This window comes from Pangasianodon hypophthalmus, chromosome 16, assembly GCF_027358585.1.
Source record: "Pangasianodon hypophthalmus isolate fPanHyp1 chromosome 16, fPanHyp1.pri, whole genome shotgun sequence".
Taxonomy (NCBI): Eukaryota; Metazoa; Chordata; class Actinopteri; order Siluriformes; family Pangasiidae; genus Pangasianodon; species Pangasianodon hypophthalmus.
In genome coordinates, this window is record NC_069725.1 from 5,117,540 (window position 1) to 5,383,698 (window position 266,159).

Here is a 266,159-nt window from a genome sequence, read left to right on the forward strand (position 1 = left end):
ATATATATATATATATAGAGAGAGAGAGAGAGAGAGAGAGAAAGAGATACAGATTTGTGCAAATATACCACTATCTACATATGAACAAGTAACAACCATTACTACCAAAGTAACGACAGATACATAGATAGATAGATAGATAGATAGATAGAGATTTGTGTGCAAATATACACCTCTACCTACATGTGAACAAGTAACTGAGTGCAAAGAAAGGATAAAGGTGCAGCAATGCAAATGTACATGTTTCCCAAACCTTTGGGCAAAATTATTGAATAGATGCATGTAATTTATTATGTTATTGTGCATTGACTGTACCAAAAGGAAGCATCCTAAAGTGTTTTTACATGTTTACATTCAGCTTTCTGGCTGAATCTTGAATAGGGTTCTACAGGGCAAAGTGATTATGTAGGTCCTGTAGATCTTTAACTGTCCAGTTTTGGTGAACCTGTGTCCTTTGCAGCCTCAGATTCCTGTTCTTGGCTGACATGAGTCTAACCAGATGTGGTTGTCTGCTGTGGTAGTCTATCCACCTGAATGTTCGAGATGTTGTGAGATGCTTTTCTGCTCAAGACAGTTGTAATGAGTGGTTATTTGAGTTACTGTAGTCCTCCTGTCAGTTCAAACCACTGTGACCATTCTCATCTGAACTCTCTCATCAACAAGGCATTTCCACACACAGAAATGTCCTCACCTGTTGGTTTCTTTCTTGCACCATTCTGTGTGCAGGTATCCTTTTCTGTGTATTGTATGTGAAAATGCTGGGAGATTTCTGAATTACTCAAACCAGCCCATCTGGCATTAACCACCATGCCACATTCAAGTCTTTTAGAGTCACATTAACTGAAGCTCTTGACCTGTATCTGCATGATTTATATATATATATATATATGGTATTTTTATGACCATCTCTGTAGGTGATTACATTTTGCAGAGCAGTGCAAATGTGAAATGGATGGAGTTTGAAAGAATACATTACTGAGAGGTGTGGTTAGTCATGTTGCTGTGATGCTCAATCAAATCAGCTTTAAAATTTCATTAAACATCATTGATACAAATGATTTGTGTGTAAACAATTAAAAATGAAACTAAAGTAATAAAGTGATGATATGTTGTTATATTACTTTGGCAATATAGCATTACAGGCTCATTAATATTTAAGTGCACTTAACTACTATCTTGATATCTTTTAAGTAATTAAAATTAAGTCTCAACTTTTCAATGAATTTGTCCTCTTCTAGGAGTTTTCATAATTAAACCATTGTCTTTATCTTTATTGACATCTTCATCGCAGACACACACACACACACACACACACACACACACATACTTACACATAAACACTGGTGACAGTACACAAACTCCTGCACTAAGCTAACCTGTAGGTGCTTTCAATAAAAGTTCCATATACCATACAAACGTGCATGCACATGTACACACACCCGTGCTTTCCCTCGTTGCCGATCCTCTGCTTGAGCTATCTGTGTGAGTGTAAGCCTCTCTTGCCTCTCAGTGGGATATTAGCAGGATTTATGAGCTGTTAAATATTTCCTTTGTTCCAGTGGCGGCCTGCTGCTGGAGCGATCAGAGCTCCCGCTGCTCAGACGAGTTCATTAACCCCATCAGAGAGCCGCTCTCCTGAGCCACTGACCGATCCTCTACAACATACACCTCCCCGACACACAAACTACGAGGTGACTGTGTAGGCTGCATGTGTGCGTGTGTGTGTGTGTGTGTGTGTGTGTGTGTGTGTGTGTGCGTGTTTGATTTATGAAATATTGCGTTTTTATAAAAATATCCTCCCTGGATAAATGGAGCACTAGTGGAGTCTGGAGGTGCTTCTGTGGAATGAATTGTGCAGCTTCGTACACTCTGTATATGTGTGTGTGGGTGTGTGTGTGGATGTGATGTAGATGTGTTGCTTTTTTTTTGTCATTTTTTGTCAATTTTTTGTTTCATTGAAAGTTGGGGCTACTTGAGGGCTCTTAGCTTCTTCTACTTAACACTTTTTCTGTAAGGTGAGCTCTCTGTTGTAAGGTTCTAGGTAGAACCTTCGAATCTTCCAGGAGAATGATAAACTGAAGAATCGTTTAGGGTTTTAGATTCAACATTTCCCCCCAACCGTGTAGTTCCAAATAACTGAATAATAAGTTACGACTTCATGTAAGATATGTTATACAAGCTAGAATGTAGAACAAGTATATGCAAAAACTTAGAACCTAGATGTATTCTTCCAAACACACACATGCACTCTTGCTTAAAGGTTCTTTGGATTATTAAACAGTTCTTCACTTTTTAAAGGTGCTCTGTTTGTACCACTTTGTTTGGAAAGCACCGTCAGGTGTCCCCCAGAGGGACAAATCAAAGACATTTGTTGAGTTTACATTTAACTTTTTTAAAAGTTTGAATATAAACCAATATATTTAAGAAACACATCTTTAGAGAACATTATCCAATAAGATCATATATGTTAGTTGGAGACAAAAAGCTCCATGCTACAAATGACCACATTACCATGTTATAATTGTTACATTTAAAATGTTATGATTTTGTTACAATTTACACCACAGCACTGTTGATTTTCGATTCTGATTGGTCAAAAGGTGTTGATAAATTTCTATAACAGTGGCCTTGAGAAGAGTTCCGGATGCAGATCACAGGTTTATGATAATACACTCATTATTACATGTTATCATTTCTGTAGTGACAGATTACACAGGTACTTGTATATAACAAATGCTTCACATAACCTAAGACTAATAATGACAAATGCATTTTAAAAATGTTGTTATTTAACAACGAAAAATGTATAATTGCTGATATGGTGAAGTTTTCTGGATGGAGAATTCTAAAGGAGTCTCTAGAGTCAGCACATTGTAACAGTCAGCGGTAAAGCTGTAACTTTAATTTTCCAACACGAGAAAGTCTTTACAGGACATTGTGGTTTCTTGGTAACATGATGAGCTGCATGAGAGGCTGGTCATGGAAGGATCTGCTCTAATATAATTGATAATAGAAATTAACTTGTTTCATGGCTGTTCCACAACATTAAAGGTATCCATAAATGGATAAAAAGTATGACATGCTGTGAGTGTTGTGGTATAAGAGGAATAAAACAGTAAAGCTGAAAAAATTGTAACTGTATCTCTGTATCATACAATATAAGAGACAATCAGATCCCAACATTTAAACGCAGGACATAGAGGGAAAGGATGTGGTGTGTTTCTAGTTTTCATATTCATAAAATCTTGATTTCCAGTGATTTTTCTGTAGTGATATTTTTGAGGGAATTACTGTCAGGTGCTTTATTTTCAGTATTGGAAAATGACTTCAAACTGAATTTTAGAAGATGTTACAGTAAATCTTCACCCCTTAAACTTTATGAAAGTATGAAACATTCATACAGTAAAATTAGTAAGAAATAAATGTAGTTAGGAAAGGTAAGCAATGTCTGGTACCACTGATGGATCCTGGGAGTTTGTAAGAACTAAACACCCATGGATCATATGTGTCATAATAAATAGAGCATAATTAGAACATAATAAATGATATATATTTCTTGAAATCTGCCTAAACATCACTGTTTGTGATATTTTCCTGATATTTTCTAAATCTGGAGTGTATAACAGTGTCTGTGCATCCGATCTCATCTCAGGCTTTATTGCGCAAAGTTGTAAATGTGCAGGGTAGTGCACTATCGGGGGAGTAGGGGGTAGGGCAGCTGGGACCATGCCAGATGCAGGCCCCACTTACGCCACCACTCGGAGTATTTTTAATTTGTTTGACAGACACTTCTGGTGGCATCTCGTGCTTCTACAGCGTCAGCACAGCAAGCACAGCGCCTGCGTCTATAAATAAGACTCTCTCCCCCCAACTCCACCACCACCACCACCACCACCTCCACCACCACCACCAACACCACCACCAACACCCTGCCCCACCCCAGCGACCACTTGCTCATATATGCACCTTTTCACCCTCCAAGGAACAGCTGTCAAAAATAAATACTCAGCCCCACATCCCGTAATTGCACTGCCTTTATTTTTCCAGTATTCAGAAGAAAAGATAAGACGTGTGTATGAGATATGAGTATATAGTTGATTATGGAAGCGAGGGGTTAGTTTTTTTAATCTATATGAGTAAGGGATGGTGCCAAGTTTTCACAGAGCATACTGTGGAGTAGTTTAGGATCAATGCTACCTCCTGCTATTGCAATACATATAACAGCATGGAGTTTTCATATCTTTAAAGAACGGTGCGTCAATCATCACACATCGTGGTCCGAACAAAGAGGGGTATAAGTTTCTGTATCTCCCTCCCTCGCTCTCTCTTTCTCTCTGCCTCTCTCTCTCCTCCTCCTCCTCCTCCTTACTTACTCTCTCTTTCTTTCTAATGATTACTGGTATATATTTCATGCCAAAGCATGTTAGATGAATATGAACACGTGTTTCTCTCTCTCTCTCTCTCTGTCTCTCTCTCACTTGTTTCTGTTTCCTTGCTCTAAATGACAGTCAAAAGACAAAGAGAAAGACAGAGCATGAGAGTGTGTATGTCTGTGTGTGTGTGTGTGTGTGTGTGTGTGTGTTCTGGTAATTTCTGGTAATTTACGTTGATCAGACATAAGGTGATGTCACTGTCTTACACAAATCATTCCTTGGCAGTCCATTATGTCCGACTTCATATTCTACACTCATCAGAACCCATTACGTGCTCCACCGCAAAAGTGAGCAACAGGTCAATCTGTCCATCATAATTTGATAGAAAATTTAATTTGTGTCGTTCTGTGTGTTGACTAGCAAAGCCTCGCAGCTGTGTGGAAACTGGCAAACGAACAATTCTATATCGGGTTTATCTGATGTGTATGTTCACTTCCTGTTCAGATGCCGTGATAAGACACATGGCCAGTAATTTGCTAATAATAGCCAAAATGTAAAAGCGTGTGTGAGCTAGCCCCGGATCAGCATGTTCAGCAACTTCATCCTGGGTTTCTGCTGCAAATACACAAGGGAACAAAGATCACTGAACACTACAGAATGAAAACTCCTGACAGGTTTTATGTGTCAAAACTTTAAAAACTCAAACCATTTTAAAATCACTTTAAAATCAAGTACATGTATTTGTTTCCTTGTTACCATGTTTGACTTGCTGGACAAGAAATGTGTGTTTCTTCCTCTATCTTGCCCAGTGTTTGTGTTTCCTATACTACCCTGTACTCATTTTAATATTCTTTAATAGTCTTCTTACTATTGCATGTTTATTCAATCTTCTCTAGTCAGCTCAACCCCTTCAGGCAGGTATCCTTTTATATTAGGTAACATTAAATGAAACCTTTTATAATATGTGACAACAAGATTTTATCATGTTGTGAAATATTATCATGCTTATTCAAATTATTACATTTCCTTGTTTTTATAGTATTATTTTAAATGGAAGGTTATTTACATTTATGGCATTTGGCTGATGCCCTTATCCAGAAAGACTTCCGTTTGTCTCATTTATACAACTGAGGGTTAAGGGCCTTGCTCAAGGGCCCAGCAGTGGCAGCTTGGCGGTGCTGGGAGTTGAACTCATGACCGTCCAGTTAGTAGTCCAACGTCTTAACCACTGAGCCACCACAGAAGCAAAAAACCCTTATTAACTATAACTACTTTTAACTATTAAAAGATTCTTATTAAGCTGTTACATTGTTATTAGGGCACTATAGCTTAATGTACTTTCTTACAAAAGGGGTATTTAAACATTGTCTTGGTATTATTGACAGGTTTGTGTCCAGGTTTACATTTTTTGTGGATGTTTTTTCCAACTGTAGCTTCAAATTTGTAGAAATCTTAGGACCCTTAAGAGCTCTGTGGAAACCCTTATAGGTACTATGTAGAACCCTGTAACAGACTGTTTCCCATCAGAAGGGTTACAAGCTAAAAACCCTTAATTATCCAAGGAACCATTAAAAGAACCCTTTTTCTACAAAAGTACATTAAGCTATAGTGTCCTAATAACAATGTGATATCTTAACAAGTACTTTTTTAATGGTTCACTGAATAAATAAGGGTTCTTCACTTTCAAAAAAGAGGGTTCTTTCTGTTAGGAAAAACTCTATCTATGTAGAACCTTTAAGGGACAGTGGAAAAATTCTGCGAGATCCTTTTCCTTTAAAGACTTCCAGGGGTTAAAAAAAAAACAGTTATCACCTGTGATATTTAACAAATCTTTCCATTAGTTGATTTTTTTTTTTTTTTTTGCATACAAAGTCATACATCTGACGTTTCCATGACACGTCTTACAAAAAACTTCATATTTTCTTCTATTACTATGAAGTGCCAAATGTAAAAAAAAAAAAAAAAAAAAAAAAAAAAGAGTACTCTTTTCAATCTGACTATTTTTAGACCATCTGAGGCTTTAGCTGTTAAGATATTTAGTCAGAGATTCAAGTAAAAGAACAATTTTAAGTTTCAGTGTAAATTTTAAGCATAAATCTATATGTGATATATGTAAAGATTAGTGCATGCGACTTCATCCTGTCCCCTACACCATGCATATGTATTAGACTATAATATTTTGCATATTTATGATAATATTCCAGCATGATACTGCACGCTTATTCTCACACCGTGTGCATTAGTGCACACTCCTTCTCACACCCATACTTCACACACGAGCTTCCTTGTGTGTCAGAGAGCTGATGGATTAATCTGAGTTAATCTCGGGTTGCTAAGGAGCCTAACTCATCCCGGTTTGGTTTGCGGGGTAAATAAGGCTCAGTGGATCACTCGGGCCATACTATTAATACGCGCGTGGTGCTGGCATCCCCCGGCCCTGTGCCCCTCTCCGGTCTGGCTTGGCTGCGAGCCAGCAGTTTCTCGGCGCGCGGCAGCTGGGCGCATGCGCGTCGTGAGGCGGCTCGGCTACGTTGCTGCGCGAGAGCTCTTTAGATTTAATAATGAAGTAAAGCCCGCGGAGCGCGAGAGCGCCCGAGCTAACTTTAGAGACATAAACAACAGTAAGCAAAAAGAAAAAAAAAAGGAAAAAAAATACGACAAATACGCGTAAGCCTACGCGCGCAAGGGCCCGCGTGTGCGTTTGTGCGTTTGTGCGTGTGCGCTTGTGCGAGCGGGTTTGAGTATTTGTGTGTAGCTGTTAGGGTTTCTTTCTTTCTTTCCTTCTTTCTTTCTTTCTTCTTTTTGGACAGTTCCGCACCGGTGCGGTAGCTCGGGTGAGTTTGTGGTGAAGTTGTCGTGCAGGAGGTCTCGCGCTGACAGCGGTGCGCGCGCTCTCCGCACAGCCGCCTTTTTGCTCCGCCGCGCTCCCGGTCGCTCGAGCGCGTGAATAGTTTTGGACGAGCATGTGAACGGAGTGAACGGAGACGCACCGTTTGGACCGTTTCAGAGATCTCTGACCTCTCAACTCCGCAGAGTAAGTGCATCAGGGTGTGTGTTTGTTTGTTTGTTTGTCTGTTTGTTTGTTTGCAATTATGTTTTCTTTTTAAATCTTAAATGAATTTATTTTAAAGGGAAAAAAAGTTCAGTAATAATCAGTGGCACGCACTTGGCGCAGTTTATTGAAGTGATCCAGAGCTGGAGGAAACACGTTATAAAAGCAGTCAGGAGATCATAACCTCAGCTGTGACAGCTTAAAAAACTTCTGCTTTTAGCCTGTTTTGTTGTAAGTGGATTTTTGTTGTAAACTCAAACTGCACATTTTTTCCTTTTGTGTTTTTTTCCTCCACAGTGTGCGACAGGCCTTTATGATTTATCTGCACTAGATCTTCATTGTAGGCTTGCACACATTCAGGTGCTTTACAGTGATCACCCATTCCCTCCCGAGCTGATACAGAGTTATCTCTTCATGTAGTGTGAGCAGATCTCACGGTTTTGTTTTTCATCATCAGGACACACTCACATTAGACGCAGTGAGGGCTGCGCACTATTGCGTTTGTTGCGCGTTATTGCGGGAACAGAACTGTGGATATTTTACATGTCTATCAACCAGGCCTCAGTCACCCATTTAACCAGCTACACCAGGTTCTGAGTGTGTTTGGATGAAATGCAGAATTCACACAGCATTCAAATATTAATATAATAACAATAAATAATACACCATCATCAACACACCATCATTCATTTCATATTTATTTATTAAACTACTAATGTGTTTTGGGACAGTTACATCACAGCCATATCACAATTCATATCAAGTCATATCAACAGTAGTCTTAAAATGTTGCAATATATGGTGTTATTATTATTATTATTATTATTATTATTATTATTATTATTATTATCTCTCCATCACACACACACACATGCGCGCGGCTGTGAGATTGCTCTGTCTGTAGGTTATACCGATTCCACTCGTCACGTCCGTTTCCCCACGTGCCGTGTGTGTTTTTGTATTTGATACGAAGCAAACGGCGGAGAAATATCATCCCGACACCGAACCCGCCGCGGTGCCCCGGCAGTGGCGCGCGCTGTTGGCCGTGGGCCGCTTTCTCGCGCGCGCTCTCGGTAGCGACTCTGCCTTTAATGACCCGATAACGGAGACGAGGACCCGCGGATTAGATTACACACACACACACACACACACACGGGACGTGGAGGAGGTGGAGGCCACACTTAGCACGGTATCATACGCTACTTGACCGCACAATTAATCCGAACCCAGAGCAGCAGAAAGCATAACTCACAATAAAACTTAGAGATTATAGTCTCTGAGAAATAACTGTGTGTTTTAAAGTTAATGCATAACGACACACTCTCTGATCACGCATCACAGGTCTAGACCCCTCAGAAGGGCACTTAGTCAAATGATGACGCACTCAGATCTAGTGCCCTTAGCGAATCTGGCACGAGGTCATCATCTTAAACTCTGATGAAATACACTCATTTCAGTTTTCAGCTCTTCTCAGTGTGCCTCCATGCATTCTATCCTTTCATTTTTGCAGAAATGGAGTGCAGATGACAAATTCTGCACTTGTACCAGATGCCTTGCCTTTATTGTTAGATTAATGCAAATGATTATTTATCTAAATAATACACCACAGACATTTTTAAAATTGCAGATTTGTCACTCTTATAGTAAAACACAAAAATCAACAGATTACAGAATGTTAAAAATGTAAGTTAAACATGCAGGAAGGTAATTCAGTGTTATATAGGACTATCCAAAACACATGTTTTTTTAAAGTTTGCTTTACACCACAGTGGTGTTGAATTCTTGAATCTGACTGATCAGAAGGTGTTGATTAATTTTCTATAGCAGCAGCTCTGACAGTAGTGCTAGCAATTCAAATGACAGGTTTATATACATCTTCGTTTCTATAGTAACAGCTCATTCACAGGAACTTGTATGGAGGACACTCCACATAATCTAAGACTGATAACAAATGATTAAATATGTGTTGTTAGTTAATAAAGAACAAGAGATAATTGTTTATATATAGACGGTTATTTAACATTTACGGAAGGAGTCTCCAGTGTCAGCGCTTTGTCACAGTTATTTCTGTTATGGGAAAGTCTTCAGGACAGAGGAGTTTGTGCTTTCTGTTTTCTCAGTAATATGACAAGCTGTTGTTGTTGTTTTTTTTTGTCTTTTTTTACTTGAAGAAAGAGAAAAAGAGAGGCTGGTGAGAGAACGACTATTTATAGCTGCGATAAGTGATAACATGAACTATCTTGTCTCGTGGATGTTCTGCAACATTAAATGTAACTATAAACGGATAAATAACATGACATTGTTCCTTAATAAATAAAAAACTGTTAGTGTTGGCAAATTTCTGAGGTATAAGAGGAATAAAACACTGTGGAACATGCTGTTATTGGGAAATACCACACCACCACGTTGTTCGTTATTTTCCTATAACAGCATTTCCTGAAGTGTTTTATTCCAGTGGCATGAACCTCACTAGCTACAAGTTACCATGGTAACTTCATCAGTCCTATATGCAAAACCATATGGGCTAGCCTACTACCTAGCTAAATATTTTTATTTTTTTATTTATTTACAGGCATATTACCACGCAGCTAGCTGTGCTAATGCCACCTGCAAAAGCCTTGGCTACTACGTGAGGTTAATAAGGCACCATTTTAAATAGGCTAGTTTAACTTTATGTAGTCTAAAATATTTATAGTTCATTGTTTTTAAAGAAATTGAGGGAAAATGTGTTTGAATTAACATGTCAGATAAAGTTTTGTTCCCTAAAGAACCTTTCAGTAGGTGGATCTTTAAACATTGCCATGAAGAACTTGGAAATGATTATTCACTTCATTATGGCACCAACAAAATGCTTAAAAAATAATCCAGCAAAAGTTTCTTCAGGGATGGAAACATGGTTCTCCTCCGGCATTGCTCAAGAGGATGTTTTTTGGTAGCTTTATTTTTAAGAATGTTAAATGGTGGCGAGTTTCGTTCGGTCAGCGATGCCGCCATATTTAGTCTGGGGAATGAAATTAGCACATGCTAACATCATCTATATTTAAAAGATATAGCTAACAGCAGGCTAACTCTCTCTCTGTCTCTCTCTCTCTTTCTCTGTGTGTGTCTGTGTGTGTGTGTGTGTGTGTGTGTGTGTGTGTCTGCATAAACACAGAAAAAAAACAATTTTTCAAGTAAAAGTAAATCGGGAATCACTGTCTGAGTGAGCACAATTTTATGAATAAAATGGATAAAGCAACATTTAGTTAAATGATGTAGCTAACACTTATTCTCTCTCTCTCTCTCTCTCTCTCTCTCTGAATGAGCACAGGAAACAAAATCATGTCAATTCAGATTATAGACCTCCATAGGCAAACCATAATAGACACAATTTTATGAATGAAACTGTTAAATGATGTAGCTAACTATTATGCTAACTCTCTTTCTCTATCTGAACAAACACAGGAAACAAATCCACATTGATACAGTTAGTCTCTCTCTCTCCGATTAAGGATAATAAACACCATTTTATGAATAAAATGGACTTATGAAATAGACTATAGGTTTGTCAGTTGGTTTGAAACGCAGTGTTTGCTATTTTATATACTAGTATTAGGACATAGATTAGCTTTATATGTGCTCCATTTCTTTTTGTTCTCACTGCTTTGAGAAGAAGTGCTTTGTGGTTAGTTATTTTAAAGGGAGGAAAAAGCAAAGCAGGCCAGTCGTCCTGCTGCGGTGTTGAAGCGTGTGGAGAATGGCACACGACTCTGAATGCAAAGACAATAAAGTACGCTTCCATCCACTTTTAAACATGCAGGCGCTGTTCAGTTCTAATCATCCTCCTCATATTAATAAAAACATATTGGCTGAGGAGAAATTTATTCTGTTTATTTCAAAGAGATTTGGATTTGGAGGGTCCGTCTCTGAAGTCCTTGTAGGTTCGGCTGAGTTAAATGCTGAATTAAAAGCTTTTCTAAGCATGTGTGTGTGTGTGTGTGTGTGTGTGTGTGTGTGGGGCAGGACAACGGCCTCTGAGGGCACGGATAACAGTAAAAATCAATGCTGCTCGGCTCCCTCCCCACTGAGCATTAAAGGCTAGAGTTTCAGCACACAGCGACACTGTGCAAATGAAAAATTAAAATGATGTGCCCTTCACCCTGACACACACACACACACATACACACTAACACACTGCAGCGCCAATCTTACCCGCACATACACTCCACTAGGTGCACTTATCAGAAAGATTAAATGATAGTCATTAAAAGCCACTAGATGTGAAAGAGAGGGATGAGTAAACACTCAGCAGAATTCAGAGCACTGAAATCAATATCAGTTTAATCCTGCAAAGCTTTTAAAAAAAGGAATTTTAATTCTTGAGCCCTTCGTTAACAAGTGTGTAGGAAAATTGATACAATATTTACCTATGTATTTTATTCATTTGCCTTACAGTTTTATCCAAAGCAGCTCACGGTTGAGACTGTATACAATCGTATTAGCGTAAAACTGAGCCGATCAAGGTCAATAGTCTTGTTAAAGGACTCTGCAGTAGCTCTCTGGCAGTCCTGGGATTTGAACCCACAACCTTCCGGTTACTTGCTTAGAACCTTAAAGAAATACTCCAGCATTTTCACCTTAATTGCTATCCAATTCAAATAGAAAACCTGCATTATTATATTATATTACATATCAGAAGCCTAAATGCAGTTGTTGAATAACATCAGTATTGAAAACTATTATTCTACAGCACTGTTGAATTTTTGAATCTGATTGCTCAGAAGGTGTTTATTAATTTTCCATAACAGCTCAGCTCTGACAGTAGTTCCGACTGTAATACAAACGATAACAACTCCTTCACAGGGACTTGTACAGTGAGCCCTGCACATAATCTAAGTGTAATAATAAATGGATAAAAACATAAATGGATAAGAAAAACATACCACTGTTGATACGGTGACGCTTTCTGCATGGAGATGTTTATTTAACATTTATGAAAAATGTCTCAGGTGTCAGAGCTTTGTAACTGTCAATAGGAGAGTCCCACCATAGGAGAGTCTTCCGGACAGAGGTGTTTATGCTTTGTGGTTGCTCGTTAGCAACTAACTTTCATTAGTTTTTTGTCTTAATATGTTCAAAAGAAAGGTTGGTGTGGGAATGACTCATAGCGTTCCACAACATTAAAGCATGTGTCCTTCATTAATAAATTAAAGAGTGTAATCAGTGGCAAATTTGCTGTGGTATAAGAGGAATAAAACACTTAAGAACATACTTCAGGAGTGCGCTATTGCTTTTATACAACAAATTTATGAATAAGAAATTAATATTGAATAACTGAAATTTCAGAAACAATACAGCCAAATAATTTGTTTAATTTTGCTCCGTGACCGGAGTTAGATCCCGAAGAAGCCCGTCGGCTAGCTGGCTAGCTAGCTCACAATGACGTGTACATTCCCATTAAAGGTGCTTCCAGTGAAATTGGCTTCCCTTCTTCCTTTTCATCTTCATCTGACGAGCTTTCAAATTTTAAGTCAAAAGTTATATTCATGAAAAATGTATCATTTGGCATGTCTGCTGATGATGTCACTGACTCTACTGTAGTAACGGATTTAGTGGGACTGTTGCTCGAACTGGAATGTTGCATGGCGAACACAGACAAGTGGAGTGATGCAAACAGTGAAACATCCCAGTGCTGTCATATGAAATGTAATCGCTCTTTGAACAGCACACTGTTATATAATAAAGGTTTAAGATTGGACAGGCATGGGAGAATGAACACAGGGGCAATTGAGTAACAAGTCATTCCAGTTACTTATGCTCTCCTGAAGGTTTTATAGTATCCATGCACTATGAAACGTTATGTTGGTAATGCATAACGACGAAGTATTCCCATCTCTGTAAGAATTCGTTCATTCATTCATTCATTCACTTTCAGTAACCACTTCATATAGCATAGCAATTTAGAGTAGCCAGTCCACCTACTGGCATGTTTTGGGAGGAGATTGCAGAGGAAACCCACATGGACATGGGGAGAACGTGTGAAACTCCACACAGACAGTAATGCGAGCTCAGGATCAAACCCTCAAGCTGTGAGACACCATGTCACACAAAGAAGGTTACTTTACAACCACTATGTGATCTCTGTGAACATTTATTAACTGCTCCAACAACTACCCCTAAATTTCCATCTATAAGTGAGTTTAGAGTAAACAGGTTTTCTGGTCTTTTCTGAGTATAGTAAATCAAAATGTTTGTCTGTGGTAATCACACATATATTGAGTTAAAATAGAGGATTTGAAGTTGTTTGTGTGATAAGTCCTGAAACCAGGTGTTAAAATAGACTGGTCTTAAAACCTAAAGTTTATTAACATTAAGCTTAAGTTTAAGTTGACTGAGCTTTCATACATGATAGATAGATAGATAGATAGATAGATAGATAGATAGATACATACATACATACATACATACATACATACATACATCTGATCTGACTTTCACAGGCTCAATACCAGTGTGTGTGCATATGTGTGTGTGTGTGTGTGTGTGTATGCACGTGTGTGGGTATATATATATATATGGAATGGATGGATGGCTGATTTAGCATAATATACACACTATAAAGTAGTGTATATAATAATATCCACTATTATATACACTGCTTTAACACACTGTACACACTATAAAGTAGTTTATATTATAATACACACTGTAATGTACACTGATTTAGCACAATATACACACTATAAAGTAGTATTTTGTGCATTTTGAATGATTATGATCCAGTGTTAATTTGTTGTGAATGGATGTGTGTGTGTGTGTGTGTGTGTGTGTTGGCAGGTCGCTGGATCAAAACTTAACAGGGTGGAAGTGATCAACTGATGGAGAATACACAGGAGCTGACCGAGCAGGCGGTAGGAGAACCACACACACACACACACACACACACACACACACACACACACACACGGGCGGTTAGCTTGCATTGTGGTCTGTGTTATGAACCAAGTTTTCATTAATCTTTTGCTATAATTGCTGTCATATGGGAGCTGCTTCTTTTTTTTTTTTTTAAAAAAAAAGCTTTTCAGGAGAAAAAGCTGTTGTGGTCTGATTGTCAGGATCCCTCAAGGTGTTTAGAGTTGATTTTTACTGCTGCATGTGGCACAAAGGGTACAGTCAGCGTTCAGGGTGTTTCAGCTGATGTCTTCCACCTGTTTGATTTCTTTTCTTTGGAGTTTTAAAATCAGCTCACACATGATCTTCCTCAGTGCTTCAGTTGGTTTGTGTTATTTTATATTGTACTTTTGGTCTGTCATTCTGTAGTGAAAGTAGGAAGAGGAGTCAATCTATTCTATTCTATTCTGATCAGATCAGGGTTGAAAGCATCGCAGCACAAAGTTTCAGTTTTAAACTTTAAATGGTAGAGCGCAGGTAGATTGATGGTAGATTTATGATGATTGTAAATATATGATGCTTTTGGGAAACCATGCTCAGGTCAGTTACATCCACTGCACATTAATTCAGTGACCTCTGGCAGGATGTTACATGTCCAAAACCATGTCTTCTCCTTCATAACGCACTACTTTGGACATTTTTCACCGTTTTGTAGTAGTGTCAAAATGCATAATGCAGATTATTCTGTGTACTTATGAAATCGCACAATGCTTTGCAGGAGGTTAGTGTCTAAATAATTAGTACAGCACCCCCAGAATGCACTGCAGTGTTTGTAGGGAATAGTGAGTAGGGAATCATTTAGGACAGATCATGTTTTGTAAATATAATATAAGATATTGTTGAATTACATTACAGGCAAATATTGTTTGGAACTGGAAAAGAAACATTTGAACTGAACTGAATTGAGCTGTACTGAACTGAACTGAATTAAACTGAGCAGCACTAAACTGGACTGAACTGAATTAAACTAACTGAATTAAACTGAACTGAACTGAACTAAAGTGAACTGAATTAGACTGAAATAAACTATACTGAACTAGATTGAATTGTACTAAACTGAACTGAACAGAAATGAACTGAATTTAACAAACTGAATTAAACTAACTGATTTAAACTGAACTGAACTGAATTAGACTGAATTACACTATACTGAACTAGACTGAATTGAACTGAATTAAATTGCACTGAATTGAATGAGAGTGAGGAATAGAGTGAGAGAGAGAGAGAGAGAGAGAGAGAGAGTATGATGTGTATGCAGGCCACCCAGGCATGGACTGAGCACTACAAGGGGTTTTAATAGTGAGCAGATGAAGACTGAGTGGCTGAGCACAGTAGCCATATGGCCAGCACAAGTTCGAACAGTGGCCACACACACACACACACACACACACACACACACACACATATACAAAGACACACACAAATACACACTTGTACACCCCCATCTCTTTCTCTCTCTCTCTCTGTCTCTCTCTCACATCTCTGTCAGTGGTCTATATGAAATTGTATTAATTAGTAAAATGTTCAGTGGTGTGTGTGTGTGTGTGTTTGTGTGTGTGTGTGTGAAGCAGATCTGCAGCATGGTGTAACAGGTGGAAATGTTGCTTGCTGTTTGACTTATGCACATGTCTCGCTATTAATAGTTCCGATGGTGTGCAGTCGGGCTCTCTGACAACATCAGCCTTGTGTGCGTTGTTTGTTTGGTCGGTTGATTGTGGAGCGGCGTGACTCGGGTCTCTCCTGCACATCCTGTCCTATCAGGCTGAATCTGCAACACTGGGGCAGTGAGGGTTTCGCTTTTTTAGCTGAGCAGGCAATATTCGTGGAGACTTAGATTATAACAGGCTGCATGCAGATTTAGAGACATGAGAAACACACTGATTTTGAGGAGTTAGAGCATACAGACAGTGTTGGTTAGCCATGGGAGAGTCAGATACATACATGGGAGGGGTCAGAAGTGAGTAAGGTGACCAGACGGTTGTGAGTTCAAATCCCATGACTGTCAGAGAGGTACTGTTGGGCTCTGAACCCTTAAAGACACCCTGAAAGAAAAACTGATTATTGTTGTTACCTTGTTATTGCGTGTGTCTCATCATATTGTACTTGATTCCTTAAAGTCAAGATACCGTGCATGGATGAGTAGGTTAAAAATAACATTAAGTAAAGAACAAAAAACTTGGGGTTGTGCTGTTATATGCAAATAATCACTGATAGGATGGTGTGATACAGCCCATAAAGTGGAGTCACTGTTATCACCCTAAATCTGATTTCTAAATTTGATAATTTCCCAAAGCAGCACATCCTGAGGTGTTCATTTTATCTTATACTACAGCAATTTGTCAACAATTACAATTTGTAATTTATTCATGAAAGACATGTTGTACTTTTAACCATTTATAGTTACATTCAGTGTTGTGGAAGGTCTGCAACACAAGTTAGTTTCTGTTATCATTTATGTTATAGCAGCAGTCATTCCCTCACCTGCCTCTCTTTTTTCTCTCACCTGAAGTTAATAAGACAAAAACAACACAGCTTGTTAGATCACTGAGAAAGTGCATAGTCCTTTGTTACAAAGTGCTGACACTGGAGACTCTTTCCATAAATGTTAAATAAATGTTTCCTTTATTTAGTGGTTATAAGTTTTTTCTTTGTTAAATAACAATACATTTTTTTAGACCCATTCATTATTAACCTTAGATTATGTAGAGCATCCACCAAACAAGGTCCTGTGTAAGAAACAATAATGTATTAGAACGAGTGCATTAATTATAAACCTGCGATTTGAATTACAGATGGCACCATTGTCAGAGCTGCTGTTATAGATGTTAGGACGTTGGATGGATAAACACGTTAAGTGCCATTATCGAAAGAAGGATTTTTCCTCCTGAGCCCTCACTGAAAAATTCCACGCATTCAATTTAGCAAATACAAAATCTTCTCTTGCTGTTGTCTTAGAAAGAAAGGCCGACATACAGACAGACAGAGAGACCAAGGGCAAGAGCGAGAGTGAGAGGGAGGGAGATGGAGTGGCATGTGGTGTGACCCAGGGGGATATGTGCAGGACAGAGAGGAGAAAAGAAAGAAACGGGGTGAAAAAAAACAAAACACTTTTAGCTGCAGCCTTTGCTATGGTGAAGTCTGAGCCTCAGGGCTGCAGGGACAGAGAATGAGGGAGGATTCAGGTTACATACACCTCACACGCACACACACACTAACTCAGAGACACATCATTTACACCATTTCTTAGAGAAAAAAGCAGAGAGACAGAAAAATAAAGAGAGAGACATAAACACTGAGCACATCTGTACCATGTGCATGAGCATTACCAGTGCAGGAGGCCGAGACCTCTGACTTCTAACATACATGTGAATGAAATATTTTATACACCACATCACAGAACCCCAACAGTATTTATCTAAATCTAGCTTCAGAAATATCAGTTTCGGATTCATTACATTGTGATTTTAATATGTCGATGTCGCTGATTTTCAAGGCGACTGCTACAGTGCACAAAGCTCCTCAAGAACATTAAGGAGAAAACTTAAGAGAAACCAAGACAGGAAAGAAAACAGAAAATCAAGACCTATCTTCTGGTGTGCAGTTTGAATTCGTATGAAATTACATTTTACAAATAAAATGACTCAATCATTTTTTTTCCCTTATACAATACAGTTTACTTACATAGGGGCCTTAATTCATTCTTACAAAGCAGATTTACAGATACAGTGACAAAATGCTTCCTAAGAACATTAAACAGAAATCTTAATATCTGAAGATACTAATAAATAAATAAATAAATAAATAAATAAATAAATAAGAGCCATCCTACTCTGGTCTGCATCTCTCTGGTTTGACTTTGTCTAAAATTACATTTTACATATAAAAGGTCTTCATAAATCTAAATTTATTTGTTCTTAAAATGTTTTGAATTTTTGATTTGAACATTGTTTTGAACATTTGATGTTTCCAAATTTATTTATATCGTAAGTCCAGATAACGATCTAGCTGACAGCTACAGTGTAGAATATTAATAGAATAATGAGAATCAAAAATTAAGAATTAAAAGAATATTAAGAAGAAAGCTTGAGAGAAACAATCCTTATTCAGTTGATTACATTTAGGAAACATTTTCATTTATTTATAATATATATTACTTTAGTAATATATAGCGCACTTATTAAGAAAGTCAAGAAATCCATGTATAGGCCTCGATCAAGTCAGCAGCTAAAAGTGGCAAAAAGCTTCATAAGGATGTTAAGGAAGAAACTTGAGATAAGCCGTGGCTCAAAAAGCAAGGCCCATCCTCCTCAGGTGGATACAGGATAGTGAATTTCAGGATGTGTGCTGTCCATTTGCAAATAAATAATAAATCTGAAGTGACTTTGTCTTAATAATTTAAGATTTTTATCTGTTTTGGAAACTTTTGACATTTTAATGTATTTACATAATGCTTTTAACAAGCCTCTGTTACACAGCGGCTCTAACCCACTAATGATCAAGCTGACAGCTGCAGAAAAAAAGCTCCCTAACTAAATTAAGGATGTTTTCATGCCTAGTTTCTCTGCTGAAATCTGCACTAGAGCTCTGTGTGATATTGATGTTGTTTTTTTATTATTATTTAGTTTGGTTGGTTTCACATTGCACTCTTTTTCTAACACACTGAATTGCTTGCACACTTGAGTTCTTTGATTGGTCAAGAATTTAATGGCATGAGCTTTAATGAGCACTTCTTACTGGTTCTCGCAGAGAGTTTTTCCTCTGCAGGTCATGAAAAGTCAGAATACTAAAGCTACTATTATACTATAGTTACTCTAACATAGTTGTTCACTACCAGCTAATAATGTACCAATCTTATTTACTATTGTCAATAATGGATCAATAATGGATCTCTTTTAGACTCATTCTATTATTCATTGAAATGAAAACATTCCTTTAAATTTAGATTTAAGCCATTTATAGTTAAACAAATGCAGCCATGTTGATCTTTATGTGTTCTGTTTTGAGTGAAAGTGATCTTTAGTTTGAGTCATGAGTATCGTTGCAAATGGCACAGTACTTCCAAATATTATTAGAGCAAAACTTTTACATTGAGTGTTGTTTAAAAAAAGGAACTACCATAACTACCATAACTACCCCAGTCATGTAAGTGCTTAGTCCCTTTCATGTAGTCTAGGTGCAGATCTTCTTAACACTGTGTTTTCACCATTAACAGAACCAGGGTTCACATGCATTAGGACCGAGAATTGTTTTTGATGGAACAGGGTTCAGTTGTTTGGTGCAAATATTTCAAAATAGACCAAATTAAGGATAAAGTTCAGATAGTCTGCAACAAGCAAGTTCAATGTAGAAGTGCATCAAGATACAACATAGATAGAAAGTGTTCAATAAAAGTGTGAAAGAGAGCAGGGCTTAAAAAATATGAATTTGTCCGAAATAAGTTATAGGTCTTATTAACAACTTTAGCGTTGTTATATGTTTAAATAATATAACTTCTAATTGGAGTTGAATTGAAAATAAGGGAAAGTAAATAAAAAGAAATCCTTAACCCTTTCATGTATAAATTGTTATAAAAAATTAGTAGATTTTTGATCGTTTATTAATCGAAAAATGCATGCAGATTTAAATGAATATTTAAATTTGCTTTTTTTTTTTTTTTAAATCGCTTATTAAAAGTAGCTGAAGTTAGCAGGCATGAAGTAAAAGTAAAACAGGGCAGATGTATTAATTCTGTAATAAATTTACAATATTTTTCACTAACATATTTTATTTAAACTTTAATGTCCAATATTATAAAAAATGTACAGTATATTTATATAACATTTAATCAGTACCAATTAACTATGAAGTTTAGCACAGAATGAATGTCCTATTAAAAAAAAAAAGCTATTAATGATTGTTAAAGTCTGAAATTTTCTATATTGATTTGAGGTTTTTGTGTAGAAACTTTAGACAGCAATGCCTGAGACGTCTGTCACCATCAGCCATGTTGGATTGGAAGAAGCAACGCTTAATGGAGTAAAATCAGGATAATGGTTAGAGTGGTTTGGAGGTGAATTACCTTCTAATACATTTCTAAAAACAGCTTTAAAATAATGTCTATGAGTGTGGACATCATACATGAAAGAGTCTGAAAGTAAGGTACTAAACTCTAGATGACCATTGTGTTGTCTTAGGGGTCAAAAATGACCCGCCACTATGTTTACCAGCCGAGAAAAAGAGTGGTGTCCACTGCTTAAATGCAGTCTTTCTGCACTGTGAAGAGGGAAAACCCAGATATTCACAAAGTTTCTGACGAATGACAGATTGTTTCTTCATGAAAAATTGATTTGGGGTTTAAAATTCAATGAAGTTGCTTTATTTTATTAAGGGGTTAGTGAAGGTGGGTCATTTTTGACCCTTAGGACAGAGGAAGTAGACATAATGTTAAGATCACACAAGGGTTAAAGGAGTAGCTCAGCAAAAACTGAAATCTACACAATGCTCTCCATACTGCAAACATAGTCGTGTTTGGCACAAGACATTTTTGGCACAAGAAGGTTGCTTCTTATATTCTATACTGGAGCTATAAGGCTAATGTAGCTAAGTAATGGAAGTCAGTGTATATAATGACTTGGCTGAGAGAATTGTATAAATGTCTTTTGTGGACAATTTACTGATCATCTTCATTTTAGCTAAACTAACAATAATTTAAAAAGAAAATGTAATATGATAAACATTTTTAAAGATTGCAGAATTGTCTGATAAATTTCATATGTTTCCAAAAAATTTATTTGCACATAATGTATCTATTTATAATCAATTACACTGTGTGTGTGTGTGTGTGTGTGTGTGTGTGTGTGTGTCTAATTTTGGATGACGTCCTGAAGGACACTTCGGGTCCAGACTGAGCACATTATTTAACAAGCACGTCGACATCTGGGAAGCAATTCATCATTTAATTAAATGCGTCTGAAACCCAGCCCCTCGTTAATGAGATTAATTTAAATAATTAACGAGCTGCTGACACAAGCACGAGGCCTCATGAATAATTCAGCAGCATTTTTTGTCGGCTCCAATCAGAGGGGAAAGGGCCACTTTAATGCTAGAGTGCTTTTTTATATAAAGTTTCAAGTTTATAATCTAACACACACACACACACACATAGAGAGAGAGAAAGACATCACACACACGTGGACTGATACTCAAATGCATCTACACACACTCTCTGAAATGCTGTGTAGGTGTGCCTGGTGTAGACTGGTGTCCAGTTTCTTTCTGTCCCCTTCCCCCCCATTGGACTGTGCCATTCTGAGCACACACATCAGGTTGGCATGGAAACGGAGCAGTCTAAGACAAGCATATAGGGAGGTCATAGTGAGAAGAATTTAGAAAAGTTTGTATTTGATGATCTGATAAATGTAGGCACCAAAGCAAAGTGAAAATAAGGGACATATGAGTTTTTAAAGTAGGTCATTGCATGTTTTTTTTTTTTTTTTGCTTTTCAGATTCTTGTATTAAAGTTATTATATGAGGGGAAAAAAAAGATGGAATTGATACTAGGATATTCAGCAGCGATGTGAAGCTCAAAATAAATGGTGTGTGTGTGTGTGTGTGTGCATGTGCATACCAGGGTAGATAATGTTTAATTCTCTCTCACCCCTCAGGTATTTTAACCTTTTTTTTTTTTTGACAATATAGCGCATCATTATATCACCTGGAAAAGGTTCAGGCGTTGATATAAGTTCTCCTGTGTGTGGGTGTGTCTTCTTTTTCTCTTTCTTCTTCTCTCTGACCTGGAGAAAGGAGCATTTCTGGGAGGAGACGTGTGGCATAGTCTTACACCTCCCTGGGGCTTTTTGAAATGTGTGTGTGTGTGTGTGTGTGTGTGTGTGCGCGCTCACAGGTTGGGGAAGGGGGTGGCTTCAACAATGCTTTACATGAAAGCATGAAAAGAAAGGGTATGAAGTTACAGTGGTAAAAAGCATAATACTCTGAATGAGAACAAGTGCTTGTGTGTGTGTGTGTGTTCAGGTGTCTAACAATAAGGCTGGAGTTTCTGTATTTCGAACATAAACGTGTGTGAGGAAGCTTACCGGTTTCACTGAAAAAGTCAATGAACAGAAATGGGGAAATGTTTTAGGAAGCCATGCTTGGTGTGTTACTGAATGTTCCAGCTAAGAATAGAGGAAATTAGTAATGGTGGACTGGCATCATGTGTTTTTTCAGGAATTCAGGAACTTTTGATCTTTCCACCAGTTTTAGTTCCTGGGCTATTGAAACCTTTTTAATTCCTGCTCCACAGGTGGAACTTTTCTGAGGAACTATTGATGTGGACAGAAGCGCTTCTAGCTATAAGTGGTGTAAGCAGTCGATTAGGGCCTCTGAGCCACCAGGGGACCCCGTAAGAATGAATGCAGTCACACAGCTCCAAGGTCTTCAGTTTGATCCTGAGCTCGGGTTACTGCGTGTGCATATGTTCCCCGTGCCTGTGTGGGTTTCCTCTGGGTTCTCTGGTTTCCTCCCACTTCCCATAAACATGCCAGTGGATGGATTGGCCATGATAAATTGTCCCTGAGGTATGAATGAATGTGTGAATATGTGTGAGCCTGGTGCCTTGTGATGGACTGGCATCCCTTTCAGGGTGAACACTGGGTGTGAGGTGGGAGTACACCCTGGATGGGACACCAGTCCATCCCAGGGCGCATATTCATTCACACCTAAGGGCAAGCCACCTTTCAGCATGTTTTTGGGACGGAACCGGAGAACCTGGCGAAACCACACAGACATGAGGAGAACATGCAGAACTCCACAGACAGTAACCTGAACTCAGGATCGAACCATAAGGTGCCAACGCTACCTGCTGCACCACCGTCTCACCCTGTAGTAATACTCAATTTAGAAAAGACAACAATAAGGGCATCTGCCAAATACCATAAATGTTAATGACTCAAATGTAATTCTAGAGTTGACCATAGATGTGTAGCTTAATATCTGCTGTTTTATTTATTTATCCTGACCCGCTGCTTTTCTGTTGTTTATGAATCACTGCATTCATTGCAGGCGTTATTCCTTGTCTTTATAGAGACTCAAATCATGGGTTATTAATTTTTAAGCATCTATAAAGCCCAATGAGCCACGCTTGTGATTTTCAGATTTATAAATAAATATGACTTGCTTTTGAGTAGAGCTAGGAAAATTCTTATAGCCAAGACAAGGTCTCTTTTTTTCCCAGGAACTATTTGACATGCCGGATTGCGTATAATCTGTTACTTCCCATTGCTGATGACAGAACAGTCACCTATTCATTCCTGCTGCATCACACACACACACACACACACACACACACACAGTGTGCATGTCCGGCTCTCGTCTGCACCTGCATCCACAAACACCTCAATCCCAAAGCATCAGGCTTTCAATGGCTTGGGTGAGAGATACACACACACACACACACACACACACACACACATTCCTTTCAGAGTATCTGGACCACACTAAAGTAAAATAAGAGCTGCAGCGAGAGAAAGTGTGTGTGTGTGTGTGTGTGTGTGTGTGTGTGTGAGACATTGCACAGTGACCACTCAATATTCCAAACATGCTGAACCCCTCCCAAAACCACACTTTACATCTGACACACATGTGTATTCATGTACATGTGTGTGTTTTCAATTAAGGCCCCATATGACTGCAGGCTCTGTAGTTTGCAAGGGGTAAGTGGTCTAAATTGAATATGAGACGTTTATAGACATTCTAAATTTCTCCATGCTTTGATCCAACCCTTTTGTCTTCGCAAGCATATATCATCGGGAAAGCCACGGAATTTCGTAATATAAAGTCGAAATTAGGAAAAACAACGAAAAGTGGCAAAGTGTCCTTAGAAAATGAAATACAAGAGACTCATTAAATTACACTGATACTCTAACAAATGAATCCAAAAACAGAATGAAAGAGGAGAAGTGAGAAAAACTGAAAGGAAGAAACAGGGAGGTGTCTGTTTTGCTAAGAAAGTGTATCTTTTGGCTCACAGATATTACCGCTAAGCAAAAGCAGACTGTTCGTGACAGATATACAAATCAGAATCAGTTTGTTTTGTTCTGCACCTGTACACGATACACAGGAACACAAAGAACATTATTGCAAAATTATTCCAACACACATGCAGCTGAGTGCAAAACTTCCTCTATTTTATAGTTTTTAAGTCAGCTGAAGCCCAAACATTGACTTTGCACTGACTTTGAACACTGACATGCTCTAATAAATTTATTTGAATGTGCCTCATTAAATTGTGAAATGATTTAAAGGCGCATTAGGAAGATTATTAAAAATTAGTTTTGACTTACGGTTAAGTAGATAGGTTCAAGAATACGTGAATCATTTTTTTTACTCCTATGACTCATAATGATTTATGAGGATGGTCATGAGGGCCTTCACTGTCTTTTTTCTTTGTAATGAAAAAAGAAACTTATCTACTTGATTTGTATTTCCAAGCTGCCATTCAAATAATTCAAAGCTTTATAGAGACTATGGTTTCATAGCTGGGAAGATTACTAATGCTAATTCTGCATCCAGCTTCATCCCCATCACCAGTAATAAATTACTCCATGCTGGAAAAGCACTGCCAGTGTTTATTCTGGATTTACTGCGTTTCTTGTTGTGGTTTTTATTTATTTATTTATTTATTTAGTTTTGCTCATAGAAGAGTTATCTGGCTGTGCTGGGAGCATGCTGATTTCAGACTGACAGGGGGGCGGAGTGAAGGGGCTTAGGAAAGTATCTATAAAATGGCTGACAGTAGGCACATTCAAACATAAATAAGCACTCCAGACCATAACACAGTTTTCCAAACTGGTTTTCTCAACCATGTTAAACACTTGTGTTGAGACCATGGCTTAAACAATTATTTTTCATCATTCTTTATGTATTTTCCTCTTATTTTTATTCCTTTTATACAATTTTATTTGTATTTGGCTTATTTGGCTATCGAACCTTTAAGGCCATAGACACAGTTACTTTGTTAAGTCTTATGTAAGGCAGGAAATGTTCAAACAGGCTTGAACTATCAAGTGGTTTGGTGTGGATTCAGGAAAATGCTTTAACAGAAAATATCGGCCTTTTACAGAGTTGCAGAGGAGAATAAAAAAGATACAGGGACACCGACATTAACAGCAAATGGAAGAAACACGCACACAAAGACAAGGCTAAAAGGTGCTGACAAATAATAGAAAAATCCTCAGAGGCAAGTGGAAGAAGATTCTGCTTTTATCTCACATTCAGAAATATCATTTGTATTGTTTCACATTCCTCACCAAAACCTAACTGTATGAAGTAGTCGTATATAAACCTTTGTACTCATCTATACAGTCTTCAGGTATTAAGGGTAAAAACCTCTAGGAACATCACAATTCTGTTTAATTTAATGTCCAGTTTAGGAATCTGTTCATGATGATTTGGGCATCATTGCAGAACTTTTCGAGAAAAAGATCTGATGTGCTTGTAAATGAGATACCATTAGAAATTTTCTAATGCAGTGTCTATTACAATTCAGCAGTTACAATGTTGCAATGATAAAGTGCTGTTTAGAAAATAATTCTTTGGATTGATTTATATGGCACCTTTTTTGCACTGCAGCAGGATTGATATGTAAGATAGCTCCGTTGTTTTATTTCATTTTTAAATTCACATAGCTATATATTTAAATACACTGGGGTCCGAAAGTCTGAGACCACATTGAAAATCTGGGATTTTTTTTCTTTTTCATTTAAAGGATTTAGAATTCTGAAATATTTAAAACAAAAAATGTAAATGTTCAGTGTCTTGTGTGTATATATATATATATATTGTGACTTGTTCTTCGGTCGTTTTAGACCACAACAGTTTACACAAAAATTGTGAAAATATCATGCTATAAAACGATATATACGGTGTTTTGACAGAACAAGATTCTACCCAAAAGTATTCCAGGAATAAATAAAAGGAATTTAAACAAATAACCTGCTGGAGTTCAGCCATGTTTTGAGTGAGAGAAAAAAAAGAGAGAAAGGGAGAATCATTATGCACTTTTCTGTTCTTCTGCAGGTGAAGAAATCTCTCTCTGATCCTCCCGCTTCAGACCCTTCTGACAACAGGTAACACACACATACACACACACACACACACACACACACATACACACACTACTGTGTATCAAACATGATGTCCATTTAGAGGTCATTTATGCCTGGTTGTGACATTTGACAGTGATAGTAAGTGTTTTATGAGTCTGAGCAGAAGAAGCTGCACACAGAGAAGAGAAACATACAAAACACATGCGCACACACACACACACACACACAGAGAGAGAGAGAGAGAGAGAAGGATGTTAAAGTCATTGCATGTGTGCGTGGGTGTACTGTAAGAGTGTTCGTTCAAAGACTATTCAATACCTGGGTCTCAGACTGTGTGTGTGTGTGTGTGTGTGTGTGTGTGTGTGTGTGTGTGTATATGTATGTATATGTGTGTGTCTTTGTGGGACTGAATTTTGTACAGCTGTTTCTGCCATAGACAGGAAAAAAGCAGCCATGTCTATCTGAATGATGTAGCCTGATTAGAGAAGCAGCCATGAGAAAGAGAATGAGAGAGAGAGAGAGAGAGAGAGAGAGAGAGAGAGAGAGAGAATTGTTTCATATCCTGGTATGATGGGATGAATAGTGTCAGTTTTGTCAGAAGAGTGGGTGAGAGAACTTTATGTGTGTGTCTCGTCGTCATGGCATGTGACTGAGAGTTAATATGTGTATGATGAATTATAATACACTCTTAGAAAAAAAGGTACGTCGAGGGTTCTTTAGATGATAAATGGGTTTAATTTTCTGAAAGGATTACACTTGGAACCATTTCTGTAATGGAACTCTGTTATAGGACTAAATTCCGTTGAAATACTAATTACCTATGATTTTAAAGAATGCTGCTATTTGACAAATATAACATGTTGCGCAATCATGGGGCAGGGTGCTCCTTGCCCCACTTAGCTTCTATTTAATTATTATTGCCCCTAGTGGTCAAAAATGGGAACTGCAAAAGCGCTAATAGAGGTCAATAAGGGAGGGAATCACGCTACTCTATGCTCACTCTATAAACATTTTCAGTGGAGGAGGAAGAGCGGACGTGTCGGTGAATGACCAGGTTGCCAGATTGGGTTAGTTTAAAAATACTCTGTGGAATCCAAGATCTTGTTTTATAGCAAATAATCAGAATTAAGTCTAATAGATTTCCACAAGAGGCAATGCATAAATCCAGACAGTGCCTATGATGCTGGCAGAAGCAATTCTATTGTAAGATATATTGCAAATATTGGGATAGAGAAAGAGGGATTATGGAGTGGAAAATCCCCCTACATCAGAAATATGTGTGAAATACTTGTTTCCCCACACGAAGGCTGAGAAAAAGAAGAAAAATGTCTCCGTTTTCCAATGCCAAAGTTTTTCAGGTCTTTTGGGTGGTTTTTGTGGTGTAGTTAGGCTCAAAGTTTTGCTGAAACCTGTCAAACATGGTTAATGATAGTACTCTAAAAGCAGTTAAACAAAGGTATGTCTAAAACTGCTCAAAATGAGCTGCTAGACAGTATGATGGATGCTGTAAGTAACCTGTAGCATAAGTAAAGTGTGATAGCCTCTCGACTTAATTTTGTTTGAGGCTATGTCGTTATTAATGTCGCCCTGCCTCTCAATAACTCACAGATGAGTAGCCTAAGAATAATGTAAGTTTGCATCTACCTCATGCATTCTGTGAGTGGAAAGTTCAGTAATAAAATGCTCTGTGGCTCCAGAACATTACTATTACACATTTAAATAATGAATCCAATACTTAAACAGTTGGATTATGTTCATAAATCTGTACCAAAGAATTTAGTTTAATTGTTAATGGAGTCCCTGCCTACAAAAGACTTCAGAACCCCTGATCCAAAGAACCACTGAGGAACCCTTTTTTCTATTAACAGTAGCTTTCAGGGAGTTTCTATAGGAAGGCATTGGATTCCTGGGACATTAGCAAGAAAAAATGAGTTTAATAACTGGTTTCTCTGTGATTAACTCTAGCTTCCAAAGCCAAACTTTAATTGCATCCAAACGTTATTGATTGGATCAGTATATTCTTTGCTGAGTTAATAAAAACGTGCATATAACTGTATCATCATATCATTGCCTGAGATCCGCAAGCTAGTGGGAATAAAAATAAATGAAAATAAGTGTTTTCAGACTTTAAATCTGGCGAAAGAGTGATCAGGCAAATTGAGTAATCATTCAGTTTGAGAAAATAAACAACAAATAATTAGAAAATCTAACAAGTGCTCTGTGAGCTACATATGAAGGAAGTTAATAATGGATAGAAATGGCTTGAGTTTCTCACACATGAAACCTTGAACTGTTGCTGTTGCTTCTGGGATAGAGTCATATTCACTCAGCCAAACACATGGCATCTTCCAGCAAAATCACTTTCAGATTTTATGATTCATTTCCTCTTCTTCTTTGTCCTTGCCTCATATTCGTGCTGCTTCTTATTCCTTCTTATATTTTGAGGACTTTCTCTCTCTCAGCTAAACTTTCTCTCTCCTGAATAAACCTCATATTCAGGTTGTTTTTGGAGCGTCTGATCTAGTCTGTTGTTTGTCGGCAGGTCATTGGAGATGCAGGAATTAACCAGCCCTCAGCACACAGTCGCCAGTGGCAGCGATGGCAGCTCCAAACTGGACAAGAGTCTCCTCACTAACAGCGTCTCCACCAATGGAACTGGAGGTGAGACTCTTACAGACATGAGTAGAGTTTGGAACAATGTTGTGTCATGTGGAAATCATAGTTGTGATGAAATTTTCTGTTGTATATTAAGTTCATAACGCTCATAACAAGTGTCATAGTAACCATAATGATTGCATTTCAACATCAGCGTAGCATAATTAATTGTCAGACATGCTTTATGAGTTATCATGTTGTGTATATTATATATATTTAATCCACAGCACTGTTGAATTCTTGATTCTGATTGGTCTAGTTTTCTGTGAGGAGACGTTTATGTAGCATTTTTGGAAGGAGCCTCCAGTGTCAGCAATTTGTAACAGTCAGAGGTAAAGCTGTAATGTTTCTGACCTGGAAAACTGCTATAACATCACAGGAAATAACTTGTTTTGCTGCCATTCCACAACATTCAATGTAACTAGGAATGGACTGAAATATGTGTCATTTTGTAATTAATAAAAAATTGTAATAGCTAGCAAATTGTTGAGGTATAAGATGGATAAAACACTTCAGTACATGATGTTATAAGAAAATAATCAACTTCATTGTGGTCAAAGTAACTCCGCTTTGGGTTAAACGCACCACCCTGTTGTTGATTATTTTCCTATAACAGCAGGCCCCCGAGTGTTTTATTCCTTACTTGTCTACAATAAGTTGACTGTTTATTAAGTACACCCATCTAGTAGTGTGATGCACTTCTGATGACCTTCAGATCAGCATAGATTTGCCTGGGCATGTGTTCTGCAAGTTGCTGGATGAAATGTTGCACTGTGTGGAAAGGTCTGAATTGCACCATGACTGTGCAGACAGATTATTCCACCTCATCCCACAGTTAAAACATACAAGGAATGTACAGGTCACTTAAGCAATGAAACCTTCCTGGAATGGTCACGTGCTGGAACTGAGGGATTTAATAATGTTCAGATACATCGTGCCATTCAGACATTCTTCAGGGGTTATGACTGGGACACTGAGTGCCTTCTCCACACCACCTCAGTGTTACCCCTAGCCCCTAGCCTGTCCTGTTCACGTCATGGACTTGTGTTGCTGGTGCCAAATTCTGATCCTTCCATCAGCACCTTGATATATTTCATATAAATCATTTACATTTGCTCATTTTGGTTATCATGGAGACCAAATACAACTGAGCAATTGTGGGTTAAGGGTCTTACTCAAGGACAAAAAAAAGGGCAGCTTGGCGATGCTGGGATTTGAACTCACAACATGATCAGTAGCCCAAAACCCTTAACCACTGAGCCACTACTTGGATCTTCTACAGGTTCCTGTTCCCACTGGAGATGCATATTTGCTGACAGCCTTAGTGTCCCAATCTTCAACTAGCCCATTCAAGACAGTTTCAAGTGATGTGTCCAAGTGGTGATTTTGAATGTGATTCATTATCTATAAATCTACAAGCTGGTTTGGTCGACAGGATTTCTGATTACTGGTAGCTTTGTTTTTGCGCCATTTTTTGGTAAACCCTTGAAATGGTAGTACATGAAAAGCTAGTATATAACTTAGCGCTGTCATTTGTTGAGTTGAGTTTGGCAACTCAGTGTATATTATACAGGGTGTCCCTTGTCGCTTGTCAGTCACTATAATTTCAATCGTGTTATTTATCATTTATGGTTGTTATTTTAAATAACGCAGTTCACAGTTATAAACCCAGGGCTGTTGAACACCATAAGCAATAAATTTTTAGTGCATGGGCACAGATTACTGGGCCCAGATTTAAATTTAAAGCTGTGAAACTCTGGTGTAGAGTCTATAAATGGGTGGTGGTTCTAGGAAAACCTATTGGTTGTCGCTGTGGCTGAATTCTGGCAAAAACAATGAGTCAAGTTTTATGACTATGATATACTTTGACACCTCAAATTTAAGAAAACAGAATTATACTGTATTTCATCAATAAGACATGGAAATGTTTTATTTACTTTTCAATCTTTCTTGAACTTTTCAGAACTACACTCTATTTATAATAGAAAATTTCACAGTATGAAGGGTTTTGGACCCAAACGACAGCATGTTTTAGCTCTTGTAATTAGCCTGTGTTGTTTAGTGCTCTGCCCATTCACTGCTAATCATTTCTCCTCCCTAAATGTGAAATCTTTGGCTGCTATATTTACCTCTGGGATTCTCTGTAGTGGAATGAGTGCAGGGTTATCATAGCTATAAAACTTTTGGAATGGCCAGGACAGAGGAAGAATTGAATGCTAAGTGTATTTCATTGTTTTCCAACTTAATCCCAAACCATTTCATTTGTACCATATGTGTGAACCACAGAAAGGAATTTTGACACATTCTTTTGTCCTGAGAAAAGGACAGCAAACCAGTTTACTCCAAACTCATTTATAATGGAAGTCTAAGGCCAGTTGTTGAACTCAGTCAAGAAATACTGTGTATAATGCAAATTCCAAGCTTCAAGTATTTCACTATAATAATAAGAAGAAAATCATAGGATGACATAAAGATGAGATAATGCCGTACTGAAACTGCTCCTATGTGGTTTTGTCCAACTTTGTTTATCCAACAGTGAAGTAATACACAATTACAGTTACTTATACTTCTCCAAAAGTTTTGTGGTAACCGTACACGATTCCGATTATGTTGACAACAGATACCATAAAATATTCTTCAAGGATAAATTACACAAAGTTTAATTTATAAATTTATTTGATTAGAGTCTTGATTAAGGTGATTTTTTTTCTGACAGAATTAAGCAACTTCCTCTAGATGTCTATTATAAGAAAGTTTTAAGAAAACGTTTCTTCCATTCTATTTTTCAGTACAGGAAAAAGTATTGAGATTCTTTTCACAGGTAATTGACCATTAACCACTACAGATATCTGTTTCATGCGTAAATTATAAAATACATCCCAAATTTAAGATGGTTTAATAATAACTGATTATTTGCATAATTGTATGAAGGCTAATTCACATTAATTTGGACTTTTTCTAAACCTCATTAAAGGAACTAAAGACCTCAGACAGCATCAGAGGAGTAAAATGGGACAACAACATTACTGCTGAAAATCATTAGCCACGTTTTGATTTAAAATATTACATAAGAACAATTTCTTAAGACTTTGATGTCCACATTGATTGTAAATACTATTTTTAAGAAAAACAGCAATTAGCAAGTTTACATCTGAAGTTATAGGATGTCTTATTGGGGAAAAAAAGCTAATGTGTGTTACAGTGTGACAGTTTTTTACTTGATTAGACCTTTTTGTGTAGAAAGTTTACACAGAAGTGCCTGAGACATTCTGTGTCTGTCGCCATCAGTCATGTTGGATTGGGAGGAGCAACACTTACTGGATTAACAAAATTCAGGATAATGGTGTATATAACATTAGATTGGTTTGGTGATTTATATCATATCTTCTTAAAAAGAGTTTTAAATTTACAGCCTACAAGTGTGGACATCATACACGAAAGGCATATGCTAGATAATTTGGTTAAAAATGCTTTAAGGGTTCTTTATGGGTTTATGTTACCCCACAGTCTCTTTACCTCAGGTGTGTAAAATACACTGGTCCTAAAACTGAAGGTTCTGGACAATAGTGCTTCTGTAAATAGTTGGATATATGAGTGAAGGTCTGAGTTCATGTCTGGAGTCAGGAGTGTGTTTCCTGCCGCAGTGAGTGCTGTTCTGGTAAAGAGTTGGTCAGGGAGATTATTCACTTGAGACTTGAAGGTCAAATCCACTCTGTTTTGGTTGGGAAACTACGCTGAGTCATTAGGAGTCAATTGGAATAAACCACGACACGTGTGTGTGTGTTTGTGTGGCGAAAGATTTGGCTGTTTAAAGTTTGTGTTTTGTGTTTGATTGAGAATCCGGTGCACTAAAAGCTATTTCCTGTTTTTGGAGATGTCTATTGCTGGGAGGAAAATTCTAAACAAATCAAGAAATTAATTAAATGCACATTCATGTTCACGCTTCAGATATCTCTCTCTGTGTGTGTGTGTGTGTGTGTGTGTGGGCAGCAGTGATCTCATCTGGTTTTGACGTGCTGGCCGAATGAAACAATAGAGGAACACAGAGAGGAAAAGACAGCAGAAGTCTGTAAATCATTCCGATTGGAGTGCGGCTAATGATTTTAACAGACACACACACGCTGCCAAAACAGCGACATATTCAACATTCTCCTTAGTTTACCTCATCATCGCACAGTCCAATTTGAATACACACATACACACCCACACACACATATACACACATACACACAGCAACTGACAAAGAGCCACAGGCAAGCAATAATCCCACTGCCTGTGAAAGCTCATTCGTCTTATGAAAGTGTGCTTTCTCAGGTTTACGCATACATACAGTCACGCACCAGTGCACAACATTAGTATCTACATACAGTAACACATATATCTTTAAAAAAGGATATAGGTTTTTGTCTAAAATGTGCTTTATTAAACTGATTTTAAAGTCAATACATAAATACACTTCTGTACCAAATCCAAAAAATAGAACAATTATTACGGTAATTGTTTTTTGGTACAAACAATTTACAATTACAATTTACAATTGTTTGTAATTATTTACAAGATAATAGAATTTCTAACAAAAACACAGATAAGATGAAGCAGTGGTAGTGAGGGGCCAAGAAACAGACATGAAGGAATCTGTTACAGATAGAGTAACTTGCTTTTATTACTGTAAATATTGCCAAGAAATGAGATTAAAATGAACAGCAAAGAAATGTTCATGTGGGACAAACAACGGTGATCAGTGATTGGTCATTGGAAACAAAGCTGATTAGTCACTGGTTGTTGGAAGCAATGGTGATCAGTGATTGGTCATTAGAAACAATGGTGATCGGTAATTGTGTTTTGGGAACAATGGTGATCAGTGATTGGTTGTTGGGAACAATGTTCATCAGTGATTGGTTGTTGGGAACAACGTTGATCAGTAATTGGTTGTTGGGAACAATGTTCATCAGTGATTGGTCATCAAAAACAATGGAGATCAGTGATTGTTGGAGACAGTGATGATCAGTGATTGGTCATTGGAAACAATGGAGATCAGTGATTGTTTGTTGGAGACAGTGATGATCAGTCACTGGTTGTTGGAAACAATGGCTCACATAAGTGCAACACAGTCAGGCTTTACACACTGGTGGTGAGTCAACTAAAAGTGCGCTGTCAACTTCTATAGCCAGTAGTTGTGATGTGAGCTGGAGAGCCGTATCGAGTGCAGGACAGTTGCTACAGTCTCTAGATTTGTCTGTAGGCTATTTTTTTGGGGTAGATTTTAAAAACCTTATCAACACTGCTGCATCTGATACAGTCATATCAGTGCCACTCACACTACCATGTCAGTGCTTTATTGAGAATGATCCACCACTCAGATAATATCTGATCAGCAGTGGTCCCGTGCTGGTGCCTTTTTTGCATAGCAACAGATGATTTTCACTCAGTAATTTTTATACTTACTTAAAAATTTGTTGTAGCTAATAAACTAGGAACTCAGTATGGGGATCTTAAGAACCCAAAAGACTTTAGTGTTAGATCCTTTCTATGGGGCATCCAATGTTATCCATGAAGATTGATATCCATCTTTAATGTTTTATCAAGTGTGTTTCTGCTTGGATGGAACAAAAACCTGCAGCCTTGTTGACCTTTTGTGAATATTTAATGGCCATTGAACTAGAAGTTCAGCGTGGGAAGATCACGCAATGCACTCACTGTTCAAGTGGTTAACATTGTGAGAACACTTTTACTAGGCGACTGGGAAATATGGTCTTCGGACTTAAGCTAGCTAATGGCTGAGTCTAGCAATGTATCTAGCTAGCATGTAGCAGGTTGTTTAAACAGTATAAACTAGACAAAACTGTTTATCAAACATGTTGGTGAGTTACTAAGAAAAGAATAAGTAAGACTAAAACTTTACAAAGCATCGACTTCCCATGGGTTAACATCAGGTCAACATCAGAACTCCACAAGAGTGATGCTTTCATGTGGAATCTTCTAGAAAACATGTTAAACACAACCCAGTATGAATGTAGAATAAGACTGGACACCCTTGTTTTTAGAAACTTTGAAACCTTTCTGCATAATGTAGTCCATGATGTAACTGACTCCACCCCCCCCTCCCTCAGGCGAGAACATGACCGTTCTAAACACGGCTGATTGGCTGCTGGGCTGCAGCTCTCCGCCCACTGCCCCAAGTACGAAGGACTATGGTATATTGCATGTGTGTGTAAAGTGAACATACTTAGAGACACTGTGTTTTAGCGTATGCTGAAGTGTGTTGTAAAGCTGCAGTATATACACACAGTATATACGCTATACTGGAGGACAGTATAGACACACTGTTGGCTAAAAAGCTGTAAAGCTCTTTGTGTGATGTAGAAAGGCTTTGGTGTGGCTGCTGTTCATACATCATACGACTGTTTTAAATTTATGGCTCTTTTACGGTAGATTTTATTTGATTTTAATATCTTTGTTTCCCTCAGTAAAGACAGAGCCGCTGAACAGCAGTGAAGCAGTCAGCACAGCAGGAGATACAGGGCTGGACACTTACACAGGGTCAGGTAAGATATCACACACACACACACGCACACATGGACACACATGGAATACCTTGTGTAACCCTGTGACAGAACTTGCTGAAAGCTTTAAGGCCTCAATCTTTGTCCTTGGGTTAACGTCAGCACAGCATTGTCTCTTTATTTAGCTGCATTACACACACAGACATACATACACACAAACAGACACACACAAACAGACACACACAAGCAGATTCAGAACTTCTCCAACCATCCATCCCCCCTGCAGAGAGAGCTGAGGCCCATGCTCCAGCTGACAGAAGGGTCTGATGTCTCAATAGTGAGAGACAAAGAAATGTGTGTGTGTAGGAGAGAGATGTTTGCATGGTTTCATATAGGAGTGTGTTAAAGAAGTTTATGAATCCATCCATCTCACAGTGGGAAGGAATTGCTAAACTCAGTTAAGAAAACGTATCTAGTTTATGAAGTGCCTTAATATAGAATAGATATGTACTGCAGAACGAAAGTGTGGACTCACATGTCATATTTCCTTCAACGCTCATGGGTTTATTCAATGAAAATCATATGCAGTATCAAGCTATCCAAAAATACCTTTATATTACTTTTATTTTTAATAAATAATTTATTTATTTAGTATTTCAGGAGTTTCAGGGAAAGAATTGTATCTTGATAGATGATAAATAATATATAAATAATAATTTATCATAAATGATAAATAATAATTTCTCCCACTAAGGGAAGGGGCGGGAAAGGAAGGAAGGAAGAAAGGAAGGAAAATGAAGTGTTAGCATTATGACAAGAGACAAAAGAGATAAGATGGAAATGAAAGGAAAAGAAAGAGAGAAATGGCATAAGAAAAGGAAAAAAAGGGAAGAAATAAAAGGGAAAAAAGTAAGGAAAAGGAAGTACTAGCAAGGAAAAAGAAAAAAGGAGAGTAAAAAAGAAGGAGAGGAAGGGATGTAGGAAAGAAAAAGAATAAAGAAAGGAAATGAATGGATGAATGGAAGAAAAGGAGAGGAAAGCAATGAAAAAGGAAAGAAGAAAATGGGGGAAAAAAGGAAGGACAAGGAAGTGCTAACATCATGACAAGGACAAGAGAGAAGGCAAATAAAGGAAAAGGGAAAGGAAAGGAAAGGCTCTGGTCCATTTAGGTCAAATTAAATCAGCAGAGAAAAGGAATGGAATGGGGGGAAATGGAGAAGAAAGAATGGAAGGTCATTTTTGATATCGTTAATTTAATAGAGAGAAGTTCATTCTTTTTCTTCTCCTTTTATTGAATGAACAGAAAAGACAGTTAACTGTCAGTCAAAAGAGTGTGTGCATGTGTGTGTGGGTTTACAGCTTTTGGCAGATGCTCTATGAGAACAAGTTGTCCAGGATTCATGTTCTGCCCTGCAGATTTGCTATTCAGTAAAGAATGTATCAAAGTGGAGCTGATAGATGACACATGTTGCGATTTCCTGCTGGATCTTGATCCAGACTCTGTGTGAAATGTGATTTATTGATCTAAACTGATACCACTTGTGATATCATTTTTTTTATTATGTGCAGTTATAACCAGCAGTGGATTCAGTCCTCGACCTGCACATCAGTACTCACCTCCCCTTTATCCTTCCAAGTAAGGAACTATTCACACACACATCAGTTTCGGCTACTCTCATGTTCCCTGGCCCGCAGGCATGAAATATATCCACTCACTCTAACAAACATCACACAAGCAGATCCATGCAAATATGTTTGAGAATCCTGATCTGTTTGATTGACAGGCCTTATCCGCACATCCTGTCCACACCTGTGGCTCCGCCCATGTCTCCCTACACTGGCCAGTCCCAGTTCAGCAGCATGCAGCAGTCTACGGTGTATACACCATACTCTCAAACCACACAACCTTACGGCCTCTCCACCTATGGTAAGCTTTCCCTCCTCTTATATATTCTATTGGTGTCTGTGTAGCTTTAACTTTGTCTCAGGGCTTTTTTTAAAGGTAACAGTTCTTGAACTATTACAAGGGAGACATTATATTAATATTAATAAGCTGAACAGTGAGACAAAAGTTGATTATGCACATAATGTATAAACTTGCTTACCATGAGATACAACTGTAAGTGCTTTGTTTATTCTTTTTATTTGCTTGTGCTGAAGTCCTGGTAAAGAACTACACGACCCACAATTCTATTCTCCAATCAGAAATGTTGCTCAAATAGAAATAGGACTAAACACTTTCAAGTGGCTATGGTGAGGGATTTTGGGAGGTGGAATGACACCAGAGGAAACCCACATGAGAACATGCAACAGTAATTCCACAGACAGTAACCCAATATTTGCCCAGACAGTAGTACCCCAGTTTGAACCTGGGACCCTGGAACTATGAGGCAGCAGCATAACCCCTGCACCATCATATACCACTCTCATAGCTCATTCTGTAGCTAATCTTCCTTGATTATAATATGTAATTTAAACTGATTAGTGTTGTTAGACAGCTCCCCCTCTTGGTGATGATTTCTTAAACCTCCACACTTGCCACATGATAAGCAGATTTTCATCGCTGAGATTCACCATCTGCACCTGTTGCTGCCTTCAAACCCTGTCGGAAATATGGCAATTATGAAGTGAGTGCACTTTAAAGGCCATCTCAATGTCGTAACTCAGGAGCTTGTACTTTTCGGTGAGCCTCGATTTTCTGAGTATTAGGCGAGTCAGTAACAAAATGTCACGGCAGCTGCCAATGTGAATGTGGCGTCTACAGCAGATGGTGAAATTGAAGTGGAAATTTTGCATGTGTTCAATACAGATGTAGTTGCATTTTCTATTCAGCAGGTCAAAATTAACTTCTTGTTGTTGATGAAAATCAAAAGACGCTTTCTATATGCCACTTGAACACACACCACGTCGTAATGACGTCCTCAGAACTCAAACAGACGTGTTGACTTTAGCTGCTTCGGTGAGAACTTATGTGTTATACTTAAGTTCTCACTGAAGCTGCTAAACTTAAGTAGCTAGCTATCTTGGTAGCTACATGACTCCTTTAAAAAATAGTTAGCTAGCTAGTCAGTGTCTAGAATCTCATTTTTGTTTGGGTTTTCCCAGACCACCTCATATAACCATTTAAAGTGAAGTGTCTTCCCCTGATGTGTATTTGCAGCGGATTTAGGGGTGATGTTACCTGGGATAAAGACAGAAGGGGGGCTGTCCCAGACCCAGTCCACCCTCCAATCAGGGCTCAGCTACAGCCCAGGATTCACCACCCCCCAGCCTGGACAGACGGCCTACTCGCCCTATCAGATGCCAGGTAATTATAGGCTACAACTAACCAGCACAATAGCTTCAGTCCATCCTGCAGATAGATGTGAGAGTAATGAAAACTTGATTACCAAGATCTGCCAACATGGTCAGCTTGAGCCGCTGGATTCTCACAGTGTCCTCTCTCTCTCTTTCCCGCTCTCTCTATTTCACACACACACACCAGCATCAGGGTTTACATCCTCCCCTGGCCTCTACACCTCAAACAACTCCGTGTCCAATCCAGCCAACTTCAGCACACAACAGGTACTGTTACACACAAACACACACTTTGAGAATGATGACATCACTCACTAAAACAGGTCTAACTGTGTACATGATACACCCGCACAATCGTTCATCATTAGACATTCAGCCGGAGAAAAAAGCCAAACTGGAATGCTTTTGTTCCCCCGATGAATTTGGCAGAATAAACAAAGGAGTTACGGCTGTGCTGAAAGGAGAGGAGGGAGAATCCTGAGGAGGAACGGATGGGAAAATGAGTCTTCCTGAGAGCATTTTTACTGCACCATTCATGTGCTCGGAGATGTTAGTGACAGCTTTAGAGGCATCTGCTGTAAAAGACCAAACAGTGTGTGTGCACGTGTGGGTAAAGAACACCAAGGGATTCATAAAATGCTCCCATCAAATAGTCTCTGTGTTCCGGCCAGGACGCTTCGTTCCTTCATTTTCTCTCCATTCCTTTCTCTTTCTCTCTCATATTCTCATACCCCCTGGGAAAGTTGCCTTTTCTGCAGCTCTTCAAAACAGCTAATAGTTTGACCTTAAAAGTGCGTACAAGGTAATTTTTTATAAATTATGTAATGTTATATCACAGTGCTGTTGAATTCTCAATTCAGATTGGTCAGGTTTGTTAATGCACTCGTTCTAATATGTTATTATTTTGATGGTCAGACGTTCACATTAATTGAAGCCCAATGATAAGCCTATAATATATAAAATATATTTATTAAACAATGAAAACTTAAGCACTTTAACAAAAACCTGTTCCTTTCCTGCCATGATATTGCATTCATGATTACACACTTATGTGACAAGCTACTTTTTTCTTATTATTATTTATATAATAAGAATGACTTTATAGCTCTTAAAAATGTGATAATCAGAATGAACTTTTTTCCTGGACGTTATGTAACGTATCTAACGTATCTAAAAGTAACTCTAAGTGGATAAAAAGTACCACGAGTAATTCTTTAATTTAAAAAGTCATTGTTGCTAAATTGCTGTGGTATAAGAGGAATAAAACACTTCGGGAATGTGCTGTTGTTGGAAAATAATCAGTAACTACGGCGTGGTAACAGTAACTCTGCTTCATCACACCACCCTGGTGTTGATTATTTTTCTATAGCAACATGCCCCCAAGTGTTTTACACCTAACTTTTAAATTATACAATGCTGATCAAATTAGTATTCTGACAATTCAACCTCTTGCCATTAGGGTACAATTTGTTTGTTACAATTTGTTACTCAGTTCTTTCAGTGAGATTGATGCAGTTTGTTTCCTGAAACTAGAGATATCAGGCTAACTAGCCAGCCCCATTTTATTTATTTAGACCATTTCCATTCCAAAATCACACTGCAATGTAAATTTGTCAAAAATACGGAGTTTATCCTGCTGCCTGGTGCATTGCCCTCTCCAGTTTTTTGTATATAGACCACTGTTGGTGATGTAGAGAGTGTCGATTGGGGTGCGTTTTGAATCATTTGATTTTAGCAGGTTATTCAGAAGTGTAAAAACCGTAGGCATATTTATCACCGGGATTCAAAGGGTCTTTTTACTGACAGGAGGAACTTTGTTTGGTTCTGTGGTGATGTAGTACTTTGGCTCTTCCTCAAAGCCAACTCCAGTCCTGGATTTTGTAATCATTAGAAGGTAAATATACTGTTACCTTAATGTAACATGGTGTAATTGGTTGACCACAATGTCATCAAGATTGCTTGAGGGAGGTTGGAAAGATGTCAGACCCAACCCTCATCTGTCTACAGCTTACATTTCAAGGCTTTAATGCAGAACTCAAGTGGTTATTAGACTTCCTGAGCTGTAAGTGCTGAGTTGGTTTATTTCTTTAACCGTAGGAGTATCCCTCATATACAGCATTCGGGCAGAATCAGTACGCTCAGTATTACTCTGCCTCCTCCTATGGCTCCTATATGACAACCAACAGCACACTGGACACCACAGGCTCCACCTCCAGCTATCAACTGCAAGACCCCACCCCTGTAATCACAGGACAGGCTCCTGAGATGCACCCAGGTGAGTGATGGCCAATCAGGACATTGAGGATGTCTCTGCCAAGAGCTTGGGACTACTGGGAAATGTAGCTATCCCTGTGTTCCAGTATGGCACTGAATATGTCCTTGATGATTTGCTCACTATATCTCATACCACCTTTCCACTGACATGGTGCTAATGCTGGATCAGGGAACAGCATTTTTAAGAACCTAGCCATTTAGCCATTAATCGTATGTGGGAATTTGCTAATGAACAGCATAATGTAATGTTTGCACTGTTTCGATCCAGTTTCATTAGTGGTAATGTTGTTGCCATAATGATGAAATTACTTCGCTCAAATCCCTGACATCAGCAGTAAAGTGTTTTGGTGCTGTAACTGACTCACCTTTGCCTGAGAATGGTGGAAATGTGTGATATGGTTTGAGATCAGGAACCAGCACCTTGTTGGTGGAAAAGGACTATCCAGGACCATTTCACTACTTTATATCAGTTAAAGTGACATTTGTTATATAAACATGTAGACTCAATGGCTCAATCAGTAGGGTTTTTCATGCATTTAGGCGATTTTGAAGCGGGGCAGAGTCCTTCCACACCCATCAAGGAACTGGACGACCGGACATGCCGTGGGGGCGGGACTAAAGCCAGGGGGCGTGGAAGGAAGAACAACCCCTCCCCTCCTCCTGATAGTGATCTGGAGGTAAACCACATAGATTTACTCCTACAACATATAGAAATGAAGTTAATAAACTAGTAAATGGCCACACTGATGTTGCATATGCCAATAGCATTATCTCTGTAATTAAGGATACAGCAATATACGTACTGTATTTTAATATGTGTGTGTTTTACAGAGAGTGTTTGTTTGGGATCTGGATGAGACCATCATTGTCTTCCACTCACTTCTCACTGGATCTTATGCACAGAAATATGGAAAGGTATGCTTTTCCTTCTTCATCTTTTTCTTCTTCTTCTTCTTCTTCTTCTTCTTTGCTCATTCTTCTAATTCTTTCTTTCTCTCTGTCCTCATTTTACTCCACAAAAAAGCAGGAAAGAATACAGCAATTGCTTGCAAACTCTTCTAATGTTCTTCTAATGTTCAATTATTTGTGTGTGAGTGAATCAAGTATGATCTTTTTTCATCAACAAGGTAGAAATACCTAATTATGAACAGCTCTATGGATTTAAACCTTAAAAAGCTGATCATTAGCCACCAAGATCACTGTTTGTCTGGGACCAAGAACCGGTGATATCAGAAGCTTGGTTGCAGCCATTTTGCAATATTTCAGGCATTCTTTATATTATGAATTAGTAATGTGGTACAAATATGTAAATAATGTGGAGGAAATATGTACATTACATTTCTTATTTAGATTAATTTGGTTTAAAACATTAATTGGTGATTATCACTATGCTCATTCAGGAAGGGGCTGGCGTGGAAATTAGATTAGGGAGCGTGGGTTGCATAAAATCCTTTGACCGTGTTTCACTTCAAACTTCATTATACCATTAATGCTGCTTTAGTTTACCTCACCTTTTGAAATTCACCTCAAACCTCAAAACAACTTCAAGAAACAACCCCCAGCTCATTGAGGAAGTCTGATACATCATTATCTACATGAGCACTGAACCGTGTGAGGGTTTTGAAAATGATTGTTGCAAAAAAAAAAAAAAGAAGCAAATTTAAAATTTAAAACCACATCCCTGACACCTCTATTAGAGAAAAACTGGCAACCTCAGCAGTGTGAACTACACGCAGTTGATTAGTATAATTGTAAATGGCACACCATGGAAATCTACTTAAGCACCTGCATAACCCATCTCTGAATACCCATAACTTTCCTCATAACTTTCCTTTGGGACTTAATTATGTCTATGACAATATGTCTGTGCTGTGTGGAAACACAGAATAATTTGATAGTAAAATATGTTCACAAAACCAGAAGTAAGTTATACCTCACAACTTACATGATTTATTAGTAAACTATTTTTTTTAATCAAGTGAGCCACATGGGTAAAAGAAATTTACCAGTTCCCTGAAGAAGCACCAGCTCTGTATTAATGGAAAAGACATGCTAGTGATTATACTGACTTCTTTGACAGTGAGTTTGGGTAGACGTGTGAAGCGTTTGCCCTGTTTTCACACCTTCACTCATTTCTTGTCGTTGGTTCTGTGAGAGCTGTGGAGACAGCTGCATCTATTCCCAGCTGACGGTCTATTTCTGACAGCGCAGTGACGAGCAGGACCCTCCGATCTTAGGCACTTCATCAGCAACAGTGCCAAACCTGTTTCACTCACACGCACTCAGACACACACACACACACACACACACAAGCTGGGACGCATGGATTCACTTGAACCCACATGGAAAGTGTTAAACCAAAGGTTATTTGAAGAGGTTTTTTTTTTTTAATATTGTAAAGATTTTAGACAGACAGACATTTTGATGCAAATTATAATGTTACAGTAGTAGATACACAAAATGTTGCATTTAAAGAATACAAGACTGTGCTTCAGCTTAAAAGTCGAAAATAATTATTTTACAATTTCATAAATTAGACTAAAACTAAAAATTTAAAAAGTTCTAAAAACTTTACGAGGAACACAATGAATGCAAAGTGGGTCTCTTCACCAAGTAAACGAGTTCATTAGTAAGTTGAGACATCAGAATTATAAGGTGCTGACTATACAATGGTTTTAAGACACTCCGCCTCCCCTCTGGGTTTTTAGACAGCCTTCTCAATTTTTAAAAAAATATTTCTCCAAAGTTGTTGTGTAAAATTTCACACATATATTTAGGGTCCTATAAAGACTCGTTTACCTCATTCATAACTCAAATATTTTTTTTAAATAAAAATATCAGTTTGAATCTTATATTACTTGCTATTTAAATAGCTTGATCATCATCCCAGGACATGAACTATTCGAGTAAAGAGTAGACATTAAAAATGTATGCGTGTGTGTAGGTGTGTGTGAAAGACGATGAAAGACGAAGACACACTATTTTCTATTCTGGCTCCCCACTTTGAGGCAGTCAGCGTGCACGAAGCCAACTCACATGTGATGATTTTTACAGCTGAGAACCCCCCCTCCCCTTTCCTCTCCTCATTTTCCTTCTCTTTAACCCTGTCTCTTCTTTACTCTCCTGAGTTCTCCTCTTTTAAACATGTGTGTGTGTGCGTGTGTTCTGTCGGGGACGTGACATGAGTGTATGTGAGTGGGTTGGTGGGTTGGAGCGAGTGTATGTGAGTCTATCATCAACTGCTTAAACTGAAAGACACAGCAGTCTGAGGACAGAGGAGATGTCGGAGTATGTGAATTTGTGTGGGTGTTTAAAAAAGACAGATTTATCTCAGACCAGGATAATAAAATTGAAACATTTCTAAGCGTCTGAGTGTTTTTTTTTTTTTTTTATCATGCTATGTCGGTGATAGAGATGATGATGGTGATGCTCAGGAATGGACAAATAATAAATTATCTAAATTAGCTAGCACACTGGACAAGTAAAAGTTTACTGCCAAGTCTCATGTTTTAGTTGCCTAGAAACCTAACTGACTAGGCCAGAAAGTGGTAGCTAACACAATGTCCTAATGTAATAACATATGGCAAGCTAGTTTGCTAGTTATGTGAATTAATAGGCTACAGACTAAGGGAAACAAACTTTATGATAGGGAGAGTCCTAGTCCGTAGAATCCCTAATCCTTATTCTCTCCTGAAAGTTTTGATGTCACAAATTGTGTCTGCGCCCTCAAGAAAAAGTCACCAAGATGTAGATGAAAGTTTCGGCTATGAGCTGCGCTCTTCTCTCCTCTCATCACAAGTAAAATATTAAGGCTAGCATCTTTATTTTTCTTTGTAGGTTTAACTGTAAATGTGACGTATTGTTTGCACTTACCTGCACATTCCTCATTTTGAAAAGATGGTAATACTGTCAACTAGTTTGCCCCTTGGCTGATGTGTGTAGTGCAGCAGGTGGATACATTTGGAATGAATAGTTCATGTCATATCTATAGCATCGCTGTAGTACTTTTGGCCATACTTAAGGAAAATTTTTGTCAAGCAGAAGTAGGGTTTATTTTTCTTTCATTTCTTGGTAAATCTACAATACAGAATAGATTGGACATGAAATCTGCTTGTCCTAGGCACTGGTTTGTCCACCAGTGATGATGATGATGATGATGATGATGATGATGACGGTTTTCGATTTCTCTGTAGGATGCTCCGATGGCAGTGACACTGGGTTTGAGAATGGAAGAGATGATCTTTAATCTTGCAGACACGCATCTCTTCTTTAATGACTTAGAGGTAATCCCTCATGTCCTCTTCCTCATTTTAGTGCACCACTTCACTCTGTACTTACACACTCTGCTTTCTTCACTGATAAATATATGGGTCAGAGATGAGATGTATCTTTTTTGCATGCAAACCTTGTACATTTTAAAGACAGCTATTAATATGCATAAATATTATTATAAATGTTCCGCTCGTACGTTGCTGCTTCTCATAAAGTTGTTCACAGGAGAAAAAAATACATATTAAAGGAGAAATAAAGGTATATAATGCAAAATTGCAATACTGTTATGAATAATAGTATATATTAGAATTCTAACATCTAATGTTTTAAACTACATTCACAATAAAAAGTACAGATTAATTTTTTATTTGACACTATTTGTCTTTAACCCGTGTGTGTGTGTGTGTGTGTGTGTGTGTGTGTGTGTGTGTGTGTGTGTGTGTGTGATTTTAAGCTTTTGTCGCCCCCTGGTGGATTGGTGGATTTTGTTAAGGCCTCACCTGGGTCTTTCACCTGTCACTGACATGAGTGTGTATATGTGTGTGTTCTCTGCAGGAATGTGATCAGGTGCACATTGATGACGTGTCATCAGATGATAATGGACAGGACCTTAGGTGTGTCTCAAACGCCACTGTGTTCCCCTTACTGCAATGCAGTGTTTGCCAAAATAGTGATCTGTGATAGAGATAAGAACACTGACTTTACATCGCATTTAAAAGAATAGTTCAGCACATTTACACATTTGTTTTGTAATCCAAATGTAGTCAATAAGCCAAAACATATTTGGTGTCTGATGTTTGAAGCTTTGTATCTGAGCTACAAGAAGTCTGTCTAGCCATATCTTTTTTGTGAACTTTAATTTTTTGGAAATTTTTTATTGAAAAGATTTTTGATGAGATAGACTTCTATTACTTATTACACTCCAAACATATCATGGAGTAAACTACATTTATGCTAAATAAAAATTTCTTATTTTTCATGAACCATTTGTATAATACAGTACAATTCTGTATTGGATTTTAATACATTCAGATACTGTTACCACTGAAATGCATTGAGGATGTTTAAAACATGACTGTTATTGTTATTATCGACAGTACTTACAGTTTTGCCACTGATGGCTTCCATGCAGCTGCGACTAGCGCAAGCCTCTGCTTAGCCACAGGCGTCCGGGGCGGAGTGGACTGGATGAGGAAGCTGGCCTTCCGCTACAGACGAGTGAAGGAGTTGTACTGCACGTATAAAAACAACGTGGGCGGTAAGCTCCTACGATCTGACCTCTACGACTGAAAAAAACCTTTCACAGGCTTTCTGAATGCTGCTGTTAGCAGGTGTGAACAGTAATATTAAGTTTTAATTTGGAGAAATTAGATAAAAATAATGTCATTATTTTGTCATCAAATAGCAGAAATAAAGCTTCTACAAATTGAATACCTGTTCTTTAGTCACATTAACTTACACACAATCACCTTTCCTGAATCACATTGTGGGTGCCAAAATAATCAATTTACAATCAGACCATCCTTTATTCTTTTGTTATTTATTTATTTATTAATTTTAGTTAAAGACATTTTTCCGTGTTACATGTAAAATAGTTTCTGCGTATTTTTACATGTGCAGACCTGCAGTAATTCAGGGCCTTATTAATGCAGAATACCTGAAACCTGAGTGTTTGAGACTTTGGTGAAGGATGCATCTTTTTTGGCCCGTTTCCTCAGGGCTCTTGGGTCCGGCTAAGAGAGATGCATGGCTTCAGCTCAGGGCCGAAGTTGAGGCTCTGACGGATTCATGGCTCACCACCGCACTCAAGTCCCTGTCAATCATCAGCTCCAGGTCTGCCCACTAATATATCATCTATGTATGCTGAACGCTGAATATACATACATACACACACACACATGCACACATATATATATATATGTATAAAACTAGTTAGCTATCCAGCTTCTTGTACCTTCATGTGCTCTTTCAATGATTCATTCATGATAATAGTCTATGACAATGAATCTAACTAATAAATAGCAATACAATACAGGGGCCCTACACAACTTCAGTAGTTTTTGTAGTGGTTAGAAGCAGCACTAGAAAAAATGATACATTTTCTCTCTCTCTCTCTCTCTCTCTCTCTCGCTCTCTCTCTTCCATCAGGAGTAACTGTGTTAATGTCTTGGTGACTACGACACAGTTAATACCAGCTCTTGCTAAGGTGCTGCTCTACAGCCTGGGCTCGGCTTTTCCTATCGAAAACATCTACAGTGCAACTAAAATAGGTGAGTCACCAGAAATATACAGCAGTGTAATCTCTGAATCAATGTCATGCACTTCAGTAAACAAGTCTTTAGGTCCCAAATGGCACACCAGCCTATAATGATGAGGCCAGGGTTCCAAGACACCATAACTGTGAAATATGGCCTCTCTCTCTCGACTGATGATCACTAGCCAATCGTGTGTGTCTGTTAGCTTATATATCCAGAATAGGGCAGTTAGGACTTTCCTCTAAGTGTGTTCAGCTGATTAATGACGTTACATGAGTAGCGTAACATTATGATGAGGTGGAGAAAGTGAGTCATGACCAGGTCACTCTGATCTGTTTTGATTTATGATTTAATGCTAAGAGTCTGTTCTACAAACACACACACACACACACACAGTGCGCCACACTTGTTATGTTTTCCATGTGGATTGTAAAATCAGGGTGCCTGGAAGGTCAAAGATTTTGTGTGTGTGTCAGTATGAATCCATCATTCTTTATTTTTTATGGAAAAATCCTTTTCTCTCTCTGGCCTCTCGTTTCTCTTCTCTTCCTACATGCTTTCTTTTTGAACTTCTGTTCATCCTCTCATGACCGGTGAAGCCTCTGTGTGTCGGTGGTATGTTTGTACATGAGCTTAAGGCACTGCCATATTTTCCACAGGTAAAGAGAGCTGTTTTGAGCGTATAGTGTCCAGGTTTGGCACTAACATTACATATGTAGTGATTGGCGATGGGCGCGATGAGGAGCACGCGGCCAGCCAGGTAACTTTCACGACCTTTGACCTTTACACCTCTGACATCTAACCCTGTTTATTATTGCAGGAAAAGAGAGTTGCTTTGAGCGAATAATACAAAGGTTTGGCAGGAAGGTAGTGTATGTTGTTATTGGGGACGGTGTGGAAGAGGAGCAGGCTGCTACCAAGGTAACGACCCCCAACCCGTGACCCAGAAGCAGTGTGTGCCCCCCTTCCCCAAAGTGGACTTCCTCCCTGTGTGTGCTCTAGCAATGCTTTACTTTAGCTCACACTGACACACTGACAGCTCATGTGCTTGAAATGTGTTGTTTCTGTGTTTTCTGTTTATATGCTGGTGATGGTAATGAGTGCATTGATTTGCCAGTTTTGCATCTTCTTTTGCATTGTTGCAACCTGGCAATCATGCAACAGCTTTCTAGGTTGCAAAACAGAGCTATTCAACCAAGGGTCATAACGTAGAGCTCTTTGAATTACAAAAGTATTTTGGCCCATATTCCTGCTAAGTAGCATTTTGACCTGGTTAAATGCCTCTGTTTTAGAAAAAAAAAGTGTATTTCACATTGTATGTGTGTGTGTGTATGCAAAGTCTATTTTTTCCTCAATGTCTGAGAATTTGCAGCATTTTTACAACAGCTAACAAGCATTTTTCAATACTAAGATCAATATTTCAAAGCATTTCACACTAATTTCGCAGCCTAATTTCCAAACGTTTGCACAAAAAATTTATTTTACAATACTAAAGTGCAAAATTTTCAGATGGACAGCAATTTGTTACAAATACATTTTAAGGTCACAAATACATTCTAAGTCAAATACATTCTAGTTCAAATATGTTCTAAGTCAAATACGTTTTAAGTCAAATACACTCTAAGTCACAGATACATTCTACATCAAATACAGTCTAAGTCGAATATATTCTGAGCCAAATACTTTCTAAGTCACAAATGTATTTATATATTTCTGTAAAACACTATAGAAATACAATTGAATTGAATTGAATTCTAAGTCACATACATTCTAAGCCAAATACATTCTAAGTTATAAATACGTATGTGTATGCCTTGTTGGTGAGGTCAGTGGAGAATGGCCAGACTGGTTCGAGCTGACAGAAAGGCTACAGTAACTCAGATAAACACTCTGTACAATTGTGTTGAGCGGAAAAGCATCTCAGAATGTACAACACATCGAACCTTGAGGTGGATGGACTGCAACAGAAGAAAGCCACATTGGGTTCCACTTCTGCAAGGCAAGAACAGAAAGCTGAGGCTGCAGTGGGCACAGGTTCACCAAAACTGGACAGTTGAAGACTTGAAAAACATAGCCTGGTCTGATGAATCTCGATTTTTGCTGAGGCACACAGATGGTAGGGTCAGCATGAATCCAAGGACCCATCCTGCCTTGTGTCAACAGTCCAGGCTGGTGGAGGTGGTGTAATGGTGTGGGGAATGTTTTCTTGGCACACTTTGGGCCCATTAATACCAATCCACAGCCTATTTGAGTATTGCTGCTAACCATGTGCATCCCTTCAAGGCCACAACTGACCCATCTTCTAATGGCTACTTCCAGAATGATAATGCACCATGCCACAAAGCAAAAGTCGTCTCAAACTGGTTTCATGACCATGACAATGAGTTCAATGTTCTTCAGTGGCCTTCCCAGTCACCGGATCTGAATCCAATAGAACACCTTTGGGATGTGGTAGAACAGGAGACTTGCAGCATGAAAGTGCACCTGAAAAATTTGCAGGAATTGCGTGATGCGATCATGTCAACATGGACCAGAATCTCAAAGGAATGTTTCAAACATCTTGTGGAATCCATGCCATGAAGAATTGAGGCTGTTTTGAGAGCAAAGGGAGGCACTACCCAGTGTATAGTGGCATAATGTATATTTTAGAGACGGGCAAAGTAATTGCATTTTGATGGATGAAAAACAAGTGACATATTGATGAATCATATTCAATTTCTCAGTTGATATGACCTGACAATGTAAAAACAATAGTCTGTTTTGATTTTTATGCTTTTATAACACAAGGTAAAGACAGCTTTGCCAAACCTTTATAGGCTGTCTAGATTTTCACCAGGGTGAAGGGTTTTGATACACCTTTCCAAGAACGTAGAAAAGACATCCAGTGTTCAAAATGTCAAACTTAATATGAAGCATAAGGCGGGTTATTTAGGGACCGAATCAAGGCAGACCAGAACTTAAATAGACAAAAAATGTCTTCTCATGGGCCAATTTAATTCAGGCCAGGTCAGCACAATAATATACATCTCTATATGTGTTTTTCTATATGAACCAAACAATAAACTAAATTAAATCAAAACAAACTAGAGAAAAACTGCAATACCTTATTACCTCAGGATTTACCTAAAAATAGTGCCATGCTAGCTGTTGCTTGCATCTCGTATTATTGTGCTCTGATAATAAACTAGCACCAGTATTATGATAGAATTAGCTTATTTTGAGATGTTTGAGCTGTGTGTGTGTGTGTGCGCCGACACGTGAACAGTTTTGAAAAAAGTGAACTCAGTACTGAAAAATACTTGTTGGCAATTGGCAACCTGTTTTTCTCAGTTCTGTGAGAAATGTTTACATGCTGATATTCATAAAGGGTTTGTGAGAGGTTTTAGCTCTGCTAATTAGCTTTGTAACGCACACAATATAGAGATGGATTTGTCAGCACTTTCTTTGTCAGTGTTCCTCGTAATAATAAACACAAATAAGTTACAAGCCTTTTTATAAACCCTTTATTGATATGTGATTGTGGGTAACTTAGAGTGTCACTGTTCTCAGCTTTTCCTGTCTGTAATTGTGTGATAACTGCCTGTTGGGTTTCTGGTTACAGTAGTGGGCTTCATAAATAAAATTATAGCCTCGATTTTGAAACATTCCAGCAGTGTATATAGTAAAGTAACTGTCTATAGTAGTAAAGTATAACTACATGTGGACAGGGTTGCATGAACATTGGGCCTCATTTATCAAACTGGATAAAAATATTCGTATCTTAGGAGAGCTCCTGAGTTTGTAATTTACATACATAATATTACATATACATATTTTATATTATATTACATATATGTATTTTATATTGTATGGATTACTTTGTCAAGTTTAAATAGCTTATCTATTTCATAGATTTCTATTGCATACACAAGTTTAATGAAAGATTTGTGACGCTTCACGTTTCTTGACTTCACAGAAAGCAATTCTATGCAAGTGCATAAATTAAATAAATAAGACTGGCCATTCATTTAGGGCAAAAGTAATGACACCCTATAAAAGGAGGAGGCATTAGTAGTGAGTGTCTATGGTAGCCGACATGCTGCAATGGCTGAGCTTTTATAAATCCAACTGGAATTTTTGGTTTGCTTTGGCCTACGAAATCTTTTACATACAACTTTACTAAAAGATTGCTAAATGGGGCCTATTGTTGTCAATGGTAATATAGGGGATGTAATACACACCAAGTTGCCAGTTTATTAGGTCCACCTACCACATAGGGAGGTTTTTCTGACTGTAGAACATTTTTTGCTATGCAGTCCACTACAACTCATCTTCTCCATGCACTATTTGTGTCAGTCCTCATTGAGCTCTACATTAGTGTCAGTTTCAGACCACAGGACGCTGATGGTTGAGTGTAGGTACAAGGTAGATTTACCTAAAACACTGGCAACTCAGTATATACAAATGGGTGATGAATTAAAGGAAAAACCATTGGTTCTGTTATTAATTTATGAATTATTTCTGACATGGTACGAGTCCACTTGTCTCCTTAGAGAGGAGAGCTACTGGAAATAAATACAAAGTTCTTCTCACTGATTCCCTTTATCCTATGATGAAACATTTCTATCCTGCTGGGAGTGGGAATGATGTAAAAGATATGCCGTGAGATCTTATGAGTCGTCACCAGATTTTAACCAAATTGAAGAACTAAGGGAGATTCTGGAGCGATGTGTTAGACAGCGCTCTCATCAAACAACAACTGAGGGAAAAGTTTTGAACTGTGTTCATCACTCCAGTGCAGTTTCAGAGACTGGTGCCTTGTTGTGGATCAACACCATACTGAGACACTATATATATTGTTTGTTTGTTTTTTTCCTTTAATTTGTCACCTGGCTGTAGGTGTATTTATAGTTTGTAGGGTTTCTCTGTCTCTCTCTCTCACACACACACACACACAAACACATTTTCAGTTTAACCGATATCTCTTTCTTTCCTCACAGCACAACATGCCGTTCTGGCGAATATCCAGCCACTCGGACCTGCTCGCCCTCCACCAAGCACTGGAATTCGAGTACCTGTAACGCTCGACAGCTGTATCATAGGCCTCTTTTTGTACAACTATTTAAGAACAACATTACACTGCAGTCTCCTTTTATGTTGGTTTGCGTCCTCTGTCTTTTTAATTATGATTTCTCTGGCTTCTGAGATAACTCTGCACTGTCTTAAAAAGACTCGGTCTGTCTGGAGAAAGGGGCAACAGGGGGATTTTAACGCTCAAAACGGGCTCATCAAGCACTCACAAAAGGTCTTACATTATATACACACTGCATTTCGGTGGGATCTTCATTTTTCCGAGACAAACAAAACTGCTTCAATGTCCTCTCTATTCAGAGGAGCTTCAACCCCATAGTGCAGTTTTCCTCTGATATAAACCAATAGATCTGTACAATCTAGCATAGATTAATTAATAACTCATGTAAATTATTTTACAGGAACTCCATTTAACATTAAAGACTGTGTTTGCATTTTTTTTTTTCATTTGGTCTTTTTGTAAGTTTTTGGCAAAGAAGTATGTGTATAATTTGTCGTGCCTTATGAACTGTTTTGTGTGGGGTTTTTTTGTTCATTTTGAAAATGTATGTAGATGAACAACAAAGACTGAAAATGAAAGATTGAACACTCTACATTTGTTTTCTGTTCATTTTGCAACACTGACATAAAAAAGATTCCTGAGCAAGATCTTGGCAAGAAGACTAAAGGGTTTTATCTTCGGTAATAAAACTGCACAGCATTGCATCGCAACGCAGAACCTGCTTGTGCAGAAAAGAAAATAGACTTTCGAAAAAGACGTACAGCATATAAAATATGTCCTGCTACACATACCAGTAAAATCAGCCATTAGAAACATTATGTAATGGCCTTTAAGTCTTGCACACAAGATTAGCTACCTCACCCAACCCTCAGGCAGCTAGCTGACACTAAAACCTGTAAAACACCTCACTAACTACCCATACAGTGTAAAAATATGATTACTGAATATAATTTCTGAAATATTTTATATCACTAATTACACATTGAATAATAATAATACTTCCTCCCATGTTTGGCCTTAAAATTTCAACTTTCTTCACACTTACTGCCCATCAGCCAGACTGAGGCTTTCTTCATCCAGTTAGGTTTTGCTCAGCATGAAGCTTGTGATGAAGAGCATTAGATAGAGCGAACTTATTACCGTTGACTTACTCCTAGTGCGCTCATCGACAGAGCATTAGATCAACTTACAAGTGTGAAACTGAGCACTCATTTCAGTTTGTTTCCATAGTGAATCGGCTTTATTGCATTTTTACAGTCCTGACTGGACCATTAGCATGTTTATCTGAAAATAATTATAAAGTAAATGGCATCACCAAATCCTTATCTGAAGATAGGTGGAAGTTTTCATTACTTTCTCTTACCCTTGTAGAATTCAGGTCAGTTCTACAGGGTACATCATCCCCGGTTATAGCAAGCTCAACTACTATAGACCCAACTTCCCCCTCGCAACGAAACTTTAATCAAGAGGTGTATCCATTATACACAACTTGCACTGCATATCTATTAGGCAGGCTTATTGGCTTTTTAGAAGCAGTCATCTTTGTATAACACCTGCAATTGTTCAGTATTTGTACAGTTCAAGTAGCTACATTTGGCACAGCAACCATGTAGATAAAGACCAGCTGCTCAACATCAGTTATATTACCAAACAATTAAAAAAATACATTTATGTAGATTATAAATGCAGAGTGCTACAGGTATGTAGATTAAATTATTAAAGACAGGTAGATTAAATTAAATTAAAATGCCTATTATAATGTCAGACAATTTAAATTACTCCAATACCACATGGTGATTTCACCCAATCTGAACACAGAGCAAAAGTTTAAAATCAAGAGGCTTCACATCAAATCTCTTCAAAAAGTTTTTATTCGTTTCTTCATTTCTTTGATTTGAAGTACTCCTCGATGACATCCTTGGCTTGAGACTCTTTGCCGTAGTCCTGCAGAAGAAAAAGAAAATTGTGTGAATAAAATAAACAAAGGTGTATATTTTAAATACAAAATCAAATCCAGCTGTTGAGCTCTCATTCTTACTCAGCTCAATTATATGTGATTAGTTCCCCCATGAGAGAGGGGGAGACGAGATTACCATTTAACACAAAGCTGTCAAAAGCTTATTGAGAAATGATTCTTGAGTGTATCTGATTTGATGCAAATTTGACTTGACCTTGGAAAAATCCTGGAACTCAATCTAAATATAAAAGAACCTTAACATTCACACTGCTACTTTTTTATATATACGCTGGTTTATGCATCAACAACAGCAAGAGACTCTGACCTCTTATGAGCTTTAATCTGATTAATATTTGAAATCTAATGTAGCTTGTTGCCCTTCTGGGGACCTCAGACACCACGTTTGGATCCTGAGGCTCGTGATCCAGGCTCGTTCTCTCTCGCCAGTAAGAAAACAAAAACAGCCACATGGCACAGAAAGCCAGTGCCTGGACTCGATCTGGCTGACGCAGACCTGCTCTGAACCAACCCAGAGTTATGCTGGACATCTCAGGATCCTTCTGAGACAAGCTCACTGGTTTGAATTCATAGCCAAGTTGAAGAATCGCGCTCACCTTAACGACCACGCAGCTGCAGCCCACCACCTTGCGGGGTTTGCCCTCCCTGTCGATCTTGCACAGACCAACCCACTCACCAAGCTTCTTGTTGTCGTCTACCTGCAAGGAGAAAACACAGAGGCAGTGTGAGCACTCATTTCAGAAAGTCTGTACAACAAGTTTCAGGGTTACTTTACCAAATAAACATTTCCTAAAGGCTGATAGAGTAAGTCTGGCCATTTCATTCACCAACATTTAATGCAAATACACAAGGAGCACAAGTCCCATTCTGGAAAAGGATTTCCTACTCCAAACACTCGCGCTTGATAATTAGAAGTGTAACAATCTGACAATGTGAATCAATGCATCAATTTAAAAAGCAACTAACAAAATGAATTTATACAACAATCATAAGTCAATTACGACCAGTTATACACTACTTATTGAAAAGAAGGGAAAAAAAAAAAAAAGTATTCATAATTTTAAACTGACATAAATAATTCCATAGGCTAGCTAGGGGATCTGGTTTTAACACCAAAACTTAAAATAGCCCTTGTCTATGTAATCATTTGTAAAATCTGAACAAGTCTGTCACATAGCGATTGGCTACTAAATCAGTAAATCAGAGATTCGGTGATATCAAATATTGCCTAATGAATTGAAATCATACATCATGTGAGGTTTTCCTCCCTAATAATTAACCCATTAGTTGTATCAAGCCCACTAACAGTAGGGGAAAGTCTAAACTCTACAGGACGGTGGGTTCTCAGGAGACGGGCAGAGAATCCTCAAAGTTTTCATGCAGCTTTTTCTGTGATTTATTTATTTTTTTTTTTTTAAACACTATCATGATAAATTATAGCATAATACACTTTTCTAAAATTGCAGATAGTGCGATATCAGATAATTAAACTGATTAAATAGTTTAAATTGATTGCTTTCAATTTTTAAAACTGTAAAATATTTCAGTTCTCACTTTTCAGCTTTAATTTTATTTATTTATTTTCTTTGTAAATTAAACTTTTAGATACAAGAAATATCGTATTGATTGGAGTGTGTTAAACATATATAGTGATACACATCTTGTATCATATAAAAAAGTCTTTGAGGGCTGTGAAATATTTTTGGTCATATTCCCCGCCCGTCATGCACACCGAAGTACAGGTGGATTGTTCACGTGTCAGAATGGACCAAAGTCTTTAAAAGTATGATTGTTTTTTTGCAGAACTAAGTTAACGTGCACACACCCCAAGGCTACTAAACAGACAGCAGATACAGCCAAGGTACATGGGAATTTTGTAGTCCAGCTGAAGATTCAACCCTGAAACAAAATTTCTTTACACACAGCTCCTTCACAAGTACATCAGTGTGTCTCAGTAACAATTGGGTAACAAAGGCAATTTCCTCACTGGATTCAGTAGAGGGAGCCAATTATCATCACAGACACAAAAACAAGTCGTGTAGGAAGAACGCAGCTAAGCACTCGTACCTTGATGAGGTTGATCTGATGCTCGGCACACAGGGCCTCCACCAGCTTGACGTACATGGGCTCGTCGCAGTTGGCAGCGAGGACACACAGGTGAGCCTGGCGCCTGACAGGAGGGAAAAAACAACAAAAACAAAACAATAAGCCAAACTTCTAAACTCTAACCTGTCCACTGACAACTAATTAGCACCTCAGAAAGAAATTGGGTAACAAGTGGCAGTTTTCCTCAGAGACTTCAGTAGAGGGAGCCAAATTATCATCATAGATGCAGCTTGACTACATTTCCCAGCTAAGACCGAGGTTCTTACTTATCCAGAGCCTTGGCAGCCTCCCGGATTCCACGAGCGAGTCCGTCGTGGATGAGTGCGGTCTTCAGCACTTCGGGCAGGGCGGTGTTCACATCCATCACACCTCCGGCAGCAATGCTGTGCACAAAACAGGACAGGAAGTCATTACGAGGAGAATGCAACAACGCTGTGTGTTTACAGCCATGCTGTCCAGCGGCGTGCTCAGACCAGAAGTCTCACTCATGAAGAGAGTGAAGGGGTATCCGACTAAAGACCAAAAAAGTCATCACAGCAGCCGAGGACTGAACTTACACCATAAAGACACAATTTCAAAAGCAGGAAAAGTTCAAATTTCCATACATTTCCAATGATTTCATTCTAAGCAAAGCCGGCTTTACATTGTACAGTTGGGAGTTGAGTGGTCTTAAAACGCGCAATATTAAGAGTTCTCGCAGTGTCGAAAGTTTTTGGATTAAAATCTCAAGAGTGTGAGCCCTGCTATGACGCTCATCTAAAAACCAGCAATAAGTGGCAGCATAGAATTATACAAAACTCACAAGACAGCTACAAATACAGTAGAGGAAATGGTGAAAACTAAAAACATGGAATTAAACAGCAAATTGTGAGAAATTGTAGAAGCACGGAGAACGTCTTCGAATGTCCTTTTCTGAATCCATGAGTTTTCTATAGACTATACTGAGAACTTGTTTAGAATAGTAATTAGTATAGACGCTAATTTTCTTTAATCCCAGATCCATCATTAAAGGCTCTTTGTCGTATAATCTGACGTTATTACGCAGACTGTTAGAGAATTCAGCCACGGCATCATCTCATACAGATGTGCTAATCAAAGGCTGCTGAAACTGTAGTGTAAAACCAGCTTAAATCTTGCAGCATGGCAGCGTAAATAAACAAAAGAACAAATTTTGTATGGAGTCTCATTTTTCACATCAGGTAAGACTGAAATCCCAGATATTAAACCCTGCAGCACGGGCCAGGCTTAAATCAGCAACTTCTTTATGCTAACTGAGAGGTTGTTATAGATGGGTTCATGGTGGCATTGCAGGGGGTTCATGACAAAGAATTGTAAATATCACATTAAACAAAATTTTAAACACACATTTCTTAAATGTTAACATTACAATTATAAAAGATACAAGAAAAATAGTAAGAATGTTAATATAATTTCACAATGTTTTACCATTTATTACAAAGGTTTCACTTAAAGCTAATATACCTGAAGTCTCAAAGCAAGTAATAAGATGAAGGCATAAGTTGACCAAAAAAAGATTGGGGAAACCATGTTATAGATGATTTATAAAGACATGCTTAATAAATATACAACAACATACATAGCTAAGACATCTGAACTTATGACCTGAAACAATCAATATCAGTATCTAATGTGTCAACTAGTTTTAGGTAAAAATAGTGACCAGAATAGATGATTATTTGTGGAGTCTTTAGTTAGCTGGACTAAACTAGGGATTACCTTTCCTACAGGGATCATGCAGCAGTTAAAGAGCAAGTTAACCAGCTAACTTCAGTCACATAAGCATTTTGTTGTTACTGTTATGGATTTATTTAATCATTGTGCATGTGGGTGTGTAAATACACATATTACAACATATACATGAAGTACACAGGTAGTGCAAGTTCTTTTTATCCCATTTTGGTTACTGATTTCATGGCGCGAGCGCCGGGTGTGTAGCAGTCACGCTTACCCTTCCTCGGCCATTGTAGATTAGCGATGGATGTTGGACGTAAAATTCTGAAATGAGCACAAACAAACGCCGACATGTTAATATTTACTTCTTAGATTACACTCTGGAGCAGTTTTATTAAAGGATGATCCTTATTTACAGCGGATTGTCTCAGAGAACGGAAGAACTCACCCAATCGTCCCTCTGACAGTGGGTAAAAGAGGACGTCACAACCGCGACAACATTGTTTTAATGGCAAAAGGACCGGAAGGTGTCCTGCAAAGTGCCTGAAAGTAATGTTCTCGCTTTATGCGAAATTATTTCCCTAATTTTTTTTATCAATTGTATATAGTTGTTCTTACTTTCATTTTCTGGATTTTTTGTTTGAATTTCCTTTATTAAATCTAAGAATACGGTTATATTTTTAATCGTTATTTGCTCAGAGATTAATTGTTTATTTGCAGCACTAGTCGGCGCTCTACGCTGTTCTTCGTCACTTTGTGAGAAAAAATAAACACAAATGATGAACTTTATTTACCCTGAAGGACATTACACAGAAATACTAGAATGTTAGAAACAGAAAAGGTTAGAAAAACACCAAAAATAACTCATACAAGTGTTTCAGAGGAATAATTTATTCACTTGTGCTGTTACACTAGATTACAGGTTCCAAACCCTGGTCCTGAACATTTGCAATTCAATTTAATTTCACAACAAAGTAGTTTTACAGAAATCTGGATATAAAAGTTTCATTTAAATGTATCTCTAATGAGCAAGCCAGAGGCAACATGGCAAGGAAAAACTCCTGAGGCGATAAGAGGAAGAAACCTTGAGAGGAAATCATCCTCATCTGGGTGACACCGGACACTGTGTTTATATGTAATTCCGCTTCTATAACTGTATACTCAGTGCAGTTAGATGTAATCCTGAGATACCAGTGATCCTGACCCCTTCTGCTCCCCGGACCTGCCTGATCCAGCCTGCTTGGAGTTCTCATCTCCTGGAGATCACCCGCTGCTGCTGAGGATGGCCCCACATGGACAGCCTAAAGATACATGAGATTACTGTGGATGGTACCATTAAAAAACCATGAAGATGCCTTTGGACTGCAGTTGAGACTAACAGTTTTGCTACGATGGCTTTGGAATGCAGTTGATAGGAACAGTTTTGCTATGATAGCTTTAGGACTGCAATTCCCACAAAGAGTTTTGCACTCAAGTCTCCATCAGGGAACAATTTGATAACTTCAGCAAAATAGACTTCATGTGAAAACTATGATGAATTTCCTGGTTACACAATTGCACCTTTGACCATGTAGAACACACACAGTTGTAGAAGAAAATGATCTATAATCACACTATCTGTCATCAGCCAGATGAGGACAGGTTCCCTTTTGAGTCTGGTTCCTCTGAAGGTTTCTTCCTCATACCGTCTCAGGGAGTTTTTCCTTGCCACCATCACCTCTGACTTGCTCGTTAGAGATAAATTTGTAATGTATAAATTTAAAGTTTATATCCTGTATTTATATTTTTCTGTAAAGCTGCTTTGTGACAATGTCCATTGTTAAAAGCGCTATACAAATAAAATTGAATTGAGTATACTATAAAATCAAGCAGTGCTAGTGTTTTCTCTGCTCCAAACACACTTAATTCAATTAATGAGCCAATTAACAGCCCTTTCTGAGTCGAAGTGGATGTGTTAGAGCAGGGAAAACACTAAAATATGTACTACAGGGGCTACTTCAGGACCAGGGCTGGGAACCTGTTGGTTGTAGAAGGTTGCCTTGATATCTATTGTGTTGTTGATTGGCACTTTGTAAGTTTTTAAATTTAGTCTCTTGCTAAATTTACCTATTCTTTATATCATGGATGGGGACTGAGCGGTATAGAAGTGTGTCAGTGAGAGTTATTGTCCATATTGTTCAGTTGTTTGTTCTATCCTCCTCTCAGACACATTCACCAGTCTGTCGGGTTCCACCACCAATACAGGTCCAGCCTAGTACCTGTTGATCCTGTTAGTTTACTGCCTCAGAACACTGCTAGAGTGTAGAATGTGACACTTTCTCTCACTGGATGGTATAGTATAGTGGGTTGATAATAGCAGAAAATAGCAATCCAATACATTTTCATATTATGGATGATGGTCCAGGTTTTGTAGTAAACGGGACCCTGAGACGGAAATATTATGAAAATTGTCCAGGAGAGGCATGCATTAACCTGTCAAAATGTCTCAAAATTTCTACTGGCTGTTCCATCATGATATCTATTTAACATAACTGATCACCAAATCAATATTATAATGTTTCCTACAACAGTGTTGTTGAATTCTTGATTCTGATTCGTCAGATGTTGTTGATTAATTTTCTAGAACAGTTGCTCTGACAATAGTTCTTTCTGTAATTCAATTCACAGGTTTATATTAATGCACTCATTCTAATATGTTATTGTTAGTCCATATTAACTCGTTCACAGGGACTTGTACGGCAGACGCTCCACATAATCTCCACATAAGGCTAATAATAAAAAAGTTGCACTTTTATTATACTTATATATATACTTTTATATTATAATCATTGATACTGTGAAGTTTTCTGTAAGCAAATGTTTATTTAACATTTATGGAAGGAGTCTCTAATTTCACCACTTGTAACAGTGAGTAAATTTTCATTTCAGGACACTTTCACTTTCTCAGTAACATGACAAACTACATTTTTTTGTTTGTTTGTTTGTTTTGTTTGTTTTATTGTTGGCCCACATCACCACATCATTGATTATTTTCCTATAACTGTATGCCCTGTCATGTTTTATAACTTACTTAATGCTCTGCCCTACATTACATATGAAATATTTGACATTAAATACATAAAATATTAATTTTGCTAACAAACAAACTAAGCACATTAAATCAATATACAATATACCAGCCCTTGAATTTTTTTTATTTTTTTGCCAAAATAAGTGACTCACTGCTACTTTTAAAATGTCACACACCTATTACCCGTACATACAGGCAGGCAGATCACCTCCATGCATACACCAAACACTTCTCTCAGTCAAGCTGAGACCTATGTTCTGAGAACAGTGTGTGTGTGAGGTGTGGCTGTCAGGTGGTAATCATGTCAAAACCTGCCTACCTGGTCCTGGAGTAAGTTATTGCGGGTAGTGCATTCATAAACACACACTACACACACATACAGTAACACTTCAGTCTGCCGCAGCTGTCAGATTGTCTCACTACACTACACCATGTCTATTACAATCTACTTCAGCAGTGTCAGTGGCTCCAGAGAGGTAAAATACCAACATATCTTATTCCTTTCATTATGATAAATCGAGTTTTTCTCATTTGTATATTGTCATGTGTTGTCATGTGTAATCTCTTTCAGCCTGTTCTCTTATTCCGATTTTGTGCCAGAACTATGATATTTCTTTAACAAACCTTTAAACAAAACCTTTAATTTCTTCAAATCTCATTGATTCTTTCTGTCTGATGTGTCACTGTTTGGCTGTCACTTATCCCTGCAGGACCATAGTTTTGGTTTGGTTTACTTTCAGAATTCAGTATCAGCACAATGTGTTTCAGGGTGGGGTTTTCCTTTAAGAGTAGATTAGGGCCATGACATTATACAGGCATCATGATATACTGTGATAAAGAACTGTATAATCGTAACTGTTATATCACGACTCTGCAAATGTCAATCCCTAAGTTGAGCACATCACTTGAAGTGTTCTGATAAACTGAAAAGCAGAGAAAACTGAAATTCTACATTGTCTAATTGTGATCCTATTAACAGAATAGTTTTTCTAACCAAATCGTTTAACCCTGGCAGTGTCACTGAAGTGGATTATTTAGTACTGTTATGCCACGACATTCTGAAAACCATCATTTCATACTTTTTCAACCCAACGTAAATACTTCATAGCCATTAGTAATTTTTTAAAAAAAAGTGTTTTGTTTACATAGTATCTTCTAAAGGCCAAAGGTCGGTTTAAAAGCAATCATAAAAGTGTAAATAAAATAAGAATTCTAAAACAGAAATAATTTTTAAAAAATAGTATAAGGTACTTGGATAAACAGATAAAATGGTAAACGTATATGAACTGTTTTGAATATAATGCTAAGGATTTTAAATTGAATCTCCTCTCAGGTAAAGAAACAGCAGACTGAAATTTTCCAGTTCCTTGATTCGAAGCAAATCAAGTACTTTGTCAAGGACATCACTGTGAGCCCTGATTTGAAGAAAGAGATGAGGGACAAGGTTGGGAACCCCGAAGCCTTGCCTCCTCAGGTCTTTAACGGAAATAAATACTGCGGGGTGAGTTTCTTTTATACACATGTTCACGTGAGTGCAGACAGGAGTTCATCATGTTCATCACAGAGTAATGAAGGTTCAAACAAAGCATACAATTCACCATTTTTGCACTGAATTTTGAATAATTGAACATTTTTATCATTAAATCTTTCCAGGGAATTAATCTAAGCCTGGATAAAGTGTAAAAAGGCCACTGTGGGGGTTTGGCCACAGTGAGTAAAAAATCTGATTGGAAAATTGAATGTAGTACTTTAAAAGTGACAGGCAAGTTTTAGGCTATACATTACGCATGAATGCACATACACATGCAGCGTTGTTCACTTACTTTCCTGCGTACCTTTTGTACTTTTGGAGGATTAAAAGCTTTGTCCACAAGGGGGCAGGTTAGAGCCAAAACAGACCACACCAGCACCGGAATACCTTCTTTGACCACTTCCTCAAGGAAAACAGGTGAAGATGGTTGAAATGTTGATGAGGTTATGATAATGTGAATGTTAATATAATGGCAGAAACAGTGGCAGTGGTGCCATAATAAATGTATATAAACAAATCTTGTCTCATTGTATATTTCTCTTGTCCTGTTGTCACACAAAATGGCTGTTATGCATGCATTGTTCTGTGCACTGCTTCACATTCTATCCCTGCTGTTAAGTTAATATTACACCATGTGCGCATATTGCATTCTTTTTTTTTTTTTTTTTGGATTATGCATAATCAGATCGCCTCATGCCTGGGATAGGTTAGAGAAGATGAATAAATAATAATCAAAATACAGAATAAATGCAGGATACACACAGCAGCCGTCTTGCATATCCATAGTTAAAGGTAGGTATAACCCATGGTTTAGTGCATTGTAAAATACAACAGTCTATGAAGTTCCAGTATTTGTTTATCATGTAAAGGGGGCGGGGCTGTATGTTTAGGGGCGATTCCAAGTTTGTATATTCATAGATATGGAAACATTTTCTAAAAGTATAGTATAGTATTCTTTACTCTTTTCTGTTGTCTAACGACATTTACTGTAGATTCCATCCCTTACACAATTACTACACTTGATTACTACAGTTGTGAACAGTTGATAACTTCAACAAAATAGACCTCACGTGAAAATTATAATGAATTTTCCTGGTTGCACAATTGCACTTTTTGACCATATAATATATAGTTATAGAAGGGAATTATTTATAATTTACAATTTATAATAATGTATTTATTATTGATCGCACTATTTGTTGGTACCCAGATGAGGATGGGTTCCCTTTTGAGTCTGGTTCCTCTCAAGGTTTCTTCCTCATATCGCCTCAGGGAGCTTTTCTTGCAGCCGTCGCCTCTGGCTTGCTCATTAGGGATAAATTCATAAATTTAAAATTTATATCCTGAATTTATATATTTCTGTAAAGCTGCTTTGTGACAATATCCATTGTTAAAAGTGCTATACAAATAAAATTGAATTGAATTGAATTATTCAATCTAAATGGTCTTTAAAACAAGTTTTTGATGACTGTACGTTGCATTTACACTACTTCTGTCAATCACTGATCCTCTGATCATCCAGGTTTCATTGTCTTGGGCATGTCTTGGCTGTTATGGTATATATTACAGCAAGAAAGGGTGTGTGTTTGTTTGTGTGTGTGTGTGTGTGTGTGTGTGTATGTTTCACAAATGTTTGACAGTTGTTGCATAATATGTCTTTCCCTTTAAGCAAATAAGACATGATAACACTTTAAAAACACCCTTTAAAAACACAGTAAAATATACTCACCTCTTGAGTGATGGAAATTTAGAACATTGCATGACCACACACACACACACACACACACACATGCAATTGTAGTGACGAAATTTAGTAACTAATGCATTTACTGGAATGCAGTCTGGGCGCCGGAATAAGCCTCAGCCCATCACACACCCTGTGTTTAAATCTCAACTGTTTCTGATTCTGATCTGCAAAATAGACAGCGCTTAAAAACACACTAACAATTAAGTTGTAAGAAAATCAGTGTATTTAGCCTGTGTGTGTTCTCTGACTGTGTTTTTCTCCGCTCTGTGATCACAGGACTACCAGGCGTTCTTCAATGCAGTGGAAGATGGCAAGCCGGAGACGTTCTTCAAACTATGAGTCAAAAAGAGGACTTTATTTGACTCTTAAGCTTATCTTTGTGCAATAGACAGCTCAAATCCATAAAGCCCAAATGTTGCCACATGAACGAATTTATACACTTGCAAATTTGGTTTCCTGTAGCTGATATGTGTGTGAATTTGGGAACAAAATTTAAATGGGTTAAAGAGTTAAAGAGGTTGTATTAGTTTGACAACAGTACATTTATTCAGATTGGATTCATTTCTTTAATTATATATATTTAAAATGTAATCAATGGATGATTATACAAATCATTCTTTTAAGTACATTATTATACTTAGACTTGATACAGATTCAGCATAAGTATTCCATTCAGTTTATTAGGTACACATGGTACTTAATATTTGGGCAGATGTGTGGATCAGTGCTTTTTTTTTTTTTTTTTTGCTACGGTGATAATACACAGCCAGTATGCCCCTTTCTTTGCTCCTCTGTTTATGAGGACTCTCATGTTTCTTTGTTCAGAATGTATAAGACGTGATGATGTAAGAATTGGAGAAGAAAAAGAGGGAAGGAAATAAATATACTTGATGTACCAAGTATACGTGTGTTATGTACTACAGGTATACTTCATTTTTCCCTACTTTTCATTTTTCTATACAAAAAACAAACAAAAAAAGGATTACAAAAACAACAAAATATTTTTATTCTTGCCATCTGCTTTGCAATGCATTTGTTCCGTCATGGTTAAGATTCAAAGTTAGAAACCAAAAAAGAGCAGGTGTGAAAAATACTTAAGGAATTGTATTTTGTTACTATACTTAAGTATTATTTTTACATATTTATATTTTGCTTTAGTGTTATTGAAAGTGAATACTTGTACTCTTACTTAATTACATTTAAAACGCACACACACACACACACACACATTTTACTCTTTATACTTTGTACTTACTTTTTTATTTAGTATTTGTTATAAATCTCAAAGATCTCTTCTTCTCTCATCATGCTGTACATCAGTCGAAGGAGCTCAGTTTAGCATCCAATCATTCAAGTTTATTAGTGTTGAAAAAAATCCCATTAAGAATCATGCTAATTCATCATCTACCATGATCTTCTCATGCTACACGATGTAGTTAGCACTATAGCTATCCATGTGTGTCTGAATATAGATAAGCCAATGGACTGCAGAGTGGAACTTGAGGATGAGTGCCCCTGGCCCTACCTCAGGAAAATGTTTCAATATGCTGGAGTAAGCCAAGACTTATCACGTACTTAAGACTTGTATAAAATGAGGCGTCTTCTTTGCCTCCCTAGAAGGCATGAACTCCATCTAATTTGAAAAAACATGTTAAGCAAAGTTTCGGTGATAGATTGAGTGACACTGTCAGGCCAAATGTGTATTTGATAAAGAACAAAAATCATAAGTAATAAAAGTTATTTTGCTCATGAAATCATGACATAAACTTAATTTCATCAGTTTGAAACATTACTTTTTTCATATTTTACTTTTCAATCCTTGAGCACATTTAAAAGTAGTATTTTTTTTTTTTAATTTCACTGGATGACTGGATACTTCCACTTTTAATTAAGTAAGATTTTGACACATTATCTATAATTTCGCTTAAGTATAATTTCTCAGTACTTTGTCCAGCCTTGAATGTAAGAAAGTTTGTGAGAAAAATCTCCACGTTGCCAGACAGTCACTGTTCATCTTAACCAGTCATCTCTGTCCTGAGATTAGATTTTGCTGAACTTTATTTGGGATAAAAGTGTCTGCTAAATAAATTTCACGCTGGTGTTCAAAGCACTGGTGTACACCACCATTAATTGTGCAATTTACAGGATATTTTTCAATTCAGTTGTTAAGAGAACACAAGTTGAAGCATAAGCTCTATAAATTCATGTGCAGCAGCAGCTGATGTGTATTTTCACACAGTAGTGGTTTCAATACATCCCAGCTGAGGTCTGAATGGTTGCATATGCTGCTACTAAAGCCAGCCATGATTACAGTAAATCACATCTCGATTGTGTATCTTTAACTGTTTTATTTATTAAGAGAATCGATTGAATTCAAACCAGCTGCATCTTCTAATCTTCCCAAAGCTCCACTGCAGTCCATGTGGTGAAGTCAAGGGAAAAGTGCAGCTACAGAAACACCCGAGTAATTCACCCTTTTTAAGAAGAGGCTTGGGGATGAGGTACATAAACCATCCTTATGTATATGTGAGGGGAAATTTGTTTTGCAGCATGAAAACTATATTAGTGTACACAAACACAGGAGTTCTCAAAATTTATGCAGCCAGGGACTGTAAAATAAGTAACATGAACCACCTCAGGACGCATTTCTTTCCATCAAGTCACCTTTATTTATAAAGACAACACATGGCGGGCAAAGTGCTGTACAATAAAGTCAAATCATTCCAAACAGCAATGCAATAAAACACAAATAAAACAAAATAAATGAATAAAAAACAATAAAAGATAAAATCACAGATGAAAATACAGGCGAAACAGGAAAATACTCAATATGACAAATGTTAAAAAGACTCAGATGCCTGGGAGAATAAATTGGATTTTAAAATTGGATTTAATATTTCATAAACATTATTCAAAAACATGTACAGTAGTATTTGTATTTATTTGAGCCATAGAGCTATTTATTAGTGAACTTTGCATTGACAGAAACCATTAGGGACCATGCTGACATTATTTATAGGCTGCTTGTCTTGGAGTCATTGAGGTTCGGATTAAACCTATTCCACTGACCAGTCAGACATACTAATAATAATATTATAAACTCAATAAATATATGAATATAATAACTTTGATAAAAGTGGGTTGTGATATCACTAACTACATTTAAAAATCACGGACCCCCTGGCTATGCTTCACTGACCCCACTTTGAGAACTACCAGACTAACACACACGCATTATAACCTCATGAAGGTCCCCGTGGTGCTGCGTCAGGTGTATTAAACACCAACACCACAGTTAGGAAACCCTGAAGGTGTAGGTCAGGACCACAGAAATTCTGGATAGAAGGTGTGTACTGACACCTGCTGGTGAACTCCAATAGGGTTTATGGGGTAAGAATGTTTCTCACGGCCTCGGGGTCAACTCCCTGCTGAGTGACCCACATTCACAGGACAGGAAGAGGATGGCGAGGATTCAATATAGTACTATTCCTGAAATCTTCAATCTCTCTAAATGTCCTAGGTGAAGCAAATGTTAGCTTTGGGACATTAGTCAGAGGTCTTTTTAGGGTTATTTGACATCTTTTTAGATTTCATTCATCTTCTGAGACCAAATATTAAGTCATTCTATTATTCTATTATTTAAAAAAAAATAGATGTGTGAATATACTGTATATACAGTATAGAACTGCAAAAAATAATATCTTAGCAAGTAAAAATAAATTGAATATAGACAAATTCAACTAATACACTGCAAAAATGATCTCTTATCAAGTGGAAATATCTTGAATATAGTCAAATTGATCTAGTATTATGATTACAATAAGATTACAATAAATCAAATAGAAGATTATTAAACATATTTCTAGATATATTCTAATAATTACAGCTTGAAATAGATCATTTTTGCTCATTTTAAGCATTTATTTTTAGAAAGAAGCAAAATTATCTGCCAGTAGAATAAGAAATTAGTAAAAATGTCCAGAAATAGGTTTAGTATTCTTATATTACATTCATTGTAATATAATAATAAGGAATACTAGATAGATTTGACTATATTCAAGATATTTTCACTTGCTAAGATGGCATTTTTGCAGTCTGTCTCACTTTATTACATTTTTAAAACAAATATAAGATAGTATTTTTACTCATTTCAATTTTAAAATTGTTTTATTCTGTTGTTAATTTTGCTTATTTTATAAGCAAAATTATCTACCAATAGGATAAGAAAATTTTAAGTTTTAAAATTTAAAGTTTTAAATTATTAAATATGTCTAGAAATGGGCTTAATGGTCTTATATTTGTTAAATAATATTCTCATAATGAGAAATCAGCAATTTTGCTTGTCCTAGCCCACTTAAACTACACTTCACCCTGCCCTGTAATATTATCATTAAAATGCTTCAGAAATCTTTTTCTTTTTTTTGCATTAATTTGTGAATTGATTTGACATCTCATGCTTGAAACATCCTTTTCCACGAACCCTCCAATATAGGTTATGGAAAATGTACATTTTAGTTTCCACAACATTTGCTCAAATCGCATGTTCAGCATTAAAGTAAGAATTTCCTGAAGATCACAGCAAGAAGAAAGTTTATTTTCAATGATATTGTGATATTGACCGATGAGGTCACTTTGAAAGTGCAACACTGTACAACACTACCCAAATTATAGAGTGAAAGTAAATTATTAATTTAAAATATTAAAAATATTTTGAGTAAATCATTAGAAGGTCTTTAATGTCCTCGTTCCATTATCGTGGGCGCTAGTTAGCCACATTTTGTGTACATGCTAATTCTGTGCTAACTTAACTCAACCCTGTTACTCATTTAAGAGCAAAATAAAGCCTGTCAACAAAGAAAGCTTGTAAAAAATGATATTGTTGCCTGAGATGGGTTAGCCTGTGAAGTGACTAAACATCATGCATCAGTGCATCAGTCATAAAATGTGAAGAATGATTTAATGTTTCCAACAGAACAGTATCAAAAGTCATGGTAGTGTATGTCAAACATTTACTAACAACATCAGCAAAGACAACAGTGATTACGAACTGAAGTTCACTGACATATGCTAAAAGTAAAATCACAAAAATAACCACAGAACTGAATGAGCACCTCTTTGACTCAGTCTCAAAAAACATTGCACATTATGAGCTACAATATCTGGAACTCATAGCAAGGCTGCCATTCAGAAAACCTGCTGAATAAAAGCCCAATGCATTAACTTGCACAGCTTGACGTAAGTAATAGAAAACCTGGATTTCTCAGCAGTGGAAGAAAGTAATGTGGTCACATTAGTCAAGGTTCACCATATTTTTTACTCTAATATGGCAAAAACATGTGGACGCCTGACTGTATGTGCTTGTTGAACATCCTTTTCCAAAACCAAGGGCATTAATATGGAGCTATACCAGCCTCCACTCTTCTGAGAAGACTTTCCACTAGATTTTGGAGTGGCGCTTTGGGGATTTGTGCTCATTCAGCCACAAGAGCGTTAATGAGATGCTCTCGTGTGCCTGCGCTGATGTTGGGCGAGGAGGCCTGGTGCACAGTCAGCGTTCCAGTTCATCCCAAAGGTGTTCAATGGGGTTGAAGTCAAGGCTCAGTGCAAAACACTCAAGTTCTTCCACACCAACCTTGGCAAAACCCTGTCTTTATGGACCTCGCTTTGTGCACAGGAGCGTTGTCATACTGGAACATTTGGGTGAAGGGAAATCTTAATGCTACAGCATACAAAGATATTCAAGACAATTGTGTGCTTGCAACTTCATGGCCACAGTTTGTAGAAGGCCCACATATGGGTGTGATGGTCAGGTGTTCAAATAGTTTTGGCCATGTAATATATATCACAGATATATATATATTTTTTTACAGATTTATGTTTGAAGTAAGCCAAAGGATGCTATTATCCCACAGTGTCTGCTGACATTGTAATGGTATGTAATGTTGTTCTTGTGTAAATCATTAGGTCCGATGAATATGAGGCAAGTGTACAAAACCAGGCACATGCTGTGGTGCAAATTATTATGCATTTCCCCATGTTCCCATATTCTAGGATGATAATGCCCTCTCCCCAATAAACACTGCTAAAACTATTCAAAGAGATTTGTAAAAAAAAAAATAATAATAATAATAATAAAAAAAAAAACGGTTGTTAGACTCGAGTGCGGTCTTGAACTTGGATCCAGTCTCAACATGTTTTCTGTCTTGACCTGGACACTTGGACATCAGTCTTTGACATTAGTCTCGCTAACTATGGTCTCGACTTCTATTGCCTTTTCCCATGCACAAAGTTTGACAATAAATAATACCTTCTTTTAGAAAACAGCCTAATCATTGGCACAATACAGGAATGAAGCATTTCTAGTTGAAGTAAAGCCTTGTCCTCAAAAAGGATTTGAATGTTTTCGGTCTCAATATTGACTTAAGACTCGACCATCGATTACCTTAAGACTTGGGCTTGACTCAATCTCTTCTAGCCCTGGTCTTGGATATGACAATGGTGTGCATGACTACAGCCTCAGTTAAAGACCAGAATGAAGTCAAGCACCTTCCGTGACCTTCATAATCACCATATCTAAATACAATATTTATAGGACGTTCTGGAGCACAGACTGTGAAGTAGATCTCCATCTTGTTCATCCCTATAAAAAAAATGGGAAGATTTTTCTTTAATAATGGTCCAGCATCCCATCACAAACCAGTCAGGGCTTGTATGACAGCAGTCCAGGAAGCATTAAAGCTTTTTTGGACGCTTTAATAAGGTGATATTCCTTATTAGGCCCTTGCCATTAATATATTGTTACTGTTTCCAGTTATTTTGTCCACTCCCTGCATATGGTCTGCAAAGCAGCTAGATCTGTTCTTACCTTTTCTGCCCTGGGGGTGCTATGAGGTTCTGCAGCTCACAAAATATTTGTGATTTATGATCACTTAATACTTGTTTATTGCATCTATGTATGTTATAACACAGTTAGGCTCTAAAAAAATATTTAATAATACAGTTACAATATCTTATAAATTCATCAAGATCTCTTTTGTCTGCATCCAGTTAATTGTGTTCTGGGTATTAGTTACCACTCCAGATAATTCTGATAATTCTGATCCTCCAAAGCACCTGCTGTAAAATATTTCTGATGCTGTCACTGCTTATTAGTTAGAATGTGGATCATGATTGCCATGTAATCCCATTTAATTTCAACACGCATCACAAATCACAAAGGTAATTCTACATATTAGTGTTCTCTATATGCATGTAGAGAAAGTTGAGTAGGCGTGGTGACAATCCTAACATTTCTGAACTAATTATGCTTTTTAAAACCAAGGATGAGCATTTAAATACATAACAGAGCTGATTATATAATAACGCCTGTAGCAGTTATTCCATTGGTGCTTGGTTATTTATAAAGCCATTCTTCACAAATTGCCTGCATGTATCACCTCTCTGTTAAAGTGATAAGACAGTGTCATAATTCCTGATTAATGCAGTCACACATTTTAACCTGGGAAAGACAGCCTTTACACTTAGCACTAGACGTGTGCGACTGTGAATGCTTTACTTAAAAATCGTCTGGTCAAAATGTATTATTCCAAATTTTTCATTTTTTTGTCTTCACTTTTCCTGCTAAATATCAATGTGTCAGAAGGTGTTGATTAATTTTCTATGACAGCAGCTCTGACAGCATTGCCAGCTGCAAGGTTAATATTAATGTACTAATGTTATAATATGTTCCCATAGTAACACCTTAACCAGGAACTTGTATGGTGGATGCTCCATAAAAAGAGATTTAAAAAAAAAAATCATTGATACAATGAAGCTTTATGTGAGGAGAGGTTTATTGAATATTTTTTGGAAGGAGTCTCCAGTGTCAGCGTTTTGTAACAGTCAGAGTTAAAGCTACAACTTTACAATTTCCAACATTGGAAATTAATAATAAAGATTATAGTGTGCTTCTTTCAGTGTGGTCACATGTAGCATGGGTGTAGACAGGGGAAATACAGACTAGTGAGATTTTTGCTTGTGTTTCCTGTATTGGATGATGAGATCATGAGTTCTGGCCTGATCTCAAATGGATATCAAAGCTTTTATAAGGACAACACGACACCTGGAGCCAAACATATTTCCTTATTTGCCTCAACTCTCCCTGTTTGGTTCATCCACTTTTCATTCAATGTCCAATTTTTTTTATTGTACTGCTGACATTTGCTCCAACAGAATCACTCGCACATAGAGAACACATAAAACATCACAAACATACAGTACAATCTCACATATTGTATAGCGATACATACAAATACATACAGTGATTGTCATAGATTAAAAAAACCCACAGTGATACACACATTACACAAGCTGTGTCAGTGCGAATGCTATATAAGACATTTCATGCAACAACACAAACACTGGACTAATTGGCATCGCTGTCTCATTAGTCTAAATGTGTGTATTTGTGTATGCAGAAGTCTCTTTGAAGGTGAGGAGGTTTGCGTAATTGGCAGATGCATAGCTGGCAGTGACGGCTTCATCCTCTCATGAAGAGAGAATAATCACAAATCGTGAAGCTCCACGGTGCTTCAGCGCTGGAGTGCGATTCACACACCCTCAGATTCAGCATCCTGCAGAAATCAGAGTTAGACTTGAAGACAAGACGATATTCCAGCTTAGTTACATTTCTCATCCGTATTCGAACTGGGGATTTCCAGCGAGCCACATGAGAATCTAGAGTCAAATACATCTCATATTAAACATCCTAGATCTACAGTGTTACTATTATTAGTTAAATAGCATCAGCACACTGTGCAGCACACTGTATGGACCTCTCCCGGGACAGATAATCAGATTGGTCTCAAACATGGAGCCAGGTTACAAGCGGACATTCTGGAAAATTGAATTCTTCTCATAATTGCTTATTCTTATGAAACCAGCTGACATTCAGCACCAAATATCGTGACTATTACTGCCTCATATCCATCTTCCAGGCACAGGGAGGATAGTGGGTAAGTGTGGTGATTCCTTTTTTTTCAGATTGTCGTTTAATATTAGATTCTTCCGAACCAGCTGGGAAAAATAAATTTCCGAAACACTCCAGGATGCAAAGGGGTGAAAGAGTTGAGGGATCACATAAGTTGAGTACTGTGTGTGTGTGAGAGAGAGAGAGAGAGAGAGAGAGAGAGAGAGGGAAAGAGAGATGTGTTTCTGTACCTTCCCTGAGGCTTAAGAGTTGAGGCCAAGAAAAGAAAACACTGTGTTGGCTTCTTTAGCCAGGAAGAAGTCTTCATAATCCTGAAAGAACAAAATGCAACATTAAAGGAGCAGTTTGTCATTTTTTGCTCCCACTGATGAAAACATTCCAAAGCTTTCTTCTTCTTTAACCACTTTATTAAAACAATATCTGCCTTGTGAGTTGTCTTTTAAGGAAAAGAAGCAGAGCCAACCACATCGGCTTTGGAAGGGCGGAGTTTATTTGAGAGCCAGAAAAATGTAAATGGAGGTCTAATATTATGAAAATAAAAAGAACCCAAATTTCATAGCAATACAGAGGATCAGATTTTCAAGAAGTTATGTGATGATTACAAGTTTAAAAGCAAATTATAAACTGCCACTTTAAACTCTTGGAGTTTTAACGTCAATTTTCTTAGACAGTCATTTCATTTAATACTAATTTCTGTTTCAGTATGGTTGTAATATGCTTGTCTCTATGGCATAAAGATTAGCAGTGTTTCACAAGCTGCAAAATGCAACTAATACTGCCATTAGTCATCCACAAACACTTACACACACTGATCGTGAGTGCAACTGTAAGTATAAGTGTTATGGAAAGCTTTAAATCTGAGATCACAGCTTCACATAAAACGTATTGCTCAGACCGAAAGACAAATTCTATTCTACTACACTTCAATTCTAATCAGCTAATCTAGCTTCCTGTTCATTTAGCCAGTGCATTGACACAAAATACCCAAGACACTAGGTCTCATTATTCGATGCACCAAGTCAGCATGCTCAGTGTATGTTTGTGCATGTTCTGCAAAATCAGATGGAAACTTCACAACGTTGAGCTCTACTGGTTAAAAACAGAGGTTGGAAAATTCACACCACAGCCAGAGGAAGGAAATAGCAATTCTGATCATGTGATTGGTAGAGAAAGAGCATGATAAATACCACGCAGGCTTGTTATTGGCTAAACAAGATAGCAGAAATCCAGGAACAACCCCCTCAAAGCCCTCCATCCTGAAGTCACTGGTTTAGGTCAAGTGTATAATAAATCCTCATACTAACAGGCTATTAATGCATTTGAACATGTCATGTCAGTTTATATTATTGATTGTGAATAATTACAGAAACCAATTTGGCTTATTGCAGTCATTAGCTTTATCCTGAGTGCTCTTTCCCCTCATTTATACAACTGTCACATTAACACAAAGAAACACTCGATGGCTAATGGACAATGTACGTTTAATTTGAACTTTCAATAACATTACAGAACTGGTTTAGTATTCAGGCATACACAATAGCTAAAAGGTCTGCTTTGTATTGTTGACGTCTTTCTAGATCTGTAATTTTCTTTTGCATTTTCTTAAGTTTCTCTGAAGATAATTTGCAACACCACCATCTTCATTTCAAGCTTCGGTTTACTTTACATATTTCCAATCTGGAAATTAGTTCGGTCCACAGCCCTGACAGAGCTGCATCTTTTCCTTAAAAACAACACATAAGGTATATGTATTTGTAGCAAATGAAGGGGGTATTAATGTAAAAGGAGCAGATGTTTTCATTGTAATTGCAATTTGCCTTGCAGACAGCAGAGGGCTCAAAACAATAAATAACATCCCAGAGCAAAATCAAAAATACACTCCTGAGCAAAAGAAATGGGCCAAGCTCAAAATGGCAAAATATTAAGCTTTTAATGGTCTTAACAACAAATCATTGGTCAGGAAATCAGCAAGAATTAAACAGATAGATAAAGGAAGTTAGTATGGGAAGCTTTTCCCTTTGACTTCTTTAAATGTTTAAGGCTTGTGGCTCTTGATGGGCTGCATCAGGTGTGGCAGATGATCAAATAATGACTAATCTTTTAAGAAAAAACATCCCAGAAGATATTTTTGGAAAATTTTGTACACTCAGACATGAGTTAGTTTGAATTTTACATCAAACATTTTAATCATTATCATGATTTTACCTTTGCATACAAGACGGCTATATAAGTGAATTTCCCTGTTTTAAGCTTTTCCCCAAACAGTTCACTGCAGCAGAACTAAACAAGCAAATGGTGGCACAGGAGCTCTCAGGAGTGCATGTGTTTAATTCTTGCTAATATCCTGACCAATGATTTGTTTTTAAGACCATTAAAAGCTTAATATTTGCCATTTTGGGCTTGGGGCATTTTTATTTTTTTTGCCCAGTAGTGTACATTAATACAGGTCTGAAGTGGATTAGGTTTACTGATGAGGTTATGATCTGGTTTACTTATTAATAGTATTGAAAAGTCTCCTTGCACCTGCTTGATACTCACCCCGCAGTAGACCATTCCATTAAAGATCTGAGGGGGGAGCGGGTTGCCCTTCTCGGGTCGTTTCTCTTCTGGAATGTTCTTGTACATCCAGAGTCTCTGGTCCTCCAGCATGGTGATGTCCACCTCCTCAAAACTGATCCGGTTTGCCTCCAGGAAGCCTACGACCTCCTGCTGACGCTTTTTTACCTGAGGAATAATGTGAAACCCCTGACATTAAACATCACTAATAACTAAACCGAATGGGAAAATCATGAGGGATAATATCAGTGATATGTTTCTACACCTAAGACTTATAATATAGCATAACAAACCTGTTTGGAGAGTAATTAAACAGTTATCTTAATCACTTTTCAATCCATACATTACAAACTCTACAAAATATCAGCATGAAGAACAGTGTAAACATTTCTAACTAGTCAGTTCTTTCTAACTGGAGCATTGTTTGCTATTGATTTCCCTTTTTTTTATTATTTGGATAGAGATATATTGAACTCTGGCTCGAGATAACATTAGCTGAATCAATAACCTGAAGATGACACAAAAAACAACACTGACTGAGCAACGTAGCAGCAGTTAGAATTGAATTAGGACGCACAAATTTCTCCAGTTCAGCTTGACATCGCTTTCTTTTATACCACAGAGCTGTTGAATTCTCTAATCTGATTGGTCAGCAGGTGTTGATTCATTTTCTATACCAGCAACTAACAGGTTTACATTAATGCACATGTTCTTATATGTTATTGCTTCTATAGTAACAACTAACGCAGGGACTTGGATGGTCCATATGAATGTATAAAAAATGTGTGTAATTGTTGATATGGTGAAGACATGTTTATTTAGGATTTAAGGAAGGAGTCTCCAGTGTCAGCACTTTGCACCAGTCAGTGGTAAAGCTGCAACTTTGGGTTTTCCAATATGAGAACGTCTTGGATGGAGGGCTTGTTAAGTCACATTTTTTGTCTTATTAACTACCAGCGAAGGAAATGAAAAAGAGAGGCTGGTGAGGGAACAACTGTTTATAGCTGTTATAACCTAAGTGTTAACAGGAACTAACTTGTTTTGCAGACAACATTAAACATAACTAGAAATGGAAAAAGTATGCTGTCATTCTTTAATAAATAAATGTTAGTGTTGGCAAATTGCTATGGTGTAAGAGGAATAAAATATTTTGGTATGCACTGTTATAGGAATATAATCAATATTGCTTCACATCAGACAGCATCACACCACTGTGACGCAAATTCTTTTCCTGTAACAGTACTCCCTGTCGGGTTTTATTCCTTACACAAAAATACTGCATAATTCCAGTAATGAAATCCAAACCAAGTGCGAGACATGAGCTGTATTTTGTCCATTTGCTTGTACAGTAAGCCTGGATATGGTATTATTGCTAACTTAATTATTGCTAATTAACTGGTATATAATTAAAAAAGGGCTGGATTTAGCCTGCAGCTGCTGTTAAACAGGTCTGGTGTAGGTTTAATATGAAACCACACAGTGCTGGCTGTGTGGAAGGATGAATTTGTTAACTACACACACACACATGCCTAATGATCACAGAGAGATGCTATTGTGGTTGCTGTTAGTGAGAAGCAGGAAGAGGGTATTGATCTTCACCAGGGGCTCAACTGAGGGAAAATGGACAGGATGCAGCTGGACTAGACACAGATACACATAAAGACACACTAATAACATGTTGACTCTATGGCCTAGCAGACACACATACACACACACACACACACACACATTTTGTTACTATGTCTAGAACCATGTAGGTATCAATGAATAATACTGAGAACACAGTAATTTGGTTCTAATCTCTATCGGTTTTTGAGGAATAATATGGAATGGCTGATTTGAACTAAATGGAAAAATCATGTATGAGTATGTGGGCTAATCCATGAAGAGCTACGACACATAATATTAAAATAATACAGCATAAAATTTATTACATATCATTACCAGTATAAAACTACAATCTCTTTTCCACTTCATTTATTCATACATTATCTTGAGCAGCCACTTCATCCTGAATCCGGAGCCTATCCTGGGAACACTGGGTGTGAAGTGGGAATACACACTGGATGACACGTCAGTCCATGGCAGCAACTTTCTGAACTGCATGTCATCCTTGCTGGGAAGGAGCTTTCAAACTACCATATTGTTCTACATCAGCAATTCCATTTTTTCTCCTTAAAAAAAAATCTGTGAGCTAGACAATATCTAATTCACTTGCTGTCACTGATAAATTAGTATTCATTAGATGTGATAGTATAATAACAGCTTATACAGGGACTTGTAATGGCAGATGCTAAACATTAAAAACAAGTGTAATTGTTGATATAGTAGTTTTCTTTGACTGAGTGACTATTTATAGCTGTTCTAATGCTGCATTCGAGTTAGCTCGGACCTGAGAAGTCTGAACTTTTTCAGCCTCCGTGCATATGAGCTGCAAAGTGGGGAAAAACACGGACACCTCCATGCTCTTCTTTTATTAGCAACAATTTGGCCAGCTAACTGTGATGATTTCTGTATATTCACCTCCTCAATACAGCGAACTGTATAGTCAGTGTTTAGTCATGGATTTAATAAGGGAATATGTCTGTATGTTGATTGATCTAAAGCGAATACATGTATATATATATATATATATATATATATATATATATATATATATATATATATATATATAGTATAACACATGTAAAGGTAAAAAGTGTTTCTTCTTTTACTGTTGATGCTGCGAGCAGCCATGTTGATTTGACGTCACTTGCTGAACTCTGAGTTGAAGGGGCGTTTTCTTAGTTTTTTCCCTAGTCAGAGGTCGGAAATTGCGAGTTGCCAGTTCTAGTCAAATGTAGCATAATGTCAGTGATTACAAGAACTAACTTGTTTCGTGGACGTTACACAACATTAAATGTAACTATAAATGGGTAAAGAATACACTGTGTTCTTCTTTAATAAATAAAAATTGTTAGTGTTGGCAATAATAATGGTATAAGAAAATTGCTGTTATAACATAGGAAAATTTATCATGTGTGTAATTGTTGAAGTTTTCTGTGAGGAGATATTTATTTAGAATTTTTGGAAGGAGTCTCCAGATTCAGTGCTTTGTAACAGTCGAAGGTAAATCTGTCAGGACAGAGGGCTCTGCAGTTTCTCGATGACATGAGTGCATTTTTGCCTAAAGTAAATTAAAATCTTAAATTGTTATATGTTGGCAAACTGCTGTGGTATAAGAGGAATAAATAAAACACTTTGGGATGTGATATAATAGGGAAAAAATATCAGGCTGTGTTGCACTACCCCTAAACAAAATAAAACAAAACAAAATAGAACCACAAATTGTTTTATTTATAGACAGAAATGTCTTTAGATCATAGGAAGCAAGGAATTTTATATAACTAAACTTTTTTATATAACTAAACCTTTACAAATTTTATTTGAATACATAGTTGTAACGTGTAGTAATACATGCTGTTTGGTTAAAGATTTACTTTGCTCAGGTTCAGCACGTTTTATACACCAACGAACTTGAGATTAATGCAGCATTGTTCCTCCATCAGCTGTATAAACAAAGCTTTTGTTCATAGAATATCTATTCTACTGAAATAATATTTCTCTCTCTCTCTCACACATACACACACACACACACACACACACACACAGGGCTGAGGCACTGAGACCAGGGGTGTGTCTTTGGGAGCAGGGATGTTTGACAAGATTCCAGTGTACAGTATGTGTACAGAGAACAGGGAGTAGTGTGCTGTGCTTGTTGTGTGTGTGTGTGTGTGTGTGTGTGTGTGTGTGTGTGAAGAGGACAGATGGACTCTCTCTCTTTCCTGTCTCCGTGCTGACGGTGCACGCTGTGTTGCTGGACACAGCCAACAGAACTGCTTTAGTTGATATAGGCATGTACACACAGACAAAATGGCTTTTAAGTAACGAAGTAGAAAGATAAAGACTGAGAGAGAGAGAGAGCAAGAGCGAGAGAGAGCGCAAGAGAGTGAGAAAGAGAAAAATAACAAAATAGAAAGCAGAAAAGAGAGAAAGGTGAATGAGGGATGACAAGTGGAGGTTAGTCAGGGTTTAGAAGGACAATCCCTTTATAGGTAGTGTGTGTGTGTGTGTGTGTGTGTGTGTGTGTGTGTGTGTGTGTGTGTTGACCTCGGCAAGTAACTTTGCATAAACAGAAGAGGAGGGAGATAAATCAAAAATATTTAACAGTTTTCACTTACAATAACATTATCATAATCTGTTTTATCCTATGTTTATCTCTCTCTCTCTCTCTCTCTTTCACTGTCTCTCTGTCTCTCTCCATACAGCTGCCTCATGTTCTCAGCCTTCTTATCCACACACCCATCCCACAAAACCACACCCAGCACATGTGTCCATGCCAAAGGACCACACACACACACACACACACACACACACACACACACATGCACAAACCACAGGCACCTGACCTCCAGATGTCTGCTCCATAGTAATTAAATTTCCAGGTACTGTGTGTGTGTGTGTATAATATAATTGCATTGTCTTTAATCACCAGTTCGTCCATCATTGAGTCATTGTGTTTGTGTTTGCGAGACAGAGAAAGAGAGCGGTCTAAAAATAGTGCCTTGGCTAAACAAGTCTGAGTTTTGTAGAAATATGGAGAAGAAGGAAATGGGTGCATTACTCATTTGTACCATTACCTAATGCAGCACGGAAATGTAAACCACTCGATCTGATAAAGAGCAATCACAGCTTACACAAGCCAGACAATTACCAAATAAAATAATCCCCATTGTCTGACGTGGACACATATTGCTCACGTCTGAGACGTCTAACAATCACTCATCATTATAGAAATGAAATGTGATCTACAATATCCTGGAGAGGAATGGATTAGGAATCAGACATGCATCATGCCCATGTGTGCTACTTAAATAGTGGCAATAGATAAATATTTCTCCTAAGTAAAGTGTGTGTCTATGTGTGTGTGTGTGTGTGTGTGTGTGTGTGTGTGTGTGTTTGTATGTGTATCATTAAAGTCTAGCAACTGGCTAGGCCAGTAAACACGGACTTTGACCGCCTACACCTCTGCACTTTTTCACCGCTCATGATCCACCCCGAGGGAGACGATTTCCAAAACTCATATACACTGAGATTCGACCTAAGTGTCCCGGCTTATATAATGAAATGCATTGTAGAGGAAGAGTCATGATCATGAACACAGGTCACTGGAGCACAACAAAAGGCATTCCAGACAGTTGTTAGGAGCGTTTATTAAACAAAACACACACCTGTGCACACTTAACCCTTTACACTACACGAAACTATTCATTAATAACCAGCTTCTAATTAATATCGATTCGTATCATGATGCTTGACGACACTTTCACTGTACTCTCTCAGAAAAAGGGTATTTTTCCTGTCGCTGTGGTTGTACCTTTAATATGTATATTTCACCTGAAAACATGGATATAATGCACCTTTAAATAAATCATTTGTTGTTAGTGTACACCTGGGTAAAAGATACAAAGCCTATATACTAAAGGTACACAAGGTGTCTGCTTGAGGATAAGGGTAACACTCCAGGTTCCCCTTTTTTTTCGGAGAGTGTCCACAATAAATATCATTTTGCTTCATGGCAACAGTACAGCAATTCATTACGGAGAACTAAGCGTAAGTCGTTTCTGCTTATTTGCAAAAGATAAAATAAAAAAATGAAATAACTGCTAAAATAATCGACATTAACATCCAAATGAGTGGTAAAGAAGTGATTATAGTGGTATATCCATGATTTTAATTAGAGTGGTATATCCAGGATTTTAATTATGGTGCTATATCCATGATTTTGATTATAATTTGATTATAACCATGATTTTGATTATAGTGGTATATCCATGAGTTTAATTATAGTGGTATATCCAATTACTTTGATTATAGTGGTATATTCATGATTTTGATTATAGTGGTATATCCATGATTTTAATTATAGTGGTATATCCATGAGTTTAATTATAGTGGTATATCCATTATTTTGATTATAGTGGTATATCTATTATTTTAATTATAGTGGTATATCCATGAGTTTAATTATAGTGGTATATCCATTATTTTGATTATAGTGGTATATCCATGATTTTGATTATAGTGGTATATCCATGACTTTAAAGTGTATCATGATGCAGTTTATTATAATATTGAGATCATATTGTTTTATCACCTGTCCCTTGTCACTGCTATCATAAAGCCAGGGTTAATATTATACTCCACTATTATACTACTACACTGTTACACTGCTATTGTACTGTACTAGTAGATAAATGTTACACCACAGGTTAATAGGGTGTTAATACACACACAGACTGCACACAGTGTCAACTTAGTTTCATCTGCTCTCACTCCAGGTAATCTGTAAGAAACGCTTTACTCACCGCCAGAGAGCCGGACGAGGAGGCGACGTACAGCCTGATCACCATCCTAATGCCCCTGCTCCGCGCGCTCACACGCACTCCGGCTCGCGCTCTCCCGCTCTGCGTGCGTGCGTGTGCGTGTGTGTGTGTGTGTGTGTCTGGGTGCCTGTGCGCGTGTCTGGAGTGGCTTTCAACTGAAGCGCACGCGCGCCCCCGGTATCTTTTATACCATATTAACGCAATGCTGCCGCTGCACTCCTCAGCCATTCACCACTCACTGACCCAAATGACCCGCCTGACCAGATGCATGCTGGGAAATGTATTCTGGTGTAGTCGCAAAGCTGTAATAACCTTTACCTTCAGACCCTAAATAAATAAATAAATTAATTAATTAATTAATAATAATAATAATAATAATAATAATAATATTTTTTATGTACGCTACATGCTAACACAAACCCAGTCTCGGTAGCTGGTCGAAATGCTTGTGAAGGCCTGCTCTGAAGGAGGAATTAAACCAATCAAAACCTGCAGGAGTTTGTTTACAAGAATCAGAGCAACCATACGAGTCGCAAATCCCAGCACTGTCATCAAGTCACAAGCCTAGATCAATATTTGGAAACTAGAAGTATTTATAATAACAACAACAACAACAATAATCATCATCATCGTTGTTTATTATTATTATTATTATTATTATTATTATTATTATTATTGTTAAATAATAAGACATTTAAATAAACATACTGTTATTATTAAAGCGATAACATTATGATGATTAATAATAATAATAATAATAATCATCGTCATTGTTTAATATTATAGGATACTAATTAATATTTCATTAATATATTTGAATATATAATACAATGCAATACAATACAATATAATATAATATATATATATATATATATATATATATATATATATATATATATATATATATATATATATATATATATATAAAATATCCTTATTATTATTATTATTATTATTATTAAATAATTAAATAGTAAGTAATAAGACATGTAAATAACCATACTGGTATTATTAAAGCGATAACATTATGATGATGATTATTATTGTTATTATTATTAATGATACTAATAAGCATATTTCTAAGTGATTAAGTTGATTTATATATTATTATTATTATTATTATTATTATTATTATTATTATTATTATAACTGCTCCATTTTGAATTGTTGTTGTCGCCGGTGCGCGCGTGCAACAAACTGCGGTTGCCATGGCAAGGCGTCACTATGCCACCGTTACAGCAGAAGGCAGCGCGTGGGAGCTTTATAAATATCTCTCTCCCACTTTTCTCGGTTTAGTGATAGATCCCGCTGAAGTGAGGCTGCTGTCACACTGACTGACATTCAGTAGGTGTTAATGTAAGGTCTCAGTTTAGTTAGGAGATAAATTACCGCCTCCGAGCTGTGTGTTTTTTTTTCTTCTTCAGTTTGAGAGAAGCTTCGGTTAAGCTAGACGCGTTTAAAAATAATCCAAGCTAGCAGGCTGATTAGCTCTGTGTATCATCCACGTACTGGGGGAAATACACACGGATTCCTGAAGAAACCGGTAAATATTTATGGAAATAATTATTTTTTTGTTTTATAGCAAGATGTTCCTACATTTTAGCAACAGCAGAATGAAGTCCAGAGGCTAAGTTAGCTCACAACAAAAGAGAGCCGACTAGCCGGTTAGCAAGATTAGCTTGCTTCTTTGTCAATGTTATTAGCTTGCTAGTATTCGTTAATATAACAGTATCTCCTCATATCACTTAGTCTATCCTGTAATTTAAAAAAAAAACAACAGTGGGAGCTTTTTTTTCGTTTTTTGACACCTGTAGCTTATTAGGAGTGAATCTGCCTGATCAACAGCCATCTAAATGAAGTGTTAGATATATATAACTATAAATAAATATATATAAATAAACACATATAACTATCTAATATATAACTCCTGCAGTCAGACAGGACACTTCAGTCCAGTTCAGTTCAACCCTGCCAGCTTTATTTGTCATTACTTGCCAAACAAGGCTGTATCCAGTGTCACCAGGTTTAGTCTGTCATGAACAGAAGCTCTTGTACTCATCAGAGGGATTTATGACTAGAGTCTGAAGAGAAAGGGCCAAATAACAGAGATAAATACGCTGCTCTGTCCCAAACCTCTTCATGTCGATGTGTTTCTCTCTGTCTTTCCCAGTTTTCCCACAGATTGTCTTCGAAAACCCCTTGATGAGCAACTGATAAGCTGACTCAGGCATGTTACAACAAGGAAAGCACAAACTGTTCAGTGTGAGCCAGGGCTGAGAATTATAACAAGCACCATAACCCTCTGTATTAAAGGAATACTCCAGAGGGTTTCAGCCTAACCTCTTATATATATATATATATATATATATATATATATGTATGTATATCACATCTCAAATTTCCACACTGTACTGAGAAACAAACAGAAAAGTTTGCGTAAGACTTTACATTACAACTTAGGCTGTAATGGAAGTCTAGGACGTTGGTAGGAACGTCAGTAACCATTTATCTGAATAAGCAGACAGCTTCATTTATAATTTAATTCCCCCACATTGGGTTCTGTGATGCTGTATGGATACCGCAAAATCTTCTGGAAGTAGTAAATAATCTGAATTATTTTCTTCATTGCTCCAGTGTTAGAAATATAACTACATGCAGTAGCTTTGGTTAATACGCTGTCTCATGTCTGTCTCAGTCAAGCACGTCAAGGTACGGGTGTGAACACTCGCACAGGTTCACCTTCATTTATGTGAGAACACTAGTGAACAGCGTCACGTGAACCAAACCTGAAATTTACACAAAAACGAGAAAAAAGAGCGAAAACAAAGGAGAGTTGTGTGTTTCTCTGTCGGTATAATAAATAGAAAACAACGCAGTTGTGCAAGCTGTCCTTGTTTTGAGAAGGGCTGGATGGAAACCTTGCATGATCTATTTTTAAAAAAATTGAGTTGCTCTGGTTTGCCTACATCACATATATTGTGTCGTTACTGTGAGTGTGTTTAGAAGAAAAAAAGAAACTAATCCTGCAGGCTGATTAAACTGGCCATTATCATGACAGCTAAAGTCTGTATAGCAGTAAGCCCTGCACTTTATACTCACATATACCACATTAATTGTATTGTTGTTATCTGTAAATAAATCTGTTATAGAATAATGTGATCATATCATGTGACACCAGCATGAAATGCGTGGGGGGGGGGACCTGATCTACTCGCTGTTGCTGTTCATTTAAAGCAGTCTGATGTAAGAGTTTTATCATAGAGGAGACATTTTATTAAAGACACCATCCTGAGAAACTGACAACGCAGATAAACCTGTATAAGCCTGGTTGACGCAAAGTACTGAGGATACGCACAATGCGCAGGGTCTCGGATGATGGAATGCAAGTCCGTAATTGTGCGCCACACTTACCCATGAACCCCCTCTCTGTGTCGCAGAGCAAATACGTTTCAATGCAGAAGTGTAACCCAGTGTTGTAGTTTTGAATGTGTGTTATGCAGTGGCACATTCGGAACATTTCATTCTTGAAGGAATTGAACAACTGCCCTTAGACTTCCATTATAAACAGGTCTTGATTAAAAAAAATCTGTTCTTTTCTCAGTACAGTGAGAACGGTTGAAATTCAGAAGAGATGAGGTTATGAAAGCGCGGGAGTATTCCTTTAAGATCTCGTCTCCCGGCAGCCTCATTCTCTCTGTGTTTGTGCATCTCTATTCCCGATACACTCTGCAATGTTCTAGGCACGTGCGTGAGTCAGAAATTGGCCTGCAAACCCAAACTTGTCACTGAGCATTCTGCAATCCAGATGTTTCACGTCTGTGGAGCGCCGTGATGTTTAATGTTTCGTCACACTACCGCGCTGACTGAGATGGCACTCTGACATGATCCTAAACATTTCCAGTCAGGTACAAGAGGTGTGTGTGAAGTCTGTAATGTCAAGGCCAAGGAGTTAATGGATTTATCAGTGGAAGAGGAAAGAAATAATCTTTGCTAGTGTTGCGGTTGATATTGTAAAGTAGATTGCTGGATAAATCCTCGCGTGAGCGTGTGTGTAGCGGTTATGTGCGTCACGATTCTGTCTTGAGTAGGCCAGATGTGGGTGTACGAAGAAAAAAAGACATAGACATACAATTATACATACACCTCTCGTGCAGTGAGCCCAACTGTTGTCAAGGTGACATGAGACAATTATTGAGTGTGTGTGGTGCATTTGAGAGTAGGTTGAAATAATTTGGGCACGAAGCAGCAGTGAATTGTGGGATTATTTAGAGGGCAGGGTAACCATGGGCAACATGTAAGAAAAAAAAAGGAACGGAGGTGCTGCGGACCCCGAAATTGATTATTTTTCAATAACACCGTGTTCCAAAGTGTATTACTGCTCATACCATAGCAATTTGCCATTGATTATAAGCTTTATTAATTAAAGAATGACACATTCTCCATTTTATTCCTTTATAGTTATGTTTAAAGTTGTGGAGTGTGCACATTATAGCAGCTACAAACAGTTGCTCCTCACTTTCTCTCTTTTCTCTCTCAAAGTTAATAAGACAAAAAAATCACAGCTTTTTGTGTTACTGAAAAACCACAAAGCCATCTCAATAGTGTCAAAGTGTGTAAAATTTACAGTGTTTAAAGTATTTAAGATTTACTTCTGACTGTTACAAAGCTCTGACACTGGAGACTCCTTCCTAAAATGCTAAATAAATGTTACAGAAAATGTCACCATATCTACAATTACACACATATTAAAAAAAAAAACGTTTATGTGGCGCTTCTGAAAATACAAGTCCCTGTGGAAGTTGTTACTATAGAAAATATAACGTATTATAACATATTATTATTATTATTATTATTATTATAAACCTTGTAGCTGAAAGTACTCAGAGCTGCTGTTGTAGAAAGTGAATCCACACCTTTCAACCAATCAGAATCGAGAATTCAACAGCGCTGCAGTATAAAGGAAAAAATAGCACATTTATACCTGAAAGATATTTTATCAATACATAACAGGTTTCAGGAACTTTTGGTTTGCTAACAAAGTGTTATGTTATTGTTCAAATTCAAAATCTTCTATTTAGTGAAAAGGAAATGTAAAAAAAAAAAACCTGTTAGTCATCAATGATTCAACAATAAACAGTTGGTAATATAAATATAGACTTTTTATTATATACTTTTTGCTGTAATAAAGAGTGAAGTTAGACATGGTTATATTGTTAACATTCAAAAGTCCAGTATTAGTGAAGGTAATGTGTATTTGTGCCAGGATGAGCATGTGCACTCAGCGTCTGATTAAACTCTCTGTTTCAGTGTAGCTCGGACAGCGATGGATTCTTATGACGTTGAGGATAACCGTATGAGGGAATCGGAACAGAGTGTCCGAGCGTCCCGCTACAGTGACTCGAAAGACTCGGCTTTGTCAGGAAAACGGAACGGGAAACTCCGTGAGGATAACGAGAGCTCGACAGGGAATCGAGCCCGGACCAGGACACGAGAGCGGAACAGGGATCCCGATAAAGATCGGATCTCTGATGGAGACCACAGCAGTGTCTCGTCCTACTCAGACGATTACGAGAACGCCTCGCTGTCTGACAGGTCCTTCTCACCGCGGTCTCCTTCTCCATCACCACACAGAGGAGCGAAGACACAGAGAGCCTCAATACACTCAACAGGTACGACCATGTGTACACACACACACACACACACACACACACACACACACACAGTACGTATCACATATACAGCATATATATAAACTAAAACATCTGACATGATTTCAGTGAAGAAACATCTGGCACCTTTACCTTGAACTGTAAAAGATTATTTATGGCAAAAATTTTTCTTATTACTCTAAATACAAAAGTTTTTATTTTCTCTCTTTTTAAACTTCATGCAGTTTCGTATCATCCCGCCCCCTAAAACTGTGAAAGAGAATTGTACTGGAAAGCTGCAAATGATATTATTTAAACTTAAATTATAAATAAATATTGAAATACTGATGATTACTTTTATTTTACAGAAATGTATTATTTGTAATTAATGTTACTATTATTATTATTGATGTTACAGACAAATATATGAAGGTGAGGACTAGGGCTGAGCGATATAACAAAGATTTCATATCACGATACTCATATGATGCACGATATTTATTAGGATATACAATGACAGCAAAACAGTAGTGTTGCCAAAAAAAAACCAAAACTGTGAAACTTATGTCTATACTGTCTACAAAAATAAATTACTTTAAACTGGAAATGATTTAAAAATTAATAATAAATAAATAAATTTTACAATTTTAAAGGTTCAGTATAAAATTTTAACTTTAAATCAGATGCTTCCAATAAGAGGTTGTAGTTAGAAAAAGCTATCATGATACCGGCAATATCTCAGAAAAGTGTGTCATGACAAAAACATGACAAAAAGTGTGTCATGTCATAATCATCAGTATCGTAATAAATTATCATAGTGCCCAGAAAAGTATTTTGAGTGAAATAATATTTAAAATTAGTCTCGCAGCTCCAGTACAAAGCTAAAGAAGCAAACATCTCACAGCAGACTTGCCTGAATGATTGTCGACATTTGGAGTAAGTGGGAAAATTTTAATTTTTAGCGAACTATTCCCCTAAGGCCAAAAGATACAGCGTGTATCTGAAAAACAGAAGGTAAGTACACATGCATACTGCAGTCTAAGAGTTTAAGAAGATGGTATTCAAAAGTGTGAATGTGCCTTCTTATTTTTTAGAAAGACCAACGGCTGATTTGAGACTGTTACACATTATTCGGTTCAGCATACATTGCCACAAATGGCCAACAGATGGCACAAAGACAGCATAAAATTATATATATATATATATATATATATATATATATATATATATATATATATATATATATATATATATAATGTATGTATATGTTTCCCGGTCTGTTCTTGGTATTCCCCTTACTGCTATTTTGTACACGTTGAGTCACACCTCATGCTTCTTATGACGGTGTGCTGTGTATTATAAATAGTTTTATATATTTGTTCTCTCGATGTTTAAACATTACTCAATTACTATGAATATGTGATTTATTGTGACTTGTACATGTGGAAGAATATAGCCTTGTAAGAATGTGAAATATGTAAGAAAAGACAATACAAGCTCATTATTTAGGAAAACAACTGGTTATTTGTGTAATCATTCTGTGAATTGTCTTACATCTGAAATTCTTCTCTGCAGGAGAGCGTAAGGGTGTACCTCGGCGTCCGGGTCCCCTTTCCCTACCCCCTCAGCAGCGCTCCGGCGGTCTGCGCTCTCAGAGCCTCGGTAAAGATGCTCCTCCTAAAGACCTGGACCTGGTCACCAAGCGGCTGCTGTCTGCCCGCCTGCTGAAGATCAGCGAGTTAAAGAACGCACTGGCTGAGCTGCAGCTGCGCACCGACGAGCTACAGCGAGAAAACCGTCTACTCAAGCAGCTTCAGCTGCGCCACGAGAAGGCCCTACACCGCTACAGCGACACGGAGAGCGAGATCTCACAGCTCATCTCGCGCCACAACAACGAGACGCACACTTTACGAGAGAGGCTGCGGCGCAGTCAAGAGAAGGAGCGTATGGCTGAGCGCCGCTGCACGGAGGCAGATTCGCAGCTCCAGCGCTGCCGAGACCAGCTGCACAAACTGCAGCAGCTCGCAGACGACCAGCGTCTCGGAGAAAGAGACGAGCTGGCACGCAAGCTCGCACACGCACAGGTCAAAGCACAGGAAAGTGAGCGCCGAGTGAAGGTGAAAACATAAGCACTCATGCATATTTACATGCATACAGTGTATATATTCAGCATACTGCACAGACGTCCAACTATTTGTTGCTCTTTTTACACAAATATGCTATAGTTGCTATAATAGTGGTTATAGAATGACCCCAATGACCCCAGATGGACATTATGAATTTTCTGTAACCCCAAGCCTTGACCACCTGACATTTTTAAATTCCACATTTATAATAAAGGACTACTGTAAAATTTGGACATTCTGTTATGTCAGTAACATACAGTACGTATGTGTAACATAAGTGGCTAAAAAACAAATGAATATTCCTTGCACTGACTCACCAGTCTAGTAGGAAACGTGATATAGGAAAATAATCCATGCCGGAGTGATGTAATACGGCCCGCTGTAAAGCATTGGGGTCTGTTTTGCACTTGGCACGTGCAGAAGCAGCGGTAACGTGAGCGGCATTGCTCACGCACTCACTGTTTATCTTACGTACAGCCGGAGGATCTACATTAAATACGACATCCACTAGATGGCACATCAGAGCCAAAACATCATTGTCCGTCAGGTTTCCAAGTCAAACTGTAAAATGTTTAGCGATTTTAAGCACAGCGATGTTAAACACACTGACGAGCTCTGTCTCTCATAAAACTTTGCACTGTCATCGTGATTGTTGTCATGGTCGAAAATTCTGACCTTTCATTCAAAAGTATTAATCTAAAAAGAGGTTTGTAAAATTCAAACACTAACTGTAATAGGAAAACAGGTTAGAGTTAGTGCTCAATAATGGTCTAGAATAGTACAGATGTATGTGATTTGAGACACTGTGCTTGCTAGTTTGTTTAGTGGAGGTAGACTAAAATAATATACACTCTTAATATAAACGTGGCTGGTCTGAATTAGACTCCCAGTTACATTTCACAATATTTGTAAAAAAAAAAAAAAAAAAAATGAAGGAAACAAAAGAGGAGATTGTGAGTTTCTCTCGCAAACTCATTTGTAAATTAAGGGTCGCGACCCCTAGTATTGGAACCCCTGTGCTATAATGTGTTTAGTTATTAGTTTATTAGTTCTTTCAATTAGTCTGCATTCATGCCGTGTGTGTGGCGTGTGTCTGCTCTCAGGAATTGGAGAAGAACATGGAGTTGAGTACAGGGAGCTTTCAGAGGCAGTTGGTGAGCGAGCGGAAGAAAACCCATGATGCCCTACAGGAAATCCAAACACTACGAGAGGAAATGGGCAAGCTAAGTGCCAAACTAAAGGTACCTAAACATGCAGAAAATAGCTGGTCCTTGGCACATACGCAAACGTCGTTGTTATCCACGTTGATATTTTATTGCCTCTGCTTGGTTTATAATTGTCTGTAATGTTTTTTTAGGAGAGAGAACGGGAGCTGGACACTAGGAACATTTACGCTAATCGAATGCTGAGAGGGGCTTCAAAGAAAGATTTAGAAGATTCCACCAGGAGGAAAGGTAGAGTCTGGAGTTGCTTGGTAAATTGTATTTTTTAATCAGTTAGCTAAGAATGAATGAAAACAAATAGTGACCAGTTAGCATTGTACAAATGCTGTCATACTATTAGATATATTATGGTAGCAGGATTAGCATTTTAACATCAATGTTTTTAAGGTAGCATATGTGAGAGGATTTGGGAAAATGGTGTAATGGATTAGTCTATAATCGTACACTTTCCACAGTTTGTATCTTCTTTGTATCTTCAGGTGCCAGTAGAAGCAGCAGTAAAGCAGTGCAGACTGAAGACAGGAAGCTCTCTCCAGACTTCCCCTCTCCTCCTCCTGCTGTCACTAATGGCAGTGAGTTTTCCTGCGATGACCAGACGGATGACTACCTGTCTCTGAAGGCAAGTCTCTTTCTCTGAAGCAGAGTTTATGATGGGCCTAGATTTAACACTTATTCATTTATATGAAACTTTCAGCCTTTCTAGCTTTCACACTTCCCGGTTATTTCTACCTTTGAGATGTCTATGGTAAGAAGTAATGCTGTGTTCAATACAAAGTTGCAACTTGTAATTCCTCGTCTATAACTGGTAAAAGCCACCGAAATCGCCCCCTCGTCAACTTCTGGCAGTCTACTCAACTACCAGTTCCTCCCCTGTTTACGGCGTGACATCAAATCAGCATGGCTGCTCACACTGTGAACAGTATAAAGTGACTTCTCTACTTTTAAACGAGTTTATAGCAGTATTGCTTTTAGAGCAAATATAGTTTATAGCAGTATTGCTTTTAGAGTAAATATACAGACACAGTACTTGATTAAATCTATAAGACTGACCACTGTTTTGAGAAGGTAATCATCACTCACGTTATCTTTAACATTAGCTAACTTGTTGCTATTGCTACTCACTGTTGTTTGCTGCAATTTCAGCCCAAAATGTTGCAGGAATGTTTGAAGTTCACTATAGTAGACCAGTACCAATAACCACTGTAGGCCTGTAACTGTAAAAATGCAGTTAAAGTAGCTTTTTATGAGCTTTACGTGCTCTGACAGAGCAAACAAAAGACATTTTGAGGAGGCGTCCATTTGTTTTTTTTTTTTTTTTTTTTTTTTTTCTCCCCACTTAGCATGTTGAACGTGCTGTGGTGGGAAATGACATCATTACAACTTGCAAATTAACACTCACAAGGCACCACGAGCACAGCATAATTAGCTTTTTTGCAGCATTGTGGTTCAATTTTGACCCATTCCTCTTGGCAAATGGTCTACAGTTACCGAATGTTACGAGGGTCCCATTTCAAAAATCATTCTTCTTTTAATAAAGCAGTCTTGAGTTATTTTGGCTGTATGTTTGAGGTTGTTGAAACATCCATCTTCTTCCCAGATTCAGTTTCATGCAAATGAGATTAAATTCTGTTCTAATATATCCCAGTACATCGCTCCATTTGTGTTTTCTTCGATGACGTGTAATGCCCCACTAGCATTTGCAGAGAAGCAACCCCATTTCCTGTTGCTACCACCTAGCTTCATTGGCAGATTAGCAAAGCAGGCTAACTGTACTAGTTACATAAACTCACCCAAGGCACCAATGATCTTTGCTACCTTGTTCCAAGCTTTATTTTTCTTCATAAAGTCTTTATACACCTTTGACGAAAGGGTGCATATGACATGATAAGATGAGACCATGGTTAAGAGTTTTTCTTTGAAACAGTTATGCAGGTCGGAACTAAAGTTGTGAGTGAGGAACTGAAGCAACATCTGACCACATGCACCATAGGACTGATTCGAGACGGTTGTTTAGATTTGTTGCTTTACTGTGTCATACCTAATTTGCATAGAATTGAGAAAATCTCAATTCCAGTATCGCTTTGTCGAATTGTCCCTTGGTCGGGTGAGTGTGGGGTCAGGTGTACAACCTTTAAACCAAAGAAGCTCCTGATCATGTTAAATTCAATTCTTTGTGGCCAACCTGTAACAAAGATCATAAGATATTTATGAGTTCTAACTTCTGACCACAATTAAAAAAAAAAAAAAAAAAAAGACATATTGAGGAATAGAATACAGTATGGAGAAACAGATTTCTAACAGCTTCTTTGCACGAGCTATATTCCAGATCTGTAGGTTTTAAAAAGATTAAGGTTTGTTCTATAGGTTTTAAAGGTCAGTGTTGTGAGTTGCTGGATATTCTACTTTTTTTTGTGAACAATAATGAATAATAATAATAATAAACTTTATTTTATATAGCGCCTTTAAAACCTCTCAAAGCGCTTTACACAGGAAAAGAAAATAGAACCAGAAGTACATAGCATAAAAACAGAGTATATAAGCATGTCTCAAGAACAGTTAATAATAAAATACTGTTCAAAATAATAATAACAATAATAGTAATAATAATAATTGAATAATAAAAAAACAAATTCATCAAGTAAAAGCTTTCCTAAAGAAGTAAGTTTTGAGAGAAGATTTAAATACATTAAAGGACTGGGCTTCTCTAAGATCAGATGGTAGTGAGTTCCACAGTTTTGGAGCATAAGATGAAAATGCTGTATCTCCCATAAGACATAAACGAGTCTGAGGGACAGTGAAAAGATCACGTTTTGGGGTGTAACGTATTAAAAGCTCAGCCAAATACTGATTATTGTGAGAGCTTCCAGTGAGATGCAAAACTACTCCCACTTCTTTTCTTCTACATTTACATTTAACTCCTGCATCCATTTTTGCAAAATGTTAATATGTAATCTTAAGATGGTACATAATTGTTTCCCAATAGTTGGTAGTTTTAACATAATGAGACATTTTGTGGAAATTCAGCAAAATATTTTTTTTAAATTTTTTCCTAAGATTTATTTATTTATTTTTTTTTTCTTTTTTTAACACTCACTGTTGAATCACACGTCCAGCGGCCTGCTCTGAGTCAGAATCATGGGATAAAGAATTTATCCAAGTGCTTGCCTTGCTACTTCCCGTCATGCAACTCTAATTTACCCCAAACATAAACAAAAAGTTTTATGCACTTCAATAATACTAGTACATTTGGTTTTTTTTTTTTTTGCTTTGTTTTGTTTTTCTTCTTTCTTTTTAAGCAAAAATATTCACAGTGTGAGTTTTTCAGCTGAAAGTATGTGCAACGTACAAACCTGCAGCCTGATTTATTCAACAATTTGACCAGTAGACTTGTTAATTCATTCATGCTGCTGCATGAAACAGAGCCCTGAGTTAAAGATAGCTCAGGATTAGGGATAATCCCAGGATGAAGATGGTCTTGTTATTCTCCAGTGCTGCTTTCTAAATGGCAGCTCTGACATTATTTCTGGCTGCAGGTTTATATTACAGGTTTATATTAATGTGCTTGTTCTAATTAGAGTTTTTATAGTAGCAGTTCATTCACAGTGACACAGGTACAGCATATTCTAAACCTAACAATAAACCGATTAAATAACATGTTGGTATTTAACACAGAAAAACATATAATTGTTGATATGGTGAGGTTTTCTGGAAGAAGACGTTTAAATAACATTTATGGAAGGAGTCTCCCTTGTCTCCAGGAGTCTCCATTTTTCTATATCAGCATGCCCCATGACGTTTTATTCCTTACTTAGCGTACATTTAGATTACACATGCAGTTTATCTCTTACTTAATCACTGACTGGCGCACCATGTCAATAAATCACAGCCTTTCTTCCAGCTACTGAAAGGATTGAATGGACGTTTTAGCCTCACTGCAGTTGAGTTTATCCCAGATTTGCTCTTTCTGACAAAATTTTAGAATTGGACGCAAACTTCCAGGCTTGGAGCTTATCAAAACGGATTTTCTGAACCTTTTGGTGTGAGGCAGTTAAATGAGTGTCGTGTGGTTGAATGATCAGAATCCTCATGATATTGATTTTTGCATGGAAAAAAAATATCTCAAAGTTTATTGGAGTGCACTCTTCACTTGTCCCTGCCAGACACATGGCTTCTCCAAATGGCCACACCAACTGCCAATCACAGAAGCAGTAATGAACATGACTGGCATCTAAAACTTAAACATATCAGCACCAGTCAGACTCGCAGAATGTTCTGAGCTGCTTTTAGAAAAGTCCTCTGATTTGTCCTTACCTATGAGGAGAGACTAAGAATTAAACAGGAAGCCAGATCAAGAGATGAAACAGACACACTGAGATATACACTATATGGCCAAAAGTTTGTGGACCCCTGACCATCACACCCATATGTGCTTGCTGAACATCCCTTCCCAGATTTAGTCCTCCTTTTGCTGTTATAATAACCTAAACTCTTCTGGGAAGGCTTTTTACTAGATTTTGGAGCGTGGCTGCGGGGATTTGTGTTCATTCAGACACAAGAGCATTAGTGAGATCAGGCACTGACGAAGAGGTCAGGCAATGTCAAGGAGGTCTGGGGTGCAATCAGCGTTTCAGTTTATCCCAAAGGTGTTCAGTGGGGTTGAGGTCAGGGCTCTGTGCAGGACACTCAAGTTCTTCCACTCCAACCTTGACAAAACAAGTCTTCATGGAGCTCGCTTTGTGCACAGGGGCACTGTCATGCTGGACCAGTTTTGGGCCACTTAGTTCCAGTGAAGGGAAATTGTAACTCTACAGCATACAAAGACACTCTGTAGTGTTGTGTATTTCCAACTTTGTGGCAACATTTTGGAGAAGGAACACATATGGGTGTGACATTTGTCTATATCAGACATGTGTGCGTCCTCTGTTTTAAAAACCACCCGCTTCCATTGATTTGCAGTGATTCTCTTGATTTGGAGCTCTGAAAGTTTCCTTATTTTCTATACACAGCAGCAAAACATGTTATGAGTGTGATGCCACATTTTTTCCCCTTTATCTTTATGACAAAGGACAAAGGATTCTGTAGAATGATGCTTTTAAAATCTGTTACAGGTCTGCAAGTGTACGGCGAAATCATGCTAAAAGTACTGCGTACATTAGTGAAGGATTTCTGCCATTATTCTGCACATAAAACTCACCATGTATTTTTCTGACTCATTTTTTTCTTTCTTCAAATATTCCGTCAGGAGCGGCACAGCAGTGAGCAGAGACAGACGGAAGCAGAAGAGCAAAGGATTCAGGAGACGGCAAGAGAGCAGGAGGAAGAAAGAGCACGGGGGATGGAGATGGAGGAACAGGAGAGAGAGAAAGACAGACTTAGGGAAAGAGAGAGAGAAACTGAAAAAGAGAAAGAGAAGGTGCAGAAGCAGAGAATAAATTTTGAGTTCGACCTGAATGAAGAGAAAGGGACGAGGCAAAGAGATGGTGAGTCACTGAGCAGATTTTTATTTCCTAGAGGTTAATATTGTAAATCTGATGAGACATTTGGTCCTTGAATTCCGTAAAAACTGTCCTGCATTTAGCATGCAGTATATTACAGAATAACTTTTATTTTTTCTATTTCTAATTATGTTTATATGCTACATGACATAACCAAGGTACATATGGTTATTGGTTACATTTGGTGCTTTGTTCCTTGAGGCTGCAAAACAAACTAGTAATTTTATGGCAAAATTGGGCCTCATTTATCAGTCGTTTAGTAAAGTTGTGTGTAAATGTTTGCATAACTAAACTGAAAATTTCCTCTGGATTTGCAAAGGTTTCAGAAATGCTGATTTTCTTCATATTTGCATGTGTATGTTGATGCCAATCACCTATAAATTACCGGGCGCGGGCAAAGTACAGCTGACTTGCATTTGGTGACGCCCACAAAACTTTATGAAAGTTCAGCTGCGCAGAGAGCTGTAAGCAAGAAATGAACAAAAGTATAAAACCTGAAAAACAGAAGTGGAAGTTATTTTGACTCACTTCTAAGCCAATAAAAATATTTTATAATAAATCTTCCATCAGCTTACAGCTATGTGCAGACAGACCGGCCATTTCCATTTATACAGTGCCATTTCATAATTGAATGATTTGTCTTAATGTAAAGGTTTGTGTTGGCTCGCATGCTTTGTTTTTTATATTCTTTAATTAATGTCAATAATATAAAAAGACCAGTTTTCACTAAATGTTACTGATGGTACTCTTAGTCCCTGACCTAGTGAACAAGCTTGAGGATGTGTTTTTGTTAGAGACTCTAAAGCACTTCTGTAAGTCGCTCTGGATAAGGGCTTCTACTAAATGCTGTACTGTAATTCCAGATATAAACGTGCAGTAATTCATATGTGATATGAGGTCGATCAAGTCGAGTTTTACATTAGTTAGTCTTCTCATGTGCAAATTTGCACGCGGTCAGGAGCACGAGTAGGATACGAACGATTTTTTGATATTCATGATGTCAGTTATTTAAATTATTGAAATGAAATTTCCTGGCCTGAAGCTGAAGACGGAAAAAAAGATCTTTTTTGTTCAGTAGTAGAACTGAGGAATGAAGCCAGACGATCAATAATGTCAGCTTCAGTAACACTACATAATTCTGGTAGATGTGTATTTGTACAATATTGTTGACTCAGCATTGTAACGAGGCTCAGTGTGCTCTTTTAGCCTACGAAATCCATCATTCATCATCGACAACAACGAACGGTCAGTCATCCAAGGCAATGAAATCTATTAGCCTATATTTTTAGTTATACTTTGTACTTTGGCACTGCCATTGGTGAATTTTTTCATCGTTTCAGATATGGTGTCTAACATTTTCAGCTGAAATATGTCTTAAAGGCCAGAATTTTGGTGTGTCTCTAGTTGATATCTAAACTGTTAGGGAAAACAATAGGAAAAATTTACTGCAATGCTGTAAAGCACTGCAATAATGCATACATTAAGTGTTGTGGCATGATTGCACAAATGAACCCACGAGAACTTCTCGTAGTTTAAGTGTAGAAAATGGCATGACGTTTGTATTGGATGTTAAATACACAACACATTAAAAGGGGAGTTTCTTCTAGTACCACGTAATCAGTTGCTTTATTCCTTTGGATGTTGTTAACTTTGGAGACAAAAAGAATATCAGAAAATGGACATTGTTAATCAGTCTGTAAATTCTGCCTGGGGTTGTGTCACCTTTGTAAGCAGGTGATGGGGAAAGTCAGTCCAAACAAAGGAAAACATTTTTAATTGTATGTGAAATTTTCAGTGGAAACTTGATAAACCCAAATCTTTCCCCAATAAGGCAATACTTATCACTTATAGTCACTGGCCACTTTAATAGGAACACAAGTGCACCCGCTAATTCATGCAGTTATCCAATCAACTAATCATGTGGCAGTAGCGCAGTGCATAAAATCATGCAGATACACGTCAAGATTTTCAGATAATGTCCACGTCAAACATTAGAGGGACACCGGACTGGTTTGAGTATAAAGACCAGGCAACCGTACAGTTCTGATGATCTCGTGCCTAATGTAGCCTCAGATTCCTGCTTTCGGCTGATAGGACTATATCCTGATGTGGTCTTCAGCTGTTGTAGCACATCTACCTCAAGGTTTAACACATTGTGTCATATTTTTCTGCCCACCACAGCTGTTAAGTTATTTGAGTTACCAGAGCCTTCCTGTCAGCTTGAACAAGTCTGGCCATTCTCCTCCGATGTCTCTCATCAGCAAGGCCTTTCCACTCACAGACCTGACAGTAAAAACCCCAGGAGATCTGCGGTTTCTGAAATACTCAAACCAACCCGTCACCAACAACCATGCCATGTGTTTCTGTTCTGCTATTTGATGTGAACAATAACTGAAGCTTTTGACCTGTATCTGCATGATTTTATGCATCATGCTGCTGACACATGATTGGTTAATTGGATAATTGCATGAATGAGCAGGTGTACAGGTGTTTCATAAAGTATTTTTATCTCAAATAGACAAGAAGATGAAAATGAGCTTCTGATAGAAAATTTCACAGCCTCCTTTTAAAATATTTTAATTTTATCACTTGCTGCCATGATGCAGCTCAGAATTGTTGGAATAGAAGTGTTGTCTAACACTGCCACCTGGATGTACTGACATACACAGGTACGAAAGTACCAAAGTATAACCAAGAGCTGTAGAAATAGAACAAACAGCTCTCTAGCATGTAGACATAGGCACTGGGTGCCTTATAAACCACAGAGCAATGTCATGCCTGTTCATGTGTGCATATTCAAATACCTTATTTGTCCCTTGTGACAGGGTGGGACCGAGATGAAGAGGACAGGAAGCGGCGAAGTGAGTGGCAGAATGAGGAAGAGAAAGGTAAAGATGAAGAGCCACGCTTGAGCGAGGAGGAGATCCAGGCCAATCAGGTGCGTGCAGAAGAAGAACGCAGACGCAAAGACCACCTTTTGGCCAAAATGCGTGAGATTGACATGCAAGCTCAGGCACAGGACTCCGGCTTCTTCCATGATGAAACAGGAAGCGCTCGCACTCCTCCTCGGAATCAGAGCACCTCCATCTTCGGCTTCGCAGAACCTCACGAGTATCTGAGCACACCCAAGACCGGGAAAATGGGCGGAGCTCTGAGATCACAGAAAACCAATCAGGATCTTGATCTCACCTTTGGCAGCTATGCTCCATCATTTGGTAAACCCGCTCCTCGAGCAGGTCTCGGACACCGGAGCCCGAGCCAGACTGTGGACCAGGCATCAGGAGACGAGAATGGAGGGATGGACCTTAGTGGGCTTGCGAAGGAGAAGAAGTCCAACCTCATGCAGCAGCTGTTCGGGTCTGCAGCCTTGTCTGTGCCACCTGAGTTACCCAGCAAGATGGAGCTCCTGAGTTCTCCCAGCACAATATCTTCATCAAGTGGACGCAGAAGAGACGCAGAGACGCCCAACAGGCTGAAAAGGACCACGCTGCACGTCTCCGAGAGTGGTCCAGCTGTTAGGGCCATTACGACACTCGACGATGACATTGAGGAAGTCACGCTATGAAGAAGCATCTCATTGAGATCGTTCATTTTCTGAAATACAGAGAGAATGAGGAAGTTTCCCTACTTTTATAGACAAAGTTGATTCTTTTTTTTAAATGAAAACCAAGCTCAGGTTGTTCCAAGCTGCAGAGTCAGATTCCTGGCAGTCACTGAAATAAACTGCAATGATATTTAATCTTTACACCTGGTAAATTTCCATAGCCTCCATTTTCATTTCAAACAGAAATGACCTCTGTGTAACAACAGAAAATATAAGCACATGAAAACCCAATAGATACAGTATATTTGGCATATATATATATATATATCTATATATATATATGTATATAATCTGGCCTTCATGTAACTTTACTATGATTACAAACTAAAGAGGTCTTAGAATTATATATATTTTTTACACTTTGTTGTCTTTATATATTTAAAGATGAGTATGAGTAAAAACAGGTGTGTATATTTTAATATATTTCAAAAGTTAAAAGTTAATTAGTAATAAATAAACAGGTAATGAATAAACATGGGACCAGTAAACTGATTCAAATGCAGATGCTTCGTCCCAGATCGCCTCCGATTGGCTGACGCATAGTTACATCAGAATATATTCCGTGTTTTTAAAAAAATTAATAGACACTGTAGCATTTGATACCAAAACGTCCTTACTAACCTACCCTTATATGAGAAAATGCTGAATACTGGTATACTTTTTATTATTTCCAACAGGGATTTTTAGGGGCAGGGATTTTTTTAACTGAATTTATCATAAACACAGACAGATTTACTCTGTGTTATTCTTGGGATGAGATATGATAGTTTTCTCTCTTAACTTCCAATCTGTGGCGTTTGCACTACATTATAAAGCACCAAACCACAAATTCCCATTATCAAAGTTGTTATATTCGTTCTTGACTTATTTATAATAAATATGTAATAATAATAAATTAAAATAAATTCCACCCACCCTCTCAGCCCACATTTATTTCATGAACATAATCTAAATCAGATATTATGCTTATTATTTAAATGTGCACCATAATATTCTGGCATTGTTCATGAAATAAATGTGTGCTGAGAGGGTGGATGGAATTTATTTTTAATATATTTTACAGGTAAAGGGGTCTCTGGCTGCAAAACATTTTGAGAACCCCTGCGCTAGTCTGATCTACTTAAACACTAATATTTTTGCAGTTACAGCTCGGACTACATCTCCACAGCATAGCAAATATCCAACACCTCAGTGCTAAAAAGCATCCTAACTAATGGAGTTCAGTTACATGTGACTATATTTTACTATTATTTTTACGCCATAGCACTTCTGGGAAACCGTGGCCTGAATGTCTGAAAGGAGAGAAACCATGAGCCACCATGTTTTTTGTTTAATGAGTTACATTGGAAAAAAAAATTCATGGATGTTTAAATTAAGGACAGACTTTCCACTTAAGTAAAATATTTAGGTTCATGAAAAAGTAAATAGGTGAATAATGGCAGGTTTATGTTGAACTCCTTAAACAGAAATACATACATTTACAAACTTAATTTATTGTACTAACATGGACATTATAGCAATATGTAAATGCAACATAAGGCCATAATGACTTTGAATATTATATGGATATATTTGCACACCACTATTAATTTAGATCCATGTTCTCTTCTCTTCAAGTAGTATATTTATAGTATAATGTTTACTTAGTCAATCAAGGAATTAAAATTAAAATAGGTTAAAATCGCCCTGTAAATCCCAAAATTGTGGATGTCCACAAACTTTATGGTGAGCACTTGTGAAAGACGTATGTGTTGTAATTGATGCATTTTGTATAAAAGACATGCTTCCGGCAACATGGCATTTATTTAACATATCTCAGGGGAAGTGCTGAGCTAGAGCTGAGTCACTATGAGCTAAAGAGTACAGAGCACCACTACAACACACACGTGTACACCTTTATATTTTGTTATTTGTTATTTTTATAAAAGAATATATACGCATATACACATACAGCGCGGTACGGAAGTCTGAGAGCACTAGTGAAAATGCTTCTATTTCACATTCTTTTCTAATTTAATACAACAGTTTTTATTACAACTTATATTACTGACAACAACTTGAGTGAAAAGGAGAATCTTTGAAATATTTACATGAATTTAAGAGTTTCTTAGTATTTAGTACGTCCCCTATTGACAGTGTGCACAAGTTTGTGCAAAACCTTATGCTCCATTTTAGATCAAATCCATCAGAGTGTTGTCTGATCACATGAAGAGATTAGACATGAGGAAAATCTGACAAAGCAGTTAACATGCTCAATATCACACACTTGCGTACAGTTAAACAGAGACCTGGAAATAGTGCAGAATCTTGGGTATTAAATATTCAAGCTATTGAACATTTACTTTCTTGGTTTTAAATATTTCAGAATTCTAAAACCTTTTAAAATCCCAGATTTTCAATGTCGGCTCAGACTTTTGGACTCCCATGTACATTCCATATATTCCATATTCAGTTAGAGATATTTTCGGATCTGTTTTGTACTGATCGTAGTCACTATGAGATAAAGTGCACCACTACCACACACTTGCAAGCCTTTATATTTTCTTCCCAGTCGATATTTGCGAACGTGATTAGATAATTTGACACGTTTTGTTGAATATATTCATGTATATGTTTGGTAGATCATTTAAATGTGCATTATGGTGTAGGATATGGTTTTGTTTCATGTGACCTGATTTGAATTAAATGGTTAAAAACAATGTGGTGGATTGTAATTTCTCTAGAAATACACAGTTGTCTAAACAGAGGGGACCAGAAGGACACTGAGCTATGAGATGATTGTTCCACTGTGCTGGATTGTTCTTCACTTGGGACTGGTTTAAGGTTTGAAAATAGGACCAAACACTCATCCAAACACAGGAAACCTCTGATTGTGCACACAGTAAGCTTCTAGAGGAACATCCATGTTGTGTGTGATGTTGATGTTCAATGTCCTCCATTGTCAGGTCATTGTACAGGGATGGGCTTTGTTGGCTCGTGCGCTGTTCTTTTTAAATCACGTGGTTGACGCATGTGCACAAGGCTATAAAAAGGTGTAATGTCATATCACTTGAAGCATTTTGATATCCTAATTCGCATTCATGCCAATGTAAAGCTTCAGTTTGTTTTTTCAGGGTTATAAAACGATTCATATCCTGCATGTCGAGCAGCGCGTGAGTGGTGAACGGTGTTGACGTCTAACTGCTAACATCGCCAATAATGTGTTTAATAAAAATAGGGAAAGCTTTTTTTTAGCTAGTGTAATATTATTATAACATTAGAATTCGATTTCTGTGTTCATAAATGTCCTGTTTGTGTCATTTCACTACGAAGAGAGCTGGCCAAACTAGAAATACGTTTCCCAGAGAGCTGAGCTCGCGGTGTCACGCGCGGATTGGCTGCTCGCTAGGTTGCCAGGTCACAGCAAAATCTCCAAACTAAATACATCTCAAAAAGAGGCACAAAAACTCCTGGAACTAGACTAAAAAGTTCGAACACTGTAAAAGCGATACGCATTTTATTTCCTAATACTTCGCATATTAATCTCCCAGTCTTCTCTTTACATGATAAAACAGAAATGGCGCTGTGTATTGTTGATACACTGTCTGTTTTTACATTTTCCCTTTGCTTACCATAGAATTTATTTTCCATAATTGATTAGATTTAATTCTGATTATTTGCTTTTGGGGGACCCAAAAAAAATACCACCCACCAACATGCTTTTTCACTTGAAAACTTCTTTCAAAACAGTGCGTTAAAACAGCGGACCTGGCAACCTGGGCTGCTCGTCACCTTCTGCCTTGTGTCTCTCCTGCACCTTTAAACCTATCCGCTGCCCTCGCGCTGTGATTTGCTTCAGAAAAAAAGCGCGTAACCAATCAGAGCGAGAGCCACAACACGTGCAAACCAATCAGCGCGCTGGCGCTATTTGCATATTTGCCCAGCGAGCCAATCGGAGCGCGAGTCGGCGGCTGAGCGAGCGCCAAGGCGTCCAATGGTGTCGCAGAGAAGCAGCATATTATTAACATGTTATTACAGGAGGTGTTTTAGATATTGATCCAGTATTCCGTCGTAGTTACAAACTCACTCACGGGCTAAAAACACGGACCTGTTAAACTCGACTGTTTAACGAGTGCAAACAAACAAACGCGGGAAAAAAATGCCCAAGAGGAAGGTAAGAAAATTCAGTTCGTATTTTATTTCTTTTTCACCACAGTGACAGTATTCCAGGCGCTCGGCTTCCTCGGGTTACTATCCATCCAAAATGTCGAGCAGGTAAACGCGAAGATTTAGCGGTAAGTTTTGCAAATCAGTGCTGCTTTTCGGCTCGGCTCTAACACCATTACAGCTGGACCTTCATCTCACACACACACATATATACATATATACATATATACATATATATATATATATATATACACACACACACTCACACACACACACATCTCCCCTTGGTGGTCATATTTGTGCTTTCCGTTTTTTATTCCGTCGTCGTCAGTTGCAGGTTTTCCTCCATGATAGTGCCTCGGCTTTTTATGAGCCACTTGAGCTGAATGTCACTGATGCGATGCTCTGCGTCCATTTTGTTTTTCAGCTTTAAACGCGACTTTTAATAAAACCGCCGAGTCGCTGATCGATTAAGAAGCTATTATTATTTATTTAATAACCCTGTTTGAACCGACACCCCCCTCTTCCTCCTCCCATGCCTCCTCCTCCTCTTCCTCCCCTCTCTCTCTCTCTCTGTCTCTCTCACACACACACACACACACACACACGCAGCGCTTTACAGACCCGTATGTAAGCGACTGGCACATCAATCACACGCACGGACGCGCACGCGCGCCTCGGGAGCGCGCCGCGCGCGGACAATTGACACCGCGCGCGCGACCCTGACACACTGCAAAAAAAAAGAAAAAGAAAACGGTCAGAATAATATGCGATAAAAGGTGATGGATCATATACAAAATGTCTTTAAACGTGATAACACCTAAACCCTGATGGAGAAGACGGTAAAAATAAGTTCTTTAACAGACCCGAGACGCGCGCGCGCGTGAGTTAGTGTTAGAGGTCAGCGCTCTGTATTGGAAGTGGAGAGAAATGCGGGAGGTTTGCGCATGCGCAGAGAAGTCAAGTGGAAAATTGGGTGTTTTGTACATGCTACTAATAACAATAATAATCATTATCTTTATTTTTTTAAATAATTAACATTGTTTAACTTTATTGTACTGAGTACAATATAAATAATAATTAATATATAATTTTATTTAGTTTTATTACCTTGTCTACAAGAGTTTTATAATAATAATAATAATAATAATAATCCAACAACCACAATCATAACAAAACTAATTACAATATTATAAATCACTTCAATAATAAAATACTGTTATTAATAATAATAATAATAATAATAACAAACACTCATGCATTATAGATAATAATTATAACAGCAACAACAACAATAATAATAATAATAGCAACAACCACAATAATTACAGTACCAATAATAATTATATTAATTATTTCAATAATAAAATACTGTCAATAGTAATAATAAAAATAATGATGATAATAATAATAATAATAATAATTAGTAGCAGTAGTAGTATAAACAAACACTCAAAGAATCTTATTATATTATTATTATTATTATTATTATAGTGGCATTATTATAATCTTGTTTGGTGAGTGTGTGTTTATATAATTAACATTTTCTTCATTTAAGGCCAAACATCTAAAACCTGCGTTTTCCAAATATATGTAAAATCCATTCATTTCCAAAGTTACACCTGTCATTTTCGTTAGACGCTTCTTACATAACATTTACAATTTAAACAATACATTTTAAAAGCTGGATTTAAATTCAGTATGGTCTCATGTTGAAATTTGAGAAGTTGTATAAAAAAGCAGAAAGAGTCAGTGGTTCTTACAGTGTGTATGATACTGAACAAAATCCCACATTAGGCATGTTCATTTAAAATTATACGAATGTCTCGAGATCAGGTTGTGATGGTACTGTGGCTTAAAAGTTTTAGTGACTTAATGAAGAAGTGCCAACACCTACAGTGTAGCTGCGGCAGTTACACTGCGGTCATACAGGAGACACCTGAAAACCACGCTTTGCTGATTTTTTTTTTTTTTTAGCTAAAGCAGCAGTCAAAGCAAACATGAATAAATTAGCAAAAAGCCAATTCTCGCACTTCTGTCTTGTGAGCAGTTTCCATTGTTGTGTTGATAAACAGGCTGTCCAATAATAAAAGCGCAGGAGTAAATGTGTCGTGTGTTGTCAGTAATATATTTATATAATATATAATATATATATACCATGGCGTCGAGCGCTGGAGCAAGGCACAATACTTTACTATTACGTGCAACATCTGATGCTGATGATGCTTAAAGCATCGCAATAACAATAGCAAATCATCACGTTGCTCACCTTAAACATCAAACCTAAACAAGATTATTAAAGTTCAATTCAGGGAGCAGGTTGTCCTCTTTAAGCTGAACTGAAACTGCAGTGAGAACATTGACAAGCTTTCTCCTTTTTCCCTAACCAACCCCACCCCTTTTGCTAATGATGCGTTCGAGTAAAACTAGGAATAACCAAAGAAAACCTTCTACTGAGAAACTCAGGACTGTCTCCTGAACCCCGAGTTCAGCAAGTGACGTCAAATCAACATGGCCGCTCGCAGCATCAACAATAAACAAGTAGCACTTCTTTAACTTTAAATGAGTTATAATGTATATACAGGTATTTGCGTTAGATCAATTAACAGACAGATTCGCTTGTTAAAAACACTCACTATACAGTTCACTGTTAGAGGAGGTAAATATACATCACTCATCACAGTTAGCTGGCAAAACAAAACACGAAGCTCCTGTGATTATTTCCCACTTTATAGCTCGAAAGCACGGAGGACGAACATGACATAATTCCATATTCTGAATTCCCACTTCAGTGTTAAAATCGAATGCATTAATAGGTTAGTTGAGTTGCTTTTAAAAAAGGAAAAGGGGCGGAGCCAGTCAGCTGTGTTTTACTTGGGGGCGGAGCTCATTTCAGCACAAAAAAGTAAACAGAAACAGAAACTAGTGAGCTCCACTACACAGCAATGCTGTGTTCTTTATAGTATATTACTGATTATTACAGGTTTAGAAAAACATTGCATTTAACATCTAATCTGCAGATTTAAAACAGTGCATCTGGAAAAACAAAACAAAAAAAAACACCACAGTTACTGTATTAGTTATTGCATACATAGATATTGTGTACTTCTTGTAATAATTAAGACAGATCACGTATTAAGATTTAATTTAAATAGATTTATTAAGCATAATTATATTTCACCATCTTATTCTTATATGTTATAGTTTAAACAGTAGATGTGTGTGTTTTGATTGACATTATCTACTGCATAACAGAAAGTAAACATGTGGCACAATGAAAAATCAATACTGAACATATGCTGACAAAGTGCTTATTAAAATTCTAATAAATGATGCATATTGTGTGTGTGTGTGTGTGTGTGTGTGTGTTTCTTCAGTCACCTGAGGGAGCGGAGGGGAAAGACTCTACTAAAGTCACAAAACAGGAGGTGAGTTCTACACACACACACACACACACACATACACACACACGACCAAATTGCAGTTATGTTCATTTATATATTGCAGCTACAGTGATGTTTAGCTGCTCGACTAATACTTAAAAGATTAAGCACAAGTTTAGTTCTTCTTGTCACTCAGAATCATGAGGGTGAGTCAGCTGAAAACCTTAAAAGTGAAGATCAATCAGAGAAACAGTAAATTCAATTTGTAGCTGCAAAAGTAAAAATGTCCTTCTGGTTCATTGTTCTCAATAGCTCCTTCTACTGCTACCCAAAACCTGATACACCTTTGTGACATGCATTAGCAGTAAACGATGAGAAATTTAAAAAATAAATAAATAAACAAATAAGGTTTTGATTTGACTCACCCTCGTACATTAGGACAGTGAAAATTCAGGAGGTGTTAATGTTGATTTCATATTCCTGTTGACTTTACTGGGGCAGTATGTATGCAGTAAAGACGTGTGTCATGATTAATATCTTCACAACATCTCAATGCTATCAAATAATGATTATACAATTTAATAATACAGATTTTTTTCTCTCTCTCTCTCTCTCTCTCTCTCTCTCTCTCTCATTCTCTCATTCTGTCTGTCTCTCAGCCCACTCGGAGGTCAGAGCGCCTGTCCTCGGTAAGTTTCTACTGAATTTTTCTTGCATTATTTCATGAAATATTATGTATATTCAAGAGTGGACAAAAAATAAATTCATTATTTAGTCCACCAGGTGAGAAAAGGCTGATTTGTACGCGCTGTTTATACGTTTATAAACGTGCAAGATGGATGCCATGCGTATCATGTGGTCATTTGGCGCATCGCTTGTGCACATGCTCAGAAATTAACATGACACATCCGTGTGGTGAAATGCCAACGTAAACAGTAGACTCTATTTCCACAAGTAAATCAACAAACTAATTTTGAGTCTCAAATCGCATACTTATGTACTATTCTAGACCGTTATTGAGTATTACCCCTAATCACTTTTCCTATTACAGTTAGTGTTTGAATTTAAAATCTGCCAAAAGGTCTGGTTTGAGTACTAGACTTCTAGATTTCCTAGATTAGTAAATATTTTTGAATGTATGGTGAGGAATTTCGATTTGAGACTCGGATCATGACAACAATCACGCCGACAGCAGAAAGTTTTACAGAGGAACAGAGCTCGTGAATATGTTTAGCATGGCTGTGCATGAAATCACTAAACATTACAGTTCGACTTGGAAACCAGACGGACAGGGAGGGTTTGGCTCTGACGTGCCATCTAATGGACGCTGCATTTAATCCTCTAAATGTACATAAAATATGCAAGCGAGTATGTGAACAATGCTGCTCGCATAGCAGCTGCGTGCGCACACCTACGTGTGGTGAAAGTGAAGTGTGTTTCCACCTTAAAAGCTCCAGTACACTGCACAGTCACATACTTCGGTTGCCTTGAAACCTAATTAACCAGGCTAAACCATGATAGCTAACATAATGTAGTAACATATGGTAAGCTAGTTAGATAGATAGGTACAGACTAAGATCAACAAACGTGGATATGATTATGTGATTTCGGCTATGAGATGTACTGCTATGTCCTTGAATCACACGTAAAACGTTTTATTCAAGTTATATTCTCTTGGTGCTGAGGTGACTGCATGTTGTAGGACAGCTTTGGACTGTATTTCGCTCGGTTTTGTCAGTGTTTCACCATACCTGCATGTTCCTGATTTCTGAAAACATCGTCTGTCGTCTGTGCACGCTAGTTAATCCACTGAGTAAAAAACATTCAGCCGTCATCCACTTGAAGCATCGAGGGGCGTCACACCTCCATGAAGTTTACATAAACACATACACACCAAAAAAATTGTTTGTTGTGCAAACATCAGTAGGAAGCAGTTTTTCTTCCTTTCATTATGAATGAAAATTCCTGGACACAAAATCTGCTTCTCCCGGGTAGGACTGGGCAACAGGACGATAGAATATTGATATCATGATAAATTATGTTACTGTATTCTTTTCAGAGATAACGCAGACATTGTGGTATCATTTTATAACATGTAAAATGTTTTAACTAACAGTTACAAACTCTCACTGGAAGCAGCCAATATTGATTAAATATTAAATATTGATTAAGTAAGAATTTAAACTGGATCTTTACAACATTATGATGAAAAAAATGTACAGAGTTTGTCATATTTCCATCTTTTTAGTATTATAAAATAAAATTAAAGGTGTATTAGGTAACATTTGTGAAAAACAGGTCTTGGTTAAATGGGTGGAGTTTTATTTATTTATTTATTTATTTTTATTTATTTTTAATCATTGAGCCCGCCCCCATTTCCACCCATGTACACAACACTCCGCCCCCCAAAACATATGGTGGTTCATCCAGAGTTAGCATTAGCAAGGACTGTCATGACATGACTTTCAGGCACACTCGGACATTCAACTGCCTGAAAGCCGAGTTGCAACTCGATAAACGTGCAGAAATTCTCCTCATAATGATTAATGAGGATGTGACGGGGCATTGGGGGCGTGTCTATAAAATGACTGACAAGAGGCCAATCCAAATACAAGCAAACCATCGGGACCAGAAGGCAGGTTTTTTTGAGCTACGTAATACACTTGTTCTGAGACAGTGGCTTAAACTATTTTTTTTTTATCACACGTCCACATTATTCGTACTAGGAAGAAATGAAAATATTGACTATTTCGCCTTTAAAAAATTATCCCTGAACTCAGTTTTTCCTGAACGCAGCACTACTGTTGTTCTTGCATTGCAATTTGTTATTTAATCTATAGTTTGAGATACGCATTGTGCATCGTAGAAATGTCTTGAAGTATCGTGGTTATGATATTTTTGCCATATCGCTGATCTGCTCCCGGGCATCCAGGATACTCCACCTCTGGCTGTGTATTTCTTCCTGTATTGTAGTAGAGAGGTAGAACAGTTGCATAGTTTAAAGGTTGGTCATTTTAAAATAATAATAGAGGATTGGTACCGGGTGATACTCCAGGTTTCAGTGTCTTTAATGGAAAAGGCACACAGCACATAGACATGCTCCAGTCGGATCATTCCTAAATAAACTAAAAGTGTAGACTGTTTCTCCTAGTTATTCGATGTTCCCGCTTGTTTGGGACGTGTGTGAGAAATGTGCACAGCCTGCGGTTCTCCAAAGTGTTTTATTCACAGATTAAATTCTTAGACTTCATATAGGTTATGGGAGAGGGTGATACGGCTATACCTTTGAGCAGTCAATCTGTCATCATGTAATGTATAATCTGAAAAAAAAACAACAACCGTATAACAGTATAGCTGTATAGCAGTATAACAGCAGGGACAGTCGTTAAACACTGTGGAATATCAGCAAATATCAGAAGTGTACAAAGCTTTGGCATGATGTGCAAAATTAGTATTTAATGTCACAGTTTTAAATGTGCTAGTTTATTACGTATAGCTGTGGAGTACTCAGTGACAAAACTGTAATCGGTTCTGTCCTGGTTCAAGGGCAGATCTGACCACCAGATTGCCAATTTCGTCTTCTAGGGTGCCTGGTGTAGTGAATTCCTACATCACTCACAGCACACAGCGTGGAGAGATTCCTGCTAAGCGCATCTGTGGATATATATTATAGACGCTGCCTTTTTCATAGAAAATGTGCCAAAAAAAGTCGCTTTAAAAGTCACTCAAAAGTTATTTTTTTAAATGATAAAGAACTTGCCTGATGTTGCAGTTCCACAAAAAGTCTACACTCTTCCCCTTTACCAAGAATATTTATCTTATTTACAACCAACTGGTTGGTTGTGTATATACTTTAATATATTTTAATAGTTTTTATAAATACTTTAATTTATACTGTACTTCACTTTTTTTATTTGTTTGCTAAATGGTCTTTTCTTGGTACTTTTCTTTCATTAACAGAAACCGGCTCCTCCTAAACCCGAGCCCAAACCCAAAAAAGCTGCAGCTAAGGTACCAGCACACACACACACACACACACACACACACACACACACACACACACATGCACATGTGAGCCCACACACCATCACAGGTCAGATCCTGTTTCAACTTTTGCATGTGTTTTGCATGCAGCCTGTGTTTGTTTCACTCTTATGTTGGACTTTTGTTTGCTTTTTGTGTTGTGAGTAATTACAGTCAGATATTTTACAGTAACTGCAGCAAAATATAAAACAAAATTAATATAAGAATTTATTTAGGTAAATGACAAAACCGCAACCATCACAGACCTACCAAGCTTCATGTAAGTTTGTGTAGAAGCGCCGAATATTAACATCAAAGTAGTTATCACTCAAAAATATGCCAAAAGAGCAGTCTTGATTTTTTCCTTCAATAAAAACAGCAGACAAGAAGTTTGAATCCCGACGATGACACGGTTCAGTTTAATGTATTTATCAGGTTAAATGTATTTATTAGGAATGCCACACTGAAAAATTTCAGCTGTAAAATGGTCCAAAACTGCATTTTCGTAAGCTGAAAATCTTGACTGAAAAAAAATAATTTTTAAACAAAAATATAATTTTTAAACAGGTTTACAAAGCGTCACTTCAGAAATAATTTTAATGGTAATGATAAGAAAGTCATGATGCATGCACAGATGCATTCAGACAGTTTAATCAACAGTGGAAAGTGTTGACCATATGGAAACATTACACGGTTTCTACGAGGAACAGCAGACTTTATTATCATTATTATTATTATTATTATTATTATTTTTGTTTTTACTGTTTGCTGCTTTTTTACTTTTTACAACTCGTCCTTCTCGGGAACACACGTTATTTTGCTTCGGGGTTGGCAATGTACACATTTACTTTTTTTTCCAGCAACATGATCCCGCCTGTGTTTTCTTACCAGTCTGAGAGCCAAACAATTACGTAATCAGATGTGGAAATTACTCCATAGCCATAATTACAGCCATACAGAAATTTTACGAGTTTTACTTCTGGCTCTGTGAAAAGTCCTGATCCAAAGACAGATCCTTCACCGTCTGACGATTACGTCTAAGATGACAAATCCATGCATTGATTGATTTTGTAGCTGTTCAGAACTGAAAATAGTTTACATTTTTATTGAGCAGCAGTCAACCTCAGCTACTGAGTTGTTGTCATGGCGATAAAACAACCCCCTCCCCCAAGCTCCAGCTCCAGTTCAGTCGAGTTGAGTAGCTCTGCTGTGATCTCATCTTAAACACAAAAGTTCAGTGTTAAGAGTCTTATTCAGGGGAATAACAGTGGCTCATGGACTGTCCTGGGATATGAACTCAGTGTTTTAGTAACACAATCTGTACGGCTGAGATATAGCTGCAAGAGCTTGGGTAACAGGAAGGAAAAGAAAGTCACTATTTCATCGCAGAAAATTAGTAAAGACTTGAACAGGAAGTATTAAAGCCTTCGCTAAGGCTGCTGGACGGATACTTATGAAATACTGTTGCTTGTATTAAGGTTAATTGTAGCCTACTCCACAGCAGGGTCCAATTCTCTAATCTGTTTGGTCAGAAGGTGTGCGTTATTTCTGTGTAACTGCACGGCTCGGACAGGACTTCCAACTGTAACATGAGCAATAGATTAATATTAATGCGCTCATTCTAATACGTTATTGTTTCTATAGTAACAGCTCATACACAGCGACTTGTACGGCAGACACTTCACATAATGCTCCATATAAAAGCGTAATAATAAACAGATACAAAAAAAGTGTTGTTTAACAAAGAAAAACATATCATCATATCGTGATATATTGTGGTGGTGTTTTTTTGCAAGGAGACATTTATTTAACATTTCTGGAAGAAGTTGCAGGTGTCAGTGCTTTATAACAGTCATGTTGCTTTGTGAAGTTTTAAAGCACAAGAAAGTCTTAGACTTTCCAGTTTCTCAGTAAAATGACAAGCTGCATTTTGGAGAGAGAGAGAGAGAGAGAGAGAGAGAGAGAGAGAGAGAGACTGGTAAGGGAATGACTGTTCATCACAGCTCTAACATAAGTGATAACAGGAGCTAACTTGTCTCTCGGACGTTCCACAACATTAAGTCTTAACTATAAACTGTCAAAATGTGCAGCGTGTTGTTCATTAATAAATTAAACATTGTAATTGTTGGCAAATCACTGTGGTACAAGCGGAATATAACACACTCCAGACCATGCTGTAATATGAAAATAATGCACCACATCACACCACCCCAGCGTGGATTATTCCCGCACAGTATGGAGTGTGTTGTTCCTTACTTATTTCACATTTGCAAATGTTTTAGAATTTAAGTTGGGATAAAAAGTTTGAAAACGCTGTATATCTCGCTGTATATCACGCTGTATACAGCCTTCAACTTCAAAAGTGGAAGTTACTTCTCATGACAAACATATAAAGTGCAGATGCTAATAACTTTAAATTCAGAAGATTGAGTGAACACTGATGAATCCTGTGAACATAATTTGTTATCTTTTTTCTTTAGCATATTTACAGGGAAGAGACTGTAATGGTAAATTCTTACTCAGTTAATGTGCATATAGCAGCTGAAAGTTATATGTATATACAGTTACAAAAAGTTTACAGACTTTAAATATTTAAACTTACAGATATTTAAATATTTAAACTTTTAAATATGTCCAAAAGAAAATGATTTTAACTTGCAAATAATTAACTATTCAAATGACTCAATTTGCATGAAAACAAATTCCAGAGGTTAAGCGGAGGCACGAGGTTAGTGTTCTTACATTTCTTTCTTGACCACTTCAAATCGAATGAAATCCAACCACTTTTGGATTAGCTAAAGAGCTAAAATTTTTTGCTCTTATTAAAGTAACTTCTTTGAATGAGGGTAATGGTGTTTGCCTTAATTTGCATTTAACTGAAAGTTTTAAATGTAGTTAATATGTAAAGAATAAAACACTTTTGGGTGTGTGGTTCTAGAAGAACAATCAACGATGGTGTGATGTGATGCAGCCCAGCGTAAAGTAGAGTTAGTGTTATCACTCTGAAGATGATGATTTTTCGAATAACAGCATATGCTGAAGTGTCCTCTCACATTGCTAATCTGACACACTCGTGTCGATTTCTCCTTTCCAACATCAGAATGATTCGTCCATTTCTATCCACACAGGCCACTCAGGCGCTTGTTCAGTCCCTTGTCATTTGGAGGCTGGATTACTTTAACTCGCTCCTGGCAGGTCTGCCTCTGAGCACCATTCGACCTCTGCAACTGATCCAGAATGCCGCTGCGTGACTTGTTTTCAACCTTCCTAAATTATCCCACACCACCCCATTGCTGCGCTCCCTCCACTGGCTTCCTGGAGCTGCCCACACCAGATTTAAAACACTGATGCTTGCCTACAAAGCCAAAAACAGACCAGCACCCACTTACCTCAAAACATTTATCACATCCCGCACTGCACCACGCTCCCTCCGATCCTCTAGCACCGCTCGACTGGTCCCACCATCTCTCAGGGTACAAGGAAGACATGCATCATGACTCTTCTCTGTTCTGGCACCTAGGTGCTGGAATGAACTTCCTCTAGATGTCCGAACAGCTGAGTCACTGGCAGTCTTCAAACGACGTCTAAATACCTACCACTTCCTGGAGTACTTAAATTAGCACTTAAAAAAAAACAACAACAAAAATTGTGTTGTCTGTATGCTTCTCTTACAATATCACGTCCCCAACAGAGTTTTAGACTGATAGTATTCTTAGTCCGTGACCTAGTGAACCAGTATCAGGCTGTATTTATTGATACAGGCACTTCTGTATGTCGCTCTGGATAAGAGTATCTGCCAAATGCCATAAATGTAAATGTTTTATTCCTCTTATAGCACAGCAGCTTGCTGAGAATTATAATTTTTTTATTTCTTACAGACACATCATACTTTTTATCTGATTATAGTTCGATTTGATGTTGTATAATCTCTGTAAAACAAGTTAGCTCTTGTTCTTACTTACGTATCAAAGTGCTGACACTGGTGACTCCTTCCATAAATGTTAAACAAACATCTCCTTACGTAAAATATCACAAGTCCTTGTGAAAGTTGTTACTATAGAAAGACTAAAGTATTAGGAGGAGTGCATTGTAGCTGGTGTTACTCTCTGAGCAGCTGTTCTGTAAGAGAAAGGAAGAGTATATAGTAGGTAAATGATACAGTAAGTATAATAAAGTAACAGATTTAACTTACACTGACCTTCTGTCTTGTTCATACTTCCTGAATGCTTGGTGTGATTTTGCAGTATTGTTTAGTACAATGACGCTGTGTCGTGCTGAGACACTGAGTCCTGTTTGGTGTTTGCAGAAGGCATCTGACGACAAAGCGGCAAAAGGAAAGAAGGGCGGAGCCAAAGGCAAGAAGGAGGAGAAAGAGGCGGTGCCCACTGAGAATGGAGAGACCAAGCCAGAGGGGGTGAGAGAGTTACTTAAAACACTTTTATAACTAAAATGAAAATGAGAAATATTTGTCTTGTAGAAGCTTTATGGATGATTCCATGATTGGGGTGCCATTTGTGTCCCACTGATATTACATTTATTATTAAGTACTTAAATGAAGACAAAAGACATTTTAAACACAGAAAGTGTCCTTCACAACAACCTACATGCATATTTCAGTTAAACCGCTTAATAAAATCTTTACTGCGCTTACAAAACCGCATTTTGCCTTTCCATATTCACTGTAAGTACACTTTATCTTAAAATATAGTAATAAAATACTTAAAGATAAATCGTATTATTTTTGCATTAACGTGTGAATCCATTAAACACCTCTTGCCCGAAACAATCTTTTCCACAACTCAGTAAAGTAAATGTACATTTTATACGTGCATGTTCGAAACGTCCTCACTCATCTCTGTTACCTGAACACATTCACCCCATGAAATATTCCACAAGTCACATGTTCAACAGGAATTTCCTAAAGATCAATAAAGAAAATTCAATTCTCTCATTCTTTTTTCTTTATTTGCAATGAGTTAGTGAGTGACAAGGTCACCTATAGGCTGACAGTAAATTATTAATTTAAAAAAATACATTAATATTAATATGTTAAAATGTGCTTAACGTCGTCATGACGTTAGCATGGATGCTTCTTTTTTTTTTCTTTTTTTTTTTTGCTAATTCTAAGCTAAAAAGCTCAGCCCTGTTACTCATTTAAGAGTAAAATACAGCCAATACAGAAACTTTGTAAAAAAAAAAATAAATAAATAAATAAATTGCATATTGTTGCATTAGACGGGATAACCCATTTTTTATTGTTTAAATGCAAGTTTTCTTAGATACAGTGTTTTAAAAGTTATATATATTTTTTACAGCCACTAGAGCTACGGCACCACAGTCGTGGAAACAACCTGTGCACAAATGTAACATTTAAACAGCATGTGATAAAAGCCTGTCATCATCAGTTGCATGTTCATGTGGCTTTCTGTAACAACATTAAGCAACGTCGCTTTATTCTGTCATCTAAGAGCAACGGGATATTACGAATAAGATCAACAGGAAATCGTTCTAATCTTTCTGCCTTTCTGTTCGAGCAGTACCATGAATATTCACTTTATTCACTTTACTTAATCATACCCTCTATCTAACTTTCATTTCCCAAACCTCTCTCTCTGTCTCTCTTTCACACACACACACACACACACACACACACACAAACACACTCTCACACACACACGTAGATCTGCATCTCTCGTTCGTCTGTCACTGTGTCAGCTCCGAGAAGTCCCTCCCCCACCCTGCTGTCCATCACAGGACAGAAGGAGACAGTGAGAGTAAAGGGTACGAGAGTGTGAAGAGTGACACTGCGGTGTGTGTTTGGATATGTCAGTGTGTGCGGCTGTAAATCTGCGTTGTGGGTTGGCTGCATTTGGACCTTCTCGCAAGGTGCAATGCAGAAATTTCTTACAGTGAATCCATTAGTTGGCAATGAAACTGTGGGGTGGTCTTTTTTTTTTTTTTAGTGTTCTGGACGCCAATATGGTGGTATATCTGGGGAAAAAATAGTTTTGGGGATATTCTCTTTTTAAAGAAATTAGAAAATGTTTTTGATGATTTACATCTAGTCAAAAAATTTGATGATCCAATATACAGGTAACATTAATATCGTAATAAATTATGTCACAATATGTTTTCCTGGGATATCGTGATATCTTGTAATAATTTTTTTTATATAAATCTAATTACAAGCTGATTGGAAGCAGCTGAATTGCTGTTAAAATGTTGCACTTATTATTTAAAATTTTAAATGATTAAAAAAGATTAAAATTAAAAAATGTTTGTTAATTTTTTTAGGTACAATTTCTAACCTCAAAATTTAACTATTACATTTTTTTCTCCTTTTGAGTTTTAAATACTGTTTCATTTTTTATAAAAAGTTTTTTTTTTAATATATAAAAAAAATCATTTTAGACATTAGTTTTCTGATTAAATGAAACACTAGTGTATTGCCGACCATTTGAGAGCAAACCTGTATAATTTAATATGATGTTTTTGTCATATCGCTCACACCTATTCCAATTAAATGCTCTCTAGAATGTATGTCCCGCCCCCAGAGGCGGGTGTTGCTCTACAGTAGTAGCTTGTTAGCAGTAAACGTGGTTTGTTGATGCGTTTTTGGCAGCGCATCTTCACTTTTCCAACCAAAAAATAGGCTTGAGCTGGAAAATGTCGCTTCGTCAGACTCAACGAGAACACCATTCCGTCTTTACACACCCTCAAGGCTTCTCCTTCAGCAAGAGTAAATAAAGAGCTCTCGTTAATCTCTTCGCTCTTCTCCATATTTAGCTAGCTCGCTAAGCTGCTGTTTGGTTTGTTTAGGTACGACATATCTTGAACGCTATTGGCTGTTGTGTAAGTCAGTCAATCGCTTTAGTACCGTGTCAAGTGAGTTTCAGAAGGAAACACGTGAGCATACAGAGTCAAATAACGGCTAAGAAGGCATTTCATGGGGAGGTTAAATTATAAATAAACTGGCCGTGGATGTGGTAAGATCCAGAATTAATGTCTGTATGTTACCTAGGCTATTTATGAGGGTGAAAATGATGCCTCTGTGTAATATTTATTACTTTAAGTACCGTCCCTGTACAATCTTTTCAAAGCAATTTCTGCAAGACGTCATGTCCTGTTAGAAATATTACACTGAATGTTGCTAAGCTATCACAGGGTCTGTTTTTGGTATAATAGAAGATTGTAGTATTTTAGATAACGGAAACATAGGTCTGTCAGTGTTAATGATTATAGTGCTTTGCTTTGTATTCACACGTCACACTGCTGTGAGATGAACATGGCTCGAAGCCAGCTCAATTATACCGGATGCTGAGCGTTCATTTAGATAAACATCTAACTACTCAATGCTGAGATTGTGTATTTTTGCACGTGCCTGATATTAATTGAGTACTGGATGTTGGCCAGTACTGAGTATGATAATGGTATCAATGTCAGAAATTAAAATGAGATCAGTGTATCACTAGAATTAATGTAATAGTACAATGCGCAGTACAAAATGAAATGTACACAATACTGTCTGTACATCAAACGCAGTCAGTTAGCTAAGACATGTTAAGAGCCTAAATAATGCTTTTTTACAATGTTGTTGGTTAAAATTCCCACGCAGCACTCGCTTTTCGTGTTGTTTTCAGAAGAGTGGATGTCACTCTTACTGTTACTGACAGCTGTAACATATGATGGGCTCAAGACACATAAAAAAGAAGCTACTCGGAATTAAGTATATTGTTATTCACATAGAGTTTAATATTAGAAACAAAAACTCAGCAGACAACCTTCCTTTGAATAGTCAGCCTTTTCTCTGAATTTCTCTTTGGAGCATCAGTGAACTGAAGTGAAGATGAGCACTAACAGCACTACAGCCACGACATTCCCTCTAAAACCCTCCTCAATTTGCTAACGTTTCAATTTTTCTAAATGGAAGTTTAACGAACCCATTTTTTTTACGAAGCATAATGTTTGTTTTACTGCATGTAATGTAGTAATCTCCGCACTAGAGGTGTACGTGAGGACTGCCATCTCTTGACCCCCAGCAAAAAAAGTCGCAGGAGTGGGACTTTACTATCGAGTAGAAAATGACTGAAGTTTTGACGCTCGTAAAACAAAGAAAGGCAGTGTTGATTAGCCTGGGAGCGTATTGGACTCTGCCGTGTGGCACGTTTAGCGCATTCATTCATCCATCTTCAGTAAATGCTTTCTCCTGATCAGGGTCACTGTTGTTTAAATTACTAACTGGTTTATAGTTGGGAAGTTCATTCAAATATATTGCAGGTGAGATTTGTCAGAATTACTTTGGGAGTGGATGCAGTTGGTGATTTTTCCTAGGGAGCGGATGGGATTGGTCAGAATCCTTTGAGGAGAATTCCCTCAGGAGCGCACAGCACTGATGAATTTTCTGCATTAGCAGGCACGAGTAGTCCCAATTCCTTCAGGAGCAGGTGGGATTGTTTAGAATCTCTCGGGCAGTAGGTGTGATTGGTCAGAATTCCTCCTGGATTGGGCGGGATTGGTCAGAGTTCCTTCATGAGTGGGTGGGATTAGCCAGAATTCCTTCGCGAGCAGGAGGGATTAGCAGACTTCCTGTGGAAGTGCGCGAGATTGGTCAGACTTTCTAGGACGGCGGGTGGGATTGGTTAGAATGAATAGTCGCGTGCGTAGCGTTATTTGACAACTTATTAACCATCCTGGCTTACATCTACTGTACCCTATCCCATAGTGTTGTCGGTTGCCGCCGCTGTTTTGAGCTCCGCCTCCACTGAGCCTCCTCATTAACCTCAGCGAATCACAGAGTTTAGTTTAAAGCCCAAGTCAGTCATGTACATCATGATTATATTAATTAATGGAGATGGTTGTGTAGCTGTACTTTTTGGAGGCTTTGTCTTTGTGGTAATGAGTGTTCTATTAGCTCCATGTGCTTGAAATACTTAGTCAGAGTAAAAGCTGACAGTTATTTAACTTGAGTTTTTTGGTTGTTCATTCAAAGTTATCAGTGTGTCTCCTTTCTTCTGTGTGTTTGTAAGAAATTGTGCAGTAATGACGTACTAACCCGTGTGGATTGAGTTTAACAGGATTCACAACTAACAGACTCTTATATTTTCACAGCAGGAAGAATCAACAAGTGCCATAAAGTGATCCCTCTCTTTTTTCTTTTTTTTTTTTCCCCCCTCCTGCTCTGTGTTCAGGAATCTGCGACCACTGAGGCCGAGGCAGAAGCTAAGGAGTGATTCTAGCTGGTTTTCTGGGGAATGGAAAAGACATTTTTTTATTCTTTATTGAGTATTTTGTAAGATGCTAACTTTTTTTAGACTTGTCATTGTAGATTTACTTAGCAAGCTCACACTCCTCCCAGAAGTCCCCGTTCTACTCTGTTATCACCGGATCGGACAGATCTGTCGACGAAAAACAAGAAAACTTTTTTTTTTTCTTAAATGTTTCACCAGCAGCAGCCATATCAGTTCACTTTTTAGTCAGTCGGAAACCTGCGTCCTACGTCCCCCTCAGTAACGTAACAACACGTGCTTAATGTTTGTGCCGCGCTGAATGAATCATCTGGACATTCAGGCTCATGAGTTTAGTGTGTATTTTGAGTTTTCTGGGTTTTTCAATTATAATCTCTTGTATAATGTATAATAATAATAATAATGTTGCTGAATGAGAACGATTGAAAAGAAAAAAAAAACAATTATGTTTCCAAATTGTTTTTTAATCCTCTTTAATGGGCAGATTGGGACTCATGGACACTTGATTTTTTTTTTTTTTTTTTTTTTTTTTTTTTTAAATTTGATAATTTGAATATGACCCTTAACGAAATGGCACATAAACATAGCAATAAACGCAGGGTGCTGAGAGTGACCTTGGTTCTGAAACTGAAGCTGACGTGCTTCTGGAGATCCGCCTGCCTGCCTGGCTTGGGATATTGTCTGTGAAAATGTTTTCAAATAAAACCATGAAAGAAAAGGAGGCGCTGTGTATGTGTGTGTGTGTGCGTGTGCGTGTGTGTGGTTATAAACATTTACACTGATGTCAATTTCTGAATGATAATTGCTTGTAGAGAGGCACAAGTTTCTAGTTGCCTGGTTTGAGTGTAGAGTTTTAACCTGACAGAAAACTGGTGAGGATCTAACCAGCAGCCACAAAGGCCTTTCACTTTCACACACATACACATGCACACACACATGCACACACACATTAAATACAACTGCTGATGTCAGGAAGTGAAAGGTCAGCAGTGTTACAAAAGGGGGAATTTAAAGGCCTGTTTCACATTGGTTGGCCATGAAATCAGCCAATAAACTCTACCTCTATAAAGAATCGGGAACAGACCTGGATTTATTTTGGCTGAATTAAATATCACTTATGAGGAATATGACTTGGCAGGGGTGTAGTTACAAAAGGGAGGAATTGACCTGTCCTGCATGTTTAAGGGGTTAATAAAATAATATTTTCTAATTTGATATATTTTACATTAAACATAAATTTCAACAAAACTTAAACATTTAAAAAAATTGTAGTGGCATTATAGTTATGGAAATAGAGATATAATAATATTTATACCACAGTGTAGGGAATTCTCAATTCTGATTGGTCGGAAAGTGTTGATTCATTTTCCATAACAGCGGCTCTAAATGATAAACCTGACAAGCTGAGAGAGAGGAAAAAAGACGGTGAGGGAACGACTGTTTATAGCTGCTATAACGTAAGTGATAACAGGAACTAACGTTTCATGGACGTGCCACTACCTTAGACGTAAATATAAATGGATACAAGTATGATGCGTCATTCTTTATTGTTAGTATTGGTACATTGCTGTGGCATAAGAGGAGAAAAACACTTGAAGACATGCTGCTACTGGGAAATAATCAACTTTAGGGTTGTCACAATAACGTCACTTCACATTGGGCCTCATCACGTCACCCCAAAGCTCATTATTTTCCCAAAACAGAATAGTGTTTTATTCCTTACATACTCACCAATATTAATAGCACACATTGTTTTTTCACTGCTCTAAAGCACCAGCATCAATTTATTTCCAAACCCTTCAAGACCTGACTCACACAGAAACAACCCAAAGCACACAATTATGCATTTTGAACTAAATAATAATATCACCCACAGTCTATGTATGTGGATGGGAATATGTAGTTAATGCTCTCTAATTACGTACTTCAGAAAACAGATGTTCAGATTACTCTAGGTTTCGTGTTATTGATCTTAGACCTTATAATTATATTGGATGGTTAGGAACACGGGACAGGAAGTCCTGGGTGGTTTGCTATAATTGTGCATTAGTGGGAGTTAACTTCTGACTTCAGGTTTGGGGGGAGAACTAAAAGAAAAAAAAACAAAAAAAAACTTTGGAGTCGACTAAGTCAACTAAACCTTTAAAGTCATGCTTTATTAATCACTTAAAGTTTAAACCTTTAAAGTCATGCTTTATTAATCACTTAAAGTTGTAGCTTATTTTGCTATTTATCTAATTCTTCTTCCTCTTCTACTTCTTCTTCTTCTTATTAGTAGTATTCAGTAACAGCTAATTATTGTTATTATTTAATTATAAGGTAGCTACTGTGAAACTAACAGGACGGGAGTGTAGTTGGGAGAGGAATGTAAGTCTGTAACCCAGTTGTGGGAATTTAAGTTGTTAAAAGCAGAAACACTAGCTTTTTCACCAAAAAAAGTTCAAGCTAAATTACATTTACTTCAACAAACTCTACTGCAAACGCCAGGTTAAATAAATCTTCGACACCCAAATCTGCAGCACCAACCTTTGCATATTGTAGTGCAAATGATCCAAAATTGAAAAAGCTGCAATTTTATCAGCGTGCATGCAGATTTTTTATAATACATCCCAACCTGGCTGAACTGACCAATTTAAAAACCAAAACAGCATGCTGAACAGTTGTGTGGCTGTGTTAAATGATGTATCTCTAACTACCATGTTTTACTGTTTATGATTAACATGTTGGCTCACTTGCTTGCAACCAAACTGCCAATGTACACCATTTTGTGTACTGTTGTGTAGGAGTTTATTTAGTGCCCATTGATCAGGTTAGGAAAGTTGAATTGCTTTTACGAAGCTGCTTAAAATCAGAATTATTTTTCCGTCTGGAAGCCACGTCAGTTACATTTCTAACTGCACCAAATGGACTTTTTGCATCACCAGTCTTCCTGTTCCGCTCTGATCACGCCTGTCACGAAGACACGTCACCCAAAACTTTCTAGTGGGACTGTTTTGAAAGGAATTAACTTGAGTGCACAGTCTAGTCAAAGTGTGAAACTGCCACTGCAGTGGTTTTGTTGTGTTACTTTACGAAACCAAGAGCTGAAACCTTCACTTGGAAATCTGGGTTGGTGTTAGGTAATGAGAGCAAGAGATATTACAGGGTTAAATAATAATAATAATAATAATAATATTAATAAGTTTATTTTATATAGCGCCTTTCTGCAAACTCAAGGTCACTTTACAATACAGTAAATAAAAGTAAAGGTATCCAATATGCAAATACAGGCCATGAAACATAAACATAAAAATGTAAATATAAATGGTTAAAAACACATAGCATGTTTGTTCATTAATAAATACAATTGCCAAATTGTTGGGATATACTGTATGATTTAAAAAATAAACGGGAAGAAATAGAAAAATAATCAACGACGTAGTGGTGACGTGACCTGACGCATACATTTTTAAGATCTCCAAAACAGCCATTTGACTCACTAACCACTGAATACTGAATCGAAGCATGACTTCATATCCCATCAAAGCAACATAAAAAAGTCTTTACATGCTTAACTTGGTAACCTTTGACCCTTATTTGGCCTCTGCACTTTGGAGTGCTTCTGACCTCCAGTGGTTGAGAAAGGCCACTGCACATCATTGCTTTCAAGATGTTTACAGTCAAACAAGCAAAAAAAAAAAAAATCAGTTTCAGATTGACTTTAATGTTTTAACAAGTGTGCATTGAGACAAACTTTCTTTAGAATAAGCTTTGTTGTGTGATATAAGTGTATCCTGCATTCCTTATTCGGGTTTAAAGGTTTAAATTTAAATCCTAGCCTTCTCTCTCACTCACTATTACACTCTCGGAAGGTGGTACTATGTACTGACTTGTCACTCAGGTGGTACTCTGAAGTTATCTTTTACCTAAAAACGTGCATATAGTGGATCTTTAAAGCGTTCCACTAAAAGGTATATCCACTCTATCTACATTTCCAGGTGAAAGATACATGTTAAAAGCTACAAATGATAAAGCAACAAGGAATGATACAGCTTAGTACCTTTTTTTCGGAGACTGTACAGTCCATTAACTCATTTGACAGCAACCTGTATCTGATCATGTCTCCTAACAGTCCTGTCTAGATCCCCCTCCCCTCCGCCCCAGTGTATTCCTTATTCATCTCAAGCAAAAAATCTCACTGTGACTCAGCCAGACCTTCACAGAAGAATGAGGTAATACTTATATCTGGAGTGAAACTCAGTTCAGAGTCTGAGCAAGATGCATTTACATCTGTGCCCCCGAGAGACACATACATGAAGAGCCAAAGTAAAAATGAAACAAGAGCTTTTCTTCCTCTTTAGTAAAACAGGCCTGCTTTTCCATACACAGATTACATCTAGTTTTTAACCTGAATTATACTTGAAATCAGACCAGAAGCCACATATGAACTTTACAGCAGAGATACTCGAGCTGTGAAGAGACGGTTATAAGAAAAGTGGCTCTTAGTGGAGTTGCTTTGGTCATTTAAAAAGTATGCAGACAACAGAGAAAGTGAGTTTGATAAGTATGCATGGCCATGACTAGCTATGAGGACACCGAGGTGTAGTTTTTTTGTTTTTTTTTTTACCTCCCACATATCTCTAGTTGTCAAATTTTATGTGGAAACAGTGATAACATGGTGGCAGAATGTAGTCGACTATACAGAAAGACTTGCATTCCAAGACAGTGATGTTTGGTTCTCAACTTAACTCAGTATGGAAGCTTGTTTCTGCATACTTTATGTATATGAACATATTACGCAGATTTACCTCGCAGTTGTGACAGGGAAGATTAAAAAAAGTCACTACTGGGAGATATTACCTTGCAAGTGTGACTTTTTATTGCGCAATTGCAAGATATCTCGCAATTGTGACTTTAACTCGCAATTACGAGTTATTATCTCGTAGTTGCGACTTTTTATCTCGCAGTTGAGACAGTGAAGATAAAAAAGTCACTACTGTGAGATATTACCTTGCAAGTGTGACTTTTTTAATTGCGCAATTGCAAGATATCTCGCAATTGTGACTTTAACTCGCAATTACGAGTTATTATCTCGTGGTTGCGACTTTTTATCTCGCAGTTGTGAGTTACCGCGACTACGTGCTTTCCTCTACCTCTAGCTAAACCACAACAACATCGCTGTCAGGAACGCTATCCTATTCAGCCTAAGACACTCTCCATTTCTTGCAGAGAGGAATACTTCAGGTAGGTTATAATTAAACAGTATCAGACTTGCAATTGTGCTGTTAGCATGGCTGCGATTCGGCCGCAGGTAATCACAGCTGTGCTGATATTCAGTACAGCATCACGACTCTGAGTGTGACATTGCTTTTATATAACAGCTCTATAAACAAGAAATTAATACTGAGTAACTGATATTTCAGACACAATATGGCCAAATATTTTGTTATTTTTGCTGTCAGTGAAAGTAGTTCCTGAAGAAGTCACAGCGGGAGAGAGCATTGTGTGTTGCCATGCCAACACACACACTGACTGACAGCCCATAGTAAGTGTAGTAACGGTTTCACTGTAATGATCTATTGCTAGAATTGGAATTTTATGTAGTGAACACAAACATACAGAGTGATACAAACTGCCAGTCTCAGTGCTGTTATGCTAAATATCAGTATCAATATCAGTAAATATCAATCAAATTAGTGGACCGGAACTAAGCGTTGTATAATGTTTGTTTACACACTGCTGAGTTTTGTTGTGATTTGATTATTGGAAACCTAAGCACTAAATCACAATTATGTGAAATTAATAAGTAACTGCGAGAAAAATGAAGTCGCAGTTGTGAAATATTAAATTGCAGGTGCAGGAGGTAAAGTCACAACAATGATATTAACTTGCATTTGTGAGAAAAAAAAGTTGCAGTTGTCTGGAAATAACTTGCAATTATGAGATAATTGAGTGATATTTTGCAATTCTGTGATAAAAACTTGGAATTGTGTGATATTTTGTCGTAATTGTCAGATAAGTGGCATACATGGCAGAAATGAGCTTCCATAGAGTGCCTGAGGAGGAATCTTTAGGTTTGCTCATAGACATAACCCATTATTATTATTATTATTATTATTATTGTTGTTGTTGTTGTTGTTATAAGCTAGTATCTGATTTAGCTATGATATAAATAGAGTGTTTATGAGGGCAATTAGGGGTTTGTAAAATGCAAACCTCAATTAAAAAACAAAAACATTATTTAGATTACTATAGTGTTGCTAGCCAAATCAGCTTGCTATAATGATATAAAAACATGTAACATTAGTTAAATTTTAGGTTTAACATTGCTCATTAATAACATAATACAAGCATAATAATTGTCATTGTTATCTATTGTATTAATGAGATAATATCACATAACATAATTCAGAATTATCAACAAGTAGCTTAGATGGTCTTGTAAACAATAAAATTTTACGGTCTAAATGGAGTCAAAGCAGATTTGAATTTTAAAAAGATTAGAGATCAGCAGTTGATGTAGTTCACATTTAGCAGTGTGATATAGTATATTAACTGTGACACATTTCTGCAGTGTGGATCTCACTAAAATTTTGATCTTGATCACAGCCCTATAAGAGTTTTTTTTTAAAAATGAGGTCTGGGACATATAGCTAGGGGTCTGCACTTTTGTTTTTTGATGACAGGATGGTGATGGAGATCACTATCAACTAATATCAACTCCTAATATTTAGTTATTATCCTAAATCTAATTGTTCACCTGAAGTGAAATGGTTTAACATGCTATTATATACATGGCAATAATGTATTTATTATAGGAAGCTGGTCATTTACTAGTCTAAAGCTTTATAACATATGTAATAACATGTAATAAATAATGTCACCTTGAATCTAACTGCAATTTTTTACCAACGTAAGCACACAGGACTGGATGAGTTCAGACTCTCATTCCATTCATACACATATCTTTTACTCTCACTCTGAATAATTTGTATTGAATAATATGCTTTAAGGTGAATAACTGAATAATAAGCTGGAACTTTTAGGGGTTAATAAAACTGGGAAAAACATTTATGGCACAAAATGTTAATGTATAATATTTGAAGTTGGGGTCTGTGGTTGAAATGTTCAGAAATAAAATGTCTGATTATTTGAATAGTTGGATTATAAAATGAATCTGTGTTATATTAATAGTAATATTGGGTTTATTATAGTAATATTGGGCTCCGTGTTTTTCCTATAGCTACAAGAGGTTTGAAAACAGCTGTCTTACATGAAATACACCACTACATTGTCAGACATAACACTTCTTTTTTTAAAAATCTGATGCTAGTGTTAAAAATAGTGTAGCGTCAGAAATACATCATGTCCATTCTGATCGTTCTGCTAAAACATGAGTTTACATTTTCACCAGTGTGGACCCCCAGAGGTCTGTATAGCAGTGATGTTACAGTGATAGAAATCAGAACACATTCCTATTTTTATTCATATAATTTATTACTGAGTTTTTATTATAATTATTAGCTGATGTATCTGCTCACTTGGAATGGTCAGGAATAAAATATCAAATAATCAGATTAATAGTTGGATTATAAAATTAATCTCGACTGTGGAAATCCATGGGCTCCATGTTTTTTTTTCCTCCAATAATTTTTAAAACCGTCTTATATGAAATACACCACTACATTTTCAGAGATGACACACTTCTATTTTCCTTATGTGGTGCTAGTGTTAAAAATAAAATGTGTCAAACACACCGTGTCCATGTCCATTGTGATGATTCAGCTAAAACACCGATCTATATCTGTATAATATCTATGTCTATCTATCTGTCCCTCTCTCTCTCTATTATATATATATATATATATATATATATATATATATATATATATATATATATATATATCTCCACTGTATGCCTTAGAGTGTTTTAGCCAAATCTTCTACACTAGCACCACATAAGGGATATTATATATATATATATATATATATATATATATATATATATATATATATATATATATATATATAAAACACCAAACACCATGAATACACAACACTAGTTCACTAGTTTACACATTATACCCGTGGTTCTCAAAAACACAAAAACATACCCAGGGGTCTGTGTGTTTTCTTACACATTATAAACACAGTAATATATATTTTTTATACATACACATTAGCCGATTTATTCAATTTCACTTGAACTGAATTCACTTGAACACTTGAGATTGATCCAAACTGCAATAACTGAAAATCAAGTAGCCTGTAAAAAAAGAAAAAAAAAGTAAAATTGGACCCTAATGTATTAAATCATTTGAAATTTCAGGAATAAAAATTTCTTCAGCTGCAAAATATTCTTGTACATATTTAAATAAGGAGCCTGATCATTTGAGGAGTTGGATTATGTTTGCGTAGGGTATGTGTGGGATTTATTTTGTTTTATTTTGCAGTGATGCCAGATTGCAGAAAGTTTGTGAACCCCTGCATCACATCCCTGAGTGTTTAACACCTACTGTATAATGCTGAATTAACTCCTAATGTGTACTTAAGCCCAGATGTTTTACAGATGAATTGTGGATTGAAGACTGTAGTTGTTCGTGCATCACTGAGGATTGTGCTGGATATTGTGTGCTTTTGGGGGGAATTTGTCTGCTTTTAAATCCCATTTATTTTAGTCTGGTGCTCTTGCACATTACTGAACCCCTGGGGAATAAATATAATTTCCCTAATGTAGTTCCACTGTAGTGTTTATATGAATGACAGTGTAGTGCTGAGGTCAGACTTCTTTATCCACTGTGTGCTGTGTGTATGAAAACATCTCCTCTGTGCTCTTTGTCTAAGTCGTCCATGTTGTTTTGTGGCTATTAGACGTGGATTGGTGTAAGTGACGAGCTTTAATTCATTACATCCCCCGTGTTTTCTTTCCCTTCCCCCATTTTACTGCCTGTTCCCATTTAGCAGAGAAATGGAGGACTTCCGAGCCCAAAAAAATCCCAGCAACAGACTGTTTCTCAAGCCTTATTAAACCTCCAACACCATTCCAGCAAACCTAACATGTGGACAATTCATAGCTTGTGAATGTGAAGTAATATAGTAGATATGAATATGGATAGGCTACTTGACAATAATAAAGTCGTTATTTTAGTCAACACGACAACATGGCAGTTTCTATTCGTCACTGTCGAGCTGGAGAGAAAGAGGAAGCAACGTCAAATGGAAACGAATTTAAAATATATATATATATATAAGTATATGCCAGAAATATTAGAAAATGTACTAAAAACAAAATAACATCCCATGTTAGAGTGGGCATGAGCAATATGCCTTCCGTTAATCCGTCCATGTTAGCATCGTAGCCTTCGCGAAATGTACGATGCCTGATATTCCTGCGCAGTGAGCGAGAGAGAGAGAGAGAGAGAGAGAGCGCGCGCGAGAGAGAGAGAGAGAGAGAGAGAGCGAGAGAGAGCTCGCGCGCGCGAGAGAGAGCGAGAGAGCTCGCGCTTTTTTTTTTTTTTTTTTTGGAAACGAAACCTAAAAACCGTCGTTGATACACTTTACCGAGCCCAAAGTATAAATCCAAACCGAACGTACTCCCAAACTAGAGAAAGTGCCGCCGGTTATCCGGATGAACGCGCCGCATGTTGGGAATGAAAGACAGGAACTAGTTGTCGCGAGCGCGCGAGCGGGGGATGAGCAGCAGAGCCGGCACTACTTTGCCCTGTGTGTGCGTTGGGTGAATGGAGGCGCAGCTCTTCCTGGTGGTGGCGAACAAACACTGACAACTACAGGGCGGCCAGCGGCACGGCCACACACACCTTCTCCTTCGCCCCAAACCGACACCAAAACATGGCTAGTGACAGCAAACACACCGCGCAGTTGAAATCCGGTGAGTATAGGAGACGTAAAAATGTGTCGTCGAGAGGTTTTTTTTTTTTACACGTTTGTGTTTCCACACACACACAGGCGCCCTTCTTCAAAGCTAACGTAGCTACATATGTATTCTTCCCCCTCGCGCAGAACTGTACTTCCTAATAGCCCGGTTTTTGGAAGCTGGACCTTGTCAGGACTCGGCAGAGGTGCGCGATTTTATCATTTAAGAATATTAACTACATCCCTAGAAGAAAATGTGACACAATTCTGCGTTTTTGTGTCTTTTTCAGACCCTGATTCGGGAGGTTCAGGAGAAGGAGGTAAGCTGCACAAGGCGACTTGGCGTTGCATCGTACTGCGCTGTACTTTACCTTCATTCGTCGCTCATTTCTGATTTAATTTTTTTTAAAAAATCCTTACCTTGACCTTCCTAGAATCCAACCCGAGTTGGATAACACTGTTTTCCCTTTCCAGCTGTTACCCAAAAGGATAGATTGGACTGGAAAGGAACACCCTGGGAGTTACGAAAATTTGGTAAGGCATGCCCTATAACTGAGAAAAAGTTTTTGGAGAGCAAAATAAGAAATTGAATTTCCCGCAATTTTTAAATCAGGAAGAAAAAAAATCCCCCAAATACATTTGAGAAAAAACAAAAAACAAAAACCCAACAATCCCTGAAGCAGAGAGAAACCCCAGGGCTGGTGACCCTGAAGTCACACTGAGCTGCAGCTCCGAGCTTTAGTGACAGCTCCATGGATTAGGATTATATAGTTGGGAAAATGTGTTAGAAATAAAGGTACGTCATGAGCTGCATGTGAGGACAGAGAGTGGTGGGAGGGAGTGCGCCAGTGTGTGTGAGTGTGTGTGTGTGTGTGTGTGCAAGTGTGTGTGAGCTGGGCGGGATATGGAGGCGCCCTGCTTCATGCAATACAACCACAGACAGTGTAAAACACACGATTTATTTTATTTACTCTCCAGTTTTGGACAGGAGTTTACCAAAGCACGAGGCATTAACCAGCACTGGGGTTATAGCAGGAAAACTGGGAATTTCTGGGAAGTCGATGGAATTTGAGTTTTTTTTTTTTTCGGATTACAAAGTGATGGAATTGGAGGAGGATTTTCCTAATTGAAGGTAAAACCAGAACTGATATAAATATTGATTATGTGATTAATTACGATATTTATAAATTAAAATAATTATGCCGATTGATTGGTTTGTTTCCTCGCGACATCGCAAGGCTTCAGAAGAGCATTTCGGATCACAACGCCGATCATCTTGATCACGATGAAAAATCTTTATTTAAAAAAAAAAAAAAAAAAAAAAAAGTTTAGGGTTGTGATCCACCCCCCGGTTGTAGCCACCCCCCCTCTCCGGAATATCAGTTACGTAACTATCCGAGTCAGCGCACTGCTTCACTCTCATGGAGGCTTGTTGGCGATGTTTTAGCCACTTTTCTCTCCACTTTATACACCAGATTTGGCTGTTTTGTTTTTCTTTCTTCGCCGCGTCCCAACCCGCATAGTCAGTATATCACAATAGAACGCCGCCTATGGTTGCCGAGGCAACGCCGCTGTGGACCGAACGGCTCCGTGCTAAAGCCTATAGACTCGTACATTACTGAGCAGTGTGGCGGAACAGTCCGTACGTCTAAATGGGCCATTATTTGATACGCTGTTTAGTAGTGGGCTGTGGTAGTGCGCGTGATCGGAGCAGAGCCTCCTCGCGCGGTGCTCTGTGTGTGTGTGTGTGGTGTGTGTGCGGGCGCCCGGAGGCTGCGGCTGTAGCTCGCTCGCTTGGCCGCCTCGCAGCGCCTCTTTTCCGGCGAGGACTCAGACACGCGGCCGCCGCCGCCGCCTTCACCCGCACGGTTCCCTCAGGCCCGAGTGAGATGGGAGATTTCTGAGGCTCGGCCATTAAACCACCTGGTGTTGGCGCCGTCACTCTGTTTTTTTCCCCTTTTTTTAAATCCTCTTCGTCCTTTTTTTTTTTTTTTTTTTTTTTGGACGACAGTGGAGCTAATATTAGATAGATTTAATAATAATAATAATAACAACAACAATAATAACAACAATAATAATAATAATAATAACAGTCATCACCACTTAATAGCGTTTTATTACTATTATTCATAGTAGTAGTAGTAATAATATTAATACTATTACTACTAGTAATAACAGTAACTCAGTAGCGTTTCTAAACTATTCCTACTACTACAAAAATAGCATAAAACAATAATAATTATAACCGTCATCACTTAACGTTTTAGTATTATTACTCATAACAACAACAACAACAACCATCACCACGTAATAGCGTTTTACTATGACTCATAGCAGCAGTGACACTACTAATACTGTTACTACTAGTAATAACAATAGTAATAACTCACTAGTTTCTAACTGTTCCTACTACTACAAAAAGAGCATAATAAAACAGTAGTAATAATAATTATTATAACCATAATCATCACTTAACAATGCTTTAGTATTATTACTAATAATAATTATTATAATAATAATAATCAACATCATCATCATCATCGCTTAATGGTGTTTTACTACTATTAGTCATAATACTACTAATAATAATAATAATCACAACAATTATAATAACAATAAAGTTTGTATTAAACAGAGGAACAATAGCTTAACAGCAAAAGCAGGAATCATAAAATATACATATTAATTAGCAGTAATTAATAAATTATATGATGTCATCTGGAACAATCCAGTAAATGACTCAGTGTTTGTGGTTATTATGTTTACACGCAGCAGTTTTCATTTTAATCCCGATTCTTTCTAAGCATGTATTGTGAAGTAAACATTCATGATTGTTATTATCATTATCATTATAATTATTGATATTACTGCAGGACTAAGCTGGACTCATTAGTCTCCATGTCATCTGATCACGCGGTGATTTTATTTCATGGCACACGGTCATAAGCGGGTTTAAGACACAAATCAAACGCGATGTTTGTGCGCGCGGGTGTCGGTGTGCGTTTGCTTCACTGCATGCGCACGGTAATTTGTTTCTTTGTGTAAGTGTGTGTGTGTAAGAGTGGGTGTGTGTGTGCGTGAGCGGGGGACTGTCTCGTGTCGTCCAATAGGATGCCGCTAAATGCAATTAAAGTCTCATTAATTAGTATCCGGGCGTTGGAAGAGGCTGCTGATCAAACAGATAAAGAGCAGTGTGGAAAATGAAGCACCTCATAAAGAGTTCTCTGTTCTTATTCATCGCCTGATTGGACTGATGTTCAAAATCTCACAATCCCTTAAGCCTGGACCAACTCCGAGTCACAAGACTCTAAATACTAAGATCCAAGACATTAAGATCAGTCACATATGTGCGTATTTGTTTGACTCTAAATATAAATGACATTAATTATAATAAAGTAGGCCTATGTTATGTTTGTATAATAACATCATAAAATTTAATATTTGTTAATTGGAAGTTTTTGGTGTTTAGACAAATCATAATTTTGTTTTGAATTGCTATTGTATGGATGAATGTGAGTGGGACAGATATTTAGAATATAAAGTGTTTTTGTGTGTGTGGTATAGATGCATATCTGTAATGTATTTGTGTGTGTGTGTGTCTGTGTGTGTAGGTGAAACTATATAAACACACTTCTCCAGATCACCTGTTGCGAGTGTGTGAGCGAGTCGGTCCTCTTTTGGAGAGAGAGGTTCCTGCTAGTGTGCCAGGAGTCAACTCGCTGCTGGGTGTGGGGCGCCAGTCTCTGCTCCGCACCAACAAGAGTGAGCTCGGTTTCTCTTTAACACACACACACAGACACACAAGATTATCTCACTACCTTGGTGAGGTTCCTGCATTGCCGTAGTTATTAATGCAGCATATTAATGTTGTGTCTATAACTAAGTCTAACTCTGACCTTAACAAAACCGAAACATTTAGTTTTCCTCATGGGGACCGACCAAATGTCAAAACAGTCAGGTACTTTCCTCGTGGGGAAATTTGGTCCTCACTAAGATATATAAACATGCCCACACACACACTTATCAGTAAACAAATTTTATGTGTTTAACCTAATGCATTGCAATTTAACTTTCTGTTTCCCTCCTCTTTTTTGCTTATTAATTTTTATTATTTGGTTAATGTCAAATTATTATAATATTAGATTTTATTAGATTTAGGTAATACATTCTACATTACATTTACATAATACAACTATAAATATAAATAGCTATAAATAAAGCAAATGAATAGACTGGAATAATGATAAAAGAAGTGCGAAAGAGCAAAATTAAACAAAAGGAGACAGAATGAGAATAATTACTTGTATTTCAATTTAATTGTAATTTTAATTAATGAATAAGGATAACGTTAAACAGCTTTTGCGTCTTTTGTATGAATCTTTAGTGTTTTCGTGTAATGTATGACTTTTCAGAATGCGAATGCAATTTAAAATTCATGGGCGTTTTTAAAAAAATAAAACTTGTATATTTTATTTAACTCAAGAAGACCGATAGCAGCAGAATTGTTGTACTTGTTGTGATCCAGCTTACAGGATTTGGCCTGTACATCCATGTCACAGCGGAGCGCTTTCTCATGCCGTGTGTGTGTTTGTTGACAGTGCCGTGTGTGTGTGTGTCTGTGTGTTGACAGGTTGTAAGCACGTGGTATGGAAGGGTTCAGCCCTCGCAGCCCTGCACTCTGGCAGGCCACCCGAGCCGCCAGTCATCTACGGAAGCCCGCCCAACATCGGTAAGCCTTCTCTTATTGGCTGGAGTCGGCATTCATACAGAAAGATGGATTCTGTAGATTAAGATGTAGCTATAGAATTAACTGTAAACTGTGAGAAATATTAAGTCACAAGTGACAGGTTATCTGGAATAATAACCATAAAGAATTAAATAACTGGCCTGCTTGATTGCCACCATCACACTCCTTTTTAATTAAGTGAATAGCACAATAAGTGAGTGCTTCATGTGTTACAGATTTCATATGCCCGTTATATTTCTTAATTACAAAAACTAATTCATGGCACAATAAAAAAATTAAGTTAAAATATTAATTTTGTGTGACAGTAATACTTAGTGTTCAGCATTTCCTAAGTCTGAATTGTTAGAGCTTTGTAATGAGCTACAAGCTGTTTATAAATATGTAATTATCATATAATTTAAAAGATATTTAATATTGCAATACTGTACTGCATTTGATCTTGTTCATTTCCTGGAAATTAGTTCCACCCTCAGGCAAAACAGCGCCGCTCGGTTCAGCCCCTTTCTCTAAAAAGGGAACCCATAAAACAAGCATTTTCAGCAGAGGCTGTGGGGTCAGTTGAAGAGAAAATGCAAGCCTTGCTAGAGTTTTATTGCAACTGTGATTAGTCTTGCAGGCAGGAGGCTCTAAAAATGACATATTGCCCCTTAAATAGGAGGTCAACTTTGTTTATTTTTAAAAATAGCTTTTGGGCTCCTGAGTGGCTACTGTGTTACTGTGTCTCCTGTCAATCAGAGTGACATTAACCAATCACAGGCTTCGGAGAGCTCATGTATGTGGAAGAGGGCAGATATTGCTTGTGTTCAGCTGCTGTGTGGTGTATCATGAGAAGTAGTTCGAAAAGATGTGTGTTGGAGGAAGCATGTATAACCTTCACCCTCTCTGGTTAGTGGATGTCATGTGGTAGGGGAGAGCTAGCTAGTGGGTAGGACTTAGCAATAAAAATGAAAATGGGGTAAAAATCAGAAAAAAATAGCTTTTAGGCTGCATGTTAGTATTGAAGTGGTCTGGAGCAGAACACTGATTTGAAATGGCTGGTTAATAATGACATTAATGATATTACCATGAAATGTCTGATGTACAATGTTATTGTGTACTCAGAATAGAGAAGTCTGAGTATTTCTTTTGTCCACTGCTCAATCAGAGGAGAACTCATCAACAGATTTGTCACCTCCAGATACACAAATTTCATTGCGATTCAGTGAGCACTGCCTGGCATCAATCCTCCCCAAAATGTTGTGCAAGATCTTTTGGTGTCAAAACAGCGGACTTGTGTTATTTGTTCGAAGCTTTGTTAAAAAAAAAGTCACTAAAATCCTCCAGATGGAGCTTGTCAGGATTCGTTACTGCCTGTTCTGCTTCCATAACCAGTGTGCTCACTAACATGTCTTATCAGTAATATAAAAACAGTGGTCAGGTGTAATAGCTCTGGAAACCTGCCGTGTAATTATATTACGCCTAAATGAAAATAGGCCTTTTAGAAATGTAATGTGTTATGACAAAAAATAAATGAAAAAATTTAGTTTGGTTTGTAACAAACTTGCTTTTTGAGCTTTGTTTGTAGTCATGATATTAGCTTTTATTAGACATCAATAAATAATCATATTATGTGTTACTATTTATACCACAGTGCTGTTGAATGTTGTGGTCAGAAGCTGTTGATTAATTTTCTAAAACAGCAGCTCTGATAGTAGTTCCAGGTGCAAGGATTATATTAATGCACTAGTTCTAGTATGTTATTGTTTCTGTAGTAACAGCTAATGTGTATGACAGACCGTTCGCATAAAGCGATTAAAAAAATACGTGTGATTGTTATGGTGAAGTTTATTTAGCATTTTTAGAAGGAGTCTCCAGTCCAATGTCAGCACAGAAATGAAGTTGCAACTTCACCTGTAAGTTTTTTTTTTCGACACAGGAATCTTTAGGACAGAGGTTTCTCGTGGTTGCGTTTTTTTGGTAACATGACAATAAGACAAAAAATGCAGTTTAACTTCAAGAAAGCAAAAAGAGAGAGAGGCTAGTGAGGGAACAACTGTTTATAGCTGCTATAATGTAAGTGATAACAGGAACTGACTAATTTCAGGGACATTTAGCAGCATTAAATGTATCTATAAATGGATAAAAAGCGTGATGCATCATTTTTTGATTTATAGGAAATTGTAATTGTTGGCAGATTTCTGTGGTATAAAAGACACTTAAGGATGTGCATTTATAGGAAAATAATCAACTTCGGGGTGGTAACAGTAACTCTGTTACATCAGACCACATCACACCACCCAACAATTAATAATATTTTAATTTTAATCTCAATTTTTGGTTTCCTCAATTAATTAAACGAGATCACTGCGATATTGGTGAACTTATTTTTTTGGACCTGGTTAATACTAGATGTAAAAGAGAAGCTCTCCATTCATTGCATACTGTGCTGGTTTATTTATATATTTCTAATGTAATTTTATATTTAGCAGTTAAATATACACTTAATTATGACAAGTGAGCTGTCTTTTTTTTTGTGAAGCATATACATTTATAATTTCCAATGTGAAATAAAAGCCAATTTCTGTTGATCTGAAAGTGCAATCAAATCATTTTCTTCCTAAATTGGCTTAATAATATAGATAAATACTTGCGATTATCATTTCAGCCATCTGTTCCTGTGTGTGTGTGTGTGTGTGTGTGTGTGTGTGTGTGTGTATAGTGGAGACATCTTACAGCCGGAAGCTGAATGGTTCGTACCGTTTGGGTCAGCTAGTCCCCACAGCTGTTTACTCACACATGAAGATGCACAAGAGGATTCTGGGACATCTGTCCTCAGTGTATTGTGTCGCCTTCGACCGGACGGGCCGCCGCATCTTCACAGTAAGTGTGTGTGTGTGTGTGTGTGTGTGTGTGTGTGCAAAACAGATATAAAGGAGATGAGAGGAAACTGGGTTATTTATTGATTTGCATATTTTCCCACCCTGTCGTCTGCACTGTTCCGCACGTTCTCTCAGAGCCAAGGCTTTTTCTGTAGTGCACTTTGAAGTGTAGTGCTCCATTCAAGTATGGAATTTCTAGGGGAGGAAATTAACTACATAATATCCCAGGTTGCTCTTGATTTCTTCCAGTTGTGTGTGTGTGTGTGTGTGTGTGTTTGACTCCCTTCATATTTTCCAACCACAGACATTCTACTGGACTAAAGACAGGAAAGTAAGTCAGCCAGTGGAGAATATAGTAAAGTTTGTTGTCCAGACATTACTGACAGTAGCTTCTATTTGCACTCAGCTAGGATTATCAGTAACCTTGATATCATGCTTATGTGATATTATCACAATATTGAAACGTTGAAACCTTCCCCGAGAAGCACACATATGATTCTGATTTTCATATTTATCCAGCATAAGGAATTGTACAAGCTGTCTTTGCTGGCCTCCATTCAAATCTTTGGAATTGCTGGTTGTATTTTCTTCCACAATGATGGATGTGAAAATTTTGTCGGCTACAAAGATGCCAACATTAGTGACCGTTGCTACGGCGATACAGGAGGATGTGCTGCAGTCAGACCAAACACAAATACGTTTTGCTCAGTTCGAGAAAGACGCATTTGCTCACAGTAGTAATGTTCACCTTTTTATGTAGGTTAACTTTGACGTGTGAATTCACAAGCTTTAAAGTGGTTTTTGGTTGTCGAGTGGTATAACTGGGGTTTCATGCACTTAATAACATTGCACTTTCAAATCTTGAACACTATTATAGACACATCTAACCTGTTTTTTTTTAACTGCTGTCTAGAAAGTTATAAAACCATATAAACTATGACGTTGTAGAGTGCTAGCATCTCATTAAAATCATTTTATGTGTATATATGCAATGAAATGGACATTACGCATTCGAATTACCTCGGACATGGGAACTTGGAGCTCAGAATGATGATTTTTTTGCCACGGGTGCCTGCTTGTTCGTCTTTTGTTAACAACAAGCTAGTCAGCTAACTGTGGTGAGTGATGTATATTTACCTCCTCAAAATGCCAAATATATAGCTAATGTTATAGGTTTAATAAGCAAATATGTCCATACTTTGATTGAGCTTAAGCAAATACTAGTACATACAGTATAAGAATAAGACATTTAAGAATAAGAGATGCTACTTTGTTTACTGGTGATGCTGTGAGCAGCCATGTTGAGTTGACGTCACTTGCTGAACTTGTAGTTGAGGAGATTATCCCGAGTTGCTAAGCAGGAATTCTGAGTTGAGGGGGAGTTTCCTAGTCAGAGAGAAGGAATTATTGGTTATGACCTGTAGTCGAGTGCAGCGTTGTTTCTGTTGATTTTCCAAACTTTTAAGCTACAGGAAATTTCAGATGACATATTTTCCATTTGCCTTGAATCTCACAAGAATTGAAATGTGTCATGTGGAGCAAGTGATACATTTCTTAAGTACTGCTTCTATGTTTGTGATTTGCACTGGTTAAATGAATTCAGAAGCAGAGGTGGACAAATCATACATTTCCTAGCTAGTCCAAGTAAAAGCTCCAGTATGCTTTCCAGGCCCATGTTTTGGCCGGCTGGAAATCTAACTGACCAGACTAAAAAAGAAACACTAATGTAATATAATAATGTATGGCAAGCTTGTTAGCTAGTTAAATGTATTAATAAAGACTAAGGGAAACAAACGATTATATAATGTAGCACATGATGATTGCAACCTCGACAAAAAGTCAGCAAATCGCTGGCCAATGTTTCGGCGATGACGTAGTGCTTTTGCCACATGTAAAAGATTTTTGAGTCTGGCTAGAGTCTTGATTTTCTCTTGATATGTTCAATCTGGATGTGACTGTTGCTTATAATACAAGCATTATATGGCCAGTTTCTGATTGCTGATTCAGTTGTCGTCTGTGCATGCTAATTAATCTACAGAGTAAAAGGTGTTCTGCTGTCAAACAGATTGCGTCTCGGCCATCGTGTGTAGTGCAGCAGGCAGATTCGGAGCGAGTAGATTGTGATATAGTTAGAGCATATTAAAAAAAGCATCCCAGTGAAGAGCATTTCATTTAAATAAATGCTCCGCTAGTAAACCTTTGTTTTGTGAAAGTCAGTAAGGAGCTTTTTCTTTGTCTGGTTGTTCAAGTTACTTGTCTACTGTTAAACTGTAAATAAAAAATGAAAAGCCTGGACATGAAATGTGTTGTACTGGAGGCTTGGATTAATGATTTGGCCATTCCTGAGAAGACATGATGCACCTGCATTTCTCAAGTAGGAGATGAGGGTGGGTGAGTGTGTTCTGTATGTTGGATCTTGATGAGGGAAACTTGATCCCGGTGTTGGCCTGACAGGTCTGTTTGTTCATCACTGAAAACCTGATATACTGAACTGATAAATAGGAGATTCTTGTAGCCACCCATTTTACTTCACTTTGACTTTACATCCATGGCGGTGAAGGAATGTGTGAATATCTCTGAGACATCCTTCAGTTGTTATGGTTGAGTTAGTCAGTGCTTACTGGATGCCCTTACACAGCATGTAGCGTTGCTGCCTCAGAGCTCCAGGGTACACGGTTGGATCCTGAGCTCGGGTTACTGTCTGTACGGAATTGCTTGTGTCTGAGTGGGTTCTCTAGTTTCCTCCCACCTACCAAAAACATGCCGGTAGTTGGATTCGAGACTTCTAACTATTAGTGAATGTGTGAGATGGACTAGCGTCCTATCCAGGGTGTATTGCTGCCTCAGGCCCAGTGTTCCCAGAATAGTCTCTGGGTCCACCACGACCCTGAACAGAATAAAGCACTTACCGAAGATCAGTGAATGAATAGATGGTTGATTTTTACTTCTAGACAGTAGTCTTGCCTTTTTTTAAAAAAAATTCTCACCGATGTCCTCCTGCGCTAATCACATTGTTCCAGGTTTGCATGCTAATAACACGATCATGTCAGATAAGTGCAGCTGAGAGAGCAGTTAAAATGAAATAGCAGTGTTAGTGGTTGATATTTGTAGTACATTGAGTGCATTAACTGGCACAGAGAGCTGGTTCAGCCTGTAGATAAATGTGATGTGATTTGCTTTGCAGAGGGAATATTATTACATGCACTTATTTATCCTCCACCTCCATCATCCAAACACCAACTGAGGGAATATTTTTTGGAAGAAAAGTGTTCATCCCTACAGCACATGTCCAGAGATGTGCACAGTCGATGCCGAGGTGCATTAAAAAAAATTAATCAACAACTTCTGATGAATCAAATCAGAGATTTTATCAGAGTGTTTATCCAAACTGAATTTCTAACATTAGCTAGGAAGTTGGATATGCTGCCTGTGATGTTGCTTGCCCCTGACCAGCATTACACTGCATAGTGTAACCTTTAACTTTGTCATGTGTTTGTTCTTCCTCTGAGAGTGTCTTATTATTCATGTCCGTTTCTCGGTGCACGCTCTCGGGTTCCATTTTCTCCTGCAATAGTTTTTAAATAACCAAAAATGGCTGAACTGCAAAGATTACTCCCACCCACCTCTCCCTCCCTTCTCGCCTTCCCTCCCTTCTCGCCTTCCCTCCACTTCAATCTCTTTCTCCTTCTCTCTCCTGACGCTTGCTCAGTGCGTGTGTGTGTGTGTGTGTTAGGGGGGTGTGTCTTTCTGTGTGCATCGTGGTAAAGTGTTTCTTTTGTGGCTCTGGAAGCAAGGCAAGAATAGGATCATCGTCGTCTCCTTCGTATCGCAGAGCTGTGAGCGAGTGTGACATTGGCATTCAGCGTGTGTGTAACATGCGTCTTTGGGAATGCGCCTGGCCCCTCGTCTCTTACGGATAGAGCCGTAACTCCTAACACGCTGCGCATTTAAAGCACGGACTATCAGACTGGTTTTACAGTTTCACAAATGAGTGTGAGAATGTTTTTTTTAAATGATTGTGATATCCAGCAGTATTAAACAGGAAGTGAAGGTGTAGTACATGTTGTGTGTTGGACTTTAGATTATGTTGTTCCAGTGTTTTTTGTTTTTTTTTTGAATGATGGAAAGCTGCTAGAATGGTTCCTCTTTGTAAGTTGTTTTGCATGATGTCATGGGAAATGATTGTTCATACCCATTACCTCATTTTAAGTTTCAAAACCCACAATGGTTAATTGTTGTGAACACGTTGGCACAGTTTCTACTAGCTAAAAAAAGAAACCGAAAACAGTAAAATAAAAAGTTAAACCTGAAAGACAAGAAGTTGTGATTTCTTATAATGATCAAATGTTTTATTTCTAATAAAAGAACTCATATATATTTGGAGATTATGTTAATCTGAATGAAATTACTTTGCACCAAAACAGCATTTTTGGTACAAGATGACAAAGGTAGAAATGTAATGGTGAAGTGATTGCTGTCAAGAATAAAACACAATAGGATATGCTGTTATGGGAAAACAATCAATGACAGGATGGTGTGATGTGGCCTGATGCAAAGTGTTATACCATGGCAGTTTGCAGACGATATTTAATTACATTTAATGTTAATATTTAATGTTTATATTTTAAAATGGGATTTTTTTTAACCAATTTGGTCTTGCCAAGTTCCACCCACTCAACAACTACTAACTGGGCAATAACACACTCAGAGGAAAGCTCTGTCCACCCTCTTTCACATACATGAGCTCACAGACGCCCACGGTTGGCGAGTGTCATTGTGATTGACAGGGGAGAGGAGAATGCTACCCTCTGACCCAGAGAGCATGGCCAGTTTTGCTCTCTTTGACTCCTGGCCACGGATGGTTGTGACATTCATAACTCAGAATCGTTGGGATTCATAACTCTTTTCTGTTGCCACATATGTGATTTGATTTACATCTTGCACTACTGTCTGAGCTGCTATTATAGAAAATTAATCATCACCAGCAAATGATAAGTGTCTTTTTAAATTTTTTATAAAGGTAGATGCAATACTTTTATATATATATATATATATATATATATATATATATATATATATATATATATATATATATATATATATAGTTATAAATATATTATGCTATCATGCTCATATTGTAGGAGTGGCATAAAGAATTGTTAATCACAATTACTTGTAATACAGTCGTCATTCAAAATGTCATAATTGTGACAGACTCATCAAGACTTGGACGCTGGTGGAGATTCATTTAAAATGCAGTGTGATTTGGTTTGGGCAGAGCGTTTACTGAGCAGCTTTTTACGCTGTTGTAGGGTTCAGATGACTGCCTGGTGAAGATCTGGGCCACAGACGATGGGAGATTGTTAGCCACACTGAGGGGTCACGCTGCAGAAATCTCAGACATGGCGGTGAACTACGAGAACACACTGCTGGCAGCTGGAAGCTGTGATAAGATGATCAGAGTGTGGTGTCTACAGACGTGCGCTCCACTGGCTGTGCTAGAGGGACACGCAGCCTCTATAACGTCACTACAGGTATGCACACACACGCACACACACACATACTTACAAACCTACAAGCTATACTTCACATACTACAGGATAGGATTCTTTGTCCTCAGTTTACTGTGACATAATTTATCATGATATTGATATTATATCATCATATTGCCCAGCCTTACGATGCATACACCTATTCCTATTGTGTGTGTGTGTGTGTGTGTGTGTGTGTGTGTGTATGTGTGCGTGTGTAGTTCTCTCCTCTTTGCAGCGGTAATAAGAGGTTTCTGTCCTCCACCGGTGCCGATGGAACAATCTGCTTCTGGCAGTGGGACGCTCGGACGCTCAAATTTGGGTGAGTGCTCTTTACTCCCTTTTTGCCAGGAGTCGCAACATGTACCTGACCCACACGACTCTGGTTCATTCTCATACACACTCCTAATTTTCATTCTCATTTTCATGTAATGTCATCATGTAACAATGTGTGTTTACACACCCATGCAGGCCACGACCCAGCAAATTCACAGAACGGCCCAGACCAGGTGTGCAGATGATCTGCTCATCATTCAGTGCAGGTAGGCCAGAACCACAGACCTTCAGCCCTTCGTTCTGCCCTTCCCTGTCCCAGTGCCTCATCACTGACAGACGTTTATAATCTGGCTGGTCACACCCATGATCAATATCCATGCAACATTCCATAGATACCAGTGGAATACAGAAAACTAACATTAGTCAAGTTTATTTATTTCAAAAGCCCAAAATCACATGTATGCCTCTTTGGGCCTTACTGGAACTTAAAGGGACAATTTAGCAAATTTGCACAATTTTAGGCTTAAACCAAATATGGACTCACATTAATGTATAAAAATAAACAAAACCATATAGCTGAATACAAGTAATTTAACCTTGGACACCTGAAATCACTTTGTTTCTTTGCAAAGATTCATTCTGACAAGGTATTTAGTCAATTTAGTTCCACTTTTATCTTACAGGTGTAAACGAGCTGTAACACAATGGCACGATTTGTATCAGTTTAGTACTCCAAAGGGGGCACTTTCATGTGAAGCCAGCCAACCACATCTTTTTGAGCTGCTGCTCATGCTGCATAACGTCTCCAGGTTACGTATGTAACCATGGTTCCCCGAGGGAACGAGACGCTGCGTCACGAAACGCTATGGGAACGCCCCCGCGTGACCGCGCTCTGAATCACGTGTCTAATCCGTCCAATGGATGGGCGAGACGTCACGGGCGGGGTGACGTAGCGACCCGGAAGCATAAAAGCCCGAGCGGCGAGCCCCGCGTTAGCTTACTGGAAAATGAAGCAAGCGCCGCAGGGACGCCGGAAGTGTGGCACCGAGACGCAGCGTCTCGTTCCCTCGGGGAACCATGGTTACATACGTAACCTGGAGACGTTCCCCTTCAGGAACTCGAGCTGCGTCACGAAACGCTATGGGAACGAGTATACCCACGCCGCCAGACTTACAAGTCCCTGCCTCCAGGAGGAGGCAAGCCTAAGGCACAAGGACAGAGGAGCTGGGAGTGGCCCGGGTATCTAGGTCATAAAACCTAGCAAAGGTCAGGGGCGTGGACCATCCCGCCGCGTTGCAGATGTCCTGTAAGGACACACCCGCCAGAAAGGCCTTAGAGGCCGCCACCGCTCGGGTAGAGTGAGCCTTGACCCCCAGGGGACTGGGGAGACCAGAGGACTCGAAAGCCAGAGAAATGGATTCTACAATCCACCGGCTGAGGGTCTGCTTAGAAGCAGGAAAACCCCTCTTAGGGGGACCAAAGCAAACAAGCAACTGGTCCGCCTTTCTCCACAGGGCAGTTCTGTGGACGTACGCGTCCAGTGCTCGCACTGGACACGTACAATTGAGCTTCCGATGGTCGGGCTCCCTAAAGGGAGGAGGACAGAAAGCCTGCAGCATGACCGGCCGTGGTGCCGAGGAGGGGACTTTCGGTACGTACCCCGCTCGGGGGTACAAGAATGCTTTGGCCAAACCAGGCGCAAAGTCTAAATAGGAAGGGGCCACCGAGAGGGCCTGAAGATCCCCCACTCTCCTAAGAGAGGAAATTGCCAAGAGAAAGGCAGTTTTCAACGTCAGAAGACGGTCCGAAATCTCCTCTATGGGCTCGAAGGGGGGTTTGCAGAGAGCCTCTAAAACCACGGCCAGGTCCCACGAGGGGACCCGAGATCGAGCTGGAGGTCTGATCCTCAGCGCACCGCGGAGGAAACGTGTCACCCAGGGGTGCCTGCCCACTGACTGGCCATCGAGAGGGGCGTGGCAGGCCGCAATAGCCGCCACGTACACCTTCAGGGTGGAGTGGGTCAGTCCCGCGGAGAGGCGGGCCTGCAAGAACTCCAGCACTGTACCAACTGGGCAGTGAACAGGGTCAAGCCGGCGGTCTCCGCACCAGGAAGTGAAAAGTTTCCACTTCAGGGCGTACAGTTTCCTCGTAGAGGGAGCTCTGGACTGGAGGATGGTCTCCACAACCTCGGTTGAGAGACCGGAAGCGCGGAGTTGTGCCCCCTCAGAGGCCACACCCACAGCTTCCACAGCTCCGGGCGGGGGTGAAGATGGCCCCCCGCCTGTGAGAGGAGATCCCTCCTGATCGGAATCTCCCATGGGGAGCCGTCTAGGAGGGAAATCAGGTCCGAGAACCATACTCGGCCCGGCCAGAACGGGGCTACTAACAGTAGACGAATTCCGTCCCGGCGCACTCTCTCCAGAACTCCCGGGAGCAGAGCGACCGGAGGAAAGGCGTACAGACGCAGCCTCGGCCACGGCTGTACCATGGCATCCAGTCCAAGAGGAGCTGGATGAATCAGAGAGAACCAAAGGGGACAGTGCGACGTCTCCTGCGTCGCAAACAGATCCACCTGGGCTCTGCCGAACATACGCCATATGAGCTCCACCACCTCGGGGTGGAGTCTCCATTCCCCGGGCACCGGCCCCTGCCTCGACAGGGCGTCCGCTCCCACGTTGAGATGACCAGGGATGTAGGCCGCTCTCAATGAGAGGAGGTTCCCTTGGGACCACACAAGGATCTGGAGCGCCAGCCTGTAAAGGGGGCGCGAACGCAGACCTCCCTGGCGGTTGATGTAAGAGACCACCGTCGTGTTGTCGGTGCGCACCAACACGTGGCGGCCTCTTAGGTCTGGGAGAAAGTGTTTCAGAGCTAGAAACACGGCCAGCATCTCCAGGCGGTTGATGTGCCAAGTGAGATGGCGGCCGCTCCACAGACCACGGGCAGGACGGCCACTCATGACCGCTCCCCATCCGGTGAGGGACGCATCCGTCGCTAGCACTACGCGGCGACCAGGAGTTCCCAGGACCGGGCCCTGAGACAAGAACCCAGGTTCTCTCCACACAGCTAAGGCACGGCGGCATCGTCGCGTGACCTTGATCATGCGGAGCGGGTTTCCTCTGTTTCGGAAAAACCCCCTGGTCTTGAGCCACCACTGTAGGGGTCTCATGTGCAGCAGGCCAAACGGTATCACGTTGGACGCAGCTGCCAATAGGCCCAGCAGTCTCTGAAACTGCTTTACAGTGAGTGACCGGCCTACTTTCACTCTCGCGACCGCTGTGAGGACCGACTCGATCCGAGCAGGAGACAAACGTGCCTGCATCGTGGTCGAATCCCACACGACGCCTAGATAAGCGGTTCTCTGAGCTGGAGAAAGCACGCTTTTCTCGGCGTTTAGTCTTAACCCCAGTTCCTTCATATGGGCGAGAACGGCATCTCGATGCCGAGCCGCCATCTGCTCTGAATGAGCTAAAATCAACCAGTCGTCGATATAGTTCAGTATGCGGATGCCCTGTAGTCGCATAGGAGCCAGGGCAGCATCCACGCACTTCGTGAAGGTGCGGGGTGAGAGTGCTAGGCCGAAGGGAAGAACCCGATACTGGTAAGCTTCGCCCCCGAAAGCGAACCTCAGGAACTTCCTGTGCGGGGGAAGGATGGAGATGTGGAAATACGCATCTTTTAGGTCGATCGTGACGAACCAGTCCTCGGACCTGATCTGAGACACGACCTGAGTGACCGTAAGCATCCTGAACTTCAGTCGAGCGACTGAGAGGTTCAATTGCCGCAAGTCCAAAATGGGACGCAGCCCTCCCCCCTTCTTGGGAACAATGAAGTACCGGCTGTAGAACCCTGACTCCCTGTCGTGAGGAGGGACCACCTCGATGGCCTCCTTCCTCAGGAGAGTACGTACTTCCTGCTCCAATACCAGAGCCTGCTCGGGACCCACCACAGTGGGAAGAACCCCAGAAAAATGAGGTGGAGGCGAGCCGAACTGAATTCGGTAGCCTCTTTCTACAGTACGCAGGACCCAATGAGACACATTCGGCAGAAGTTTCCACGCTGCCAGAAAGCTCACTAAGGGAATCAGTCTCTCGAGACTGACCTCTGGTGTAATAGAAGCGGTTAGCTGGGTGCCCTGAGGCGGCGAACCGACATGGGGGAAATGAGCTAACCGCTGCGAAGGCCTCAGGAGAGGCCGCGAGCCTCCCAGACTCGCTACGTTGCCGGGCGAGAACTGGGAGAGGCGCTCGCTGGAGACCGCTGCGCCCTGAAGCACCATAGGTGGCAGGGTTGGCAGATCGACCTCCTGAGGGCACTGGGGGGACCCGGGCACCGTAAGATGAGGTGTACGCCGCGTCGCCCCAGAGGGGCCCGCCCTCGGAAGCCCTGGGCCAAAACCATCAGGGCTTCTTAGCCGCGGCCCTTCTGGACATGAGGACGGTCCTCAGATCCGCCTTAGTGCCCGAAGGGCCGGGCCCAGAGCGTCGTCGCGACTCCTGCTCCCGCCTCGGGGGAGCACGGGAGGCGACGCTCTGCTTTTGGGCCTCCCTGTAGGAGGGGGCCGTACACGGAGGGGGCTGCCCCCGCCCGGCAGCCCCACGAGCTAGAGAGCGACGGGGGAGGAACCGCTGGAACGCCGCCGCCTGAGCACGGGCCTGCTGGTATCTCTCGACGACGGAGTCTACCGCGTCGCCAAACAGGCCCGAGGGAGTAAGCGGGGCGTCCATGAGCACGACCCTGTCCTTCTCTTTCATATCGGACAGGGTCAGCCAGAGATGCCTCTCCGCTGCCACCAGGACTGCCATAGACCGACCGATAGCACGGGCGGTCTCCTTGGTGGCGCGGAGGGACAGGTCAGCGGCCCGCCTGAGCTCAGCTACCTGCTCAGACGTACTCTCCCCCTGCTCATCCAGCTCTGTAAGCAGGTCAGCCTGGTACGCCTGTAACACCGCCATGGTGTGCAGACACGCACCGGCCTGACCTGCTGCCGTGTACGCCTTGCCTACCAGCGCTGAGGTGGTCCGCAGCGGCTTGGTAGGCAACGCCGGAGCCTTCAGGGACGATGCAGCAGCAGGGGACAGATAGCTGGCTAGCGTCTGTTCAACCCTGGGCATCGCCCTGTAGCCGGAGTAGTCCAGCCCCGCCACATTAGCGTAATGGGAAGACGTGGGACTGAACAACCGGGCCGAAAATGGCCTATTCCAGGACCTCGACACCTCAGTGTGGAGGTCCGGAAAAAAGGGCAGGCTCCGGGGCGGAGGTGGCGGCCTACTGTGCAAAAAACGCTCCTCCAGTCTAGAGCCCTGAGGCTCAGGCCGTGACTCAGCGGGCCAGTCAATGCTAAGCTTAGCGACTGCCCGTGCAACCACCTCGAGCAGCTCCCCGTATTGAGGAGACTGCGGCTCAGGGTCGACGCTCTCCACATCGACCTCCTCGGAGGACGATAGGTGGAGCGCCGAGTCCGCTCCCCGGGGGGAAGAAACCGCAGAGCGTGCTTCCGAGCCCAGGGAGGGGACAGAGGACCTGGAGGGTGAGGAAGGAGAAAGGGACGGGCCCGTCTCCATTCCCTCCGCCAGGTCCATCTGCGAGCCCCACGAGCGCAACCGCCGCTCTGCCTCGGCAGAAGCGGGGCCGGCACCGCGAGGCACGCTAGTGAGGGCTCCCTCCTCAAAGAGAGCCCAGCGGGAGCGGAGAGTGCGCAGCGGTAAACGCTCGCAATGTGCGCAGCCGGCTCCCTCGAGAGCCGACTGAACATGCTCCGCTCCCAAACAGGCAACGCACAGACTGTGTGTATCCCCGCCCGTAATAAATCGCGGACAGGGAGGAACACACGGCCTGAAGCGCTGCCCGCTCTCGCCCTTAGTCTTAACCTTGGCTTTAGGCATGCCAACGATAAAACACCAAAAGACAAAAAAGACAGACAATAAACACAGAGCGCTTGCTGAAAACAGGAAGCTAACGCGGGGCTCGCCGCTCGGGCTTTTATGCTTCCGGGTCGCTACGTCACCCCGCCCGTGACGTCTCGCCCATCCATTGGACGGATTAGACACGTGATTCAGAGCGCGGTCACGCGGGGGCGTTCCCATAGCGTTTCGTGACGCAGCTCGAGTTCCTGAAGGGGAACTGGGCAGCGTAACACACTTGCCGTTTGCCCTCTTCCATATACATGAGCACTAGCCTTGGGATGATTAATGATAGTATCTGGAATCGCCGATAGATTCCAACTATCACTGTGGCTACCAAGTCTGACGATTTAAATGTCTGTGGGAAAATGTGGTGTCTGCAGCTTTAGGGTCGACAACAGTAAAGTGTGTCATATTTCATAATATGTGTTTTCCTTTTCATTTATTTTATTTCGTATAAGAAGCTTAATTATCTGCTGTCTGACTTTGAGAACATCCTCTTTCTGATGAATCTTAGCTTCCCTTGTCTGTGTTGCCAAACACGTCAGGATTCAAACTTGTGATCTCTGAATAATAGCACAAGTGCTTTTCTGTTGCACCACTCTGGAATGTTTTTTTTTTTTTAAATATGAAGGCTGCCACTTTGGCCCCAGAAACAAAGGAAAACACTGATAAAAACCCAGAGGTAGAAATACCAGCACTGTCAGCATGTTCTATGAATTCTGGCAGTTATAATTTTGTCTGTACCTGCCTGCGATATTTTCGAACAAATTTAGCTGGTTCTATTTCCCAAAATATAAACAAAATTAAAGCAGCAGTATCCAGACCAGGCAGTCACTGTGGATGACTGAACGAACCCTGAACTTTCATGTTAATGAATGTAGTTTTTCTTTATCGCACAAGCTTCATATCTGACTGCTCGCTCAAACCCATATGAGAGTAAAAACCTTTCACTTGTGCAACTTTTTTGTAGCGTCCTGCAGGATCCCAGTCCTAATCCATAGCTCTAGCCTTAACCAGATGCCCTGTGAACCTTTCTGGCAAGTTTTCTTAAAAAGAAATTGATTAGTTTGCCCCCTGTTTATGTCTGTATTTGTATTTGTTTAGACCACATTATCTGTTCAGTGTAGCTTAACAATGTCATTTAAAGCAATTATATAAGGAATATTTTTGGTGAGACAGACTTCCGTTGCGTGAACCCCGATATCTATCCAATCAGCACACAGTTTCTCAGTCCAGATTTGAATTGCCTTTGCTCAGCCCTGGGTAGCCCAGATACTTAACATTTTTTATTTCTTTATTTTGAAAACGGAATTTGTTCGAATGGGAGCAATGAAATGAGCAATGTGAGTAAATTTTTATCTTATCTGAAAATAGAAACACTGAAACACTGAAAACACTGAAAAAACTATTTTAAATATAGATGCATGATTTATTTTTAAATTGGAGTGAATTGTAAAATGTAAATCTCTGAACACTGAAATAAAACTACTCTGAATTTCAAAGTGGTTAATTCAAAATGAATAAGTACATTACTTTAGATTCACTATGACTTACAGGTGTAAACACAGAATATCCTGCTACTTTGCACAATTATTTATTTAACAATGAGATTATGAATTTTAGTTCAACACCAGATATTGGACAATCCTCATTAATATGTGTGAGTTATATAGATATTTATGTAAAGCTCTGTGCTAGTGACCTGAAGGTTGTGAGTTCAGTATGTGAGCCACTGATGGACCTTCAGCTGCTCAGCTTCATGCTTGGATTGAATTCTGTCTCACTTATAAGTTGCTTTGTATTAAAGTGCCTGCTAATGGATTAAATGTAATGTAATGTAATATAAAGTAATCTAAATATAGTGATAACTGCTGTGTTTCAGGTGGGATGTTTTTGGCTACAGGCAGCACTGATCACATTATCAGAGTTTACTACTTTGGTGGAGATCAGCCAGAGAAGATAGCTGAGCTGGAGTCACACACTGTGAGTGTGTGTGTTGTGTGTGGTTAAAATGAAGTCATGAAAATTTTTCTTACTGACTGGTTATCACACTCTCTTCATGCTTTAATCACCTTTCTGCAGGATAAAGTCGACAGCATCCAGTTCTCACATGGAGGAGACAGGTGAGATGTGTGTGTGTGTTAGTTGTTAAAGGAATTTCAGTTCTGATTAAGGGAACCAGCGTGTGTTATGATCTGATGTCAGCAAAAAAGAGATGAAAGAAAACAACTGACGCCTCATGCCAACACCTACACATGTACACATGTACACGCCCATGCATGGTTTGAAAAAAAGTATATACTCAAACACACATCTACACACACATGAGCATTTACAGTGCTCACGCACCAGATTTAAAGCCCCTTGTGTATTTGCAGTAAAACACAATGCAAATGAGATCCTCTTCCTCTCTAAGGAGATCTGTGTATTTCCCTCTGTCACACTCATTTTAATGAGGGGAAGTCTGGCAGAGGGGGAAGCTGAGAGAAACAGAACAAGGGATGAGGACAGAGTGGGAGAGGTATAAACATCACCCAGGGGTATTATAAATAAGCATTCTTATATGCATAGGGACTGTTTTTAAGACGGCAGGGAGTTGGTACAAAATAACTTGAAGAAAGCATGAATACAGTAACAGTAGGGAAGGGTGGAACAAAAAAAGCTCCCATTTCTACCTCTGTAAGCAGCCAGTAAAAGAAAAAATGCTATACATGCAAAAGAAATGCTTCAAATAATAATAGATTTTGCATGTGTGTGTCTGAAATGTATGTGGTAATATGAATATGCACACTGTGGTGCAGTCATATAATCCACTTTGTAGCTCAAACTCACAATTACATTCTCTGGGTTGTATTCAGAGTTGAGTTACGCACACACAGTGGGGATGCATGCTGCCTTTGACTTACCTCTGAAGTGGAAAGTCGGAGCTCGGATTGACTTCATTTTCAACCTCATTGCATATGAGCTACAAAGTGGGAAAAAACATGTGATGAGTGATGTTTAGTATAGTGATCTTTATAGTTAGTGTCATTGATTTAACCAGCTGATATCGCTGTATGTTGATTGATCTAAAGCAAATACTTGTATATAAAGTATAACTCATTAAAATGTAAGAGGTGCTTCTTTGTTTACTGTTTATGTTGTGTGTGACCATGTGCTGAACTCGGAGGAACTCCCAAGTTCTTGAGTAGGAATTCCAAGTTGAGGGGCTGTTTTCTTTGGTTGTTCCTGGTCAGAGGTCGGAAATGACAAGTTACAGCATTAATACAGAAGCATTAATACTGAAATAAATGCACATCAGTATTCAGACCCTCAGGCTCTGTTCTGACATTTGGCTAGAGTTAAGCACACTGGGTAGAGTTTGCACAAAACAGAGTCATGTATCAGTTAGCTGCAATTAAGACACTGGACTTAAGCGAGCAATATCAGCTCGAGTGTTAAGTCCAGCTAGACTGTCTTGACAGTTTGATGAAACTACATTATATGACACACTGAAATTCATGTTTTGGGTTGTAAACACACTATGGAATGCCTTTCAAGGCCAATATTAAATACTATGAATAATTAACTAATAGTATCATCCCTTTAATGTCCAGGAAACATTTATCTGCTCGGAGAAGATCAGAGAAGACAGCTTCTTAATCAGAGACATTGCTTATCTTGAGGAGTGAATTTTTCATGGATAAAACTCTCAGCTACACTTACTTAAAGTGAGCCACAAACATATCCAGCTCTGCAAACAGATCTGCAAACAGCCTAGGAAACCTTTTATCTGCATGGAGGATATTGGTTGGAGACAGCGTTGCATCACTCCTTGCTTATCACAAGGAGTGAATTTTATATGGATCAGATTATGTTATATAATTATATGGACCAAACTACACTTAAAGTAAGCTGTAAACAGATGAGAGCTTGGTCAGTTTATCCTTTAAAACATGGGCATATTTTCTTTATAGCAGAAAGTATCAGATTAACAAAAAAACACTGGCATTATTGTATTATTTTGCCAACTCAAAATCGGAAATAGCTTACATCCCGTGAACACATTAGAACGCATAAGCAATAGACTATCTAGCTAAATATCAGGAACAAGAAAACATTACTGGGGGTAATGACACAGTCCTAGTACAATCATCAGAGTGCTGGTACTCACTACGTATAGAGTTCTCTTAGGTGGCATGGTCCCAATGAGTGTGAGTTTGAATCCAGCCTTGTTTACACGTGCATGGTGTGTATGTGCAGGTTTGTGAGTGGCAGTAGAGACGGGACAGCGCGAATATGGCAGCTGCAGCAACAGGACTGGAGAAGCATCCTGCTGGACATGGCCACCAAACTGCCAGGGTAACACACAGCACACCACTCTACTATTATTCAGTGTTTGATTTCTTTACATGGTTTAGTTAAATTGAATGGTGTTATAGGAAAATAAGTGGTGGAGTGGTATGATGTCGCTCGACACAACACAGAGTTCCTGTTATCACCACACAGTTGATTATTTTCCAATAACAGCATGTCCCAAAGTGTTTTATTCTTCTTAACCCACAGCAATTTGCCAACAACTACAATTTTAAATTTATTAAAAAACAACACATATGTATTATCTGCTTATAGTTACCTTTAATGTTGTGGAATGTCTGTGAAACAAGTTAGTCCCTGTTATCGTATACGCTACAGCAGCTAAAAACAGTCATTTCATAACCATTACATCACACTTTCCAATATGGGCAGGCTAGTACCACATACGAGTTTTACAGCAGTGGTTCATGATTAAAATATACATATTCACTGTTGTTTCAGTGCCGGATTAGCATTTTATGCTACATTTGTTAAAAATAATTATTGAAAACATACATTTGTAGTTTTTCAGATTATTAAAAACATACATCTAATGCATCTGTATCAAAAAGACAATTAACAAAAGAAGGAGTGCTTGGTTTCAGCCATTCAGCAAAGAATTTTCACTCACTAAAGCCTCACTAGTATAATACAATATATTGAGAATATTGAAGGTACATTAGAGGAGAAGAACACAGATTGAGGTTAATGTTTTAATCTGAATTTCAATGTGGATGAAATGTGTTAAGCAAACTTACACAATTAAATGAATTAAACAGATTTTTCGTCCATATTTTTCAATGTACTAATTAGTGTCTGTATTGTGATATGCGATTCTGTTGTGATTGTCAGTCTGCAAAGCACTCACACAAACTAATTACTTAGCTTGTGTATGTGTGTGTATTTTTATTCTTCTTCTCTTCTAAAGTAGGTCACTGAAAACACTGCAGATTGAGACTTCCTGTGTCTGTTTTTTTGTAATCTTTCTTTTAATTCCATCAGGAAGTACAACCCTCCACCCCTGGAGGACAAAGTGACCAAACTCAAGGTCACTATGGTGGCCTGGAATCGTCATGACAACATGGTCATCACAGCGGCCAACAACCTGACACTGAAGGTGTGGAACTCGTACACGGGCAGCCTCATCCACATCCTCATGGTAAGAACGCTGCTTCATTGTCAGTTCATGTGATTTATCATTCCAGCGTTGGCTTTTTATCATCCATTAACCTTCCTGTTCAGTCAGGATGACCCCATGCTAAATGATGTTTCTGTAAGAACGCATGAAACTGGCGCAGGTTTTTTAATGAACAGGAATACGTTTGTTGTTACAGACATGCGGACCCAGCAAAGTATTTCAGTACTTGGAAAAAAAAAAAAAAAAAACTATAGCAGAGCTGATAAACATATGGAAAAAAAACTGGCAATAATTCAGTGAACCATCATGGCTTCTCTAGCAGATCCTCTGTTGTGGCTTATTTAGTGTATTGCACACATGCATTTATCTCAACTATTTAGGTGATAACAAAATATAACCACTTCAAATTGTCTTATTTATAGACATAAACTAATCATTAATGTTTAAGCATTCAATTTTTTTTCATTTCTAGATTTATGATTTAGTACTACTGTAACATTTGAACATTTTATTATGTCTGTAACATACATTGACTCAAAAAACAAAGTAAAAGGACTTTTCCTTGCACTGACTTACCAGTCTAGTTGGATGGGTGAACTTGCATTCCTTAGCACAGCTTTTCAAAAAAGTCAGGGAGTGTGTTTGAAAGGACGCATCTCTTTCAGCTTCAAATGATACATAAAGAATAACACACAACGGGGCATGTTATAGGAAAATAATCCATGACGGAGTGGTGTGATGAGGCCTGACACGAAGCAGAGGAGCCTGGTTTATACTTCAGGCATGACTTTGTATATGTGTGCAGAAGCAGCGACAACGTGAGAGGCATTGTTCACACACTTGCCTGCATATTAAATATGACATTCATTAGATAGCACGTCAGGACCAAAACATCCCAGTCCATCTGGTTTTCAAGTTGAACTGTAAAATGTTCAGTGATTTCATGCACAGCAGTGTTAAACACACTGATGTCTGTTTGTCTTTAAATTTTTCCACTGTCGTTGTGATTGTTCAATTCAATTTTCAATTCAATTTTATTTGTATAACGCTTTTAACAGTGGACAGTGTCACAAAGCAGCTTTACAGAAATAAATGGATTCACAAAAAATATATTGTAAATATGTGAATTTATCCCTTGATTGTTGTCATGAGCGCTATCTCAAATTGAAAACTCTGACCTTACATTCAAAAGTATTTATTAATCTTGAAAATCCAGAAGACTGCTACAGAAAACAGAAGGCACTGATAGAAGGCATGAGATGAAATGAGGCTACATGTAATAGGAAAACTGATTAGTGTTAGTACTCATTAATGGTTCATAAGTCTGTGATTTGAGACACAATGCTAGTTGGTTTAGCAGTGAAATTTGTCCATTTTATAGTTGAATACCTACGCTTAATGCTGCATGTGAGGATAGTGAAAAGACTAAAATAGCGCAGACTCTCTTCATTTAAATGTGGCTTGTTTGAGTGTCTCCCAGTAAACAGTAAATTTCAAAATAGTAGCACAAAATCCCTCTTCATAATTAGAGCGATATCTATAATAAATTTGTAAAATAAATGAATGAAACTTGTGAACCCATTTGTAACTCAAGTGACCCCATGTGGGGTCGTGACCCCTTGTTTGGGAAACCCTGTGTTCATTGATTATCCGGACCTTTGTAAGCAAAGAATTTTTTGTAACTGGACCTTTTTGTTTTAAATTTTAGTTGAATACCTCTGATTGGATGTTGAATGAATTTGTATTGCCTTAAATTGAAACAGATAATATGTCTCAGTGGGGGAAAAAATACTATCATGCACAAGATCAAAAATGAATTCAGATTATTTAATATGAAATGAAATTACTACATACAGGATTAATGCTTGATTTCTAATTATGCTTCCAAGGTTTGAAATGTGCGTAGTCTTGAATTAATAACTGGAAAATTCTCATATTCCCATTTTAAGTAGACTGAATAAGCATTCTATAGTTTCGTAAATGTGCGACCTGCTAAGCTTGTGTACATTGTGTGTATTGTGTGCCTACAGTGCTAAATAAGTTCTCTTAATGAAGTTACATGATAGGAGTTATCACTGGGCCTAAACCACACTGACAGACAGCAGGTGCTTTCTACAAGTATTAAATTAGTATCTGTTCACCAACATTACACTATGACATTTGGCTGCCACTTCCACTTAAACTGGCTAGAAAATGAAAGTTACAGGCCGTGGTTACAATCAGGGCCTGACAGACTTTCTGTAGGAATATTGCAAAACCGGTTTGAAAGAACATGACATAATAAATTAAATATTTGGGCTCCCGGTTATATCCTTTATCCATAGATCACACCAATGGAGTCTGATATTACATTTTTATTGTGTCAGCACTTTACAGAGTCATCAGTGTACAGCTCATATCAGCAGTAAAACACTAGTACATCTCTGCCAGAATGAAATAAGCTCACTATAGCATGCATTGGCCTAGGACTTTAGTTAACACAACCCAATCTGTTTTATAGTCTTCTGTCTGAGCCTTTCCCCCTTAAAGTGATCTCATTAAACTTCGATATACATTTCATGTTTTGTAGATTAGAGTCCAACGTTTAAGAAATCAGGGGAGATGTGTAATATCAGGATACTTAAAGATACTTAAACATAACTTCATCAAGCACAATGCTAATCTTGATATTTAGATTTTCAGTGGTTTGCTAAAATCAAAATGAAGGTCTAGAATTAATGGCAAAAGGGAAAAAAAAAAATAAAAAGGGAAAAATAATACTCAGAAATCCACACTGGAATAGCAAAACCTTACAACACTGAGTGAAGTGGTATAAATACACTGAAGTAGATGAGGGTTTACAGGAAGCAGGTGAGTTCAATAGGCAGGTGAGTGAGAGTGAGAGATAATATCTGGACTGGATTGTGGATTTGGATTGGTTTCTGGATCAGAGGTGGATTCAGATGTAACACATTTAAAACAATATTAGACTTAGAGATATCTAACTTTTTAGAGATGTCTGAGTTTCTTTATTTTTTATGTAGCTTTTATAATAAAAATCTTAAGGATTAAAAAGGGGAAAACCATTTAAAAAAGTAGAGTGGTGATGTAGTGGCCTAACATTAAATTAGCTACTTATCGCTTTCCAGTGTGACAGGGTAAAATCGCTGGGTCTTCTTTTGGGTACTGACAAAAGACACAATCAGAAAAGTGGACAGTGATGTAATTTCCCTAGAACAGAATTGGGAAACATCAGAATATGATATGAGAATGTGCAGTTTTTTGTGAGATTGTGGCACATATCAGTAGTACTTGACAAATTAAAACAAATTAAAGGTGCAGTAGCCTTTTTTTTTATTTCTTACTAGTATAGATAACATGGAAAAATATGTATAACATGATAAAAGAAAGAGTCAAGCCATGGCTTCTGTACGAGTGTCTTATGTGGCTGAGAAAACCTGTTTGGAAAACTGCTTCATGTTCCGGAGAGCTTGTTTGTGTTTGCACTGGCCTCCTGTCAGTCATCTTATGGACACTCCCCTATGCCACTTCAGTCCGCCCCATCTCAGTCTGAAATTGGCAAGCGCCCAGCACAGCCAGATAATTCTCCTGTGAGCAGAAAAAATCCACTCTGGACAAGAAATGAATTAAAACCAGAATAAACATTGGCAGTGCTTTTCCAAGATGGAGCACACATAATCTTGCCAAATTTTGTCTGATGCACCCTTGAAAACAACAACCACTGATATTCACTCTGTATAATTAAGTAAGGTAAAAACACAATAAGTGTTTTTTGAAGTGTTTGTCTGATCTCTTATACCACAAATTGGCAGTCTGGTTAAATTTTTTTTTAAAAATTTATTAATAAGTGACGCATCATACATTGTAATCATGTTAATGCTGCAGTACATTCCACAAGACGTTTAATTTTCACGTGTCAGTGAAATTAAATATCTTGGTACATAAGGTGTATTGTACAGATTGCTAACAGTATCATGATATGACATTTTTGGCTCATTGTATGACTGCTCTGTTCTCAGGGCCATGAGGACGAGGTGTTTGTGTTGGAGCCACACCCCTTCGATCCCAGAGTGCTGTTCTCCGCTGGCCACGATGGCAATGCTATTGTGTGGGATCTGGCACGAGGTGTTAAAATACGCTCCTACTTCAACATGGTAATCATACCCCACTGCCTGCTTCTCTTTATACACTGCACTGAATTACATTCTCGTTACTTCCTTCTGCACTTATTTTCCTTCTCCACCCTTACATTATTCAGTTTATTCCAATATTAATAAACATTTTATTATTTAAATGCAGTAGTCCCAGTGTTCAGATCAGGTTTTGGATTTTCCAATGGTAGCAAAATCATTTGTTTTTGTATGTATATCAGAATTGAAAATAAAATGTATACAGAAATAGAAATGGAAACGAATGTAAGTCACGAGTGATATTGAAATTGAAATCATACAGTATATCATACAGTACAGGGTATGTGATGTGCTTGCCATGTTTCCTGTTAAAGTCCAACCTTGCGACAGCTTCTCAGGACTGGATCGGGAAGCTGTCGCAAGGTTGGCGAAGGACTTTAACAGCAAACATGGCAAGCACATCACACACGGCACTGCTGCCAAACTTTCACCAAATTGAAAAAGACTGGAAGTGTTGCAGACCAACCGAGAAGTGGATGTCCACGAACATTCACTGATGAAGGCACAACCGACGTACCCTGTACTGTACTTTGTCAAAGGCATTCTTAAAGGCTATCTGAAAAATACATATATAAACTAAGTATGAAAATTTTTGGAAAACATTTTGCTAAAAAGTGTTTACTCTCTATGTATGGAGACTTTTGGACACCCTGCATATTATATACTGTATATGGAATATATGGATTTGTTTTAAGCTTTTAAAATCCTTGATGAATTGATAAAGACGCGTGGCATGTCAGCTGTCCCGTAGTGATCACTAAGTCTGTTTTCGTTGGCTAGCCTCATTTTTTATCTGACTGATTTTACTACTAAACCACTTTAGCACAAGTCTTTGTAGTCTGATTTACTGCTTTTAAATCGTACATGCCTCATAAACGTCCTCTCTGCAGGCTGCATGTTTTATGTGTGTTGCTTTCAGATTGAGGGTCAGGGGCACGGCGCGCTGTTTGACTGTAAGTGTTCTCCAGATGGGCAGCACTTTGCCTGTACGGATTCTCACGGACACCTGCTCATCTTTGGCTTCGGCTCCAGCAGCAGATATGACAAGGTACTGAACTTGATAGGAAAACATTGTTTTTTCCATTTGTCTAGTGTCCACTCTCTCTCTCTCTCTCTCTCTCTCTCTCTCTCTATCTGGTTATCCCAATATGGAAAAAAAAACATATTTAAGATTTAAAGAGTTTATTCCAATTCCACTGAAAGGCGCCCCACCTACCTCTACGTTTATGACTTAATCTATTAATGGAAAGACAACATTACTGCCAGATTTTAAAGAATTAGGATGGGAAATGAGTTCTTAATTTCTTAATCAGCATCATCCACACCAGTCACTGTGCCATCACCTGAGGTAAAAGTCACTAACAGCAATTAAACACGAACCTTATCATCGTCTCTTCACTCCACTGATCAGTGTGGAAATAATCGCTGATTAATTCAGTCTGTTCCATTGACTAAATTTCCTGTCTAATTATTAGGTCATTTAAACTCTTTAAGATCTTCTCTGTTTAGTGATGTGATGGCGCAAGAGCCATTGTGATTTTGACAGCTGGTATCTGATAACAAACCAAACTGATTGCCCATATTTCAGTTTTGTTATGGCATGTAACAATTCAACAACTTTTTCAAAGCATGTCTGAGGAAATCACGCTTAGCAAGCTTTAGACATCTTTAAGCGGACTGACTGTTTTTACCACCGTGTTTGTTAAACTGGCTCCTTACATGATCTTGGAGGAAGATAGCCATGGCAAGATTAAAAAATAAGTAAAAATATTTCCGTGTTGTTTTGGTAAAATAGATTTATGGTTTCATAAAGTTGCAGTGTCAAAGTAAAAACTCAATTTTGGCCAAAAACCAGATCTCTTTTGGCTGTTTACCAGAATTCAGTTTTCCCAGGCCTACCACACATATGTATTTATGATTTGTTATCTTTTTAATGGTGTGTATCTTTGCTTCAAAGTGACCTGTTCTTGTATAGAAATAAATAAATAATCGTTTCTTTTAACTACAGCATACAAGACCACTTTCCTTATTTCAAGCTTTACTCAATGCACCAGTCAGTGTTCTGTGAAGTCTGGATACTTAGATCATTTCTGCTCTGAGTGGCTCTGTTTGTTGTTCACGTGTGCTGATCTGTGTTCCAGATAGCGGACCAGATGTTCTTCCACACCGATTACCGGCCGCTGATCCGTGACGCCCACAACTACGTGTTGGATGAGCAGACGCAGCAGGCCCCCCACCTCATGCCCCCACCTTTCCTGGTGGATGTGGACGGGAACCCTCACCCTCCTCGCTATCAGCGCCTGGTGCCCGGTCGCGAGAACTGCAGAGAGGAGCAGCTCATCCCACAGATGGGTCTGACGTCATCAGGTAGAGAGCACACAAGCAGACGCACATGACAGCATAAAGATAGACCTAAACATGTATTTGTACAGCAGTACGTAGCCATTAGACATTTTTATTTCATGTACTGTTTGGACTGCTTCAGAACTGGTGCTTTGAAAATCCTCATTGGTATAATCTAGTGGTGGACTGTATATCAGTATAAATTGAGACACTGATAGAATTTTCTCAAACTTTAGAGATTTTCAGATATCATCCTAGCGTGACTGAGGAAAACTTTAAAGGCCACGTGGTTGTAGAAAGCATCAAATTACCATTACAATATGTGATATTACTGCCCAATTTCAAATTTTGAAAATATGCTATCATTGTATATAAAATGTTGGCTATATTGCCCACCCAGAGATTAGTCTAGTTTATTTATTATCCTCTTATGATTGCCAAAGTTCAGCACTGTATTTTTGCCTGAGCTGAAGAGTTTGCTAGTATATTATGTATGCCATCGGATTACGCATCTGGGCTGTCAGTTTTTAATTCACATTCACCTGACCGAGAATGTTCAGTAGGCTGTTGATATAAGAGTCACAAATTTTTCTTTTTTACTTCACTCATCCAATAACTGGAGCAAAGAAAAACACTCTACTCCCTACTGACTTTTCTGAAAGAAAGAGTAGACAATATTTCCAGAATCAGGAATATAAAGGCGTGTAGAGACCGTGACAAAACTGAGCAATATCAAAACTGTTACATCTCTAATGCTAGTACACAGTCACCTTGCATTTAGACATTACATCGAGTGAAAATGAACATACTAACTATAGTGGAATAACGTCTTCACGTGCAACGAGAGCAAGACTCAAATTGTATATATGCCAAATACATGCTTCAGTACCATTTTCCTCAGTAGAGGAGCAAGACTATGTGTCCTATGCCTGGTAGGCTAGTTAATGAATTTATGATTTGTCCTGTTCAACCCTGTGATTTTAATCCTTCTATCAGGTATGACAGTATTTGCAAGTCTGTCCACATAAGGAAGTTGTAACATAGCAGTGTTTACTGCCGAAACTTGGTAATAGTTCTGCTAGGGCTATTGTTGTGTAAATGCTGGATTTACCTTCCAGTAATTGTTAGAGTATGTAATACTACAATAAAAACAACAAGAGTTATTATACTACCATTAAGCTAACCTAAAACGTGATTTATAAGTTGCAGCACCTGCTAAAAATGTAAAAAAAAAAAAAAAAATGTCTAAAAATTGTTCTTGTGACATGTGACACTGGGAAAGCTGAAGGGCAACTAACATTCAGTTCTTCCTCTCCATGTCTGTCCATCTGATTCTTTCTCTCTTTCTCTCTCTCTCTCTCTCTCTCTCTCTCTCTGTCTTAGGATTAAATCAGGTGTTGAGTCAGCAAGCAGCGGAAGGTTCCAGTCCCCTGGACAGCATGATCCAGAGACTGCAGCAGGAACAGGACCAGAGACTGGGCTCAGACTCCAGAGCTGCCCGAGGTCAAAGTCCTGCTGACGATAAAGATGATTTATGTGCACTAGGTACATTAATATGCTTAGTGATGCTGATGATGTGGTGTGTGTATGTGTGTGCAGGGTCTGTGAGCTCCCCTACAGAAGTGTCGTCTCCCCCTAACGTGGGTCTGAGGCGCAGTGGTCAGATCGAGGGGGTCAGGCAGATGCACAGCAACGCTCCTCGCAGCGAGATGGCCACCGAGACCGACCTGGTAGCCTGGAGCAGACGAGTACTGGTGCCTGAACTCTCACGCGGAACAGCCAGGTAGCCAACAACACACAAACACACACACAGGACATCCACATACAACATGATGCCTCGACTGTCAGTGTGTATACCTGCAGAGACTTACTACATGAATCTCTTCATGCAGACACACACTGCATTGAAAACATGTTGCCAGTTAAGTGTTTGTGAAGTGTTTGGGGTAAAATTTCAGTTCATGCCCCTCTTGTCTCAAATACTGACATTTAACTTATTTATATGAAAAGAAACCATATAAAGTGATATTTCCTGTGAAGTGTTTTGTTTAATACAAGGCTCTTGATTCAAAACGTCTGAGTATCGAACAATACATACCATAATAAAGCAGGATCTTTGTCATAAAATACAACTTTTATCACATAAGGAGAAATAAACTTTTAAACTTAATCATTCCCGCAGTCCTGTCTTTGAAAAAGTGACTTCCTTTTTTATCTAAAATCAGCAGAGGCTAGGGGGTTTAAAAAAAAACAAAAAAAACACTTCGCCTAAGCCTAAATTATTCCACAGCTATTGTTTTGTTATGTAATAAGAGTCTGAATGGATCACACGAACATTGCCATTAAGTTTCAGTAACTGTTCTATTATAATATTGAATGTTTTAATCAGTTGAATATTAAATCCTAAAGCACATACTCATCGCTTATTTTTGCTGTATTATGAATGCATCGTATCAAGACACCAGTTTTAATTTTGTTTATCATTACACCGCTACTAATTTTGTTTGCCTTAACACCAAAACATCGGCCACAGCTAGGCACAGCTTGGTAATTACTTGATGCCCTAGGTGTGGTACAAGAGCGAAAACGTCCAGGATCAGCATCCGTAGCTTCACTGTTGATCATAAAGCATTATTTAGACATGCGTTTACACAAATGTGTAATTTGCTAAAAATGAACCGTCCCATTTCAGCCTTTGATACAGATGTGTTTTCTTTTTTAGTGAAATGTCTTCCAATAGCTGACCGATTGTGTGTTTATGTGTGCAGTAAACAAGAGATCTGGAGGACGGCTCGAGGAGAGGAGGAGATGAACGTCTACAGATCAGAGAGGAGGAGACGCAGTATACACAGCCAGTACCACAGAGAGAACCGGGTACACACACACTGACACACGTGCTGCAATTTCACTTATAAATTGGGGTCAAAGTGTGTGTGTTAAGGTCTGTATTTTCCAAAGCAGCACGCAACGGAGAGCACGGTGGAGGAGGGGCGCCGTCACCAAGGCAACCAGCACAACTACCACACGCGGCTGGCCGTGGAAGAGACGAGTCGTCAGAGTGAGGCCAACGAGGAGGAGCCTAGTGCTTCAGAGGTATACACACACACACACACACACACACACACACACACACACACGCACACTCTCCCACCGATTACTGCTACTTAAACAGAATGCTTTGTGTGTGATCTGTGTCTGTGTTGAATCACAGTTTCGTCTGTCAGCACATCATCTTCTCTTTCCCTATAATCATTGTTGAATCTTTAGGATAATAGTGCCCTATGGACTCCATTTTTGTTTTTCTTTGGATTTTTAATTTAAATTTGTCTGTGTTTATATGCTAAAAATATAGACAAAATATAAACAAAATTTATAAGATTTATAAAATTAATGTAGCATGCAGTGGGAGGCAGGATGCATTTGCATTTGTTAGTCATGCAGCTAATTAGACAAAATCCAAAAATTATATTCTATAACATGAGGGTAAGGGGTTAAGGGTAAAAAAGGCATAATACAAGAGCAATAATACAGGCAAGGATAAACACCAGGAATACCCTGGAAACAAGAACTCAAGTAACAAGGCTCTGAATCAACAACCAAAATGTATAATCTTCACACAGAGCTAGGCATGGAAACATTAGGGGATAAATATGCAAACTGAAGGGAAACATGGGACAGGCGAGTACAATCAGGCAAACAGTCCAATGACAAGCTGAGGGCAGAGGACCAAAACCGAAACCAAAACAAAAAGGCATGTGGAGCTTGTTGCCATGGGAACCACAACATGATTTATGTTGCCAAGCTTGTTACAATTACAAGATTACATAATATCTTTATTTTATTTTAAAAAAAAAACGTTCTGTAAATGATGTAAAATTATTGTGCATAAAAATTAAAGGAGAATTGTTAACTGTGATAGAGTTTTGATGAACATTCATAATTTTCTTGTTTAATGTGCTCAATCTGGGACCACCTGACAAGGACACAGATTTGCATTTACAGCTGCGTTTACATTCAGCCAAATATTTCACCTTCTTGAAGCTTGTACTTGTGTCAGTAATTTCTGCTGGTTTGGACAATAAAAGTTCTTTGTGCTTGATTTTTTAAATGATTTTTATATCAGCTTTATTGCCTATGGCTGAAAGTGATAGCATTGTGCATCTGTCCCATTCAACTCAAAACTAAACCAAAAAGCTAACCCAAGTAGTTTCATTTAATTGTGCTGATGTACCAAAATAGCTGGTGCCAATTTGATTGTTCAGGTCACTGAGACATGATTCTTGACCACTGAACTTGCCATAATATTTCTAGAAACTAGAAACTGGCACAAAAAATTTTTTTTGTTACAAATCAACACAAGTGTCAAAACACACATCAACACAAAGCGCAGCAGTAAGCATAGCATATTTCGCAGGAAATTATGTTATTTTGTAAAATATTTTATATAAAAAAAATTTATATAAATTTTAATTTTTTATATAATTTTTTTGGGGAAAAAATTAACATTTTAACCTGTTTCTATTTTATCACTTGCATTATAGACATAAAGTCAATTTTACTATTAATACTATTAATAATTATCATTCTGTGTTTTTAGTAGGCTGTGAATATAGCCTTTATTTATATTGACTCATGGTTTGTTAGTTCTAATTTAAGGATATAAAAAACTTATGTTATTCTATAGTATCAGCTGGCAGCAGGTGTAATCACATTAAAGACTTATTCTAAGCTGGTACATTTTACCAAGATAATTATTTCTTTTAATTGTTTCTAATAATTGCTGATACCAGTTATAATTACCCAGTCATTTTAACTGCATCTGTACAGCACAGACGGTTTGTCTGCTGAGCCCCTGTCAATCTGCTGAGTCAAAATTGCTTGTTAATGGCAGTTAAAATGATGATGAACCTTTGTGTCATTTATCAGGGTGAGGCAGATGCCCGTCCTCCTAGCAGAGAGTCTTCAGATGAAGAGAGAGAAGAAAAGGAACCCTGGCCTGATGATCACAGCAGCTCCAGGTACCTTACCTGCCAACCAGATCTCTCACAAATTTGTAGGACGTTTAACAAGGAAGTGCCATTTTTGTTTAATTTTTTTTTAATGAATGAAGTTGTATGAACATCTGCAACCACTGACCACACTCTACATCCTAAAAGTAACCACTATAAAATTTTTTTTTGGAGTTGGCTTATACTAGCTAATGGAGATTTGATGATGACAGAACTCCAGAAATGTGTCATCATCAACAGGTTTTGTAATTGAGCGTAGTAATGTGTGTGAGCCTGACCTGCTTTGTCCAATTCCAGATTAGAAAGGGTTAAACAGGTTTTTCCTTTTATATGCCAAGGTTCCCATCAACCATGACACAGGTTCTTTCTAAGATTTACCTTTTAATGGCAGACATTCCAGTTCGAAGTTCTACCTCTTCGTATTGTCACGGACATTTTTGAGATGTGGCCTTGTCTCTGCTGATGGCCAGTGGTATTAGGATACAGCCATACTTGGGACATGTCTGCCTTCCATAGATGTGGTGAACTCAGAACAATACCTAATTCATCATCATGAGGTTAGATTCTCTGAGAAAGCTGGCTACTCTGTCCCCAGACATTTGGATGTTTGCTGATCAGAGTTAGCTGGGTCACCATGCGCTACCGGCAGCTGCAGTGGTAATTCCCCTAGCTTTACCAGAGCTAGCAGCTTATCAGAAATGGGTTGTTAGCCTACAGCTGGACCCACAAAGCCACAAATGGAAACATGTCCATGTTTCAGCAAGAGGAGCCAAGGCTCTAGCTTTTTAATGGAAGAAATCTGCTTGGGAGTGGTGTCCCATCGGGGGGTTACAGTCACCACAGTCACACTTCTCCTACAGACTGGGGAGCAGTGTGGCCTCCTGGTGTAAGATCAGAACACATCACCCAGCTAGAACTGACGGCAATTCATCTGGCCTTCAAGTTCTTCTTACCAGTTCTGAGACATCATGGTTCAGTCATCATAAAATAAATGTTGCTGTCTTTTAGAAGTCTATTCTTTGTTTGACATGCAAAGTGACACTGAATCACAAAAAGTGCATTTTAATATTTAATTTAAATTTTGTCATCAATAGGTGCCATCACATTTCCCTGGTGCATTGTACACAAACCCTGACACATCCCTTTATGTGTATGTGTGTGTGTGTGTGTGTTTTAGTGACTACTCAAGCGATTACTCAGACTGGACGGCGGATGCAGGCATAAATCTTGAACCACCCAAGAAGACGACGGTGAAAAAGAAGAAGAAGAACACGAGCAGCTCTGAGGAGGATGGAGAGAAGAAAAAAGAGAAAGATGCTAAGAAAGAGAGGAGGAAAGAAAAACAAGACAAAGACGGAGCACTACCAAAGAAGAAAAAGCCAAAGGAGAAGAGGAAGGTGGGAATGTGTTAGTCACAGTTGAGTCAGGAGTGTAATTTGTGCTGACAGGGCATCTGACTTTGCAGTAATTCTTCTATGGGTATATGATGTGTGTTGTGTGTGTGTGTATTTTGTTCTACAGAGATTACCTGAGTTACAGGAGCAGGGTCTGACTCTAGAGGAGTGGCTGCCCTCTGATTGGATCACAGACACCGTGCCACGGAGATGCCCCTTCACTCCTCAGATGGGTGATGAGGTAGTTTATACACACATGCACACCTATAGAGTATATGCATATAGAAATAGTACCCAATTGGATAGTGAAGTACAGCCTGCAGCACTGAATGCACTCTTTCACAGCGCTGGTCATGGCAGAATTCACCATGCGACAGTGTAAGATTTATTAAAACATTTTATTTAGATTTAAAGGACGACAGAAATAACTGAAGTGGCTAATGAATGCATCAGTTGACTAGTCTGTGAAACAACTACAATATATATATACTGTATATAATCTTCTTCAGTTCATTTTACTGTATATTTAATGAAAGGACTACAACTTTGTAAACGTAAATTATATCCGATGGTCATATGTTGTGTCTGTGCAGGTGTATTACTTCAGGCAAGGTCACGAGGCATATGTGGAGATGGCCAAAAAAAACAGGATCTTCAGCATCAACCCTAAGAAGCAGCCTTGGCACAAGATGGAGCTGCGGGTATGGCTTTCGTGTAGACACCTAAATCAGTGTAAAAGTCTATGCAAAATAATTTCTTGTACAATTGAATGAGGAGGAAAATCTTTTTTTTTTTTTAAATAATCTCTCAAATAGAACAATAATACTTTAAGTCAGAATCTTTGCATGTGTGAATTTGCCTTATAACACACACTGATCTCTACAGCTGGTACAAAAACCGTTCAAGTAACAGGTTTTAAAAGATTTTTAAATAAGTAGTTTGTACATGATGTAAAAATTGGTGTGTTTATGTTGATGTGTGTAGGAGCAGGAGCTGATGAAGATAGTAGGTATTAAGTATGAGGTGGGTTTGCCCACTCTGTGCTGTCTGAAGCTGGCCTTCTTGGACCCAGACACAGGCAAACTAACAGGCGGCTCCTTCTCCATGAAGTGAGTGGAGAAGTGTTGCATGACTTTCACTCACTCACTCGCTCAAAGCTCTGTTTCTCCTTTTCAGGCCTTCGAAAAGCCACTAAGTGACTGTTTTGGCTCTGACACGTCTAATCCTCCCTTTACTTCACAGATACCATGACATGCCTGATGTCATCGATTTTCTGGTACTCCGTCAGCAGTTTGACAATGCAAGACAGCGTCAGTGGATGATAGGTCAGTGTTACGTCTGCATGTGTGGATTTCTCATTGAATTTGTGTGTGTTTAAACACACGTCTCTGTTGGTGTTTCAGGTGATCGTTTCCGCTCTGTGATCGATGATGCCTGGTGGTTTGGTACGATCGACAGTCAGGAGCCATACCAGGCGGAATATCCTGATAGCCTCTTCCAGTGCTATAACGTTTGGTCAGTATCCACAATACAGACATGTGATATACATGTCATGAAGTGAAGTGAAGTGACTTGTGGCCAAGTATGGTGACCCATACTCGGAATTTGTGCTCTGCATTTAACCCATCCAAGTGCACACACACAGTAGTGAACACACACACACACCGTGAACACACACCTGGAGCAGTGGGCAGCCTTTTTTTTTTTTTTTGGGTGGGTCTCACCTCCCACCCTCAATACCATGACTGAGGTGAGACCCTTGAGCAAGGCACCGTGCCCCCAACTGCTCCCTGGGCGCTGCAGCAAAAAAAAAAAAAAAAAAAGGCTGCCCACAAATTCCGAGTATGGGTCACCATACTTGGCCACAAGTCACTTCACTGCTCAATGTTTTGAGCAGTGATAGAGCTTTCTTGTTAGAAAACTCCTGTGTATACAGTCATGCAGTTGGCCAAACGGTTTCTTTAAGGCTGCTTTATCGTTCTGGCATTGAATGTTGTGTGAATGATGTCTGAGCATTCCCTGTGTTCAAAAAGTAGTTCTGACCTTTTCTTCCACACAATGCAATGACCAACAGTCACGTGGCACCAAAGCACGGAGCCACAACAACTGCGATTAGGCCATTTTGATCGCGCCACCTCACACCGATGTGGATCCATCAAGCTTAAGTTAAATTAGGCATTGTGTTCATCTACCAGACAACAAAATAAAAGTGACTTTGTCTCTCTTATGCAGCAAACTGCAAGCTGGCCAGGAACCAGGAAATGACTGGTTTAGTGTGACTTATATGGACCTTTTAATCATTTTAACTGTACATTTCTTATCTGATTTGTATGGGATGCCATAGTAGAAGATGCTTGAAAATTGAAGTCAGAAGAGATGGAACTAGATCATAGTTACTTAACGAATAATAATGAAAAAATACATAATAGTTTATAATTTTGGTTATATCACTCACCTCTAAGGGGCTATGAGCTATTGCTATCAGTATATTTGCTATCAGTATTATCACATGTGTTACTGAGGTAAAGGATGGATGTATATGGTGCAAGTGGGGTACCAAAAAGAATGTTATTTAGGGCTCTGGGAAAGCTAGAACCAGCACATCATGTAATGTATATATTGCTAGTTACATTATTTCTAACTGAGTGACTGTGTAGTTGGTCAGAAATCACCAAAGAGTCGAATCTCCATTTGAGATGTTAAAGCCCAAATCAAAGCCTGACCTGTATAACCTCCATAACCATACACTTAGTCATAGCAAACCCTATTTACCCAACACGAGTTCATCTCAGCTTTAAGGTGAGCACATTTAGGCAGAGTTAAAATAAATTACATGTACATGTGTGTTGTATGTTTTGCAGCTGGGATAATGGTGACACAGAAAAGATGAGCCCGTGGGACATGGAAGAGATACCTAATGAAGGTTGAACACACACACACATGCGCATTAAGTACAATATATCATACATATGCTCTTGCACAACACATACACTTTGGGTATCATCACTTTTTTGTGAATTACTTTTTTTTGTTGCATGTAAATGAAGAAAGGGTGTTTGATTGATATTCAGACTGGTGTTATGTTTTAGTCCAAATGCTTTAGTTCCTGATCTTTTGTACATACTTGTCTCAAGCCCCCTCTTTCTCTCTCTCCGTATAGCGGCGTTTCCTGAAGTCTTGGGTCAGAGTGTGCCATTAACTGCAGAGGAACACAAGGCCTTACTCTATCGTCCTCTGGATGGAGAGTGGGGCTCACGGACACGTGATGAAGAGTGTCAACGAATCATCGCTGGCATTGACCAACTGATCACTCTGGGTATGCTGTCACACTAGTACTTCATTACTCAGTGTTACTGAGATTTCAGTTTTATCAACCAAAATATCATTCAAACCCTATTCAGACAACATTTGTTTTACATGGTAAACAAGAATATTTCGATCCTCAGTGATTTTATTTCCTGTGGATCTTCAATGTCTGTGCTTTTCACTTACTCAGAAAATTGCAAAAATTTAAAGGTGGGATGATCTTTTTTTAAAAATTTGGACTAGTAGATGTCAGATGGTTGGAATGTTTTTTATTACTGCTGCACAGTGCATCAAATAAATATTTCAAGCCATCCAGCAGCTACAAAATAGATGATTTGATAGTCTCTGAAAAAATATTGGTTGCTATGGGTTATAACAGTTTATCTGCACACTGTTTTCACTTTAGAAGTATTAAAAGGAAAACAAGACAATCAAAAGAAGAGCGCAAGCCCACTAGTTAATTAAATATGCTATTATAATGAAAGCCACAGCCACTATAAAGTGTTGCTTTGTATTCGCATATGCCACATTATCATTACTGTAGTTTTATGTAATGTTCATTATCTGATAATGTGAAAATATCACTACATGTGTTTATGGGAAACATTTATAGGTTTATAGAAAAAATCTCCTAGAGTTACTACATAACTGGTGTTTTATGACTGAAGAGACCTACAAATATTTATTTACAGACATCACTTTGAGAAACTAAGGGAAACAAATAGAATTTAAATGGGGCTTTAGTTAATCTGGCTCCTCCAGACTTTATCCTTGAGCATGACAGGTGCTCTTCTGTCATCACTGAGTGCCATAAATATTGAGGGCACATATTGATTGTGTCATTAAATCAGTTTGTCTCTCTGTTATTTTCCTTGTGTCTTTGCATCTCAGATGTAGCAGCTCCATTTGCCGTGCCCGTGGATCTGCAGGCGTATCCCACATACTGTACTGTGGTGGCTTATGTCACGGACCTGAGTACAATCCGGACCAGACTGGAAAATCGCTTCTATAGGTCAGCGCACACACACACACACACCTACTTGCACTCACACAAAGACACACGCTTACCCAAATTAAATTTGTTATTAAATTACATCATGGTGTGTTCCTCATGGGTTACACCACATACAGTAAAGGTAGCTATTAAAGCCTCTGTGTAAACTGACTGCACTACATTATAGTAAATGTATAGACATTGTTCACTGTTGTGTATGTACTCATTTGTCCTCTACTGGCAGGCGAATGTCCTCTCTCATGTGGGAGGTTCGCTACATTGAGCACAACGCACAGACTTTTAACGAGCCTGGAGCTTTCATCGTCAAAACGGCCAAATTTGTATCAGACCTTCTGCTGCAGTTTATTAAGTAAGTTATGTTTCACACTTAGAAAGTCAGACTACAGTAATGGCCCTAAGCAAATGCTCACACTGAGTATCACTTCATACTATACAATACAACGACTTACCTCAATATACGCGATTAACAAACCAATGTAGGAAATATTTCACAATATGCTTTCACATGCTATTGCTGGCTAACACTTGCTGTGACATCTTACAAAATGTCTGTGTTTCTTACTAGATTCAAATCTCCTGTAGAACCTCTCACATTAAACACCTCCTACTTTACTCCTTTTTGAGAAATCCAGATTACATGAATATGCAAATCAGCAAATATCCCTGACACTACATATATTCCCAAAAAAGGATTTAACATAATCATATATATATATATATATATATAGCTAGGAGTGCTGCGACATCCCAAAATGTTTTATTCCTTTTATACCACAGGAATTTGCCTATGCTTACTATACCATATTGTGAGACTTGAATAAAATTTTACGATACATGATATGTATTCTGATAAATACTGTAGGTTTGGTAACAAACTGCCAGCAAAACAGTGTTGTTGTATTTAAAAGAAAACTTTATTTACGATTATACACTTTTCAGTATTTAACACTGAAAAAGAGAAATAGTAAAAGATTCAGTATAAAATGTTAACATCTAATCAACTGCTTTGTAATTGTTATAAAATTACTGACAATACCCTTGATATCTTAGAACAGTGTAATGTGACATACACATGTTTTTGAACATGATTTGCCTTGTGTTTTTGATTTAATTTTGAATTGAAAATTGAATACTGACTTGGTGTTGGATGTTGTTTTTTAGTGCTGTGGTATTTTGAATGAAGGCATCCTGTCGACAAGGTGCCGGCTCACTAAGTGCTTCTAATTAGTCTTATTTTTATTCTTTGTGCTTTTAATAGGGACCAAAGTTGCACTGACATTATTCCACTGTACAGTAGCATGAAAAAGACAGCTTTCTCTGACTCAAGTGATGTAAGTAGCTAATGCCCACCTTTTCTTAAACACATACACATGTTCACGATAGGGGATTATTAGATTAATAGGCACGTGTCTTTCATGGTTTACAGATTGCAATGAATTTATTAATTGATTGTTTTTTATGGAAATGCAGGATGAAGAAGAAGAGGATGAAGAGCCTGAAACTCCAGGTACATCTAAGCGCAATAATAAGGTAAGAGTTTCTCAGTGAGGAAGATGCTTCTGTGTTTTCTGCTATTTGGAGGAATTGTTTGCAGTGCTGGCATTTTGTTCATAAAGCACTGCTGACACTTCCTGACCTGTAGTTTCCAACAGACCGAGTATTTCTTCAGAATTCCCTCGTCTCCTCACTCAACACTGTGAGCTTATACAGAAGTTATTCAAAAACGTGTCTGAATGTACAGCATGAGAAAGCCTTACATTTGGAAATGGACAAACAAACAATGGTTGCTTAGCGACAGGTTATCCGTCGCTCTCGACTGAGTCCTTCAGGCTGCTTTGGGTCAGCGTTACACACCATGCTCTGCAGCTCTCAAAGAAATACTGTTGGGAGGCCAGTTTATGCAGATATATTTTATTAATGAAGGTTTTGAATTTTGATTAACATATGATTTCTGTGCACTGATTCAGGTCATGATTCAGTCAGATAAGCAAATTGTTCGAGTGGGAAATACTGTGTTCTTATGTCAGCTGCAGCACGTTAGCATGCATTGAACTCAGACCTGAAGGAAAACATTACAAATAAAAATGTAACAGTCCGATACTGAGACAGAGCAATACTGGCCTAAATCGCTGGATCAAGTTGGATCAGATTTGACACATTTTCTGATTTGATTTGCTGAAATATTTATGTTTCTTCAAATTATGGCTTAATACCTCTGCAAAGTTAGTTTCATATTAGATACTGGGCCTGCTTTTATGTATGTGCGACAGGTTTTGCTCTCACTTTGATTCGTCTGAGAATCTCTTAGTGATCTGGAATTTCTGCCGCTGTCAAGAACAGTTAGACCATGCAAAAACTTCATTTATATATTGTTTCATCACACTACTTTGCATGCAATTGACGCTGTTATTCTTTGTAAATCACCAGTCAATTTAATGATGTTATCCCTGATTGAGTGAGTCTAATATTGTGTTGTATTATGTTCAGGGCAAGCAGAAGCCCATCCTGAGAAATCTGAGGAATAAACCTGCATCTGGAGACCCCCATGCCTGGAGGGGGCGCTGCAGAGAGCTGCTGGACCTCATATTCCAGTGTGAGGACTCTGAGCCTTTCCGACAACCCGTGGATCTCGAAGAATACCCGGTAACACACACACACACACACACAAACACACACAAAACCCTGTATACAAACTGAAGTAATGCACTATTATAGTAGATACAGTGCAGCTTTAGACATATGGTTGTCTGAAACCATGAGTCTGAAATGAGTGTCTCAATATTTGACAAAGTTGTCCTATCACTCCATTAATAATTATAAAATACATGTTTAGAGGTAAGATTCCTGTCTCTGTGGTGTCACACAGAAAAAAATAAATGATGTGGACCACCAGCGTCCGACCAATGAGGACATGAAGGCATCTCCACTTACCTGTCAGTCATGTTGCCAGTTCAGAAAGATCCCCATTTGCACCAGCATTCAAGGTTCCCAGGCTACGCAGCCATTAATACTGAAGGCGAGGGCTGTGTTAGTCTGAATTTCAAAATTTCGTAACAGATTCGATTGAGCTAAATTCAGCTGAAGTCTCTGACTTCAATTTAAATCACAAAAAAATGACAAGCATCTTAATTAGTTTGTGATATCTTTATATTTGAGGTCTTATTTAACATAAACTTTATATATAAATATTGGAATTAGATTATTCAGTGAGTTCATGCTGAATAAGACCACAAAACTATAATTCCAATTATTGACACAAACATAATTTAGTATTACAATATAAATTAATATAATCCAGTTTCTTTTGAATGTTGTAATTAATCCTGGAATGAGTTGACATTATTTTGGATAGTAATAATTGTTTGCCAGTCACAGACAAAATTATTATTATTATTATTTTACTATTAAAACTTTTTGAGCTAGATACCAACCTTTTTCTCTGTTAGGATTACCTGGAAATTGTGGACACCCCTATGGACTTCGGGACAGTCCAGAAAACTCTTTTAGCAGGAGAATACGAGTCTCCGATGGACTTATGCAAAGACGTGCGACTCATATTCAGCAATTCCAAAGCCTACACACCCAGCAAGAAGTCCAGGGTATTTTTACTAATGCATATATTTTTACTAATGTTTACTCTATCGCTATTAAAAACAACTGTTCTTGTGTTTTTATGACAATACAAAAGTGACCATATGGAAACTTTTACCTTATAGGAAATAATGCTATATATATATATTGTGTGTTGCTTGTAGATCTACAGTATGAGTCTTCGCCTGTCTGCCCTGTTTGAAGAACACGTCAGCTCGATCGTAGATGATTTCAAAGCAGCTCAGAGCCGACAGACAGAGCGGCAGACCCGACAACGCCTGCACAGAGAACGACCAACCAGACAAACCATGAAGAGGAGGAGACGAAGCTCTTCCCCTTCCAGCTCTGCCTCCAGGTGCACTGATTCATGGGAACATTGTGTCCTCAGTGATTGTTGTATTTGTTCATTATTAAATTGAGCGACCTGTTCTTGTTTACATACAGCAGGGTCCAAAATTCTGAGAGCACTACTGAAATTGCTTCTATTTTACATTCTTCTCTAATTTAATACAGCAATTTTCATTATAAATTATATTATATTATACCATGCTGGTATTCCACATTAATTCTCCTAGGTAATGCTCTCCTCTGTTTCCTTTCCCATCAGCCCTGAGAGAAAGAAGCGTGTCTCGTCACGGGCTCCTCCCCGCTCTGATGCAGCAGCTCCACCCACACCAGTTAGCCACTCCCGCCCTGCGTCCTTAAGACAAACACTTCCGCATATCAACGGCAAAGCGGAACACACCGTCACCGCTGGACGCACTCGTAGCTCCACTCGTTTTGGCACTCAATCCACAGACCCACCTCCATCACAGTCATCTCCACCCTCTGTCCCCACCCACAGTAAAGGACCTGAGTCCACATCCAGGACTGCTCGAGCTCAGAACTCTCAGGCTTCTCCCAGCATCTCCAAGGAAACAGAGAGTTCCAACAACACGGACAGCGGGGGCAGGGAGTCGAGGCGGAAACTTCGAACTCCTGTTAAGCACACGCCAGGTTTGTGATTTGTTATAGTTTCATTTGTACAACTGAAGAGGTAATTGTGCTGCCAGAAGGTAGGGTGTGGATGTAGCGTTTGCAGACTTTTACCATATTAGAGCACACTTTGATGCTCTGAAACTGAGTTTTCGGCATTGTTCCTGTTTATACTTGTGGACCCGTTTTTCACCTTAAATATGTTATTTTACTTTCTTTTTTTTTTTAAACCTTTCAGATTTCCATTACTTATGAGATAATGCATTGAATATCAGTAGACCTATAATTTTTTTACTACTGTAGAGCAAGCATTTCATCATAAACTTTAATGTTTCAGCTTTTCATTTATTTTTTATGCCTCTGCAACTTGGTGGTGGACATCTCAAGAATGAGTGGTTACATATTTGTAGGATTTATGTGAAATTATCATTGTGACCAGCAGACAAACTGATTAGATTTTGGAATCCAGTTGGACAGGGTCAAGGTCACAGCAAGGTCAAATGTCAGAAATAGTTTTCTTCAATTTTAAGGGTATTTGAGGCATACAATTTAGTAAGAAGGACTAGATGTGTTGGTGGTGGAGGCATCCATGTCAATCTTTTATTTATTTGCCCACAATAACCATTTATTTGTTGTGGTTATTTAACCAGATTTTTTTAGGGCCATGGTTCTCAAAGTCCAGGGACCCCCGGGGTCCACAAAGCATACTCATAGGCATAATGCCAAAGTGAATTTAATGATAAGGGGATTTGTGATCATTCAGCCACAAGAGCATTAGTGAGATCAGGCACTGATGTTGGGTGTTCAGTGGGGTTGAGGTCAGAGCTCTGTGCAGGACGCTCAAGTTCTTCCACTCCAACCTTAACACACCATGTCTTCATGGAGCTCGCTTTGTGCACAGGAACATTGTCATGCTGGAACAGGTTTGAGCCTCTTAGTTCCAGTGAAGAGAAATTGTAACACTACAGCATACAAAGACATTCTATACAATTGTGTGCTTCAAACTTTATGGCAGCAGTTTGGGGAAGAACCACATATGAGTGTGATTATCAGGTGTCCACAAACTTTTGGCCATATAATGTATGTTGTGTGGTACAAGTGTCTCCTTAGAGTGATCCAGATCAGCTTTGTCCAGTTAGATCCAGATTTTTTCCCAATGAAATAAAAAAAAACTTCACTTATACCTATGACAGCCCTCGTTTTTACAGTGCTCATATATTGTCCTGTACAATTCACCATTCTCCTAAAGGTGTAATATTCCATCCAGCTGTATATGTGCTTATAGGTTGTATGATGTTGATAAAAACTGACATGACTCGATGTTATAATCTGCGATATTGTTACTCCTCGATTTATCTACTGTGTTCTTCTGCCAGGTCCAGTGGATCATCCTCCTCTTCCTCCCAACAACATTCATCTGAATGGCCATAGCAGTCAAACATCATTGGGTGTAGTGAAAAGGGGGCGGGGCAGACCCAGACTGGAGTCTCAAATAAGGACAGCGGAAGTTGTTGAGCCACCCCCGTTGCTCCGCCCTCCAGGGAAGCGGGGCAGGAAAAGTAAAAAAGAGCTGGAGGCTCTGCGTTTGAACTCCACCAACGAGGAGGAGCCCGACCAGTCCACAGGTGACGAGGCCGGGGCTTCGTCTACCGCACAGGATACTAGCCTATCAGACTCAGGGGCGGGGCTTCCACAGCAACCAAAACGTCGTGGAAGACCACGGTTAGTGAGGACAGTAGAGCAAGCCCCTCCAAGTCCCAAAACTGTTAGAAGGAGCGGTCGCCGTGGCAATGAACAGAACACATCACCTGCCCCGAAGGAGGTACCAGAAGGGGCGGAGTCTGGAGGGGATGGGAACAGTAAGGGGCCTATGAAAACGCGTAACCAGGGCCGTAGGACAGCGTTCTACAATGAGGAAGACTCTGAAGAAGAGCAGAGACAGCTTCTGTTCGAGGACGCCTCTATCACTTTTGGCACATCAAGCAAAGGCAGAGTTCGCAAACTTACAGAGAAGGCCAAAGCCAACCTGATTGGCTGGTAACAGTGCCAACCCCATGGTTCTTTGTGCCATCCTCTATCTACCCCACAGCGCACTGGGGTGACACCATTCCTGCTGCTATCTGACTGAGTTTATGTGAATCTGATCCTGACTCTGTACTGAAGGGCTTCTGGCCTTAGAGTCACCCCAAAAAAAAAAAAAAACTCACACATGCAGTTAAACTTATCATTTTTTCACACATGCAGTTAAACTTATCACTTTTTTCTTTTCCAAGTGCACTGTTTGAAATCCAGCAAATCATTATCCTTCAGTCTGACGAACTTCCTAGTTTTTTTTTTTCCTGCATAACACACGCACATGAACATGTTTTTACACAGTAGTAGTTGCTAATAGCAACAAATCAAAGCATCCTTCAGAAATCACTTTTAAACACAGAGTGTTTTCAAAGTGTACGTGTGTGTGAGTGTGTGAGTGCGTGTGTGCAGAGTTTCGGAATAGTATATTTGGTGGTTATGCAATGATGGACCTTTTAAACTGTTCTTATTGTCTTTAAATGTCTCTCTAAGTCAAAAGAAGAAATTATGACTGGTTTTAGCATGTTTTATATGATTAGCAATACCTTGTGCCTTTTTGATCATTTAAATACATTGATATTTCTTTGTACTCCACACTGTGTAGTATTGTGTGTGTGTGTGTGTGTTAAGTGCTTTTCTATTGTTGATTCATCCTGTACAGACTGGTGAGCAGAGAGTCTCCCTCTGACCATGTGAGCGTGTGTGTGTGTGTGTGTGTGTGTGTGTGTGTGTGTGCTAGGACAGTGAAATGTCTTTAAATTGCATTCGAATTTGGGTTCCCGTGTGGTGCAGCGGCAAATGGTATCTCATTGATACAGAAGAAGGCAGTTAGTGTCTTCATCAGCTGCCAGGAGGAAAGCATGTGCTACCCTTCACTCTTCCTCATTGCTCGCTGTTGTGTGATAGGTGAGAACTAGCTACTGGGTAGAAATGTTTAAAAAAGTGCATTCATGCAATTAATTCAGTGCATTTGAATATTAATATTAATGCTCCAAACAACAAAGTGAAAATCAGCAGTAAACTCTACACTATGGGTTTGTATCACATAAGCTGTGAAATGGGAAAATCAAAAAGTAGCAATATCATAATTTCATCATAAAATTTAATGTTTAAAGTTTATTTTTATTTATGTGTGTTCTTTATTTACCCAATTGAAAAAAATATTTATATATTTATTTACCCACTTGAACATGGCTTCCTATTCACAATATATATATATATAGACACACACACACACACACACTCACTACATATGGTATAATAATGCTGTTGTAGAACCTTTAATCGTGCTCAGTGTGTCGTGGAGAACGCCATTTGAGATTCAGTCAAAGATAAACAGTGAATCCAACACCTATCTGTGGAAATTAACTGCTTACAAATAAGATGCTTGTTTCATTACTTGGTTACGCCTCCCCTCGCCTTAACACCAGCACCAGTCCTGTCAGGTAAGGCCTGATTGTCTTGAGTAGTAAATTGTAGCGTACTCTTCCACAGAAAGGGGGCAGTTCATCTAGAGCTCAAGGGTGCCTATGTTTCACTATGTGTTGTTCCAAGATATTTTGTAAGTTTTCAATAGGATCGAGGTATTTGACCCTATGATTTGTCCCTACGAACCCTACAGTCATCATCATCGGAACATGGGACGTGACGATGATGTGCTCTGCTTGGAGTCTGGAAAACAAATGACCATCTGGTTTTATATCGAGTCCAGGTATGCAACCTGTTAATGTTGTCTCATAAGCAGATGCTACTGGTGGAAGATATAAATGACCATTTTCTTATATCAAGTGACAATTCATCCAAAAAAGTTTTTGATAGACTTGCGTTATTGCCACTAAAAGGCTGAATGATGTCTTTGCTTTCGTATTAAGTAGTAAATATTCTGTAATTTTTGACAGCAGTGTGTGTGTGTGTGTGTGCATGTATGTGTGTGTAAGTTTTGTAACAGAGGTGACCCTCCTGCTCATGCAGTCTGTAGAAATGTATTTGTAGTGACATTATTTCACAGTCACACACTTATACCCCAAATTCTCGCTGTGGCACTTGAAAGACTCACTTGCAACACACACACACATCTTGAGAGCTCTATTCTTTGCCATTTCACCATTTCTGCACTGCACTTTGGGGTTCATCTTGTACTTTAGAGGAGCTCCACTGATGTAAATCCTGCACCTTATGATAGATTGTAGGATTTATTCTGTAAGCGCACAGTCATTCAGGAGCACTGGGGGTTCTCGTCACATCTGCTCATTCAGGCAGATAACACAGAGGCGAGAGAAACAGCGACGGTCCTTATGTGTCTGTGCTTTGACCCATTTTTTAGATTTTTTTTGCTTGTTTTTCTTCTGTGAAAGACACGAACATAGGCATGTGCTGATAGAACAAGGAATAGCACACAACACACAATATGCAAAGTTGATTATTTTCCTATAACAGCATGTCTGAAAGTGTTTTATTCTTTTTATAGCACAGCAATTTACAATCTATTACATTTTTGTTATTAATTAAAGAATGACACTTTATACATTTTATTAGTTTCTAGTTATATTTAGTGTTAATGAAGTTAGTTCCTGTACTCTTGTTTCTTTCAGGAAGATGCAGCCCTGGTAGGAAGCATTTTGGGATAAAATCCACCCCAAAAAAACAAAATAAGGACAGCTGTGCTTTCACTATTTTGTCCAAATTTTAAGGATCACTGCCTTTGTCCTTCTTTGAGAACTCTGATGAACTTACAGAATTGCGATGAGTATTTACATGCACATTAATAATACAATCTGATTTTGACAGATTGGTGTAAATACCATTAACCTGGCACCTCTTTAGTTTTTCTAAATATCCACATATGCATTTTTACATTATTATTATTATTATTATTTTATATCATTATTGTTTGTGCAGTTTGCAACCATAAAAACTCCAAATAATTTGGTAAAGTATTCAACAGTAAAGTAACTTTAGAGTTAACCTTTCAGCAGCCATAGGTCATTTGTAACAGTAACATTTAACTATAAAAGGTTAAAATATGTTGTTAATTAATAATTTTTTAATGTAATAGCTGGCAAATTGTTGTGGTATAAGAGGAATAAAACCCCTTAGTACGTGTTGATTATTTTCCTATTATATCACACCCTGTCACGTTTTCTTAAATAATGAGGTAGTGTTTATCAGTGCTACTCCACGTCCGTTTTATAGGTTAATAAAAAAAAAAACAGATTAACTAAATAAAAAGGATAAAAATAATTCATTACACTAGAGTTGCTAACTAATTGACTCAACTAAAAATAATCAGCTTAATGGTTTTTGTAGATTTGGTTTTTCTTAAGTGACTGTAAAGATGTTTTTTTTTTTTTTTTTTCTACAGTATTTAATGATTTTGTACATGTTTTAGTATAAGTATGTGCATGTTTAAACACCACTTTTAATATTAGAATGATCTGATTTTGGCAGTTAGCAGATCAGTTTAAAGCCATTTTTTGAATTTTAAAGCTATTTTTTGAAGGGGGGGGGGGGGGGGGGGGGGGGGGGGGGGGCGGTGTGCGGATCCTTGATTCTGAAAGTAAATGCACTGTTTTTGGGGGAAAAAAATGCAATTACCGATTAGCTCATGCAAACCCAGAGTTTTCCCGCTATAAATAGGTGTGTTTAAATGAGATGGATTCATTATTGTCATTTTCTGTAGTGATGATATACTATTGCAAGATATAAGAAAAGGTTAGATACTGATATAGAAATAGAAATTGAATATCAGCACATGCCTAGCAGTGATAGCAAGTCAAGTCTCCATGAGGCTTGAAATAGTTTGTACTTGTCATCCATTTTATTTACTTGTTTTTGTTTTTTTTTATCTGTTGGTTAAAGTTTTTTGTCCTGTCAGCTGTTGTGGTCTGGTTGGCTCCTGCTGTGGCAGGATTTAGATCATAGCTTTAAGCCTGGTTCAGTGAACCAAAGCCCATGCACCTGTGTGGGGTGTGTGTGTGTGTGTGTGTGTATACATGGTGTTGGTACTCTTTGTTAATGTGTGTAAGTCTACATGTCATTAAGATGATTTTATATCCACTGTTTCTGAAATGAAATCTTATCGTGTCGGACCCTCCCTCGATCACCCCACCCTGACACCTGCACAGGAAGTGATGTGATGCTGATAATGGGATGTGAATGAGTGAGCTAGAGGAGAAGCAGGCCACACGTGCACTCAGTCCTCTGTCCCAGACACTCCGGGGTGGGGTTTTAGAACGCCCTGGCTGGGGGCACTTTGTATTATGATCATTTGTATACTTTTATATGAAGAAATCAGATTAACTGCAAAAAAAACCTGATTAAATTACAATGTACCTGTAGAGAGTAGTGTTGTCATTAGTACATACTGATATTTTAATGAAATAAACTCATGTTTCCACACCCTGCTCTATCCCCCTGTTCTTTTTCAATGAAAATACATCCACATATGTGCACTCGAAAGTAAATGTCACATGATTAATGTGTAATGTTTACTTTCTTGATAGGCTATTTTTGTATTTTGACCAATCTGCATTTAAAGCATTTTAGGGTAACTTCAATATTCCACATTAGTGCAGAAAGCACTTTATATTCTACATCAAAGTCAGTCCACTTGATTAGTCATTTCCTAAAGACAGACCGATACCCTGATCGGGTCTGATCCAGCTGATTAACTGACTATATGTGGATCAGAGCAGTAGTACTCAACCCCAAGCAGTGAGTGTCTAGGTACTCACTCCCCTAAAAAAAAATTATTTATACTTTGTTTGTTTATTTATTTAAACAAATAAATAATAATAGGCAACATTTCCTACTTTAATGTAAAGTCAAGTAATTTCACCACTTTTTTTTTTTGCTAACTCTTCTTGCGCTGCTTTCAAAAAAACATTCGTTTTTTTAAAATTATTATTATTATTTATTTGTGTGTGCGTGTGTGTGTGAGTTACTTTGAGATGGAAACTAATTTCAGCAATGTTTCTTTAAAAATAGAGTGTAACCTTGGTAACTTTTTTTTTTAAATAACATTAAAGCTTTGGAATTTTTAATTACACCCAGGTTTCTTTCTTCAGATTTTATAAATGAGACAAAAGAGCTTCATTCCTCATGAACCTGTTTCCTCTGAGCTTTATTACCAAGTATCAGTATCTCAGTCTTGTTGCAAAAGTTTTATGACAGCCGTAAAGACATCTCTCACATTATTAGTCCACTGAGAGAGCTTTGACTTGAATTTGAGATGGGTTTCCTTATTATGTTTCATAGAGGTAGCATATACACTCCTGGGCAAAAAAAAAAAAAAAAAATAGGCCAAAATAGCAGATATTAAGCTTTTAATGGTCTTAAAAACAAATCATTGGTCAGGAAATTAGCAAGAATTAAACATACGCGCTCCTGAGAGCTCCTGTGCCGCCATTTGCTCGTTTAGTTCTTCAGTGAACTGTTTGGGGAAAAGCTAGAAACAGGGAAATTCACTTATATAGCCTTCTTGTATGCAAAGGTAAAATCATGATAATGATTGAAATGTTTGATGCAAAATTCAAACTAACACATGTCTGGGTGTACAAATTTTTTTTTTCTTAAAAGATTAGTCATTATTTGATTACCTGCCACACCTGATGCAGCCCATCAAGAGCCACAAGCCTTAAACATTTAAAGAAGTCAAAGGAAAAAGCTTCCCATACTAACTTCCTTTATCTATCTGTTTAATTCTTGCTGATTTCCTGACCAATGATTTTGTTAAGACCATTAAAAGCTTTATATGTTGCCATTCTGGGCATTTTGGACTTTTTTTTTTTTTTGCCCTGGAGTTTACACTGAGAAGGACAATGGTCCTAAAAACCAAACCAGGATGATTTCAGCCTGGGAAATGGCTGAGCCCTGAAGGTTAGTGAGTGACCAGATAAAGCACTGGCTCTGGCCCAGTCTGATTTCTGCTCTACTACACTGAATTGCCTGTAGATTTAATTGCACATTTGATCATATTAACATACTACACAAGTGCACTTTATAACTGAAGGCTACAGTTACTGGATAAAATGGCGGCTCCGTGTTTTGTGTGTTGTAGTGCTGGACTTATTTAACACACTACAGTAGTTCATGCTAGCGTGTGGTTTTGGAAGCGGTTCCTCTTTCATTTCAGTCACAGCCCGGTTTTGTGCTCGTCTCGTGGCTAAACAGCGCCCTCTACCTGCACACTTCCGCCATCACAAAAGCACATAAACACGTCCGCGCGCTACACTCCGCTCCTGACGTGGCGGAGCGCGAGTCGCACGCGTACACCTTCCTCCGCCCCGCGTGGGCCTCGGCTATTGGCCGCGCGTGCCCGTGTGCTGTCTGCGCGCCGACGCAGGTGCCAAAACCGAAACTTCTCCTCATGCAAATATTAACGGACTGCTTTAATGCGCGTGCTCCTGACACACCGCCGAAGTGTAGGTGAACTTTACCGACCCGAATCGCGCGTGCTTCGTCTCTGGTTATAAACTTTACTACACAGTCCGTGCGCTCGCGCCGTCACTGCAGGTGAGTGGAACAAATCTGTGTTAGTATCTGCTGACTTCCTGTTGTTAAAACACAAGTTCTGTTTTTGTGTTGTTGTTTTTTGTTAATGGCAAACCTCGCGCTCAAGTCACAGATCAGTGTTTAGCTCGTTTGTAGACAGCTGCGTTTGACACGGTGTTTTTGTTTGCGTTGAAACGACAGATCACGTGATGCCGCAGGTGACGGGGCCCGTGCTGCTGCAGCTCGCGCTGCTCCTGTGCGCTCTGCCCGCGCAGTACCTCATCATGGAGTGGACCAGCGGAACCGCCGCACAGCGCAGACTGGCCACACAGGGGTATACACACACACACACACACACACACACACACACACTGTACAGTCAGCATCCTCATATGATTATAGCATGATTAATCCTATGATTATAGAAATGGAAAGATATATATTTTAAAATAAAATCAAAATTCTTACAAAAACCTTTCTCTTAAAGATGAAGAACAAAGTAAGTGTTAACTGGAACAGCAGTGTTTACACTTTCATTCATTCACCTTCGGTAAACACTTCATCCTGGTACAGGACGCGCCGGCTCCGGAGCCTATCCCAGAAACACAGGAGGCACCACACACACACACACACACACACACACACACACACACACACACACACATTCACACACTCATTCACACCTAGCGTAGCCAGTCCACCTACTGGCATGATTTTGGGAGGTGGGAGAAAACCAGAGAACCCGGAGGAATCCCTTACACACACGAGGAGAACCTGAACCTGAGCTCAGGATCGAACCGGAAATCCTGGAGCTGTGAGCAAAATAGAGAATGAAAGTTATTTAGAAACGATAATTCTTCCAGTCACTGACTATTTAAGGTCTATTTTCAGGTTGCAGCCGTATTCCGAATACGATGTTTATATGCGTACAGGCATCAGAATATTCCTGTAAACATGGTTGAAAGTATGCCTGAGGTGCCAGTCCTCAATACCGAGCCTACAGCTAAGCATCTGTAAGCACCCACAATTCCTTGTGGACTGAGCATGCGCATGTATCTCCTTTCAGTGGATCTTCTGAATAAGGTGTTTACATACAACAAATTTCCGATGAAAACATTTTCCAGGGGTGGGAATCGGTATTTGGGGAATCAGAATATTGTCTTAATCTGAATCAGGAAATCGGATTGCGGCGTTTACGTGACTCAATACTAATTAGAACATCGCCAAATTCCGATTAATATAAGAATATTGATGTGCATGTAAATGTAGCCACTTTTGGACATATAAGTAGTATAGCTAAAAGTATGTCATATAGGACTCTTTGGACAAATATGTTTTATTTACATTTAAACTGTATTTTTAGCTCTTGAGCAATTACGCAGGAAAAGCCTTGATGTCTATTATAATGCCATCAATTAATTTATGCTACTTTTTTGGTTTGTTTTCTGTAGTTCTGAAAAAGCTTTTCTTTGCCCCACATTCATCTAGGGACCCATATAAGACACATAGACACACACACACACACACACACACACACACACACCAAACAGGCTATATAGGGAGTCAGCAGAAATCCCATTCTGAAGCCGTTTCCTAAACAAGTCCTCAGGGATCCCCAGGCGCTCCACAGTTTTGCTGTTTTCCAGATCCCAAGACTGAAAACAAGCAATCCATCACATGGAATACCTGCTGCATGTGTGATGGGAGCTGAGGGACAACAAAACTACAGACAGTCTGGGATTTGGGAAAGACTGCTTTATAGTATAGGCCTAGTCCTAAAACTGGTCCTCTCTCTCTCTCTCTCTCTCTCTCTCCTCTGTGCTGAATAGAGTTTCTGGGTAAAGCTTTACTTGTGTCTCAACTGCTCAGCGTTAAAGGAATATTTCAGGAAAACGTGAAATTTGCACAAGATTAAATTCCCTCTGCAAAATGAAATAAGACAACACCAAACATGTCCCAGCTGATCAAGTATTTGGGTCATTTGGGGTAAATAGATATTTTCATTTTTGACTGAACTGTTCCTGTGGCTTGTCAATTATTATTATTTTTTTTAAACTGTTTTTCAAGTTGCTCTTAATGCATCATTGATCTGTATTTACTTAAAATAGGGGCACAGCTGCAGTCATGGAGAGTTGGAGTTTGTGGCTCTTAATTCTTCATAAACAATGAAAATACCAAGCACCAGCATCCCATTTAAGAGTCATCTTAAAACCTTTTCTTCCAAAATGTTTGTCTTCTTCCCTGTAGTCTTTTTGTTGATAAAAAAGTGATCTTAAGTGTCGGAAAGACACTATATAAATGGAACCCATTAAGTATTATTATTATTATTATCATTATTATGATTATTATTATTATTGCTGTTGCACCAGGCTTGCAGTGTTTATATACTGTATTTCTGCTTCTCTTTATTCAGGATCCTTGATGCGTGGAAAAGCATGAGGAAATCGTATCTAAACGTGACTATCTGGGTAGACTGGATCACTTCCTGGATGCCCAAACTTCCGTAAGCTTTAGACGAAAAACCTTTCACTGTTCATTTTTAAAACCCTGCACATGTACAAACATGTAGATCTGTGCTCACACACATACACACACACACACACACATACACACAGACTGTTGGGAGCGGAGGAGGAGCTGGAGGAGATGCATGGAGAGATCATGGCGCTGGAGATTCTGATGCAGAGTAATGAGCACGGCTACTTTGCAGGTAAGAGGCATTTTTTCTAGCATGTCATGTGAAACATTTATACAACACTTCAGCTTCTGTCATGAGCCTAAACCGGATTGGTAGTTCACCTCGTGGTTCAGAAGTCTATTTCTGTTACTTTAAAAATGAATATCTTCCTACTAGTTTGGCTAAATTTATGGAATTTTTCCCTTTATCCCAAATGTAGTCAGTCAACATGTTCAGTGTTTCAGTGTTTTTTTTTTTTTTTTAATGGATTTGTTAATGTTGCTAAAAAGTGAGGAAAGCTTATAGGTTCCCATTGTGCAAACTGCCGTAGAAATTATAAACACACTCGCATCAACAAACTTTATTTGGCTCTGACACCATTACTGTATTAAAGAAATTCAATATACTACTCAAATCAGAACTGCATCCATGACCAGGAGACAACGGAGCAAAAAAACTGGCCGTGTTTTCCTGGTATGAGGGATTGCGTTACTCTACACAGCAGTCAATCACAGCAGCAACATTAGCCAATCGTAGGCAGCTGTGAGCTCATGAACGAGGACGAGGATGGATAGCACGTTATTCCGAGTGTGTTACGATGCCTTGTGACGCAGCATTTGCAGAAGTACGAAAAAATGTGGTTGGTCTTATGATCAGGGAGAAGTGACTGGTGGGTGGGAATTGGCAGGTGGCCAAATTGGGGAGACAATAGAGAAAATGAAGCAGTACATGACCACAATTAAGTCGTTACTAAAGATGAAAGAATGAAAAAATGATACCATATTAGACCATATCAGAAATGTAAACAAATCTAAACAACATAACGAGGTTTGCTGAACTGGTAGCTATAAACTTCCTTTACTTGCTGGCTGCATTATCATAGCTCCAGTGCTTAACTGAACTAGACGATCTTCGTAAAACAAACATGTTTTGGTTGATCGACTACATTTGGGGTAACGTTTGATTTTTGGCTGAACTATTCCTTTAATACTAAAGAGCATTTTTTACATCTTGTTGTATCCAATGTGGTGAATTATTAATGCCTCTATAATTTAATCTGTATTCGAACCTGAAACACCCGCATGCCAAGGCTTCCAACATTGCCAAATAAGGAGAAGAGCAGTTCATCTGGTGGAGCTCACAGGCATGTGGCACGTACTACTGAGAAATGGCCACGTCTTCTGTCACTGTTCAAACAATGCAGTTTGACTAAGACTTAGTTCTACAGCCAAAAGGCTAAACATAAGTTTTACATGAAACTGAGACTCTCTGAGGAGCAGCTGTGCCACAAATAGCACCCGAGTTTCCTCTTCACTCTCTCTACTTTTCAGAAACAGGTCAAGAGCAAGAATTAAAATTTTTGGTGAAAAACTCCCTGACTAATGCCTGGGCCTAATAACAAAATTTATACCATTCTAACAGTTGTTCAAAATGTGAGAGAGTCTAGATATAACAGATTACACACTTTCGGATTAAGCTCACAAATCCGAATGATCCTGACTCTCAGAACATGAGGTCTTGCAGAGCTTCTAGCGAACACCTGACTTCATGGCAGACAACAGATCAGCTCAACTGCCACTGGTTATCAGTCAAGACTGTGTTTTCACATGAGACGGTCATTGTTTCTCCACACGACAGGAAGTGGACTTGTAACCATTTAATATTTTAAATCAGGACAGCAAAGACTCTCCTGTGAGTAAACTGGAGGTGTTAAGATTGGATTTTACACACCTTACACCAGGACACTGGGGGACAATGATCATTTAAGACCTGACAGAAATCAGGACACCCTTTGGGGGCAGATTGCTGTACCGTTGAAAATGTCTAATGCTCCACACTTCCTTTTTTCACTGGCTATAGTACATCATCTTGTACATCATCTGCCCACTGTGAACTGTGCCTACTGAACGCTCCACTCACATTGAAATATTCACCATTTCAGACACAGTATGAAGTTTGCTCCACTTCAGACTCACACATAGATAAAGAGCTGCTCTTCCAAACCAAGTGAGTATCACAGCATTTAGTTTGGCAAGTAGTAAAACTTCAGTGTGTGTGTTTGTGTGTGTGTAGCTTCAGAGGTGACGCGCAGCCCCAGGCCAGCGTATGTGCTGCACCGTGTTGGAGAGGTCGTCATAGAGACCCAGAATCACATGGTGGGGGTGATAGTGGGCTGGGATGAAGGACTCCGAGCTCCTCCAGAGTGGTTAAGGAGGAAAAAATACACAGACTCAGAGGTCTCAAAGCACGCACACACACACACACACACACACACACACCTTTCTAAAGCTTCCTAAAATCTCAGAACAGAAATACTTTCTATAATGACGTAGTTCTAAAAATTTGAGGAATTTAAAATTTAATAGATACATTTACCCTTCTTACCCGTTATTTGTACATATATTTGTGTGCGTGTGTGTTTGTGTGTGTGTGTGTAGGTGAAAAGATTGGAGGACACCCCACACTACAAAATTTTGTTCAGTGGACCTGATCCGTCCTCTCTGATGATTGGATACTTGCCCCAAAATTCACTCCAACTCTTTGAGGGATACAGGGTACGAAGAAACTCATTCCTTTCTCCATCACCTCCATCTGGCTTAAGTCACTATAGATTAGTTTATTCTTATCAGTGCACCGACTCAGAACAGCATCTATCTTGTGAAGGTTGTCAGGTGATGGAGGCGGAATTAAGAACAGGAAACTCTGTTAGCACACTTGCAACGGTTATAATTAGTAGTGTACTATTATTAGGAACATAATTCAATTAGTTTCCTTTAGAATTATGCATTTCTTTCTTACTTTCTCTTCTTCCTGTTTCATGCTCATGCGTATCAATCACAGTGATGGAGGCATGGCCTCTGTGACTGTCAGTCATACACTTTAGTTGCATTAAAGGAGGTGTGGCCTCTGTGCTTGTTATTCACGGTGAAGGAGGAATGCCTTCACAGCCTATCAGTCGTGAGGCTGGCACAGAGGCCAGTACCAATGAGAGAGGCGTGGCCTCTGTGCTTATCAGTACCAGTGAGAGAGGCGTGGCCTCTGTGCTTATCAGTACCAGTGAGAGAGGCGTGGCCTCTGTGCTTGTCAGTACCAGTGAGAGAGGCGTGGCCTCTGTGCTTGTCAGTACCAGTGAGAGAGGCGTGGCCTCTGTGCCTATCAGTACCAGTGAGAGAGGCGTGGCCTCTGTGCCTATCAGTACCAGTGAGAGAGGTGTGGCCTCTGTGCCTATCAGTACCAGTGAGAGAGGCGTGGCCTCTGTGCTTATCAGTACCAGTGAGAGAGGCGTGGCCTCTGTGCCTATCAGTACCAGTGAGAGAGGTGTGGCCTCTGTGCCTATCAGTACCAGTGAGAGAGGCGTGGCCTCTGTGCCTATCTGTACCAGTGAGAGAGGCGTGGCCTCTGTGCCTATCAGTACCAGTGAGAGAGGTGTGGCCTCTGTGCCTATCTGTACCAGTGAGAGAGGTGTTGGGAGTGAATGAGGTGTGGCTTCTGAGCATATCAGTCTTAGGCACCGAGGCCAAGCCTCTTAACTATCAGTCCCTGTGTCCTTAAAGCTAGTTTTTCTTTACAGTGGAAATCAGACTGCTCTAAACTGTATCATATTAAATTAAATTATTTTCCATTCTTTTCTCGCTAATGGGAGAAATGTCATCACATTGTTTTGTCAGATGTAATAGATTTAAAGGTTGAAAAACACTGGACTGCTCCTTTAAATGTATCATTGATCACGTACTGAGATGCTCATCACAAGACCCACAACACTTTAATCAGAAAAACATTTATTGACACCATTTCCATAAAAATTCTAATACTTTGTCATACTCTGTGTGTGTGTGTGTGTGTGTGTGTGTGTGTGTGTGTGTGTTCCAGCCAGAAATCCCCACTCTGGATCAGTATTTCTCTCACTTTGACGGGAAAAAATTTGTGATGCTCGACTGGCTGAGAGACATCTACCCTGAGGACTGAGAGAGAAACGGAGACCGACACACCAGCATGTCGGATCACACTGATATGTTGATGGTACGGTGTGAAAGTCGTTCTGTTGTGAATTAGCACATGTCACTTTGAGCACAGCTCTCCTCACTCTCGTGCCTTGGAGTCTGCTGATGGAGTGTGGATGTGATTTAGGCTGTGACCATGCTTCAGCGCTTTTACAGTTAGGACTGCAAATTCAGGGATGATTAACACAAATAAATAAATTACAACTAACTATGTGAGTGAATCAGATGAAGGACTGGCTCACAGAGAGGGACATTTTATTTTTCTATTATTTAATTGCCTCTGTTTGTTAAACATACACTGGGTTTTTCATGAATGTAATTCAGATCATTGCGGTTTAAAGAATCCTCAGTACTGTGCAATGGATTTTTAACATACTTTTAAACAGTGTTCTCAAGAATATGTCAACTAGAAGTGAAACCACACACCTGAGCTAATTAAGTGTTGTTTGTTTTTTGCCATTTGCTTATGTATGGTATGTGTTACAGCTGCTCAGGATGTATGATATTTGCATTATTGGGCCTCAGAGGGTTTAGTTTTGATTACTTTGGGATTAGATGGGGAGTGAGTACTGTTTGTACTATCAGGAAAAGAAAGAAAAAAAAGTGGGGAAGGATAAACTAGCCTTGAATCTGGAGGCAACAGCACAGTTCAGTATAATTTCTATTATTAAAAGCAGCCATGCCTTGTGAAATTCAGGGTCTTTCAGCAGATTATTTGCCTAAAAGTTTGTCCATTTTTCAGTCTCTAGTCTAAATAAATGGTTAAGATTCACCTTGCGCCTGAAGTATTTCTGATTCATGTTCGGACACAACGCTTTACACACATTATATTTTAAATGTTTCAACTTCTTCACTAATTCTTGAATCTGAGTTATTAGAAGGTGTTGATTAATTTTCTATAACAGCAGCTCTTACAGTAGTGGTGGTTATAAATAAATTCACAGGTTTATATTAATGTGCTCATTCTAATACTTTATCATTTTTATAGTTTATAACAGTGCATTCACAGGGACTTGTATGGGACAGAGACACTCCACATAATCTAAGGATTAAAAAAATGGATTAAGAAAATGTGTAGTTAATGTAACAAAAGATGTCTAATTGTTGAAATGGTGAAGTTTTCTCTAAGGGGAATTTATGGAGCTTTATGGAAGGAGCCTCCAGTGTCAGTGCTTTGTAATGGTCGGTAAATTTTCTGCCATGGGAAAGACATGCTGCGCTTTTTATTCAAGAGACAGAAACAAGTCGAACTAAATGCCATAGAGATGCCTCCGCCACCAAGTCTAGTCCGTCTTCTTTGCCAGAAATACAACTATTTCAGACATTCTGTGACTTTGACCCTGTTTGGGTCAATTCCAAAATCGAATCAGTTCATCTGCGGGTTACAGTGATGATTTTACAGAAATCCTACAAACATTTAACCACTTGTTCTTGCGATATCACGCTAATGAGAATCACAGATGGATGGATGGATGGATGGACAGCCTGAAAACATAATCCCTCAACCACTCAGTTGTGGATGCAAAAAAAGAGAGGCTAGTGAGGGAAAGGATGTTTATAGCTGCTATAACATGATAGTGATGTTAACAGGAACTAGCTTGTTTTGTTGTTTTGTTGATGTTCCACAACATTAAATGTAACTACTATATAAACATATACAAATACATGTCATTCTTTAATACATTTAAAAATTAATAATTGACAAACTGTTGCTGTATAAGAGGAATAAAACACTTTGGGAAATGTTGTAATTGGAAAATAATAAACTTGTGGGTGGAAACATACTGGCCATAAAGTTTGCATATACTGTTAGCACATGTGATGTTATTTCATGTCTTTCTGTAGTTCACTGAATCACAAAAATGAAGATTTATCTCTGGCCGGGATTTGTGTTAGCAGTTTCTTCCAGGAGTGTGTTCTTCATAACCTCTTCCTCGTACTGTGCTTAGGCCGCAGCTCAAACGTCACAAACACATGTGATGATGCAGTGATTGACATCTGGCCCACCTTCTCCTGCAGACTCAGAGTACTGGCCACGCCCTCTCGCTGCTCAGACGTCCACTCCCGAGACTCCTCCTCCCGTACCAATAAGGGCCGTCCTAAAGCCTGTCCTAGCAGGTTACACACCTCGTGTGCTTTAAGGCGAGCGTTTTCCACGGCTGCTGCACACACACGTCTCCTGCACAAAGCACCAGATATCACATCATCGAGCCTCATTTATCAAGCAGGATATGGACCTATTTCTTTTTGAGCTTTTGTTGTGCTTTGTAAAAGTATAGCTGTGAAGGGTGGGAATACTACAGACATTAGGAGCTTCTAAACAATGCTCATGAATATATCAGACCTACCGTATCACACTGAGGCTTTCTGAACTGTGGAAGAAACGTGGATCCCCGACACACACACTTCTGTCCAGCTTTTCGATTAGCACCGAGCGAACAGCTTGCATCTTCACAAAGTCTGAAAACACCATGCTCACCTTTCCCCACATACACACACACACACTATGCATAACCAAATATCTGATCAAACAAGCACTGAATCACAGCTTTATTAAATCCTGAATTACTGCTGAAGCGTTTTAATGATGTCCCACCTCAGCCTGCATATGGTACAGCTCTTCCTCTCTCTGCAAGTGTTTCATCACAGTGATGTCCTCCTCCTGACAGAAAATATTAAACATGACAGGTTTTACTGTTGCCCTGTCAGTATATGGAGAAATAATATTGATATCACAATAAATCACATCTCAATGAGCATTGAAGAACCCTGACCAACTTCACTGTTCCTCACAGTAACAAACAGCTGATGTGATATTAAAATATTTTATTCTTTCTTGCTCCTTGTTAAATAATTCATTTTTAAAACATTCAAAACATACATTTTCTAGCACTTCTGCTTTGCTGGCCCTTGTACACAAAGTCAACAATGTGACATCCATCCTGCGTCATAGAAAGGTTTTGTGCTATGTCATATTTTTCCCAATTCTACCTTGTAGTTTCTGTATTTTAGAGCATTTATTTTTATTTATTTATTTATTTTTAATACAAAAAGGACACTCTGGTCAAAATCTTGTCTACAGTGCAAATGTCTAGCTTTGAATTAGTCTCCAAAGTTTGCATAGTCTTACTCTGATGAAAGCAACGAGACTTTTAATGTGACGTAGGTTTTACTTCTTCATTATGTTTTCCTTCATTATCACGAGTCACAAATACGCTCAGAAAGTGTATGCAAAGATATTAACAGTGAAACAAATAAAATGATGTTTTGGGACGTGATCTCAATGTGGGCTTATGTTAAACATTTGTGTAAGGACTTTCGCAAATCTCTCTGGCATTTCTGTTTGATTTCTTCCACTCTTTGCTCTTTGATCTAGGTTTCTTCCATTTCTGAATTATGGTTTTCACTTTAAAGGTCAGTATTTTTATTTGAGAGCTTGTTAAAGCAGGTTGACTCTTGACTGCTTACAGAAAACTGCTTGAGAGTTTGAGCCTCCCTGTTCCTTTCGGACTTACTTCAGACTTAACAACTTAAAGGTGTTGACTGTTTTAACCATTGAAACCCATTCAAATAAATTAACCAGAACCAGGGGTTTTCAAATCTTTCACAGCCAGGGGTGCAAAGGGTTAAACAAATTCAACGGCTCTCCAACAAAACAGTTTTCCCTCTCTTTCTTTCTCTCCTTCTTAATTGACATTTACAGCATTTAGCATGCAGATGCCCTTTAGAAGCATTTAGAAGTGCTTTACAGTCTCCATCAAAAACACCTCCTCATGCTACTTCACTACATCAGGCACTAAGAGTACCATCAGCCTAAAAACCCTGTCGGGGAGGTTAGAAAAGGATTTTTTAATAAACAGATTAATAAAATTATTCAAATGTTAGGCTCATTATTTAAATGTGTACAGCAATATTGGTTATATTGTTTATTTATTGGAACTATAGAGCGTTTTATTCCTGAACTTTATACTGACTCAACAATTTAGGTCCAACATTACATTATTTATAGGCAACTCTTTTTCAGTTATTGAGGTTTGGATCAATTCAACTGACCAGAATGTTAATGTTGTTGTTGTTGTTGTTGTTGTTATTATTATTATTATTAGTAGTAGTAGTACCTCATGGCACATTGTAACTGGCACCTTTACACTTTCTTGCACAACATCCAAGCGCGTGATTTACAGTTTGTTTACATATCTTACATAATTTCTTGTACAAAGATTAGCGCCTTGTCCTCTTTAATAGATATTGATTATTGTTTTTTGCACTGTCCTTCTTTACTTTTATGTTTATTGTATTTATTGTATTTTTTGTTGTATTTTTTACCACTACTGTAACAGTGCAATTTCCCTCAGGATCAATAAAGTATCTATCTATCTATCTATCTATCTATCTATCTATCTATCTATCTATCTGCGCTGCAGGTGTGTGTACAGAGAGCTGCAGGTGAGTGTACAGAGAGCTGCAGGTGAGCGTACAGAGAGCTAGAGGTGAGTGTACAGAGAGCTAGAGGTGAGCGTACAGAGAGCTGCAGGTGAGCGTACAGAGAGCTGCAGGTGTGCGTACAGAGAGCTAGAGGTGAGTGTACAGAGAGCTAGAGGTGAGTGTACAGAGAGCTAGAGGTGAGCGTACAGAGAGCTGCAGGTGAGTGTACAGAGAGCTAGAGGTGAGTGTACAGAGAGCTAGAGGTGAGTGTACAGAGAGCTAGAGGTGAGTGTACAGAGAGCTAGAGGTGAGCGTACAGAGAGCTGCAGGTGAGTGTACAGAGAGCTAGAGGTGAGTGTACAGAGAGCTAGAGGTGAGCGTACAGAGAGCCGCAGGTGAGCGTACAGAGAGCTAGAGGTGAGCGTACAGAGAGCTGCAGGTGAGCGTACAGAGAGCTGCAGGTGAGTGTACAGAGAGCTAGAGGTGAGTGTACAGAGAGCTAGAGGTGAGTGTACAGAGAGCTGCAGGTGAGTGTACAGAGAGCTGCAGGTGTGTGTACAGAGAGCTGCAGGTGAGTGTACAGAGAGCTGCAGGTGAGCGTACAGAGAGCTGCAGGTGAGCGTACAGAGAGCTAGAGGTGAGCGTACAGAGAGCTAGAGGTGAGCGTACAGAGAGCTGCAGGTGAGCGTACAGAGAGCTAGAGGTGTGTGTACAGAGAGTTGCAGGTGAGTGTACAGAGAGCTAGAGGTGAGCGTACAGAGAGCTAGAGGTGAGCGTACAGAGAGTTGCAGGTGAGCGTACAGAGAGCTAGAGGTGAGCGTACAGAGAGCTGCAGGTGAGCGTACAGAGAGCTGCAGGTGAGCGTACAGAGAGCTGCAGGTGAGCGTACAGAGAGCTGCAGGTGAGTGTACAGAGAGCTGCAGGTGAGTGTACAGAGAGCTAGAGGTGTGTGTACAGAGAGCTAGAGGTGTGTGTACAGAGAGCTAGAGGTGTGTGTACAGAGAGCTAGAGGTGTGTGTACAGAGAGCTGCAGGTGAGCGTACAGAGAGCTAGAGGTGTGTGTACAGAGAGCTAGAGGTGAGTGTACAGAGAGCTGCAGGTTAGCGTACAGAGAGCTAGAGGTGAGCGTACGGAGAGCTGCAGGTGAGCGTACAGAGAGCTGCAGGTTAGCGTACGGAGAGCTAGAGGTGAGCGTACAGAGAGCTGCAGGTGAGTGTACAGAGAGCTGCAGGTGAGTGTAGAGAGCTAGAGGTGAGTGTACAGAGAGCTGCAGGTGAGTGTACAGAGAGCTAGAGGTGAGTGTACAGAGAGCTAGGTGTGTGTACAGAGAGTTGCAGGTGAGTGTACAGAGAGCTAGAGGTGAGTGTACAGAGAGTTGCAGGTGAGTGTATAGAGAGCTAGAGGTGAGTGTACAGAGAGCTGCAGGTGAGTGTACAGAGAGTTGCAGGTGAGTGTACAGAGAGCTAGAGGTGAGTGTACAGAGAGTTGCAGGTGAGTGTACAGAGAGCTGCAGGTGAGTGTACAGAGAGCTGCAGGTGAGTGTACAGAGAGCTGCAGGTGAGTGTACAGAGAGCTAGAGGTGAGTGTACAGAGAGCTGCAGGTGAGTGTACAGAGAGCTAGAGGTGAGTGTACAGAGAGCTGCAGGTGAGTGTACAGAGAGCTAGAGGTGAGTGTACAGAGAGCTAGAGGTGAGTGTACAGAGAGCTAGAGGTGAGTGTACAGAGAGCTGCAGGTGAGTGTACAGAGAGCTAGAGGTGAGTGTACAGAGAGCTAGAGGTGAGTGTACAGAGAGCTGCAGGTGAGTGTACAGAGAGCTAGAGGTGAGTGTACAGAGAGTTGCAGGTGAGTGTACAGAGAGCTAGAGGTGAGTGTACAGAGAGCTGCAGGTGAGTGTACAGAGAGCTGCAGGTGAGTGTACAGAGAGCTAGAGGTGAGTGTACAGAGAGCTAGAGGTGAGTGTACAGAGAGCTAGGTGTGTGTACAGAGAGCTAGAGGTGAGTGTACAGAGAGCTAGGTGTGTGTACAGAGAGCTAGAGGTGAGCGTACAGAGAGCTAGAGGTGTGTGTACAGAGAGCTAGAGGTGAGTGTACAGAGAGCTGCAGGTGAGTGTACAGAGAGCTAGGTGTGTGTACAGAGAGCTGCAGGTGAGTGTGTGAGCCGCACCTTGACTCCGTGCTGGCGCGCGCTGTGCAGGATGTAGTCCAGTCTGCGCTGCACGCTGTTAGCCGCGTCGTTAGCACTTTCCTTACTGTTAGACACGGAGACGCTAACAGCGGCCCGGTCAGGAGGAGCGCAGAGCTCCGCACTGCCCGTCACCTCCACCTGCCTCCCGCCACCAGCACAGCGACTGCACCCCGCCTTCACTTCCCGCTTCACCTCCTGCTCCTTCACACCTCCACAAACGTCGCCGGTGGCCGGTACAAGAGAAGCGAAAACTCGAGCCGGACTGTGCGCCATCTTGGTAAACCGATGAAGCGCTATGGCAACGCGCGCGGAGCATGACGGGTAATGAAGCACGACGGGAAATGTAGTTTAGAATGAAAGTGGAAACTACACGCGTGTGTATATGTGTGTTTCAGTTGTGCAAGATTTTGCATAGAATGCTTCCAACAAACAAACAAACAAACAAACAAACACAAAACCACACACTATTCTAGCTATTCAATACTATATTTATTTATTTATTTATTATCTATCTATAATTGTGAAGGCAAGGTAAGTAATACAATTAAAACGTTTTAAAAAATAAAGAAAACAAATTCTCAAGTAAATAATTTGGAATAAAATAGTGGACAAATACTTTTTTCAGTTATTTTTGTTTTTCTTTCACTTTTCTTTTCATTTCTGTACATTGAGTACTTTTCCGTTTACTTTTCTACTTATTTCTCTTCTGTTGTTCTTTCTTTGTTCTTTCGTTGTGCTTCACCTTTTATTATTATAGTGAAATAATAAAATAAATTTAATTCATTACTTTGCTTTCTTGTTTCCTTTTATTTGAATTAAATGGACATTATTTCTGCTGGTTTTTACTGTAAGTTATTCAACTTCAGGTTAATGACCTATAATAAACCTATAAACTAAATAATAACTGTAACTGCTGTGAGAACTCTGTGAGAACCATTAATGTAGAAAATGGACAATGTTTAAAGAAGTGGTATGAAGAAGTGGTATGAAGAAGTGGTATGGAGACGTTGTATGAAGTGGTATGGAGATGTTGTATGGAGATGTGTTATGAAGAAGTGGTATGGAGATGTGTTATGAAGAAGTGTTATGAAGATGTTGTATGAAGTTGTGTTATGAAGAAGTGGTATGGAGATGTGGTATGGAGATGTGTTATGAAGAAGTGGTATGGAGATGTGTTATGAAGAAGTGTTATGAAGATGTTGTATGAAGTTGTGTTATGAAGAAGTGGTATGGAGATGTTGTATGGAGATGTTGTATGGAGATGTTGTATGGAGATGTGTTATGAAGAAGTGGTATGGAGATGTTGTATGGAGATGTGTTATGAAGAAGTGGTATGGAGATGTTGTATGGAGATGTTGTATGAAGTTGTGTTATGAAGAAGTGGTATGGAGATGTTGTATGGAGATGTTGTATGAAGTTGTGTTATGAAGAAGTGGTATGGAGATGTTGTATGGAGATGTTGTATGAAGTTGTGTTATGAAGAAGTGGTATGGAGATGTTGTATGGAGATGTTGTATGAAGTTGTGTTATGAAGAAGTGGTATGGAGATGTTGTATGGAGATGTGTTATGAAGAAGTGGTATGGAGACGTTGTATGAAGTGTTATGAAGAAGTGTTATGAAGAAGTGGTATGGAGACGTGGTATGGAGATGTGGTATGAAGAAGTGGTATGAAGTTGTGTTATGAAGAAGTGGTATGGAGATGTGTTATGGAGATGTGTTATGAAGAAGTGGTATGGAGATGTGTTATGGAGATGTAGTAACAGCAGATGTCAGTAGAGGCTGTGGATTATCTTCAGTCTGAATGCTGCAGCGCTGTGGATAGAAAGCAGGCGGTTGATTAATGCTCTAATGAATAATACTCACGTGAAGAAACAGCTGCATGAGAATTAGTTATTAAAGTGTAATGAGCAATAAAGAGAGATTAAAATAGAGGAGTGTAGTACGCAGTGTTTAACCAGGTGAGGTGTTTTTAATCTATTTTGTGCACTACACAGAAATGAACTATATATTTATTATCTACACCTACTCCTAGAATTATAATTTAAATAATGTATGTGTGCATGATATAATCTACATCACATGATCTGTATTTACCTAGTCTTTTATTTTCTATTCACACCTGAACATAATTTATGAAATATGTGACATTAATGTTTGTCTCAAATGGCCAGTGTGTAAAATTCATGCTTCATGTCAAATTAGTTCATGAATAAATGAACAAACAAGCAAACAAACAAACAAACAAACAAATAAATAAAAACAAGCAAATGCTACATGTAAATTATGTCATTTGAATATTTATATGTTTACTTTTTACAACTATTAATGTTTGTTTAGAATCATAGTTACATACAGCTATTCTATTTTCAAGTACAACATTAAAATATTTCTAAACTTACTCTAACTTAATTTTGCTTAGAATAATAGTTACATATTCTATTCTATTCTATTCTATTCTATACGTGCCAATTGCATCATGAGAACATTCCTATGCACTTACTCTTTTATTATGAACTATTTTATATAAACTATTATATTTATTTTGAATTGCATTTACATATTTCCTCAGGTATTCTATTCTATTCTATTCTATTCTATTCTATTCTATTCTATTCTATTCTATTCTATTTTATTTTATGCTGTTAAGTACAACATTACAATATTTCTAAACCTACTCTTTTACTATTCATTTTACTTAGAATAATAGTTACATACTCTATTCTATTTCCAAGTGCAATATTAGAACATTCATTTCTATTTAGCATTACATCTACATATGTCCTTATATATTCTATTCTATTTTATTTGTATCATGTACAGCATCAGAATATTCCTATATATATCATATACATTCCTATACACTATTTACACTCATTAGTGTAACTAATAGTATAACTTTAAATAAAAATCATATCCCATAATTCATTACTTCCTAATTCTACATAGAATACTTCTATCTATCTATCTCCCTCTCTCTCTCTCTCTCTCTCTGTCTCTCTCTCTCTCTCTCTCTCTCTCTATATATATATATATATATATATATATATATATATATATATATATATATATACATACATACACACACACACACATATACACATATATATAAACAGTCGATATTATTTATAGGATTAAAACACACATTCGGGTTTTCAGTATTTCTGTACACTAAAACCAGCCTATTCTTTCACTGACAGTGTTTCATGTAGGCCTGCCTAGAAAAAGATTTTATCAGGCCAGTAGCAGCTGTAGCTGGCAGATTTCAGAGGCCTCATCTCAAACGGAGCATTTCTCCACACAGCACTGTTTGCTTGCATTACTCCACGCATTAAACTGCAAAACCCTTCTTTCTAATCTTGGTCCGAGCACGAGGACGACGAGTTTGTTGATATTGTCTCGGGTTGCACATATTTCCATGTTGGCTTTCTGAAACTGTATATCTGATGATGAGCCGTTGCCAAGATATATGCAGTGGGCTCTTTTATTTGCTTAGCCATGTGGGTTTGGACTCTGGACCTGCGCCATTCCATTGAAAGAGTGGATATTTTAATTTTGCAAGCTGAGAGAGAGAGAGAGAGAGAAAGCGCTCACAGATATTAAAACTGACTTCAAACAGAATGATAAGAGTCCACAACAGCCAGAGCAGAGAGGCGCAAAGAGGCAACCGACCATTCAGTAAAAAGAAAAGACCTCACACAACTCTCACACAACCCTCACACAACCTTGTTAAATCTGTTAGATGTGAAGAGGTCAAACTGGCCGCACCATATGCAGGATATACCGATATTAAAGTGAGCACGTCTGTAATAACATTCATTTATTCATTTATACCATAATGCTATTTAATGCTCAAATCTGATTGGTCAGAAGGTGTTGATTACTTTTCTATAATAGCAACTCTGACAATAGTTATGGCTTCAAATCACAGGTTTATATTAATGTGCTCATTCTAATACACTATTTTTACTATAGCAATGACTTACACATGGTCTTGTATAGTAGACGGTCCACATAAACAGATTTAAAAAAACCTATGTACTCATTGATATTGTGAAATTTTCTGTGAGGAGAGATGTTTATTTAGCATTTTTGGAAGGAGTCTCCAGTGTCAGCGCTTTGTAACAGTCAGAGATCTGCAGGAGCTTCTTCAGGACAGATGAGATTGCAATACAAGAACAGCTGTATTTTTTTTGTCTTATTAACTTATTAACTTCATATCATGATGCTCCCACATCTGTATATCACTGTGAATATGATGGTCTTGGGATCATACATGCAACCCTTCTTTCTCCAAACATGAAAAGCTGAATTATTGCCAAAAGAGATTTTTTTTTTGTTTCATCCTACCAGACTAGATTATTCCAAAAGAGTTCTGATTCATCTAAATGCTTTTAGACACGCATGCATCTCTGTGCTTTTTTTAAGCAGAGGAGTGTTGCGTGAGGTCTAGAACTGTTGTTCCTGGTGCTTTCAGGTCGTCCTGCAACTCCTTCTGAGGGGCTTCTTCCTTCTCTCTTACCTTCATTATCATAAGTCTGAGAGCATGTTGTGAAATCTTGCATGGCGCACCTGTCCAGAGACGATTAGTTGTCGTTCCATGAACTTTCCACCTGCATGTTATCGAACCAGTTTTACTGACAGGGATGTTTATGGTCTTTGCTGTGGCTCTGTAGCTTTTTCCATTTGAGCGTTGTTTAATAATGTTGTCACTGAGAAGCTTCTTTCACCTTCACCATGATTGCTACTCGTTGCATGAAATCTTCCCAGCTAATGGAAACATCTTTTATAATGACACCAGGTGTAATTTGCACAAGAACTTTTTTTTTGCAGCATTTATAGCTAGAACTTAGAAATTCATTTTTATGTGACCTTTAAATAAAATGTTTTAGGAAAATAATCTACTTTGGAGTAGTTACAGTAACTTCACTTAGTATTGGGTCACATCACAGTGAAGAAGTTATTAAAGTTATTAAAAATATGTTACTTTTTAGTATTAATTATAGCATTAATTATATTATATATTAATTATAGTATTATTATTGTACTGTGGCAGCAAATACAAACCTGATAGTTTTCACACCAGTTGTCAGAAAATGAACAGCCTTCAGCTGCATTTCATCTTTCTGTTTTCTTTTGTTTTTTCTTCTTTTTATATAATGATCTGACATGTCCACCTGTGTGTGTGATGTAGACTAACACATCTCTCCACCTGACCTCTCCTTCTCTGATTGGCAGCTGCAGGTCAGAGCACTTCCTGTAAGCCAGGGGGCCCTGGGAAAACGGGGATTGGACTTTTCCCTCTTAAAAGAGCTTCTGCACATGATTATGTAGATCAACACAAGGGTCCGGGCCTCGCCTGCAGGCACAGTGTGTGTGTGTGTGTGTGTGTGTGTGTGTGTCATTGTTTGTATTTTCCCATGTTTCATCCCTTTGGCACTGCTGTGATCGTCAGACTGTTACAGTGGCTTTTGTGGTGTTTTGATAGTATCAGATGAAACCCACTACACTGTGTGTGTTTGTGTGTGTGAAAGAGAGAGAGAGCACTGAAGCCTTATATACTTTAATATAAACGTATAAATTTAAAATTTATATCCTGAATTTATATTTTTCTGTAAAGCCGCTTTGTGATAATGTCCACTGTTAAAAGCGCTATACAAATAAAATTGAATTGAATTGAAATGAAATGAATATGGTATTAAATGAGTGCACATTAGGAGGTGTGATTTTTAATTAAAGGAAGATGGAGAGAGTTAACGGCTTCCTGTTTTCCTTTATTCTTGTCTTTCTCTTATTTTCATCAGATGTCAATATGACAGTTTATCTTTAACTGGCATAACAACACAAACAACATATAAATAAATGGAAAAAATGTATGTAAACTACACTGTTTGGTTCTATTCTACTCCTCTGGATTTATTTAAATAAGTCTATTTATTTATTCCCTGTCAGAAAATTATAAATCATAGCCCAAGCTAAAAGCTATCCATTAGTTCGTACGTCAACATAGAAACAGAACAAAGGCTTTTTAAACCCTCGACACCCTGCAGAGTGAAGTTGAAAAGTTTTCCACGTCTTGCTCCATCTCTCCAACTCTCTCAACACATGTGATGGCAGTAAACATTTAATAGCTCAAATAAATAAAAAGCTCCTTTTGCTGCCTTTCAGCTTTTCTTAAACCCAATATGCAGAATCTCAGTTTTCATCTATAAAGATTTGGTTAGAGATTAAGAATGAAATATTGTTTAGATTAGAAGTTCTCTGACAGCTGGTGCTACATTAATATATTTTATTTAAACTATATATGTGAATAATATCAGGTTTGGGTTTAGTGTTGACTGGAGTATTTGTTTTTGGAGTGATGGAAGTCGGGAGAATGTTGGATCTTGCAGGGCTTATTCTGTGATAGCTGGACTCTTTTTCTATGCAGTATAAAATGCAGCTAATTTCATGGACTTAAACATTTTAACTGCTGTTTTAACCTCATATAAAAACAACGAGAAATCTGAAGGTTTACCTTTCGGATCATAGTGTTGAGTAGGATGGAATTTAATGAGCCTGTTTACATGAACAATTTGTAGGTTGGCAGCAGTGTGAATGGATTTTGTTCAAGTTGTATGAAAGTTGTATGAATGTTTCCCTTGACTTTTTTCATATGAATTGAGAAAAACAAATTTTAGCAAATGTCCAAGCTTGAGATCATGTTTAAAACATTAAAAAAAGTTTTTATTTTTATTTCTACCTGAGTAAACTTGGATAGATAATGGATAGAAGAAAATAAAGAATTATATATCACACTTCCACCTTTTTTTTTTTTTTACTTGATGCAATTTTTTAAACAATTTACATTGAACATGTATTAGGAATTTTTCTTGGTGTTTGGTCACAACACGATACATTCAACACACACACACACACACACACACACCTCTTGACAACATAACACAATTACCATCTTAATATACAAATATTGCACCTAATATAAAAATATTAAAGCATCTCCCTTGAATATTGAATCTGAACTGGACTGCTATTGACAAAAAAATACACAAAAAAGACAGAAACAGGACGAGATGCCAAAACAGCATGGCTGCCATCTTGGGCACCAGCCAGTAATCATTTTACGAAGAATACTGTGAGTAACAGAGTTGGCATGAAGTAGCAGTCAGTCGTATATTACTTTTATAACCTTCCTGTTAGTTTCACTGTTACTGTATAATATACTTTAAGATTAATGACGAATAAAACCTAAGAAGAAATCTTAAGAAGTTAAATTATTTGGTTTGGAAAACTGATTCTTGAATCTGATTGGGCACAAGGTGTTGATTAACTTTCTATAACCGCAGATTTGACAGTAGTGCTCTAATATGTTATCGTTTCTGTAGAAACAATTTCCACAGGGACTTGGATGATGGATGCTCCACATAATCCAAATCTAATAATAAATGAATACAATTCATATGTGTTGCTATTTAACAAATCAAAACATCTGATCTGTCTGTTTAGAGATGTTTATTTAACTTTTATGGAAGCAGTCTTCACTCCTTCCTTCTTCTGGATGGTTTTTCAGTAAAATGACACCTGTATTTTTTGTTGTTTTCTGTTGTCTTATTAGAAAGCGAGAAAAAAAGAGACTGGTGTAATGTAATATAGGTGATAACAGGAACTAACTTGTCCCACAATTACATTAGATGCAACAATAAATGGATAAAAAGTATGCAAAAAAATTGTAAAAAAAAAAAAAAAAACACTTCTGAAAGTCCTGTTACAGGAAACTAATCAACTCTGATGGGGTATCAGTAACTCCACTTCTCACGGGGGTCACTGATTATTTTCCTATAACAGCACTTCCCTGAGTGTTTTATTCCTTACTTAATAGAATTATTCAAAACATCATGTTTTGTGTGTGTGTGTGTGTGTGTATGATATAATCAGCATATTATACCAGTGTAGTATGATGTATAACTGCACAGGAATGTGTACAATATGTTGGTCCAAATATGATGCAGCTAATATCGGAAAAAGTCTGAGCTATCCATATACACAGCTTTATTTCCCTAATATCACAACATAAAAACAGGTAGCTTAGAAATTGTTTAAACTTTGACCCATCCTTCTCTCTCTGTTGGGCAGAAATGTTTGTTTAAGCGCTGCTTGAATTTCAGAGCTCTATTAAAAGTTCAAAGCTGCAGTTTACTGCTGTAACAAGAGCTACTCCTGCTCCAAAACCACACTCAGCTAATGAGGAAGAGGACACACTGCTCTCTGAGACGGCCCACAACTTCCACCTTCACCTTAACACCATCTTGTCACCGCAGGCAAAGAATTATCCTCGATCAACATCGTGTTAACTGCACGCAGTCACTGTGCAACAGTCCAAATACATTTTCACACTATATTATTAATGTTAATACATTATTCACAGTATATCAAAAGCTTTTTATTGCAAAACAAGTTTAGAGAGGGAATGCTTTTGTGGAACAACATGAGCTCATAAATAAATAGCTTATGGGATGCGTCAAAAAGGAAAATACAACAACAAACCCGCCATGGTGAAGTCATTTTGGACTAGAAGGGATAGCGAACAGGATGTTGGAGTTTTATTTTATTGCTTTTCTCCACTCTGTCTCACTGGGAGATTATCCAATAAACATTAAAGAGTTCACACCTATAAGTATAAGCGCTAACTCTGTCTCTTTTTTTAGTGGTAATGTGAAATAGAGAGTGCGAGAGTTTCACTATGCCACATTATTTAGTAAATGCAGCAATCAAAAATGTATATATTTAATTTAGAGGAGTGGAAAGTCCTTCACAGGAAGGCCCTCAGCGCTCGTTCGCAATCTAGCATTGATTTTTACTGCTGCTTAGGCACAGAACATGGGCTCGTCTCATTTAAAGGCCTTATTTGGGAGCCCTGTTGAGGCCGGTTGGCTCCATACGAGCTGCAGATGCCGGCACTAAAACACAGACCTCCACGAGCTGCAGGAAACGATCGCAGCAAAGCAGAGCCAACATGGCACTGCTGGGAGACAGGCCCGGTTTCGAGCCAAGATGGCACCATTACAGCTCAAGCTCTTTACTAACAGCGTCTCTTTTAAGAGATTTCTCCTGGGTCACGCAGCAGGAACAGGCAGGACGACCAGAACGAGAGCGAGAGTGAGAGTGAGAGCGAACGGAACAGAGCTGCAACTCGAAGATGCGAATGGAATAACGGTTATTTTTATCCTTAGTTCATTTCAGCAGAGAGCTTGTGGTGTGTGTGTGTGTGTGTGCTCTTTTGCTGTGCTGTGTAATAAGAGCATTTGTATGAAAGATTAATGTGTGGAGTTATTGGTGTAATGATGGACTCAGAGCTCCATTCTGCAGCTCTCTGTGGATCTGCGGGCTTCAGCTCAGAACACATGAAATTAATGAAGAAACGATTCGAAGAAAAGAAAAAAAACACATGGGAAACCATGCAGACAGGAAAAGGGCCTTCAGAAAGACTGTGTGTGAGTGTGTGAGTGTGTTGGTACTTCCTGGCTGGCTGGGATGCTTAGCAGCTCTTTACAGAGTTTATGAGAAAAGATGTTTGCGCTTTTGTATTTTGTGATAAATTGTTCAGGTCTGTGAGTATCAGAGTGTGTGAGATGTACATGTGTGTGAGATGTACATGTGTGTTTATGTGTGTTTGGGTTCAAGCAGGTGTTGACAGAAACAGCCCTCTTCTGTTCCACCTCTAATTCACTTCCTCCATCCATGAAGCCCGCAGCATGTCACCTGGTCTCTGCTGGGGGCCTTCACTTACCGAGTGATTGACAACTCAGCTCACAGACTGAGAATTAAAAACAGTTGCGGAGAAAGAGAGAGAGAGAGAGAGAGAGAGAGACCGTAACAGAGAGATGATGTGTGCTAGGGTTTTACAAGAGAGTAATTCAAGAAGTAGTGTGTGAGTAGGCAGTGTGTATTTTTGGTGTGGACGACCATCAGTGGAAACTTTGGTCATTGATTGTTTGCCCTTTTACTAACAAGGACCCACCTTCCCCAAAAACCATAGGATGTATGCAATGTTGGTGGTTTTTTTAATGGCCACTGGTGGCTTTGAGCTTGTTTGACCTTGGGTTGTTTTTACACCTCAGTGGTTTTAGGAAAACTCGGTTGTATGAGTGGATTAAATTCGTCTGTTGAATTCAATTCACAATTCCCGTGAATGGGAAAGGAAGTGGGAATGCAGAAAAGGAATGCACTTCCAGTAGCCGTAGCAAGTCCTTCATGCTTTATTCATCTACGTGAATTTTACCTATACGAATATACCACCCTTGCAAGCATGAGCCAACAGGAAAAATAAAAAAATAAAAAAATGAATTTCTGTTTTCTACTTTCTGAGAAAAAAAAGCTAATTGGTAAATAACACATTGGATGCTTTGTTGAATAAATACTCAGCATTGTTCTACCACATCTGTAAAGTGTGTGATTCCAACAGACTGTCACGTTGACACGTTTTCCTATACTGAGCAAAGACCAAAAAAAACTGTTAATTTTTTTTTAGAATGCTTTTATGAATTCTTCAGTTGACAGCATTGTAAATTAAAATCTGTAGAATTAGTCTTCTCTGAGCTGGGATCACTTCTTCAAAGGAAGAATTTGTGGTTATGAGTTATGAGTATATACAGTTTCTGCTTGATGCTGCATGGATACCACAAAACTTCACAGAAAGTGTATGAAACCAGAATGATTTTACATGATATTGCTCCAGTGTTGGAAAATTGGGTACAATTACATAAGAAAAGCTTTGGTAAGAGTTTTCTAGTGTAAATTTTAAGGATGGGAGGATGGGTGTCTTACACATCCAACACACTGCCATGTGCCTTGTTCCCCTCACTGGTTTCTGATTGGATGATTTATCCTTCTGGTTTCTACAGACGGTGACGATTTAAAGGAAAATCCAACTTAAAGTGTCTTAGTAAGATGGTGGGTCACCGCAAGACGCCAGAACAGCTTCAGTACACCTTGGCATTGATTCTACACGTCTCTAGGGGATGAACACCGTTCTTCCAAAAGATATTCCCTCACTTGGTGTTCTGATGATGGAGGTGGAGAGCGCTGTCTAAGACGTAACTCCAAAATCTCCTATAGGTGCTCAGTTGAGATTTGGTGACTGTGAAGACCACAGCATATGATTTTAAAAAATCCTATTTATTATATATTGTTATTCCAATGTTGTCCAAATACTTCATGTCTATAAATAAGTGTATGTTAAATACCATCATGACGGTTTTCTAATGCTGTTTTTTAACATTGTTGTTATTTTATTTTTTATTATTGCTATTATTTATCAAAAAATCTGATGCAGCATCCACAAGAACATCCAGAGTAAGAATTTCATTGTACAAGAAATCTCACGCACATGACAGTAAATTTCTTGAATTTGAATTTACACCGTTTTCATCCTCATCAATCCATTCAGTTGACCCTCGTGCCCTGTGGATTGGGGGTGGAGTCAACCTGGAAGAGACCACGCCCATCAGGAGAGAAATGTTTCATCACAGAATAAAGGTGATCAGTCTAGAGTACTTTATATTGATTTGCAGTGACACTTCAGTCTAAGAGGACATGTGGAACAGAACCATGACAGAAAAATAAATAAATGCCCCCACAACATAACAGAGCCACCATTTTTTCCTTTAATTTGTCATCCATTAACTAGTCATTTGGTTATTCGTAAAACAAGGAAGGAGTTAGGAAGTTCTGAAGAATTTTTACATTTTTACATTTGTTCCTTTTGTTGTGTAGTTAGTTTTGGTTTTGTTTATTATTTTACCCTGGTCCATTTAAGGAGAAATAAAAAAATAAAAAAGGAAAAACACAATTCTGGCCTTACAATCATTTTATTGTATATTATTTCTTGCTAAGCCGTTAGTGCATAAGTGAAATGAGGTCCAGTGCGATTATCTGGGCATCTTAAACAACCCAAGTGGAAATCCATTGCCCGTGCGCCAGCCTGGTGTCAGTTTTTCCTTGGCTGGCTGATGGACTAGCAGATCAATAAAGTTAATTTAAAACATTCGCACTCTACCATCTGAAATCAACCATTTAATGACTCTCTGTTCTAGTAAAAGTGCAAAAGGGCCGTTCGAATTTATAGCAACAATAAGAGGGAAGAGTGGGGGGAAAGACAGAAGGTAAAGCTTGGGAAAAGCATGGGAAATGACAAAAGACAAAAAGAGCTAAATAAGAGCTAAAGAGCTAAATAAGAAGAAACTGTGGTCCTTTGTTTTGCAATGCGCAAAACAGAACAAATGTGTAAAATGCCAGACTGACAGCGTGACCTTGAAATGTAGATGGAAAATGTTTTTGGGATTTTTTTCTGATTACTGGTTTTATACTGAACACAGCATGTGGAAGGCAAACAGCATGTTGTAAACAGCGAACTCGCATTACGTGTCCTGATTGTAAATCTTTCATTGGGATAATATACTGTTTAATTGTCTCCTCTTGATCTTTTGGTCTTTCTTTTTTTTCTAAGAGAGGTGGATTTTGCATCTCATGCACATTAGATGTTGCTGTACACTCATGGGTAGAAAATACCTAAGTAACTGTACTTCATTAATATACTTTAGTGTTAGTTCGGTGTTTTTATACTTTGCTTAAGTGTTATTAATATGGAAAACTTGTACTCATACTTAATTACATTTCCAAGAAAAAAGAGTATTTCTACCACTTACATATTTATGTAGACCTTCAAAGTACTTCGCAAAGATCTCTTCTTCTCTCATCAAGCCAATAAATGTACTCTATGCCTCAGTCAAATGAGCTCAGTTTAGCATCCAATCATTTCAGTTTGGCACCAAATCAAGTTTATTAATATTTAAAAAAACTATTAAAAATCATGCTAATTAATCATTTGCCATGACCTTCTCACAATGCTACACAATGTAATTAGCGCTATAGCTATGTATCTGTGTGTGTCTGAATATAGATAAGCCACTGGACTGCAGAGTGGAACTTGACGATGAGCGCCCCGGCCCTACCTCAGGAAAATGATTCAATACGTTGGAGTAGGCAAAGAATCATACAAAATGAGGCGTCTCCTTTGCCTTCCTAGATAGCATGAACTCCAAAAGCAGTTTTGCTAATTTGTTAACATTAACTGGCAATATTGATCTAAATTAGCCTGTTTTCTTCACTAATGTAAGGTTAGACTAGCATCGATTACATTAGCTAATTTTAGCTAGACAGCAATGTAATGTTAGTCATGAATATGATTAGCAAACTTACAGAGATGGAATGAAGTTCTCAGGCAAAAATGGCATAGTTTCTTTAAAAAGAATATCTCCTTCTAACAGTTTTAGATAAGGAATAAAAAATACTTTTCACATGAAAACATGACGTTAACCCAACTTTATCAGATTAAAGCATTTACTATTTAAATTTTACTACATTTTAGTACATTCCAACTTTCTGACTTTCACTTGAGTACATGTTTTTTGCTTTTAACTGAGTAAGATTTTGACACATTATCTATAGTTTCACTCAAGTATAATTTGTCTGTACGTTTTCTACCCCTGCTGGGCCATTTTTTTGTGGACATGTTACTGTATGCTTCATCTTTGAATAATAAACAGGATTAGGTCTCATAACAAAGGGTTAATCTAGCACTAAGGGTTGATCGATGAATAGGTTTAATAATGGGTTTATTGTAGAACTACACTTAATGTCAATAAAAATGGGTTAATAACAACAACAACAATAAGATAGGCTTATTCACAGGGCTTAAAAACAAGGGGTTTCTTCTTATAAGAAGGAATTAAACTAGTTATATTCTTAATAATTTAACTTTTCATTCAGTGTTATTTTATATCAGTTTATAATATTTTTTACCAATAAACATTGTCACAAAGCAGATTTAGATCTAGATCCCTAATAATAATAATAATAATAATAATAATAATAATAATAGGTTAATGTAGGACTAGACTTCATAAACAAGGGGGTACTCAATAAGGTTGATAATAAGATTAAGGTTTACTAATAAGGGGTTAAGGGGTTAATCTGCATTTATTCAGAGGTTAAGGTGGGATGAAGGTTGATGTAGGACTAATCTGAGTTTAAAAAGAAAGATCTAATAATCTAGGACTAGTCTTAATAACATGGAGTTGGTCCAGGGCCAGAATGGATAAGAAGAGGTCACTCGGGTAATAACAGGTTAATACAGCACTAGTGTTAACACAAAGGGTTAATCTGGGTTAAGAATGCATTTAATAATAATGGGTTAATGTAGGTACAACTTAATAAGAGATTAGAATTAGATGTAATGAAAAGGAGTTAATCCAGTAACAAGGTAGGATTGTAGGACTAGTCAAGAAGTTTATTAAAAAACACTACAGTGAAATAAAGAAAAACATTGTACATTTTAATATAAGCTCACAGCATGATTTAGCCGGTGTGAGACTCCTAAATGACTGTTGTAGCAATGCAAAAAACACATTATACAGATCATTTTAAAATTCTGAGGATTCATAGCGTGGACACATTTTGATTTATTTTATCGAAAAAAGTTTCTGAAGACTATTATTTGTCACAAGATTTTCCATATGGTGTAACTATGACCACATTCTCCAGCTGCATTTCTCTACTAGTACTCTACTGTCTCATGTTTATATATGTATATACTGTAGTTTATATATTGAATATGTATATTCATGCACTCATACACTAATATGTACGTATAAATATGTCCCCCTTTGTGTCTGGTTGTAGTTCTGTGTAAGGATTTGTAGCTTATTCTCCCTGAGGATCAGGCCCTGTTTGCTGGGTACTGATGCTCGTCTCCGCCCCGACAGACTTATCTTCCTCTGGAGAACACCTTACCTCCTGCAAACTCTCTTCCTGACCCTGAATATTACACGCTACGCATCATAAACACTCGTTACACCATCCATCACTCTCATACACATATACACAACATACTTTACGCCAGAGATGGACCTGCTCAGTGACTGGGTGACGTTTATGAAGCGGATCTGCGGAACTTCCCGTTTTCACCCTGACAATTAAATTAGGCGAGCGAGGGAGGGAAGAAAAAAGGGGGAGTCAAGGTGAAAGATGGATGATATCATCCTTCTTCGGGTCTTCTTTTACAGTGAAGTCTTACTTTTGGGATAAAGTGTTAGACAAAAATCCTTTTAGCAGCTGTGATGTAGTTTTTTTTTTTTTTATGAGGCACAGCTTTCCAGAGTGCTCGCTCTGGAATGGATTTTTCTGAGATAGCCTTACTGACTCCTTTTATTTTATGTGTTGGGAGAGAAAAAACAGCATGTCTTAACAAGGAAGCATGGAATTGATTAGATCTGGGGCTTGCTCTGTGTCTCTCTGTGCAGAGTGGCAGCTGAGCTCCAGGCCAGGTGGGCCCTGGATGGGCCGTGTCTCCACTCTCCCTGGCGGAAGCTGCTGCAATAGTCTAGAAAGTTCTCCTAAATAGATGTGCTTGGATTTATTTTAAGAGGTTCCTGAATGCAGAAGAAGAATAAACATGTTTCGATGGGGTCTATTTATCCTGTTAATCCTGTTTAACTTGATAACCGTTTGGCAGATTTGTCCGAGCTTACCGTGGCCAGGCGTATCTGCTTTGTATATTTTGAATAAACAGGAGCAAATTCAGACCAGACTTTTAGCACGTCTCCATTTTCCAGGCAATCCGTCAAATAGCAGGATGTAGCTCAGCATTTAGCAAGTCTAATAACACCTAATGGCTGCTTTCTAGCCCTAATACAGGTCCACATATCACCTCCTTATGCTTTATTTTCATCTTGTTATTCTCCTTCTTTATTTCAGCCTCAACGCTGAAACACACACATATCCAGCCCCAGAGGGGGGCCTTCAGAGCTGATGAGCGTTAAATAAGACATTTGGAGATGGAAATAAAGTAGAATCCATCCCATCAAAACCACAGCCCTACAACATCTGGAGAGAGAGAGAGAGAGAGAGAGAGAAAGAGAGAGAGAAAGAGAGAAAGAGCGAAACACAGAAACACACACACACTTACACACACACACACACAGAGAGTGGTTTTAAAAATGTCCCAGCATCTGTTTCACATTAGTGTCCACCTCACTCACATTCTCGACAGTGAGTTTCAGGCTTCAAATCATCTGCTTCCTCTGTCCTCTGTGCTGGGCCACTGATAAATAGGAAAAAAGTGAAAATCTCTGAATCTCTATTCATCATTACTGATGATAAATAACAGAATGACAGCGATAAATGAAAGGATTTGATTTTTTTGGTTTCTGTCATTATTAGCGCTTTTTTTTTGGTCTCAAAATGTATTTGTCCTAATAAATGTGAATTATCTATCTATCTATCTATCTATCTAGTTTTTACATCAAGAAAAAAGCTTGTCCTTGTCCTTACACTAGCCCCTGAAAATTATTATTTATTATTCTAATGTGCTATATATTCTAATTATACAGTATATTTAGTTTTCTAATATGAATTATTTGAGAATCCTTTAGTTTTCCCTTTTCCCTGTCCTGTATCATACACTTTTAACTACACACCTGGTCCTTTAAAGTACCTCTGTAACCGCATTACCATATTTAATGTAAATATGAGCTATGTTGCAAATGCACTGAAGAAAGTCATGGACTCAATTTTTTTTTCCCAATTTTTGTACCTATTCAAGCCACGTATAAGAACTGCTGTGCAGTTATACATACATACATACATATATATATATATATATATATATATATATATATATATATATATATATATATATATATATATATTGGAAGGAGTCTCCAGTGTCAGTGCTATGTAACAGTCAGAGGTGAAGCTGTAACGTGTACGTTAGCCAGGACTCTTTACAGTTTGTGTCTTATTAACTTGAAGAGAGAGAAAAAGGGACCGACTGTTTATAGCTGTTTATAATGTATTAATAAAAGGAAATAACTTGTTTCAATCTAGCTCCATAACATTAAATGTAGCTCTAAATGGATAAAAAGTACAAGACATTCTTTAATAAATAAAACTGTATGTGTTGGCAAATCACTGTGGTATAAGAGGAATAAACACTTCAATGAATGCTGTTATTGGAAAATATGCAACTTCGGTAACTTTGCCTTGTGCAGGCTGTATTACACCACTCTGTTGTTGCCATGTTGTGCGTTATTCCTTACTTTGGTATAACTTCAGGGAAAAATATTGGACAACACTTTAGTAAAACACTTTAGTACCATTTTAATGTGAAATCTCTATAGTTGCTGGATTAGGTCATACACCTACTTTGTTTATGTGTAAGACATTCTTCTAGGGATATAAATGAGGTGTGTGTGTGTGTGTATGTGTGTGTGGTCTATATCATTGATAGATTCTGTCATCCTGTTTAGGAAGTGGACTCAGCCCCTGTTTCCTCCGGCTTCCTTATTCTCTGTTGTGACTACATTACTGCTCCTCAGAGTATACAGAAAGCAGATCATTAGCTCATATATTAAAGCTGCCAGAAAGATGTTTTGCCCAAGAATGCAGAGACAGTGATGGCATTTAACAAAATGTTTGAAGCCCTCTTTGTTTTTTTTTTTACTCTTTTACTAAGGTTGATGAGAGTTTAATGCTCTCCAGATCCATCATTCAAGTTTTAAAATATGCATTTTAGCTTTTTATTATTTGTGAATTTGAACCAGACCCACATCCAGTTTCATTCCAGCTGACAAACACGCAGAACAATTCTGCAGAGAAAACAAAGTGACAAATAATAAGTTTTCTGCAGTTTCACTGAAAACCTATTTAATCTTATTTACAATCATCTGTATGGCAGATCACTCACTCACTCACACACACACACAGTCCCTTTTACCCACCCACATATAATTGAGATGCCATTTGTTAGTCATTCTCTCTTGGTCCTCTTGGCTGACCTATGACTCAAACTCTCCACACCATTTGGTGCAAGTGTACTGGGGGTATCATTGCTTGGACACACACACACACACACACACACACACACAATGACCAACCAACAAAAAAAATCTGGACTGTGGTGGTCCTGTTTGGTCCCTTTCCATTGATGGGTATAGAGGGGGCCAATACACTGTGCAGAGCAACAGATGAGCTTTGGTCAGTAAATGTACACATACAAAGTTTAGCAATATAGTGTGCTTAACTAAAAAGTCTGTGTTTTTTCTAGTTAAAAAAATAGGTCTTTATAAATAATACAGTGCAGTTATCCAGGTTCAATCATTTCTGTACACATAATATAATATAATATAATATAATATAATATAATATAATATAATATAATATAATATAATATAATATAATATAATATAATATAATATAAACCAAATGATCTGAAACCTCTGAACCTGTTAGGATCCTGGTAAAATAAATGAATAGTCTGCAATATAATCTGCAATAAAATGGTAAATAATAGTAGTGGTATATATGTGGTCTCTCTCTCTCTCTCTCTCTCTCACACAAACACACACACACACACACACACACAAGCTCTCATCTGATACAGATGGATGTTTTTAGAGATCACACTCAATTCCACTGTAAATGTCTCCATGGTTCCTGTGGTGTTAACTGACTTTGACTTGTCTCCAGGCCCTCGAGGTGAAGAGCAGCAGGACACACTAGATCTCTCTCTCTCTCTCTCTCTCTCTCTCTATCTATCTCTCAGTGTGCGTGTGATCGTCATGGCTACAGAGGCGACCTTGTTTTGCGACTGTGCCACTGTGGTAGATATTAAACCACATAGCATTAAAACACCTGGACAGAGTGGAAAAAAGATGGAATGAACACAGGGGAGAGCAATAGAAGAGAAACAGCTAACAAAAGAGCATAATAAAGAGTTGCAGAGAGAAAGAGAGAGAGAGGGAACGAGAGACTCTGCCCTTTCGGGCACACCCTGGTGATTAAGTGCTTGGCTTGGTGCAGGGCTTGCTATGGTCCACTGCACACACAAAATCCACACATACTCACTCTATACCGAGTGCACTTTATGAGGGAACTACAGAGAGAAGGAGTTATTGACAGCTTCACTAGAGAGTGGAAACATAAGACCACACTGAGGAAAAGAGGAGAAGAGAAGAGAAAAGAAGAGAGGGAAAAGGAAAGTAATGCCAATAAGCCAGAAGGACATTGTAATGGCAGCAAGGGATGAAATATACTTTAAACAAGGTGGTTCACAAACTTCTTTTTTTTTCTTTCAGATGAACCCCTACCACTTTGCCTCAGGTTCTCTGTGGTATTTTCAGTAACCGTAAACCTTTCAATAAATCTTATAAGTGCTACAACATTTTAGGATCCTTATTTAATCTTTGTGAAATGTTAAAAGTGATTCCACATGAATGACATGCGCTTTGTCTCCTACTCATGTTGCATTTACAAATTTGAACACATAGTAATCTACTCGCATGTCCCAATGTACTATAACTCCACTTTACCTTGAAATACTGTATAATCATTAACATACAAAAATATTACATTTTGCATTAATGTAATGTTAATGAAAAATGTACGCTTTATTTATTGTCCCACAACGTTCACTTAACCCTGTAACCTGTTACATTCACCCCTCTGCAACATTTAGAATATACCACAAGTAACATCTTCAACAGGAAGTTGCATGCTTTGAATTTCCTGAAGATCATGGGAAGAAGAAAAGTAAGTCCTCTCAATTTTTTTCCCTTTATTTTCGGTGATATTTTGACATTGACTAATGAGGTCACTTTGAATGGACATTGATGTTACCCAAATTATAGACTTAAAGTAAATTATTAATTAAAATATATTTTTTTAAGTTCATTAGATTAAATTAGTTAATTAATAGATTAAACCTCAACATTGTTACTTATTTAAGAACAAAATGCAGCCTGTGAGCAAAGAAACCTTGTAAAAAATGAAATATTGTTGCCGGAGAGGGGTGAACACATTTTTGATCACATTTTTAAATGCACAGTTTTAGGATTTCAAAGGGCTAAATGCCTCCCCAGTTGTGAAATGACTCAATAGTGTTGTTGTTATGTTGCTTCTTCAGATAATTACATTTTTCACTATACTAGCCTCCATTGTTTTAACATGTCCTACTTTGCTGTGAAATATTAAACTAGTTTTCTGGGAAGGTTTTTGTTTTCTAGACACCTTTTCAATTTTTACAGGGTTTTAAAGATGACATATTAGCCATGAAGCATGATTTTTAGCTGACTGGCTACAAAGCTGCAAGCTTCATTACCCCTTTCTCACAGTACACACAGTACACACAGTACACTTGACTGGATTTTTTAATCAGTATAAACAAATGAATTATTTTACTGTTGTGAGTCTAAGATTAGTCAGGACACTGTTGGGTTTCTGTATGTAGAGTATCGTGACTCTGTGTTTAGCTGCTGATGAGCAGGGTGATGGGAAAGGGGAGGGGTGTAAGCCCCCCTGCTGGGCAAACAATTCACACCTCTCCACAATAACATTGGTACTGAGATAAAATGGACAGCACAACTAAAGCTTTTTTGATAGTAAAAAACTGTATACAACAGCCACAATAAACTTATAACATTTAAACCTAGTAGGCTAGGTAAAAAAGAAGTCATTATGAAACACTGCAAATTCTTAAAGCCCCGAGTGTCTACTTTCATATGAGCCTACTGTGGAGTGTGACATCACAAATAAATTCAATGCTGAACACAGGCATCTCCAAACCAGGCAGAAATTCCAATTTTTGGCCTGCAGTTAGAAGAGTTAAGATGCACCATGCTAACATGTTCCAATCTACTAATTCTGTCACGTTTGACAAACATAAGTATAAGTATAAGCAACAACATACATTTTGATTGTTTTATTTGTCATTTCTGTCGCAACCTCACAAAAATCCCGCCTGATAACTCAAGCTTCTACCATAACACGCTGGCTATGATGCTAAGCTCACTTTCAAAAATTAGCAACCACAAACATTTTTAATGAGTCAGTCAAAGAAATGCTCAAATATCTCTCGTAATATTCATAGACATAGAGATATTTATTCAAAAAAGATATTCTTGCTTTCCTGTCACTGCTAAACTCTTAGCTAATTATTAGCTAACACCTTGGCTAATTTTTTTTTCATGTTTGTTCATTGCACAGCATATTAACCGCTAATTGCTAGTAATTAAAATTACAGTGACTGACACTGAGGCAAAATGGAAGGCTTTTATTGGCAATTTGCCGTTTTGTGAGCTTCACAATACTAGCAGACTTTTACACCCTGCTGATCTCTGACCTGCAGCTCGATGCTAGAGACATGACTCCATTTTGTTCCTCTGCCAGTTCTAGTTTCCTGCAGCTCCAGATGTTCAAGGTGTTGATGGGTCATATTTGGCTCACACAGGCCTGGCATTTCTCTCTTTTTCTCTCCCTCTCGCTTCCCCACACCTGCCTCTCCCGCAGCATTAATGGCAGCTTAGACACATGGAGAGAAACGAGCGGAGATGAAATAAAAAGAGGAATGGGGGAGTAAAATCACTGAGTCCTGAGGGCAGAACAGACCTCGGCTGGCTCTCGCTCACACAGCCCCATTTAACAACCACAGAAAAAGACGTCATAAAAACTTTCATGGGAAGCCAGAAAAAATTAAATATATATATACTTTTAAAAGATCTGGGTTAAAAGTATTTTCTCGGAAGAACACATGCACCAGTGATGAAATGCTAATGCTGATATATTACCATATGTGGTAAAATGTTAGCCACAGCCATACTGTGTCTTCTGGTAATAAGACACTTATTGATATGATACTGGCAGATCCTAACTACAAAAAAACGCCACTCACGCTACGTTGGTGTGTTATTCTTAAAGGAACATCTTCTTACCACTGGGATAGGCTCGAACTCCAGCTAAAGCAATTTGGCTCTGTGGTTAGCCTTCATTTTCACGCTGCTCGTTTCTCTACTGTCGTTATTTTTTCTGTGTCACATCGAGCATGCTCACAAATGAGGCGGATATTCAAACAGAGGACACAAGTGTGTTCGGTAACACAACTAGGTGGCTGTAACCACAGCATGAGCCATGCCTGATCAAGCTTTAGCATAACACATTAGCATTCCCATTAGCATAACCCATTGACAAACAGGTGAAGCGTTTCGAGTTTGGGAATCAGCAACCTGAATCTCTTTTACTCGGTCAACTGAATCATTTGACAGACTGAAATTCATCCATTAGAGACATTATAGTTATCATTTGGAAGCTTTGCGCTAAACCTCTATATAAAAAAGCCTCAAGTGAACTGTTTGAAACTAATCCAGTTTTTTCTGCTATATTTTTGAATGATTTAACTAGCTGAATTATCTAAGGTTGTTTGTTGTCTTCGTGCATTTAAAATAGTTCATATAAAAAGTATTACATTTAAATAGTAACGTATTTAGCTAGTTTTAGGGCAGTTTTTTTTTTTTTGTTTCTAGACGTCTGTTCAAGAAAACTGAGAACGTATCAGTGTATTTCAGGTGATTTTACAGAGTTTTAAAGATGACATTTTAGCAGTGAAGCTTGATTTATAGCTGATCCATAGATGACTAGCCATAAGCTACATTAAGCTGTGGCATGCTAACATTCTTCAATCTACTCATTCGGCTACTTTTAACATACAAATTATTGTGTGTTCCATTTTATTTCGGTTTTAAATATAGTCATTCCATTTGCATTTATAGATATGATTACTAAGATTCGTGCTAAACCTATGTTTGGAAAAGTCTAGTCTAGTAAACTGTGTTTGACACTAATCTAGCCTTCTTTATTCATTTAAGGTTGCTTGCTGTTTTTGTACAATAAAACAGTCCATATTAAAAAAGTATTACATTAAAATAGTAAATTATAGAAAGATTTATTGGAGTAAACAATATGAATTTTATATATTTGCTCTCTATTAAAGAGGAAAGTCTTAACTTTTTTTTTAATGATGCTGTAACTGTACTTCAAATATTGGATGTTGGCTGTTTTTGATAGAAAAAAAGACCCAACATTATTTAAGTAAATTAAATTACAACTATTCTTTTATGCACACTCTTTATTCAGCCACTATTAATACTACACACACACACACACAAGCATATTTGATTGTGATACTCATGAGTTCTGAGCAAGTTCTGCTACTGAGAGAAAATGATCATTTTTAGCCAAAACATTATATTTTATATGCATAGGTCATACACTAAATGTATAAGTATGCACATCTACAACTCAGGATCATAGCAGTGGTGTTAACTGTTATCCATCCATTCACTGTACTGCTTATCCTACACAGGGTCGCGGGTAGCCTGGAGCCTATCCCTGGGGACTCAGGGCACAAGGCGTGAGACACCCTGGACAGGGTGCTAACTGATTGTAGGGTACACACACATTCACACTGGGAGAGGAAACCGGAGGAAACCCCTGAAGCAGGAATCAAACCCCTAGCACTGAAGGTGCAAGGCATACGTGCTAACCACTAAGCCATCGGCCCCTTTTAACTGTTATCTTTAACTTCATTAACTTTATTAACATTATCCTTTATAAAATCAGGCCACAAACCCCAGCAATGTATATATTGTTGCATCTACAAGACGTATAAGTACTTTGGTGAGGTTGTCAGAAAGGTTACGGGTATTATTGTTTAGTACAAGACGAGCAACAACTCCTTTTTTTTTTAGAAGTGCCACAAACGTAGGGAAAAAATCATATCACAATTAGTGTGTTATAAAAATGTAGGATCATGCCTAATCAAATGAAGTTAAGATTCATATTTAAAAAGTTTGCTACATGTGTCCTAAATGCTAAGCTAGTAATTCTTCATCTACTTAATATAACAGCACTTATAAAGGCTTATCAGGTGTTTTTGAGCAGGTTGTAAAAGTTAATGGTTGGACTTTCTGCTGACACACAAGCGCTGGGAGCCATAACAAACAACCACATACTGCATCTGGTACTGAGTCTTCAACTTCAACAGACATCGAGGGCTGAAATTTTCTCTGAACAGGATAAATAGGTGCTTTGGTTTGATCATGGTAAGGAAAAGTCACACCCTGAAAGAGATGAGCTTTTGGTGCCATTTGTGGGTGTTGTGAGTGAGAACTGACGGGCAGTGTTAACTCCCTGTCAGTTTTACACACACACATATACACACACACAGACCTGCTCGCTGTGTGTTCTCTGCAGGATGTGGAGATTATTTTATCACTGCAGGAGTCCAGGACATTCCTGCTGGACTTCCGAGCGTTGGTGGGATAAAAGCGAGGTGTGTTTGCCGTGACTCCGGTTTCACTCGCTGTTTGGGCCACAGGTTCAGGGCAGCTCGATCCGGTCCGGAGGCTTTTGTGGATTTATAGATTTTTCTAACAGCACCAAAGCTCTCCTGAACAAACACATTACAAATTCACACTCCCGGTGTGCTGAACACCGCCGCAACACCCCCAGCACTGCCTGTGGAAGAAGAGGAATAGTGTGTGAGCGGGTAGGAGGGCAGCTGATGTGGAGACAGGAAGAGAGTGCGACTTGAATAGTGAGAAATTCTGAAACCCTCAACGGGGTCCTATAATAATAACATGTAACGCGTCGGGTCTCTGATCACGTTCCCTTTGCACATCAGGCCTTTTCGACTGGGTAAAGTGAGTCAGCTTCAAAGCGCAGTGCATATGAATGGAGTCACACACACTGAGCTCTGACCTGACAGTGTGAACGCCTCCACACTATACTTTACCTTTGACTCAGTTCAGGTCAACAGAGTTCTCTTATAATCTACTTAATTAAAAAACTATTACAGCACACTACCTTTTAAAATGTTATGCCATGTTCTGTAGTAGTGTGTAGTGTAGTGTTGTATCACTGTAACGTGCACATCCATCAGTGTTTTGTCAATCCTATTCCTATACTTGTTCTAGTGACATTAGTGGTGTAGCTAATCTTTGGCTAATGGTCATGGCAAGGTCCACTCAAATGCTTTCACTGTAAGCTTTACCTCTGCGTAAAGCAGAAGTTACTCTGGTTACTGCCTGTGTGGGTTTCCTTCAGGTACTGGGGTTTTGTTCCCACCTCCCAAAACCTACCAAAACCTACCAGTTAGTGGAATAGCTACTCTTTAGAACCGTGGTGAGCAGAAAAGCATTTCAGAATGCACAACATGTCGAACCTTGAGGTAGATGGGCTACACTGGTGGAAAAGGTCAGGCAATGTTTTTCCAATCTTCAACTGTCCAGTTTTGATGAGCCTGTGATCAATGTAGCCTCAGATTCCTGCTCTTGGGTGACAGGAGTATTTTTTATAATTGCATGAATATTAATTTTTATAATTGCATGAATGCGCAGGTGTTCCTAATAATGTGGCAGTTGAGTGTACTGTATATTTATTATTATCACCTAATTTGTGATTTTTACAATGAATTGAGATTTCCTGAGTGATTTTCATGGCTAATTGACTGCAAAAAGCATTGTAGTGTAGTGGTCAGTAAGTGAAACTTCCATCACTTCCTCACATAACACATGCACAAACTCACAAACTCACACACACACACACTTTATATACACAAGTGTGTATATATGTATGTGTGTGTCTGTGTATGTATATATATATATGTATATATATATATGTATATATATATATATATATATATATATATATATATATATATATATATATATATATATATATATGTATATATATATATACACACACAGACACACACATACATATATACACACACTTCACTCTGTAGACAGGCATTTTTAGCCAGATGATCTGTCAGGTGTGTTACAACAGTAACACACATCTTCAGAATGACACACTTGCTCTCTCTTTCTCAAACACACACACAGCTGTAGTGTGGCAGTTGCTGGGTCAGAATTACACACAGTAAAGTTTTACAGGTGCAGCGAGGCGGGTAATTGGTGTGTTAATTCGGCCGCGAGCGCTCAGCGCACTCTAATGAAATTTCCACTGGTGTTCCCTTACATCCTGCAGGTCAGGAGGCAACTTCCTGTTTGGATAAGGAGCACTTTAAAGAGAGAGAGAAAGAGAGAGAAGCAGGGAAAGAAAACAGGAGGAAGAAAACAAGAGAAGGAGACTGAGAGAGAGAAAGGAGAGAGAAAGGGGCACTCTTTGACTTTCAGCTGTGCCGGTCCGGACTGGGGCGGGAGGGGGGTAAAGGGGACAGATGGAATTTCAATTTGCTGCTAACCACCCGCATAACCACCTACACACTCTCTCACTTGTACAGTCACACTCACACACACCCCAGATCTCATGGTATTCTGAGGACGAGGAGAGCAGATGGACAGTTAGGGAATGTGTGTACAAATTACTGCTGAGCCTGAACTCATGACTTTCCAGATATGAGACATGAGTGAGATGACTTTGTCTCGTAATCGCTGGATCTGAGAAACTTGTGTATTCACATGTTGAGGGTAAAATGAGTGAGTGTGAGCACTATAACAAAAATAAATGCCATGTGTAGCAGGAATGTGCCTCTGGGGTGTGTGTGTGTGTTTGTGTGTGTGTGTGTATGTGTCTGCGTGTAATCTAGGGGTGGCAAAGGACAAATGCCATTCAACAAAAGATGCCTGAGGCAACCCTCAATGACAAACTAATAAAGGAGTGAATTCCTTATGTCAGGAAGTATAGGAAGATGCACAACATATGTGCGTATGTCTGTTTTGTCAAAAAATTCCACAAACCAGACAATCATAGTGATATATTTCAGGATGTGCTGATCAAATGCAGATTGTTGGTATTAGAGTCAATATTGGACTGTAATGCTAGATCATTATTGGATCAGATTTAATATTTCTGATCCACTTCGCTGATATATTTTATGCCATGAATGAATGAGGACGTATTATCAGGTCAAATCAAGTGTTAGTAGACCTCTAGAACTCTAATATCAGTATTAAAGTGGAGAAATAATGTTCTATGGTATATTATTAAGAATTGTGATGTACTATTATTCCTGCCATGCGCCCAGTGTTTCTGTGCCCGGATCCAACACCAACATGGGCCACCACGAGCCGTCGAAACAGCTTCAGCGCTCCTTGGCAACGATTCTACGAGTCTCTGGAACTCTGCTGGAGCAATGAACACTGTTCTTTCAAAAGATATTCCCTCAGTTGGTGTTTTGATGATGAGCTCAGTCTAACACCTCACTTCAAAATCTCCTATAGGTGTTCAATATGGTTGAGATCCAGTGACTGTGAAGACCATACCATATGATTCACATCATTTTAATCCTCATCTAACCCTACAGTGAGCCGTCGTGCACTGTGGATGGGGGCGGAGTCATCCTGGAAGAGAAGAGACCATGCCCGTCAGGATAGAAATGTTTCATCAAAGGATAAAGGTGATCTGGCAGAAGAACTTTGTATGGATTTGCAGTAACTCTGTAAGTGGAACTAAACCATGCCAGTAAAATAAATAACCCCCCCGTCTTTTAGGGAAGAGTGTATATATCTTTTCTAAGAGTGTATTTATGTGTGATAGTGGTGTGTTGTGATTTGCTCATCTGATCTGTTGTTCCGTCCAACCACATCCTTAGTTTATTTTGAATTTTCTTAACTTCCTTCAGGAGGAAAGACTCAGGCTCCATCCCAAACTAAAGACTACCACAATGAACAGTGTGTCAAAACAACACTATCACCTATGCTAAACTATTGAGGTATAACAGCATGACACCTACTACTCCTTCCAATTCAGAAGTAGATCTCTGGGCACAAGGGGGCACATCCTGGACAACATAGTGTACTTTATCCTTTTTTTGGTCAATTTTTGTAAGGTAGAATTTTTAAAATAGGGCCCAGTGGACCAATTACACCTATCATATTCTTTAAATATATTGTATTTATTCACAGACGTGTGTAAGGAAACACATGGAGTATAAATATATTCTAACCCATTTTTGTATATGAACAACAGAAATTTCTCCGAATTGTAATATATCCACCAGAAACAACAATAAATTGTGACATGAGTAGAAATGAATAGGATATGATGGGAAGTTCTGTTAATCAACAATGGGATGGTGTGATGGAGCCCCATGCAAAATTAAGTTAGTTAATACCCTGCCTTTAATTATTTTCCAATAATAGCAAATCCTTAAATAATCTATACCACAACAATTTGCAAACGATTATAGTTTTTTTATTATTTAAAGAATGACACATACTTTTTTTTAATCTAATTACAGTTACAATTAATGTAATGTAATGTAACTGCAAAACAAATTAGTTCCTGTAATAACTTACATTATAGCAGCTATAAACAGTCATTCAGCTGTAATAAGACAAAAGGCACTGACACTGGAGGCTCCTCCCATAAATGTTAAATAAACATCTCCTCAGAGAAAACGTATATCAACAATTACACACATTTTAATCCGTTTATCTGGAGTGTTCACTTGGAGTCTCCATGTATATTGTTACTATAGAATTTATAACATAGAAACCATAATTTGTACATTTCACTTATGGTGATAAAAAATGACATTAAAATCAATAGAACTATTTTTGCATACATTAGGCAAAAGGTTTGTGTGTATGATCGTTAGCTGTGCCTGAGAAGCTCCTGTTGAGAAGACGTATGTATAAGAGCCTGACATGTGCCCTCTGATCCTGACATCGGATCCTTAGGATGGAATTTACGCACACACACACACACACACACACATACACACACACACACCCTCTCTCTGACCAGCTGTTGACAGAGCTCATCATCACACTTACACAGCCTGTCCGTTCAGTCTGACTGATGATCCTGCAGTTCAACTACCACCAAACACTCACACTCACACCCACACACGCATGGTCACTCACACACACACACACACACACACACACACACACACACACACATGCACATCAGATTATCAACACCAAGACTTCATTAAACAGAAAGATTGATGGATGTATTGGTAGAGAGATGAGGGGACCTGCTGAGAGGACACTAACAGTCCCACAGGGACAGAGAGGGGACACGGGCTAGTGCACTTAGTGAAGGTGATAACAGAGTGCTGATGGTTTTTCACTTGTCTCGACTGTTGGTGGCCACAGTGACTGTGTCACGGCTAGTTAAGGGTCCTGTGTCAGGAGTGTGCATGCTTGTGCATGTGTGTGTGTTGGCAATTCACAAACCAAGTGCTTAGCTCCTTTGTGTACTCCTATCACCTGGTATAGTGTCCACCACCCTCACATGAGGAATATCATTATTAGTCCATTTATCTGCTGTTTGAATATACTGATTACTTAATCAATATAAATTGGTGCTACAAGTAGTAAAGAGACATTACTTGAAAGCCACATCATTGTTTGAGTTCCAGACAATATATTCAACATATAATAGTTAATACTGCTATTTTGTGCACTATTTTTGTTTATACCACAGTGCTGTAGAGGTCTTGAATCTGATTGTTCAGAAGGTGCTGATTTATTTCCTTTAACAACAACTCTGACAATAGTGCTGAATTATACAAACGTTTACATAAATGCACTTCTTATAATATGTTATTGGTTCTACAGGAACAACTTACACAGGGCATTGTATGCCGGACACTGTTATTTAATAAAATAATTATATATAATGTAATATATATACTGTATAATGGAAGTTTTCTCAATGGAGACTATATGGTATTTATAAGAGGAGTCATGGTGTCAGTGCATTGGGCGTCCTCAGGAAAGTCTTCAGGACAGAGTAGTTTGTAACATGACAGGCTTTTTTTGTCTTATGAACTTCAAGAAAAAAAAAAAACAAGATGGTGGTGAGGGAACGACTGTTTATTGCTGCTATAACGCAAGCGAGAACAGGAAATAACGTCTTTTAGACATTCTGCAACATTAAATGCAACTATAAACTATCCAAAAGTACAGTGTCATGCATTAATCTATTAAAAATTGCAATTGCTCACAAATTGCTGTGGTATAAGAGGAAGAAAACATTTTGGAACATGATAATTTTGGAAAATAATCAATTTCGGGGTGGTAAAAGTAACTCTGCTTAGCATCAGGCTACGTCACACCACCCCATCATTGAGCATTTTCCTTTTTTTAATCATTTTTTATGGCTTTAATGTGTGTAATAATTTGTGCTTGCTTGGTTTTTAGGTAGTAATATTATCAACCTTGATGTACTGTTTAGCTAATGAGAGAGAGAGAGAGAGAGAGAGAGGGAGAGAGAGAGAGAGGGATGGTGGAGGTGGAGTGATGGAGAGTGATGGAGAGTGATGGAGATATCAGCTGTTATGGCAGAGCCCAACAATCCAGTAATAAGCAACACACACACACACACACACACACACACACACACACACACACACACACACAGAAGTGAACTCCAGTCCTACAATTTAGTGTTTGTGTTACTGATGTTCACCAACCTATTTTGACATGCAGTACCATTCACAACCACAGGAGGGCACCAAGTACCGAACTATACATGCTGTTATACACACACACACACACACACACACACACACACACACACACACACACACACACAGTGGGACAGCAGTGTTATTTTCCCTCTGTAATGTGTTAGACCTTGCCTTGAACCCCTGGTTTAATTTAGAGGAAAATCACATTCAGCACTGATTTATTTGGAGAAGATCCTTCGATTTTTACCTATAAATACACATTTATATAAAATTTAGTTCATACCTGTATTTCAGCATTGTAACCATAATAAAAAATTGTTAGTCTTGTTATAAATAGGCTATAAATTATGCTTTAAAAAAAGGTTTGTAAAACTTATATATTAAAATACAAAAATCTATCATATATACACTAATATAGGCTACAGGATATATTGTCTAAAATCTTAGGAATATATATTGATTATATAAACCATGACTGGATCCACTTCATGTACTCATATAGTATTTCTGCTGTTTGTCAGCGGTTCCTGATTTTCTTGGTGATTAAATAAATACAAACCATTTCCTGGTCTTACAGTCTAATAATAACTTTTAAAGGGAAATCTCAGCCTTAAGTTGAATTAAATGAGAAAAAAAGAGGTTTGGGCTTGTGTTTGAAGGGCAGCCTGTTAAAATGTCTGGGATATTTTTCACTGAGGCGACTTAAAAATAGCCCGAAACCAAAAAAGCCACATGCTATAAAAAAAAGCCTTTTCCTTCAAAATGCTGCTTCATCAAAGTAACACGGTTCAAAAAGGATCAGGATAAAATTGGGCCCGAAGTGTTTGAGGTTTTTTTTTTCCCTCCATCGGTCTAAAACATTTCACGTCTCACCATTGAAATTGTGTTTATTTTTACATTTTCCGCATCATAAGATTTAGCAATTAGCTTGTTGCTGACAGAGATGTGTGATACTGATCCGTTCCTGATAAAAGCGGTTGTGATCTGATCTGAACTCAGGCTCTGTCCGACCACATCCTCCGTTTATTTTCACTTTTCTTCCCTTCCTTTAGGAGGAAAGACTCAGGCTCTGTCCCAAACCACAGACTACCGCACTGAATAACGTGTCAAAATACTAGACATCTGTAATAGCCTACAATGCTCATCATACTATTTGACAGAAGTGCATTAGCACCTATTATAAATCAACATTCAGAAGCTGAACAATGACAGATAATGAACAATGACAGCAGCCTAAATGTAGCATGTGTTGATACTAGAGCAGTTTCAAAGGTATGCATTGCTTATTTAATAAATCAGATCTTTTTTTTGTGTGTTATTTGACCCACTTTATTAAAATGGTAAAATTAGTAACCCTCTCATCTCCCTCTTTCCACATCCACAATTCCACAAAATGGTGTCTGTTTTACTTTCATTGGATCAGCATGGCTTTATTTTCTGGTTTAATCATCCCAAGAGAAGGGTTAGATAAATCAGTTTATACCACAGCGCTGTTTATTCTCGATTCTGTTTAGTCAAAATTGTTTCTTTCTGACTAATCAGATTTGAAAAACTTTCCATAACCTATATAACAGCAGCTCTGACAGTAATGCTGGCTGCAAGACAAATCACAGGTACTGTATATTAATGCACTTCTAATATGTTATTGTTTCTTTAGTAACAGCTAATTCACATGGACTTGTATTGCGGAATGCTCTACATAATCTGAAACTATTAATAAACAGATTAAAACTGTTTGATAATGAACAAACAAGAGCGTGTAAGAGTTGTTGATATGTTGATGTTTTCTTTAAAACATATGTTGATTGAACATTTATGGAAGGAGTCTCCAGTGTAACAGTCAGAGGGTTTTCCACTACAGGAAAGTTTTCAAGATGTATGGTGGAAGCTCCACTGTTTATGAGGTGAAACCTTTTTTGCAAAGAGATGTTTATTTAACATTTTTGAAAGGAGTCTCCACTGTCAGCAGTTTTCTATATGTAGTGTTGTAGAATATGCAGAAAATAACAAATCATGAATCACAAAGCGTGAAGGCATTTTCACAGTACACAATATATATCACAAAGGTTACATTTGCTAACTAAGCACAAGAACAGCAGTATCTCCACAGTGCCAATTAAAAAAAAAACTATAGTCTCAGGAATATTCTATAAAGGTAAATAATTAAGCAACAGATGAAACAAACAGATGCCAAATTCCAATTACTTGCTTCCTGTTGTATCAGTGGAATGAATCATTCTAGTAAAAATGTATTATACCCATTTATACCCATTTATTTGTATCAAACCTTAACCTCACAGCTTATTAGGTTATTCAGTTCTTCATCTTAAAGCAGGTAAATATTATGAATTGTTTAGTAACCACAGTAAATTGATAGAAAAGTGAGGTAGTTGAGTGTGAGGAATGTAAGTCTGGACATGCTGATGGGTCCTGGGAGTTTAAGGAGTTAACTGCTTTATTACGCCAATTCTGTTTGGAGCTTTCTGCATTTTTGAGTCATTTTCTGCTATTATGGATGGTCCTACACAGATTTGCTAAAGATTTACAGTCCCCAAAAACAGTTTCATTCTTACTTCAGTGGATAACTTCACCTGGATGCTGTAGATTTGTATATAAGAGCTGCTGCTGTAGTCATGAAGACTGTCTTGTGCTCATCTCAGGACTTTTCTTCACAATCTGTAAACACACTGTTTCTCACAGTACAAACTCCTCTACACATATATACTGTAATGATATTATGTTATAATGTTATAATCCCACTCTCCCATGTCACCGAGACGAGGATGGGTTTCTTTTGAGTTTCTTCCTCATCTGAGTTTCTTCCTCATGTCATCTGAGCAAGTTTTTCCTCGCCACTGTTGCCTCTGGTTTGCTCATTAAGTATCTAAATCTTCCGTAAAGCTGCTTTGTGACAATGTCTATTCTTAAAAGAGCTATACAACTAAAATTTTATTGAATTTATTGTATGCCTGGATTGTATTTTGCCTTGTTTGTAAGGCATCAGCTAAATAAATAAATGCAAATGTGTTGTTTAGGAATACGTGCATATAAATCAACTCATTTACAGTTATTGATTTCTCTGCTGTAATGATGCTGACTGTAGTCGCAGACGGTTCTGCTAGTTCAGTAATCCTCACTGGATTAACACTTTCCTCCTGGAGTGTGTCTGTTCATCAACACGACTGCTCAGACAGATTACACACACACAAAGAAAAAGGTTAAATTGTTCTGCATATACCCTTTAAATTGTAATACTGTATGCATGTGTCACACGGATGCTCCTAATCACGCATGCATCCCTTCCTAATGCCTTCATAATGAATCTCTGCATTCACATGCATAGCCATTCTCTCTTTTCTCTCTCTCTCTCTGATAGCGTAGTGTGTTTTATCGTTCAGATCCAGACCCCTGTAGGAATGTGAACTCTCTGTCTTGTACAGTGGGACTGAAGCTTTTATAAAGGAAAAGCACTGTCACACACACGCATGGAAAATGTGATGCCTTGTGGTGCTGTAGTGATTCATTTATGAGAGATATTAATAAGTTATCAGTGAGCATCACTGCACTAACACCTGGTCTGATCTCACTTCATGCTCCTCTACTGCATTTAGGGCTCTTCATCAGCACTCCGATGAAGCTGTGTATCGATTGTTGTCCTGTGCAGAGGAAGATGATGTTCCTGGAGACGTTGTGAATGGTGTTGGACACACTCAGGCTGTCATGTGGTCTCGGTAACGATGATCTGCTGGCTGGATCAAGGGCTGTAGATGACTTGCAGATGACAGACGGAGCCAAAAAGAGTGTGTTGAAATCAGTAGGGAAATCCGCCGCAATGATGTCACTTAAGGGATTTGTTCCGATTGGTTTAAAGGAATCAGGGTCATTTCAGAGGGAGCTGTAAAGATTTTAAACAATCTGCTATTTTAATCTTGTCAATGTTCTCCGTGTGTGTGTGTGTGTGTGTGTGTGTGTGTGTGTGTGTGTGTGTGTGTGTGTGTGTGTTATGAGCCTGGTGGTCCATTTTGGTGTAGTTGAGATGGTAAAGCCATCACAGCAAGGTGGGTCAGTAGGCGACACCCAGCAGGAGGGTTAGGAGGTGACACAAGCCCTGGTCCTGATCACGCACTTAATAGGTTTCTCTCTCTCTCTCTCCGTCACATACACACACTTTAATACCAAATCTGTTGGTTTCAGTCATGTAAAGGAAAGGCTTTTAGTGGAGAGAGACCAGCTTCTTCACTCTCAGCTTCATTACACACTCCTCTGTCGGAAATAAAGGTACTGTACATGTACATTTTTTGTTCCCCAAGGTATAAACAAAGTAAATGAACCATCAAAGGTATGCCTGTCATCCTTAAATGTACCTTAAATGAGATTTAAAGGTGCATTACATGCTCTAGGTACTGTAACTAAAGATACTAGTCTTAAAGCTAGAACATTAAAGGTTCTTGAATGTCCCTCTGGTGGACTTTCAGGTTCAGTGTAGAACCCTGAACAGAAAATAAGGTCATTGTTTTATTTACAGATGGTTCCAAGTAAAACCACTGTAAAAACTCTTAACTGTTTAAAGTGACATTGAAAAAAATGGTTTTCTAAGAGTCATAGTGTTAATAAAGTTAATAAATACACAATATACACACCTCTACAGTCACTTTGCTAAAAAAAAAAATCACAGAAGAAAAAGGACATGAGGTTCAAATTTAAAATTCCAACCTGTTTTCCTAATTTTCTTGTAAACATCTGGGTGTTTTTATGGTTACAAATTGCACATAATGCCACATTGTTTTCTTTTTTTATGCTTTTAAGTGTTTACAGCTTCCAGGTCTTTATCTGATTATGTCTGTACATATAAACCCAGTAAGAAAACCTAAAGACATCAGATTACTAGTACACATATGTTAAATAACCAGATTTCTCTGCCTAAAATCTTTACTCTAATTTAGGAAATTGTAGTAAACAGTTTATATGACCACACTGATACTATGGTAAATCCTGAAAATGAATTAATGATTGTATTATTGCTGTATTTGACTGAAGGTTGTAACTTGACTAGGAAAAACCAAAGAAAACGCCCCTTCAACTCGGAATTCCTACTCGAGAACTTGGGATGGTCTGCTCAGCGCCGAGTTCAGCAAGTGACATCAAATCAACATGGCTGCTACGAACATTAAGTTAACAAAGTAGCACTTCTTTACTTTTAAAAGAGTTATACTGTATATACTAGTATTTATTTCTAGCTTTAGTTCAATCAACATGCAGACATATTCGCTTGTTAAATCTTTAACACTGACTATATAGTATACTCGAAGAAGTATATATACAGCACTCATCACAGTTAGCTGGCTAGCTTGATGCTAAAAAAAGACAAATATGGAGGCGTCCATGTTTTTTTTCCACACTTCGTAGCATGAATGCATGGAGGTAAAAGTGACATCATTCTGAGGTCTGACTTCCCAAATACGGCATATGATAAGGACTTGTACCGTGAAAATTACAGATTAGCAGGGCGTGCAAGGTAAACACAACAATGCATGCTGTTATAGGATAATGATCAACAATGGAGGTGGTGTGTTGCGGCCTGACACAAAACTCTGTTACTGTTACCACCCTGAAGGTGATTATTTTCCAATAACTGCATGTCCTGAAGTGTTTTATTTCTCTTGTAACACAGCAATTTGCAAGCACTATTTTTTTTTTAAAGAACAACACACTTCTTATCAGTTTTTAGCTACATTTAATGTTGTGGAATGACTGTGAAAACAAGTTCCTTCCTGTTATCACTGATGTTATAGCAGTTATAAACAATCTCACCATCACCAGCGTCTTTTTTTCTCTCTCTAAAAGTTAATAAGAAAAAAAAAATGCCATTTGTCATATTACCAAGAAACCGGAAGGAAAGTGCAAACCCGTCTGTCCTGAAGACTTTCCCATGTCGGAAAAGACGGAAAAGACCTCTGACTGTTGCAAAGCGCTGACACTGGAGACTCCTTTCAAAAATGTTAAATAAACATCTCTTTGCAAAAAAGGTTTCACCTCATAAACAGTGGAGCTTCCACCATACATGTCCCTGTGAAAGTTACTACAGAAGCTACTAGAATGAGCGCATTAATATAAACCTGTGCACTACTGTCAGAGCTGCTGTTGTAGAAAATGAATCAGCGCCTTCTGACCAATCAGAATCCTGAATTCAGCAGCAGTCATTTAAGAACACTGGGGAACACCTTGCTGGTGAGGATAGCTAGTCTTCTTCCAGAGCTGAAAGAAGGTATATCATTTTAGTAACACCTCAAACACTTCTGTTGTTTGAATCCTGAAACTTCTTTCTTTTTTTTTTTTCCAAGATTTTTTTTTCCTGAAAGTGAACACTCTCATCAACTCTGCTCATTCATCCATTAAAGCAACTGTTTAATCCTTTTCGCTGAGGATTACATTTACATTTACTCAGCAACTCAACACTGGCTCTGTGGCAGCTCTGGGATTTGAACTCACAACCTTCCGGTGTCAGAGCTTTACTCGCTGAGCTGCCATTACACAATATGTGTGTGTGTGTGTGTGTGTTTGTGTGTGTGTGTCACTGAGCACATTTAATGCAATTGTGTCCATTTTGCAATTACTTTTTAGCCAACAGAGAGAAGGTTGGTGTGTGTGTGTGTGTGTTTGATCTTAGATCAGTTTCTGTGTAACTGACAGATCTTTGTGTGTGTGTGTGTGTGTGTGTGTGTTGCATGTGTGCGGGTGAGACAGCGAGTAACAAAGTCCATAATAAGCTTCTCTATGTTTGTTTTCGTGCGGCTGCTGCACCAATTTTGTATTTCTGATTATTTTGCTGTAGAAACGCGGTCAGATGGGCGTCCTGCCATCACCCGTCAGCCATCACAGTCACTCCCTCTCTCACTCCCTCGCTCCCTTGCTCCCTCCCTCGTGTGCTGCCTCCTTCATTTAGAATAGAAACGCTAATGTGTCAAAAGAAGTCTTTTCCCCGTGGATGCAATTAAAAACCTTTAAAGGGGAAACTGGAGCTGTTTACTGATCCAGCAGGAAAAGAAGAGTAGTGTGTGTGTGTGTGTGTGTGTGTGTGTGTGTGTGTGTGTGTGTAGATTTGGCCTGGTCTCCCTGTTAAGAAGCCCATGATGCTGCTTATCTTTATTAGGGTCGTTCTTATGATTCAATCCTCCTTTAAATTTCTCAGAGGAAGGGGTTCTTTGTGTGTGTGTGTGTGTGTGTGTGTGTGTGTGTGTGTGTGTGTGTGTGTGTGTGTGTGTGGGTGTGAGAGCAGAGAGTGAGCTGGCAATCCAGTAAAGGGAGGGAATATCCACTGCATGGTAATAATCTCATCTCTGAGTCTCTCAGGCGCCCCGACTAATCACTCCCTCTCTCCATCTGTCCATAAGAGCTGTCGGAGAGACACCCCAGAGCATGAAGGAGTGCGAGAGAAAGATACACACACACACACACACTGGCTTTTTCCTGTGATCCGGAGTGTAGACGACTCAAAGGGACTGATGCAAGAATAACTCAGAAATAATCGTATATGTTCTGGGCCCCAAAAATGGTTATTACTCACACACACACACACACAGACAGACAGACAGACAGAGAGAGAGAGAAATCCTGCCAGCACTGAATGTGTCCCAGAATTTCATAAGCAGATAATACTTACAAAATATTCAGCATCAGAAACACTGGTGTGATTTGTGTTAAATATGCAGCAGTCTTTGGTTTGAGTCTCTCAGAGGGATTTCTCTGCAGATTTCCATGCTTTTACACTTTTCCCCACTGCTCTCTGGAACATGTGTGTTTGCTGGATTATAGAAGTATTAGGGCAGCAAAACATTTAAATTTAAGTAGATAAAGCAAGTTACTGGCAATGGTGCAAAAACAAAAATAAACCAATACACAAAAATATTGCCTTATTACGCTCATTTGTTTTTTTCTTTTTGAATGAAAGACACGTGGTTTGCTTTAGTAACTTCCGTAATTAGGTTTTTCTATAGTTTGTGCACTAAATTGACAATTACAATAAATATCAAATAGCATTTGAAATGATAGAAATATTGCAAACATTATTACAATATAATTCAATAATTAAATACAGTCAACCAAAACAAGAACATTATAATGATAATAATGATGTTATAACAGTATAATATACAACAGATAACATGGATTAGGGATGTGACCCAATACAAATACGTTTTTTGGATTGAAAAGATAACGTGTCCTAAATGAATATGAATCCAGATAGGAACAATAGGAGGAGTATTTTTTTTGTGCGAGGGTGAGGTTTTTCTTTAAAGAACAGCTCGCTAAAGCTCGTGGGCCAGGTTTCAGCAAAATTCCCTCCTCAACTGCAACTCAAAAACCGCACAAGGACTTAAACCTAGCCCAAATTGTTGTAGCATAGGAAAAGGTAGATGTATTTTTTTTTTCTTTTTGCAGAACACATTCTGCAAGTATGCGGACATTATACGTGGAACCTGGCAACCCTGTCTGCAGAACAAACACCAGTCACTTCATGAACTAATTGGAAATGCATTGTTTGGTTTTAGCTCAACCTAAAGAGTGCTTACTGAGCACCGTACGCAGTTTAGTTTATTAACATTAACATTAACATAACTACACCAGGGGTCTGTGAAGCATAGTCAGGGGGTGCGTGATTTTAATTTTTATTTATTTGGTTTTTTTTTTTGTTAAAGCAGTGGAAATCACATCCCACCATTACCATAGCTATTTTTTTATTCACTTGTTATAGTTATTAGCCTATCAATTTCACTAACTCAAAAACAAGTAGCCTGTAAATAATGTCAGTGCAGTTTCGTCTATGGTTAGGGGGTCCCTGTCTGAGAACCCCTGAGCTACTTTAATGAGTTAGATTATATTACTACATATAGTAATGCTGTAATATAATGCCACAAGTAATATTTTAATATAATTTTTAAGCTGTTCCAAAAATTCTCGCATAAAAATTCTAATTTATTATATAATAAAATACATTATATTATATTACCTGTTTGGTAACCTAAATGGCTGTTTTTGACTCCATAAATTTAATTTAAATACTTAAAACTTGACACTTACATAAATCTAGAGATGTTTGTTCACAAAGAAGTTTTGACGTTTGTGTGGTATTTGTGTAGTGGCTTCAGAAAATCCTCCACATGATGTAAATTTTAACATTTTCTACTATAGATAGTTCTGAAAACTACACACTTTCCTGAACTGAAATATGTTAATCTTTTGCATGCTTTTTAACCACAAATAAAGTTCTAGCATTTTAAAATCCTCAAAAGGGAAAAGGGAGAACATTGCATTTAAAGATTTCATCCCGAGTGCGGTATAGGAGCACCATGGACATTTCGGGTTTATGTCCACTGTTTAGGCTTATAGCCAGCATGGCTTTATCTACAGCATGTAGCTATCTAACAACAGGATTAAAGTGTGACGTTCACTATGTGAGGAACTCACACTCAGCTAGCAAGGGTTTAGACGTCTTTCTCTAGTGTTTATTATTACTGCCTCTTTATCCAACATCGATCTTAGGAGAATGATAGCCAAAGCCAGATTAACACTAGTTTTAAACCCAATTTTGACCAATTTTTTTTGCCTGTTTGTGGAAGTCAGCCACAGCAACATTCACCAGGTTTTCTCTTATATATATGGTTTTTAATATATATATATATATATATATATATATATATATATACACACAGAGACACATACTGTAATATTACATACTGTACTAAATACCTTTATATCATAAACCTAAATGTCTAGTACTATACTAACAGTCATAATAGTAATATTTTAATATAGTATAATTTTATGATAGATATTGACTTCAAAATGCGATCTCAGCAAGTAAAATTATCTTAATTATAGGCAACGTCATTTAATATTTCTCTTCATTAGATTGTTTTTAAACAAATATATGATTATTGTCCTATTTACAGATATTTTACTCATTGAAAGCTTGAATTTGTCTTATTCTATTAGGAGATAATTTTGTTTATTTCAACGTTTGTTTCTGGAAAGAACTAAAATTAATTGCCAATGGAATAAGACAATTTAAAGCTTGAAATTAGTCAATATATCAAGAAATAAGCTTAATGGTCTTATGTTTGTTATATAATAATCTCATAATGAGAAATATTAGATTACTTTTCCTTTATTCAAGATGTCTTTGAGATCTAATTTTTTCTTTTTACAACCGTCAGTTTAATTGGGTTAACTGACATCTTTTACCATCTAACACCTCTCAATGTAGACATTTTTGGCAGGATTTGAAAAAGTATGATTTGAGATATTTATATGTGAGTAAAAAACTGATAATTATCAAATAAATGAAATGATAATGCTGTAAAGTGATTTGTTCCTGCATGTCATGGCTGGATTATAATCTGAGTAAAGAGCATGTCCCTGTGTGAGTGTGCGTCAGAGAGTTTAGATGTGTTAGGGACACGAATGGTGTGTTTTCTCCCGCTACGCTCAGTGTGTGTATGACAGAAAACAGCGTCACACAGACAGGTGGTGCATCCGTGCAGATAAAAGGTGAGTGTTCCATCACATTTAAACAGATAATGTCAGAAGAGTTCAGAACGTGCCTCGAGAACAGAGATAGCAAACACACGGCGGTCAGAGGGAAAGGCACGATAAATCATGACTTATCAAAGTGAGTGCTGGAGGGACAGAGCAGAGACGACAGTAGCATGACACACTGCTTTCATTTAGGGATGTGTGTGAGGGTTTGATTTTTGCTGAAAGACTTAAGTGGGCTTTGAGTGAGTGAGGCAGCCATCGACTCATCGGCCACATGAGTCACTCACACACACACACACACACACACACACAGTGTGGCTACAAAACAAAAGAGATGGAGACATTTATGACCGCACAATTTTTCTGAGGTGTGAGGACGGATATTGTTTTTCTCTCAATTCTGTCATTTTGTTCTTGTGTTTTTTTATTGCAAATGTTTTGGCTAACAATATGCCAACATGGTTTTGTGTCTTACACTGTAGTGAAAGGGAAAGTGTGTGTGTGTGTGTGAGTGTGTGTGCATGTGTGAGACCACCCTTTACTTTGTGCTTCTTGATGGATTTTGCAGATGTTCAACACCAGCTATTCTCTCTGAGCACTTTATTAGTGGCCTGATGCCTGTTAGAGGGACAAGAGCATGAAAACAGCCCCTCCTCATGCACTCACACACACACACACACACACACACACAAGTGAGAAATTGTATACACACATAAGGTTTGGCTGAAGACTGCCAGGTTCTTTCACCACAGATTAAAACATTGTGTGCTGTTAATGTTCATGAGAAATGTTTTAAGATTCAGTTTCATCTTGAAGTGCTTGTCTAAGTGTGTGTGTATGTGTGTGTATGTGTGTGTGTATGTGTGTGTGTTTCTCATTCCAAACAGAAAAATAATGAATTCCGTTATGTTGCAGTCATGGTAAACTGGGTATCCCTGTTCCTCATGTATATAATTTGTGTGTAAGTGTGTAAGTGTGTGTGTGTGTGTGTGTGTCTGTGTGGGTTGGGGCTCTCATGAAGTTGAACTAATGTGGCTCTGCTGTAAATCACACTAATAAGGCGGCAGTGCACTCACACACTCACTCCACTCGTCTCCCTGTGCCTCGCTCCCCCTCTCCTCTCCTCCACTGGCCGATAAATAACCTGCGCCCTGGCTGCGGACGCCGATCGCGCACTACAAAGGCTCGCCGTCCCATAATTCCTGCGTAACGATGTCTGGAAGAGGTGGGAGAGCCTGGTGCTATCAGCGAACCAAATGTCATAAACATGACGGATGGAAGAAAGCTTATTCGTCCGTCCACTCCTTCTGTTATCACTCCATCACTGGCCTGGCTGCCTCTCTCTCTCTCTCTCTCTCTCGTTTTTGCCATGTCTTGTTTTTATTGTGTGTTTTTTTTTTACCCGAAACCCTGCAGGCCCCGAAACCAGCCCTGTCCATGTTTGGCATGTTGCCCCGAACTTGGGGCGTCGGACAGAATTTTCTCATGTGATGTCATTAATAATCGCTGCCGCTTCCTCCAGCGCTTATCCCAGCCTGAGATAGAGAAGTCTTTCCCTCATCCCTGAGAGAGATGAAGGGAGGAGAGGGAGGTGGGAGTACAGGGGCTGGTGTGTGTACACTCTTTGATAGTGACCTGCTGAGTTTGTATGGGTAATGAATGAGTCAGGAATGAAAAAGTGCTCTTGATGAAGTGGTGGGATCTATCAGCTTTTCCTCTTGAAAAGTGCGAGGCCTAAGCCTTGCTACTCTCTCCCTCTTTTCATCTGTCTCTTGACTCTCTAGCACTTCATCATCAACCAGTGCTTAAGAAAGGTCCATTTTTCTTACAACAGACTTACAGAGTCATTATTGTCATGTACAGGGAAAATGATGCATGATGAAATTTCTCAAACTCCTTCATCCATCATTTTCACTGAGGTTCCTTTATTTATGTAACAAAAACACTTAATTACATTATTATAGTGTAATTTCATCACTTTGAGTGGAAGACAAAAACATGTTGGACAATATTGGATATTGGACTGTCCCACTCAGGCCTGGCCTTTCCAGTCTTTGTGTACTTATATTGAAATGACAGCAGCTCTCAGTGGGTGTGTCTTTAAGAGCATAAATGGGGAAGGCACTGTATATGTGTCTGAGTCCATATATGGAAATGTAGGTGTGTCATTGAGTCCTTATATTGAAATGAGAGCAGTTCTCGGTGGGAGTGTTGTATCTATCTCAGCTAATGTGACAAAAGAGAATTGTTTGCACTTTTACTTTAGATGTACTTAATTTAAAGTGACGTTTTTCATTGTGACTTTGTATTGGTACATGATAGATTTCTAACACTAACAACCATTTATAATATCTTTAACAATTTAACACAAGAGGCCATTGCTTTAATTTCTATCTCATTACTGAGTGTGTGCACAGACATGCTAATAATACTATCATTGGAGGCAGGCGAAAAGGGTCAAAAGCAAGCAGACAAACAATCAGCAATCAAAACATGAGGGACAGGCAAAGGGCATCAATCTATAAACAATCCTGAAGTATCAGAAACCAGGAAAACCAAATGTGAGACATCATGGCTCAAAGAAAGAAAGAAAGACTTTGCAATGAGCTAATTAAAACCAGGAGTATATAAACAGTGAGTAAATGAGGAAATAATGAGTATCAGTGTGAGAGGTCAGATAACCCGGAAGTGGCCGAGTATTGTGGTTATGGGGAGCTCTTATGGTGTGGGGTGGAATTGTCAGGTGAGACAGTGATGATCATTATATGAATTTGCCAATTAACAGATTATTTAAGTAGTCATATAAACACAATATTTATGATATCAGATTGCAAGAAATACTTTATGGATTAATGTAATGTTAGCTTGACAGCTTCTTTGCTAAATACTACAGAAGGAACAAAAAAACTTTTCATGTATGCACTGATTTGTTTTTGCGCTGGGATTGGGTAAAATTATGGTCTGCTCTGGTCCAATTGAGGCAAGAAAGGTAAGTAAAGTGACCCCACACACACTCACACACACGCTCAATCCAGTGAGAATGCAGAGTGTAAGAGATGGACAGCATCGGCTAATTTGCCTGAACGGTTTTCCTGACACGCTAAAATTCTCGACACAGTGGTGGCCAGGAAGTCCGGCTGTTTGTTTGGCCTGTAATTGATAATATTTGAGATGCACCCGGCCGTGACAGTGTCCCCTAGACACCTTATAACGCTGCGTGTGGCTACGTGTGGGGCAGATCTCGGCTTCTTCAGGTTTTCAAGCTCGATTTGCTATCTTCCCTTAGATATTCCCTCTTTTGTTTGATGTATGAGGTAACTGTACTTAACGTACCAACGGGGTGTTAATTCAGCAAGAGTTTCCAAACAGGCATTGAGCGTTCATGCTATTGCTCTCAATCTGTGACTCATTAGGTCACGAAGACTCCACTCCTGTCCTATTTGTCAACCTGTATCCCCCTAACCACTGGTTCTCTGTTTCTGGCTTTTACTCTCCGTCCATCTCGGCTTGTCCACCGTGGCTGAAAATGTGCTATTGATTTGGTCACTTCCTGAGACAATGGCAAAATTGTTTTATACGTTTTTCAATTAGCTGGCTGTCGTTGGCCCACACCATCTGGTCCTCTTTACCGAGAGAGAGCGATGAGGAGAGAATAAGAAATGAAAAGCCAAAATGTGCTAGGGAGCAGAAAAGGAGGGAGAGAAAAGGGGGTGGATGCTGTCCCAGAGGCTTGACCCCGATCACAGGCTTCCTCTCCAACCTCCACTTATTCCCTTCAATGTCTCCAAAGAACAGAACACACAACTCCAGCCACGTGGGCCTGAGCTGCTCTTCTGGACTACCGTTGGAGCCCTGAAGAATAACACAACTTTTCCTGGAGTGACTTAAGAGTACGTAGAATGTACTTAGGTACTGGTGCATTAATAATCTACTTGTTTGAAAGATCAAAATATCTTTTATAACAAGGTTTTAAAGGAAAAGTCCATCCTGAATGGCTTGTATATCAATGTGTGATATACAGTAGTACAAAAAATATTGTAATGAAATTCTGAGTTTACTTTTTTGTCTTACACGTCTTTGATTGACACATTGAACTTTTCCACTTTGGGTAAAGGTTTCTTACATTACCCACAATGCCACTGATAGTGGTGCAATGGGATTTAGCCCTTGTGTAGTCTCTATCTAAAGAGAGCAATGCAGCAGCACTTTAGTCCTTTAGTCTGTCCAGATCTCTCACCTATTCATCTGTACATACTGCTCAAACAGATCAACTTCTGAAGCTTCGACTTTCATACTAATATCACCGTCAGTGTCCTCGCTCTTGTCATCTTGTAGATCGCTAACTAGTCGAGCCGAACTGCATTATATAACTGCATTGCATTCTGGAACTTTGAGTCCAGCATTGGCACCAACATCGGCACTATTTCTATGTTGGATTATTAATTAACAGCATTGAGTGTCATTGAGAGTGAAAATGGTGAGCGATAAAAGAAGCTTTTGGTGTTTGAATTGGAGTTAATAGCAAAATCTGATATTTGAGTTACTCCTGATATTTGAGATTTATTTTCTCCTATTAAATTTCATTGTAACTGCCTTAGCAATATCCACCTTGTGACATCAGCATGGTGCCCAACCTCTAACTTCCCACAGGAATAATGAAAATACAGCACTAAGCAACAAATTAGAACCAGAATCACTAGAAACGTTACAATTATTTTAGTATAAACATATTTAATGTGTTTCATGGTGGACATTTCCTATAAGGTTTGATAAACTCAAGAGCAAATTTGTTTCATTGTTTGTCAATAGAAAATAGATGATACGCTATGTGAGTGTCAGGCATCAATTTTATTATTCACTCTTTTTATATTCATAAAAAATAATAATATTAGGATCACATCATATTTAACAAATATACGGAAATATTCAGAAATATACATCACAGCCTTTCAGGTGCTGTACATTACAACAATACAGCACAGTTAGTGGGTCAGTGAGACAGAAACCATTTTTTTTGTTTGGACTCTGCACTCCAGCACACATATGAAATGAATCAATGAGTATAAGCTTGCTTGTAAAATGTCAGCTTTAATTTAAGGATACCTTAATCTTCTGTGGTTGTTTGTGATAGCACTTAGCTATGGGGTTTGTAGTTCAATTGGCAAATGCGAGGAAGAGAGCTGGATGCTATTTCAGGGTGTTTAGCAGACAAGGATTCAAATTCAAATCCAAAATCATAATCAAAACCAGACAAAGGGTCTTCAAACAGACTAGATTAGACTAGGACAGGTCAAAAAACATGACTAACACTAACAATGGTCAAGTGCTAGGAGTTACACAGGAAGTTTGCTTGAGCAAGACTTGGCAGAGTGTATGTGAATGAGAGACAGAATTCTGGGATATGGAGATTGTGATTGCTGGCTAAGACTTGGCACGCTGAGGATTTTGGGAGCTAGAGTTTGAGACAGGAGAAGACAGAGGCATGACATTAACCAGTTCATCATTACTTAAAATGACTTGCTTGTACAAGCATATGGCTAACAATCGAAAGTGGTAAAACATTAATTTCTTCGTTGTACACATAGGAGTGTAAATTATTGAATAGTGATATCTCAAAACAATGAGTTAGAGCAGAGGCAAACGGTGGCGCAAATATGACAGAAAAAAAAAGACTGATGTAAAATGAGACATTGCTTCTGTTTATCTCATAGGCCCATCACTGAGTACTCTAAGTGAAAGGAAACTCATATCTTTTTACATGCATTATGACTAATGCAACTAACAGCCTACAAAAGACTGGAGCTTGGGGCAAGCAATGCTTACATAAAAGAAAATAACAGTTTGAAAGTAAAAGAAGATAATAGTTTGTTTGCGTGTGATTATTTTACTCTTTTACAATAAATATTGATTTCGTGATTGCAAAAATATGATCAAATTAGGCTGACAAATAATAGATTAATAGTGAAATTAATATTTAGAATAGAGAGATATCTCATGCAAGATTAAGTGTCTAGCTAACACTGACTACTTTTGATTTGGATTAGAGAACTAGCTAATGCTAGCTTTCTCTTGACTAAGTATCTAGCTAATCTGCATTACTTTTGATTTGGACTAGAGATCAAGTAGTTGTTATCTATCTAGATTGCTTTTTATTTGCTTAATATTAACTTTCCAGGTGTTTTTACTTCATCAATATCTTAAACAGTGATTAGCCAACGTTAGCTTAAGCCTAACGTAGATTGCTGACATTGCCAGCTTTGTTTTTAATGGTTGTTTAACCAAATCAACAATGACTATTTCAGCTCTGAGGACATTTTTTAAATGATTGAAGTTTCTACATGTGTTGTGGTCACTATTCGCCTCAGTATTCATCATGTAAGTATACTGACAGTTATTTTACAGCTACAGTTCTTTGTACAAACACTCAAAACATGGCTGTAATGGTTTAACAATGTTTCCTCTCTACTTTGAACTCATTTAATAATTCATCCTTTAGGTCCTATAACTAAAAGAACAATACTCTGCGCTCAGCCACCCCAGTGACAAGTGTTTACCTTTTGAAAGTACATTTTCTCCCTGAGAGTTTAAACCTATGTCCCATACAGATGTCTATCAGACACTGATACCATGTGCTTGATAACATACAGGTGGCTAAAATGAAGTAACATATTTCTTAAGATAGAGCCAAACAGGATCAGATAGTAAGTCCTGTCAGCTGGTGATTCAGTGGCAGGTTTTAGCGATGATAGCCAACACTTCCCCTGTAGCCGTATCTGATCGGATCCTGCTTTCTTGTTTTGGCTTGTTGCTGAGTTTTCCGGCTGGCTGTGGAGAGACAGATCTGGGGGAGAGATTCTTAACCCAGAGACTCGTGCTTGATTCCAGATCGCCACCTTCATGCATCACTGAGTCTTAGATAGTAACATTCTTAGGAAGTGTGTACCCCACACACCCTACACACCCCACCGCAATCCCCACATACACACTTTTCCAACAAATACACAGCAGCCTTTATTGGAACTATATTTTATTTTCTAGGGCATTTGAATGTTTTATATTAAAAACTCAGCTACATTTTCTTGGCCCTTCTGTGTGTATATGTGCGTGTGTGTGTGTGCATTTGTAGCACTTGATAGCATCTCAACGTATTGTGCAAGCAGAGACTGTCATCGCTGGGTTGCCGTGGCACCTCTTTATGGAGATGTTTGCCTTAGCGATAGCGTTATTTTGACTAGTTACATGTTCCTGAGCTGGGACGGGGGGCGGTAGCGGAGACAGATGAGTGGACGGAGGGAGACTCTGTTTTCCTTTCTGTGAACGTGCGATAGAAGGTGGGCCTGATGACAGATAGACCAAACCGTGTGGCAGACGATAGGATAGAGAAAGAGAGAGGGAGAGAGAGAGAGAGAGGGAGACAGAAAGAGAGGAAGAAAGTAAAACAGTAAAGGCAGTTTAGGAGATAAAGACTAAAGAAATGAGGAGTATAAAAGCTCAAGAGGAAGCGGTAAAAGCGAAGGTGTCCGAGAGCCAGGTGTCTGACTCGTGTGTGTTTTTTTTATATGTCAGTGATGAGGTTTAAGCATTCCTTACTGCTATCAGCTAACAGCAGGAAGTCTTCAGCCTGCAGGCTTAGAGTCAGCCGTCCTCTCTTAGCTTAACCTCTAATAAGCTGCATAATTACACACCACACCACTCAACACACTGGCTCAGGAAGTACCAGACACAACAAGTTTACTACAGACGTAAATGATTGTGTTTCATTTGTTATATACTGCAGTCTTGCAATAACCATATCTGATAATAATCTTTCTTTCACATCGGGCAGCTTTATCAATGTTTTAAATAGCCTATTCACAATCAAAAAATAAACAAAAAATAAACAATGAGGTGGTGATGTGATGCTCATTGCACTGTTCCCACATAGAACTTGATTATTTTCCAATAGCAGCGTGTCCCAAAGTGTTTTATTCCTCTTATACCACAGCAATTTGCCAACACTAACCTGTTTTTATGTATTAAACAACAATTAATGACAACGTCTGCAAAAAGTTCATGTTATCACTCACATTACAGTAGCTATAAACATTCGTTCCCTCACCAGCATCTCTTCTCTCTCTCACTCTCTCTCTCTCTCTCTCTCTCTCTCTCTCATGAAGATAACATGATTAAATTCAGCTTGTCATGTTACAGAGAAACTGCAAAGCGTTTCTCCTCAAACACCTCTGACTGAAGTGCTGAAACTGGAGCCAACTTCCAAAAATGTTAAATAAGCATGTCCCCACAGAAAACTTTATCATATTAACAATTACACAGATTTAAAAAAAATAATAATTTGTGTGACGCATCAACCATACAAGTTCCTTTGAATGAGTTACTATTGTTACTATAGAAACGATAACATATTAGAATGAGTGCATTTAATATAAACCTGTGATTTGTCTTCTAGCCGGCACTACTGTCTATTATTATTATTATTATTATTATTATTATTATTATTATTAGTTCAGTTCCATATTGTCTTACATGGAAAATGTTAATGCCAAACATAATGTATAAATACATTTGCATATTTTACATTTTACAGTTCTATAAATAAATTCTCGCTTTTAATCAAAATATCTCAAGATATTAAAAACGTAATAAATTCTGGCTTTAATCTGATATATTAAATGATGTCAAGGTCTCTCCTTTGAATGCTGAGAAAAGTGACTTGACAGTGGAAATGGTTCATTTTGGGAAAACGCCCGGTACACATAACGTCACTAACAGTAGAATCCCAGGAACTGATCTTTCATCATAAATTATTACATCATCTAAGGGTTGGATACATGCATAATACATAACATTATGCTTCAGGAAATAAGCTTTCCAATGATGTATGACTTATTATTCTACATATTATTATACAGAACTGAGCATAGCAACATTTGAACATCTGAATTACAATAAAAATAGTTCAAGGCAGGATTAATAAATATGGTTAAATGATTTTGTCCAAAAACAAACTTAAATGAGTGTAAAGGAAATTTGTAGATAGTCCACCTCAACAGCACTGATAATGATTTAAACCCAGACAAATGTCTTTCCTCCCTAAGGTCCATCTGTGTTTTTCCCATGACAGTCAGCGAGCTTTACCCTGACATTTGACCTTTGACCTTGTGGCTAACCCTGAGGTGTCATCACCATCTTCTGCTTGAGTAAAGAGAACTCGGTCTCAAAATATGATGTTTCATTGATGGGTAAATTGCACTTTCGACACATTGCTTATTTTTGCTTTGTTCAGTGTGTGTGTGTGTGTGTATGTGTGTGTGTGTTAGCTTTGTTGGGCCACTGCAGTAAAATCTCAAAGTTTGGTCGAGCATGTCTAAAAACTGCCTGATTGTAAATGTGCACCACCACAGTGCTCAGATCTGTTATAATTCCTCGACATACGACGCGACAGCGTATGGAGTCTTTCATTAGTCTTTATGAAGCGCCCAACATCTGCTGCTTTATGACCAAGTTGTAGAGCTGATCTGAAGCACGGACGGCCCCTCGTCCTGGCATGGGACGCAGTCACATCACTATGACATGCTTTGATGGGCTTCCAGCGGTGCCGTGAAGCAGAGATCAGCCTCGGCTCGGGACCAAACGCAGCATATTTGAGGTTTGAGTGACAGAATCTGAGCAATATTGGTCACTTTACATTTGCGACAGAAATGAGACAGATTTGGAATGAGGAAAAACAGAAACAGAGACGAGAGATGGAGAGACAGAGAGGTGTGTGTGTGTGTGTGTGTGTGCTGCTGCAGTGATTTGTAGTGAGTAATAAAGGCAGCGTGATTCTCGTTGGTGCCATGTTGTTTTAGTGCGATAGTGCTGTGAGGGTCTGACTCCCACTCCTGGAATGTACCACTTACACACTCTCGGCTTTATCATCAAGACTGATTGACTCTGACGCCGTCACAATCTCACAGAGAAACACACACACATACTGTACGTCCACCTCAGAGGTCTCTTTAAGCAAGAGAGTGGAACGGCTACAGGTAACGTGGGAGTCGTTGCGTCAGATGTAAATTACACTTGAGTCACTGAAGGTGCACACGCACACACATACACACACACGTGCATGTGCGCGCGTATGTACACACAAGCTTAAAAAAATCTTACACACAGGCCACACACATAGTAGCAGCTTGAACCTGACATGTCTGCTCACTAAAATATGGTTTAAGAAGTGAATTTTCATATATGGATGTCAACGGCAAAGCATACAAAGTAACACACACCTCACAAAGCATGCAACACTACTGGTTCTAACTCACTGATAATAGAAATCTAACAGCAGTTCAAAAACCTATTTGTAAGCATATATATATATATATACATGATACAGTGACACAGTGTATTTAAAATAAATCTCTAGTTATTGCATTAATGATTAATTAATTTTTGGTAATTATTTAACGAATGTTCTTTATCTTTAATGCTCTAAAATTATGTATAACACTGAGTTTTTGGACTTTTTTTGAAGTTATATAAGTAAGGAATAAAACACAACATCATGTGATGTTATAGGGAAATAATTAATGATGGGGTGGTGAGTTTCTGTTACTGCAGTGAAGTTGATTATTTTCCAATAACAACACATCCCGAAGTGTTTTATTCCTCTTATACCACAGCTAACGCTACCATTTATTATTATTATTATTATTATTATTATTATTATTATTATAGTTGTTGTTAAAGAATACTTTTGATCTGTTTGCTATTACTTGTGATTAAGTTTTGTGTAAATAAAGAGCTATTCAGACAGGATAAGATTACTGGACATAAAGTATGTCTGTTAAGTAATGATTGCAGCAGGACATCTATAGTATTTCTGATTGAGTCATGCAGGATAAGTGATTTAAGGGATATACGTGTGTTCACGATCGTGTACACGTGTACACATCGTCTCTAATCTATAAATTCTTGCATGCAACATATATTCCATTTTAATATGAATTGTTTGCTTTGACCTTTATTATAAGTGCTTGTGACGTGATCATTAGTAGGTCACATGAACAGAACAGGCTATATCCATACTGGGAACACAATAACTAACCTAAAACCACTGGAAAGGTCACTTCTCGGACTTTTAAATGTTTTAAACTTGATTTCATTTCGATTTCGGCAGGAGACGATAGAGAGCTTCCTGGAGTGAAGATAAAGCATGCTAATTCTGGTGGGATATACTACCTGGGGTCATTTCTACAGGTCAATCTTGCAGAAGCTAAAATACCGTTTAATCTTCCGACATGCGTACATGCACAGTCTGTAAAAATGACCCTCCATTTTCAGGTTCAGAACTATTACATTACCCCACCACACTGTGTAAAAGTAATCTGCTCCAAGTACGGCTTAAGATACCAATTTCAGTTTTGGAAAGTCTGACATTTTAAGAAATATATTGAAATGAATGAATAATGAAAATGTTGACCATGTTGGACTGGTTTTCCCAGATAATGCACACTAATATACTCCAATTCTTTAATTACAATGGGTATCATGTAACTCCCAAACCCAACATCTGAATAGCAGCTTTAAAATAAAAGCTGTTTGATTATAGACTGGCATGTACATCTTAAGATAGTCCATCTTAACATAGGTCAATTTGAAAATGAAATGAAATCTTTTCTTTGCATCATTTTGCCTTTATGTTTTCAAGGTTAGAGGACAGACCCCCATGTTGTTTTGTGTTTTTTAATACCACTGTTGCATTTTATTGAGGACAGGAAATGGTCTAAAAATACTCAAATGACAAAACAACCCTGCCATTCAAAAAAATGACCTGTATTAGTATACTGTAGAATAGGCTTCAATATCACATAAACTCTATTTTTGGTACCTATAGTTTTTATTTTCATAAAGCAAAATGTGCCATTGCTTCATTTGCTTTGGGCATGGATCATAATTTGTGCTGAAAACTGAAACATTTGTTGGTAAAATAGCTAAATTGCTAAAACAGTCCTCAAACGCTTTGGCTCGAAGGTTTTCTCACTGGAGTGGTGATACATTAAAGCATTTATAGAGTTGGATATCTTACCATAGATGTAGGAGTGTACATGAGGTATGCTGTGTGTGTATGTGTGCGTATGTGTGTGTGTGTGTGTTCTACGAATAAGCAGTCTCCAGAGGACCCTCACGTTGTGGATCATTGAGTACGTGATGGAAGGTGTTCATGAGGAATTTACATTAGCACCAAGAGAAAATAAACTTAGCGCATATGAACACACACGCACACAGCGAGTGAGAGACAGAGACGTACGGACAGATGGACAGACTGACAGAGTGGAGGTTTTAGCTTGTGAAGTAGTTTGTGGCACTTACAGTATAATCATATTAATTCATGAACAGTGCTTGGTTTGTATTAAAGCCTAAACTGACCACAAAGTGCTATTGAAATCATATATATATATATATATATATATATATATATATATATATATATAGGGAAAAATCAGTATTGTGAGTGTGTATGTCTAAGAGAGAGACATTGGTGTGCATTGGTGTGTGCCATGCAATTGTCCATCTCTGTTTAAACAGTTCCAGTGTTAACTCTCTCTACCTACTTTCCACCCAGCTTACACCCACAGGTCTTGACCTTTAAGACACATGTTCCATTTTATTTCAATTAAAGTCCCAGAATTCCCTCACTGTTCTCTCTCAGCTTCCACCAGTGCAGTCTTCTTCTCTAGGCAGAGCTAGTTGCCCATGGCGGTGGGTTATTGGCCGTTGCCCCTGTCGATGGGTTATTGGCCGTTGCGGAGCTCCATGCTTCATTAGTGCTGCTTGGAGCCAGAAGGGAAGGGGAGGAGGTCGTCATGGGAACCGAGCGCGCTCAGTCGGCTGATTGGGGCCTCACTTATGCTTATAAAGACCTCCGGCGATACACTGAAATCCTAGCGCTGTGTTCTCTGAGTTCCCTTAGCTAAAATGATGCTACCAGTAAGTAAATAATTAGTGCTCCTGAGCCAAATCCTATTTCAGGCACAAATAGACTGAATTACCTCATGCTTGAGACAACCTTCAGTATTTTACATGAAGCAAAAAAAACCCATCTTTTCATCACCTGACATGTTTCGCAGTTGTATAATGACTTTTTGATGACTTTTTGATGAGATTTCTAGTTTAAAAAAAAAAATCAACTACTGCTCCTAAAAGTACATTATTTTTTTGGGCAAATGTTCAGCTATGACGGTCCAAGCTCAACATCGATGTGTCAGCTGTGGATATTGTGTTTGTGCTTGATAAATTAGCAGGAAGAGCTGAAGCCTGACCATTTCAGAGGCACTTGGGTATTTTTGTTTCCAGTGGAACGTTTGATGTGACTGACTTGCAGGCTGATGCCACGAGCCTGAGATGGTGGAGGTGCTGGCTCTGAAGAGACAGAAAGAGAGAGAGAGAGAGAGAGAGAGAGAGAGAGCTTATTTGTAATGGGACGGGAGGTTTGTTTGGGTTTAATGTTAGCGAGCAGCCAGGTTCTTGTTGTGCAATGTGTCTTTGAAAAGAACAACATTGAAGAAACGGGTCAGGGAAAAAAGCTAACTTATACTATTTTCCTTCTTTGTGAAATGTAGTTTATTAGCCCAGATGTGTTTGGTGTATGATGTATAATTTTGCACTGAAGCTACAAGGCTAATGCTGCTAACAAGTAATGGAAGTCTGTCTCATCCAAAATCTTTTGTGTGTGTGGTTTAGGACACAGTGTGACGTACTGTAGTATTTATAGACAAAACATCCAAACAAAACATTGCTGTGTAGCTGAATGTTGTAAATGATACGAGGCAATTTTGGACTTGAAATCTTTTGATTTTTTTAAATACAATTTGTATGAATATGCAATGATAGTGAGCAAATAATGAGCATTTTCCGAAAATCAAATGATTAATTATAATTGTTTGATTAAAAAAAAATAATAAACATGTATTTAAGGTAACTTTAATTAATTTTAATATCACTTGGTATTATAATAAAGGTTTTCTAGATTTTCCAGTACTTACATTTAGCCAAAGCTAGTTTTAAAGACTATATTTTTCTATTTTGAAGAATAAATTAATTAATTTGTTGATTCCCTGCAAAACCAACCAACCAACCAAATAAATAAATTAATAAGACAGCAGAAAAAGGCAGAGAAGCACTTGCACTTCTATCCACATAAAAAACCTAGAAATAAACTGAAATGTAACCATTGCCCTCAGTAGTAAACCATGTATTTGCATACAGGAATATGATTGGCTCTTACATTTTATGACACAGTAACAATTGCATTTTACGTATTCAGTATTAACTCAGATTTTCCAGTTTTCCATTTTAAAATGATGCAACAAAACAGTCACACTTCTCACACTATTCAAATTATTCATTCCCATGAACGGATTTAATCACAACATTTTTTTATAGGGTTTAGAGTCGCTTACAGTTAAATTTCGAAAAGCTAAATTTAATACTTCAAATGCATTGTGCGACCCATGTTGTGTTGATGTGTGTGTATAATCAATATTTAAGGGAGAGAGTTCACAACTTGTTTCTCTCCCATGCGAGGCCCTGAGGTGTAAGGTTCTCATCCCGCAGGTTTTGAGGAAATATGCCATCTACCTGCATGCATCTCCATTAGGGAATAACGCCAGCATTTCTGCTCCACCATGAAAATGTCTCTGATCCCAACGACAGCTGTATGAGAAGACACACAACATTACAAAGACAACTGACACATTGTGAATGTTTAAGTGCAAGCCTGGGATCTGGGGTTGATTTGTTGTTTTGTGGTTCTGTGTCACTGACTCATTTAGGTTGCACAAAGAGTTGCACATCACCCAGGCTGCGTGCAGAGAGACACTTAATCATGGCTTCTTAGATCGGTTACACACATTTATCACTCTGTTTGCAGTTACGGTAGGCTGACAGGAAGCTGCCAATCTTGCACACTTTTACTGGCAGACTGAACACAAACACACACTCCAACACTGTCCTAACCCCTATTCAGTGTTTTATCTGTTTCTGGAATTCAACTGGTACACACTGAGGGTCCATGGGCCAGTAAGGAGTGGCTATTTCAAGAAATTATACACAGCTGCCTTAGTATTTTAACCATCATAGTCATTAGTCATAGAGTCGTAGTCAAGTGTAAATGCACTTAGGTGCATTTACAGCTCAGGAATAAAACACGATAGGTTGTGCTGTTATAAGAAAATATTCAACAACCGGGTGGTGTGATGCGGCCTGACAGTGTGAATGAACATCAGCGAAAAACAAGTTAGTTCCTGTTATCCTGTTATCATAGCAGTTTATCATGTTACTGAAGACTTCCTGTGTTAGAAAACCTAGAATTACAGCTTTACATACGTTACATATGTTTTTAATGTTTATGTGGAACATCTATAATGCACGTCACTGTGTAAGGTGTTACTATAGAACCATAAATTATTAGAGCTAGTGTGTAATATAAACCTTGCAGCCAGAACTCCTGTCAGAGCTGCTGTTGTAGAAAATCTGCCAATATGGATATCATCCAATATGCTATCATCAAATTTGGCACCTCAGTGGGAAGCTGCTGTTTAATTGGGATGGTCTTTGTCTTGGTAGTGAGACCCAAAAATACTTGTGTGATGGAATGTACTGTGTATAGCCACATTCAAAGATGGTAAAAATGCTGAAATGAAAATATATTATAGTAAATATGCGGTAAAAATATGAAAGTAAAAGTACAAGAAAAGTTAACAAGAGAAAAATAAACAAAACAAACAAACAAAAAAGTCTGCTTCTCTTCACATTTTATTTACTGATTCTAAGCTAGTCCCTCTTTCAACAAGGCATGTGGGAAGACATTAGCTAAAGCTAACAACAGCCATTAGCTAGCATGACTATACGAACTAGCTGAATGCTAACTAACATTAGCTAAGACTTTCAGCAGTTTTATTTCTAACCTCTCAAGTGTTAGCTAGCATAATTATAACTCTGACTATAAAAGATAACTGAATGCTAACTAATATTAGCTAAGACTGTCTAAGAAACAGCTTTATTCCTAATCTCTCAAATGTTAGCTAGCATGAGAACAACTCTGACTATACAAACTAGCTACAGTAATTCCTAACTAACATTAGCTAAGACTAATGACAACGGCTTTATTCCTAATCGCTCAACTGTTGGCTAGCATGAGAACAGCTCTGACTATACAAACTAGCTAATTCCTAACTAACATTAGCTAAGAGTAATGACAACAACTTTATTCCTAATCACTCAAATGTTAGCTAGCATGAGAAAAACTCTGACTATACAAACTAGCTAATTCCTAACTAATATTAGCTAAGACTAACAACAACAGCTTTATTCCTAATCATTCTAATGTTAGCTAGCATGAGAAAAACTCTGACTATACAAACTAGCAAACTCCTAACATTAGCTGAGCCTAACAAAAAATGCAGTAAAAAAAAAAAAAATAAAATAATCATCTGCCTGTTTTCACAAGAAATTTGTACCATTTTCATATACCTTGATGTTTTTCAGTTTTCTCTGCTTCTATCTCTGTGGATGAATTACTGCATGTTCTTAGGAAACAAAAACACACACGCAAACACACCTTTTACCTCCACCACTTGACAGCACCTGATCCAAGCCCTCAAGCTCACCCTGATACAAGTGTGTGAGTATGTGTTTATTTGAGGTTTTGTGTATGGTGGTGAATGAGATAAGAGCTGATTAGGATCGGATATAGGCGCCTCTCGCTCTCATGCACATTTGTCACCCTGGATCCCTGTGGATCAAAACCGGCATGAGGGGCGCTGACAAGTACAAGAGGGTGCTCATGCATGAGTGTGTGCAAGTGTGTGTGAGTGTGTGCTCTTCACTCTCCTCGCTGATCATCACATGGTTTTGTGGTGTCTCTTTAATAGTGTTTGACCATCTGTCTGAACCTCTGGGTGCCTGTAAGATTGTGAAGCCTCGTTTTAAAAGCAGCAACCTGCTGAGCAGAACTCCGGAATGCTCCCATGACTCCTGTAACATTTACACACTTAATCTGCCAGTTACAACATGGTGGATTCGATGTCTGACAGAAAACCTTTTAAACTCTGAAAAGATCAGGTCAAGCTGAGCTCAGAAGCTCTGTCTTACCTTAGGTTCATGCCAACAAGTGACAAATTGCTGGTGTTTGTCACTTGTGATCGTACACAGTAAAAGTTTTCTTTAATTCCGTTGAGAAATGGTAATAGTACGACTCAGTGTGAAAATTGGTTGTTTGATTTACATGTTACTTAGTACTAGCTTCAGTGGCAGAATAATAAAGCAAGCTATCTGTACGTACACTCAACAGAGACACTCTTCCTTTCAAGATTTTTTCTTTAGTAATGTTTCTATACACATGTAGTGAGATATGGGATAAAAGGAAACCAAAGTTACAAGTTTTTTCTTTCATTTTTGTGAATAGTGAACAGTAAACATGAACTAATTGCAGGTAGTGGGAGTGTGGAACTGAAGAAACGTCACATCAGACGTGCCGTAGGATTGGTCTGAGGAATCATTTGAGCTAATTGTTATGATTTGTCGCTTTACCAGGTCAAACCTGAGTCAGTGTTGCCAACTTAGAGACTTTGTCACTAGATTTGGCAACTTTTTAGACCCATTTAGTGACATTAATTCAAAAAAGAGCCTAGCGACAAATGTAGTGACTTTTTGAGTAAACATTACAGCGTGTCCCAAAAGTGTCCATACATAGGGGAAATGAACACTTTAGCAAAATATCTTCCACAATTTTTCCCACTTAGTTTATATTATATATTTTTTTATATATTAAGAATGCCTCTGACAAAAGAAGAACGTATTGAAATCATTCTCATGTCTGGGACTTTAACAGGAAACATGGCAAGCACATCACACACGACACTGTGGCCAAACTTATTAACAAATTCAGTAAGACTGGAAATGTTAAGGACCAACTGAGAAGTGGACGTCCATGAACATCCACTGATGAAGGCACAACCGACATGGTGCTGGCAAACTCAAAAAAAAAAGTCCCCTATGTATGGAGACTTTTGGGACACCCTGTAGTTAGTTTGAACTCGATATGGCTCTCCAGCTCACATCACAAATGCTGGTATGCGAGTTGAGAGACCAAGTTCACTGGACTCACCATTACTGTGTAATGCCATGTTGCGCTTGTGACCAATCACTGATCACCACTGTTTGTCCCACCCTCGCACTTCTTCTTGAAGATATTTACAAGCAATAAAAGCGAGTAACCGTTTCCTTTATGACTACTCACCTTTCACGACTACTCACTGTCACTGCTTCTGTTAGTCTGCGTTCCGGATAGAAAGAAGAGTATTTTGTAAATATGCAGTACCAAACGTTTGTGACCAAAATGTCCAAAAATGAATTATTTCTAAAAGAAATAAAACGCTATCCTATTCTATTTTATTTTCTTTCTTCATGTTCTTCATGTAATGCATAAATTATTATGAAAATTATTATATGATGTCATCTAGAGACTTTTTGAGCATATTGAACATTAAAAGTGCTATATAAATGAAATTGAATGAATTGATTTAACTATCCATTTAAATGTCAGATTTTGTAGTATGTATTTAAAGTCTAAACTGATCCCATAGAGAAATCTGTACAAATTTCAACAACCAGCAGCAAAGTGGTTGGTTTGTTTTCTTTTATATGAATAGTGTCTGAAGAAAAACCTGCCCTTTACCTTTGTAAGATTGAGATCCTTTTGGAGAAACTCAGATTGTTAAAAAGCATTTTTTTTCTAACTTCATTGAATTTTGTCATAAGAATTGCTAACATTGCCTTTCATCCCAACCTTAACCATTTCTGAGACAATCTGGGAAAACACATCAGATGGCACTGTGGCTGAATTCTGGCAAACAGCCAAAAAAAAAAAAGGTGGGAAAAAAAAAAAAAAAGGTTTTGGCCAAAATTGAGTTTTTCTGTCTATAGTTCTATAATGAGATTTTAGACCTCAAATAAAAAAAAAAACATAAATTTATTTCATAAAAGAAAAACTTTGATTGAAGCATTGTATTAAGACCTCATCCAATTCCATTTTAATAATCAGTCCAATCCGCATGTCAGAGGCATGTCAAACCTGGTCCTTTTTTTTTTTTTTTACTTTGCATGTAAGTGGAATGTAACTTCAATAGAAATCTATTGAAATCACAAAATCAACACTTTCTATACACTGCACATATTTAACACATACAGTAATTATCGATTTTACTTCATTAATTGTAGTTACAATACCTTATTCTTGCTAGTGCACATTTCCACTACTTATTTAGAGCCACAGTACATGCTTGTGTATTAGCCTATGAATTTTAAAAGAACCAGCTTACCTCTGACATCCAGAGAACTCAGACAAATAATCTACTGTATGCAAAACACCCAGTGCCACGACAGCAGTTTTTACCAAATTTATCCAATCTTTCTGGGAAAACCACAGACAGAAGGAGGTTAGAAGATACAGATACAAGGAGTTATCTGTGTTGAGATACACCCAGTGAGTCTTGTAACTGCACCGGATACTCCCTACTGCCCAAAAGCTAAAACACACACACACACACACACACACACACACACCCATGCACACTGTGTCGTACTCAACCCAGTCCTCTATGGTTAACTGACCAGCATAACAGCATTCACAAATCTCTGTGTGTGTGTGTGTGTGTGTGTATGTGTATGTGTGCGCGAGACACAAACCATTTCTCATGCAAAAATGTCAGCGAGTTCAGCCGAGGTGTGAACAGCAATCACGTTAACACACAATCCATAAACGCAAAAATAGGCGCACATGCAGACAGAATGAAAACACTGAATATTACCACTATTTACTACAAGTTATTAAAACAGCGTTGCTAAGAGACCGACAAAATAAAGCTGAGCTACTCAAGGTATGTCATGGTGTCTATTTCTTTCATTTGGTGGGCACTGTAACTTAAGAACGCCAATCAGTGTGTGTGTGTGTGTGTGTGTGTGTGTGTGTGTGTGTGTGTGTGTGTGATGTTTAGAGCGCTTTAAATGTGTCTCTACAACCAAATCCCAATCTTTCAGCAGCCTGGTGGAGCCTGAAGAAGGTGTGACTGTGTTTCAGAGGGGTAACTAACGGGCAACTTATGTTCTATATCTGTCTAATTGGCCGGGCATCAATTCTTAAATCCCAGGCTCTGTCCCAAACTCTACATATTATGTCTAGTTACACTGACAAAAAATAATAAAAAAAAAAGATGTCTTAGCAAGAGAAAATATCTTGAATATAGTCAAATGTCTCTAATGTTTCCAATTATAAGATAAATAAACCAAATCTAAGATTATTAAAACTACTACTAGACATTTTTACTAATTTCAAGCTTTAAATTTTCTTATTGCAGATAATTTGATTCTTTCGAAAATAAATGCTTAAAGTTAGTTTAATTATTTGCCAATAGAACAAGACTATTTCAAGCTTGCAGTTATGTCTAAAAATGTCTAGAAATAGTTTCAATAATCTTATATTTGGTTTATTGTACTGTTACAACAGGAACTACTAGATAGATTTGACTATATTTAAGATACTTTCACTAAGATTTATTTTTTTTTTTTTGCAGTGTAGTGTGGTGTTCTTAGTGGAATGTTAGTGTAATTAAAAAGCATCCCAAATGCTAGAACACATAAAATCTGTTTTTATCAAGCCAGTTGATAGATATTTCATATACTTGCAAAAAATGGTTCCTAAAGTGTTCATTGGATGGTTAATTTTTTTTTTTTTTGCTTCCTAATGGAGTTGTACTGTTCTTTTCTTTGAGAACGAAACCCTTTGCTGTTTTACATAGAACCTGAGCAGGACAAGTCAAGGAAATCTTCAGGGTTCTTGATTTTTAATTATTTTTTAATGTGTATTATAGTTTTCATAGGGTGTGTTCAAGTGTTCAATTGCCCAAAGGAGTTTTCCACCACTGGAAAGTCTTCAAGATTGAGATTTATTGGATTATCAGTAACGTGTAAAGATGTGTTTTTTTGTCTTCTTAACATTAAAAGAGAGGAAAAAAGACTATTTATAGCTGCTATAACTTAAGTGATAATAGGAATTTGTTTTGCTGATGTTCCATGACATTGAACATAACTTTAAACTGATAAAGCCTATGTTATTTCATTCTGTAATTAATAAATTACTGTAAATGCTGCCAAATTGCTATGGCATAAGATGAATAAAACACTTCAGGTTGTGAGATGGGAAATAAACAGTAACTCTGCTTTGCCATCCTGTCATTGATTATTTTCTTACAACAGCATACCCCCAAGTGTTTTATTATGTAGTATTTGGCAAGAGGGTTCTACTGTTTACAGTAGACCAGACTGCAATGTAACTTCTCGTTATTTTATTTTTTAGTATATTCAGCATTATGTAGTGTATCAGAACAGTGAATAAGAAGTTATTTTGTTAGGTTCCAGAAATTTCATAATTTTAATAAATTTGTGAGGGAAGGTGTATGGCAGCAGTGTCAGTAAAGTGACGGCTACACACCATGGACACTTCTGAATTTGGAAATTATTACCTTATCAAACAGCATAATTCCATTTCTGCCTTTCAGCAGCATCCATTATAAATGCATGTAAGCTATGGATATTTTTGCTTATTATTTGAAACAAAGCAAAATGAGCAAAAGTGCTACACTACACAAAACAATTAAAATTTATTCATAAATTTATTCCTGTCCACTGTTGGTCATGGACATACAGAAGAGCAGCTAGAGCAGTTTATGCTTTATGTTTAAATCCATTCAGAGAAAACTAAACAAATCCGGATCTTGAAGAATTTCCCGTTTCCTCTCCTTGTGGTCAATGCAGTCATAACACAACTATTAGTGTGTGATGAGGCCGGCAATCTGGCTCTGAAACACACACAGAGGAATTAGAGTATAATCCCTGCATTTGTTTGACCTCTTAAGGTCACCGCCACATCCGGCTCCTCAGACTAATGATGCAATGGCTGACTCTCTCCCTCCCTCTCTCTCTCTCTCTTATAACCACTTGTAAAAAGACAGAATAAAACACCAATGTATTAATATATTAACTATAAGGACAGGGCTTTGTGGTGGATTTACCTTAATAACACTGCCTGTTGCCAAGCCTGATGGGACCAACATGGATTGATTGTCATTAATGACGGTTATTGATCCTCCTGTACAGTGGAGTGAATCTGTACTGTACACACACACTGTACAGAGTGTGTGCATGTGTGTTGGTGGAGGATTGTCCTATGGGAGTCCTCTTATCCGCTCTCATGTCTTCTTTGGCTCCTTCGTGTGTGCTTTTAGAACAAACTCTTGGATTACAGCTGATTTATATGCAAACAGCTCTCTCGCTTTGCCCTCCTGTTTCACACACAACAGCTGTTGCTATGCAAAAAAAAAAAGAAAAAAAAAAAAAGAAATTAATTGTACGCTAAACTTGTAGGAAACTCACAGCATCTTGAATTGTTATGCTGACCTTAGTGATAGGATCAGGAACATTTCTGTGAATGTTAAATACTATATTAAATTTCCTCGTTTTCTTTCTTTTCCCTTCTTTCTATTTCTCCTGTGTGTGTATGTGTGTGGGTGTGTGTGTGTGTGTTTGTCATTCCAGGCACAGTGTGTGTTTCTCTGTAAATCTGTCTGTCTCAGCAGTCATCCAAGCAATAATAAACACACACACACACACACACACACACACACACACAGTGACCGTAAGCTACCATGCTCTGCATTCGTTTTCTTCCCTCCACTAACAGAAGTTGTGCAAAGTCATGAAACCTTTTTTCGCTATTGTGCACTATTTAGAAATACGACTCTGTTTTTGTACTTTTGTGGTATCTTCGTGTCTCCTAGTTTTATACTCCGTCCTATACACTAGATTTTATGCCTAATTAGTGTCACAAATGCTATTTGTTTTTTTTTTGGCAACTTTCAAAAGCACTTTAAAACATATACTGTATATAAGCATTTCATTACATTATATATTGATTGAAGCAATATGGCACAAGCAAGAGTGCGATTATACTGAATATGGGCACGGCTGCGATTCAGCTGTAGGCAGAAGATGAGTGCTGCAGGTAATCACAGAGGTGCTGATATTCAGCATAACAGCACCATTGTGCATGTGACATTGCTTTCATGCAACAGTTTTATAAATAAGGAATTAATATTGAGTAACTGACATTTCAGACACAATATGACCAAATAATTTGTTTATTTTTGCTCCACTAATGGAAATAGACCCCAAAGAAGCCACATTCACTGACAGCTCATCAGTTAGCTCATCAGCTAGCTAACTCACATTGATTTGTACATTCCTGGTGAAACTGGCTTCCCTTCTTCCTTTTCATCTTTTTAATCTTCATAAAACAATGTCCGCTGATGATGTTTCTAACTAATTTTACATGACAAACACAGACAAGAGGAGTGACATGAAAGATCCCAGTGCAGTTATACTAAATTTAACCACTCAATACAATTTTTATTTATTACAGAATGACATGTGGTACGTTATATCCATTTATAGTTACATTTAATGTTGTAGAATGTCCATGAAGCAAGCAAGTCCCTGTTATCACTTACGTTACCGCAGCTATAAACAGTCATTCTCTCTTTAGCATAACTGTAACTAGCTATGAGGACACCAAGGTCTGGACTTCAGTCGTTTCAGACCTCAGAAGTCTAAAAAGAAATTAGACCTTAGCAATTTGTGTAGTACAAATTCAGCATTTCTGCAAAATTTTGATCCTGCTCAATAGTCTCTCTTTTTTCTCCTAGAATATTATAAGACAAAAAATGCAGCTTGTCATGATAGTGAGAAACCGCAAAGTGCAAAGTCTTCTGTCCTGAAGACTTTCCTGTATTGGAAGACACGCTGACTGTTACAAAGCACTGACACTGGAGACTCCTTCCAAAAAAGAAATATCTCAGTGAGCTTCACCGTATCACCAATTATATATTATGTATGGAAAATACTGAAGTATAGTGTCAAAGAACAATTACTCAGGTATTACTTTGGGGTATTTATGCTTGTGTGTTAATAAAAAAAAATCGAATACTTGTATTTTTATTTAACTACATTTCCAAGGAAAAAACTTTTTACACCTTATATTTTTATTTAAACCTTCAAAGTACTTGTTACAAAACTCAAAGGTCTTTTTTTCTCTCATCCAGCCAAGGACTGTACGATGTATCCGTGGTGTTTAAAGAGGGGTCTGGCAACCAGGGGTCTGTGAAGCACAGACAGGGAGTTTGTAATTTTTTAAGCATTTTTTTTTTTTACATGAAATGACAATCCAACATTATTAAAGTTATTATATTTACTATTTATTATTATTGATTCTTATAGTTATTAGCCTGTTTTAGCCTGTTTTCCAGGTCACTTGAATGGAATGGGTTTAATCCAAACCTCAATAACTCAAAAAAATGTACATTTATAAATTCAACTCAATTAAATTTTATTTGTATAGAGCTTTTAACAATGGACATTGTCACAAAGCAGCTTTACAGAAATATATAAATTTCAAATATATATTTTTTTACAATTATCAATTGAAAATAATGTCAAGATGTACCTAGTGTGCTCTGTCGTTGGAAAGTTCAAGTAGCTGTAAAGTAGCTGTATGATTTATTCATACATGGATCAACGATTTATATTGAGTTCACTGTCAAGTTTGAAAGATTATTTTGTGGACTCTATACGCTATCAAGCAAAATATCTCACAGCCTTACATGTCACCAAATCATACCCTCTCAGTCCTACACGTGAAAGTATCCTGCGTCCTGATTGGCTGGGATGTGGTGGCGTGTCTGACAGTATGCGTAGATTTGGGGCAGTGCTTGTTTCCATTACGAGTCTGTAGCTCGTGATTGGCCTTTCCCTTCTCAGTAGTGTTGGCAGACCAGTGATTGATTGACAGCTCTGTGGGTTGCAGGGGCTATGTGGGTGGCCATGTTGATTCTGTTCTGTCAGATGTAAACACTACTCGTTAACCAAGCAGATCACACACACACACACACACACACACACACAACTTCTGACATAGTGTGTGCACACAAATATCAGTAATATCAGTATAACATACACACAAACTGACATCCCTTAATGTGAGTGCCATTTGTGAAAAATTTTGGCTCGTATTAGGAATGTGTGTGTGTGTGTGTGTGTGTGAGGCTGCGGCTCGTTGATGTAGCTGTCATGGGAGAGTGGTCTTTAGTCCT

At 38.4% G+C, this 266,159-nt stretch overlaps 9 protein-coding genes and 3 non-coding genes across 19 annotated transcripts; 6 read left to right on the forward strand and 6 right to left on the reverse strand.

Annotated features, from left to right (window-relative positions):
- Positions 1-6,810: 6,810 nt before the first annotated feature.
- On the forward strand, positions 6,811-53,355 carry eya4 (EYA transcriptional coactivator and phosphatase 4). 5 transcript variants are annotated; one of them, XM_053240643.1, is made up of 21 exons: positions 6,814-7,407; positions 14,242-14,315; positions 25,454-25,570; positions 26,410-26,459; positions 28,981-29,099; positions 35,204-35,287; positions 35,561-35,638; positions 37,166-37,232; positions 37,381-37,523; positions 38,757-38,903; positions 39,081-39,160; positions 40,991-41,168; positions 41,708-41,844; positions 41,999-42,082; positions 45,361-45,450; positions 45,995-46,053; positions 46,537-46,697; positions 47,158-47,272; positions 47,588-47,709; positions 48,515-48,615; positions 52,674-53,355. In XM_053240643.1, exons 5-21 carry the CDS (start codon positions 28,991-28,993, stop codon positions 52,752-52,754), a joined length of 1,836 nt encoding a protein of 611 aa, XP_053096618.1. In that variant the 5' UTR covers positions 6,814-7,407; positions 14,242-14,315; positions 25,454-25,570; positions 26,410-26,459; positions 28,981-28,990; the 3' UTR covers positions 52,755-53,355. The 5 variants fall into 5 exon arrangements, with proteins under 5 accessions (XP_026800928.1, XP_053096618.1, XP_026800927.1 ...); XM_026945127.3 differs by lacking the exons at positions 25,454-25,570; positions 48,515-48,615 and adding an exon at positions 48,354-48,454 and having other exon boundaries at positions 6,811-7,407; XM_026945126.3 differs by lacking the exon at positions 25,454-25,570.
- Positions 53,356-54,618: 1,263 nt separating this feature from the next.
- rps12 (ribosomal protein S12) lies at positions 54,619-59,092 on the reverse strand. Its single transcript, XM_026945072.3, has 6 exons — positions 58,987-59,092; positions 58,816-58,862; positions 57,113-57,229; positions 56,808-56,910; positions 55,337-55,438; positions 54,619-54,709 (listed from the first exon to the last, which is right to left on the reverse strand). The coding sequence occupies exons 2-6, from the start codon at positions 58,827-58,829 to the stop codon at positions 54,647-54,649; spliced, it is 399 nt and encodes a 132-aa protein (XP_026800873.1). The 5' UTR covers positions 58,830-58,862; positions 58,987-59,092; the 3' UTR covers positions 54,619-54,646.
- On the reverse strand, positions 56,686-56,766 carry LOC113545698 (small nucleolar RNA SNORD100). Its single transcript, XR_003404647.1, has one exon. It is a non-coding gene; the product is annotated as a small nucleolar RNA SNORD100 (small nucleolar RNA).
- LOC113545699 (small nucleolar RNA SNORD100) lies at positions 56,990-57,074 on the reverse strand. Its single transcript, XR_003404648.2, has one exon. It is a non-coding gene; the product is annotated as a small nucleolar RNA SNORD100 (small nucleolar RNA).
- Positions 57,308-57,387, reverse strand: LOC113545697 (small nucleolar RNA SNORD101). The gene has a single exon (XR_003404646.1). It is a non-coding gene; the product is annotated as a small nucleolar RNA SNORD101 (small nucleolar RNA).
- Positions 59,093-61,908: 2,816 nt separating the features above from the next.
- zgc:153284 (uncharacterized protein LOC751696 homolog) lies at positions 61,909-65,803 on the forward strand. Its single transcript, XM_026945073.3, has 3 exons — positions 61,909-62,084; positions 62,942-63,109; positions 65,163-65,803. The coding sequence occupies exons 1-3, from the start codon at positions 62,040-62,042 to the stop codon at positions 65,223-65,225; spliced, it is 276 nt and encodes a 91-aa protein (XP_026800874.1). The 5' UTR covers positions 61,909-62,039; the 3' UTR covers positions 65,226-65,803.
- A 6,897-nt stretch (positions 65,804-72,700) lies between these two features.
- sh3bgrl2 (SH3 domain binding glutamate-rich protein like 2) lies at positions 72,701-82,994 on the reverse strand. Its single transcript, XM_026944927.3, has 4 exons — positions 82,818-82,994; positions 76,393-76,578; positions 74,085-74,165; positions 72,701-73,498 (listed from the first exon to the last, which is right to left on the reverse strand). The coding sequence occupies exons 1-3, from the start codon at positions 82,860-82,862 to the stop codon at positions 74,097-74,099; spliced, it is 300 nt and encodes a 99-aa protein (XP_026800728.2). The 5' UTR covers positions 82,863-82,994; the 3' UTR covers positions 72,701-73,498; positions 74,085-74,096.
- A 1,058-nt stretch (positions 82,995-84,052) lies between these two features.
- lca5 (lebercilin LCA5) lies at positions 84,053-103,630 on the forward strand. 3 transcript variants are annotated; one of them, XM_026944912.3, is made up of 9 exons: positions 84,053-84,378; positions 85,006-85,062; positions 88,148-88,504; positions 90,059-90,600; positions 91,713-91,850; positions 91,967-92,063; positions 92,312-92,451; positions 97,075-97,312; positions 100,153-103,630. In XM_026944912.3, the coding sequence occupies exons 3-9, from the start codon at positions 88,159-88,161 to the stop codon at positions 100,890-100,892; spliced, it is 2,241 nt and encodes a 746-aa protein (XP_026800713.3). In that variant the 5' UTR covers positions 84,053-84,378; positions 85,006-85,062; positions 88,148-88,158; the 3' UTR covers positions 100,893-103,630. The 3 variants fall into 3 exon arrangements, with proteins under 3 accessions (XP_026800713.3, XP_026800715.3, XP_026800716.3); XM_026944914.3 differs by lacking the exon at positions 85,006-85,062 and having other exon boundaries at positions 88,143-88,504; XM_026944915.3 differs by lacking the exon at positions 85,006-85,062.
- A 1,294-nt stretch (positions 103,631-104,924) lies between these two features.
- Positions 104,925-122,227, forward strand: hmgn3 (high mobility group nucleosomal binding domain 3). The gene is made up of 6 exons (XM_026945040.3): positions 104,925-105,084; positions 108,455-108,505; positions 109,120-109,149; positions 112,421-112,471; positions 116,790-116,897; positions 121,672-122,227. Exons 1-6 carry the CDS (start codon positions 105,070-105,072, stop codon positions 121,711-121,713), a joined length of 297 nt encoding a protein of 98 aa, XP_026800841.1. The 5' UTR covers positions 104,925-105,069; the 3' UTR covers positions 121,714-122,227.
- An 8,998-nt stretch (positions 122,228-131,225) lies between these two features.
- phip (pleckstrin homology domain interacting protein) lies at positions 131,226-184,665 on the forward strand. Its single transcript, XM_026944908.3, has 39 exons — positions 131,226-131,596; positions 131,728-131,786; positions 131,871-131,900; positions 132,055-132,114; positions 135,192-135,342; positions 136,211-136,309; positions 139,026-139,186; positions 144,498-144,719; positions 144,938-145,038; positions 145,188-145,258; positions 152,781-152,881; positions 152,981-153,021; positions 155,141-155,239; positions 156,236-156,392; positions 160,391-160,525; positions 161,481-161,609; positions 162,703-162,928; positions 164,288-164,407; positions 164,504-164,687; positions 165,673-165,778; positions 165,866-165,997; positions 167,831-167,922; positions 169,091-169,310; positions 169,435-169,548; positions 169,901-170,008; positions 170,292-170,416; positions 170,550-170,632; positions 170,711-170,822; positions 172,169-172,230; positions 172,468-172,623; positions 173,505-173,625; positions 173,852-173,977; positions 174,887-174,959; positions 175,099-175,158; positions 176,116-176,271; positions 177,075-177,227; positions 177,384-177,574; positions 177,827-178,215; positions 179,571-184,665. Exons 1-39 carry the CDS (start codon positions 131,557-131,559, stop codon positions 180,233-180,235), a joined length of 5,430 nt encoding a protein of 1,809 aa, XP_026800709.1. The 5' UTR covers positions 131,226-131,556; the 3' UTR covers positions 180,236-184,665.
- A 1,831-nt stretch (positions 184,666-186,496) lies between these two features.
- si:dkey-261l7.2 (uncharacterized protein LOC569751 homolog) lies at positions 186,497-194,209 on the forward strand. 2 transcript variants are annotated; one of them, XM_026944910.3, is made up of 7 exons: positions 186,497-186,780; positions 186,961-187,093; positions 189,173-189,262; positions 189,375-189,469; positions 191,510-191,673; positions 191,875-191,991; positions 193,311-194,209. In XM_026944910.3, the coding sequence occupies exons 2-7, from the start codon at positions 186,969-186,971 to the stop codon at positions 193,362-193,364; spliced, it is 645 nt and encodes a 214-aa protein (XP_026800711.1). In that variant the 5' UTR covers positions 186,497-186,780; positions 186,961-186,968; the 3' UTR covers positions 193,365-194,209. The 2 variants fall into 2 exon arrangements, with proteins under 2 accessions (XP_026800711.1, XP_026800710.1); XM_026944909.3 differs by having other exon boundaries at positions 186,502-186,780; positions 193,307-194,209.
- Positions 194,210-194,977: 768 nt separating this feature from the next.
- On the reverse strand, positions 194,978-200,349 carry irak1bp1 (interleukin-1 receptor-associated kinase 1 binding protein 1). The gene is made up of 4 exons (XM_026945092.3): positions 200,027-200,349; positions 196,034-196,099; positions 195,786-195,916; positions 194,978-195,616 (listed from the first exon to the last, which is right to left on the reverse strand). Exons 1-4 carry the CDS (start codon positions 200,318-200,320, stop codon positions 195,358-195,360), a joined length of 750 nt encoding a protein of 249 aa, XP_026800893.2. The 5' UTR covers positions 200,321-200,349; the 3' UTR covers positions 194,978-195,357.
- Between the last annotated feature and the right edge of the window lie 65,810 nt (positions 200,350-266,159).

Excerpts from the sequence above, each read along its gene's own strand:
- zgc:153284 (XM_026945073.3), top strand. The coding sequence starts at position 62,040 with ATGTCTATTACAATCTACTTCAGCAGTGTCAGTGGCTCCAGAGAG. Across the intron at positions 62,085-62,941 it reads GTGTCAGTGGCTCCAGAGAG|GTAAAGAAACAGCAGACTGA; the intron begins GTAAAATACCAA and ends ATCTCCTCTCAG. Across the intron at positions 63,110-65,162 it reads ACGGAAATAAATACTGCGGG|GACTACCAGGCGTTCTTCAA; the intron begins GTGAGTTTCTTT and ends CTGTGATCACAG.
- si:dkey-261l7.2 (XM_026944909.3), top strand. The coding sequence starts at position 186,969 with ATGCCGCAGGTGACGGGGCCCGTGCTGCTGCAGCTCGCGCTGCTCCTG. Across the intron at positions 189,470-191,509 it reads TGAGCACGGCTACTTTGCAG|CTTCAGAGGTGACGCGCAGC; the intron begins GTAAGAGGCATT and ends GTGTGTGTGTAG. Across the intron at positions 191,992-193,306 it reads AACTCTTTGAGGGATACAGG|CCAGAAATCCCCACTCTGGA; the intron begins GTACGAAGAAAC and ends TGTGTGTTCCAG.
- sh3bgrl2 (XM_026944927.3), bottom strand. The coding sequence starts at position 82,862 with ATGGTGATCAGGCTGTACGTCGCCTCCTCGTCCGGCTCTCTGGCG. Across the intron at positions 76,579-82,817 it reads CCTCGTCCGGCTCTCTGGCG|GTAAAAAAGCGTCAGCAGGA; the intron begins GTGAGTAAAGCG and ends ATTATTCCTCAG. Across the intron at positions 74,166-76,392 it reads ATGGAATGGTCTACTGCGGG|GATTATGAAGACTTCTTCCT; the intron begins GTGAGTATCAAG and ends TTGTTCTTTCAG.
- hmgn3 (XM_026945040.3), top strand. Across the intron at positions 108,506-109,119 it reads CTAAAGTCACAAAACAGGAG|CCCACTCGGAGGTCAGAGCG; the intron begins GTGAGTTCTACA and ends TCTGTCTCTCAG. Across the intron at positions 116,898-121,671 it reads GAGAGACCAAGCCAGAGGGG|GAATCTGCGACCACTGAGGC; the intron begins GTGAGAGAGTTA and ends CTCTGTGTTCAG.
- rps12 (XM_026945072.3), bottom strand. Across the intron at positions 55,439-56,807 it reads ATCAGATCAACCTCATCAAG|GTAGACGACAACAAGAAGCT; the intron begins GTACGAGTGCTT and ends TTCTCCTTGCAG. Across the intron at positions 54,710-55,336 it reads GCAGCTGCGTGGTCGTTAAG|GACTACGGCAAAGAGTCTCA; the intron begins GTGAGCGCGATT and ends TTTCTTCTGCAG.
- irak1bp1 (XM_026945092.3), bottom strand. The coding sequence starts at position 200,320 with ATGGCGCACAGTCCGGCTCGAGTTTTCGCTTCTCTTGTACCGGCCACC. Across the intron at positions 195,917-196,033 it reads TGTACCATATGCAGGCTGAG|GTGAGCATGGTGTTTTCAGA; the intron begins GTGGGACATCAT and ends ATGTGGGGAAAG. Across the intron at positions 195,617-195,785 it reads GAAAGCCTCAGTGTGATACG|GAGACGTGTGTGTGCAGCAG; the intron begins GTAGGTCTGATA and ends TGCTTTGTGCAG.
- lca5 (XM_026944912.3), top strand. The coding sequence starts at position 88,159 with ATGGATTCTTATGACGTTGAGGATAACCGTATGAGGGAATCGGAACAG. Across the intron at positions 91,851-91,966 it reads AGCTAAGTGCCAAACTAAAG|GAGAGAGAACGGGAGCTGGA; the intron begins GTACCTAAACAT and ends ATGTTTTTTTAG. Across the intron at positions 97,313-100,152 it reads AGGGACGAGGCAAAGAGATG|GGTGGGACCGAGATGAAGAG; the intron begins GTGAGTCACTGA and ends CCCTTGTGACAG.
- phip (XM_026944908.3), top strand. The coding sequence starts at position 131,557 with ATGGCTAGTGACAGCAAACACACCGCGCAGTTGAAATCCG. Across the intron at positions 131,597-131,727 it reads CACCGCGCAGTTGAAATCCG|AACTGTACTTCCTAATAGCC; the intron begins GTGAGTATAGGA and ends CCCCTCGCGCAG. Across the intron at positions 172,231-172,467 it reads GGAAGAGATACCTAATGAAG|CGGCGTTTCCTGAAGTCTTG; the intron begins GTTGAACACACA and ends CTCTCCGTATAG.
- eya4 (XM_026945127.3), top strand. The coding sequence starts at position 14,283 with ATGGAGAATACACAGGAGCTGACCGAGCAGGCG. Across the intron at positions 37,233-37,380 it reads CCTCCCCTTTATCCTTCCAA|GCCTTATCCGCACATCCTGT; the intron begins GTAAGGAACTAT and ends TTTGATTGACAG. Across the intron at positions 37,524-38,756 it reads TTACGGCCTCTCCACCTATG|CGGATTTAGGGGTGATGTTA; the intron begins GTAAGCTTTCCC and ends GTGTATTTGCAG.